The sequence below is a fragment of the Ranitomeya variabilis genome, chromosome 4 (genome assembly GCF_051348905.1).
Source record: "Ranitomeya variabilis isolate aRanVar5 chromosome 4, aRanVar5.hap1, whole genome shotgun sequence".
NCBI lineage: Eukaryota > Metazoa > Chordata > Amphibia > Anura > Dendrobatidae > Ranitomeya > Ranitomeya variabilis.
This window is the reverse complement of record NC_135235.1, coordinates 687,411,081-687,699,438: the sequence shown is the minus strand read 5'-3', so window position 1 is coordinate 687,699,438 and position 288,358 is coordinate 687,411,081. Positions and strand designations below refer to the sequence as shown.

The 288,358-nt window shown below is 46.0% G+C and overlaps 2 protein-coding genes, 1 long non-coding RNA gene and 1 pseudogene across 9 annotated transcripts; 2 read left to right on the top strand and 2 right to left on the bottom strand.

The window, feature by feature from the left end:
- Nucleotides 1-9,057: 9,057 nt before the first annotated feature.
- LOC143767699 (oocyte zinc finger protein XlCOF7.1-like) lies at nt 9,058-54,325 on the bottom strand. Of its 5 annotated transcripts, none has more exons than XM_077256202.1 (7): nt 54,257-54,325; nt 16,996-17,145; nt 16,684-16,863; nt 16,467-16,590; nt 16,286-16,383; nt 15,998-16,088; nt 9,058-12,337 (listed from the first exon to the last, which is right to left on the bottom strand). In XM_077256202.1, exons 2-7 carry the CDS (start codon nt 17,065-17,067, stop codon nt 11,388-11,390), a joined length of 1,515 nt encoding a protein of 504 aa, XP_077112317.1. In that variant the 5' UTR covers nt 17,068-17,145; nt 54,257-54,325; the 3' UTR covers nt 9,058-11,387. The 5 variants fall into 5 exon arrangements, with proteins under 5 accessions (XP_077112317.1, XP_077112320.1, XP_077112319.1 ...); XM_077256205.1 differs by having other exon boundaries at nt 9,058-12,334; XM_077256204.1 differs by having other exon boundaries at nt 53,969-54,260.
- A 55,464-nt stretch (nt 54,326-109,789) lies between these two features.
- LOC143767713 (uncharacterized) lies at nt 109,790-114,553 on the bottom strand. The gene is made up of 2 exons (XR_013213746.1): nt 114,468-114,553; nt 109,790-111,795 (listed from the first exon to the last, which is right to left on the bottom strand). It is a non-coding gene; the product is annotated as an uncharacterized LOC143767713 (long non-coding RNA).
- Nucleotides 114,554-114,568: 15 nt separating this feature from the next.
- LOC143767709 (uncharacterized) lies at nt 114,569-144,905 on the top strand (annotated as a pseudogene). Its single transcript, XR_013213742.1, has 7 exons — nt 114,569-114,684; nt 115,885-116,034; nt 116,164-116,343; nt 116,426-116,549; nt 116,633-117,019; nt 135,709-136,506; nt 142,833-144,905. The product of XR_013213742.1 is annotated as an uncharacterized LOC143767709 (transcript).
- A 22,525-nt stretch (nt 144,906-167,430) lies between these two features.
- LOC143767670 (uncharacterized) lies at nt 167,431-275,637 on the top strand. Of its 2 annotated transcripts, XR_013213734.1 has the most exons (8): nt 167,431-167,503; nt 217,248-217,397; nt 217,527-217,706; nt 217,791-217,914; nt 217,998-218,095; nt 218,949-219,039; nt 270,229-272,347; nt 273,066-275,637. XR_013213734.1 is itself a non-coding variant. In XM_077256146.1 (7 exons), exons 2-7 carry the CDS (start codon nt 217,320-217,322, stop codon nt 271,590-271,592), a joined length of 1,935 nt encoding a protein of 644 aa, XP_077112261.1. In that variant the 5' UTR covers nt 167,454-167,503; nt 217,248-217,319; the 3' UTR covers nt 271,593-272,560. The 2 variants fall into 2 exon arrangements, 1 of the variants encoding a protein (XP_077112261.1); XM_077256146.1 differs by lacking the exon at nt 273,066-275,637 and having other exon boundaries at nt 167,454-167,503; nt 270,229-272,560.
- The last annotated feature ends 12,721 nt before the right edge of the window (nt 275,638-288,358 follow it).

The window sequence follows — 288,358 nt, the reverse complement described above, 5'->3', positions numbered from 1 at the left end:
CATGTCCAGTGTCTAGCTTTGAGACCCAATAGTTGAAGGTAGCAGAGCAATTAGGGAGTGTGCTGGTTTGGTCAGCCAGGTATTGCCTGACCATTTTTAAAAATGTTTCCCTCCTTGTCAAAAATACCCGGTCATCAGGCTGGATGCTAGGATTGTGTAATGAAATTGGACCAGGCCTTTGACAGTGTACCCCTGCTTCTGCTGTGTGTCTCCCTCACCTCTCTTCCTTGTTTGGCCCCTGCAACTAGTATTGTCTAATGGGAATTTTTTCAATATATTTTCCACAATAGCCTTCTGGTATAGCAGCATTTTAGAAGACCTCTGTGCCTCAGGAAGGAGAGATGCAAAGTTCTGCTTGTAGCATGGGTCTAGCAGGGAGTACATGTTGGAGCTGGTATTGCACAACTGGTCTCTGCTGCTCACAAAGCCTTAGTTCGAACGCGTGGTCACATCGCATAGCAGTCGCTGAGCTGGCACTTGCATGTGCTGTTGCAGCACTGCCAGAGCATCAGCAGCTGTAGCAGGCTTGTGGAAATGGGCAGTGATGCAGCGTACCTTGATCAGAGGATCTGGCAAATCTGTCTGAATGCTGTGCTGGGAGAACAATTTGGAATTGCCTAATGATGGTGCATTATAATGTGCAAGGACAGGTGCAGGGTGGAAGGTATCTGCACCAGTGTCAAGAACAAGAGATTGGGAAGCACCTAGCAGAGGAGAAGCTTAGATGACATGTGCTTAATCACGCTAATGGTGGTTAAGCTCTTAGCAGTCAGGTCTCAGAATTATCTTTAAAAAAGTCCCATACTGAGGAACTCCTAACTTTTTCACGTAGAAATTCACGAGTGTCGGTACTCTATGGAAGTTGCTTACCTTCTCCCTCTGGTCACCCCACTGCCTCCTTGTCTGTTTTGGTACTGCCGATTCATCCTCCTCAGCGCTTCTGGCCTCGCTCTGCATCCCACCTTCGGTCATTGACTTTGTGATCCACCCTCTTCAACCACTGCATCCTGGTCCTCATGACTTAGTGACTTGTCAATAACTGTGCCTCATAATCATCTTGCTTCTTAGACAAAATGTGACTACTCTAAGTTTTGGGCATAATTAAACAGAATGTCCTCTTGCCACTCTTAGAACATGCAGGTTGAGAGGCCACAATCAATAAATTAAGTTGTAAAGAGCTTCTCGGAATGTCCTAGTGTGGGAGCACTAATCTCCTGGGACTGAACATGAAAGGAGGATCAGGGTGAGGATTAAGTGATCCAGACTGTTGGCTGTTGAGACTGGACAGCATGGAAGATTGCGTGATGCTGCCAAGCATGCTGGAAGTATTATATGCTATTCAACGGACCACCTTTTCTGGCTTCAGAAGTGGTATACCTAGTGTGATGGTGTGATATGGTATGTGAGGATCATTTTGTTTGTATTAATATTTTACTGATTTTCATGGAGTTCTTTTGTAGGATGAGTTGTTATTCGGTAACTGATGAATTGTTGCCATCTGATATCAGCCCCCCACAGCACTGTGCTGTTATCTTTCCACACGGTCAGTGAATAATTTCCCATTATCCTGTTACTGAACTGCATTCGGGTTCTGGACTGTCTTATCCTTTGTGTGGTGGATTATAGGCCTTTCCTATTTCTGCCTAAATAAAGGTCTTGGGATTGTTCACTCTTCTCTTGCTCTGTTGATTGTGTGATACCGAAGAAGAATGCCGTGACACTTACCTTCCTGCAAAGTGGGACAGAAACCTAGGTGATGTGGATGGGCGCGGTTCTTGTGCTTCAGCAACAGGCGTAGTCGCATCTGCCCCACGTCCTCGTTGTCTACGTGCACCATCGTTAGCATCTCCACTTCCCCGCCCCTTACCGCATGCATTACACATTTTCTAATTGCTATGTCTCTGGAAACCAAGTTTATTTTTTTATTAAAAAAAAAATTGGTCACCTGCACCAGTCAAAGCGTTTTTTTTTTTTAGTTTAATATCACCATAATGTAACACAAAGCAGGTAAAAGTGTATGGATGACAAATTCAATCCAGAAACATTTCTCCACACTTATTTGGATTGTTATATTCCACAGAAATGCACCAAAAAGCACGTAATACTCTATGGATAACACTATAGTCTATTTTCACCCACGAAAAAAAGAATGTGGTCAACTGCTGCTGCTATATATTTAGCAATGGACTGCAAAGCACTAAGTCCTGCCTAGAGACTGTATTCAGCCAATCCCCCTGCTCATGCAACTGTCCCTCACTAGGCTAAATGCAGAATGTATCTGATACAAACAACAAAGCACAAGGTTAGCCCTTACAAGGATTGTTAATATGATGGTTCAGCTTCAGCACCAGTATCAACACTACAGGACTCTGATTTGTTATACTGTGCACACACAGGCCTGTACAACCAGTCTCTTCCTCCAATAAGAACTGTCTCTGAGCTATGCACTGGCATCAGTGTGCCGAGCGTGGCTGCACCTGTTCTTTTATAACCCCTGATTATATAATACGGCCAGCCAATCACATTAATGCCACTACCGAGATGGCTATGGCATTACAGTGACTGGCAGGCAATCCCTGCATGTTTATTGGCTGTCTATCAGACACCAAACATGTGGAGTGGGGATTCGAACTTCAAATCTGAGCAACAGCTAATGCTCACCAAATATTTCCAAGCACCCAGATATTCAAGTGATATCAGAGTATCACTGAGCACGTTTGCTCATTCCTAGTAATTACCCTTCTCATTTAATTATATGACTTATGTTTTTGGACAATTTGTCAATAACATATGTAGTTTATCCCCTATTGAGTTATTTTTGATGGTCAACAAAATACGATTTTCAAGCTCATACTATATGACCACAGTAGGCAATGAACTGAGTTAAGTTGATAAACTCCAATGTTCGTGCCTAGTAAATAAAGTAGATATGTCCTGCAGGTGGTGCCTGCAAATGATCTAATTTGATAATATACAGTTAATATACAGCCAAAGGTTTTGAGATCTTAAACAGAATAGGGTATACTGGTCTCTTACCATTTAGGAAGGTACATAGTCCTGTCAGTGGAATAGCCGGGGTGTCCTTTAAGGATGGTGAGGTGAAATAGGCAAAAAGTTCTGTGGAGCGATATTGGAGAGTGATATCGGAGAGCTGCCCTGACCGGTGGCAGCTACTCCGTGAAGTGTCTCCAGTAAACAGCGGGATTCCGGGTCCTGGTATTCAGATGCCGTGTGGTAGGAGAACGGTATGTGCGGCTGGTCTGAAGGATCTGCATGACGCGGAGTCTATCAACTTAACTCAGTTCCTTGCCTACTGTGGCCATATTGTATGAGCTTGAGCATTTATTTCAGCTTCCCATTCTATTTTTCTTTTTCTAGCGTCAATATACTTTTTTCTTTTTTACTATTCCCCTGTGACAATCTCTGTGGTGGTTGTTTTATTCGCTGCAGGAAAGAGCTTTAACACCTTGCGCCACTTTTTTCAGACTTAAATACGATTGTCCATTAATTTATTTTTTACACTCTAGGTATGATAATGGTTTCTCTCTGTGTGGCATTTTTGATGTTTAAAGGTGATGTCCACTTCTTGGACAACCCCATCTCACTAGAAAGGAGAAGATTTATCCAGCTTCTACTCCACAATTCCAAGACATGTTTAAAATTATGAATTCTTTATTTTTTCAAAGTTAAAATATAGCCATATCAAAATGTCCTTCTTCTTTCTTGGTTGAAAAATGTAGGAAAAATGTATTTAAATCCCTTTCTGACATCGGGCGTACATTTACGCTGATGTCAGGCACCCTCCCTTTGATGTGGGCTTCGGCGGTGAACCCACATCTTTCCCGGAACATGTCAGCTGTTTTAAACAGCTGAGAAGTGCCCGGAATAGCTGAAGGTGGAAAAGCGATCCACTCGCGGCCCAAAAAACCTGTCTCAATAAATTAGCATATCAAGAAAAGGTTCTCTAAATGACCTATTACCCTAATCTTCTGAATCAACTAATTAACTCTAAACACATGCAAAAGATACCTGAGGCTTTTAAAAACTCCCTGCCTGGTTCATTACTCAAAACCCCCATCATGGGTAAGACTAGCGACCAGACAGATGTCAAGAAGGCCATCATTGACACCCTCAAGCAAGAGGGTAAGACCCAGAAAGAAATTTCTCAACAAATAGGCTGTTCCCAGAGTGCTGTATCAAGGCACCTCAATGGTAAGTCTGTTGGAAGGAAACAATGTGGCAGAAAACGCTGTACAACGAGAAGAGGTGACCGGACCCTGAGGAAGATTGTGGAGAAGGACCAATTCCAGACCTTGGGGAACCTGAGGAAGCAGTGGACTGAGTCTGGTGTGGAAACATCCAGAGCCACCGTGCACAGGCGTGTGCAGGAAATGGGCTACAGGTGCCGCATTCCCCAGGTAAAGCCACTTTTGAACCATAAACAGCGGCAGAAGCGCCTGACCTGGGCTACAGAGAAGCAGCACTGGACTGTTGCTAAGTGGTCCCAAGTACTTTTTTCTGATGAAAGCAAATTTTGCATGTCATTCGGAAATCAAGGTGCCAGAGTCTGGAGGAAGACTGGGGAGAAGGAAATGCCAAAATGCCTGAAGTCCAGTGTCAAGTACCCACAGTCAGTGATGGTGTGGGGTGCCATGTCAGCTGCTGGTGTTGGTCCACTGTGTTTCATCAAGGGCAGGGTCAATGCAGCTAGCTATCAGGAGATTTTGGAGCACTTCATGCTTCCATCAGCTGAAATGCTTTATGGAGATGAAGATTTCATTTTTCAGCACGACCTGGCACCTGCTCACAGTGCCAAAACCACTGGTAAATGGTTTACTGACCATGGTATTACTGTGCTCAATTGGCCTGCCAACTCTCCTGACCTGAACCCCATAATCTGTGGGATATTGTGAAGAGAAAGTTGAGAGACGCAAAACCCAACACTCTGGATGAGCTTAAGGCCGCTATTGAAGCATCCTGGGCCTCCATAACATCTCAGCAGTGTCACAGGCTGATTGCCTCCATGCCACGCCGCATTGAAGCAGTCATTTCTGCCAAAGGATTCCCGACCAAGTATTGAGTGCATAACTGAACATTATTATTTGATGGTTTTTTTGTTTGGTATTAAAAAACACTTTTATTTGATTGGTCGGGTGAAATATGCTAATTTATTGAGACAGGTTTTTTGGGTTATCAGGAGTTGTATGCCAAAATCATCAGTATTAAAACAATAAAAGACCTGACAAATTTCAGTTGGTGGATAATGAATCTATAATATATGAAAGTTTAATTGTAATCATTACATTATGGTAAATAATGAAATTTAACACTATATGCTAATTTTTTGAGAAGGACCTGTACTCCCTCATCACTACTAGCGTTAACTGGAAAGGTGCGCTTCCTTTTTTTCTCCAGGCCCCGCCCCAAACATAACATCCTTTAAGGATTTAGGTGTTTTTTCCTCCTTTAGGCCCATAGTTGACCTGACTGCCATAACCAGTCATCCGTGTCCTCTGCCGGAAGGCAAGGTCAGCTGCCTACAGTGATGATCATCACTGTCTGAGGAGGTAAGGAGGATGGGGAGGAGGACAGGGATTCCACATGATATTCCCCATCAGATTGCGAGGCCTCTAAAATCGTAACAAGCCCCCAAGCTCTCTTGCTTCCCTTTTTCAAAGCTGACTTTAGGGAACCTTTCACCTCCACCCTGATTATTGCCCTAAGGCTCGTGGCGAAGTCAGGGGTCTCTTCCGGTAGGGTTTACTGTATGCAGTCAGCGCAGAGATCCTTCTGCCACTGAACTGCCAGCGGGGTTTTACAAAGGACACACTCTTTATTGTTTGTCTTGGCACTAGCCTTCCTAGGCCCCCAGTGATTAAGCAGAAAAAGTTCCCTACTAACAAAAAAGGTAACATTATTGTAGATTACTTACCACCCGCTAACAAAGCAAGGGTAGCAGATACGGAGGCTGATCAGGGTTACAAACTATGTCCCTTCTGAATACCGAGGAGTCCCGCGATCTCTGGCCGGGATGGCTGCCACCACTCGAGCGGCTGCTCCTCTTAGTGCACCCAAGCTGGTGACCAGGCATAGACACTGGTGAATGATCCTGCTGCTGCTGTCCACTGTGATCCTCCATAATGGAGAGCTTCGGACACAAGTGCCACTTCTGTGGTCATCTTATAAGAGAGATTCACTGCGCTTCCTGCCTCCCCTGGTACCGATCCATGCACCTCCCTCCTGCAGCCACCCTGCCAGGATGTGCCCAGTATCCACGCACCCTGGCTGGATTTTTAGCCATGAGGACGCCATATTGGCCCCAGCGCACACCCCCCGTCATGCGGGCACGCCCATTCCCAGTGTGCCTCGCACACAATGTCAGAGGCGCGCGCCCCTGTAGCCCGGCTCACTATGGAGCGGCGGTTAGCAGGAAGAGGGAGAGCAGCGGGGCAGCCACAGAAGAGTCACTGGGCCCATGACTTAACCACTCTTCGCCTGCATGTATGTCGAGGACCCACAGGACCTGCGGACAGCGCTTCCACCACCTGAAGGCCGGCATACAGGTACTCTGCCTGTTCTTCCAGTGCCGGGACAGGCGTGGGTGAGTGGATAAGAAAGTCTTCAAACCGCCAGGTTATCAGCACAAGGATCCCTGTCAGGACAGGACACCCAACTGAAGTGAGGGAGAGGTACTGCCCTTTTATTTAAGCTGGTTTCCTGTCCTGGCTGGGTGGATCCCACTCTCAGGTGTGCTGTCATGAGTGAAGGGAAAAGTCTGTTTTCTTGAACAACCAGAAAAACACATATTCACAAGTGATCATATATGTATATAAAAGTCAATGCCTCCTGGCTTACTGAAAATAGACCCCAGGTTGATTAAGATAAAATGCTGTGTCATCACAACACCCTTGAAGGCACTAGGTGGAGTGACTCATAAACACACTCCTAAAGGCTTTGCACAAAGTACAAAGTCAGGAAAAAAATGATAAGGAAGATCAATCATACAGCCTTGAAGGCAACAACTGGAGGGCCTCATTCAAATATTGAACATTAAAAACACTTTATGTGCTGCTGTCATCTGGTAGTGTGAAAAAGTGTGGGCTAACCCAGGCTTTATTCATTTTTGAGAATGAGCCTGTCAGCATTCTCTGTTGACAAGCAAATCTCCTTTCTGCTATGACCCTTCCTGGTGGCATTAATAACCCTCTCAGACAAGACGCAAGCGGCAGGGCTGCACAACATGTCCAGTGTCCAGCTTTGAGACCCAATAGTTGAAGGTAGCAGAGCAATTAGGGAGTGTGCTGGTTTGGTCAGCCAGGTATTGCCTGACCATTTTTAAAAATGTTTCCCTCCTTGTCAAAAATACCCGGTCATCAGGCTGGATGCTAGGATTGTGTAATGAAATTGGACCAGGCCTTTGACAGTGTACCCCTGCTTCTGCTGTGTGTCTCCCTCACCTCTCTTCCTTGGTTGGCCCCTGCAGCTAGTATTGTCTAATGGGAATTTTTTCAATATATTCTCCACAATAGCCTTCTGGTATAGCAGCATTTTAGAAGACCTCTGTGCCTCAGGAAGGAGAGATGCAAAGTTCTGCTTGTAGCATGGGTCTAGCAGGGAGTACGTGTTGGAGCTGGTATTGCACAACTGGTCTCTGCTGCTCACAAAGCCTTAGTTCGAACGTGTGGTCACATCGCATAGCAGTCGCTGAGCTGGCACTTGCATGTGCTGCTGCAGCACTGCCAGAGCATCAGCAGCTGTAGCAGGCTTGTGGAAATGGGCAGTGATGCAACGTACCTTGATCAGAGGATCTGGCAAATCTGGCCAAATGCTGTGCTGGGAGAACAATTTGGAATTGCCTAATGATGGTGCATTATAATGTGCAAGGACAGGTGCAGGGTGGAAGATATCTGCACCAGTGTCAAGAACAAGAGATTGGGAAGCACCTAGCAGAGGAGAAGCTTAGATGACATGTGCTTAATCACGCTAATGGTGGTTAAGCTCTTAGCAGTCAGGTCTCAGAATTATCTTTAAAAAAGTCCCATACTGAGGAACTCCTAACTTTTTCACGTAGAAATTCACGAGTGTCGGTACTCTATGGAACAGTTGCTTACCTTCTCCCTCTGGTCACCCCACTGCCTCCTTGTCTGTTTTGGTACTGCCGATTCATCCTCCTCAGCGCTTCTGGCCTCGCTCTGCATCCCACCTTGGGTCATTGACTTTGTGATCCACCCTCTTCAACCACTGCATCCTGGTCCTCATGACTTAGTGACTTGTCAATAACTGTGCCTCATAATCATCTTGCTTCTTAGACAAAATGTGACTACTCTAAGTTTTGGGCATAATTAAACAGAATGTCCTCTTGCCACTCTTAGAATATGCAGGTTGAGAGGCCACAATCAATAAATTAAGTTGTAAAGAGCTTCTCGGAATGTCCTAGTGTGGGAGCACTAATCTCCTGGGACTGAACATGAAAGGAGGATCAGGGTGAGGATTAAGTGATCCAGACTGTTGGCTGTTGAGACTGGACAGCATGGAAGATTGCGTGATGCTGCCAAGCATGCTGGAAGTATTATCTGCTATTCAACGGACCACCTGTTCTGGCTTCAGAAGTGGTATACCTAGTGTGATGGTGTGATATGGTATGTGAGGATCATTTTGTTTGTATTAATATTTTACTGATTTTCATGGAGTTCTTTTGTAGGACGAGTTGTTATTTGGTAACTGATGAATTGTTGCCATCTGATATCAGCCCCCCACAGCACTGTGCTGTTATCTTTCCACACGGTCAGTGAATAATTTCCCATTATCCTGTTACTGAACTGCATTCGGGTTCTGGACTATCTTATCCTTTGTGTGGTGGATTATGGGCCTTTCCTATTTCTGCCTAAATAAAGGTCTTGTGATTGTTCACTCTTCTCTTGCTCTGTTGATTGTGTGATACCGAAGAAGAATGCCGTGACACTTACCTTCCTGCAAAGTGGGACAGAAACCTAGGTGATGTGGATGGGCGCGGTTCTTGTGCTTCAGCAACAGGCGTAATCGTATCTGCCCCACGTCCTCGTTGTCTACGTGCACCATCGTTAGCATCTCCACTTCCCCGCCCCTTACCGCATGCATTACACATTTTCTAATTGCTATGTCTCTGGAAGCCAAGTTTATTTTTTTATAAAAAAAAAAATTGGTCACCTGCACCAGTCAAAGCAATTTTTTTTTTTAGTTTAATATCACCATAATGTAACACAAAGCAGGTAAAAGTGTATGGATGACAAATTCAATCCAGAAACATTTCTCCACACTTATTTGGACTGTTATATTTCACAGAAATGCACCAAAAAGCAAGTAATACTCTATGGATAACACTATAGTCTATTTTCACCCACGAAAAAAAGAATGTGGTCAACTGCTGCTGCTATATATTTAGCAATGGACTGCAAAGCACTAAGCCCTGCCTAGAGACTGTATTCAGCCAATCCCCCTGCTCATGCAACTGTCCCTCACTAGGCTAAATGCAGAATGTATCTGATACAAACAACAAAGCACAAGGTTAGCCCTTACAAGGACTGTTAATATGATGGTTCAGCTTCAGCACCAGTATCAACACTACAGGACTCTGATTTGTTATACTGTGCACACACAGGCCTGTACAACCACTCTCTTCCTCCAATAAGAACTGTCTCTGAGCTATGCACTGGCATCAGTGTGCCGAGCGTGGCTGCACCTGTTCTTTTATAACCCCTGATTATATAATACAGACAGCCAATCACATTAATGCCACTACCGAGATGGCTATGGCATTACAGTGACTGGCAGGCAATCCCCTGCCTGTTTATTGGCTGTCTATCAGACACCAAACATGTGGAGTGGGGATTCGAACTTCAAATCTGAGCAACAGCTAATGCTCACCAAATATTTCCAAGCACCCAGATATTCAAGTGATATCAGAGTATCACTGAGCACGTTTGCTCATTCCTAGTAATTACCCTTCTCATTTAATTATATGACTTATGTTTTTGGACAATTTGTCAATAACATATGTAGTTTATCCCCTATTGAGTTATTTTTGATGGTCAACAAAATACGATTTTCAAGCTCATACTATATGACCACAGTAGGCAATGAACTGAGTTAAGTTGATAAACTCCAATGTTCGTGCCTAGTAAATAAAGTAGATATGTCCTGCAGGTGGTGCCTGCAAATGATCTAATTTGATAATATACAGTTAATATACAGCCAAAGGTTTTGAGATCTTAAACAGAATAGGGTATACTGGTCTCTTACCATTTAGGAAGGTACATAGTCCTGTCAGTGGAATAGCCGGGGTGTCCTTTAAGGATGGTGAGGTGAAATAGGCAAAAAGTTCTGTGGAGCGATATTGGAGAGTGATATCGGAGAGCTGCCCTGACCGGTGGCAGCTACTCCGTGAAGTGTCTCCAGTAAACAGCGGGATTCCGGGTCCTGGTATCCAGATGCCGTGTGGTAGGAGAACGGTATGTGCGGCTGGTCTGAAGGACCTGCATGACGCAAAGTCTATCAACTTAACTCAGTTCCTTGCCTACAGTGGCCATATTGTATGAGCTTGAGCATTTATTTCAGCTTCCCATTCTATTTTTCTTTTTCTAGCGTCAATATACTTTTTTCTTTTTTACTATTCCCCTGTGACAATCTCTGTGGTGGTTGTTTTATTCGCTGCAGGAAAGAGCTTTAACACCTTGCGCCACTTTTTTCAGACTTAAATACGATTGTCCATTAATTTATTTTTTACACTCTAGGTATGATAATGGTTTCTCTCTGTGTGGCATTTTTGATGTTTAAAGGTGATGTCCACTTCTTGGACAACCCCATCTCACTAGAAAGGAGAAGATTTATCCAGCTTCTACTCCACAATTCCAAGACATGTTTAAAATTATGAATTCTTTATTTTTTCAAAGTTAAAATATAGCCATATCAAAATGTCCTTCTTCTTTCTTGGTTGAAAAATGTAGGAAAAATGTATTTAAATCCCTTTCCGACATCGGGCGTACATTTACGCTGATGTCAGGCACCCTCCCTTTGATGTGGGCTTCGGCGGTGAACCCACATCTTTCCCGGAACATGTCAGCTGTTTTAAACAGCTGAGAAGTGCCCGGAATAGCTGAAGGTGGAAACGCGATCCACTCGCGGCTATTAACCCGTTAAAGTTTCACAACGGTATTTGACAGCAGCATTTAACTTGCGCTTCCGGCAATCGCGCCGGAAATCTGCCCACCGTTGACCTCTGTCATGTGATCGCAAGTCACCAGTGGTTTGGCATGGAGACTATTGAAGCATACCAAAAGTAAAAAAAAAAAAGAAAAAGCAAAGGAAACCCCCTTTAAGAAATACAATTTTTGGTTAAAATTTTTTCAACATTATGAACATGAAAAAGGATTCTTCCCTGTGTGGGTTCTCTGGTGCCTAACCAAAATTGATTTCTGATTAAAACATTTCCAACATTCTGAACAGGAAAAAGGCTTCTCCCCTGAGTGGATTCTCTGGTGCCTAACCATATCTGGTTTCTGTTTAAAACATTTCCCACATTCTGGACAGGAAAAAGGCTTCTCCCCTGAGTGGATTCTCTGGTGCCTATCCATATCTAGTTTCTGTTTAAAACATTTACCACATTCTGGACAGGAAAAAGGCTTCTCCCCTGTGTGAATTCTCTCATGTATAACAAGATGTGATTTGTGGTTAAAACATTTCCCACAGACTGAACAGGAAAAAGGCTTCTCCCCTGTGTGGGTTCTCTGGTGGCTATTAAGATACGTTTTTCGGTTAAAACATTTTCCACATTCTGAACATGAAAAAGGCTTCTCCCCTGTGTGGGTTCTATAATGCTGAACCAAACTTGTTTTATGGCTAAAAGATTTCCCACATTCTGAACATGAAAAAGGTTTCTCCCCTGTGTGACTTCTTTGGTGTCTAACAAGATTTGATTTGAGATTAAAACATTTCCCACACATGGCACAGGAAAATCTTTTCTCCACTGTGTGAATTTTTGGATGTTTAAGAAAAGACTTTTCAATGTTTTCAATGGGAAACCAATTTCTAAATTCTGAACATGAAAATGGCTTGTTTGATTTAGGATTATTTCTGCTTTTAATGCTTATTTTGTGACTTTGATTTTCCTTAGCAGTCGGTAATGAATCAGAAGACAGGACCTGTTTCAAAGGATCAGATAAAAGATCTTTGCTGTGAAGGAATGATGGTATATCTGGAGTAATGGCATTCAATTCAATTATATCCTGTGGGGTCCCAAGATCATCGGATTTAAAAATAGACAATGGTAGCTGTCCCTCTGATCTCCTGGTACAGTCATCTGCTAAGAATAAAACAAATTATTTTTGAATAAATTATCTTTGAATGTCATTTAACATTTATACTTAAACTGTCTGTAAAAACGGCAAGTTATGTAAAAATATTAAATAATCCACCAAGACAATGACAGTTCACAGTCTAAGGCCAGGGTCACACTAGCGTTGAATACAGACGAGTGCTATGCGAGAAAACCTCGCATTGCACTCGGACCACTGTTAATCTATGGGGCAGATCACATTTTTTTCTCGGCATATTCTGCTTGCATGTAAAATCGCAGCATGCTGCGATTGTACGTGTATATCGCCCGAGTCTCGCAAATGCAAGCCTATGGGTGCAAGAAAAAATAAAAAATCGGACACCACACGGACCATCAGTGTGACTTGTGAGAAATACGCACACATTTTCCTCATTTCAGCCCATTGAGCCATTAAATTCAATGGGGAAAAGCAGTGAGAAATGTAAAGCCATATGCATGTCATACGGATGCCATACGGATACATGAATGCAAGAAAATCACATCATCGCATTGCAAACGCATTACACACGGATGACCATACGGAGAACATTTGTGCGACTCTCAGCAGGGAGACTCGGACCGATTTTTCATACGTTAAGTGTGACCCCGGCCTAATAGAAAACCTCATAAGATAAATACAGACCATAAAAGGAACCATTAGTGCAAATCTGTCATGCACGTTCCACCCCATGTGGGGAAACAGTGAACCAAGCATTAACAAAAGGACACTCCAAATCTAAATATGTTGAAAACAGGAGGAAAAAATATGGAGCTGAAGTCCAAATACTAAAAGGTATCAGGATTGCACCCTGATGAAGCCAACACGAAACGCACATTGGGGCTGCATGGCATGGGTCCCGATATACCACATGATGGGTAAGGAACCATAGGATAGGAGATGGTCTGATATATTTTGGGCACTTTGGCGCTAGGCACTGATTATTATGGTTGCTACTTACCATCTTACCCCTTTGGGTTTTATCCCTGATATGATGGAACGGCACTAAGCACTTTATTAAACTAATGATGTGGTACTATTTGGTCTACACACTGATATCTACCTGATCTCTCTGCTGAACATGTCTCTTGTATTAATGTTACATATATTTAAATGAATGTTACTAATTGATTCAATCGAATAAACTTATACTTTTTAGTATTTTGGACTTCAGCTCCATATTTCTTCCTCTTGTTTTAAACTAATAAAAAACCTCATAGGATGATCCAGTGGAGCGTTGTGTTCAACTGTTTGTTCATTCTGCCTCCCAAATATGGAAAAAAAGCCACAAAGAAATATTATGCTGATGAACATAATACCAATAAAAACTTCTACTCATCTCATGAAAAACAAGTTCCCACTCAGGTCCATCGTCTGTCAGTGAAAAAGCAGAAGTTTCCACATTATTAGTGGCTCAATGGCTCTTCAAAAGCAACATGGCTTCCATAAATCAATCCAGTAATATCCGTTCTCCCAAAGTCAAATCTCCCCCTCGTGTCTGAGCCTTGCAGTGTGCACAAACCACATTTAGCAAAAAAAAAAAACCTTCTCCAGGCAGGTGCCAGAGGCAGCACCTGCACAGCATCGTAATCACATATGTAATTAATTATATATACATTTCTTTGTTGTTTTCCTGAAACTCCTATTAAAAAAAACTGTTTGGAAATCGAGTTGGTAGCGCTTGCGCAGTAGCAGCTATCAATGATCCGATAGCTGCTATTGCGCATGCGCGCTATCTTGCTAGACAAAAAAAAAATCCTCCTACAAAATAACGCTGCCCGCACCTGCGCAATAGCAGCTATTGGCGATTGCTGATAGTTGCTACTATGCAGGCAGCACCATCTTGGAAGATTTTTTTTTTTTGCTACCAAGATGGTGCTGCCGGTGCCTGCACAATAGCAGCTATCAGATCATCGATAGCTGCTATTGTGCAGGCACGACCAGCGCTATTTCCAAATGAATTTTTTTTCAAAGATATATATAATATTCATTATGTGAACTAGGGGGCAGGTCAGTGAGTGATCAGTAACCTGTCAGAAGCCATACAGATGAATACCTAATCAGAGCACCACATGAAGACCCCCCACAGGCTGGTCCAGAGCACGGGAATATCATTAACCGAAAACTCAAAATGAGGATTAAACAACCACAAGATGGATTTCATTAACCAAGGTATCATTGTAATTAGTATAACGGCGCCGACCTGACAGTGTCTGTAGGTTACTGTGCACAATCCTACTGACAGGTTCCCTTCTAAAGGCTGGGATCAGGAAAATGGAGTAGATAGCACCAAGCCTTGGTGGCCATCTTTTGAGCTGGCAGGTGACCCTGAACAGTGACTCCATTACTGTACGTTGTGTCTGCGAACTATTCCAGTAAGATCTTGATTCAAATTGTTAAATGGCGCTCCTTCCCTTCTTAACCCTGCCATGTGCCCAGACAGTAATGTACAACCGTATATAGGGAATTTTAAGATTCAAGAGACGTTAGAAAATAATTTGTGAGGTCCATTTGTTTGCTATTCCCATTTGTGAAAGTGAAAAAAATGGGGTTTATATTTTTTAAAGAATTCTAAAATTCTCACCACAAAGTGACACACGTCAGATTTGAAAAATGGGCCCTGATTAGGAACACAAAACTGGCGTCAGGAACTGGTTATCAGAGTATTTTGGCAACTAACTACTGTAGTCAAAAACTGTGACTATGGACAATAACACATCTACTGAAATGATCAAACTCAACAGTCTTCATCAGAAATAAATGAGTAACTAGTGGTGAAACCTCTCTGGGGTAATTACTGTATGTGGCTCGATGGCTCTTGGCAATCTAAACTAACATAAGGGCCAATATTTTCTGTCAGATGAGTTTCGAGAACAAATATTAGATAGTCAAAGATAAGAATAGAGAAAGTATTAGCGTCCCCCATTTCAGGAGAGATTGTGCAGTAATCTGAATTCCTTAGGATTGAAAACATTATGTCATTTATGATGTGGAGTGAACCCATGAAACCAGGGCTCGAGCCATGCCAACACATCTCCTGCAGGTGTGAATAAATGCATATCACAGCCATCAGCCCAGCACAGCTTAGAGATATATCATGGCACAGGTGTAATGGTTTTTATGTAGTTTATCACAATCCTGTTTGAAGTTAGTTGGTTTTAAAAGAAAGTGAGAAGTCAGGATAAAGGGAAACTCTGCTGTTATTGTACAGAAATTCATACTTGGCGTCACTGCACATTTAATGTTGTCGATCATAAAAGTGAAGCTTGGCCAGAAAGACTGGACCTGGTCTTGTAGGGACCATATGAGCACATTCAGCAGCACATAAAGGGGAGAAGGTAGATTCATCCAATAAGATATCAGGGATCTACTGTCATTTGGCTTTGTGGTTTACAGATCTGGGCAGGTAAGTGTCAGCGTCTTCTAATCCCAGGAGGTAGGTGGATCCTCCAGGTTGTAAGTTCTATTTAAAAGGATTTCACAATTGCACAAAGTAATTTCAACATTTCCAAATGGAGGAGAATGTTGTGGTTTAGAGGCAAAATGATGACACGATTGTGATATGACCAGACTACACCATTGATAAAGCAGCCACAGCAAGTGACTGAGAAGAATCTATGACTTCTCTGCATTTAGTGGTTACTACTCACCTGAGTAGTCATATGTAGTAATCTCCTCTTTACACCACTCATCACCCCTCACATATGTCCCTGTAGTATTAATATGGGTCAGATCTTCACCCTGAAACAAATATTGCAATAGTCACAGACAGATGAGAAGTCACATCTATGATCAGCTCTAATCCTGCCATCTCCACCGTTCTCATTACACAAGTATAAAACATATAATACTGGTGGCTAAAACAAGACTGAGCACAAGACCTTCACAGCAGTCTACACATCATAGGAGAGATCTCATGACACCTTCTCTCCATTTACCTGATGATCCTGAGGAACATTGGGATCTTCTTGTTTACAGTCCTGTGGAAGAAGAGGACGGGGACATCTCTCTGGTGTTGTCCTCCTACTGGATAGATCTGGAGGAAACACATACAGGGACTGAATTCATTCTTTACATACAGATAATTAGATGTTGTGTGTATTTAGTCCTGTATATTACCTGGTGATGTGAGGGGTTGAGGATCCTCCACCATGACGTCCTTGTACAGATCTTTGTGTTCTTCTAAATACTCCCACTCCTCCATGGAGAAGTAGACGGCGATATCCTGGCCCCTTATAGGAACCTGACACATACAATGATATCATCATCCCCCTGGTCCCTTCATAGCATTACTATATAATACTATATAATGTCCCAGCATCCCCAGCAGTGTCACCTCTCCAGTCAGCAGCTCAATCATCTTGTAGGTGAGTTCTAGGATTTTCTGGTCATTGATGTCCTCATGTATCAGGGGTTGAGGTGGAGACCACATGATTGGGCTCAGGGGTCTTCCCCATCTCTCAGACACAGGGTCCTGACAGCGATCACTAGAGGTCTTCTTCACTACTATGTAATCCTGGTTATGGAGAGACACATTAATAAATCTCACTACAGACATTTCCAGAGTCCTCACCTCTCCAGTTCTGTCCATCTGTTATTCCCATAGATGTAAAGAATGATGTAATGTGACGTCATCAGAATCTCTCACCTCTCCAGTAAGCCGGTAGAGGATCTCTAGGGTGAGGTGTAATATCCTCTCCGCCATCTTGTCTCTGTCCATATCCAGCCTTGATGGGTAAATCAGGAAAATTCTATTCTAGAGAAGATTTTCACTGAGAGGATCAGATATTGTAGAGACCTGAATGAGAAGAACACGAGCCGATGTAACATCATAAAAATCCTGTGTAATAATACAATTACTGGAGATAATAAGGGAAACATATGAGGAGATTTATTATTTTACAGTATTTAGTTTTCTTCTCTACATCTACTAATAAAACCTATATATTTAGGCCACAGACAACAAGCAGTTTCTTCCTCAGAGTCGCCAGCTGAATACGTTTCTCATAGACTCATCTTCCATAACGCTAATTCTCGTCTCATTTACAGACACTGGAATCGGCATTAGCAATACTGCAGGAGATATTCATTACACGTGACAGGAGAAATAACTACTTCATGATGAGGACGACATCTCCATCTTCTCCTACGGCTCTAGAAACATATTTGTCCAGAGTCCGTCACTGAGTCCATCCCCACCGGCCGTCTATATGAAGGTTTCCAGTCTTCCCCGCACTGTAATCTTCTATCACGTTAGATCTCATGTCTGATTCACACACAGAAGTTTGAGGCTTTTATAAAATATTTTTTTGTAAGAGCAACAAGAAAGGAGATATTTGATAGCAATGTCTCCATGTTCAGTGTTTTATTTTCTCTTTATATTATGTTGTGTTTTTTTTTTTAGCATTTTCTTGTAGGCTTCCATATATTACATGAAAAACAGAAAGTGGCTATATGGTATCAAGAATGGGGATAAGTGAGGATTTATTATCTAGTGGTTTGGGTGGTAGAATATTGTGTGGGGCATCTCATATTATCATAATGTGTTTGAAGGTTGGCGGTACTGTAAGAACATTATACTGTGTGGGGGCCCTGTGCCATGAGACAGGCCCTGTGCCATGAGAGGGTCATGTGACACATCAAAAGTATTGAGAATTTCACAAGAAAAACAATGGTGTGAATGGTGTAAATAACTCATGAAAGAATAAAGTTATATTAAAAGCAAGCACACCATTGTTTTTCTTGTGAAATTCTCAATAAGTCTGATGTGTCACATGACCCTCTTCCCATTGGAAAAAAAAGTTGGATCCAAAATAGCCAACTTCAAAATGGCCGCCATGTTCACCACCCATCTTGAAACGTTTTCCCCCTCCCATATACTAATGTGCCACAAACAGGAAGTTGATATCACCAACCATTCCCATTTTATTTAGGTGTATCCATCTCAGTGGCCCACCCTGTAGATCTATCTATCTGTAGATCTATCTATTATCTATCTTTCTATAGATCTATCTATATGTGTGTAAACATCATTTTTCAATGGAGCATGTAAATGAAGAGGTTGGACAAGAAATGACATCACAATTCTTTTTTTTTTGCTAAATAATAGATCTTTATTTAGCTTACAAAAACGCATGAAAATCCGCATGAAAAATGCATCAAATTTTTACCTGCATTTTCGGCCAAGAGAGGAAGAATCTGAGCAGAAAATTCCACAGGCAAATCCACAACGTGTGCACATATCCTTAGACCGAACCCCATCGTATAAAAATCTTTTTTTTTGCTATTTTCCACCCAAAAATTTGGGGTGCGTCTTATAGTCCGAAAAATACAGTAGTTTTAGAGAAAAAAAATTGCACAGAATAGTTTCATACGTAGCGAGGTAGTGTGTTACTGTATCAGACGTCACGGTATTTGGTGACGAGTACCTGTACAGAGAGGGAGGTAGCGTCTTTCTTTTGCACACAAAAAACGTTATCGCTGGGTAATTTCTAGTGCATTAGGGGAGCGTACGTCACATTGTTGGTTTGGTGATGTTCATTTTTCTTTTGCAAACAAATAATTATTTGAGTCAAGTGCATTTTTAGCGAGTGCATTAGGGGAGCATACGTTGCATTGTTGATGACGTTTGTTTTTCTTTTACAGAAAAAAAAAGAAAAGTTAGTGCCAGGTAAATTTATAGGGCGGACATTAGTATAATGAACATCTCTAATATTTTTTATACAAACTTTTTTTTTTTACATCTGTTTCTTCTTTTCAAATTTTTCTTCTAAGTGCTTCTTCTAAATTTTTTCTCTCTACATTTTATAATAAATAGTATCCTATACAAAAGCTCCACACATTACACGTATAAAGCACTACCTACAAACACATTCCTGGGGTTTTGAAAGAAAAAAATAAAAAGCGTCAAGACGCTATTCACCAGAGGAGGCATATGCTTTCCTTGCCTCCAACACAGATTCAGCCAGTGAGGAAGATCCCACATTCCTTTAGTCCTCCTCCTCATTTAGTTAGGAAGGACCCCCAGCAAGGCGCCCTAGGACCCAGACAACCCCTCCAACAATCAATCCCACATAGATTGCATCCCCTGAAAATTATCAGCCCGTCATTCCGGATTTCAGCAGCAGCTCAGGAATCCAGTTTGACACCTCTGGCCTCACTGAAATTGAATTCTTAAAATTCTTTTTCAGTGAGGAAATAATAAATCTTATGGTGCCCCAGACAAACTTGTATGCCCACCTATTTTTGACCCAAAATACCATGTCATCATACGCCAGATGGACCCCTGTAAATGCAGCAGAGATGATGAAATTTTGGGGAATTGTGCTGCATATGGGCATAATCCGAAAACTAGAGCTTCTCGAATACTGGAGTACTAATGTTCTCTACAGTACCGGTATTCTGTATGGCAATGACAAAGACATGATCTGAAGAGATCCAAAAATTATTACATTATAATGATAATGCACAGTGTCCTCCCCGAGATGATCTGAACTTTGATCGTCTATATAAAATTAGGCCGGCAGTTGAACGCTTCCTCAGACAATTTGCTGAAGCGTACAACCTCCAAAGGGACATCGCTATAGATGAATCTTTGGTTCATTTCAAAGGGAGGCTAAAATTTCAACAATACCTGCCCAGTAAGAGGGCCAGGTATGGAATTAAACTATACAAACTGTGCGAGAGTACCCTAGGGTACACCCACAGATTTAGGGTCTACAAAGCAAAGGACACCCAGATTAACCCCCCTGAATGTCATCCTGTCCTGGGGGCGAGTGTGAAAATTGTGTGGGAATTGCTGCCCCCACTGCTGGATAAGAGTTATCACCTCTACATTGATAACTTTCCCACCAGCATCCCCCTCTTCAAGGCCCTCTCTGTCAGAAGTACAGTTGCACGTGGCACCATGTAAAAAAATCAGAGAGGCCTGCCTAAGCCGCTAACTGGGCAAATGCAAAGAAAAGGCGAAAGCCGAGCCCAATGCAACAACAACATGCTGGTGGTCAAGTTTAAGAACAAAAGGGATGTTCTTATCTTCACCACCATACACTGTGACAACAGCTCCCTTGTCACTGTTTGTGGTACCACAACACAAGTCCCAAAGCCAGATTGTATCCTGGATTACAATCGGTACATGGGGGGTGTAGATCTCTCAGATCAGATCCTCCAACCATACAGTGACATGTGAAAAGCCAAAGTATGGAACGAAAAATTGTCTGTGCTCATTGTATAAATGGCACCGTACAATGTTTTTGTGCTGTTCTGATCTGCAGGCAATACAGGGACCTTCCTTCAGTTTCAGGAGGTAGTCATCAAGGCCCTAATGTTTGGCACTCAGGGAGGTGAGGGTTCCGGTACTTTTGAAACTGATAGTGCCCTTATTGTCCCAGGTCAACATTTTCCAGGACCGATTCCCCAAACTGAAGAAAGGAAGATCATAAAAAACGGTGCAGAGTCCGCTACAAGAGGGGAATCTGAAAGGACACAATTTATCATTGTGCAACCTGCCCTAAGAAACCTGGTGTTTAAATTAAGGATTGCTTCAAAGCATACCACATGTCCACAAATTAAAAAAATAATTTTTACCCTATTGACCCAACACACTTTTACAATCTGATGTACTCCACACATCTTACACATAACACCACATTATAAATTCATACACTAGTAAAACTAAAAACATTATAATCATTACTATAAAGCTATGTCTCTAGATAAATTCTTTGAGGGATATAGTTTCCAAAATGGGGTCACTTATGGAGTATGCAAGCAAAAAAAGAGAAGTGTATCTAGCGAGCGTAGAAGGAACCGTGATAGATCTTCCATTGGGTGAATCATCTCACCAATTGGAAGATTATAGATTACATGACGGGCATGACAAGAGGAAGCTTGTAAAATACTATTTACCTCCGAGAATTTTTTTCTACGGTGTTACAGATACTATTTAATCTGCATAGCCAGATAAACTAATATCTAATAAGTTCACAGTCTCGTTATGATGTTGGTAAGTGAATTTCAGATTAAAACAGTTATTATTCAAATAATCAATAAGACTCTGTATTTCTGATACCTCCCCCTTCCATACTATTAAATATACGTTTAATTTTAAAAAATATTTATTTTAATATTGCTTGTGGTTTTGTCCTAATAATGGTTTTATTTGTAGTATACAGCTCTGGCAAAAATTAAGATACCACTGCAAAATTTTCAGTTTGTCTGATTTTTCTCTTTATAGGCATATTTTTTGAGTAAAATGTAAATTGTTCTTTTACTCTATAAACTACTGACATGACAACATGTATCCAAAGTTCCAAACGATAAATTTTGTATTTATTTTCTGAAAATGAGAAATTGGCAAAATAACAAAAAATGCATTGCTTGCAGACCTTAACCCCTTTATGACCCAGCCTATTTTGACCTTAATGACCTTGCCATTTTTTGCAATTCTGGCCAGTGTCCCTTTATGAGGTAATAACTCAGGAACGCTTCAACGGATCCTAGCGGTTCTGAGATTGTTTTTTAGTGACATATTGGGCTTCATGTTAGTGGTAAATTAAGAGTTATGTGACACAAAATAGTTAATAAATAACATTTCCCACATGTCTACTTTACATCAGCACAATTTTGGAAACAAAATTTTTTCGCTAGGAAGTTACAAGGGTTAAAATTTGACCAGTGATTTCTCATTTTTACAACAAAATTTACAAAACCATTTTATTTAGGGACCACCTCACATTTGAAGTCAGTTTGAGGGTTCTATATGGCTGAAAATACCCAAAAGTGACACCATTCTAAAAACTGCACCCCTCAAGGTGCTCAAAACCACATTCAAGAAGTTTATTAACCCTTCAAGTGTTTCCCAGCAGCAGAAGCAACATGGAAGGAAAAAATGAACATTTAACTTTTTAGTCACAAAAATGATCTTTTAGCAACAATTTTTTTATTTTCCCAAGGGTAAAAGGAGAAACTGGACCACGAACGTTGTTGTCCAATTTGTCCTGAGTTCGCTGATACCTCATATGTGGGGGTAAACCACTGTTTGGGCGCATGGCAGGGCTCGGAAGGGAAGGAGCGCCGTTTGACTTTTTGAATGAAAAATTGGCTCCAATCTTTAGCGGACACCATGTCGCGTTTGGAGAGCCCCCGTGTGCCTAAACATTGGAGCTCCCCCACAAGTGACCCCATTTTGGAAACTAGACCCCCCAAGGAACTTATCTAGAAGCATAGTGAGCACTTTAAACCCTCAGGTGCTTCACAAGTTGATCCGTAAAAATGAAAAAGTACTTTTTTTTCCCACAACATTTCTTTTAGCCTTAATTTTTTCATTTTCACATGGGCAACAGGATAAAATGGATCCTAAAATTTGTTGAGCAATTTCTCCTGAGTACACCGATACCTCACATGTGGGAGTACACCACTGTTTGGGCACATGGTAAGGCTCGGAAGGGAAGGAGCGCCATTTGACTTTTTGAATGAAAAATTATCTCCATCGTTAGCGGACACCATGTCGCGTTTGGAAAGCCCCTGTGTGCCTAAACATTGGAGCTCCCCTACAAGTGACCCCATTTTGGAAACTAGACCTCCCAAGGAACTAATCTAGATGTGTGTCCTGAGTACGCTGATACCCTATATGTGGGGGTAAACCACTGTTTGGGCACACGTCGGGGTTCGGAAGAGAAGTAGTGACGTTTTGAAATGCAGACTTTGATGGAATGCTCTGGGGGCGTCACGTTGCGTTTGCAGAGCCCCTGATGTGCCTAAACAGTAGAAACTCCCCACAAGTGACCCCATTTTGGAAACTACACCCCCAAAGGAACTTATCTAGATGTGTGGTGAGCACTTTGAACCCCCAAGTGCTTCACAGAAGTTTACAACGCAGAGCCGTGAAAATAAAAAATCATTTTTCTTTTCTCAAAAATGATGTTTTAGCAAACAATTTTTTATTTTCACAAGAGTAACAGGAGAAATTGGACCGCAATAATTGTTGCCCAGTTTGTCCTGAGTACACTGATACCTCATATGTGGGGGTAAACCACTGTTTGGGTGCACGTCAGGGCTCGGAAGGGAGGGAGCACCATTTGAATTTTTGAACGCAAGATTGGCTGGAATCAATGGTGGCGCCATGTTGCGTTTGGAGACCCCTGATGTGCCTAAACAGTGGAAACCCCTCAATTGTAACTCCAACACTAAGCCCAACACACCCCTAACCCTAATCCCAACTCTAGCCATAACCCTAATCACAACCCTAACCCCAACACACTCCTAACCACAACCCTAACCCTAATCCCAACCCTAACCACAACTTTAACCCCAACACACCCTTAACCATAACCCTAACGACAAGCCTATTCTTAACCCTATTTCCAACCCTAGCCCTAATTCCAACCCTAGCCTTAATTCCAACCCTAACTCTAATTCCAACCCTAAGGCTATGTGCCCACGTTGCGGATTCGTGTGAGATTTTTCCCCACCATTTTTGAAAAATCCGCAGGTAAAAGGCACTGCGTTTTACCTGCGGATTTACCGCGGATTTCCAGTGTTTTTTATGCAGATTTCACCTGCGGATTCCTATTGAGGAACAGATGTAAAACGCTGCGGAATCCACACAAAGAATTAACATGCTGCGGAAAATACAATGCAGCATTTCCGCGCGGTATTTTCCGCACCATGGGCACAGCGGATGGTACTGTAAACCTGATGGAACATTGCTACGAATCCGCAGCGGCCAATCCGCTGCGGATCCACAGCCAAATCCGCACCATGTGCACATAGCCTAATTCTAACGCTAACCCTAGTTCTAACCCTAACCCTATCCCTAACCCTACCCCTAACCCTACCCCTAGTTCTAACCCTAGTGGAAAAAAAAATATTTTCTTTATTTTATTATTGTCCCTATGTATGGGGGTGATAAAGGGGGGGTCATTTACTATTTTTTTTATTTTGATCACTGTGATAAAACCTATCACAGTGATCAAAATGTAGCTGGAATGAATCTGCCGGCATGCGCCCACCATTTTGGAAAATTAGACTCATCAGAGAACATTACCTTACTCCGGTGCTCTATCGTCCAATCCTTATGGTCTTTGGCAAACTTCAGCCTGGCTCTCCTTTGCTTCTCATTGATGAAAGGCTTTTTTCTAGCTTTACATGACTTCAGTCCTGCCTCTAGGAGCCTGTTACGAACTGTTCTTGCTGTGCACTTCTCCCCAGCTGCCATTTGCCATTCCTTTTGTAGGTCACTTGACATCATCCTACGGTTGCTGAGTGACATTCGAACAAGATGGCGGTCATCCCGGTAAGTGGAGAGTCGTTTTTGCCTGCTGCCGGACTGTAGCTTTGTTGTCCCAAATGTCTGCTGCTTGACCTTGTTATAATGGACTACCATCTTAGAAATTTTAAGGATGGAGGCAACATGACACTCACTGTGTCCCTCTGTAAGTAAAGCCAGAATTGAGTCCTTCTTTTCCTCACTCTAGACTTTTCTTTTCAACTCTTTTGGCATGGTTGAAAGTTATTTTTTCATTACTATTACTTTTGGGATATTACTCTTGATTTGCCATCCAGCTTGTCCTATTGCAAGAGGATTGTGAACACCACAGCAGGGTTTTTTTTATACTTTTCTTCGTTAAATAAGATTTGGTTCAGATGATCACATAATCAGAAGCACATTAAGTAGAATGAGGTGTACTCTGGTTGGAATTCAACTGACACTGGAATGGAATGGCTGTCAGACATGAAGAGAAGCTGATTTTTATAAAACCGTGCAGTGGTCTCTTAATTTTTGCCAGAACTGTGGTTTCCAATGGGGTCACTTATATTTTTTTTATCACTGTTTAGGCACATCAAGGGCTTTTCAAATGTGATATGATGTCCGCTCTCAATTCCATCCAATTTTGTGTTCTAAAAGTCAAACTGTGTATCTTTCTTTCTGAGCCCTGCCATGCATCCAAACAGTGGTTTTCTCCCGCACATGGGGTATCAGCGTACTCAGGAGAAATTGCACCACAACTTTTGTGGTACATTTTCTCCTGTTACCCTTGTGAAAATAAAAAAAAGTGCTGAAAGATCATTTTTGTGACTACAGTTAAATGTACATTTCCATGTTGCTTTAGTTCCTGTGAAGCACCTGAAGGGTTAATAAACTTCCTGAATGTGCCTTTGAGCATCTTGAGGGGTGCAGTTTTTACAACGGTGTCACTTTTGGGTATTTTTTGTCAGATAGGCCCCTCAAAGTCACTTCAAATATGATGTGGTCCTTAAAAAAATTGTTTTTTAAATTTGTTGTAAAAATAAGAAATCGCTGGTCAACTTTTAACCCTTTGTGGTATAGCGACCCCTGTGGCAGATAGGGGGCGCTGTGTGTGCTCCTTGAGATATGCATTGAGGCATATATATGGTGTGCAAGGACCTGTGGTGATGTCACGCTCACCTGACTAGCCATGTGACAGGTACCTGGGTGTGATTACACCTATGTAAAGGAGGTGTGTGGAGCACATGGATGTGGAATGTGAGTGTTAGTGAGTAAGTGTCCGTCAGGGTGGACACACTTCCGGGTGTCCTGGCAGGACACTGCAAAGTGGCCTGTGTGCTGGACGGTCCCAGGTGAGGACAGACGTCCTGGAAGCACACAGTGACCATTCCAGGCTGGAGAGCCTGCGTGCTGGACATAGCACGGACGGTTGGTGTTGGAGGCTCTGGCGAGTGGAGTCGTCCTGGAAGCACCTGGAGACCGTAGACCTGGGAGGTCTGTGTTGAGGACCTGGGACTGACCTGAAGTCAGTGTGTGTGAGAAACGTCTGATGGATACCTCTGTGGAGAAGAGGGATCCGGGAAACCTGTGCGGCACCAACAGGTAACGGGAAGGAACCGTGTGACACTGACCGGGGTCAGAGTGAGAGACATTGTGTATGGGCACCTCGGAGGCCAAGGGGTGTCTAGGAACCCGTAAAGGTTGCCAACGGGTAACGGTCTGAAAACCGTGTATAATGCTGACCGGGGTAAGAGACGAACTGTGGTAAAGATGAATATATGCAGACTGTGTTCAAACTGTTACCAGGTTCCTGTGGATGTGGTTTATGTTATGGAGAAATAAACCTAAAAGACTGTGTTTTTATAGAAAACCGTGCCCGAGTGCTTTAATCCCGTGCCAAGCGAGTGTCCCCCAAGACAGGTAGTAGGCGCTATGCCACACCTTATAATGTCCTAACAAAAAAAATTATGTTTCCAACATTGTGCTGATGTAAAGTATACATGTGAGAGCTGTTATATACCTGTTGCTGGTACCCTGGACTGAGGCTGACTACAACTTCAGTAAATCAGGTAAAGACTGCAACCCTGTGTCCTCCATAAATTTGCCAGCATTCACCATCCCTGCCAAACAAACCGGGATCCCTGGGGACCTACTTCACCTGTGGGACGTTATACCATCTCAGCTTCCTTAACATCACCCCAGCACACCCCTAAAAGCAGCGTCGGTCCCCACTGACCGAATACCACAGGTGGCGTCACAAACACAAACCGTATTAAAACCTATAAAGACTTTTCCCCAATTTACTTGAGTGCCCAGGGCCACAGACCGGGTTGCTGCCACCGTGAACACCCCTTTAATTGTGACCAGACCCTGTACCAAGTACCCCAAGCCGTGGCAGGTGACTCACATTATGCTATAGAGGCTGCCTATGGGGTGCATCATATTAGGGGCTTCATTATGCTATAGAGGCTGCCTATGATGGTGCATTATATTAGGGGCTGCATTATGCTGTAGAGTCTGACTATGGGGGTGCATTTTATTAAGGGCTGCAATAAACTATAGAGGCTGCCTATGGGGGTCTGCATTATATTAAATGGAAGCTGTTGCTAGGTTTGGCCGATAAGAGATACGGCCATCACCTTTCAGGGCTGATATACAGTATTCTATAATTTTGTATATCTGCCCCCAACCCGACCTGTAAGAGAGGAAAAATAACTTTATTCGGACTCCCATGACAGCACCACGAGAGAGGGGATCTGCCCATTAGGAACAGGAAACCTACAGATACAAAAGGGCGGCACCTCTCCCACGTATCAGTTGGTTTCCTGTTCCTAAAGGGACGGGATCCTACAGAATGTTATCAAGGGATCCCAGGCCGGCCGGCCGATTCAGGTAGCGGGGGGGGGTCTCCTACCTCGGCCGGTGCGGAGATCCTGGAAGATGTCACGGTGGTCCTGGCAGAACTGCACGGCAGTGGTGTTTCAGCAGGGAGCAGTCGCCGGTGGTGTTCTGTCTCCAGGAGCCAGCGCGGGTAAGTATTTCCCTGGGGTCCCTCCTTTCAGGCAGGTATGTGTGCGGGCTGGGGTCCGTGCGACACCATTGCGGTGGCGCCATCCGGAGTATTGCTGGTTCGCCGGGCGTCCCACGCTGCTCTCAGCGCTGACAGGGGGCGGTGCCGGCATCTATTTCTGGGTCGTGGGGTTCCACGCATGCGCGGTGACTCCAAGATGGCGGCGCCCACCGGGAATTTGCACGCCACTCAATTACAGCCCCCCCACCGATATCCTGCACATGGAGGGAGGGACATCGTATCAAGAGAGAGCGCTTGGCGTGGCTGCTGACCGGAAGAGGGGTTATTTAAGAAGATTTCGGAGCTGAGTCACTTGCTTCTGGCCTCAATCCGAGAGGTATGGAGAGTGACCGTGAACAGCAGCCTCAGCTGCTGGACGAGGTTTGTCTGAAGCCCAGAGGTGACAGACGGAGTGTTGACTCTGGCCGCAAAAGCTCCTCCAGACAGGGGTCTGGAGAATCAGCCAGGAAGAATCCCCCTCATATTCCGGTATTTCCTTTTTTGGGACAGGCACTGGTAAGTGATCTTCGAGAATGTTCACCCAGTGATGTGATTCCCCTCATATTCTTTATTGTAGGGGAAGAAATGCATCGGTAAGGCGAAACATAGAGAGTGTGCCATCTGCGTGGTTCCCTTACCTGATAACTGCCCTTAAAAGCTATGTGGCCCCTGTATCCAGCAGACGGTGAGGTCTCAGGAAGGGGGAGGGGTTGAGGGCATTAGATCTGTGGAGACTAGACTGCCTTACTTGCCCCCTCAGGTAGCGGAAGAATCCCTGAGTATGGCAGCAAGTCTGAAGGAGATGGTCAGGATGGAAGTCAGACATTCCATTAAATCCTTATCTAAAGCAGGAAGCTCTAAAAACAAAGCTCCTCTGATCTCTGACTCTTCCGTGGATGAGAATATAGATGAGATTTCCTCCGATTCAGCTGCATCGTCTTCATCCTCGGAGGAAGATACTGCCCGCTTTTGTCTACCCCTCGAAAGGATAGATAAGTTAGTAAAAGCAGTCAGAGGAACAATGGGCATAGCCCAATTATCCAGAGAGGAAATGATGTTTTGTGGACTGGAGCAAAAAAAGCGTAGAGTGTTTCCGCTAAATGAAAAAATTCAGGAACTCATCAATAGGGAGTGGAAAAAACCTGAGAAAAAAGGTTCCTTGCCTCCGGCACAAAAGCGCAGATATCCGTTTGATGACCCGGCAGTTAGCAATTGGGAGAAGGCTCCTAAATTAGATGCGGCAGTAGCCAAAGTGGCGAAGCGAGCTTCTCTTCCTTTTGAGGATATGGGAACCTTTAAGGACCCCCTTGACCGAAAGGCGGACACCTTTCTGCGGGGTACCTGGGAAATGGCGGCCGGTTCCTTAAGACCTACGGTGGCATCAACATGTACGGCCAGGTCTATGATGGTTTTGGCTGGACCAATTGGAGGCCCAGTTGAAGGAGAGAGCCTCTAGAGAGTCTATTCTAACTGCTTTACCAATAATTCAGGAGGCGGCTGCCTTCTTGTCAGATGCTTCCATTGACTCTTGTGAAAATGGCGGCTAGAGCGGCAGGACTCTCTAATGTAGCCAGAAGAGCCTTGTGGTTGAAATGCTGGCCAGGGGATATACAGACAAGATCAAAGCTCTGTGCCATTCCTTGTAAAGGAGAATATTTGTTTGGTTCCACCTTGGACGAACTCCTAGAGAAAGCGGGAGATGATAAAAAGAAGTTTCCTAATTTGTTTGGATCCTACCGTCGTCCCTTTAACAAGAAGAGATTTGGCCGGGGAAGGAGGCGTGCCTTTTCACCCATTAGAGATCGGTCTAGATGGGATGATAGGTGTAGAAGAGGTACAGGATTTATGTTCCGTCGTTCCTCAAAGGAAAGGAAGAAAGAAGATAAATGACTAGCAATCCCGGTGGGGGGTAGACTGTTACATTTCGGTTCGGAATGGTCAGAGATCACAAATAGTGTTTGGGTACAAAACACTATATCCCAGGGTCTCACACTTCAGTTTATTCGTACCCCACGGGATAGTTTTAAAATTACTCCTTTCCGTTCTTCTCCCCTTGAGCAGTCAGCTTTAGAAGAAGAGGTGTTGTCTCTTTGTTCTAAAAATGTCCTTATAGAAGTCCCAAAATCTGATAGAGGAAATGGATTTTATTCTCCCCTGTTTCTTATTTAGAAACCTGATAAGACTTATAGGACCATCATAAATCTTAGACACCTTAATAGTTACCTGGTTAAACATTACTTCAAGATGGAGTCCATCAATACAATAAAAATGCTGTTTAACCCCTTCCCGACCCATGACGCCACGTAGGCGTCATGAAAACCCGTGCCAATCCGACCCATGACGCCTATGTGGCGTCATGGAATGATCGCGTCCCTGCAGATCGGGTGAAAGGGTTAACTCCTATTTTACCCGATCTGCAGAGACAGGGGGAGTGGTACTTCAGCCCAGGGGGGGTGGCTTCAACCCCCCGTGGCTACGATCGCTCTGATTGGCTGTTGAAAGTGAAACTGCCAATCAGAGCGATTTGTAATATTTCACCTAAAAAACTAGTGAAATATTACAATCCAGCCATGGCCGATGCTGCAATATCATCGGCCATGGCTGGAAAACCTGAAGTGACCCCCCCCCCACCCCACCGATCGCCCCCCCAGTCCTCCGTTATGGGGTCCGGTCCCCTCCGTCCTGTGCTCCGCTCCCCCGTCCTCCTGCCCGCTCCCCCCTGCTCCTATGTCACCCCCCCCGTGCTCCGACGCCCCCCCCGTGCCCCGATCTTCCCCCCCTTATATTTACCGAGGCTCCCGGTGTCGGTCCGTCTTCTCCATGGGCGCCGCCATCTTCCAAAATGGCGGGCGCATGCTCAGTGCGCCCGCCGAATCTGCCAGCCGGCAGATTCATTACAAGTACATTTTGATCGCTGTGGTAGGTTCTATCACAGCGATCAAAATTAAAAAAAATAATAAATAAACCCCACCCTTTATCACCCCCATAGGTAGGGACAATAATAAAATAAAGAAAATATTTTTTTTTCTTTTTCCACTAGGGTTAGGGTTAGAACTAGGGTTAGGGTTACGGGTAGGGTTAGGGGTAGGGTTAGGGTTACAGGTAGGGTTAGGGGTAGGGGTAGGGTTATGGCGTGTGCGGATTTGGCTGCGGATCCGCAGCGGATTGGCCGCGGATCCGCAGCGGATTGGCCGCGGATCCGCAGCGGATTGGCCGCTGCGAATTCGTAGCAGTTTTCCATCAGGTTTACAGTACCATGTACACCTATGGAAAACCAAATCCGCTGTGCCCATGGTGCGGAAAATTCCGTGCAGAAACGCTGCGTTGTATTTTCCGCAGCATGTCAATTCTTTGTGCGGATTCTGCAGCGTTTTACACCTGTTCCTCAATAGGAATCCGCAGGTGAAATCCGCACAAAAAAACCACTGGAAATCTGCTGTAAATCCGCAGGTAAAACGCAGTGCCTTTTATCTGCAGATTTTTCAAAAATCGTGCGGAAAAATCTCACACGAATCCGCAACGTGGGCACATACCCTTAGGGTTAGGGTTGGAATTAGAGTTAGGGTTGGAATTAGGGCTAGGGTTGGAAATAGGGTTAAGATTAGGCTTGTGGTTAGGGTTACGGATAGGGTTAGGGGTGTGTTGGGGTTACAGTTGTGGTTAGGGTTGGGATTAGGGTTAGGGTTGGGATTAGGTTTAGGATTAGGGTTGGAATTAGGGTTACGGGTGTGTTGGGGTTAGGGTTGTGGTTAGGGGTGTGTTGGGGTTAGGGTTGGGATTAGGGTTATGGCTACAGTTGGGATTAGGGGTGTGTTGGGGTTAGTGTTGAAGTTAGAATTGAGGGGTTTCCACTGTTTAGGCACATCAGGGGTCTCCAAACGCAACATGGCGCCACCATTGATTCAAGCCAATCTTGCATTCAAAAAGTCAAATGGTGCTCCCTCCCTTCCAAGCCCCGACGTGCGCCCAAACAGTGGTTTACCCCCACATTTGGGGTACCAGCGTACTCAGGACAAACTGGGCAACAACTGTTGGGGTCCAATTTCTCCAGTTACCTTTGCAAAAATAAAAAATTACTTGCTAAGACATAATTTTTGAGGAAAGAACAATTATTTTTTATTTTCACGGCTCTGCGTTATAATCTTCTGTGAAGCACTTGGGGGTTGAAAGTGCTCACCACACATCTAGATAAGTTCCTTCGGGGGTCTAGTTTCCAAAATGGGGTCACTTGTGGGGTGTTTCTACTGTTTAGGCACATCAGGGGCTCTGCAAATGCAACGTGACGCCCGCAGACCATTCCATCAAAGTCTGCATTTCAAATGTCACTACTTCCCTTCCGAGCCCTGACGTGTGCCCAAACAGTGGTTTACCCCCACATATGGGGTATCACTGTACTCACAACAAACTGGGCAACAAATATTGGGGTCCAATTTTTCCTGTTACCCTTGAGAAAATAAAAAATTGCTTGCTAAAACATCTTTTTTGAGGAAAGAAAAATGATTTTTTATTTTCACGGCTCTGCGTTGTAAACTTCTGTGAAGCACTTGGGGGTTCAAAGTGCTCACCACACATCTAGATAAGTTCCCTTGGGGGTCTAGTTTCCAAAATGGAGTCACTTGTGGGGAGTTCCTACTGTTTAGGCACATCAGGGGCTCTGCAAACGCAACCTGACGCCCGCAGAGCATTCCATCAAAGTCTGCATTTCAAAACGTCACTACTTCCCTTCCGAACCCCGACGTGTGCCAAAACAGTGGTTTACCCCCACATATGGGGTATCAGCGTACTCAGGAGAAACTGGACAACAACTTTTGGGGTCCAATTTCTCCTGTTACCCTTGGGAAAATAAAAAATTGTGGGCTAAATTATTTTTTATTTTCACGGCTCTGCATTATAAACTTCTGCGAAGCACTTGGGGGTTCAAAGTGCTCACCACACATCTAGATTAGTTCCTTGGGAGGTCTAGTTTCCAAAATGGGGTCACTTGTGCGGGAGCTCCAATGTTTAGGCACACAGGGGCTCTCCAAACGCGACATGGTGTCCGCTAATGATTGGAGCTAATTTTCCATTCAAAAAGCCAAATGGCGTGCCTTCCCTTCCGAGCCCTGCCGTGCGCCCAAACAGTGGTTTACCCCCACATATGGGGTATCATCGTACTCAGGACAAACTGGACAACAACATTTGGGGTCCAATTTCTCCTATTACCCTTGGGAAAATAAAAAATTCTGGGCTAAAAATCATTTTTGAGGAAAGAAAAATTATTTTTTATTTTCACGGCTCTGCGTTATAAACTTCTGTGAAGCACCTGGGGGTTATAAGTGCTCACTATGCATCTAGATAAGTTCCTTGGGGGGTCTAGTTTCCAAAATGGGGTCACTTGTAGGGGAGCTCCAATGTTTAGGCACACAGGGGCTCTCCAAACGCGACATGGTGTCCGCTAACGATTGGAGCTAATTTTCCATTCAAAAAGTCAAATGGCACGCCTCCCCTTCCGAGCCTTGCTGTGCACCCAAACAGTGGTTTACCCCCACATATGAGGTATCAGCGTACTCAGGAGAAATTGCCCAACAAATTTTAGGATCCATTTTATCCTGTTGCCCATGTGAAAATGAAAAAATTGAGGCTAAAAGAAACTTTGTGTGAAAAAAAAGTACTTTTTCATTTTTACGGATCAATTTGTGAAGCACCTGAGAGTTTAAAGTGCTTATTATGCATCTAGATAAGTTCCTTGGGGGGTCTAGTTTCCAAAATGGGGTCACTTGTGGGAGCGCTCCAATGTTTAGGCACACAGGGGCTCTCCAAACGTGACATGGTGTCTGCTAGCGATGGAGATAATTTTTCATTCAAAAAGTCAAATGGCGCTCCTTCCCTTCCGAGCCTTACCATGTGCCCAAACAGTGGTTTACCCCCACATGTGAGGTATCGGTGTACTCAGGAGAAATTGTCCAACAAATTTTATGATCCATTTTATCCTGTTGCCCATGTGAAAATGAAAAAATTGAGGCTAAAATAATTTTTTTGTGAAAAAAAAGTACTGTTTAATTTTTACGGATCAATTTGTGAAGCACCTGGGGGTTTAAAGTGCTCACTATGCTTCTAGATGAGTTCCTTGGGGGGTCTAGTTTCCAAAATGGGGTCACTTGTGGGGGAGCTCCAATGTTTAGGCACACGGGGGCTCTCCAAACGCGACATGGTGTCCGCTAAAGATTGGAGCCAATTTTTCATTGAAAAAGTCAAATGGCGCTCCTTCCCTTCCGAGCCCTGCCGTGCGCCCAAACAGTGGTTTACCCCCACAAATGAGGTATCAGCGTACTCAGGACAAATTGGACAACAACATTCGTGGTCCAGTTTCTCCTTTTACCCTTGGGAAAATAAAAAAATTTTCGCTAAAAGATCATTTTTGTGACTAAAAAGTTAAATGTTCATTTTTTACTTCCATGTTGCTTCTGCTGCTGTGAAACACCCGAAGGGTTAATAAACTTCTTGAATGTGGTTTTGAGCACCTTGAGGGGTGCAGTTTTTAGAATGGTGTCACTTTTGGGTATTTTCAGCCATATAGAACCCTCAAACTGACTTCAAATGTGAGGTGGTCCCTAAAAAAAATGGTTTTGTAAATTTTGTTGTAAAAATGAGAAATCACTGGTCAAATTTTAACCCTTATAACTTCCTAGCAAAAAAAAAAAATTGTTTCCAAAATTGTGCTGATGTAAAGTAGACATGTGGGAAATGTTATTTATTAACTATTTTGTGTCACATAACTCTCTGGTTTAACAGAATAAAAATTCAAAATGTGAAAATTGCCAAATTTTCAACATTTTTGCCAAATTTCCATTTTTTTCACAAATAAACTCGGAAATTATCGACCTAAATTTACCACTAACATGAAGCCCAATATGTCACGAAAAAACAATCTCAGAATCGCTAGGATCCGTTGAAGCATTCCTGAGTTATTACCTCATAAAGGGACACTGGTCAGAATTGCAAAAAACGGCAAGGTCATTAAGGCCAAAATAGGCTGGGTCATGAAGGGGTTAAAGATTGTTTCATGGTAGTAGTGGAATTGAAAGATGCCTATTATCATGTGCCCATTCATAAAGATTTCCAACAATTCCTAAGGGTAGCAGTATTAATAGGGGGAGTAGTTCGCCATTTCCAGTACAGGGCGCTTCCCTTCGGTATAACTTCTGCCCCTAGAGTATTTACAAAAATTATTGCGGAGGTTATGGCACATTTACAGGAATCTAATATTTTTATTGTCCCCTACCTTGATGATTTCCTCATTGCAGGGAATTCGAGGGATCACTGTTTGTCTCAATTAGAAACAGTGAGGCTTAAGGTACCTTCACACGAAGCGACGCTGCAGCGATAGCGACAACGATGCCGATCGCTGCAGCGTCGCTGTTTGATCGCTGGAGAGCTGTCACACAGACCGCTCTCCAGCGACCAACGATGCCGAGGTCCCCGGGTAACCAGGGTAAACATCGGGTTGCTAAGCGCAGGGCCGCGCTTAGTAACCCGATGTTTACCCTGGTTACCAGCGTAAAAGTAAAAAAAACAAACAGTACATGCTCACCTGCTCGTCCTCCAGCGTCTGCTTCCTGACACTGACTGAGCTCCGGCCCTAACAGCAGAGCGGTGACGTCACCGCTGTGCTTTCACTTTCACTTTAGGGCCGGCGCTCAGTCAGTGTCAGGAAGCAGACGCTGGAGGACGAGCAGGTGAGCATGTACTGTTTGTTTTTTTTACTTTTACGCTGGTAACCAGGGTAAACATCGGGTTACTAAGCGCGGCCCTGCGCTTGGTAACCCGATGTTTACCCTGGTTACCAGTGTAAAACATCGCTGGTATCGTTGCTTTTGCTTTCAAACACAACGATACACAGCGATCGGACGACCAAATAAAGTTCTGGACTTTATTCAGCGACCAGCGACATCACAGCAGGATCCTGATCGCTGCTGCGTGTCAAACGAAACGATATCGCTAGCCAGGACGCTGCAACGTCACGGATCGCTAGCGATATCGTTTCGTGTGAAGGTACCTTTAGATTGGAACACCTGGGTTGGATAATTAATTATGAGAAATCTCGGTTGCAGCCCCTAAAAATTCAAAAGTTTTTAGGATTGTTATTAGACTCAGCTACACAACAGTGTCTTCTCCCTACTGAGAAATCAGATCAAATTCAGCGCCCGGTATTAAGGGCAATCGTTACACCCTCCATGACTCTTCGACAGGCTATGTCCCTGCTAGGATCCCTCACGTCATGCATCCCGGCGGTTAGATGGGCTCAATTTCATACCAGAACCCTACAGAAAGATGTTTTGATTAACGATAAAATCTTGGGGGGAGCCTTAGGGGAAAAAATAACCTTGAGGCCAGTAACTCTTGAATCCCTAAAATGGTGGCTAGACAGAGATAATTTATCGACGGGGTTCCCTGGATGACAGATATAACCCGGGTGATAACTACAGGTTCAGGGACAGTGGGAACCATATACAGCGTTTTCATCCAACCAGAGGGAATTAATGGCGATAGAATTAGCAGTTAAAAAACTCCTCATATATCTGCAGGGACACCAGATCAGGATCCGCTCGGACAACCAGGTGGCAGTAGCCTATATAAATCATCAAGGTGGAACTCGTTCCGAGGCTCTGATTAAGGTCACAAATCACTTATTCCAGACGACAAATTTTCAATCTTTGACTGCTCTTCACATCAAGGGGAAAGAAAACGTAAAGGCAGACTTTCTCAGCCGCAATATTCTAAGACAAGGGGAGTGGTCTCTAAATGGAGACGTCTTCAGTCAGATTTTCCGCCGATGGGGTCAGCCAGTTGTGGACCTATTCGCCACAAGAGACAACAAAAAAGTGAAAACATTTCTTTAAATCCCAGGGAGAATCCTCTGGCTGTGGATGCCTTCCTAATAAAATGGAATTTTCCTTTGGCTTACGCCTTCCCACCATTGAACCTGTTACCTCTAGTGGTGAGGAAAATCAGGGAAGATCGGGCAAAGGTCATTCTGATTGCTCCTTTCTGGCCCAGGAGAACCTGGTTCGCATGGCTCAGGACAATGTCGGTAGGCGATCCCTGGGTACTACCAGATATCCCGAATTTACTTGTCCAAGGGCCGATTGCCCTTAATGGCTTGGAGTTTGAGCGGTCACTGCTAAAAGACAAAGGTTTCTCCCCAAATTTGGTAGACACCCTTCTAAAAAGTAGGAAACAAATAACAAAAATCTACTCGAGAACTTGGAGGAAGTTCTTGGCCTTCTCAGATTTTAACATCGAAGAAGGGGTACCAATACGCCAAATATTAGAATTTTTGCAAACGGGATTAGAACTAAATCTTTCTGCAAGTACACTGAGAGTACAGGTATCAGCCCTTGGTGCCCTGTTCTCTTGTAATATTGCCAATAATTATTGGGTGTCGAGGTTCATTAAGGCTGTCGGTAGAGCTAGACTGTTGTATAAAAACAAGGCGGTACCGTGGGACCTAAATCTAGTCCTTTCATCTCTCACGAAAGACCCATTTGAGCCCTTATATGAAGCCTCTATCAAAATGTTGTCCCTTAAAATAGCTTTCCTGGTAGCTATAACATCGGCTCGCAGAATGGGAGACATCCAGGCACTTTCAAGACTTCCCCCGTATATAGAGTTCTTACAGGATAGGGTGATTCTCAGACCGACCGGACCCAGCTTACCTACCAAAAGTAGCATCCCAATTTCACAGATCACAGGAGATAGTTCTACCATCCTTTATCCCTAATCCTTCTAACCCTAAAGAAAAAGAACTCCATACATTAGATGTTAGAAGATGCCTTCTACAATATATCTCAATCACTAATGACTGGAAGAAGGATAATGCACTATTCTTATCTTTCCAAGGTCCTAGGAAAGGGGTTAAGGCCCCGTCTCACATAGCGAGATCGCTAGCGAGATCGCTGCTGAGTCACAAGTTTTGTGACGCAACAGCGACCTCAGTAGCGATCTCGCTATGTGTGACACGTTCCAGCGATCAGGCCCCTGCTGCGAGATCGCTGGTCGTGTCGGAATGGCCTGGACCTTTTTTTGGTCGTTGAGGTCCCGCTGACATCGCTGAATCGGTGTGTGTGACACCGATCCAGCGATGTCTTCACTGGTAACCAGGGTAAACATCGGGTTACTAGGCGCAGGGCCGCGCTTAGTAACCCGATGTTTACCCTGGTTACCAGCGTAAATGTAAAAAAAACCAAACAGTACATACTCACCATCTGATGTCCGTCAGGTCCCTTGCCGTCTGCTTCCTGCTCTGACTGCCGCCGTAAAGTGAGAGCACAGCAGTGACGTCACCGCTGCGCTCTGCTCTCACTGTACGGCGGCTCAGTCAGAGCAGGAAGCAGACGGCAAGGGACCTGACGGGCAACAGATGGTGAGTATGTAGTGTTTGTTTTTTTTGGTAACCAGGGTAAACATCGGGTTACTAACCGCGGCCCTGCGCTTAGTAACCCGATGTTTACCCTGGTTACCCGGGTGCTGCAGGGGGACTTCGGCATCGTTGAAGACAGTTTCAACGATGCCGAAGTCGTTCCCCTGATCGTTGGTCGCTGGAGAGAGCTGTCTGTGTGACAGCTCCCCAGCGACCACACAGCGACCACACAGCGACGCTGCAGCGATCAGCATCGTTGTCTGTATCGCTGCAGCGTCGCTGTGTGAGACGGGGCCTTTAGAGTATCAAAATACACACTAGCTAAATGGATTAGGGAGGCCATCTCTCTGACTTATACAGCAGGTGGGGGTCCAGCTCCTGCAGAATCTGAGGGCGTATTCCACCCGAGCCATGGCATCATCCTGGGCGGAAAGGTCTGGAGTGTCAATCGACCAGATATGTAAGGCAGCCACATGGTCATCCCCTTCCACCTTTTTCAAACACTATCGGTTGGACTTGGGGTTCTCCTCAGATCTCACCTTCGGGTTAAGGGTGCTGCAGGCTATAGTCCCTCCCTAAGGTGGCTTAAGGTACCTTCACATTAAGCGACGCTGCAGCGATAGCGACAACGATGCCGATCGCTGCAGCGTCGCTGTTTGATCGCTGGAGAGCTGTCACACAGACCGCTCTCCAGCGACCAACGATGCCGAGGTCCCCGGGTACATACTCACCATCTGATGTCCATCAGGTCCCTTGCCGTCTGCTTCCTGCTCTGACTGAGCGCCGCCGTACAGTGAGAGCAGAGCACAGCGGTGACGTCACCGCTGTGCTGTGCTTTCACTTTGCGGCGCTCAGTCAGTGTGGAAAGCGGACGCCGGGGGACCTGACGGACATCAGATGGTGAGTATGTACTGTTTGTTTTTTTTTACATTTTACGCTGGTAACCAGGGTAAACATCGGGTTACTAAGCGCGGCCCTGCACTTAGTAACCCGATGTTTACCCTGGTTACCAGTGTAAAATATCGCTGGTATCGTTGCTTTTGCTGTCAAACACAACGATATACGGCGATCGGACGACCAAATAAAGTTCTGAACTTTATTCAGCGACCAGCGACATCACAGCAGGATCCTGATCGCTGCTGCGTGTCAAACTAAACGATATCGCTAGCCAGGACGCTGCAACGTCACAGATCGCTAGCGATATCGTTTAGTGTGAAGGTACCTTTACATCTCTGTAAATCTCTCGTGGTGCTGTCATGGGAGTCCGAATAAAGCATTAAGCTACTTACTGGTAGCGGCATTTTTCGGAGGCTCATGACAGCACCCTTAGTTCCCTCCCTAATCACGTGGGGGTTGCACTTCCTTTAAAAAAAAAAAAGGGTTTTCTCACGGGTGATATCTGGATTGTTGCTTAATTAAAAATATTGTGTTTGGTTGTATATGATATGCTTGTCATTAACCGCGGTAGTCCTCTCAGGCTCTGTAATACAACTGATACGTGGGAGAGGTGCCGCCCTTTTGTATCTGTAGGTTTCCTGTTCCTAGGATGCCCTCTCTCGTGGTGCTGTCATGGGCCTCCGAAAAATGCCGCTACCAGTAAGTAGCTTAATGCTTTTATTATACACACCTGAGAGGTGGTCTGGTCAGAGGGGTGTCGCTCTTCTTGGTCCAGCACCTCCCATCTTCTTATGATCGCCGTCCTCCTGCTTGCTTCGTGTGGATGACGCGTCACTGCGCTGTCCACACAGTCTCCTGCGCAAGCGTATTCTCTGCCCTGTTGAGGGCAGACCAAAAGTATTGCAGTGCGCAGGTGCCATGGCTCTTTGACCTTTCCTGACAACAGTTCGCAGTGCCAAGGAGTCTGTGTGGATGATGCAGAGACACGTCAGCCACACGAAGAAAGCGGGAGGGCGGTATTGCAAAAAGATTGGAGGTGCAAAACCACTTCCTGTGACAACCCTTGGACCAGAGTGCCAGGTGAGTATAATAAAAGTTCTTTTTCTTCTCATTACAGGTTGGGTTGGGGGCGGATATACAGCATTATTGAATGCTGTATATCAGCCCTGAAAAGTGATGGCAGTAACTTATATAGGACAAAACTGATTACAGGTTCCCTTTAAGGGCTGCATTATACTATGGAGGCTGCCTAGGGAGTGCATTTTATTAGGGGCTGCATTATGCTATAGAGGCTGCCTATGGGGGTGCATTATATTAGAAGCTGCATTATGCTATAGAGGCTGCCTATGGGGGTGCATTATATTAGGGGCTGCATTATGGTATAGAGGCTGCCTATGGGGGTGCATTATATTAGGGGCTGCATTATGCTATAGAGACTGCCTATGGGGGTGCATTATATTAGGGGTGGCATTATGCTATAGAGTCTTCCTGGGGGGTGCATTTTATTAAGGGCTGCAGTATATTATAGAGGCTGCCTATGGGGGGGCTGCATTATACTATAGAGCAGGTGTGGGAACCTTTTTCCAGCCGGGGCCATTTGGAAATTTCTACCATCATCCAGGGGCCACATAAAAATGATCACCTTGAAAATTACCCCGGTATATTTAGTCAAGCACATAATTACGGTAACTCACCCTTAATGTGAGGGCTGGAGCTGCTTCTCTATGGTGCAGCCGTGATGTTAGGTGATGCTGATCATATTGCTTCTCACGGCTGCTTTTGCAGGGGTGGCATGAAGATCACAGGGGGGCACAGAAATCACAGATGGGGCACAAAGATCAAAGGAAGGCACATAGATGGGGGCACAGAGATCACAGAGGGGCACATAGCTGGAGGCGACAGAGATCACAGGGGTACAGATCACATGGGAGCACAAATATCACAGGGGGTACATAGATACTAGGGGTACTCAGGGCTCACAGGGGCACATAGATCACAGGGGGGCACAAAGCTGGGAGCCACAGAGACCACAGGGATGCACATAGCTTGGGGGCACAGAGATCACAGGGGGGCATATAGCTGGCGGACACAGAAATAATGGGGGCATATATCTGGAGAGCAAAGAAATCACAGGGGGGCACAAAGATCAAAGGAGGGCACATAGCTGGGGGGAAAAATCTGGGGGGCACATAGCTGGAGGAGACAGATCACATGGGAGCACCAATATTGCAGGGGGGTACATAGCAGGGGGAACAGAGATCACAGGGATGCACATAGCTGGGGGGCACAGAGATCACAGGGGGCATATAGCAGGAGGGACGAGAAATCACAGGGGGAACAGAGATCACAAGGGGTACATAGCTGGAAGGAACAGGGATCACAGGAGGGACACAGAAATGACAAGGGGGCACATAGCTGAGAGGGACAGAGATCACAGGGGGCTTATAGTTGGGGGAGCAAAGAGATCATATTGGGCACATAGCGGGGGGCACAGATCACAGGGGCTCATAGCTGGAGGGCACAGAAATCACAGGGTGATACATAGCTGGGGCACAGATCACAGGAGGCATATAGCTGGGTGGCACAGAGGTCACAGGGAGCATATAGCTGGAGGGCACAGAAATCATGGGAACAGAGATAACGGGGGGGGTACATAGCTGGGGGGCACAGATCACAAGGGGCATATAGCTGCAGGGGCATAGGGATCACAGGGAAACAGATCACAGAAATCACAGGGGGCACATAGCTGGGTGGCACAGAGATCACAGGGAGGGGCACATAAGTGAGGGGCACATAGATCACAAGAGGTGCACAGAGATGACAAAGGGGCACATAGCTGGGAGGCACAGAGATCACAGGGGGCTTATAGTTGGGGGAGCAAAGACATCATATTGGGGCACATAGCGGGGGGGGCACCGAGATCACAGTGGGCACATAACTGAGGGACACAGATCACCTGCAGACACAGAGCTGTCAGCACAGAGATTGCCCTGGACTCCCTGGCAGCAGCTCCTCTTCTGGGACAGGAGGATGGGATAGCATTTGCGCTAACCCCACCCACCCGGCGCTAACCCTGCCCATCCCATCACTAACCCCGCCCACCCTGATGACATCATTCATGTGCAGGACAGGCAGGATTCTGTGATGAACGCTCTTTGCCATGCACTTGGAGTTAAAGGGCAGGCAGCTGGCAGGATGCGGCTGCCGCCCAGACAAGGCAGACTCGGGGGACCTTCCCACAGGCCGCATGAAAAGCCACTACGTCCCGGAGGTTCCCCACCCCTGCTATAGAGGCTGCCTATGGGGGGCTGCATTATACTATAGAGTCTGCCTATGGGGGGGCTGCATTATACTACAGAGGCTGCCTATGGGGAGTGCATTATACTATATGGAGGCCTATGGGGAGTGCATTATACTATATAGTCTTCCTATGGGGAGTGCATTATATTATACAGGCTGCCTATGGGGAGTGCATTATACTATATAGAGTCTGCATATGAGGAGTGCATTATACTATAGAGTCTGCCTAAGGAGGAGTGCATTATACTATAGAGTCTGCCTATGGGGGGTACATTATACTATAGAGCCTGTCTATGGGGAGTGCATTATACTATATTGGGGACTATATTGAGGATTGTCTGGTGCGTTATACTATATGGAGGCTACAAGGGGGCCATCATACAGCGTGGAGATAAAAGTGTTAGAGCTATCAAACAGTTTGGGGGATTCTAAGGGCTCAGTATATATACAGTGAGGGGGCATTATACTGTGTATAAGAGCATCATATTGTGCATAGAGGAGCTGTACAGGGGGGAGACTGGACATTATTAAATGTAAAGTGGGCACTTACTGTTATAGGGGAAGTCAAGTTACTGTGACTGTCAAAGGGGCATACAGGGCATTATTACTTTCTAGGGGGCACAATGTGGGCACTGATTTCTAGGGCACTTGCCCCCAGCATTACCCTATTATAGAGGGGTGCTTTAGAATTTAGAAGGCACAGAGAATCACAGAGCAGGTGCAGTAACAGCGACACACGGCAGCAGCGGCTCAGTATTGGGGTATCAGGGGCAGTAATAGGGACACATACGGCAGCAGCGGCTCAGTATTGGGGTATCAGGAGCAGTAATAGGGACACATACGGCAGGTCAGAATTGGGGTATCAGGGGCAGTAATAGGGTCACATACGGCAGCAGCGGCTCAGTATTGGGGTACTGGGTGCAGTAATAGGGTCACATACGGCAGTAGCAGCTCAGTATTGGGGTATTAGGGGCAGTAAAAGGGATCCATTTTATCCTGTTGCCCATGTGAAAATTAAAAAATTGAGGCTAAAAGAAACTTTGTGTGAAAAAAAAGTACTTTTTCATTTTTACGGATCAATTTGTGAAGCACCTGAGAGTTTAAAGTGCTCATTATGCATCTAGATAAGTTCCTTGGGGGGTCTAGTTTCCAAAATGGGGTCACTTGTGGGGGCGCTCCAATGTTTAGGCACACAGGGGCTCTCCAAACATGACATGGTGTCTGCTAGCGATGGAGATAATTTTTCATTCAAAAAGTCAAATGGCGCTCCTTCCCTTCCGAGCCTTACCATGTGCCCAAACAGTGGTTTACCCCCACATGTGAGGTATCGGTGTACTCAGGAGAAATTGTCCAACAAATTTTAGGATCCATTTTATCCTGTTGCCCATGTGAAAATGAAAAAATTGAGGCTAAAATAATTTTTTTTGTGAAAAAAAAGTACTGTTTAATTTTTACGGATCAATTTGTGAAGCACCTGGGGGTTTAAAGTGCTCACTATGCTTCTAGATGAGTTCCTTGGGGGGTCTAGTTTCCAAAATGGGGTCACTTGTGGGGGAGCTCCAATGTTTAGGCACACGGGGGCTCTCCAAACGCGACATGGTGTCCGCTAAAGATTGGAGCCAATTTTTCATTGAAAAAGTCAAATGGCGCTCCTTCCCTTCCGAGCCCTGCCGTGCGCCCAAACAGTGGTTTACCCCCACAAATGAGGTATCAGCGTACTCAGGACAAATTGGACAACAACGTTCGTGGTCCAGTTTCTCCTTTTACCCTTGGGAAAATAAAAAAAATTTCGCTAAAAGATCATTTTTGTGACTAAAAAGTTAAATGTTCATTTTTTACTTCCATGTTGCTTCTGCTGCTGTGAAACACCCGAAGGGTTAATAAACTTCTTGAATGTGGTTTTGAGCACCTTGAGGGGTGCAGTTTTTAGAATGGTGTCACTTTTGGGTATTTTCAGCCATATAGAACCCTCAAACTGACTTCAAATGTGAGGTGGTCCCTAAAAAAAATGGTTTTGTAAATTTTGTTGTAAAAATGAGAAATCACTGGTCAAATTTTAACCCTTATAACTTCCTAGCAAAAAAAAAAAATTGTTTCCAAAATTGTGCTGATGTAAAGTAGACATGTGGGAAATGTTATTTATTAACTATTTTGTGTCACATAACTCTCTGGTTTAACAGAATAAAAATTCAAAATGTGAAAATTGCCAAATTTTCAAAATGTTTGCCAAATTTCCATTTTTTTCACAAATAAACTCGGAAATTATCGACCTAAATTTACCACTAACATGAAGCCCAATATGTCACGAAAAAACAATCTCAGAATCGCTAGGATCCGTTGAAGCGTTCCTGAGTTATTACCTCATAAAGGGACACTGGTCAGAATTGCAAAAAACGGCAAGGTCATTAAGGCCAAAATAGGCTGGGTCATGAAGGGGTTAAAGATTGTTTCATGGTAGTAGTGGAATTGAAAGATGCCTATTATCATGTGCCCATTCATAAAGATTTCCAACAATTCCTAAGGGTAGCAGTATTAATGGGGGGAGTAGTTCGCCATTTATAGTACAGGGCGCTTCCCTTCGGTATAACTTCTGCCCCTAGAGTATTTACAAAAATTATTGCGGAGGTTATGGCACATTTACGGGAATCTAATATTTTTATTGTCCCCTACCTTGATGATTTCCTCATTGCAGGGAATTCGAGGGATCACTGTTTGTCTCAATTAGAAACAGTGAGGCTTAGATTGGAACACCTGGGTTGGATAATTAATTATGAGAAATCTCGGTTGCAGCCCCTAAAAATTCAAAAGTTTTTAGGATTGTTATTAGACTCAGCTACACAACAGTGTCTTCTCCCTACTGAGAAATCAGATCAAATTCAGCGCCAGGTATTAAGGGCAATCGTTACACCCTCCATGACTCTTCGACAGGCTATGTCCCTGCTAGGATCCCTCACGTCATGCATCCCGGCGGTTAGATGGGCTCAATTTCATACCAGAACCCTACAGAAAGATGTTTTGATTAACGATAAAATCTTGGGGGGAGCCTTAGGGGAAAAAATAACCTTGAGGCCAGTAACTCTTGAATCCCTAAAATGGTGGCTAGACAGAGATAATTTATCGACGGGGTTCCCTGGATGACAGATATAACCCGGGTGATAACTACAGGTTCAGGGACAGTGGGAACCATATACAGCGTTTTCATCCAACCAGAGGGAATTAATGGCGATAGAATTAGCAGTTAAAAAACTCCTCATATATCTGCAGGGACACCAGATCAGGATCCGCTCGGACAACCAGGTGGCAGTAGCCTATATAAATCATCAAGGTGGAACTCGTTCCGAGGCTCTGATTAAGGTCACAAATCACTTATTCCAGACGACAAATTTTCAATCTTTGACTGCTCTTCACATCAAGGGGAAAGAAAACGTAAAGGCAGACTTTCTCAGCCGCAATATTCTAAGACAAGGGGAGTGGTCTCTAAATGGAGACGTCTTCAGTCAGATTTTCCGCCGATGGGGTCAGCCAGTTGTGGACCTATTCGCCACAAGAGACAACAAAAAAGTGAAAACATTTCTTTAAATCCCAGGGAGAATCCTCTGGCTGTGGATGCCTTCCTAATAAAATGGAATTTTCCTTTGGCTTACGCCTTCCCACCATTGAACCTGTTACCTCTAGTGGTGAGGAAAATCAGGGAAGATCGGGCAAAGGTCATTCTGATTGCTCCTTTCTGGCCCAGGAGAACCTGGTTCGCATGGCTCAGGACAATGTCGGTAGGCGATCCCTGGGTACTACCAGATATCCCGAATTTACTTGTCCAAGGGCCGATATGCCCTTAATGGCTTGGAGTTTGAGCGGTCACTGCTAAAAGACAAAGGTTTCTCCCCAAATTTGGTAGACACCCTTCTAAAAAGTAGGAAACAAATAACAACAAAAATCTACTCGAGAACTTGGAGGAAGTTCTTGGCCTTCTCAGATTTTAACATCGAAGAAGGGGTACCAATACGCCAAATATTAGAATTTTTGCAAACGGGATTAGAACTAAATCTTTCTGCAAGTACACTGAGAGTACAGGTATCAGCCCTTGGTGCCCTGTTCTCTTGTAATATTGCCAATAATTATTGGGTGTCGAGGTTCATTAAGGCTGTCGGTAGAGCTAGACTGTTGTATAAAAACAAGTCGGTACCGTGGGACCTAAATCTAGTCCTTTCATCTCTCACGAAAGACCCATTTGAGCCCTTACATGAAGCCTCTATCAAAATGTTGTCCCTTAAAATAGCTTTCCTGGTAGCTATAACATCGGCTCGCAGAATGGGAGACATCCAGGCACTTTCAAGACTTCCCCCGTATATAGAGTTCTTACAGGATAGGGTGATTCTCAGACCGACCGGACCCAGCTTACCTACCAAAAGTAGCATCCCAATTTCACAGATCACAGGAGATAGTTCTACCATCCTTTATCCCTAATCCTTCTAACCCTAAAGAAAAAGAACTCCATACATTAGATGTTAGGAGATGCCTTCTACAATATATCTCAATCACTAATGACTGGAAGAAGGATAATGCACTATTCTTATCTTTCCAAGGTCCTAGGAAAGGGGTTAAGGCACACAGCGTCGCTGTGTGGTCGCTGGGGAGCTGTCACACAGACAGCTCTCTCCAGCGACCAACGATCAGGGGAACGACTTCGGCATCGTTGAAACTGTCTTCAACGATGCCGAAGTCCCCATGCAGCACCCGGGTAACCAGGGTAAACATCGGGTTACTAAGCGCAGGGCCGCGCTTAGTAACCCGATGTTTACCCTGGTTACCAGCGTAAATGTAAAAAAAAACAAACACTACATACTCACCATCTGTTGCCCGTCAGGTCCCTTGCCGTCTGCTTCCCGCTCTGACTGTGTGCCGCCGTACAGTGAGAGCAGAGCGCAGCGGTGACGTCACTGCTGCGCTCTCACTTTACGGCGGCAGTCAGAGCAGGAAGCAGACGCCAAGGGACCTGACGGGCAACAGATGGTGAGTATGTACTGTTTGTTTTTTTTTACATTTACGCTGGTAACCAGGGTAAACATCGGGTTACTAAGCGCGGCCCTGCGCTTAGTAACCCGATGTTTACCCTGGTTACCAGTGAAGACATCGCTGGATCGGTGTCACACACACCGATTCAGCGATGTCAGCGGGACCTCAACGACCAAAAAAAGGTCCAGGCCATTCTGACACGACCAGCGATCTCGCAGCAGGGGCCTGATCGCTGGTACGTGTCACACATAGCGAGATCGCTACTGAGGTCGCTGTTGCGTCACAAAACTTGTGACTCAGCAGCGATCTCGCTAGCGATCTCGCTATGTGAGACGGGGCCTTTAGAGTATCAAAATACACACTAGCTAAATGGATTAGGGAGGCCATCTCTCTGGCTTATACAGCAGGTGGGGGTCCAGCTCCTGCAGAATCTGAGGGCGTATTCCACCCGAGCCATGGCATCATCCTGGGCGGAAAGGTCTGGAGTGTCAATCGACCAGATATGTAAGGCAGCCACATGGTCATCCCCTTCCACCTTTTTCAAACACTATCGGTTGGACTTGGGGTTCTCCTCAGATCTCACCTTCGGGTTAAGGGTGCTGCAGGCTATAGTCCCTCCCTAAGGTGGCTTAAGGTACCTTCACATTAAGCGATGCTGCAGCGATAGCGACAACGATGCCGATCGCTGCAGCGTCGCTGTTTGATCGCTGGAGAGCTGTCACACAGACCGCTCTCCAGCGACCAACGATGCCGAGGTCCCCGGGTACATACTCACCATCTGATGTCCATCAGGTCCCTTGCCGTCTGCTTCCTGCTCTGACTGAGCGCCGCCTTACAGTGAGAGCAGAGCACAGCGGTGACGTCACCGCTGTGCTGTGCTTTCACTTTGCGGCGCTCAGTCAGTGTGGGAAGCGGACGCCGGGGGACCTGACGGACATCAGATGGTGAGTATGTACTGTTTGTTTTTTTTTACATTTTACGCTGGTAACAAGGGTAAACATCGGGTTACTAAGCGCGGCCCTGCGCTTAGTAACCCGATGTTTACCCTGGTTACCAGTGTAAAATATCGCTGGTATCGTTGCTTTTGCTGTCAAACACAACGATATACGGCGATCGGACGACCAAATAAAGTTCTGAACTTTATTCAGCGACCAGCGACATCACAGCAGGATCCTGATCGCTGCTGCGTGTCAAACTAAACGATATCGCTAGCCAGGACGCTGCAACGTCACAGATCGCTAGCGATATCGTTTAGTGTGAAGGTACCTTTACATCTCTGTAAATCTCTCGTGGTGCTGTCATGGGAGTCCGAATAAAGCATTAAGCTACTTACTGGTAGCGGCATTTTTCGGAGGCTCATGACAGCACCCTTAGTTCCCTCCCTAATCACGTGGGGGTTGCACTTCCTTTAAAAAAAAAAAAGGGTTTTCTCACGGGTGATATCTGGATTGTTGCTTAATTAAAAATATTGTGTTTGGTTGTATATGATATGCTTGTCATTAACCGCGGTAGTCCTCTCAGGCTCTGTAATACAACTGATACGTGGGAGAGGTGCCGCCCTTTTGTATCTGTAGGTTTCCTGTTCCTAATGGGCGGATGCCCTCTCTCGTGGTGCTGTCATGGGCCTCCGAAAAATGCCGCTACCAGTAAGTAGCTTAATGCTTTTATTATACACACCTGAGAGGTGGTCTGGTCAGAGGGGTGTCGCTCTTCTTGGTCCAGCACCTCCCATCTTCTTATGATCGCCGTCCTCCTGCTTGCTTCGTGTGGATGACGCGTCACTGCGCTGTCCACACAGTCTCCTGCGCAAGCGTATTCTCTGCCCTGTTGAGGGCAGACCAAAAGTATTGCAGTGCGCAGGTGCCATGGCTCTTTGACCTTTCCTGACAACAGTTCGCAGTGCCAAGGAGTCTGTGTGGATGATGCAGAGACACGTCAGCCACACGAAGAAAGCGGGAGGGCGGTATTGCAAAAAGATTGGAGGTGCAAAACCACTTCCTGTGACAACCCTTGGACCAGAGTGCCAGGTGAGTATAATAAAAGTTCTTTTTCTTCTCATTACAGGTTGGGTTGGGGGCGGATATACAGCATTATTGAATGCTGTAAATCAGCCCTGAAAAGTGATGGCAGTAACTTATATAGGACAAAACTGATTACAGGTTCCCTTTAAGGGCTGCATTATACTATGGAGGCTGCCTAGGGAGTGCATTTTATTAGGGGCTGCATTATGCTATAGAGGCTGCCTATGGGGGTGCATTATATTAGAAGCTGCATTATGCTATAGAGGCTGCCTATGGGGGTGCATTATATTAGGGGCTGCATTATGGTATAGAGGCTGCCTATGGGGGTGCATTATATTAGGGGCTGCATTATGCTATAGAGACTGCCTATGGGGGTGCATTATATTAGGGGTGGCATTATGCTATAGAGTCTTCCTGGGGGGTGCATTTTATTAAGGGCTGCAGTATATTATAGAGGCTGCCTATGGGGGGCTGCATTATACTATAGAGCAGGTGTGGGAACCTTTTTCCAGCCAGGGCCATTTGGAAATTTCTACCATCATCCAGGGGCCACATAAAAATGATCACCTTGAAAATTACCCTGGTATATTTAGTCAAGCAGATAATTACGGGAACTCACCCTTAATGTGAGGGCTGGAGCTGCTTCTCTATGGTGCAGCCGTGATGTTAGGTGATGCTGATCATGTTGCTTCTCACGGCTGCTTTTGCAGGGGTGGCATGAAGATCACAGGAGGGCACAGAAATCACAGATGGGGCACAAAGATCAAAGGAAGGCACATAGATGGGGACACAGAGATCACAGAGGGGCACATAGCTGGAGGCGACAGAGATCACAGGGGTACAGATCACATGGGAGCACAAATATCACAGGGGGTACATAGATACTAGGGGTACTCAGGGCTCACAGGGGCACATAGATCACAGGGGGGCACAAAGCTGGGAGCCACAGAGACCACAGGGATGCACATAGCTTGGGGGCACAGAGATCACAGGGGGGCATATAGCTGGCGGACACAGAAATAATGGGGGCATATATCTGGAGAGCAAAGAAATCACAGGGGGGCACAAAGATCAAAGGAGGGCACATAGCTGGAGGAGACAGATCACAGAGGGCACAGATCACATGGGAGCACCAATATTGCAGGGGGGTACATAGCAGGGGGAACAGAGATCACAGGGATGCACATAGCTGGGGGGCACAGAGATCACAGGGGGCATATAGCAGGAGGGACAAGAAATCACAGGGGGAACAGAGATCACAGGGGGTACATAGCTGGAAGGAACAGGGATCACAGGAGGGACACAGAAATGACAAGGGGGCACATAGCTGAGAGGCACAGAGATCACAGGGGGCTTATAGTTGGGGGAGCAAAGAGATCATATTGGGCACATAGCGGGGGGCACAGATCACAGGGGCTCATAGCTGGAGGGCACAGAAATCACAGGGTGATACATAGCTGGGGCACAGAGATCACAGGAGGCATATAGCTGGGTGGCACAGAGATCACAGGGAGCATATAGCTGGAGGGCACAGAAATCATGGGAACAGAGATAACGGGGGGGTACATAGCTGGGGGGCACAGATCACAAGGGGCATATAGCTGCAGGGGCATAGGGATCACAGGGAAACAGAGATCACAGAAATCACAGGGGGCACATAGCTGGGGGGAACAGGGATCACAGGAGGGACACAGAAATGACAAGGGGGCACATAGCTGAGAGGCACAGAGATCACAGAGGGCTTATAGTTGGGGAGCAAAGAGATCATATTGGGGCACATAGCGGGGGGCACAGATCACAGGGGCTCATAGCTGGAGGGCACAGAAATCACAGGAGGCATATAGCTGGGTGGCACAGAGATCACAGGGAGCATATAGCTGGAGGGCACAGAAATCATGGGAACAGAGATAACGGGGGGGGGGGGGTACATAGCTGGGGGGCACAGATCACAAGGGGCATATAGCTGCAGGGGCATAGGGATCACAGGGAAACAGAGATCACAGAAATCACAGGGGGCACATAGCTGGGGGGAACAGGGATCACAGGAGGGACACAGAAATGACAAGGGGGCACATAGCTGAGAGGCACAGAGATCACAGAGGGCTTATAGTTGGGGAGCAAAGAGATCATATTGGGGCACATAGCGGGGGGCACAGATCACAGGGGGCTCATAGCTGGAGGGCACAGAAATCACAGGGTGATACATAGCTGGGGCACAGAGATCACAGGAGGCATATAGCTGGGTGGCACAGAGATCACAGGGAGCATATAGCTGGAGAGCACAGAAATCATGGGAACAGAGATAACGGGGGGGGGGGGGTACATAGCTGGGGGCACAGATCACAAGGGGCATATAGCTGGAGGGGCAGAGATCACGGGGAACAGAGATCACAGGGGGGCACAGAGATCACAGGGGGCATATAGCTGGAGGGCACAGAAATCACAGGGGGCATATAGCTGCGGCGGGCAGAGAGATCACTGGGGGGCACAGAAATTACAGGGGGTATATAACTGGGGGGCACAGATATGACATGCGGGCACATAGCTGGGAGGCACAGAGATCACAGGGGCCTATAGTTGTGGGAGCAAAGAGATCATATTGGGGCACATAGCGGGGGGCGCAGAGATCACAGTGGGCACATAAGTGAGGGGCACATAGATCACAAGAGGTGCACAGAGATGACAAAGGGGCACATAGCTGGGAGGCACAGAGATCACAGGGGGCTTATAGTTGGGGGAGCAAAGACATCATATTGGGGCACATAGCGGGGGGGCACCGAGATCACAGTGGGCACATAACTGAGGGACACAGATCACCTGCAGACACAGAGCTGTCAGCACAGAGATTGCCCTGGACTCTCTGGCAGCAGCTCCTCTTCTGGGACAGGATGGGATAGCATTTGCGCTAACCCCACCCACCCAGCGCTAACCCTGCCCATCCCATCACTAACCCCGCCCACCCTGATGACATCATTCATGTGCAGGACAGGCAGGATTCTGCGATGAACGCTCTTTGCCATGCACTTGGAGTTAAAGGGCAGGCAGCTGGCAGGATGCGGCTGCCGCCCAGACAAGGCAGACTCGGGGGACCTTCCCACAGGCCGCATGAAAAGCCACTACGTCCCGGAGGTTCCCCACCCCTGCTATAGAGGCTGCCTATGGGGGGCTGCATTATACTATAGAGTCTGCCTATGGGGGGCTGCATTATACTACAGAGGCTGCCTATGGGGAGTGCATTATACTATATGGAGGCCTATGGGGAGTGCATTATACTATATAGTCTTCCTATGGGGAGTGCATTATATTATACAGGCTGCCTATGGGGAGTGCATTATACTATATAGAGTCTGCATATGAGGAGTGCATTATACTATAGAGTCTGCCTAAAGAGGAGTGCATTATACTATAGAGTCTGCCTATGGGGGGTACATTATACTATAGAGTCTGTCTATGGGGAGTGCATTATACTATATTGGGGACTATATTGAGGATTGTCTGGTGCGTTATACTATATGGAGGCTACAAGGGGGCCATCATACAGCGTGGAGATAAAAGTGTTAGAGCTATCAAACAGTTTGGGGGATTCTAAGGGCTCAGTATATATACAGTGAGGGGGCATTATACTGTGTATAAGAGCATCATATTGTGCATAGAGGAGCTGTACAGGGGGGAGACTGGACATTATTAAATGTAAAGTGGGCACTTACTGTTATAGGGGAAGTCAAGTTACTGTGACTGTCAAAGGGGCATACAGGGCATTATTACTTTCTAGGGGGCACAATGTGGGCACTGATTTCTAGGGCACTTGCCCCCAGCATTACCCTATTATAGAGGGGTGCTTTAGAATTTAGAAGGCACAGAGAATCACAGAGCAGGTGCAGTAACAGCGACACACGGCAGCAGCGGCTCAGTATTGGGGTATCAGGGGCAGTAATAGGGTCACATACGGCAGCAGCGGCTCAGTATTGGGGTATCAGGGGCAGTAATAGGGTCACATACGGCAGCAGCGGCTCAGTATTGGGGTATCAGCAGGATGAGGAGTTTGTGCAGGTTGGGAATAGATGGTGATGGGGCTGGAATATGAGAAGTGAAATGTGTCTTTGTTGTATTCTCTGCAGACGAGTTGTGGCTGGAAGAAGTTGTCATGTCGGTCTGCGCCAGATGGAAAAGACGGGAAAAGTGAATGATTCCATCAGAAAGAACATCAGCGGTAAGACATTATCTGTAAGGCTACTTTCACACTAGCGTCTTTTGGCGGACGTCGCAATGCGTCGTTTTGGCGAAAAAACGCATCCTGCAAAGTCGTCTTCAGGATGCGTTTTTCCCCATAGACTAACATTAGCGACGCATTGCGACGTATTGACACACGTCGCAACCGTCGTGCGACGGTTGCGTCGTGTTGTGTCGGACCGCCGGCAGCAAAAAACTTTACATGTAATGTTTTTTTGTGCCGACGGTCCGCCATTTCTGACCGCGCATACGCGGCTGGAACTCCACCCCCACCTCCCCGCACCTCACAATGGGGCAGCGGATGCGTGGAAAAACAGCATCCACTGCCCCCGTTGTGCGGCGCTTGCACAGTATGCGTCGGTACGTCGGGCCGAGGCAGCGCGATGGCCCCGTACTGACGCTAGTGTGAAAGTAGCCTAACGGCTGGTATCTACCACTGACCATATGGCGGTAATATCACTGTTGGTCTTTACATAGAGATTATCTCCAGTAGCAGTGCCGTCATCTGCTGAGGTTCTCCTCCACTATTAGGGGGTGTCACCGAGCTGTAGTAAAGGTTACCTGGTTAGGGGCCACTCAGAAGCTTCACCCCCCTGAACCAAAACCCTAGCTACACCTATGTGTTACGTCACTGTTCACACCACACAGAGACCCCAAAAGAGCCTCAGTGCTGAAGGGGTTAATGTCCCCGACACCGGCAACCAGTAATGGGGAATCTCCAGCACCTACCTCCACCTGCAGAGCCGCACTCCACATATATGGCTGCTCTGTGCACACAGGACCTGTGATGAGGTCACAGGAGGGGAGGAGTCAGAGGTCACATGATCAGGGGCCTCAGGACTCTGCTGTGCTGACAAGTATTCAGCTCCTCTGCTGCTGCTGCTCCTTTAAGAACAGATAACGTTACAAAAGTAGAACAATTCCCCCCATTAAGTGATTGGATTCCCCCAGACCTTTCATAGACCTTAGTGATATTACAGACGGGAGATTCCAAGAGCGCTAGATTCAGGGGTAATCCTAGTGCTGACTGAGCCGTGCGCCTCCATCTAAGAGAGCGGCCACAACCCCAGACGATGCAGCGGCCGGAGCAATGTTATTGATGGAGGGAATTTCTGAGAGCAGCAAATTAATAAGAATGTTTTACCGGAACCTCCTGGGGCATCAAGGAAATCCGTCTCCTATTTCCACCTGGAATCTGAGCCATAATTGCCAAATCCCCCGATCTGTGGTCATCAACCAGAAGAGGCTTATTTACTGGGACAAATCCCCTCACCTTTCCCAAATCCTGGCTTTTCTCTCCCAGAATATCTCTGCCCAAAACACAAAGGCTGGTGGAGCTGGTGCCGGTGACCTGGTGCTATTAGAGGGTCACTACTGACACATTGGCTCCTTTCTTCTAGAGTCAGGAGGACTGTGGTGGATCTGTCGGCAGTGACATTTCTGGCTAAGTCCGGATGACCTCTCCTGTGCTCTCTATGGATATCTCCTCTAGGATATTCCGTGTATTTGTCCCACAGAGCCCGAGGATTGGAAGGTGCACAGGTTGTAGGTATTATAGGGCGCAGGTTAGAAGATGAGGAGGAAAGCGAGTGAGGGACGCCTCCTGCAATGTCAGGTCCCAGTGTGGACCATCCTCCATCAGACCACGCTTTTGGCATGGCCTCCCTGTAAGTGTTTGTTGGTTCGGCTGTATGTACAGAAGACGCTCGCTCTCCACCTTGGCATACAGATCTACTACACATTGATGAGAAAGTTGCCTCCATTGTTGTCTGATCATTATTCGGTAGGTGTAGAAGTCCATAGCTGATATTGGTTTATTGGTCGGCCTCGCAGTGCTGGGATCAGTCTGCCTTAGATTATAGTGATCGCCATCTTGGCCATTCCACAATATTATCCCCTTCATGACCTTGGGAGTTTCCATTTTTCCGTGTTCGTTTTTTGCTCCCCTTCTTCCCAGAGCCATAACTTTTTTATTTTTCCGTCAATATGGCCATGTGAGAGCTTATTTTTTGCAAAACAAGTTGTACTTTTGAAAGACATCATTGGTTTTAGCATGTCGCGTACTAGAAAACGGGAAAAAAATTCCAAGTGTGGTGAAATTGCAAAAAAGTGCAATCCCACACTTGTTTTTTGTTTGGCTTTTTTGCTAGGTTCACTAAATGCTAAAACTGACCTGCCAATATAATTCTCCAGGTCATTACGAGTTCATAGACACCTAACATGGCTAGGTTCTCTTTTATCTAAGTGGTGAAAAAAAACTCCAAACTTTGCTAAAAAAAAATAAAAATGTGCCATTTTCCGATACCCGTAGCGTCTCCATTTTTCATGATCTGGGGTCAGGTGAGGGCTTATTTTTTTGCATGCTGAGCTGGCGTTTTTAATAATAGAATTTTGGTGCAGACCCGTTCTTTTGATCGCCCATTATTGCATATTAATGCAATGTCATGGCGACCAAAAAAACGTAATTCTGGCGTTTCGAATTTTTTTCTCGCTACGCCGTTTAGCGATCAGGTTAATTCTTTTTTTTATCGATAGATCGGGCGATTCTGAACGTTGGGATACCAAATATGTGTAGGTTTGATTTTTTTTTTTTATTGTTTTATTTTGATTGGGGCGAAAGGGGGGTCATTTGAACTTTTTTATATTTTTTTATATTTTTAAACACTTTTTTTTTTAATTTTGGCATGCTTCAATAGCCTCCATAGGAGGCTAGAAGCATGCACTACACGATCGCCTCTGCTACATAGAGGTGAAGCACAGATCGCCTCTATGTAGCAGAAATGCAGGGTTGCTTTGAACGCCGACCAGAGGGTGGCGCTTAAAGCAATTGGCTATCAACAACCATAGAGGTCTCAAGGAGACCTCTGGTTGTTATGGCAATGCACCGCTGACCCCCGATCATGTGACGGGGGTCAGCGGTGCGAGCACTTTCGGCCGTGCGGACGGGAGCGCTAGTTAAATGCCGCTGTCAGCGCTTGACGGCGGCATTTAACTAGTTAATGGGCACGGGCGGATCGCGATTCCGCTCGCGCTCATTGCGTGCACATGTCAGCTGTACAAAACAGCTGACATGTCGCGGCTTTGAGGTGGGCTCACCGCCGGAGCCCACCTTAAAGCAGGGGATCTGCCAGCTGACGTACTATTCCGTCAGCTGGCAGAAAGGGGTTAAGTATTAGGAAAAATGTTTTCACTTTTTTCTGCTGTCTAAACCTTGGATTTATCTTATGGTTAGGTGGGTTTTATAGTCCGAAAAATACAATATATTAGAAATAAAAATATATGCAGATACTAATATCTTTAATCCAAAAAGCTCAAGGTCTCTTCATTTCTGAAGAGGCAATTTGCATACTTAATTTTCCAGAGGAGCGTGCAAAGCGTTTAAGGCTACTATCGCACAGTCAGGCACAATCCGGCAAATTTAACCCCTTAACGACCGCCGATACGCCTTTTAACGGCGGCCGCTAAGTGTACTTAAACCACAGCGCCGTTAATTAACGGCGCTGTGGAAAAAGTGAATAGCGCCCCCCAGAATCGGATTTTCTCTGGGTTCTCGGTTGCCGAGGGTAGCCGAGACCCCAGAGAACATGATTCGGGGGTTTTTTACCGACCCCCGAGTTGCGATCGCCGGTAGTTAACCGTTTACCGGCGGTCGCAACATAAAAAAGCAAAACGCGATTTGTCATTTAATTTCTCTGTCCTCCGATGTGATAGCACATCGGAGGACAGAGAAATGTGGTCCCCGGTAGCCCCCCAATACTCACCTATCTCCCCCGGTGCTCCTCGTGGCTCCCGATGGGCGCCGCCATCTTTTTCCGGGGAAAAAATGGCGGGCGCATGCGTAGTGTGCCCGGCACCCGGAAGATCTTTGGGGTCTCGGCTGCCGGGGGTAGCCGAGACCCCAAAGAACATGATCGGGGTCGGTTTTTACCGACCCCTGTTTTGCGATCACCGGTAATTAACTGTTTACCGGCAACCGCAAAAAAAAAAAGCGATCTCATTCTCTGTCCTCTGATGTGATCGCACATCAGAGGACAGAGAAATACGGGGATTCGGGGACCTTGTTATACTTACCGGTGTCCCTGGGTCCTCCTGCTTCTGCTGGCCGCCGGCTTCTTGCTCTGGTAAGAAAATGGCGGGCGCAGTGCGCCCGCCATGATCTGCCGGCCGGCAGAGGAAGATTCTTCCACTTGTTTTATTTTGGTCACTGTGAGATCCTATCACAGTGATCAAAATAAAAAAAATTGTAAATAAACCCCCCCCCCCCTTTATCACCCCCTTAGTAAGGAAAAAATAATAAAATTTAAAAAATGTATGAATTTCTATTTTCCAATTAGGGTTAGGGGTAGGGTGGTTAGGGGTAGGGTTAGGATATGTACCCACGTAGAATGGTTCTCTGCGGATTTTTCCACAGCTGATTTGATAAATCCGCAGGGCCAAAATGCTGCGTTTTTCCTGCGGATTTATCGCGGATGTACCGCGGTTTTTGTGCGGATTCCCCTGTGGTTTTCTATTATGGAGCAGGTGTAAAACCGCTGCAGAATCCGCAGAAAGAATTGACATGCTGCGGAATGTAAACCGCTGCGTTTCCGCATGTTTTTTTCCGCAGCATGGGCACAGCGTTTTAGGTTTCCCATAGGTTTACATTGCACTGTAAACTCATGGGAAACTGCTGCGGACCTGCAGCTGCGGAAATCCGCAACGTGTGCACATAGCCTTAGGGTTACGGCTAGGGATAGGGCTTGGGTTAGGGTTAGGGTTAGAGCTAGGATTAGGGTTAGAGCTAGGATTAGGGCTAGGGTTAGGGTTGGGGCTAAATTTAGGGTTAGGGTTGGGACTAGGTTTAGGGCTAAAGTTAGGGTTTGGGCTAAAGTTAGGGTTAGGGCTAGGGTTGGGGCTAAAGTTAGGGTTAGAGTTGGGATTAGGGTTGGCATTAGGGTTACATTTGGGATTAGGGTTAGGTTTGGGATTAGGGTTAAGGCTAGGGTTGGGATAGGGCTGTATTGGGATTAGGGTTAGGTTTTGAGGTTAGGGTTGAGATTAGGATTAGGGGTGTGTTGGGTTTAGGGTTTTGATTAGGGTTATGGTTAGCTTTGGGATTAGGGTTAGGGGTGTTTTGGGGATTAGGGTTGTGATTAGGATTATGGATCGGGTTGGGATTAGGGTTAGGGGTGTGTTGGGGTTAGGGTTGGAGTTAGAATTGGGGGGTTTCCACTGGTTAGGCACATCAGAGGGTCTCTAAACGCCACAGCCAATTTTGCGCTCAAAAAGTCAAATGGTGCTCCCTCCCTTCTGAGCTCTGCCGTGCGCCCAAACAGTGGTTTACCCACACATATGGGGCATCAGCGTACTCGGGATAAATTGGACAACAACTTTTGGGGTCCAATTTCTCCTGTTACCCTTGTGAAAATAAAAACTTGGGGGCTAAAAAAATCTTTTTTGTGGAAAAAATATTTTTTTCTATTTTCACGACTCTGCATTATAACCTTCTGTGAAGCACTCGGGCATTCAAAGTTCTCACAACACATCTAGATAAGTTCCTTGGGGGGTCTAGATTCCAAAATGGGGTCACTTGTGGGGGGTTTCTACTGTTTAGGTACATCAGGGGCTCTGCAAACGTAACATAATGGTCGCAGACTATTCTATCAAAGTCTGCATTCCAAAACGGCGCTCCTTCCCTTCCGAGCTCTGCCATGCGCCCAAACAGTGGTTTATCCCCTACATATGAGGTATCATCCTACTCAGCATAAATTGCACAATAAATTTTAGGGTCCAATTTCTCCTGTTACCCTTGTGAAAGTAAAAATTTGGTGGTGGAAAGATCATTTTTGTGGAAAAAATATGATTTTTTTTATTTTCATGGCTCTACATTATAAACTTTTGTGAAGCAGTTGGTGGTTCATAGTGCTCACCACATATCTAGATAAGCTCTTTCGGGGGTCTAGTTTCCAAAATGGGGTCACTTGTGGGGGGTTTCTACTGTTTAGGTACATCAGGAGCTTTGCAAATGCAACATGACACCCGTAGACCATCCTATCAAAGTCTGCATTCCAAGCGGCGCTCCTTCCCTTCCGAGCCCTGATGGGTACCCAAACAGTGCCCCCCCCCCACATATGGGGTATCAGCGTACTCAGGACAAACTGGTCAACAGATTTTGGGGTCCAATGTCTCCTGTTACCCTTAAGAAAATAAAGAATTGCAGGCTAAAAAATCATTTTTGAGGGAAAAAAATGATTTTTTATTTTCACAGCTCTACGTTATAAATTTCTGTGAAGCACTTGGGGGTTTAAAGTGCTCACCATACATCTAGATAAGTTCCTTAAGGGGTCTAGTTTCCATAATGGGCTCACTTGTGGGGAGTTTCTACTGTTTAGGCACATCAGGGGCTCTCCAAACACGACATGGCGTCCGATCTCAATTCCAGCCAATTCTACATTGAAAAAGTAAAACAGCACTCCTTCTCTTCCAAGCTCTGCGGTGCGCCCAAACAGTGGTTTATCCCCACATATGGGGTATCGATGTACTCAGGAGAAATTGCACAACAACTTTTGTGGTCTAATTTCTCCTGTTACCCTTGTGAAAATAAGAATTTGTGGGCGAAAAGATCATTTTTGTGTAAACAAATGCGATTTTTTTATTTTCACGGCTCTACTTTATAAACTTCTGTGAAGCACTTGGGGGCTCAAAGTGCTCACCATACATCTAGATAAGTTCCTTAAGGGGTCTAGTTTCCATAATGGGCTCACTTGTGGGGAGTTTCTACTGTTTAGGCACATCAGGGGCTCTCTAAACATGACACTGCATCCGATCTCAATTCCAGCCAATTCTGCATTGAAAAAGTCAAACGGTGCTCCTTCTCTTCCAAGCTCTGCAGTGCGCCCAAACAGTGGTTTACCCCCACATATGGGGTATCGGCATATTCAGGAGAAATTGCACAACAAAATGTATGGTTAAATTTCTGTTTTTACACTTGTGAAAATAAAAAAATATGGTTCTGAATGAAAATGTTTGCAAAAAAAGTTAAATGTTCATTTTTTCCTTTCCACATTGTTTCAGTTCCTGTGAAGCACGTAAAGGGTTAATAAACTTCTTGAATGTGGTTTTGAGCACCTTGAGGGGTGCAGTTTTTAGAATGGTGTCACACTTGGTTATTTTCTATCATATAGACCCCTCAAAATGACTTCAAATGTGATGTGGTCCCTAAAAAAAAAAAATGGTGTTGTAAAAATGAGAAATTGCTGGTCAACTTTTAACCCTTATAACTCCCTAACAAAAAAAAATGTTGTTTCCAAAATTGTGCTGATGTAAAGTAGACATGTGGGAAATGTTATTTATTAACTATTTTGTGTGACATATCTCTCTGATTTTAAGGGCATAAAAATACAAAGTTTGAAAATTGCAAAATGTTAAAAATTTTCACCATATTTCCATTTTTTTCATAAATAATCGCAAGTAATATCGAAGAAATGTTACCACTGACATGAAGTACAATATGTCACGAAAAAACAATCTCAGAATCAGCGGGATCCGTTAAAGCGTTCCAGAGTTATAACCTCATAAAGTGACAGTGGTCAGAATTGTAAAAATTGGCTCGGTCATTAAGTACCAAATTGGCTCTGTCACTAAGGGGTTAAAAAAAACCCGGATCCGAGGATTGTCGCCAAATCCGTTTTTTTCTCATAGACTTGTAGTATCTCTGGATTGCGCCGGATGGCCTTCCGTTTCGTCCGTTTTTCGCTGGATCCTGCAAAAATTGTGGATCCGGCATCTGGACAAAACGGACAGAGGAACGTTTTTTGTGTCTGGCGAAAAAACCGGACTGCGCCTGATCCGTCTCTGTCTGGCTTTTCCTATAATGGAACGGATTCCTTTTTTTTCAACTGCACATGCCTAGAATTTGTATTTTCCATTCTCTCTCTCTTTCTCTCCTCCAGAAATTTACCTGTTCCGATTGGTCAGAACAGCATAAAAACTGATCCATTGCATCAGCCTTCACTAATTTCGCCGGATCCAGCGATCCGTCCCGCTGCCAGATTATGCCTGACGGCAAAAGACGGATGTGTCAAAGTAGCCTTAGCCTCCTCATCCTGGTGTACCAGACCTGGCATGTCACTCTCCACCAGGAGAAAACTTATCCCTTTGATCTTAAGCATTAATATAAAAATATACAGTGCCTACAAATAAAGGTGTAAATTGTTAAAAACTGAACGACACACAAATATGCAAAATAGTTACAAAATAAAAAGGGATAAATAGCAGAAATATCTTTTAACATTTCCATCTCCAGTTATGTTCTGTTTCCTTAAGGGAAGGAGAATGAATTATGGTTCACATCGGCATATGTAGGCCCTCACATGTGAACAACTTTCTTTTGTGCAACCCATCTTTTATATGCCTGGTCCTGGGATCATGTTTCCAAGACAGTCTGGATTATAATATTTCAATTGGTGGTCTGCGACTGTGACCCCCTCAACATATTAAGTAGGAAATATCCAGCCTGGCTACAATCACCATCTGTCAACACTTTGAAGCTTGGCTCCCTAGAATGAGGTGTCACAATTGGCACCTGTCAGTATTCTTCCAGGAGACCCCACTATGGTTCTGAGTTCCTGCAATGAGAGTAGGCAGACAGTATGTCCTTTGTGTGTAGACAGTCATGTGGTTGCAGACTTAGCTAGTTCTTTTACTGCGTTTCTACATCTCTCTTACAATTATATATTTCCTTCACATGTCACCAATTTTCTAAGTAAATATATTTCTAAAGGTGCTATTGACATGAAATTCTCACCACAATGCCAGTGAACTGTCTCAATACCTTTCTAGCTTTATTGTAGTAAAACATAGTGATGGCTTTGGTTACAGAATTTCTAAACTACTGAAGGTTTCAATGAGTACAGTTGTGGCAATAATCCAGTAGTTGAAAGAACATAATTCACCATAAACCAGCCACGGACAGATTTCAGGCAATTTCAGAAAGAGAAATGACTATCCCAAAAATTGTCCAAGAGCCAAAGACTACCGAAGAGCTATAAAGACCTGGAATCGGCATGAACAATTGTTTCCAAGAACACTATAAATAACTAGATGGTGGCCCGATTCTAACGCATCAGGTATTCTAGAGTATGTATGTATGTATGTATGTATGTATGTATATAGCAGCCACATAGTATATAGCACAGGCCACGTAGTATATAGGAGCCATGTAGTATATAGCAAATAGTACGTGGCCTGTGCTATATACTATGTGGCTGCTATATACAGTACATACATACTGTAGAATACCCGATGCGTTAATACAGGCCACGCAGTATATAACAGTGGCCACGCAGTATATAACACAGGCCAAACAGTATAACACAGCCCACGATGTATATAGCAGCCACGCAGTATATCACACAGCCCACGCAGTATATCACACAGCCCACGCAGTATAGAACACAGCCCACATAGTATACAGCACAGCCATGTAGTATATAACAGCCCACGCAGTATATAACACTGGCCATGTAGTATATAACGCAGCCCACGCAGTATATCACACAGCCCATGTAGTATATAGCAGCCACGCAGTATCTAACACAGCCCACGCAGTATTTAGCAGTGTGGGCACCATATCCCTGTTAAAAAAATAAATAAAAAATAGTTACATACTCACCCCCTGCGATCCAGCGAAGCTCCGGCTATGCGCGCGCGGCTGGCGCCATCTTCCGTTCCCAGGATGCATTGCAAAATTACCCACATGACTTAGTCTTCTGGGTAAATTCGCAATGCATCTCTGGGAACGTAAGATGGTGGCAGTCGCATGCGGCTCGGCGGACTACGGAGGGTGAGAATAGCGGGTTTTTGTTTTTTTTAATTATTTTTAACATTACATTTTTTTACTATTGATGCTGTATAGGCAGAGTCAATAGTAAAAAGTTGGGGACACACAGGGTTAATAGCAGCGGTAACAGAGTGAGTTACCTGCGGCATAACGCGGTCCGTTACCGCTGGCATTAACCCTGTGTTAGCGGTGACCGGAGGGGAGTATGCGGGCGCCGAGCACTGACTGCAGGGGAGTAGGGAGGGACTAATTGGACTGTGCCCGTCGCTGATTGGTCGCGGCAGCCATGACAGGCAGCTGGCGAGACCAATCAGCGACGCCAGATTTCCGTGACGGAAGTTGAGGACAGAAAGACGGAAGTACCCCTTAGACAATTATATATATATAGATGCACTCAACCTACATGACCTGTAAGCATGCTCTCCATGGAAGACATCATTGCTGAACAAAAAGTATCTTCAATTTCACTTAACAACAGTAAGACAAGAGTGTGAAATACTGGGAGAATATAGTCTGGTCAGATGAGACCAAAATTCAACTCTTTGGATGCGATAATACCATGTTTTGAGACCAAAAGACACTACATATCACCACCAAAACACCATACCAACAGTGAAGTTTGGAGGTGGGAACATCATGGTGTGGGGCTGTTTTTCAGTATACGGCACTGGCAAACTTAATGTAACTGAAGCAAGGATGAATGGACAAATGTACAGAGACATTCTTGATAAAAATCTGCTGCCATCTACCAGGATGATGAAGATGAAATGAGGGTTTAGGCTATGTGCACACGTTGCGTATTTTGCTGCGGATCCACAGCAGATTTGATGCTGCGGATGTGCAGCTGTTTTCCATGCATTGTACAGTACCATGTAAACGTATAAGAAAACAAAATCCGCAGTGCACATGCTGCGGAAAAAAACGTGCAAAAATGTAGCGTTGTTTATTCCGCAGCATGTCAATTCTTTGTGGGGATTCCACAGCGGTTTACCCTTGCTCCTCAGTAGGAATCCGCAGGTGTAAAACCGCCGGTGTAATCCGCAAAAAAAACGCAGTAAATCCGAAGGTAATCCATATCTCATATCTCAGAAACTCCTATATTATATAGAGTCATTACAAACAGAGTGATCTATTTCAAGTGTTTATTTCTGTTAATGCTGACGATTATGACTTACAGCCAATGATAACCCAAAAGTTATTATCTCAATAAATTACATTCCTTTAAAACACCAGCTTAAAAAAATGATTTTAAAATCCAAAATGTTAGCCTACTAAAATGTATGTTCAGTAAAAGCACTCAATACTTGGCCGGGGCTCCTTTTGCATTACTTACTGCATTAATGTAGCATAGCATGGAGTTGATCAGCCTGTGGCACTGCTGAGGTGTTATGGAAGCCCAGGTTGCTTTAATAGCAGTCTTGAGCTCTTCTGCTTTGTTGGGTCTGTTGTCATCTTTCATCTTTCTCTTGACAATACCCCATAGATTCTCTATGGAGTTAAAGGGAACCTGTCACCCCCAAAATCGATGATGAGGTAAGCCCACCGTCATCAGGGGCTTATCTACAGCATTCTGTAATGCTGTAGATAAGGCTAGGTTCACATTGCGTTAATGTGTGCACGCTAACGGACAGCGTTGCACGGCGAAAATGTCGCAATTAATGCCGTGCAACGGGTCCGTTAGCGCACCAATTGACAGCAATGTAAATTTCGCCTGCAGCGCATCACTAGCGCGTGCCTTTTTCGGCTCGCGCTAGCGATGTGCCGTTCTTCTGTGACGCGCCTCGGACGTTGCTTGCAGCGTCTGCGGCGCGCCCGAGGTCCGTTCCCCGCTCTCGCAGATCGGGGCCTCTCGGGGCCTCTCTGACCTTTTCCGGCACCTGGGCACTGCAGTACTTTGCTCTGCCCTCAACAGGGCAGACAAAGTACGCCTGCGCCAGAGCCGCGGCGTGAAGACCAGGAGAGGACGTCATGGAATGAAGATGGGAGGCGTCGGAACGGACCTGCGACGCCCATCGGAGCGGGACCGCCCCTGGGTGAGTATAATCTAACGTCTTTTTTTCCTCTTTCAGGATACATGGGGGCTTATCTATAGCATTACAGAATGCTGTAGATAAGCCCCTGATGACGGTGGGCTTACCTCACCATCGATTTTGGGGGTGACAGGTTCCCTTTAAGGTCAGGAGAGTTTGCTGGCTAATCAAGCACAGAAATAAGGTTATTTTTAAACCAGGTATTGGTACTTTTGGTGGTGTGGACAGATGACAGGTCCTGCTGGAGAATAAAATTTCCATCTGAAAAAACCTTGTCGGCAGAGGGAAACATGAAGTGCTCTAAGTTTCCTGGTAGACGGCTGCGCTGACTTTGGTCTTGATAAAACACAGTGGACCTACACCAGCAGATGACATGGCTTCCCAAACAATACTGATTGTGGAGACTTCACACTAGACCTCAAGCAGCTTGGGTTGTGGCCTCTCCACTCTTCCTCCAGACTCTGGGACCTTGATTTCCAAATGAAATGCAAAATTTACTTTCATCTGAAAACAACACCTTGGACCACTGAGCAACAGTCCAGTTCTTTTTCTCCTTTTCTCCTTGGCCAATGTAAGACACTTCTGGTGGTTTCTATTGCTCATGAGTGGCTTGACACCAGGAATGTGACACTTCTAGCCCATGTCCTGGATACTTCTGTGTGCGGTGGCTCTTGAAGCAATGACTCCAGCAGCAGTCCACTCCTTGTGAATTTCCCCAAAGGTTGCGGATATCCCAGTTGCTTGTGCACCTTTGTCTACCACATTTTTTCCTTCCACTCAACTTTCCATTAACTTGCTTGGATACAGCACTCTGTAAACAGCCAGCTTCTATAGCAATGACCTTTTGTGGCTTCCCCTCCTTGTGGAATGTGTCAATGACCTTCTGGACATCTGTCAAGTCAGCAGTATTCCCCATGATTGTGGAGCCTAATGAAACAGACTAAGGGACCTTAGGAAACCTTTGCAGGTGTTTTGGTAATAATTTTAATCTACTGAGATAATGACTTTTGGGTTTTCATTGTCTGTAAGCCATAATCATCAACATTAACATAAATAAAGACTTGAAAAAGATCACTCTGTTTGTAATGACTCTATATAATATGAGTTTCACTTTTTGTATTGAAGAATTGAAATAAATTAACTTTTTGATGATATTCTAATTTAGTGAGAAGCACTTGTAACTTTTGTAGTCTTCAACAGCTTCTCAGACCCGATGCTTCGCTGATGCGGAACAGCATCATATTGAATCCCAAGGAGAAGAAAGGAGAAAGTGGCACTCAGAGGTCAGTGAAACATAAACCTTCTTGGACCCGTTGAAGCGTCTGACATGAAAAGGCCGTTGTCCACAATTTTACTGGCTCCCCCATATCCATGTATTGTCCCAAATAAAAAAAAGATTTATGTCCTCCTGCCCCTTTTCCTAACTCCCAATCCCAAAAATAGACAAGGACATTCGGAGTTGCCAATCCTCCTTTTTCTGTAGTCTCCTGGAGATAAAGCATCTTCAACTGCGGCTCTTTACCTCTCCTATAGACAAAATGGGGGAAGCAAAACACTTTTATTAATCAGTTATTATTATTAAGGGAAACGACAGTAATATGTCCCCAATCCATTTTTCCCCTCCCCCAATCCAGAATGCTGGGGTGAGATTATCTCTCCAGGGACCCCTGTACAGGAATATTAGGGCCCCAGTGCCATGTCCCATTATGCAGAAGAATAGCACTATCTCCATAGTTCTTACACAGGACACAGAGATCAGACAAGGTCTCATATTCAGGTCCTAGCGCCATGTCCCATTATACAGAAGAATAGCGTGATCTCCATAGTTCTTACACAGGACACAGAGATCAGACAAGGTCTCATATTCAGGCCCCACCGCCATGCCCCATTATACAGGAGAATAGCGCGATCTCCATAGTTCTTACACAGGACACAGAGATCAGACAAGATCTCATATTCAAGCAGTTTGCATTTTTATGGCAACCCTCTTTATATGACCGAGATCAGAGTCTCATTATACCCATTAGAGAAGCTCCAGGGACAAAGACCCCATTTGGCCCTAACACACTGGGGGCACGGATTATCCAGCCACAGGGCCCGGATTCTGTCATTTGTGGCCCCAGCATTTGTTGTAGAATAAATCCCTTTCTCATACAGACCTGTATTAATGACTTTGTTTGCACATTTTGCATACCTCCCAACTTTAGGGGAAGGGAAAGAGGGACAAAGTCAGCGGCGCGCGTAGCGCGGCGCGGCAAATTTTAGGCCACACCCATTTCACAACTAGCCACGCCCCAACCACACCCATTTAGCACTTCTGATCACAATGTTTCGTTAACAATAATTATGAACAAAAAAATATGGCCACACACGACGCTCCATACTGTACAATGGCCATTGGCCACATTATGCTCCATACTGTATAATGGCCCCACATGATGCTGCGTACAGTATACTTGCCCCACGTGATGGTCCATACAGTATAATGGCGCCACATGATGCTTTGTACAGTATAATGGCCCCACACGATGCTGGGTATAGTATAATGGCCACACAATGCTGGGTACAGTATAATGGCCCCACACAATGCTGGGTGCAGTATAATGGCCACACATGGTTACCCCACCCCCATCATTGCCTTCTCCATCAGTACACACAAACACCTTTCACCGCGCTCCCTCGCAGCAGCCGGCAGCTTCCACTCCCACGGCGCTGAATGGTGTCATCCAGCTGCGCCGCTGACTGCTGTATCCAGCATTACAGCTCAGTCCCCATAGAATGTAATACAGCACAGCCCCATAGAATATAATGCTGCACAGCCCCCATAGAATGTAACGCAGGCAGGTGGCAGCCCCCATAGAATGTAACGCAGGCAGGTGGCAGCCCCCATAGAATGTAACGCAGGCAGGTGGCAGCCCCCATAGAATGTAAGGGGTGCTGCACCAGGTTGGTGGAGAATCCGATGGATGGGTACCAGGGGGAGAGTGGGAGCGGGGTGCGCGCACCATGGGGAGACAAAGTTTAGTTTGTCAGTCCTCCTATGCTGTCAGAGTCTCTGCTGTAACCGCAGCAGGGCAGCGCTGCATGGAGAGGGGGAGAGACACATACATTCACTTACAGTCTGGAGATCCGCTCGCTGCTCCCGCGGTCACACAGACACGGAGTGTCTCACAACTCTGCCCCCGTGCCAGAAACCAGTCCGGGTGCTGCCGCTCTGTCCTCAGAGTCCGCCCACGTCTATAGTTGAGGAGGAAGCCGGAGGCGGGCGGTGAGGCAACTCAAGGGGGCGTGGCTACAACGCAGTCCCAGGGAACGGAACGAACAGCGGGTACTAATCGGGCTCTCTCTACGTCCCGGAAGTGGGCGGGGCTTCACCGGCGGCCGCAAATTCGGGATTTTAAATGCCCGAAGCGGGACAGCGGGACCCCGGTGCCAAAGCGGGACTGTCACGCTGAAATCGGGACGGTTGGGAGGTATGATTTTGTAGGAGGGTTCAAATGACTCCATCTTATGTTATCAGTATACAGTGGGGAAAAAAAGTATTTAGTCAGCCACCAATTGTGCATGTTCTCCCACTTAAAAAGATGAGAGAGGCCTGTAATTGAGATCATAGGTAGACCATAACTATGAGAGTTAAAATGAGAAAACAAATCCCAAAAATCATCTTGTCTGATTTGGTTTGGCAAGATTTATTTTGCATATTATGCTGGAAAATACTGTAAGTATTTGGTCACCTAAAGCATGCAAGATTTCTGGCTCTCACAGACCTGTAACTTCTTCTTTAAGAGGCTCCACTGTCCTCCACTCATTACCTGTAGTAATGGAACATGTTTGAACTTGTTATCAGTATAAAAGACACCTGTGCACACCCTCAAACAGTCTGACTCCAAACTCCACTATGGTGAAGACCAAAGAGCTGTTGAAGGACACCAGAAACAAAATTGTAGCCCTGCACCAGGCTGGGAAGACTGAATCTGCAATAGGCAAGCAGCTTGGTGTGATGAAATCAACTGTAGGAGCAAAAAAAAAATGGAAGACATACAAGACTAATAATAATCTCCCTCGATCTGGACTCCACGCAAGATCTCATCCCATGGGGTCAATATGATCACAAGAACAGTGAGCAAAAATCCCAGAACCAGTCTTGGGGACCTAGTGAATGACCTGCATAGAGCTGCACAGTAACAAAAGCGACCATCAGTAACATACTACGCCACCAGGGACTCAGATCCTGCAGTGCCAGACGTGTCCCTCTGCTTAAGCCAGTACATGTCTGGGCCCGTCTGAAGTTTGTTAGAGAGCATTTGGATTATCTAGAAGAGTATTTGGTCTGATGAAACCAAAGTAGAACTGTTTGGTAGAAACAAAAGTCATCATGTTTGGGGGAGACAGACTGCTGAGTTGCATACAAAGCGGACCATACCTACTGTGAAGCATAGGGGTGGCAACATCATGCTTTGGGGCCATTTCTCTGCAAAGGGACCAGGACGACAGGTTTGTGTACATTAAAGAATGAATGGGGCCATGTATAGTGAGATTTTGAGTGCAAACCTCCTTCCATCAGCAAGGGCATTGAAGATGAAACATGGCTGGGTCTTTCAGCATGATAATGATCCTGAGCACACCGCCAGGGCAACGAAGGAGTGGCTTTGAAAGAAGCATATGAAGGTCCTGTAGTGGCCTTGCCAGTTTCCAGATCTCAAACCCATAGAAAACCTTTGGAGGGAGTTGAAAGTCTGTGTTGCCCAGTGACAGGCCCAAAACATCACTGCTCTAGAGGAGATCTGCAAGGAGGAATGGGCCAACATACGACCAACAGTGTGTGCCAACCTTGTGAAGACTTCCAGAAAACATTTGACCTCTGTCATTGCCAACAAAGGATATACCGTATTTATTCAGTCGCCATGACAGCACGAGAGAGGGGATCCGCCCTTCAGGGACAGGAAACCTACAGACATAAAAGGGCGCTACCTCTCTCCCGCATCAGTTGGTTTCCTGTCCCTGACAGTGGAACCTCTTCAGGCAGGCCTTGAGAAGAAGGTCGAAGAAAAGAAGCTATCCCACTCCTGACAGGCCAGTGCAGGTATCGGGGTTCCCCTACCTCGGCCTGGTCAGGATGATGGAAGCACCACACGGCAGGGGGACTGTTTGTGTAGGTGGCAGCAGGAGGAAGCAGCCTTAGGTGGATGGGCTGGCTTCTATGGTGCCCGTATTATACCTGGTAAGTAGCGTGTTCCCCATGGTGCCGCGTCTGCTGGAGCCTCTGGGGTCTGTCCACCACTTGCGCTGGTGTCTGCGTCGGCTGGGGAGTGCTGCCGTCCTTGTTCGGCGCGTCTGCTCACAGCGCCGCAGCCGCGACCGGAAGGGGCGTGTCCGGATGACACGGCGGGCGGCGCGGGTTGATGACGTGGCCGGGCATGCGCAGTAGCGCTTTTTTCCGGCTGATGGAGGCGCCCAGCGTCTGGGGTGGGATTTTGGCCTCGGGGTGTCGGGGTTTTCGGCTCTCACTGGGCGGTGGACCGGACCCTATCGGTGCACATTACCGATCAACGGCACCTGGAGTTTTTTCCCTGCTGACGCCCATCCGGGGGTGGTACCCAGGGGGATGTATTTAAGCGGTGCACATGGGCCACGGCGTGTTCCAGTCCATCTTTCCATTATGGAATCACCGGAGGGAACACCGCAGCTGAGCGGTAAACAGCAGCAACCACTTGAGCAGCCTCAGGTGGAAAGGCCTCTGTGAAGCTCCCAGCGACGTTCTAATGGCAGTAGTCACCGTGGTGGAGCTAAGGAGACCCGGTTATCAAAATCAAAGTCCTCAGGCCGCAAAGAACCGCCAGCTACGAAGGACCCCCCAACAACAGGGAGGAAGTGTTTGACTAAAGCCAAACATAGGCAATGTGCCGAATGCACAGAGCCACTTCCAGATGGGCATATAAAGAGGTTGTGTAAATCCTGTATACAACGCTTGTTAGAGGAAGAGGCTCCTGATCTGACTTCTACGATAAGAGAGATGGTTAGGCAAGATGTCAGAAGTTCCGTGAGGTCCAGGTCTCATAAGACGGAGGCTAAAAAGAGGATTGAAGTAACATCCCCTGTATCAGAGGTGTTTTCAGACTCCGGTGAACTGAGCTCAGGATCCCTCCCGTCATCTTCTTCCTCTGAGGATTTGGAGTCTAGTCGGGCCTGTTTGTCTCTTGATAGAATTAACCATCTGGTTAAAGCAGTTAACAATACAATGGGGATAGAGGACACCCAATCAGAATGCTCCATTCAGGACGTTATGTTCAAAGGTATAGAGCGGAAATCCCGAAGGGCCTTTCCAGTGGTTGACAAAATTAAAACATTAATTTCAAGGGAATGGAAGAAACCCGAGAGGAAGGGGTCACTTCCGCCTGCGTTTAAAAGAAGATATCTCTTTGAGGAGGAAGCTTCATCCTCATGGGATAAGGTCCCGAAACTGGATGCGGCAGTGGCCAAAGCGTGCAAAAAAACCTCTCTCCCCCTTGAGGTTTTGGGGAACCTGAAGGGCCCATTAGATAGGAAAGCTGATATCTTCCTTAAAGGAGCCTGGGAGACTTCGGCTGGATCCTTGAGCCCAGCAATAGCGGCCACCTGTACAGCTCGGTCCTTGATGGTGTGGTTAGGTCACCTGGAAGATCCGCTCAGAGATAAAATCCCTAGGAACGAAATTTTAGCCTCTCTATCTATAATACAGGATGTGACAGCTTTCCTTTCGGACTCTTCAGCAGACTCTGTCAGATTGGCCGCCAGGTCCTCGGCTTTATCTAACGCAGCCCGGAGAGCGCTGTGGATAAAATGCTAGCCAGGAGACTTACAAGCCAGAACAAAGTTATGTAGCATTCCCTGCGAGAGGGCTCATTTATTCGGACCTGAACTAGATGAGCTATTGGAAAAGGCAGGGGATAATAAAAAATGCTTTCCTTTCCTAGGAAGACCCTTTTACAGACGGGACTACAATAGAGGATGGTCTAACTGCAGAAGGCCAAATAGAGATTCAAACAGAGAATCTACCAGATACGACAGCAACAGAAGAAGGGGTAAAGGATTTATGTTTAATCCTTCACGAGATTTTAAAAAACCACAATGACTGGTGGACCAGGTGGGGGGTAGGCTTTCGGCCTTCTACCCGGCCTGGATACAAATCTCGAATAACCCACGGACTCTAAGCATTATGGAAAGGGGCCTAAGGTTCGATTTCCACCATATTCCTCGAGACAAATTTAAGTTGACGCCCATTCGTTCTTCCTCTGCAGAGCAATTGGCGCTGGAGTCAGAGGTCCGGGAACTTCAACAGAAAAAGGTTCTGATCAAAGTCTCTACAGAAGAGAAAGGTAGGGGGTTCTATTCCCCTCTATTCCTGATCAAGAAGCCTGACGGTTCATATCGTACCATTATTAATTTGAAAGGCCTGAACAATTTTTTGTTGGTTCCATCCTTCAAAATGGAATCGGTTAAGACAGCAATAAAGTTACTCTTTAACCATTGTTTCATGGTTGTCTTAGACCTCAAGGACGCCTACTACCATGTTTCAATACACGTAGATCATCAGAAATTTCTTAGGGTGGCGGTTTCACTTGCGGGCACAATAGAGCATTTTCAGTATCAGGCACTTCACTTCGGAGTCGCAGTCGCACCCCGGGTGTTTACAAAAATCATGATAGAAGTTATGGCACACCTGCATGAACATACCTAGATGATTTACTAATTGTGGGTCATTCAGAATCACAGTGCAAGGACCAGCTAGTGAAGGCGATGGTAGCATTGCACAGGTTAGGCTGGATTGTCAATCTTAAAAAATCTCGTCTACAGCCCCTAAAATCACAAGAGTTTCTGGGGTTTATCATAGACTCTAGTCAGCAGGAATGTCGCCTGCCGGATTCAAAAGTAACTAATATTCAACGGCTAGTCACTAGGGCAATTAGCAAACCCTTAGTCTCCATAAGAAGTGCAATGTCTCTCTTGGGTTCCCTTACATCTTGTATTCCGCCATAACAACTTCACAAGACACATGCCCAAATATATCTAATTAGAATATATTTGAAGAGTATCACATTATATTATGGGCAATATCACGAAATATCTTGGGATAATCACAACTCTAGAATACAAAAATCGCAGCAAAAACACGATCAAAAACACACCCAAAATAGTATATTTGTTATAAACATGAAAAAACTTTATTAGAAAAATACCAGGATAGGAGACATGGGAAGACAAGGTTCATGCCGTTTCACACAAGTTTGGAAACGCAGGGGTGCACAGCGATGGAATAGTGTCGAATGCATGAATGGATCACCATCCAAGCAGTACTGATAATGTGAGTATAGTCATACACAGGATATATACATCTAGTCCGATACTAATAAACAAAGTCACAGGTAACTATTTCATGGTTTCATCCAATTGTTGCGATATACACAATATATACATTTTGCCTGGACAGATAGAGACTCGACACCGCCACAGCGTGCACCCGCCCCCAACGCGCCATCACGCCGAAACGCGCATCGGGGCGGGTGCACGCTGTGGCGGTGTCGAGTCTCTATCTGTCCAGGTAAAATGGAGGGTTAATGATAGTGTTGAGCGATGCCTTCCGATATTTGAAAGTATCGGTATCGGATTGTATCGGCCGATATCCGAAAAATATCGGATATCGCCGATACCGATACCCGATACCAATACACGTCAATGGGACACAAATATCAGAAGTGATCCTGGATGGTTCCCAGGGTCTGAAGGAGAGGAAACCCTCCTTCAGGCCCTGGGATCCATATTCATGTGTAAAATAAAGAATAAAAATAAAAAATAGGGATATACTCACCCTCTGACGCGCCCTGGTTGTAACCGCTGGAACCGGCAGCCTCCGTTCCTAAGAATGAGCGAGTGAAGGACCTTCGATGATGTTGCGGCTTGTGATTGGTCGCGTGAGCGGTTACGCGACCAATCACAAGACCATGACGTCATCGCAGGTCCTTCACTCACTCATTCTTAGGAACGGAGGCTGCCGGTTGCAGCGGTTAAAACCAGGGCGCGTCAGAGGGTGAGTATATCCCTATTTTTTACTTTTATTCTTTATTTTACACGTGAATATGCATTCCGATCCCAATTCCCGATATTGCAAAAATATCGGAACTCGGTAACGGAATTCCGATACCGCAAATATCGGCCGATACCCGATACTTGCGGTATCTGAATGCTCAACACTAGTTAGTGATCTTCAAGCACTATCTAGACAACCACCATACATGCAAATTAGGTGAAGAGACAGCAGGTAAAGAAGGATGCAGGGACAAATGGGAGCCAGAAAGCAAACAGCGTTTTTAACTTTTCTTTTAACTTCCAACCAAAAAGATAACAACAGTTTTCCACGCAGGGAACTTGAGTACAAGTCTACAATATCACAGTCAATCCTAACTACTATATAGGAGGCCTGAACTATACCCGAAGAACGCGGCAGCGCCTCACTAATACCTCCCCTACTAAGGTAAAGTCAACAACGTTCACTTATCAGTGCTGTTTCAGCGATGTAGTCCCGGTGGTGAGGCTCCGTCAGCGACGTAGTCCTAATGGTGAGGGAAGGCGGTGTCCTCCGACGTCGAACCCAGGTGTAGATTCGAGTCCAGAATGTCTTTTGCGGTGCTGCGTTACCTCCCACAGGCGGACGTTGATCCGGGGTAACAGTTTCCACGTCCAGTGAGGAGTCTTTTTGAGGAGAATTAGCAGAATGATCAGTATCAGTCACAGCTAAGAAAATCCCAGGAGGGTCCGGAACACTCTGTGGCAAGATGCTCCCGGGGAGCGCGGTAATACTGTCCCTGAGCTGATCAGCGCTACCCCTCTGCCTGGGGGGTCGCTGACGACGAATGCGCCTCTTTTTGGGGGCTCTGATAATTGCCCGCAGTGTCTGTTGCACGTTTTCCCCCTGCTTCCAGCAAGTCTCACTGCGGCCTGCACACACACGACAACTGCGCTGCAGTTTCCTCTCCTCAGAGATTTCCCGCGCTTCTCTGTCCCTGCTTTCGCGCGTTTTTCTTTTTATCCTCTCCTCTCCCTGCGTCACTCTGCCTCCTGTCACATGAGCCTGGCTTCCCCTGCGCCCCTCAAATCCGTCCCCCGGAAACCCGACTCCCGGCAACAATGGTTCCACCCGTCTGCACAGCTCACCAGGTCCCTGTCCCCTACATTCCCCCACCCTGTATGCTCGCCAGTCCCCGGGCGAGGCCTTCGCACTGACAGGTCGCCCACCTGACGGGTTGTTCCACACTTGGGTCTGTCTAGTGTGTAAGTCAGGACTGTAGCGAGTTGGGGGTCTACCGGCAGTAGAACGTTCAGAACGTCGTGGCTCGGGTCCTTGTGTAGGGGGTGTTGGGGGAATGTCGTCAGCGGAAGGGTGACTGGTCAGGGGTAGTGTAGTAGTCGAGATAGGGGGAGTATTTTGGCGCCCTTCTTCTTCTTCATCTTCTTCTTCATCCCACCAATGGTTGTTGGGGGACTCAGTCGTAGGTGGCTCTTCCCTGATTGCGGATTCCGGGGTGTCCGAGTCAACAGAGCGACACAACCGGAGCATGTTGCGATGAAGAATGCGAGTACCTGTACTTCCGGGGGCCTCAGACTGTACTTCATATACAGGTCCATGCGGGTCTATATGGCGAAGCACCCGATAGGGTGTTTTTTCCCAACGATCGTCTAACTTGTTTTGCGGTCTTTGCTCTCGAACGAGTACTCGATCACCTGGCCGGAACTCTGGGGGTTTTGCTGTAGGGGTGCTCCGATGCTCCACTTCCCGAATTCGAGTGTGTACCAGTCGGTGTAAGGTCTGCAGCCGATGCCGATGATCACGCACTCACGAAGCCATCCCTGTTCGGGGGCCTTCTTCCTCCGAAGACAGTTCCAGATCTGTCATGCCTTTTCCTGGGCGCCCAAAGACCACTTCATACGGAGTGCGTCCTGTGACTTGATGAACTCTATTGTTGTAGACCCACACTAGGTCAGACACATACTCCGGCCAGCGGGCCTTCTGATCTTGTTCTAGCGCACGCAGCATTTGAAGCAAAGTCCGGTTAAACCGCTCACAAGCCCCATTTCCCTGGGGGTGATACGGTGTGGTGCGTGACTTATCAATGCCGTAGAGGCGATGCAGCTCTTCCATGACTTTGCCCAAGAAACAGGCGCCTTGATCCGAATGTATTCGCCTCGGACAGCCGTAAACTTGAATAAAGTTCTTACAGATAGCGCTCGCCGCCGACTCAGCTGTCTGATCACGGGTAGGGGTGACTACCGCGAATTTTGAAAAATGATCTACCATAACGAGGCAGTGTTCGTAGCCTTGATGCGCTGCTCCAATGGTAATGTAGTCTATCATTAATACTTCAAAAGGGGCAGACGTCGTGATGCTCTGCACAGGCGCCCTTTCCTCCGGTGACTTGCTTAGCTCACATTGTCGACATTGTCTACAGGCAGTTTGTACTTCCGCAAGCAGCCGAGGATGATAGAACCGAGTTTGCAGCCACTTAAACGTCCTCTTCACTCCGAAGTGTGTCCCGAACTCATGAGCTTCTTTAGCAACTGCGGCCACCACGGGCTCTGGTAAGACCATCTGCCAGGTCGGCTCGGAATCTGCCTGAGCCATGGTTAAGTGGCATAAGAGCCCGTCCTGAAGAGTTAGGCGCTCCCACTGCCGCAAAAGAAGGTTCAGGTCTGACGGGAGAGTTTGTCCAGGGTTCTCACGGGCAATAGACCATTCGTTATCCACTGTCGCAATGGAGCTAGTTCCTGGTCTTCCTGTTGCAGCCGTATCCATTCGTCCCGACTCTGAACCAACAGTCCTGTAGCCGTTCCGTTCCCGGTCTGTTCCCGGCTCACAGCCGTCCGAGCAGCGCCCCCGATGGCGTAGGGGATTTCTTCTCCCTCCAGCTCCTCATCTCGGTTAGTTCTTGGGGGGTTCTTCCGCAGACGAGATAACGCGTCAGCATGAACATTCTCCGCTCCTCGCTTGTAGAGGATACGATATCTGTACTTGGCCATCCGGGCTACCCAGCGCTGTTCCAGGGCACCCAATTTCGCATTTTCCAGATGTGCCAATGGGTTGTTATCCGTGCGTATCAGCACCTCGGAACCGGCCAGGTACTCAGCGAACCGCTCCGTCATAGCCCACACCACGGCCAGCAGCTCCACCTTGAAAGAACTGTAATTGTCCGGGTTCAACTCAGAGTCATGAAGAGACCGACTCGCATAGGCGATCACTCTCTCCCGCCCATCCTGAACTTGAGACAACACAGCCCCCAATCCCTGAGAGCTGCCGTCGGTGTGTAGGATGAACGGTTGCGAAAAGTCCGCATAAGCCAACACCGGCGGCTCCATGAGAGCTGTCTTCAAGTCCCGGAACGCTGCTTCTTGTGGCTCCTGCCATTGTATCTTCTTTCCCCGTTCCTTGGGGGAGCTTCCTTTCAGCAGGACTTGTAGATTGTGAGAACGGCGAGCAAAGTTCTTCACGAAGCGCCGGTAGTACCCAGCGAGGCCCAAGAACGCCCGTACATCCTTGGCGGTCTCCGGTGTGGGCCACTCCTGGATTGCGGCAATCTTCTCCTGTGATGGCCGGACTCCTTCGGCGGACACCACATGCCCCAGGTACTCGATCTGTTCCCGGAACAAGTGACACTTCTGGGGCTTCACCTTAAGCCCGTATTTCAGTAACCGGTCTAGTACCTGCTCCAGTCGGCACAGATGTTCCTCGAATGTTGGAGCATAGATGATGATGTCATCCAGATAAATGAGAGTGGCCTCGAAGTTCAAATCCCCCAGACACCGCTCCATTAATCGTTGGAAGGTGCCTGGAGCGTTGGCCAGCCCAAACGGCATTCGATTGAACTCAAATAGTCCCATGGGAAGGATAAACGCTGTCTTAGGACGATCTGCTTCTGTCATCGGGACCTGCCAGTATCCGCTGGCTAGGTCTAAGGTGGAAAAATATTTGGCCCGACCCAGCACGGAGAGAGACTCCTCAATACGGGGAAGTGGATAAGAGTCTCGGACGGTGCATGCATTTAGCTTACGGTAGTCCACACAGAACCGGAGCGTGCCGTCCTTTTTCCGCACCAGCACGATCGGGGCAGCCCATGGGCTCTGACTCTCGCGGATCACTCCCTTTTGTAGCATCTGGCCTAACAACGTCTTTACTTCCTGGTACATCTGCGGGGGAATCTGTCTGTACCGCTCCCTGATGGGCACTGTATCTCCGGTCGGAATTCCATGTTCGATGGCCGTGGTACAGCCAAAATCATCTTCATGTTGTGCGAACACTTTAGCATAATGTCCAAGGAGTCGCTGCACTTGTGAGATCTGTGATGGATCCAGGCCCGATAATTCTGTCCGCATGTGCTCCAGAATAGTTTGACCCTTTCGAAACGCTATTGGCTCAGGATCCTGCGTAGACCGGACACTGACCATCCAGGGATCAGGGGAATCCACCGTTAACTGCAAAGTATCTGGAGGGGGCATCACTTCTAAAGGTCGTAACACTTTGGCCATCTCACTTCGGACCCGTAGCACGACATCGTGTTCGTCCACATTCACACATCGCACTGGTACGGCCCCATTTTTAACAGTAGCCAGGGATCGGGCCACCAGCAGTCCTGTGGGCAAAGGGGATGTAAAGGTGGGCTCAATCTGTACTTGTACTCCTTCTAGAGGGATGCGAGCTCGTATGGGCAGGGATATAACAGTCTGTCCTGGGGGGAACGTCACCTTTGCTGTCGGGGAAGTAATTACTCTCCCTAGTATGTCTCCCTCCTGACAGGTCTCTTGTACCCGGACTTCCCTCACTAACTGTCTGAACACGGAGCCCTGTGGTGTACTGGTCCCCCACTGATTGAGTGTCTCTTGTGTAGTCTCCCCTAACAGAAAACTGCCAAAATCTTTCAATACGTTCATCCCCAAGGTCACAGTATGTTGTGGGCCGGGATCTCCGCGTGTTAACACAACCCCCCGGCGGCCCAGGTCCTTCCCACATAAAGATATTTGCATCCAGGTGACCCCTTCCACTGGGATGGGCAGCTGATTGGCGGCCTGTAACCGAATTACGGGACCCCATTGGGGTCTGACTGTCAAAGGAAAGTGTTTTCTAAAATAAGCCTCGGGCATAGTCGTGACTTGGGACCCGGTGTCCACCAGACAACGGACAGCCCGCCCTTCAAACTCTGCCCAAACCAGGGGGCAGCTGGCAACCAAATTTCCGGGACTTTCACCACCCATCCGCGGGGACTCTGGCTCCGAGCGTCGTCCCCTTAGCTCGGAGCCCTCTAGTTTAACGCCTGACGGGACGAGGCCCTCCCTCTCCGGGGGCACTCCCGTGCGAAATGTCCGGCCTCCCCGCAACCATAACAAGCACCGGGGACCGGATAATATCCTGGACAAGCGCCACGAGCTGGACTCCCAGACCCTTGCCCCCGGGGTAGCTCCCTTGGGCTTCGCGCATTCTTTTTAACTTCAGCCAGTTCGTCTCTGATTTGTTTGAGCTCCTGCCGCATCTCCTGAACCCACGACGGCTCACCCCCTCCTGCGGCAGTGGTCTGGATAACCCGAGTCTCTCCTGTCGGGACCGTCACCCCCCTCTCTTGCTCCCGGGTGCGGGCCTCATTGCCTATGTCGGAGAAAGTCAGGCGTGGGTCGACCCGCACACGTTCACGTAGAGCCTGTTTGGTCAACTCATCTCGCAGTCCCGTCACCAGCTGGTCGCGCAGGGTCACGTCAACATGTCCCATCCCCATACCATCTTTCCGCACGATTGCAATGTTTAGCTCTTGCAGAGCATTCATGTACTGAGTGACAGTCTCGCCCTCTTTTTGTCGCCGTCCAAACAACCGGGCCCGCAGCTCTCCCACGTCGGTGGGATCCCCGTGCGTCCCCTCTAACACATTTAACACCCCGGTAACAGTATTCCGCTCTGTGGGGGGTGTCAACATCACTGAATCTCGGGCCTCTCCGTCTAAGGCCATAATGGCCACCTCTGCTTCCAGGGCCGGGGTCATAGGATGCATTCTCAGCAGCCCCCGCATCCTTTCAGTCCAACTCCACAACAACATGTTGCTCCCATTAAACTTGGGCAGATTATTCAACATGGCCCCCAATGAGAGAGACGCTCTCGGCCCAGCCCCATCCTCCGTATCTTCTGGCTCCCTCTTTGGATCCTGCATCCTGCCGACTACGCCAAATGAAGAGACAGCAGGTAAAGAAGGATGCAGGGACAAATGGGAGCCAGAAAGCAAACAGCGTTTTTAACTTTTCTTTTAACTTCCAACCAAAAAGATAACAACAGTTTTCCACGCAGGGAACTTGAGTACAAGTCTACAATATCACAGTCAATCCTAACTACTATATAGGAGGCCTGAACTATACCCGAAGAACGCGGCAGCGCCTCACTAATACCTCCCCTACTAAGGTAAAGTCAACAACGTTCACTTATCAGTGCTGTTTCAGCGATGTAGTCCCGGTGGTGAGGCTCCGTCAGCGACGTAGTCCTAATGGTGAGGGAAGGCGGTGTCCTCCGACGTCGAACCCAGGTGTAGATTCGAGTCCAGAATGTCTTTTGCGGTGCTGCGTTACCTCCCACAGGCGGACGTTGATCCGGGGTAACAGTTTCCACGTCCAGTGAGGAGTCTTTTTGAGGAGAATTAGCAGAATGATCAGTATCAGTCACAGCTAAGAAAATCCCAGGAGGGTCCGGAACACTCTGTGGCAAGATGCTCCCGGGGAGCGCGGTAATACTGTCCCTGAGCTGATCAGCACTACCCCTCTGCCTGGGGGGTCGCTGACGACGAATGCGCCTCTTTTTGGGGGCTCTGATAATTGCCCGCAGTGTCTGTTGCACGTTTTCCCCCTGCTTCCAGCAAGTCTCACTGCGGCCTGCACACACACGACAACTGCGCTGCAGTTTCCTCTCCTCAGAGATTTCCCGCGCTTCTCTGTCCCTGCTTTCGCGCGTTTTTCTTTTTATCCTCTCCTCTCCCTGCGTCACTCTGCCTCCTGTCACATGAGCCTGGCTTCCCCTGCGCCCCTCAAATCCGTCCCCCGGAACCCCGACTCCCGGCAACAATGGTTCCACCCGTCTGCACAGCTCACCAGGTCCCTGTCCCCTACATAGGGAGGATAGAGTAATCATGAAACCCGATCCCCTTTACCTTCCTAAAGTTGCTTCAAAGTTTCACAGGTTACAAGAGGTTGTCCTACCTTCATTTTGTTCTAATCCCACTAATAATATGGAATGTAAGTTTCATTCCTTAGATGTAAGAAAATTCCTCCTTAAATATATTTCAGTTTCAGATGCTTGGAAAAAAGATAACTCTCTGTTTTTAGCTTATCAAGGAGTGAGGAAGGGTCTTAGAGTATCTAAAAACACTCTAGCCAGGTGGATCAGGGAGGCGATCTCTCTCGCTTATACAGCAGGTGGCATGGAGGTTCCAGAAGGTATAAAGGCACACTCCACGTGGGCTGTAGCGTCTTCTTGGGCGGAGAGGTCAGAAGTGTTGATTGAAGACATATGTAAGGCGGCCACATGGTCTTCTCCATCTACTTTCCTTAGACAGTACAGATTAGATCTGGGTAGTTCTTCGGACCTCATGTTTGGGAGAAGGGTACTTGAGGCTGTTATTCCCCCTAATCTTCCTTACTTCTCTGAAAGTCTCTCGTTGTGCTGTCATGGCGACTGAATAAATATGTACGCTACTTACCTGGTAGCAGTGTTTTTTCAGGAGCCCATGACAGCACCATTATATTCCCTATCCTACTCTTTTCTCGGATCGATCGTCACTTGTTTTCTTTTTTCCTTTAAATTTCCACGTTCACTTACGTATTAGATTGTACATAGTTTTATGATGCATCTGTGTTACTAACCAAGGTGGTCCTCTCATGCTCTGGAATCAACTGATGCGGGAGAGAGGTACCACCCTTTTATGTCTGTAGGTTTCCTCTCCCTGAAGGGCGGATCCCCTCTCTCATTGTGCTGTCATGGGCTCCTGAAAAAACACTGCTACCAGGTAAGTAGCGTACATATTTTTCAGATTATAAGACGCAGTTTTTCCCCAAAAAATTTTGGGGAAAATGGGGGGTGCATTTTATAATGCAGATATACCTTTACGGCCGTGGTGGAGCAGGGTCCCAGGGTCGCTGCTGGAAGAGGCAAGAGTGGAGTGCTGCTGCAGGCTGGGATAAGGGGGTGTTCGGATGTGCGCCGCTGCTGGTGTTAGGTGGTGTGGGGGCTCTTTTGTAACAGCCCAGAGGCCCAGCACTTACATGGTTTACTATGCGGTGGACTCTGGGAAAATGGCTGCCGGGGGAGGCGCATGAGCAGATGTAGATTTCAGCCATTTTCCCAGAGTGCACCGCATAGTGAACCATGTAAGTGCGGGGGCTTTGGGTTTTCACAAAATGTCGGAAGAGCTGCCGCACCACCAAATACTGGCAGCGGAGCACATCCAGACACCCCCTCATGCCAGCCTGCGGCCTGCAGCAATGCTCCACTCTTGCCTCCGCCAGTAGTGCCCCTGGGACCCCGCTCCACCACAGCCACCACCCCCAGTAAGCAATAAGACACATGGATTATAAGAAGCACCGCCATTTTTTTCAAAAAGGTTTTTTTCCTATTTTTCTCCTCAAAATTTGGGGTGCGTCTTATAAACCGATGCGTCTTATAATACAGGATAACAAAATATTGAGATTAACTTTTGTTAATGACCAAATACTTATTTTCCACCATAATTTGCTAAATAAATCTTGCTAAGTCTACGTTCACATTTACGGTGTGCGCCGCAGCGTCGTCGCCGCAACGCACAACGCAAACAAAAACGCAGCAAAACGCATGCACAACGCTGCGTTTTGCGCCGCATGCGTTTAACGCATGCGTCGCAAAACGCTGCGTTTTTTGGAAACGCAGTTGCGTTTTGAACAAAAAACGCAGCGTTTTGCGTCGCATGCGTTTTTTGTGCAGTGAGTCATTCTTCATCCCCCCCACCAAAAAAAAGTGTCTACACAATAGATAAGGACCACCAATGGCTAGAAGAGGGTTGGTGTTATGTAATTGTGTGTATATATACCCTGGCAGAGATGAATTCCTCCCATTTTGCTGGTATTCATGATGGAGCGTCCCATGGACAGTATCTACATGGATATGTAGCCTTGGCTCATGCCTATGCTGTCGCCTGTTTTCATCAAAGAGAAAAGGGAAAAACGGAGATGGAGTCGTCGCCGCTTTTGGATACACCCTATCGTGGAAGTCCGGGAGAGCCGTGGAGCATACCATTGCTTGTTTGGCGAACTGAATGACAACCTGGAGAAATATTTCGAATATACCAGGATGTCTCAGGACAGCTTCCGCTATCTTCTGCGTCGGGTGGAAGGAGCCATTAGCAGGCAGGACACGCAGCTCCGGAGAGCTATTTCCGCAGAGGAACGGCTGCTGGTGACTCTACGGTACGTAGCTGTTTGAATGACTGTGATATGTTCTTCCCTTTTTTTTTTTTTTTTTTTTTACATTTTTTTGGGGGGTTGGTATGGTCAATGTACTTTTATAATTTACAATGTACTTTAATGTAATTTCTTTATCTTCTTGGCAGTTTCCTGGCTACCGGAGAGACCTTGAGATCACTTCATTTTCAGTTCCGGATTGGAGTCTCCACTCTTTCCGGAATTATTGCTGAGACATGCCGCGCTTTGTGGGATAATCTCCGGGAGGAATTTTTACCCGTCCCTACAAGCGAAATCTGGGAGGCCAACGCACAGAAATTTGAGCAAGTGTGTTCTTTTCCAAACTGTATTGGCGCGGTGGATGGAAAGCACATTCGGATTACCAAGCCTGCGAAAAGTGGATCCCTTTTCTACAATTATAAAAAATACTTTTCCACTGTGCTCATGGCAATTGCCGGTGCGGACTGCCGTTTTCTCGCAGTGGACATTGGTGCGTTTGGCCGTGCAAATGACTCGCGCACATTTAAAGACTCGGATATGGGCCAAAAATTATATGGGAACAATTTTAATTTCCCACAGCCACGACCTCTTCCCCACACCGAAGGCCCTGCGATGCCATTTGTTGTGGTTGGGGATGAGGCATTCCAAATGTCTGCCAACCTATTGAAACCCTACTCCAGTCGGGGCTTGGACCATACAAAAAGGGTTTTCAATTACAGACTGTCCAGGGCCAGAAGGACTGTGGAGTGCGCCTTTGGCATCCTTGTCTCCAAATGGCGGATATTAGGATCCGCCATTAATCTTAAAATTGAAACAGTGGATGAGGTGGTGAAGGCTTGTGTGGTTCTCCACAATTACATTATGGCCAAAGAGAGACTGAATGTGGAACTCGATGAACCCATAGCCAACCCATTGCCCGATTACCATGATCATCCTCTGAGGACAAGTGTGGAAATTGCGCAGATGAGGGATCGTTTTGCGGCCTATTTTGTGTCAGATGTTGGCCGTGTGTCATGGCAAGATCAAATGGTGTAGTAATTACTGTTGGTCTGTATTCTGGTTTTAACTACACCAATAAATACCTCTACTGTGACTGTGCTAAAAATGTAATATAATAATAAACTAATTCTCCAGTAAATGTGCAATAAATGTAATCCGTTTAGGTTGGTTTGGTTATGTCAAATTTGGCATCTACCTATAGTTCACAAATGTAATGTGCCTTATATAAAAAATTGGAAACCTTTGTTTTTAAAATGTGGTTGTTTAATAAAAAAAATTCTAATTTTTCTACCCTGCTTCAAAGAACATATTTATACCATACCATATAACATTTATTTGTTTGTCAGATCGCCGTGTATCGTTGTGTTTGACAGCAAAAGCAACGATACCAGCGATGTTTTACAATGGTAAGCAGGGTAAATATCGGGTTAGTAAGCGTAGGGCGGCGCTTAGTAACCTGATATTTACCCTGGTTACCAGTGTTAAATGTAAAAAAAAAAAACAGTACATATACTCATCTTCGCGTCCCCCGGCGTCCGCTTCCTGCACTGACTGAGCGCCGGCCGTAAAGTGAATGCACAGCACAGCGGTGATGCCGTCACTCAGTCAGTGCAGGGAAGCGGATGCCGGGGGACGCAATTGTGAGTGTATGTACTGTTGTTTTATTTACATTTAACACTGGTAAACAGGGTAAACATCGGAAGCGCGGCGGCCTGCGCTTAGCAACCCGATGTTTAACCCCTTAGTGACAGTGCCAATTTGGTACTTAATGACCGAGCCAATTTTTACAATTCTGACCAGTGTCACTTTATGAGGTTATAACTCTGGAACGCTTTATCGGATCCCGCTGATTCTGAGATTGTTTTTTTCGTGACATGTTGTACTTCAAGTTAGTGGTAACATTTCTTCAATATTACTTGCGATTATTTATGAAAAAAATGGAAATATGGCGAAAATTTTTAAAATTTTGCAATTTTCAAACTTTGTATTTTTATGCCCTTAAATCAGAGAGATGTCACAAAAAATAGTTAATAAATAACATTTCTCACATGTCTACTTTACATCAGCACAATTTTGGAAACAATTTTTTTTTTTGTTAGGGAGTTATAAGGGTTAAAAGTTGACCAGCAATTTCTCATTTTTACAACACCATGTTTTTTTTAGGGACCACATCACCTTTGAAGTGATTTTGAGGGGTCTATATGATAGAAAATAACCAAGTGTGACACCATTCTAAAAACTGCACCCCTCAAGCTGCTCAAAACCACATTCAAGAAGTTTATTAACCCTTTATGTACTTCACAGGAACTAAAACAATGTGGAAGAAAAAAATTAACATTTTACTTTTTTTTGCAAACATTTTACTTCAGAACCATTTTTTTTAATTTTCACAAGTGTAAAAACAGAAATTTAACCACAAATTTTGTTGTGCAATTTTTCCTGAGTACACCGATACCCCATATGTGGAGGTAAACCACTGTTTGGGCGCACCGCAGAGCTTGGAAGTGAAGGAGCACCGTTTGACTGTTTCAATGCAGAATTGGCTGGAATTGAGATCGGACGCCATGTCGCGTTTGGAGAGCCCCTAATGTGCCTAAACAGTGGAAACCCCCCACAAGTGACACCATTTTGGAAACTAGACCCCCCAAGGAACTTATCTAGATGTGTGGTGAGCACTTTGAACCCCCAAGTGCTTCACAGAAGTTTATAACGTAGAGCCGTGAAAATAAAAAATCGCATTTGTTTTCACAAAAATGATTTTTTCGCCCACAAATTCTTATTTTCACAAGGGTAACAGGAGAAATTAGACCACAAAAGTTGTTGTGCAATTTCTCCTGAGTACGTCGATACCCCATATGTGGAGGTAAACCACTGTTTGGGCGCACCGCAGAGCTTGGAATTGAAGGAGCACCGTTTGACTTTTTCAATGCAGAATTGGCTGGAATTGAGATCGGATGCCATGTCGCGTTTGGAGAGTCCCTGATGTGCCTAAACAGTGGAAACCCCCCACAAGTGATACCATTTTGGAAACTAGACCCCTTAAGGAACTTATCTAGATGTGTGGTGAGCACTTTGAACCCCCAAGTGCTTCACAGAAGTTTATAACGTAGAGCCGTGAAAATAAAAAATCTCATTTTTTCTACAAAAATGATCTTTTTGCCCCCAAATTTTTATTTTCACAAGGGTAACAGGAGAAATTAGACCACAAAAGTTGTTGTGCAATTTCTCCTGAGTACGTCGATACCCCATATATGGGGGTAAACCACTGTTTGGGCGCACCGCAGAGTTTGGAAGAGAAGGAGTGTCGTTTTACTTTTTCAATGTAGAATTGGCTGGAATTGAGATCGGACGCCATGTCACGTTTGGAGAGCCGCTGATGTGCCTAAACAGTAGAGACCCCCCACATATGACACCATTTTGGAAACTAGACCCCTTAAGGAACTTATCTAGATGTGTGGTGAGCACTTTAAACCCCCAGGTGCTTCACAGAAGTTTATAACGTAGAGCCGTGAAAATAAAAAAATCGCATTTTTTCTACAAAAATGATCTTTTTGCCTCCAAATTTTTATTTTACCAAGGGTAACAGGAGAAAATGGACCCCAGAAGCTGTTGTACAATTTGTCTTGAGTACGCCGACACCCCATATGTGGGGGTAAACCACTGTTTGGGCGCATGGCTGAGCTCGGAAGCAAAGGAGCGCCATTTGACTTTTCAATGCAAAATTGACTGGAATTGAGATCGGACGCCATGTCGCGTTTGGAGAGCCCCTGATGTGCCTAAACAGCAGAAACCCCCCAAAAGTGACCCCATTTTGGAAACTAGACCCCCCATGGAACTTATCTAGATGTGTAGTGAGAACTTTGAATGCCCAGGTGCTTCACAGAAGTTTATAACGTAGAGCCGTGAAAATAAAAAATCGCATTTTTTCTACAAAAATGATCTTTTTGCCTCCAAATTTTTATTTTACCAAGGGTAACAGGAGAAAATGGACCCCAGAAGCTGTTGTACAATTTGTCTTGAGTACGCCGACACCCCATATGTGGGGGTAAACCACTGTTTGGGCGCATGGCTCAGCTCGGAAGCAAAGGAGCGCCATTTGACTTTTCAATGCAAAATTGACTGGAATTGAGATCGGACGCCATGTCGCGTTTGGAGAGCCCCTGATGTGCCTAAACAGCAGAAACCCCCCAAAAGTGACCCCATTTTGGAAACTAGACCCCCCATGGAACTTATCTAGATGTGTAGTGAGAACTTTGAATGCCCAAGTGCATCACAGAAGTTTATAATGCAGAGTCGTGAAAATAAAAAATATATATTTTTTAACAATAAAGATTTTTTAGCCCCCAAGTTTTTATTTTCACAAGGGTAACAAGAGAAATTGGACCCCAAAAGTTGTTTTCCAATTTGTCCTGAGTATGCTGGTACCCCATATGTGGGGTAAACCACTGTTTGGGCGCACGGCAGAGCTCGGAAGGGAAGGAGCGCCATTTTGGAATGCAGACTTTGATAGAATTGTCTGCGGGCGTTATGTTGCGTTTGCAGACCCCTAATGTACCTAAACAGTAGAAACCCCCAACAAGTGACCCCATTTTGGAAAATAGACCCCCCAAGGAACTTATCTAGATATGTGGTGAGAACTTTGAATGCCCAAGTGCTTCACAGAAGTTTATAATGCAGAGTAGTGAAAATAAAAAATATTTTTTTTCCCACAAAAAAGATTTTTTTAGCCCCCAAATTTTTATTTTCACAAGGGTAACAAAAGAAATTGGACCCCAAAAGTTGTTGTCCAATTTGTCCTGAGTATGCTGGTACCCCATATGTGGGGGTAAACCACTGTTTGGGCGCACGGCAGAGCTCGGAAGGGAAGGAGCGCCATTTTGGAATGCAGACTTTGATAGAATTGTCTGCGGGCGTTATGTTGCGTTTGCAGACCCCTAATGTACCTAAACAGTAGAAACCCCCAACAAGTGACCCCATTTTGGAAAATAGACCCCCCAAGGAACTTATCTAGATATGTGGTGAGAACTTTGAATGCCCAAGTGCTTCACAGAAGTTTATAATGCAGAGTAGTGAAAATAAAAAATATTTTTTTTCCCACAAAAAAGATTTTTTTAGCCCCCAAATTTTTATTTTCACAAGGGTAACAAGAGAAATTGGACCCCAAAAGTTGTTGTCCAATTTGTCCTGAGTATGCTGGTACCCCATATGTGGGGGTAAACCACTGTTTGGGCGCACGGCAGAGCTCGGAAGGGAAGGAGCGCCATTTTGGAATGCAGACTTTGATAGAATTGTCTGCGGGCGTTATGTTGCGTTTGCAGACCCCTAATGTACCTAAACAGTAGAAACCCCAACAAGTGACCAAATTTTGGAAACTAGACCCCCTAAGGAACTTATCTAGATATGTGGTGAGAACTTTGAAAGCTCAAGTGCTTCACAGAAATTTATAATGCAGAGTAGTGAAAATAAAAAAATATATTTTTTTCCAACAAAAAAGATTTTTAGCCCCCAAGTTTTTATTTTCACAAGGGTAACAAGAGAAATTGGACCCCAAAAGTTGTTGTCCAATTTGTCCTGAGTATGCTGGTACCCCATATGTGGGGGTAAACCACTGTTTGGGCGCACGGCAGAGCTCGGAAGGGAAGGAGCGCCATTTTGGAATGCAGACTTTGATAGAATTGTCTGCGGGCGTTATGTTGTGTTTGCAGACCCCTAATGTACCTAAACAGTAGAAACCCCCACAAGTGACCAAATTTTGGAAACTAGACCCCCTAAGGAACTTATCTAGATATGTGGTGAGAACTTTGAAAGCTCAAGTGCTTCACAGAAATTTATAATGCAGAGTAGTGAAAATAAAAAAATATATTTTTTTCCAACAAAAAAGATTTTTAGCCCCCAAGTTTTTATTTTCACAAGGGTAACAGGAGAAATTGGACCCCAAAAGTTGTTGTCCAATTTATCCCGAGTACGCTGATGCCCCATATGTGGGGGTAAACCACTGTTTGGGCGCACGGCAGAGCTCAGAAGGGAGGGAGTACCATTTGACTTTTTTAGCGCAAAATTGGCTGTCGTGTTTGGAGACCCCCTGATGTACCTAAACAGTGGAAACCCCCCAATTCTAACTCCAACCCTAACCCCAACACAGCCCTAACCCTAATGTCAACCCGATCCATAATCCTAATCACAACCCTAACGATAATCACAACCCTAACCCCAAAACAGCCCTAATCTCAACCCTAACCATAACCCTAATCAAAACCCTAAATCCAACACACCCCTAACCCTAATCCCAACCCTAACCCTAATCCCAACCCTAATCCCAAACGTAACACTAATCCCAACCCTAATCCAAACCCTAACCCTAATCCCAACTCTAACCCTAACTTTAGCCCCAACCCTAACTTTAGCCCCAACCCTAACCATAACTTTAAAAAAGTTCAATGTAACCTTTTTTTTGTACGTCGCGTCCGCCATTTCCGCGGATGCGTGGCCGTAACTCTGCCCCCTCCTCCCCAGGACATAGACTGGGCAGCGGATGCGTTGAAAAACTGCATCCGCTGCCCACGTTGTGCACAATTTTCACAACGTGCGTCGGTACATCGGGCCGACGCATTGCGACCGCCCCGTACCGACGCAAGTGTGAAAGAAGCCTAAGGCTACTTTCACACTAGCGTCGTACTCGGCCCATCGCAGTGTGTCGGGCCGACGTACCGACGCTAGCGTTGTAAGCGCCGCACAACGGGTGCAGCGGATGCTGTTTTTTCAACGCATCCGCTGCCCCATTGTGAGGTGCGGGGAGGCGGGGGCGGAGTTCCGGCCACGCATGCGCGGTCGGAAATGGCGGACACGTCGCACAAAAAAGTTACATGTAGTTTTTTTTGTGTCGACGGTCCGCCGAAGCACGACGCATCCGTCGCACGACGGATGCGACATGTGGCAATCCGTCGCAATGCGTCGCTAATGCAAGCCAATGGAGAAAAAACGCATCCTGCAAGCACTTTTGCAGGATGCGTTTTCTCCAACGACGCATTGCGACGGAAGCCAAAAAACGCTAGTGTGAAAGTAGCCTAACCCTAACCCTAGCCCTAACCCTAAATTTAGCCCCAACCCTAACCCTAACTCTAACCCTAACTCTAACCCTAACTCTAACCCTAACTCTAACCCTAACCCTAACTCTAACCCTAACCCTAACTCTAACCCTAACCCTAACCCTAATTTTAGCCCCAACTTGTCTTCTCCTGCCGGCCGGCAGATGGCAGCAGATGGCGGGCGCACTGCGCATGCGCCCGCCATGATGAAAAAGCCGGCTGGCAGGAGAAGACAGAAGAGGACCCAGGGACCCCGGGTGAGTATGATAGGGTCCCCGAATCCCCCTATTTCTCTGTCCTCTGATGTGCGATCACATCAGAGGACAGAGAAATAACTGATCGCTTTTTTTTTTTTTTTTTTGCGGTTGCCGGTAAACTGTTAATTACCGGCGATCGCAAAGCAGGGGTCGGTGCAAACCGACCCCGATCATGTTCTTTGGGGTCTCGGCTACCCCCGGCAGCCGAGACCCCAAAGAACATCCGGGTGCCGGGCGGCGGGCGCACTGCGCGTGCGCCCGCCATTTTTTCCCGGAAAAAAGATGGCGGCGCCCATGGGGAGACACGAGGAGCACCGGGGGAGGTAGGTAAGTATTGGGGGGCTATTGGGGGCCATCGGGGACCACATTTCTCTGTCCTCCGATGTGCGATCACATCGGAGGACAGAGAAATTAAACGGCAAATCGCGTTTTTTTTTTTTTTTGTTGCGACCGCCGGTAAACGGTTAATTACCGGCGATCGCAACTCGGGGGTCGGTAAAAACCCCCCGAATCATGTTCTCTGGGGTCTCGGCTACCCTCGGCAACCGAGACCCCAGAGAAAATCCGACTCTGGGGGGCGCTATTCACTTTTTCCACAGCGCCGTTAATTAACGGCGCTGTGGATTAAGTACCCTTAGCGGCCGCCGTTAAAAGGCGTATCGGCGGTCGTTAAGGGGTTAACCTGGTTACCCGGGGACCTCGGCATCGTTGTTCACTGGAGAGCTGTAACACAGACAGCTCTCCAGCGACCAAATAGCGATGCTGCAGTGATCTGCATCATTGTATGTTTCGCTGCAGCATTGTTAAGTGTGAAGGTACCTTTACGGTATGTGTCCACGTTCAGGATTGCATCAGGATTTTGTCACGATTTTTCATCAGTATTTGTAAGCCAAAACCAGGAGTGGAACAATTAGAGGCAAAGTAGAATAGAAACATCTGATCCACTTCTGTATTTATCACCCACTCCTGGTTTTGGCTTACAAATATAAAATCATGACCAAATCCTGATGCACTCCTGAGCGTGGACACATACCCTTAGTGTTTGAAAACACCTCATATACTTTAGTGTTTGTAAACACCTCATATACAGCAATGAGAGACACCCAAAAAAAGGCAAATAAAAAATTGTAAAAATAGTGTCTGACATTGCATATATGAGGTGTTTGAAGCACAAAATATGTGTAGACGGCGCATGGCGTGACTTGCCGAGAAGTATACTGGAAAATAAGAACAAAGTTTTAAAACAAACAATTTTTATTGGGGGGAAACAGAAAAAAAAGGGGAAAGAAACTTAGGGGGTATCAACATCCGCTACCAGCGGTGATTGGTAAGTCTCTGGTGGTTGGGAACGGGGAGAGGAAGAGGCTGCTGAGTCAGAGTCCAGGAGACTAGAAGGAAGGTCCAAACCCTCCGCAGGGTATACTGGGGAAACCGGCACATCTGTAGGGGAGGGAGGAGGCAACACAAGCCTTTGCCAGCTTCTTGGTTGGCCCTGGCTGCTCCTGCTGCGGCTAGAGCCCCGACGTGTACTCGGTGTCTGTATTGGAGCAGCCAGAGCCTCCGTGTGTGTCCTCTTCCTTCTTTTTCTCCCTCCCTCGGCCGCTCCCTCAGAATGACGGCTTCGGGAGGATGAGGGCCTGGCAGGAGCAGGAGTCGGCGGCACAATCCTATGGTGCCTGTGGTGGCGTCGCTCGGCACGTGGACCTCGGTGGGGTGGCTGGAGTGGCTCTGCAGCAGGAGTCGGAGTCATGCTAGCCAGCGACGGTACTACGGGCAGTGTCGCTGACTGCATGACCCGAGCCTGCTGCAGAGCCCTCACGTAGGCATTGTTGCAGGACTGCATCACCGAAATCTGGAGTTCCGGCGTAAGGTGTTCCACCATGCCCTTACCAATAGTACTTCAAAAACGTTTGGCCGTATTCGAGAGCTCGGCTTCCAGATTTTCAAGGCGCCGGTCGATATTGGACAGACGAGTGTCCATTTTATCGCTCAACGCCTTGAAACAGTTCTGGAAAACTGTGCTCAAATGCAAAAATTCGGGCATGGCTGGCCTGTCCGAGGCCCGCTGGCGCTGTCGGGAATTCCCGAACGAAGGTGCGCCAGAGGCCTCGGGCAGGGGAACACCCGATGGACCGGCTGCCGGTTCTCCAGATGGTGGTGCAAGCCTGCTGTCGCTGTGGGAGGGCTGTGACGGGTCAGATGGCGATTCATGAAGGTCCGCTCCTGCGGGGTGAGCTCGCTCGAGGGTGCTGCTGTGTGTCCTGTGAAAAGATAAGGAAAGAATTAGTCTTCAATTAATTACCTATCACATACGCCAACTCCTGTAATAAAATTAACATTACATGACACATCAATACATTACAATCCCCTGTCTCTCAGTCTGTGTGGCCTATAATAAATTGCTGATTGTTATCGCCAGCTGACCATTAGGGCTGACGATAACAATCATGGACATACCTACGGCAGAAAATGACTGTTCATTCCCGCTGCCAAAGCCAATGCATACCTCTGTCATCGTTTTAAAAAAAATTTTGTCAAAAAATCTTTCTTGATGCTGCCTATGCCGCAAAAATAGTATAAAATTTAAAGTCTAGAAAAACATTTAAAAAAAACAAAACAAAAAAAAAACAGTCACTTTGCTGATCTGATCGCAGGAACGGCCATGACGTTAGGATCATGTGATCGAGACGTCATCATTATTCCTGCGATCAGAACTACACTGACTCAGAACGTAACCTGTCATGGACTACAAGGACTCACGCTTAACCTAAAAAATTACTAATATATACCATTCCACTAGGGAAAAAGTTACGTGGATGGCCAATATGCTACGCTGACTACATGGATGGCCAATACACTATGTGCCTGGGAAATATACTATGTGGATACGTGGCTAGAACGTGTACTATGTGGCTGCGATATAGTGGCCTGGCAATATACTATGTGGATGCAAAATGTACGTGGCTGGGCAATGTACTATGTGGCTGTGCAATATGCTATGTGTCTGGGCAATGTACAATGTGGCTGTGCAATATGGTATGTGGACAAAATACTTACTGTCGGCGGCCAAGGATCGGTCTTAGGAACTGTAGTGCCCTGCTGTACTTATAGGGCACCGACTTGGCCGCAGCAGCACTGCTACGAGATTGCTCCTCAGTACGGAGCCCCTTATTGAAACGGTCCTTCATGGATCACCATCTGGTCCTCAACTTTTTAACTGTGAATGTAAAGAAAAAAAAAAGTTACATATTTAGCATTTTAAAAGGATAAAACAACCGTGTGCGATGCAAAGTTTAGGCGTTGATCGCATCACACACGGTTGTGTTTATCCTGGCAAGATGGGTCATAGCAGCGTATCAGCAATACTCACGAAAGTTGCCTTTGTCCTTGGCTGAAGCGCTGTCAAAGCCATCCCACAGCGACTTTGCCACCTCTGCCCACAAACGCCTCGACACCACCTGGTCCATGTGCCGAGGGTCACGGCTGTCCCACAACGGGCCACGCTCCTGGATGCTGGAGATCAGGAGGTCCACATCGATTACAGTATCTCCTTGGTCCCGTTGTGAAACCTAGAAAAATTAGAAAACAAAAAGGTTACAAATATGCAAATATTAACAACCACCAGCACCTAGCATGATATGTACCTTTGCCCTATCCTTTGCCATTTGATGTATGTATAATGATGGTTTATACACCAGTATTTTGGAATGTTTTTGTGCATGGAGTTCAACTTTAATTTACCTTCCCCCAATACTTGCTGGCCTGAAAAGCTAAAATGTAATTCAGCTTAGTAAACATCCCTAGTGAAAGCAGGATGCTACTCAAATTTAATGTTCCTCACAGCAGGATGCTACTAAAAAAAATTAAATAAATTAAAAAAAAAATAAAAATACTCTCGCCGGCCTGACGCCACACCTTGGCCCCGACCTCGCTGCTCCCGCTGACTGCCTTCCCCCTCACTTGAAGAAGCCTGTAAAAATTGTATACCAAAATTATTGTCAATGCTACAAATGGCAGCGAATAGTAAGCAACTGGACATAATTACTCACCACACTCCCCCGCGCCGATTGGCCAGATTCAGATGAACTAGGCATTCTTGCAAGTTTGTTCTGCAATGAAAAAATGAGCAAAAAATCACATCCACCGCTAACAATGACACATACAATAAAATAGGCCAAAAAAATTAAAACAACCACAATTGACTGTTGACTGATAGGACAATGCAAACTCAAAAAGCGACACCACAACGCCATACATTGCAAGAGAATACAATAGAAGATACAACACAAGAATAAACCCAAACAAAATTAAGCAAAAATAGACACCTATGTCCAAATTTTTAAATATAAAAACTTAAAAAAAAAACATTACAGGAAAAAAAAGGCCCTATGAAATAGCAAACTAATGAACGCCATACTTTACAATTACATCAAGACATGATCCAAAACAACACCATCTGGTGACATATAACCACAATACATCAGAAAAAGGTGATAAATACCATTCTAGATAATAAGCAATAAACATTACAAAATACAGCAACCCAAAAGATAAACCATAGTCGAATAGAAAAGAAAACACATGAAATTAAAAAAAAAGGGCCCCACCCAAAAAAAAAAAATTCATTATACTACACACTTGGCAATGCAAACTGTCAAGAAAGGAGATATATGCCATACGGAAAACGACGTAAAACCATCAGAGATAAAAAAAAAAAAAAGGGAAAATACAATTGAAAATAGAATGATATAGCCGCACGGAACAATACAATACAAATGAAACATCATAAATGTAGCCCCCCCCACTAGCAAGAAAAGACACTCAAGGAAAGAAAAAAAAATGCCAACAGCATAAAAAACACAGCAAGACATGAGCCAAGAAATTGCCATACGGTTACCCCCAACAATAGAAACCAGAAAAAGACATGCACCAGAAATTTAACAAGAAAAAATCAGCCAAAAAAAAGACATTGAACAACCGCATGACACCAGAACAACCCAAAACCAATCCAAAACCAAGCAAGGCCGAAGACAAGAAACGCCATCATATAACGCCAGAAGTACATCAGAACCAGATTAAAAAATTTTTTTTTTAAATAACAACCCACAGTGCCATAACCGTACAAAAGCACAGACCAAACATTGCACAAATTAAATAAAAATCAAGAAATAAAACACAGAATAAAAAATATGCAAAGAGAAATATATACTTACAGGTTTGGAAAGCAGATTGCTCCTCTCAGTCTGTGTGTTGTGTGGATAGCCTTGTGAAAGACAATGGCAACCCCCCTTTATATATATATATATATATATAGTGTTTTTTTAGTGTCTAGACAATGTTTTGCATTTTTTATTGGAAAACGCATGCGTCGTACAACGCACAACAACGCAAGTACTTGCGTCGTCTGCGTTGTCAATACAAGTCAATGGGGAAAAAGGCGCAAACACGACGCATGCGTTTTTTAAAAGGTCGGCGCCGCCCGAAAAATGCAACATGTTGCGTTTGCCGCGCCCTGACAGGTGCGCCCTAACGCCGCATGCGGCGTACAACGCATGTACATGCGGCGCCATGCGGCCCCAATGTTAAAGATAGGGCCGCACGACGCATGCGTTTTGGTGCGGCTGCGGCGCACACCGCAAATGTGAACGTAGCCTAAATCAGACAAGGTGATTTTCTGGATTTGTTTTCTCTTTTTGTTTCTCATAGTTGTGGTCTACCTATGATGTCAGTTACAGGCTTCTCTCATCTTTTTAAGTGGGATGACTTGCACAATTGGTGGCTGACTAAATACTTTTTCCCCCACTGTATGTGAGAGAGACGAGAGGCTGACAACTGAAGTTTAACCGTGTGTGTCCGGTATCAGTTCTACAGTGTGAGAGAGAGCTGCGGGGTCTGTGAGCGAAGGTGGGGGTATACAATGTACAGTGTAGACAGAGGGGTCTGCGACTGAAGCTGGGGGTATACAGGTGTATACAGCGTACACAGAGGGGTCTGTGACCGAAGCTGGGGGTATATGGGTGTATACAATATATACAGAGGGGTCTGTGACCGAAGGGGGTATACGGGTGTATACAGTGTACACAGAGGGGTCTGTGAACACAGGGGTCAGTGCACACTGGGCTCCGCTCCGTAAACCGCATACACACGGCTCTGCTCCTTACACCCCGTACACACACTGCTCCTCTCCGTACACCTCGTACACACACGGCTCCGCTCCGTACACCTCGTACACACACGGCTCCGCTCCGTACACCTCGTACACACACGGCTCCGCTCCGTACACCTCGTACACACACGGCTCCACTATATCCACAGTGTAAACCCTTCCTGACCCCACACATAAACTTCCCCTCATCCAGCACCATGACAACCAGCACAGCAGAGTCCTGCATACACTGAGGCCCCTGATCATGTGACCCCTGACTCCTCCCCTCCTGTGACCTCATCACAGGTCCTAGATCCATAGAGCCGAATAGAGGAGCGATATTTCTTCGGTTGAGCCTAGAGTGTATGGGCTCCTTCCAGGTGCCTGACTGCAGCCCATACACTCTAGCCGGCTCATTACTGAAGATGCTAGACTGTACAGGCTCCTTCCTGGTATATATTATTGTAGATATAGACTGTACGGGCTCCTGTCAGGTATATATTATTGTAGATACAGACTGTACGGGCTCCTGTCAGGTATATATTATTGTAGATATAGACTGTACGGGCTCCTGTCAGGTATATATTATTGTAGATATAGACTGTACGGGCTCCTGTCAGGTATATATTATTGTAGATATAGACTGTACGGGCTCCTGTCAGGTATATATTATTGTAGATACAGACTGTACGGGCTCCTGTCAGGTATATATTATTGTAGATACAGACTGTACGGGCTCCTGTCAGGTATATATTATTGTATATACAGACTGTACGGGCTCCTGTCAGGTATATATTATTGTAGATACAGACTGTACGGGCTCCTGTCAGGTATATATTATTGTAGATACAGACTGTACGGGCTCCTGTCAGGTATATATTATTGTAGATATAGACTGTACGGGCTCCTGTCAGGTATATATTATTGTAGATACAGACTGTACGGGCTCCTGTCAGGTATATATTATTGTAGATATAGACTGTACGGGCTCCTGTCAGGTATATATTATTGTAGATATAGACTGTACGGGCTCCTGTCAGGTATATATTATTGTAGATACAGACTGTACAGGCTCCTGTCAGGTATATATTATTGTAGATATAGACTGTACGGGCTCCTGTCAGGTATATATTATTGTAGATATAGACTGTACGGGCTCCTGTCAGGTATATATTATTGTAGATACAGACTGTACAGGCTCCTGTCAGGTATATATTATTGTAGATATAGACTGTACGGGCTCCTGTCAGGTATATATTATTGTAGATATAGACTGTACGGGCTCCTGTCAGGTATATATTATTGTAGATACAGACTGTACGGGCTCCTGTCAGGTATATATTATTGTAGATACAGACTGTACGGGCTCCTGTCAGGTATATATTATTGTAGATATAGACTGTACGGGCTCCTGTCAGGTATATATTATTGTAGATATAGACTGTACGGGCTCCTGTCAGGTATATATTATTGTAGATATAGACTGTACAGGCTCCTGTCAGGTATATATTATTGTAGATACAGACTGTATGGGCTCCTTCCTGGTATATATTATTGTAGATATAGACTGTACGGGCTCCTGTCAGGTATATATTATTGTAGATATAGACTGTACGGGCTCCTGTCAGGTATATATTATTGTAGATATAGACTGTATAGGCTCCTGTCAGGTATATATTATTGTAGATACAGACTGTATGGGCTCCTTCCTGGTATATATTATTGTAGATATAGACTGTACGGGCTCCTGTCAGGTATATATTATTGTAGATATAGACTGTACAGGCTCCTGTCAGGTATATATTATTGTAGATACAGACTGTATGGGCTCCTTCCTGGTATATATTATTGTAGATATAGACTGTACGGGCTCCTGTCAGGTATATATTATTGTAGATATAGACTGTACGGGCTCCTGTCAGGTATATATTATTGTAGATATAGACTGTACGGGCTCCTGTCAGGTATATATTATTGTAGATACAGACTGTACGGGCTCCTGTCAGGTATATATTATTGTAGATATAGACTGTACGGGCTCCTGTCAGGTATATATTATTGTAGATATAGACTGTACGGACTCCTGTCAGGTATATATTATTGTAGATATAGACTGTACAGACTCCTGTCAGGTATATATTATTGTAGATACAGACTGTACAGGCTCCTGTCAGATATATATTATTGTAGATATAGACTGTACGGGCTCCTGTCAGGTATATATTATTGTAGATACAGACTGTACGGGCTCCTGTCAGGCATATATTATTGTAGATATAGACTGTACGGGCTCCTGTCAGGTATATATTATTGTAGATATAGACTGTACGGGCTCCTGTCAGGTATATATTATTGTAGATATAGACTGTACGGGCTCCTGTCAGGCATATATTATTGTAGATATAGACTGTACGGGCTCCTGTCAGGCATATATTATTGTAGATATAGACTGTACGGGCTCCTGTCAGGTATATATTATTGTAGATACAGACTGTACGGGCTCCTGTCAGGTATATATTATTGTAGATACAGACTGTACAGGCTCCTGTCAGGTATATATTATTGTAGATATAGACTGTACGGGCTCCTGTCAGGTATATATTATTGTAGATACAGACTGTACGGGCTCCTGTCAGGTATATATTATTGTAGATACAGACTGTACGGGCTCCTGTCAGGTATATATTATTGTAGATATAGACTGTATGGGCTCCTTCCTGGTATATATTATTGTAGATATAGACTGTACGGGCTCCTGTCAGGTATATATTATTGTAGATATAGACTGTACGGGCTCCTGTCAGGTATATATTATTGTAGATATAGACTGTACGGACTCCTGTCAGGTATATATTATTGTAGATATAGACTGTACCTACTCCTGTCAGGTATATATTATTGTAGATACAGACTGTACAGGCTCCTGTCAGATATATATTATTGTAGATATAGACTGTACCTACTCCTGTCAGGTATATATTATTGTAGATATAGACTGTACGGGCTCCTGTCAGGCATATATTATTGTAGATATAGACTGTACGGGCTCCTGTCAGGTATATATTATTGTAGATATAGACTGTACGGGCTCCTGTCAGGTATATATTATTGTAGATATAGACTGTACGGGCTCCTGTCAGGCATATACTATTGTAGATATAGACTGTACGGGCTCCTGTCAGGTATATATTATTGTAGATATAGACTGTACGGGCTCCTGTCAGGTATATATTATTGTAGATATAGACTGTACGGGCTCCTGTCAGGTATATATTATTGTAGATATAGACTGTACCTACTCCTGTCAGGTATATATTATTGTAGATATAGACTGTACGGGCTCCTGTCAGGCATATATTATTGTAGATATAGACTGTACGGGCTCCTGTCAGGTATATATTATTGTAGATATAGACTGTACGGGCTCCTGTCAGGCATATATTATTGTAGATATAGACTGTACGGGCTCCTGTCAGGTATATATTATTGTAGATATAGACTGTACGGGCTCCTGTCAGGTATATATTATTGTAGATATAGACTGTACGGGCTCCTGTCAGGTATATATTATTGTAGATACAGACTGTACGGGCTCCTGTCAGGTATATATTATTGTAGATATAGACTGTACGGGCTCCTGTCAGGTATATATTATTGTAGATATAGACTGTACGGGCTCCTGTCAGGTATATATTATTGTAGATATAGACTGTACCTACTCCTGTCAGGTATATATTATTGTAGATATAGACTGTACGGGCTCCTGTCAGGCATATATTATTGTAGATATAGACTGTACGGGCTCCTGTCAGGTATATATTATTGTAGATATAGACTGTACGGGCTCCTGTCAGGCATATATTATTGTAGATATAGACTGTACGGGCTCCTGTCAGGTATATATTATTGTAGATATAGACTGTACGGGCTCCTGTCAGGTATATATTATTGTAGATATAGACTGTACGGGCTCCTGTCAGGTATATATTATTGTAGATATAGACTGTACGGGCTCCTGTCAGGCATATATTATTGTAGATATAGACTGTACGGGCTCCTGTCAGGTATATATTATTGTAGATACAGACTGTACGGGCTCCTGTCAGGTATATATTATTGTAGATATAGACGGTGTGGGCTCCTGTCAGGTATATATTATTGTAGATATAGACTGTACGGGCTCCTGTCAGGTATATATTATTGTAGATACAGACTGTACAGGCTCCTGTCAGGTATATATTATTGTAGATATAGACTGTACGGGCTCCTGTCAGGTATATATTATTGTAGATACAGACTGTACGGGCTCCTGTCAGGTATATATTATTGTAGATACAGACTGTACAGGCTCCTGTCAGGTATATATTATTGTAGATACAGACTGTACGGGCTCCTGTCAGGTATATATTATTGTAGATACAGACTGTACGGACTCCTGTCAGGTATATATTATTGTAGATATAGACTGTACGGACTCCTGTCAGGTATATATTATTGTAGATACAGACTGTACGGGCTCCTGTCAGGTATATATTATTGTAGATACAGACTGTACGGGCTCCTGTCAGGTATATATTATTGTAGATATAGACTGTATGGGCTCCTTCCTGGTTCCCTGACTGCAGTCCATACACTCTAGCCGGCTCACTACTGAAGATGCTAGAGTGTATGGGCTCCTTCCAGGTGCCTGACTGCAGCCCATACACTCTAGCCGGCTCATTACTGAAGATGCTAGAGTGTATGGGCTCCTTCCTGGTATATATTATTGTAGATATAGACTGTACAACCTCCTTTCAGGCATATATTATTGTAGATATAGACTGTACGGGCTCCTGTCAGGTATATATTATTGTAGATATAGACTGTACGGGCTCCTGTCAGGTATATATTATTGTAGATACAGACTGTACAGGCTCCTGTCAGGTATATATTATTGTAGATATAGACTGTACGGGCTCCTGTCAGGTATATATTACTATAGATATACTGTAGACTGTACGGGCTCCTGTCAGGTATATATAAGCGATGATATCAGAATGTATGGGCTCCTATCAGGTATATATATCATTGACGGTATCAGAATGTGTGGGCTCCTGTCAGGTATATATTAGTGATGGTATCAGAATGTATGGGCCCCTGTCAGGTATATATTAGTGATGGTATCAGAATGTATGGGCCCCTGTCAGGTATATATTAGTGATGGTATCAGAATGTATGGGCCCCTGTCAGGTATATATTAGTGATGATATCAGAATGTATGGGCCCCTGTCAGGTATATATTAGTGATGATATCAGAATGTATGGGCTCCTGTCAGGTATACACTCACTGGCCACTTTATTAGGTACACCTGTCCAACTTCTTGTTAACACTTAATTTCTAATCAGCCAATCACATGGCGGCAACTCAGTGCATTTAGGCATGTAGACATGGTCAAGACAATCTCCTGCAGTTCAAACCGAGCATCAGTATGGGGAAGAAAGGTGATTTGAGTGCCTTTGAACGTGGCATGGTTGTTGGTGCCAGAAGGGCTGGTCTGAGTATTTCAGAAACTGCTGATCTACTGGGATTTTCACGCACAACCATCTCTAGGGTTTACAGAGAATGGTCCGAAAAAGAAAAAAAATCCAGTGAGCGGCAGTTCTGTGGGCGGAAATGCCTTGTTGATGCCAGAGGTCAGAGGAGGATGGGCAGACTGGTTCGAGCTGATAGAAAGGCAACAGTGACTCAAATCGCCACCCGTTACAACCAAGGTAGGCCTAAGAGCATCTCTGAACGCACAGTGCGTCGAACTTTGAGGCAGATGGGCTACAGCAGCAGAAGACCACACCGGGTACCACTCCTTTCAGCTAAGAACAGGAAACTGAGGCTACAATTTGTACAAGCTCATCGAAATTGGACAGTAGAAGATTGGAAAAACGTTGCTTGGTCTGATGAGTCTCGATTTCTGCTGCGACATTCGGATGGTAGGGTCAGAATTTGGCGTAAACAACATGAAAGCATGGATCCATCCTGCCTTGTATGGAGCATCTTTGGGTTTGTGCAGCCGACAAATCTGCGGCAACTGTGTGATGCCATCATGTCAATATGGACCAAAATCTCTGAGGAATGCTTCCAGCACCTTGTTGAATCTATGCCATGAAGAATTGAGGCAGTTCTGAAGGCAAAAGGGGTCCAACCCGTTACTAGCATGGTGTACCTAATAAAGTGGCCGGTGAGTGTATATTAGTGATGATATCAGAATGTATGGGCTCCTGTCAGGTATATATTAGTGATGATATCAGAATGTATGGGCTCCTGTCAGGTATATATTAGTGATGGTATCAGAATGTATGGGCCCCTGTCAGGTATATATTAGTTATGATATCAGAATGTATGGGCTCCTGTCAGGTATATATTACTGATGATATCAGAATGTATGGGCTCCTGTCAGGTATATATTACTGATGATATCAGAATGTATGGGCCCCTGTCAGGTATATATTACTGATGATATCAGAATGTATGGGCCCCTGTCAGGTATACACTCACCGGCCACTTTATTAGGTACACCATGCTAGTAACGGGTTGGACCCCTTTTGCCTTCAGAACTGCCTCAATTCTTTGTGGCATAGATTCAACAAGGTGCTGGAAGCATTCCTCAGAGATTTTGGTCCATATTGACATGATGGCATCACACAGTTGCCGCAGATTTGTCGGCTGCACATCCCAAAGATGCTCCATACAAGGCAGGATGGATCCATGCTTTCATGTTGTTTACGACAAATTCTGACCCTACCATCCGAATGTCGCAGCAGAAATCGAGACTCATCAGACCAAGCAACGTTTTTCCAATCTTCTACTGTCCAATTTCGATGAGCTTGTACAAATTGTAGCCTCAGTTTCCTGTTCTTAGCTGAAAGGAGTGGTACCCGGTGTGGTCTTCTGCTGCTGTAGCCCATCTGCCTCAAAGTTCGACGCACTGTGCGTTCAGAGATGCTCTTAGGCCTACCTTGGTTGTAACGGGTGGCGATTTGAGTCACTGTTGCCTTTCTATCAGCTCGAACCAGTCTGCCCATTCTCCTCTGACCTCTGGCATCAACAAGGCATTTCCGCCCACAGAACTGCCGCTCACTGGATTTTTTTTCTTTTTCGGACCATTCTCTGTAAACCCTAGAGATGGTTGTGCATGAAAATCCCAGTAGATCAGCAGTTTCTGAAATACTCAGACCAGCCCTTCTGGCACTAACAACCATGCCACGTTCAAAGGCACTCAAATCACCTTTCTTCCCCATACTGATGCTCGGTTTGAACTGCAGGAGATTGTCTTGACCATGTCTACATGCCTAAATGCACTGAGTTGCCGCCATGTGATTGGCTGATTAGAAATTAAGTGTTAACAAGAAGTTGGACAGGTGTACCTAATAAAGTGGCCAGTGAGTGTATATTAGTGATGATATCAGAATGTATGGGCCCCTGTCAGGTATATATTATTGTAGATATAGACTGTATGGGCCCCTGTCAGGTATATATGCTGCAATTGTTCTCGTATGCTGATTTGGCATGAAAAAATAATCACAGATGTGATCTGCCCCATAGATTAACACTGGTCCGAGTGCCATGCGATGCTTTCTCACATAGCGCTCATCCGTATTCTACGCTAGTGTGACCCCGGCCTTAAACTTATGAAGCGACACAGACCACCTGCAGTTCAGCCACTATCAATATTTAAATTACAAGTTTTTCACCATCCAAAAAAATGCTAATTTTAACCTAGTTCCATAGGTTTCTTAAAGGGAACCTGTCACCAGGTTTTCCCCATATATAGTACCACCAGCACCTATATGCCCTTATACACACCCTTCTAGAGTGCTGTACCGTATGTACTCGCATAAAAGCCGAACTTTTTTTGGGCAGAAAGAGACCCTCTCGGCTTATACTCAAGTCATTGTCGGCGGGGAAGCGGCGGCTGTCACATACTCACCTGCTCCTGGCACGGTCCCTGCATGTCCGATGGTCTCCGGGCAGCTCTTCCTGTGTTCAGCGGTCACGTGGTTCTGCTCATTAATGAATATGAATTTAATACACCGCACACTCTAAGTGTATCATTTGTGAAAAACTTGAAATTTATTGAAGTGCTATAGACATATCATTCAACAATGCAGAATTCGACCAGAAGTCAAACTGACAACGTTTCGACTCCTCCCGAGTCTTTATCAAATGGTCGCTTAGCAAGGTGAATAGTAGTATAGCATAAATAGTATCATCGTAGCATAAAGAGTATCTTATAAAATGGTATTAATAATAGGCAGGTGGCCTTACGTTATGGTACCGCAACTATAGTCTTTCAGAGTTGGTGGGAGTACTAAAAGTATTTTTGTAGCTCAAAGAATGCGATGTTCCTGTTGTGCCGTAAAGCGAATCATGGCAGGCTCTGTGGGTAGTAAGAGGATTAGCCTCGTGTGGTATATGGACAGCAGATGGGTCTAACGTGACGTAGGTACTGCCTAGGACTACTTGTAGTGTGGGGCTATTTGTGAAGTTCCTCTGGCAATATTAGTAGATAGGTAGCAGCAGCTACCATGAAGCTGAAGACAGGGTACTTCTTTATAAGCAAGGCTCCACACAGGCTGTATGCGGCGGTAGCAAAGAGTGGGTTGCATAAATGGCAAAAGGGGCCATGGGTTGGAGACCTCTTAGGGTGCTGGGGGGTGTAGGCGGCGCTCCTGCCGTTACAGCAAGGTGCAGGAGCGCCGCCTACACCCCCCAGCACCCTAAGAGGTCTCCAACCCATGGCCCCTTTTGCCATTTATGCAACCCACTCTTTGCTACCGCCGCATACAGCCTGTGTGGAGCCTTGCTTATAAAGAAGTACCCTGTCTTCAGCTTCATGGTAGCTGCTGCTACCTATCTACTAATATTGCCAGAGGAACTTCACAAATAGCCCCACACTACCAGTAGTCCTAGGCAGTACCTACGTCACGTTAGACCCATCTGCTGTCCATATACCACACGAGGCTAATCCTCTTACTACCCACAGAGCCTGCCAGGATTCGCTTTACGGCACAACAGGAACATCGCATTCTTTGAGCTACAAAAATACTTTTAGTACTCCCACCAACTCTGAAAGACTATACTTGCGGTACCATAACGTAAGGCTACCTGCCTATTATTAATACCATTTTATAAGATACTCTTTATGCTACGAGGATACTATTTATGCTATACTACTATTCACCTTGCTAAGCGACCATTTGATAAAGACTCGGGAGGAGTCGAAACGTTGTCAGTTTGACTTCTGGTCGCATTCTGCATTGTTGAATGATATGTCTATAGCACTTCAATAAACTTCAAGTTTTTCACAAATGATACACTTAGAGTGTGCGGTGTATTAAATTTAATCTTAGTGTGTTAGGACATCCCAGTCCTCTACACCTGCACCTCGCCTTATTTCAACCTTAGTGCACACCAATTTCTTCTCCATTAATGAATATGGACGCATAATGGTTAAGGCTATGTGCGCACGTTGCAGATTTGCTTGAGGAAATGTCTGCATGGTTAGTGCGTCTCTTAGCAGAAAACGCAGTGGAAATTCTGTACTTTTTTATGCGGATTTGATGCGTTTCTGTAAATCGTGAGCGCTAAATAAAGATATATTAAAAAATAAAGGAATTTGATGCATTTCCTTATTCAATCTCTTCACGAGATACCCTCATTAATATTAACTAAAGACACATACACACCCATGTAGGAGCATTAACATAATTAACCTACATATGCTGTAAATAAAACAACTAAGAAACCTGCGTGAAATGCAATGTTTATTTTTCAAAAAATAAAACCTGCATGGGCTCCCGCATAATTTTCATAACCAGCAGTGGGAAAGCTGACAGCTGATGTTACTATTCTGGAAAGGAGCCAATAACCATAAAGGTTCCCAGGCTATTAATATCAGCTCACAGCTGTTTGCTTAGCCTTTACTGGCTATTTTACAGGGGGACACAAAATATTGACATAAAATCCAACCAGCAAATGCTAGGCAGACAGCTGTAGGCTGATATTTATAGCCTGTGAAGAGGCCATGGATATTGGCAGCCCCACAGGCTAAAAACCATCAGCTGTCAGCCGTCCCAGAAATGGTGCATCTTATAGATGTGCCAATTCCGGCACTTAGCCTCGCTCTTCCCACTTGCCCTGTAGCAGAGGGGTTCATAATTGTGCGGTTGATGTCACCTTTTTATTGTCAAGTAACATCAAGCGCACAGGTTAGTAATGGAGAGGCATCTATCAGACATCTCTCCATTACTAAGCTGGCCTAATGTCACCTTACAATACAAAGGTGACATTAACCCCTTATTACCCCATATGCCACCGCTACAGGGCAGTGAGAAGACAGAGGCTGAGTGCCAGAATTGGCGCATCTTACAGATGCACCTTTTCTGGGGTGGCAATAACCATGGTCCCTCTCTAGGCTATAATATCTGTCCTCAGTCACTGGCTTTCCCTCTGTGGCACAGAAAATTGTGCGGGAGCCCACGCCAGTTTTTTCAGTGAAAACATTATTAAATACATACAGGCCCCAAATTTTACACACACACACACACTACTAACCGTATTAGTCACTGACCTATATAAGTCTAACTGTTCTGCAATGGTTTACTGTATGTAAACCATGTCTCCTATCCTGTCAGCCTCTGCAATGATTTAACAGAAGCCGACAAATTAACTATCAGCTATTCCGCTGTCCGTGTAATATATTATATATATATATATATATATATATATACACACAAATACATATACACACACACACACACATACATACACACAGACAGTACAGACCAAATGTTTAGACACCTCATTTAAAGATTTTTCTGTATTTTTATGACTATGAAAACTGTACATTCACACTGAAGGCATCAAAACTATGTGGAATTATATACTTAATAAAAGTGTAAGGCAACTGAAAATATGTCTTATATTCTAGGTTTTTCAAAGTGGCCACCTTTTGCTTTGATTACTGCTTTGCACACTCTTGGCAGTCTCTTGATGAGCTTCAAGAGGTAGTCACTGGGAATGGTCTTCCAACAATCTTAAAGGAGTTCCCAGAGATGCTTAGCACTTGTTGGCCCTTTTTGCCTTCACTCTGCGGTCCAGCTCACCCCAAACCATCTCGATTGGGTTCAGGTCTGGTGACTGTGGAGGCCAGGTCATCTGGCATAGCACCCCATCACTCTCCTTCTTGGTCAAATAGCCCTTACACAGCCTGGAGGTGTGTTTGGGGTCATTGTCCTGTTGAAAAATAAACGATGGTCCAACTAAAAGCAAACCGGATGGTATAGCATGTCGCTGCAAGATGCCGTGGTAGCCATGCTGGTTCAGTATGCCTTCAATTTTGAATAAATCCCCAACAGTGTCACCAGCAAAGCACCCCCACACCATCACACCTCCTCCTCCATGCTTCACGGTGGAAACCAGGCATTTAGAGTCCATCTGTTCACCTTTTATGTGTGCGACGTGTGGCAATCCGTCCCGATGTGTTGCTAATGAAAGTCTATGGAGAAAAAATGCATCATGCAGGCAACTTTGCAGGATGCGTTTTTTCTCCAAAACGACGCATTGAGATGTACAGCAAGCGACGTTAGTGTGAAAGTAGCCTTAACGGAGGAAGAAGGCTGCCATCCGCAGCCCTGCCGAACGCTGGTGTGAAACCAGCCTACGGCTGTTATTATAGCACCTTCCATGTGTTAAGGTACCTTCACACTAAACGATATCGCTAGCGATCCGTGACGTTGCAGCGTCCTGGTTAGCGATATTTGACACGCAGCAGCGATCACGATCCTGCTGTGATATCGCTGGTCGTTGAACAAAGTTCAGAACTTTATTTGGTCGTCAGACTGGCGTGTATCGTCGTGTTTGACACCAAAAGCAACGATACCAGCGATGTTTTACACAGGGCCGCGCTTAGTAACCTGATGTTTACCCTGGTTACCAGTGTAAAATGCAAAAAAACAAACAGTACATACTCACCTTCGCATCCCCCGGCGTCCGCTTCCCACACTGACTGAGCGCCGGAAAGTGAAAGTACAGCACAGCTCTGCTGTTAGGGCCAGCGCTCAGTCAGTACTGGAAGCGGACGCCGGGGGACGCGAATGTAAGTATGTACTGTTTGTTTTTTTTACATTTTACGCTGGTAGCCAGGGTAAACATCGGGTTACTAAGCGCGGCCCTGCGCTTAGCAACCCGATGTTTACCCTGGTTACCCGGGGACCTCGGCATCGTTGGTCGCTGGAGAGCGGTCTGTGTGACAGCTCTCCAGCGATCAAACAGCGACGCTGCAGCGATCGGCATCGTTGTCGCTATCGCTGCAGCGTCGCTTAATGTGAAGGTACCTTAACACAGATACATCATGGGCTTGTCCTGCCCTGCGCATGAAATGAAAGGCAAAAATACAATGTGGAGACTTCATCAGAGCAATGTTTTATTTACATTCAGAACTGGTTTAAGAGGAACAAATTACCATTTCCCACAGAAATCTCAGACTTTTACTTATAGAAATACTGGATAAATATCATTTTACCATTAGATATAGAAACATTTCCAATTTTATAAAACTGCATTTTTTGCATTGAATAACTTTATGCCTTTGCTTGTTTCATTTTATGCATTTCTAAAGTATTGTAAAACTGTAGTATGCTGTTGGTGCATGCGGGCTGGACTGTCGGTTTGGTATGTGGCTCTGTTCCCCCCAGGCCTGCCTCCGATGTCTGAGGTTTCGGTGTCCCAGACCAGAGATCATAATACCGGCCTTGAATTGTGAAGGACATGGCAGCCGACCCTGAGAAACATCCAAGGTGGGAACGCCCCCATCATGTCGAAGAGAGTCTGCTAGATCCAGGCCTAGCAGACCAGTGCTGGTGGGTTCATGGATGCCAGGAGGGGGTTGGCCTAAAGGCCCCGTCTCACATAGCGATTTACCAAAGATCACGACCAGCGATACGACCTAGCCGTGATCGTTGGTAAGTCGTTGTGTGGTCGCTGGGGAGCTGTCACACAGACCGCTCTCTCCAGCGACCAACGATCAGGGGGAACGACTTCGGCATTGTTGAAACTGTCTTCAATGATGCCGAAGTCCCCCTGCAGCACCCGGGTAACCAGGGTAAACATCGGGTTACTTCAGCGCAGGGCCGCGCTTAGTAACCTGATGTTTACCCTGGTTACCAAAAAAAACAAACACTACATACTCACCATCTGATGTCCGTCAGGTCCCTTGCCGTCTGCTTCCTGCTCTGACAGTGCCGCCGTACAGTGAGAGCAGAGCGCAGCGGTGACGTCACTGCTGTGCTCTCACTGTACGGCCGGCGCTCACAGTCAGAGCAGGAAGCAGACGGCAAGGGACCTGACGGACATCAGATGGTGAGTATGTACTGTTTGTTTTTTTACATTTACGCTGGTAACCAGGGTAAACATCGGGTTACTAAGCGCGGCCCTGCGCTTAGTAACCCGATGTTTACCCTGGTTACCAGTGAAGACATCGCTGGATCGGTGTCACACACACCGATTCAGCGATGTCAGCGGGACCTCAACGACCAAAAAATGGTTCAGGCCATTCCGACACGACCAGCGATCTCACAGCAGGGGCCTGATCGCTGGTACGTGTCACACATAGCAAGATCGCTACTGAGGTCGCTGTTGCGTCACAAAACTTGTGACTCAGCAGCGATCTCGCTATGTGAGACGGGGGCTTAAAGGAAGGTCTCGTCTTTTCCTGGCGGGTCGGAGAATTGTCCCGTCGGTTTTTTGGACAGAACATTTCCAAGACAACCAAAATTGAACAGCAGATCTCTTGGGAGGCAGACTTTAGTACTCTGTTGCAGAAGCGAAGTACTCTTAAACTGATAGGTGCAGAGTAGGACGCACTAGAAAGTTGGCGTGCATGATTGTTCAGGGCACTGGCGGTGTGGACCGGCCACCAGAGAAGTCCTAGACCGAAGCCTGGATATTTTAAGAGCAGGGTCACAGGAGCCTCTGGAAAACATGGAGGCTGCATGAATAGGAAGGTTTCCCCAGGAGACGTCCATATTGCTCAGGGGCAAACTAGGACATACTTGTCCTGTCCATTTTTTTTTTTTTTTTTTTTTTTTAAAGTAGCCCCCTCACTGCCTGGTAGGATATATGTGTCCTGAAGATCACACATCATTCTTCACAGACCGATGATGAAGATGGGCATGGAATAACCTGGACGCAGACCTTTCGGCGGCTGGCACATAACGGATTAGTCTTCCCTCCCTACTCTATCTGGCTCTGGGGGAGCCGGAGGGTAGGGGGATTCGTGGCATGGACCGTCCTCTGGGGAACCACAAACACTCTTGATGTGTTAGGGCCTTGCCTCGTAGACCACAGATGATACGGTAGTGACAATTCTAGGTGGGAGATTAGAGTGACAATTCCACTGTTGCCCTTAAAAGCCGTATCTGAAAAAAAAAAAGAAAAGAAAAAGGAAAATCGTTAATAAAAAAAACCCCCAAAACCTAAGTCAGAACTGGGCTGGGTGGTCCAGACCCATGTCTGCCTCCTACTGACATTAAGCTAAAAAGGATTAGCTTCGTGCCAGTTGGTGGTGTGGCCTACTCTACAGGGAAATACCTCAAAAAATTTTTTGCATAGCATAAGCAGCATACACTCATATTTTTTTTGTGTACCCCAATGAAGCATTAGCCCCCCCCACATCAACCAGATGGCCACACAGCATAAACTCGCTCCCCCAGTCAGAAACCTCCACCTCACATTAACCAGCGGGCCACACAGCATAACCTCGCTCCCCCAGTCAGAAACATTTACCTCACATTAACCAGCGGACCCCACAGGATAAATCCAAAGCCCACCAGACATTCCCTCCCCTCAAGCGTAAATCCAAATATGACGCCCCCTGCCCCAACCATAAATCCCATCAGACACCCCCTCCAATCGAACGCCACCCTAGCTTAAACTCTCATCGGACGTCCAACCCCCACAAACCCCCATCGGACGTACAACCCCCACCGGACGCGGAACCCCCCACCCAGCAGAAACCCCCAGATGCAGACCCCCCACCCCGCACAAACCCCCATCACACGTGGACCCCCCCCACCCAGCACAAACCCCCATCGGACGTGGACCCCCCCACCCAGCACACACCCCCTTCGGACGTCCAACCCCCACAAACCCCCATCGGACGTCCAACACCCATCGGACGTGGACCCCCCCCACCCAGCACACACCCCCTTCGATGTCCACCCCCCACCCAGCTTAAACCCTCTTCAGCCCCCCCCAAACCCAACCCATAAGTAGGTCGCCCCCCAATAAAAGGGATCCCCCAGTAAGCAGCAGGTCACCCCCCAATAAAAGGGTTCCATCTGTAAGCAGCAGGTCATCCCCAAATCCCACCACGGGATCCCCCCAATAGCCAGCAGCAGGTCGCCTCCCCACATTCAACGACAAGCAGGTCGCCTCCCCACATTCAACGACAAGCAGGTCGCCTCCCCACATTCAACGACAAGCAGGTCGCCTCCCCACATTCAACGACAAGCAGGTCGCCTCCCCACATTCAACGACAAGCAGGTCGCCTCCCCACATTCAACGACAAGCAGGTCGCCTCCCCACAAGCAGGTCGCCCTCAAATCTGACCACAGGGGTCCCCCAAATAGCCTGCAGCAGGTCACCCCTCACATGCAGGTCGCCTCCCCACATCCCATCACAAGCAGGTCACCCCCACATCCCACCACAGGGGTCCCCCAATAGCTTGCAGCAGGTCTCCCCCCACATCCACCACAAGGGTCCCCCCCAATAGACAGCAGGTCACGCCCTCCCAAAACCCGACCACAAGCATGTCGCCCTCAAACCCCACCACCAGGGTCTCCCCAATAGCCAGCAGCAGGTCGCCCCCACTAAAAGGGGTCCACCCCGTAAGCAGCACGTCACCTCCAAACCCCACCACAGGGGTCCCCCTCAATAGCCAGCAGGTCACCCCCAAACTCCACCACAGGGGCCCATCAATATCCATCAGCAGGTCACCCCTCCACAAGCAGGTCGCCCCCACTAAAAGGGGTCCCGCAACAAGCAGGTCGCCACCCCAAACCCAACCATAAGCAGGCCACCCTCACTAAAAGGGGTCCCCCGCACACAGGTCGCCCCCAAATCACACCACAGGGGTCCCACCATAGGGGTCACCCCAATAGCCAGCAGCAGGTCTCCCACCCCAAACAAGTCACCCCATAAGCAGGTCACCCCTAAATCCCACCACAGGGGTCCCCCCAATTGCCAGCAGCAGGTCCCCCCCCCACAAGCAGGTCACCCCCCACTAAAATGGGTCACCCCCAATAGCATGCAGCAGGTCGCCCCCCCACAAGCAGGTCAGGGGTCCCCCAATAGCCTGCAGCCCCCCTCACACAAGCAGGTCGCCTACCACAGAAGTCCACCACAACAGCCAGCAGCAGTCCCCCCCCCCCACAAAATCCCACAATAGCCAGCAGCAGGTCCCCCCAAAAGCCCACCACAGGGGTCCCCCACAATAGCCAGCAGCAGCGGAGCCTCCCAAAATCCCACCGCAGGGGTCCCCCACAATAGCCAGCAGCAGCAGAGCCTCCCAAAATCCCACCGCAGGGGTTCCCCACAATAGCCAGCAGCAGCGGAGCCCACCAAAATCCCACCGCAGGGGTCCCCCACAATAGCCAGCAGCAGCGGAGCCCCCCAAAACCGCAGCGGTCCCCCACAATAGCCAGCAGCAGCGGAGCCCCCCAAAATCCCACCGCAGGGATCCCCCACAATAGCCAGCAGCAGCAGAGCCCCCCAAAATCCTACCACAGCGGTCCCCCACAATAGCCAGCAGCAGCGGAGCCCCCCAAAATCCCACCGCAGGGGTCTCCCACAATAGCCAGCAGCAGCGGAGCCCCCCAAAACTACACCGCAGCGGTCCCCCACAATAGCCAGCAGCAGCGGAGCCCCTCAAAATCCCACTGCAGGGATCCCCCACAATAGCAAGCAACACCCCCCAAAATCCCACCACGGGTCACTCCCCACACAGACAAATAGGTCGACCACCACAGGGCCTCCCCCCAATAGCGAATAGCGATCGGCAAGTAGCATTTTTCACCCTGAAACCACTGACCTCCATGGCGTCCACAAGCTGTCATCATGCTGCTTTCCTTTGCCGCCTTGGAGAACACGCCCCCCTCCCGATAGGACACGCCCCCGGAAATGACGTCACACCTGGAAGGAGCCCATACACTCTAGCATCTATCATATTTCTTCAGTCTGATGTTAATTGATCGTGACGTTTGTCTAACATCATCTTTACCGAGTAAACCCCGCCAGAACTGTAGCAGGTAAAGACCCCAATATCCACAGGTGTCCCTTCTAATTGGGGGAAACTATCTCCTCTAATAATCCTCAGACAGTTCTGACAAACACGGAAAAGTGCCCCTTTATGGAGGTGACAGAAAGTCTGTTTAGTCCCTTTAGCTTCATAGTATCAGCTCTAATCCAATGGTGAGAGAGCGATTTACCCTGAAGAGTCACAGATTGTGGGGTTGTTATAAAATGTTATATTTAGGGGGTTTTGTGTTGTCTCCTTATAAGAATCACAATGGTTTTGTTCCTTTTCCGCTGATACAAATGACCCAACTATGAAAGACGGGAACCAAGGAAACATGTATTACTCTCATAGTACGGGGCCTCTATACAGTATAATGTTTTTTATGTAACATTTGGAAGCCTATGGGAAAATTCCCACAAGAAACATCATATCCAGAGAAAACAAAACACTGTACATGGAGACATTGGCCTCAGATATCTCCTATCTTGTTGTTTTTACCAAAAATCTTTTATAAAAGCCTCAAACTACTGTGTGTGACTCAGACCTGAGATCTAATGTGATAGAAGATTACAGTGCGGGGAAGACGGGAAACCTTCATATAGACGGCCGGTGGGGATGGAGTCAGTGACGGACTCTGGACAAATCTGTTTCTAGAGCCGTAGTAGAAGATGAAGATGTCGTCCTCATCATGAAGTAGTTATTTCTCCTGTCACGTGTAATGAATATCTCCTGCAGTATTGCTAATGCCGATTCCAGTGTCGGTAAATGAGACGAGAATTAGCGTTATGGAAGATGAGTCTATGAGAAACGTATTCAGCTGCCGACTCCGAGGGAGAAACTGCTTGTTGTCTGTGGCCTAAATATATAGGTTTTATTAGTAGATGTAAAGAAGAAAACTAAATACTGTAAAATAACAAAAATATCATTGCTGTTTGGGTCTCCGCCAGTCTCTGTATTTCCTGCTCAGTCCTAACAAACTTGTGATTCCTACAGTCAATCAGTTGCCAAAGCAGTGAGTAACAGCCAGTGATTAGGGGAATGGAGGAGATGTCTTTGTCAGTAATTCAACGTATGTTCCAGTCCATACAAGACTAAGAATACAATATCTACAAGTACTATATCGTTATATGTTTCCCTTATTATCTCCAGTAATTGTATTATTACACAGGATTTTTATGATGTTACATCAGCTCATCTTCTTCTCATTCAGGTCTCTACATTATCGGATCCTCTCAGTGAAGATCTTCTATATAACAGAATTTTCCTGATTTACCCATCAAAGATGAATATGGACAGAGACAAGATGGCGGAGAGGATATTACACCTCACCCTAGAGATCCTCTTCCGGCTTACTGGAGAGGTGAGAGATTCTGATGACTTCACATTACATCATTCTTATCTATGGGAATAACAGATGGACAGAACTGGAGAGGTGAGGACTCTGGAAATGTCTGTAGTGAGATTTATTAATGTGTCTCTCCATAACCAGGATTACACAGTAGTGAAGAAGACCTCTAGTGAGCGCTGTCAGGACCCTGTCTCTGAGGGATGGGGAAGACCCCTGAGACCGATCACGGGGCCTCCACCTCACCCCCTGATACATGAGGACATCAATGACCAGAAGATCCTAGAACTCACCTACAAGATGATTGAGCTGCTGACTGGAGAGGTGACACTGCTGGGAATGCTGGGACATTATACAGTAACGCTATGAAGGGATCGGGGGGTGACGGTATCATTGTATGTGTCAGGTTCCTATAAGGTGTCAGGATGTCGCCGTCTATTTCTCCATGGAGGAGTGGGAATATTTAGAGGGACACAAAGATCAGTACAAGGACGTCACGATGGAAGTTCCCCAGCCCCTCACATTACCAGGTAATAGACAGGACTAAATACACATGGCATATAATTATCTGTATGTAAAGAATGAATTAAGTCCATGTATGTGTTTCCTCCAGATCTATCCAGTAAGAGGACAACACCAGAGAGATGTCCCCGTCCTCTTCTTCCACAGGACTGTAAACAAGAAGATCCCAATGTTCCTCAGGATCATCAGGTAGATGGAGAGAAGGTGTCATGAGATCTCCCCTATGATGTGTAGATGGCTGTGAAGGTCTTGTGCTCAGTCTTGTTTTATCCCCCAGTATTATATGAATTATATTTATGTAATGAGAACGGTGGAGATGGCAGGATTAGAGCTGATCATAGATGTGACTTTTCCATCTGTCTGTGACTTTTACAATATTTGTTTCAGGGTGAAGATCTGACCCATATTAATACTACAGAGACATATGTGAGGGGTGATGAGCGGTGTAAAGAGCAGATTCCTACATATGACTACCCAGGTGAGTAGTAACCACTAAATGCAGAGAAGTCACAGATTCTTCTCAGTCACCGGCTATGGCTGCTTTATCGGTCGTGTAGTCCGGTCTTATCACAATCGTGTGATCACCATTTTGCCTCTAGATTACAACATTCTCCTCCACCCAAAACCTTCAAATGGCTTTTGGCATTGAAAGCCCTTTTCTATGGAACATACAGCTTGGAGGATCCACCTACCCCCTAAAATTAGGAGACACTGACTATTACCTGCCCAGATCTTTAAATTACAAAGTAAAGTGACCGCATACGTAGAATGTGCTGACAAGTTAGAAAATCATTTGCAGAAAAGTATTATGATGGGCCTGTAAGAGAAAGTGGAGGGTAATGATGCTGTTGGCTTTCTAGATCCCTGATATCTTATTGGATGAATCTACCTTCTCCCCCTTCTGTGCTGCTGAATGTTCTCATATGGTCCCTACAAGACCAGGTCCAGTCTTTCTGGCCAAACTTCGCTTTTACGATTGACAGCATTAAATGTGCAGTGAGGCCAAGGGTGAATTTCTGTACAATAACAACAGAGTTTCCCTTTATTCTGAATTTTCAATTTCATTTAAAACCGAAAACTTCAAAGAGGATTGTGATAAACTACTGTATATATCTCTAAGGCCGGGATCAGACCTAACGTATCAAAATACGGTCCATTTTTTATGGCCAAAATAAGCAGAAAAGTTCTTGAACATTGATCCGTATTCAATGCGAGGATACGATCTTTTTCTACAAAAACTATCAGTGTGTCATCCATATGGCATCCGTACGCCGAGATTTTTATATATAATAGTCTTTTATATATAATAGTCTGGGGGAAATGGTGGATGAGGATGAGGATGAGGAAAAAGCCAATATGCTAAATGACTTTTTTTTCATCAGTATTTACACAAGAAAATTCCATGGCAGATAATATGATCAGTGATAACAAAAATTCCCAATTAAATGTCACCTGCATAACCCAGCAGGAAGTACGGCGGCGTCTAAAAATCACTAAAACTGACAAATCTCCGGGCCCGGATGGGATAAACCCCCCGAGTACTGCAGGAACTAAGTACAGTCATTGATAGACCATTATTTTTAATCTTTAAAGAGTCCATAATAACAGGGTCTGTACCACAGGACTGGTGTATAGCAAATGTGGTGCCAATATTCAAAAAGGGGACAAAAACTGAACTTGGTAATTATAGGCCAGTAAGCTTAACCTCTACTGTGGGTAAAATCCTGGAGGGCATTCTAAGGGATACTATACTGGAGTATCTGAAGAGGAATAACCTCATGACCCAGTATCAGCATGGGTTTACTAGGGACCGTTCATGTCAGACTAATTTGATCAGCTTCTATTAAGAGGTAAGTTCCGGACTGGACCAAGGGAACCCAGTGGACGTAGTGTATACGGACTTTTCAAAAGCTTTTGACATGGTTCCACACAAAAGGTTGATATATAAAATGAGAATAATGGGGATAGGGGAAAATATGTGTAAGTGGGTTGAGAGCTGGCTCAGGGATAGGAAACAAAGGGTGGTTATTAATGGAGCACACTCGGACTGGGTCGCGGTTAGCAGTGGGGTACCACAGGGGTCAGTATTGGGCCCTCTTCTTTTTAAAATATTTATTAATGACCTTGTAGGGGGCATTCAGAGTAGAATTTCAATATTTGCAGATGACATTAAACTCTGCAGGGTAATAAATACAGGTGAGGACAATTTTATATTACAGGATGATTTATGTAAACTTGAAGCTTGGGCTGATAAATGGCAAATGAGCTTTAATGGGGATAAATGTAAGGTCATGCACTTAGGTAGATGTAATAAGATGTATAACTATGTGCTTAATTGTAAAACTCTGGGCAAAACCGTCAATGAAAAAGACCTGGGTGTATGGGTGGATGACAAACTCATATTCAGTGGCCAGTGTCAGGCAGCTGCTACAAAGGCAAATAAAATAATGGGATGCATTAAAAGAGGCATAGATGCTCATGAGGAGAACATAATTTTACCTCTATACAAGTCACTAGTTCGACCACACTTAGAATACTGTGCACAGTTCTGGTCTCCGGTGTATAAGAAAGACATAGCTGAACTGGAGCGGGTGCAGAGAAGAGCGACCAAGGTTATTAGAGGACTGGGGGGTCTGCAATACCAAGATAGGTTATTACACTTGGGGCTATTTAGTTTGGAAAAACGAAGACTAAGGGGTGATCTTATTTTAAGGTATAAATATATGAGGGGACAGTACAAAGACCTTTCTGATGATCTTTTTAATCATAGACCTGAGACAGGGACAAGGGGGCATCCTCTACGTCTGGAGGAAAGAAGGTTTAAGCATAATAACAGACGCGGATTATTTACTGTAAGAGCAGTGAGACTATGGAACTCTCTGCCGTATGATGTTGTAATGAGTGATTCATTACTTAAATTTAAGAGGGGACTGGATGCCTTTCTTGAAATGTATAATTTTACAGGGTATATACACTAGATTCCTTGATAGGGCGTTGATCCAGGGAACTAGTCTGATTGCCGTATGTGGAGTCAGGAAGGAATTTTTTTCCCCAGTGTGGAGCTTACTCTTTGCCACATGGGTTTTTTGACTTCCTCTGGATCAACTTGTTAGGGCATGTTAGGTTAGGCTATGGGTTGAACTAGATGGACTTGAAGTCTTCCTTCAACCTTAATAACTATGTAACTGTATATACAGTTGTGGCCAAAAGTATTGACACCCCTGCAATTCTGTCAGATAATACTCAGTTTCTTCCTGAAAATGATTGCAAACACAAATTCTTTGGTATTATAATCTTCATTTAATTTGTCTTAAATGAAAAAACACAAAAGAGAATGAAGCAAAAAGCAAAACATTGATCATTTCACACAAAACTCCAAAAATGGGCCAGACAAAAGTATTGGCACCCTCAGCCTAAGGCTACTTTCACACTAGCGTCGGGCCGACGTTCCCGACGCTAGCGTTGTCTCCGACGCACAACGGGGGCAGCGGATGTATTTTTCCAGCGCATCCACTGCCCCATTGTGAGGTGCGGGGAGGTGGGGGCGGAGTTCCGGCCGCGCATGCGCGGTCAGAAAAGACGTTTACGACGGAGCAAAAAACGTTGCAAGCAACGTTTTTTGCTCCCGACGGTCCGCCACTGCACGACGCATCCGTCGCACGAAGGGTGCGACGTGTGGCAATCCGTCACAATGCGTTGCTTTATGTTAATCAATGGTGAAAAAACACATCCTGCAAACACTTTTGCAGGATGCGTTTTTTCGGCAAAAGGACGCATTGTGGCGGAATGCAGTTAACGCTAGTGTGAAAGTAACCTAATACTTGGTTGCACAACCTTTAGCCAAAATAACTGCGACCAACCTCTTCCGGTAACCATCAATGAGTTTCTTACAATGCTCTGCTGGAATTTTAGACCATTCTTCTTTGGCAAACTGCTCTAGGTCCTTGATATTTGAAGGGTGCCTTCTCCAAACTGCCATTTTCAGATCTCCCCACAGGTGTTCTATGGGATTCAGGGCTGGACTCATTGCTGGCCACCTTAGAAGTCTCCAGTGCTTTCTCTCAAACCATTTTCTAGTGTTTTTTTAAGTGTGTTTTGGGTCATTGTCCTGCTGGAAGACCCATGACCTCTAAGGGAGACCCAGCTTTCTCACACTGGGCCCTACATTATGCTGCAAAATTTGTTGGTAGTCTTCAGACTTCATAATGCCATGCACACGGTCAAGCAGTCCAGTGCCAGAGGCAGCAAAGCAACCCCAAAACATCAGGGAACCTCCGCCATGTTTGACTGTAGGGACCGTGTTCTTTTCTTTGAATGCCTCTTTATTCTCCTGTAAAAATGTTGATGCCTTTGCCCAAAAAGCTCTACTTTTGTCTCATCTGACCAGAGAACATTCTTCCAAAACGTTTTAGGCTTTTTCAGGTAAGTTTTAGCAAACTCCAGCCTGGCTTTTTTATGTCTCGGGGTAAAAAGTGGGGTCTTCCTGGGTCTCCTACCATACAGTCCCTTTTCATTCAGACGCCGACGGATGGTACGGGTTGACACTGTTGTACCCTCAGACTGCAGGGCAGCTTGAACTTGTTTGGATGTTAGTCGAGGTTCTTAATCCCACAATTTTTTCTTTTCTGTCCACATCTAGGGAGGTTAGCCACAGTGCCATAGGCTTTAAACTTCTTGATGACACTGCGCACGGTAGACACAGGAACATTCAGGTCTTTGGAGATGGACTTGTAGCCATGAGATTGCTCATGCTTCCTCACAATTTGGTTTCTCAAGTCCTCAGACAGTTCTTTGGTCTTCTTTCTTTTCTCCATGCTCAATGTGGTAAACACAAGGACACAGGACAGAGGTTGAGTCAACTTTAATACATGTGAACTGGCTGCAAGTGTGATTTAGTTATTGCCAACACCTGTTAGGTGCCACAGGTAAGTTACAGGTGCTGTTAATTACACAAATTAGAGAAGCATCACATGATTTTTCGAACAGTGCCAATACTTTTGTCCACCCCCTTTTTTATGTTTGGTGTGGAATTACATCCAATTTGGCTTTAGGACAATTCTTTTTGTGTTATTTTCATTTAAGACAAATTAAATGAAGATAATAATACCAAAGAATTTGTGTGTGCAATCATTTTCAGGAAGAAACTGAGTATTATCTGACAGAATTGCAGGGGTGTCAATACTTTTGGCCACAACTGTATATATGTGTATGTCAGTGAGACACATATATATATGTAGATATATATGTATATATTTATATTTAATACAGAGCTAGATAGTAGAGAAGCCGGTAATTAAATTGTCGGCTTTTGCTATCTCCTTCCCAAACCCGACAGGATATGACACATGGTTTACATACAGTAAACCATTCCATATCCATTATATTTTTACATATTCCTCACTAATAATGTTAGAAATGTCTGTGTGTAAAATTTGTTAGCTGTAGGTCTTAAAATGCAGGGTTAAATCATGGAAAAAACTGGCGTGGGCTCCCGCGCAATTTTCTCCGCCAGAGTGGGAAAGCCAGTGACTGAGGGCAGATATTAACAGCCTAGAGAGGGACCATGGATATTGGCCCCCCTGGCTAAAAACATCTGCCCCCAGTCACCCCAGAAAAGGCGCATCTGTAAGGTTCGCCTATTCTGGCACTTAGCCACTCTCTTCCCACTCCCGAGTAGCGGTGGGATATGGGGTAATAAAGGGTTAATGTCTCCTTGCTAATGTAAGTATTTTAATGAAATAAATACACATGGGTTTTAATATCTTATATTGTACGCTCAATCCAACTGACGACCCTCGATCTTCTGAAAAAAAAGGAAAATAAAAAAGCAACTATCCCATACCTGTCTGCCGAACAGTCATGTCTCATGCTGTAAATCCATCTGAGGGGGTTAAATAAATTTACAACCAGGAGCCTGCTAATGCAGCCGCCCCTGGCTGTAAAAACTGGGGAATGAATGGAATGCAGGGGAACGTAGCTTTGCTGACTTGCAGTGCTGCGCCCCCTAGTGGCATAATCTCCCTCTCTAGGCTGTTAATATCTGCCCTCAGTCACTGGCTTTACCACTCTGGCGGAGAAAATTGCGCGGGAGCCCACAACAGTTTTTTCAGTGATTTAACCCTTTATTTTAACACCTAGAGCTCCCAAATTTTGCACACGCACACTACTAACATTATTAGTGAGGAATATGTAAAAATATAACGGATATGAAATGGTTTACTGTATGTAAACCATGTCTCATATGCTATCGGGTTTGATAAGGAGATAGCAAAAGCCGACAATTGAATTACCGGCTTTTCTGCTATCTAGCTCTGTATTAAAAAAAAAAATATATATATATATATATATATATATATATATATATATATATATATATATATATATATATATATATATATATATATATATGTGTGTGTGTCAATGATATACATATATATATATATATATATATATATATATATATGTGTGTATATATATATATATATATATGTATATATATATATATATATATATCTACTATATAATTGCCTAAGGGCACTTCCGTCTTTCTGTCCTTCTGTCCCGGTTATTCGTTCGCTGATTGGTCTCGGCAGCTGCCTATCATGGCTGCCGCGACCAATCAGCGACGCGCACAGAAAAAAAAAATGGCCGCTTACTCCCCGCACTCACTGCCCGGCGCCCGCATACACCGCTCACACAGGGTTAATGCCGGCGGTAACGGACCCCGTTATGCCGCGGGTAACGCACTCCGTTACCGCTGCTATTAACCCTGTGTGTCCCCAACTTTGTACTATTGACGCTGCCTATGCGGCATCAATAGTACAAAATGTAATGTTAAAAATAATAAATGAAAAAAACAAAACCTGCTATACTCACCCTCCGCCGCCTTTCTCGCTCCTCGCCACGCTCCCCGGAACGCTCCATTACAAGCGTCAGCTTGCGGTGAGGTCCCATCCCAGGGCTGGTGTGCGGCATGGACCTGCTGTGACGTCACGGTCATGTGACCGCGACGTCTTCATAGGTCCTGCTCCCACCAGCCCTGGGACTTGCAATGGAACTCGGCTTCAGGAAAATGTCCGCTGCGATCTCGAACTGCGCACGCGCGGCATCCCGCGGCCATTTTCCTGAAGCCGAGCACTACCATCTGCACAGGATCCCAGGAAGAGAAGACACGGGACGCAGAGGAGCAGCGACAAGAATGGTGAGTATGATACACTACAAGGGGCCCTCGGATCGTTAGGTGAGTATGTTTATTTTTTATTTTTTGGCCCTGTGACATACGTGCCTCGGTAATATACTACGTCACTGGGCAATATCCTACGTAGCTCTGCTGTATACTACGTGGCTGGACAATATACTACGTGGCTGGGCAATATACTACGTAGCTGCGCAATATCCTACAAGGCTGGGCAATATACTTCAAAGCTGTGCAATATACAACGTAGCTGCGCAATATACTATGTGGCTGTGCTGTATACTATGTAACTGGGCAATACACTACGTGGCTGTGCAATATACTACAAAGCTGTGCAATATACTATGTGGCTCTGTGCAATATACTACCTAGCTGCGCAATATCCTACGTCGCTGTGCTGTATACTATGTAGCAGGGCAATATACGACGTGGCTGAGCAATATACTACAAAGCTGTGCAATATACTATGTGGCTTTGTGCAATATACTACGTAGCTGCACAATATCCTACGTCGCTGTGCTGTATACTATGTAGCTGGGCAATACACTACGTGGCAGGGCAATATACTACAAGGCTGGGCAATATACCACGTGACTGGGCAATATACTACGTCACTGGGCAATATACTACGTAGACATGCATATTCTAGAATACCCGGAGCGTTAGAATCGGGCCACCATCTAGTATATATATATATATATACCTATACTATGTGTAGACATTTATTTTCTCTATTCTATTCTAACCTGTCAGTGTGATTTTACTGTACACCGCACTGAATTACCAGCTTTTCTATAGGACACCGGTGCATATTTCTCACACTGATGGTCCGTGTGTAATCCGTATTTTTCTCTGCCAAACGCTGACAGCAGCATTTAACATGTGCTTCCGGCAATCGCGCCTAAAGTCCGCCCATCGGTGACCCCGTCACGTGATCGCAGGTCACTGATGGGTTGTCATGACAACCAGAGATCTCCTGGAGACCTCTATGGTTGTCACTGCCGGCTTGCTGTGAGCACCATCCCGTGGTCGGTGCTCATAGCAAGTGAGTAATTCTGCTACATCCAGGTGATCTGATCATCGCTTGTATGTAGCTGAGCTGATCGGGTTATGGCAGCTTCTAGTCTCCCATGGAGACTATTGAAGCATGACAAAAGTTAAAAAAAAATGTTTTTAAAAATACAACAAAAATAAAAGTTCAAATCACCCCCCTTTTGCCCTATTTAAAATAAAACAATACAAAAGAAATCAAACATACACATATTTGGTATTGCCGCTTCAGAATCACCCGATCGATCAAGAAAAAAAAAGATTAACCTGATGGATAAACGGCGTAGCGAGAAAAAAAAGTAAAAACGCAGAATTACCGTGTATACTCGAGTATAAGCCGACCCGAGTATAAGCCGAGACCCCTAACTTTGCCACAAAAAACTGGGAAAACTTAATGACTCGAGTATAAGCCTGGGGTGGAAAATGCAGCAGCTACCGGTAAATTTCAAAAATAAAAATAGATACCAATAAAAGAAAAATTAATTGAGATATCAGTAGGTTAAGTGTTTTTGAATATCCATATTGAATCAGGAGCCCCATATAATGCTCCATATAGTTACATAGTTACATAGTTAGTAAGGCCGAAAAAAGACATTTGTCCATCCAGTGCAGCCTATATTCCATCATAATAAATCCCCAGATCTACGTCCTTCTACAGAACCTAATAATTGTATGATACAATATTGTTCTGCTCCAGGAAGACATCCACGCCTCTCTTGAACCCCTCAACTGAGTTCGCCATCACCACCTCCTCAGGCAAGCAATTCCAGATTCTCACTGCTTTAACAGTAAAGAATCCTCTTCTATTTTGGTGGAAAAACCTTCTCTCCTCCAGACGCAAAGAATGCCCCCTTGTGCCCGTCACCTTCCTTGGTATAAACAGATCCTCAGCGAGATATTTGTATTGTCCCCTTATATACTTATACATGGTTATTAGATCGCCCCTCAGTCGTCTTTTTTCTAGACTAAATAATCTTAATTTCGCTAATCTATCTGGGTATTGTAGTTCTCCCATCCCCTTTATTAATTTTGTTGCCCTCCTTTGTACTCTCTCTAGTTCCATTATATCCTTCTTGAGCACCGGTGCCCAAAACTGGACACAGTACTCCATGTGCGGTCTAACTAGGGATTTGTACAGAGGCAGTATAATGCTCTCATCATGTGTATCCAGACCTCTTTTAATGCACCCCATGATCCTGTTTGCCTTGGCAGCTGCTGCCTGGCACTGGCTGCTCCAGGTAAGTTTATCATTAACTAGGATCCCCAAGTCCTTCTCCCTGTCAGATTTACCCAGTGGTTTCCCGTTCAGTGTGTAATGGTGATATTGATTCCTTCTTCCCATGTGTATAACCTTACATTTATCATTGTTAAACCTCATCTGCCACCTTTCAGCCCAAGTTTCCAACTTATCCAGATCCATCTGTAGCAGAATACTATCTTCTCTTGTATTAACTGCTTTACATAGTTTTGTATCATCTGCAAATATCAATATTTTACTGTGTAAACCTTCTACCAGATCATTAATGAATATGTTGAAGAGAACAGGTCCCAATACCGACCCCTGCGGTACCCCACTGGTCACAGCGACCCAGTTAGAGACTATACCATTTATAACCACCCTCTGCTTTCTATCACTAAGCCAGTTACTAACCCATTTACACACATTTTCCCCCAGACCAAGCATTCTCATATGCATATAGTTCATGATGGGCCCCATAAGATGCTCCATACAAAATACACCCCATATAATGCTCCATAAAGTTTATGATGGGCCCCATAAGATGCTCCATATTAAAATATGCCCCATATAATGCTGCACAAAGGTTAATAATGGCCCCATAAGATGCTCCATAGAGACATTTGCCCCATATAATGCTGCACAAATGCTGATTATGGCCCCATAAGATGCTCCATAGAGATTTACCCCGTACAATGCTGCACTAATGTTGATTATGGCCCCATAAGATGCTCCATAGAGATATTTGCCACATATAATGCTGCACAAATGCTGATTATGGCCCCATAAGATGCTCCATAGAGATATTTGCCCCATATGCTGTTGCTGCGATTAAAAAAAATAAAATTACATACTCACCTCTCGTTGCTCAGGCCCCCGACACTTGCAATATTCACCTGTACTCGTTCCACCGCCGGGTGCCGCTCTGTCTTCCGCATCCTCTGCACTGACGATCACACTAAGCGTCACAGCAAAGGACGCGGAAGACGGAGCGGCACCCGGCAGTGTAACAAGGACAGGTATATATCGCGCAATGCTGCTCACCCTCCCCATTATACTCACCTGCTCCCGGCACGGTCCCTGGCAGCTTCCCTGATGGTCTTCTGCGGGCACTGACAGCTTCTTCCAGCATTGAGAGGTCACCGGTACCGCTCATTACAGTAAAAAATATGCAGCTCCACACCTATGGGAATGGAGTCGCATCCATATTCATTAATGAGTGGTACCATGTGACCGCTCAATGCTGGAAGAAGCTGTCAGCGCCCGGAGAAGACCATCAGTTAAGCTGCCAGTGACCGCAGCGGGAGCAGATGAGTATGCCACTCCCGCCAACCCCCCTGGGACAATGACTCGAGTATAAGCCGAGAGGAGTACTTTCAGCCTAAAAAAGAGGGCTGAAAATCTCGGCTTATACTCGAGAATATACGGTATGTTTTTTTGGTCACCACGACATTGCATTAAAATGCAACAACTGGCGATGAAAAGATCGTATCTGCACCAAAATGGTATAATTAAAAACGTCAGCTCGGTGCTGAAAAAATCAGCCCTCCCCCAACCCAAGATCACGAAAAATGGAGAATCTACGGGGATCGGAAAATGGCTGAATTTATTATTTTTTTTAACAAAGTTTGGAATTTTTTTCACCACTTAGATAAAAAAGAACCTAAACATGTTTGGGGTCTATGAACTCATAATGACCTGGAGAATCATAATTGCAGGTCAGTTTTAGTATTTAGTGAACCTAGCAAAAAAGCTAAACAAAAAACAAGTGTGGGATTGCACTTTTTTTGCAATTTCACCACACTTGGAATTTTTTCCCCTTTTTCCAGTACACTATATTTTAAAATCAATGCCCTTATTCAAAAGTACAACAATACCGGCAAAAAAAAAGAAAGCCCTCACATGGCAATTTTTACCAAAAAATAAAAAAAGTTATGACTCCGAGAAGAAGGGGAGCAAAAATGAAAATGCAAAACCAAAAATACCTCTGGTCGTTAAGGTCTCCATTGCCTCTTCCAAATGCTTGAGATCTTAATTTATCACACGTCAGCTCTGTACTATTAACCCCTTTCTGACATTAGACGTACTATCCCGTCGAGGTGGTATGGGCCCGTATGAGCACCGACGGGATAGTACGTCTAACGCAAGCAGCCGCTCTCACGGGGGGAGCGCGGCCGACCACGGCCGGGTGTCAGCTGACTATCGCAGCTGACATCCGGCACTGTGCCAGGAGTGTTCACGGACCGCTCCTGGCACATTAACCCCGGCACACTGCGATCAAAGATGATCGCAGTGTTCCGGCGGCACAGGGAAGCTCCCTGCGTGCTTCTCTGAGACACTCGGAGCAACGCAATGTGATCCCGTTGCTCCGAGGGTCTCCTACCTCCTCCTCCCTGCAGGCCCGGATCCAAAATGGCCACGGGGGGCCTTCCGGGTCCTGCAGGGAGGTGGCTTTCTAGTGTCTGCTCAGAGCAGGCGCCGGGAAGCCTCTTTGCAGTGCCTGTGTGATCGCTGATCTGACACAGTGCATTGCAAAGTGTCAGATCAGCGATCTGTCACTTTACTGTGATGTCCCCCCCCCCTGGGGCAATGTAAAAAAGTAAAAAAAAAATAATTATATTTACATGTTTAAAAAAAAAAAAAAATCCTAAATAAAAAAAAAAAAATCTTGTTCCAGTAAAAAAAATAGTGGAATAACACATGATCAAAAACACGGATATAAATAACCATGGTACCGCTGAAAACGTCATCTTGTCCCGCAAAAAACGAGCCGCCATACAACATCAACGAAAAAATAAAAAAGTTATAGTCCTCAGAGTAAAGCGATGCAAAAATAATTATTTTTTATATAAAATAGTTTTTGTTGTATAAAAGCGCCAAAACATAAAGATATAAATGAGGTATTGCTGTAATCGTTCTAACCCGAAAAATAAAACTACGTTATCAATTTTACCAAACGTGGAATGGTATAAGTGCCCCCCCCCCCAAGAAATTCATGAATTGCTGGTTTTTGTTCATTCTACCTCACAAATATCGGAATAAAATGCGATCAAAAATGTCATGTGCCCAAAAATGGTACCAATACAAACGTCAACTCGTCCCGCAAAAAACAAGACCTCACATGACTCTGTGGACCAAAATATGGAAAAATTATAGCTCTCAAAATGTGGAGACACAAAAACTATTTTTTGCAATAAAAAGCATCTTTTTTTGTGTATCGGCTGCCAATCATCAAAATCCGCTAAAAACCCCACTATATAAGTAAATCAAACCCACTTCATCACCCGCTTAGTTAGGGAAAAATAATTAAATTTGAAAAAATGTATTTATTTCTATTTTCCCATTAGGGTTAGAGTTAGGGTTAGGGTTGGAGCTAAAATTAGGGTTAGGGCTACAGTTATGGTTGGGGCTAAAGTTAGGGTCAGGGTTGGGGCTAAAGGTAGGGTTGGGGCTAAAGTTAATGTTTGGATTACATTTACGGTTGGGATTAGGGTTGGGATTAGAGTTAGGGGTGTGGTTAGGGTTATGGTTGGGATTAGGGTTAGGGGTGTGTTTGGGTTAGGGTTTCAGTTAGAATTGGGGGGTTTCCAATGTTTAGGCACATCAGGGGCTCTCCAAACGCGACATGGCGTCCGATCTCAATTCCAGCCAATTCTGCGTTGAAAAAATAAAACAGTGTTCCTTCCCTTCTTAGCTCTCCTTTGCGCCCAAACAGGGGTTTAGCCCAAAATATGGAGTATCGGCGTACTCAGGACAAATTGTACAGCAACTTTTGGGGTCCAATTTCTCCTGTTACCCTTGGGAAAATACAAAACCGAGGGCTAAAAAATTATTTTTGTGGAAAAAAAAAAGATTTTTTATTTTCGCGGCTCTGCGTTATAAACTGTAGTGAAATACTTGTTGGTTCAAAGTTCTCACAACACATCTAGATAAGTTCTGTGGGGGTCTAGTTTCCAATATGGGGTCACTTGTGGGGGGTTTCTACTGTTTAGGTACATCAGGGGCTCTGCAAATGCAACATGACGCCTGCAGACCAATCCATCTAACTCTGCATTCCAAATGGCGCTCCTTCCCTTCCCATGCGCCCAAACAGTGGTTCCCCCCATATATGGGGTATCGGCGTACTCAGGACAAATTGGACAAGTTTTGGGGTCCAATTTCTCCGGTTACCCTTGGGAAAATACAAAACTGGGGACTAAAAAATAATTTTTGTGGAAATTTTTTTTTAAAATTTTCACGGCTCTGCGTGATAAACTGTAGTGAAACACTTGGAGGTTCAAAGTTCTCATGACACATCTAGATAAGTTCCTTAGGGGTTCTTCTTTCCAAAATGGTGTCACTTGAGGGGGGTTTCAATGTATAGGCACATCAGAGGCTCTCCAAACGCGACATGGTGTCCTATCTCAATTCCAGTCAATTTTGCATTGAAAAGTCAAACGGCGCTCCTACCCTTCCGAGCTCTACCATGTGCCCAAACAGTGTTTTACCCCCACACATGGGGTATCCGCATACTCAAGACAAATTTTACAACAACTTTTGGGGTCCAATTTCTTCTGTTACCCTTGGGAGAAATAAAAAATTGGGGGTGAAAAGATAATTTTTGTGAAAAAATATGATTTTTTATTTTTACGGCTCTACATTATAAACTTCTGTGAAGCACTTGGTGGGTCAAAGTGCTCACCACACATCTAGATAAGATCCTTAGGAGGTCTACTTTACAAAATGGTGTCACTTGTGGGGGGTTTCAATGTTTAGGCACATCAGGGGCTCTCCAAACGCGACATGGCGTCCCATCTCAATTCCAGTCAATTTTGCATTGAAAAGTCAAATGGCGCTCCTTCCCTTCAGAGCTCTGCCATGCGCAGATATTGGGTATCAGCGTACTCAGGACAAATTTTACAACACCTTTTAGGGTTCAATTTCTCCTGTTACCTGGTAAAATAAAACAAATTGGAGCTGAAGTAAATCTTTTGTGAAAAAAGTTAAATGTTCATTTTTTTTTAAACATTCCAAAAATTACTGCGAAACACCAGAAGGGTTAATAAACTTCTTGAATGTGGTTTTGAGCACCTTGAGGGGTGCAGTTTTTAGAATGGTGTCACACTTGGGTATTTTCTATCACATAGACCCCTCAAAGTGACTTCAAATGTGATGTGGTCCCTAAAAAAAATGGTGTTGTAAAAATGAGAAATTGCTGGTCAACTTTTAACCCTTATAACTCCCTACCCAAAAAAATTTTGGTTCCAAAATTGTGCTGATTTAAACTAGACATGTGGGAAATGTTACTTATTAAGTATTTTGTGTGACATATCGCTGTGATTTAAGGGCATAAAAATTCGAAGTTGGAAAATTGCGAAATTTTCCAAATTTTGACCAAATTTCCGTTTTTTTAACAAATAACCGCAGGTAATATCAAAGAAATTTTACCACTATCATGAAGTACAATATGTCACGAGAAAATATTGTCAGGATCATCAGGATCCGTTGAAGCGTTACAGAGTTATAACCTCATAAAGGGATAGTGGTCAGAATTGTAAAAATTGGCCCAGTCATTAACATGCAAACCACCCTTGGGGGTAAAGGGTTTAAGCCATGTGCACACAAAGCGCTTACGCACGTAAATGCTCCAAAAATGCAATAGAATACTAAAGCTTGGTAATTCAATGACAATCCTGAAGTGTTGTGCACATGATCAGTAAATTTCCGTCCGTATTTGCAACATTTTATTTTCTGCAGCATGTCGATTCTTTTTGTGTTTCTAGAGCGTTTTTGACTCGTTGTCTTCAACTGAGTCAGTCAAATCTGCAGCAAAAATGCAGGTATAAAAAGGTTTGCAGATTGCTGACAAAAAGACTGCAAATTGTCAAAGGGAAATGATGTCAGAAGGAGGAAGAGTGTGGGCGGAGAACATGTGCGTGTCATGTCGGACGCTGTTCATACTAGGGCATTCGTCAGACAGCGGTAATTCCGCTTTTGTCCACTATGTGCTCAGTGGCGTCGGCTAGATTTTATCTAGCTGGTCCGGGGTTAATTTAGCTGGTGCTCGGATTGGAAGCTGGGTCACGCCCACTGCCTTTAAATAGTTCTTCTGAACATTGGGCGTCGCCGATTATAGCTTCTGTCTTGTGCTTGGTTATCTCGGTCTGGAGTGGTGATCTAGGAGAAGGAGTATCGTATCTGGTGGTGTATTTCCCTTTGTCATATTTTCTCCTTCCTATATTTGTATTTGTTTTTCCGTGTGCATTTATAGTGTATTCCTGAGTGACTGCAGCGTGGTTCATATTTTCCGTTATCCTTGTCTGTGCTAACTCTGGGTATTGGTGTGTGGTCTCTTCACTGGGTGGTGGGTGGTGGTTTCAGCCTAGGGTTGAAACAGGAGATAGGGTGAGGATGGAGGCCCAGACATGCACACCATCAGTGTAAACTCTGGGAGAGGGTCAGTCAGGATTTCCCTAGTCTGAGGGAAATCGCAGGGGCCCGGGTTATTAGCTCTTGCCTACCCAGGCTTCCTGTGACATTGCGTGTGTGTGTCTGTCTGTGTGTGTACTCATGCGACGTGTGTACCCAGGCGTCATTTGATAGGACTACTACTCCCATCTGGCTATGCCTTTTGACAGGAGGTAATCACTCCCACAGTGTATCACTGAGCCCCCGTGAGAGTTCACTGGAGTTCATCAGCTGATAAGCTCCAGTGCTCTCACTTACGGCATTGCTGCGTGGGAATGTTCTCACACAGCGGTAGTTCTGTAAGTGAGAGCATCAGAGCTGATGAACTCCAGTGAACTCTCACGGCAGTGCAGTGATACACTGTGGGAACGATGACCTCCTGTCCGTGTATCGCCGGAGGCCAGGTAGAGCAGTCACATCTCCTGATGTAACTGTTCTACACGTGAGATCGCCGTGGGACACTCGGTATTAAATGGACTATGGCGGACAGGATAGTATTATATGTTGGTGTATTATTTTTGATTGTTTGCAGGAGACGAGGGAGTCGGAGATTAGGCGTTCAGTAAGTATGGTGAATTTTGATTCCCTAAAGGACTTTATTCTGTGTGTCTATGTTTTATACAATATTACTATGGGGTTAGTAATGGATAGGTGTCTTACAGACACCTCTGCTTTAGTAACCTGTGGACTTGATGCCACCTGATAATACAAAGGTGACATCAACCCCACAAATATGAACCCCACTTGCCACTGCTACTGGGCAAGTGGGAAGAGTGAGGCTAAGTGCCAGAATTGGTACTTAGCCACGTTAATTTTTTTCTGGGGTTCCACTGTAAACTAGCCAGTACAGTCTAAGCAAACAGCTGTGAGCTGATATTAATACTAGCCTGGGAACCTTTGGCTATTGGCTCCTTCCTAGTATATTAACATCAGCTGTCAGCTTTCCCTCTGCTGGTTATGAAAATTATGTGGGAGACCACACAATTTTTTTTTTAACTTTTTGAAAAATAAGCAGATATTGCATTTAACGCAGATTTCTGACAATTGCTTCTTGTTACAGCATATGTAGGTTAATTATGTTAATGCTCCTACATAGGCTGGTGTGTGGGTGTCTTTATTTAATATTAATGAGGTTATTTGAAGAGGTTGAACAAGGAAATTACATCATAATTATTATTATTTTGTTAAATATCTCTTTATTTATATATCTAATTTACAAACGCATGAAAAAACGCATACAAAAATGCATTAAAAACGTGCGTTTTGTCAGCTGCGTTTTTCTGCCAAGAGATGTAGGAACCTTGCAGAAATTTCTGCAAGCAAATACGCAACGTGTGCACACAGCCTTATAAATAGTTCCATTTAATTTCAACAAGAAATATACTTTTCATGTGATAGAAAATATTGACCTTTACGATAGTTTATATTGCTATGAGACACTGAGACCCATACTTTAATTACCCGGAAGAGGTTTTACCATTAGTTACTCATTTTTTTATACTTAAAAAGACTGTTCAGCTTCATTATTTCAGTAGATGTGTTATATATATATATATATATATATATATATATATATATATATATATATATATATATATATATATATATATATATAACGCGAAAAAACCTGAACGTGTGCACATGGCCTTACAGTTTTGAACATCATCCTTTAACTTCTTTAACCCCTTTACATCTGGACTTAGACCCAGACCCCTAGGCTTGGGCCAGATTGATACTTGCTTTTCTGTAGTATGAGATAGATAGAAGAATAGTCAGGTAGTCTGGCTACAACCATGAGGGAAGAGAAAATACAAAATCAAAAGACACAAGAGTAGTCAGTAGTGATGAGCGAATATACTCGTTACTCGAGATTTCTCAAACATGCTCGGGGGTCCTCCGAGTATTTTTTAGTGCTCGGAGATTTAGTTTTCCTCACCTCAGCTGAATGATTTACATCTCTTAGCCAGATTGATTACATGTGGGGATTCCCTAGCAACCAGGCAACCCCCACATATACATATGCTGGCTAACAGATGTAAACCATTCAGTTTTGGCGATGAAAACTAAATCTCCGAGCACTAAAAAATACTCGGAGGACCCCAGAGCATGCTCGAGAAATCTTGAGTAACGAGTATATTCACTCATCACTAGTAGTCAGTAAACAGGCCGGGGTCACAACAGGAAAGACCGTACTGAACCAGAGGAGAACAAGCCTGTATCTCGCAGCTTCTGGCAATATGCTCCAAGTTTTAGTGGGGTGCGGTGCTTTCCAGTTGGCTGAAGTAGGGAGAAGATTACTCTAGCAGGACAGCGTGCACATCCAAACTGCCAGAATGGATGGTACCCTGCCAGAATGGATGGTATCACAGGTTGCAGGCAACTTAAACTTGGTGGCTCGACAGTCTGCGCCCCCCAGAGCTGGTTCTGATGTCTCCTCCATTACTAGCGCCACCTACAGAATAAATAAGCAGACGTCATAGGAGCAGATCCCTGAGATGATGGGACACAGCATTTGTAGAAGCCCTAATATGACAAAATGTCAGAAAACCAGAGCAGTAGAAATCCCCATAAAGTGACTCCATTTTGAATAGTATAACCCTCAGTGAATTAATCTATAGGAGTGGTCACAATTTTGACTCCACAGCCACTTTCCGGTAATTAGAGCGCAGTGGATTTTGGAGAGTAAAAATTTAAAATATACCATTTTATTACCCAACACATAGTGCCCAGATTGCGCTCCAGAAGACACACCATAAATTAAGTAAGTTCTTCTCGCTATAGTAATGCCAAATACATGGATGCTAAATGTGGTTTGGGCACACAGCAAGACTCAGAAGTGAGAGGGAAATTTGACTTTGGGAGAGCGAATTTTGCTAGATTGGTAGTCACTAATAATGTAGAAACCTCTGTTTTTCCATTGACAGATGATGGACCTGAGGGGCAACTTGTTTTTTGTAAGATGAGAACTTTTCATTGGTATTATTTTTGTCTACATAACATTGTTTGGCTTTTTATTCCACATTTGGGAGGCAGAATGAACAAACAGTTGAACATCCATGCTCCACTGGTTCATGCCATGAGGTTTTCTATTAGACTGTGAACTGTCACTTTGTTGGTGAATAATTTAAATTTTTTACATAACTTGCCATTTTTAATGACACTTTAAGTAGAAATGTTCAAAAATATTAAGTTTGAGGATATTTAATTGAAAAATAATAATTGGTTTTATTCTTAGCAGATTTCTGTACCAGGAGATCAGAGGGACAGCTGACATCTTCGCTTTTTAAATCAGGTGATCTTGAGATCACACAGGATACAACTGAAGTGAATGCCATTACTCCAGATATACCATCATCCCTTCACAGCAAAGATCTGTCATCTGATCCTTTGAAACAGGTCCTGTCTTCTGATTCATTACCAACTACTAAAGAAAATCAAAGTCACAAAATTAGCATTAAAAAACAAACTGCCCCTAAATCAAAGAAGCCGTTTTCACCTTCAGAATACGGAAATAGCTTTCCCCTTGAAAAGTTTTTTCTTAAACATCAAATAATTCACACAGCAGAGAATAGGTTTTCTTGTTCAAAATGTGGGAAATGTTTTAACCAGAAATCAGATTTTGTTAGACACCAGAGAACTCACATAGGGGAGAAGCCTTTTTCATGTTCAGAATGTGGGAAATGTTTTTACCGTAAATCAGATTTTCTTAAGCACCAGAGAATTCACACAGGGGAGAAGCCTTTTTCCTGTTCAAAATGTGGGAAATGTTTTAACCAGAAATCACATCTTGTTATACACCAAAAAACTCACACAGGGGAGAAGCCTTTTTCCTGTTCAGAATGTGGGAAATGTTTTAACAAAAAATCAGACTTGCTTAAGCACCAGAGTACTCACACAGGGGAGAAGCCTTTTTCATGTTCAGAATGTGGGAAATGTTTTATCCATAAATCAGATTTGCTTAAGCACCAAAGAACTCACACAGGAGAGAAGCCTTTTTCCTGTTTAGAATGTGGGAAATGTTTTAACCAGAAATCACATCTTGGGGGGCGTGGCTATGTAGCAGAGAGAGGAAGACGTGCCTGTGTGAGCTCCTACCATCCTGACTATATTCTGCCATTAAAACCCGTCATCCACACAAAACTAGGGCTGGCGCTGATGTCCTGGGACCCCCAGAAATCTGAGGACCCCTTCGGTTTGACACAGTGAGGTCCTGGAGCGCCGAATACTGCGGTGGACCGGGCTGGTGAGGACTTCTTGTGTGGCGGCGGCCATATTACCTGTGCGCGCCCTGGCTGGACAGAGCGCAAGTGCCGGCTCCCTTTAGTGTCGGGTTTTCCCTGCGGTTTGACAGACACCGGCAGAGATCGCTGAGAGACATCGGGGCGCAGAAGCCGGAGGATCTAGGCGGGCGGCGGTGCCTGTGGGAGCCGAGGGTGCTGGATGGACACACGTGGAGCAGCGGCCATTTTATGCACGCGCGCCCTGGGACATAGGGCGTCATCATCTCCTACTGGCACCGGACTTTCTTCATAACGGAGCCGAGAGGGGCAGGATCGCAGCGGTGAGACTCACTTTATTATATGACAGCTGAGGGGCCTGGGGTGGACGGAGAGGCGGCCATTACTGAAGCACGCTGTCTAACAGCACAGGCAGTGTCGCTCTATACATTAACAGTGCTGCAGGTGAAACATTCTTGTGCTTGAGATCTGGTGAGGGGGTGCGGTGTATGTATGCCCTGAGACATTGGGCCCTGCACCTCCTCTGTTAATCAATCACTGCACTTGTGACATTATAATAGTGGGAATTAACCCCCCCTTTCTGCTGCTCTCCCTGCCAGCAAAAGCTGAGCGCCCGTCCAACATATAAGGTCTAACCACATAAATCAACACCTGGACTACTCCCCTGCGATCCTCCCTACCATTACTGGCTAACACATAATATATGGAACTTTGGAGCATCATCTAATACTATATAGAACTTGCTTCATTTATATTCACAGAATTGGAGCACGGTCTGCCTATAACTACTTTCAGCACTAACCTGTGAGGTCCTTTTGTGTATACCCGCCATGCAGCATCCTAGAGGAGCAACGGCTGCTGAAAAACTTAAAAAATTTGCCAAGGATGACCCTCATGAAAATGTGCGCAATCTTAGGAATAACCCCACATCCTCTCAACGCAGAGGTCGCCCCTCTGACGGCACTGGGGAAGTAGAGGAGGAAGAACTGACTCTCAAACAGGCATCGGAGCAGTTAATGCAGGCCATATCCCTCACTAGGGCATCTCTTACAGAGAAAATAGAGGATGTGCATACTGAGGTGGGCCGCCTGCGACATGACATGCAAACTATGAGGGGGCGTATATCAGAGGTTGAAACGAGGGTATCTACTATAGAAGACACTATTACTCCTATGGAAGCCAAATTAACCAAAGCCACTGGATCTGTAAATGCTTGGAGGCAAAAGGCAGATGACCTGGAAAATAGACTGCGTCGGAACAATGTCCGAATCATAGGTCTCCCGGAGCGTTCAGAGGGTCAGCAACCTGAGCAATTTCTGGAGGGCTGGCTGAAATCCACACTGGGAGATGAATTCTCCTCAACATTCTCGGTGGAAAGAGCCCATAGAGTACCAACTAGGCCTCTGCCTCCTGGAGCTCCGCCGAGACCTTTCCTGGCACGTCTTCTCAATTGCAGAGACAGAGATACTATTCTTCGCTTGGCGCGACAGAAGGGCCTCATCAAACTTGGCAATGCCACCATATCAATCTTTCCAGATTTTTCTGCAGAACTTCAAAAACAACGTGCAAGATTTGTGGATGTTAAAAAGCAACTTAGAGACAAGAACATTGTTTATTCTATGCTCTACCCGGCTCGGCTCCGTATCGTCCACAATAGTTCCTCATTATTCTTCACGGACCCAGCGGAGGCGATTGAATGGCTGCGATCTCACGGAGGATCAAATATGGAAGTCCCCTAGCCTGGGTTCCTTGGAAGTTGGCAATAAGAATTGAGCTTTCCGTATAGGTGCGGGGAAATCAACAATACCGGACACTGAATTCAGTGAGGGTATCCCCTTTTCAATCTGACTGTGGGAGGATGGAAATACTCTCCCCTACCGTTCAAGTTTTCTTGTTCCATTTGGTTTTATGGTTTTGTTTTGGTTGTTTATTAGGTAAAGCTGCCGCTGATATTAAATCTATGCCTAATATGCTACTGCTGGAATACACCCAAATAATAATGATATGTATTGATTTTTCCCTCAAGAGTAAATATGGGAACTGAACTTATATGCATGACCTGGAATATCCGAGGTATAAAGACCCCTAAAAAGAAAATTAAAGTATTTTCACAGATAAAAAGATACCATCCCCACATTGTAGCACTGGTAGAAACACATTTGACAAGAGATAAAGTTCGATGTATGCAAAAGCCGTGGGTGCAGTGGTCCTTACATGCCTTCCACACCAGTTATTCAAGAGGGGTCTCTCTACTAGTGCACAAAGAGGTCAGATGGGAGGCAAGGGAGGCGAGACGTGATCCAGAGGGTCGTTTTGTTTTTGTACATGCATTTATTAACTCGCGAGAATACGTATTGTTATGTATCTATAACCCCCCCCCTGCTAATATATCAGTTCTCCGTCTGGCCCTAGGCTTCTCTTTAAAGTACCCGGAGGCGAATGTTATCTGCATGGGAGACTTCAATTTGACTATGAATCCATCCATAGATAAACTGAGATTAGATGATGCAACGACAGGAGACATTATACCTCAACCCCCCTCTCAACTAGCATTATTTATGGACGGTAGTGGTTGGTTGGATTTGTGGAGAATAAATCATCCGGGGATCAAGGGGTATACCTGCCACTCATCCACTAGACAATCATTATCTAGGATAGATTATATATTTGGGTCAAGTGGGTTGGCACTGTGGGTAGATGGTATTGAGCATGGTAACCGAGGGATCTCGGATCATTCCCCAATTATCCTTAAACTTAAATATGGACGATCCGATTCTCACAGCGGGTCCTGGAAATTGAGCCCCTTCTGGTTAAAATTAATAGACTCAAGTGACAGGACGGTTACTCAATTAGATACCTTCATTCTGATACACTCGGAACTTCAAAATCTTGGTTTACTCTGGGACACACTGAAGGCATATTTAAGGGGATGTCTGTCCTCCACTATCTCCTATATAAAGAGGGCAACAGCGAAAGAGGATGAGGAGATGGAACAGAGATTAAAGGCTTCAGAGGCTGCCTATATAGCTAATCAATCCAGCAATAACAGAATTGAATGGCTCACCTCCCAAAGACTTTATACCCAACATATAGAGGTTAAATCGAAACGTAAATTGTTTTTCACGCGCCAATCTTATTTTGAGCTAGGAAATCAGGCTAGTACACTGCTGGCCTTTTTGGTACGTCAACACAATACCTCCAATACAATTTTACAGATTCGGGTGTCTGATGGATCTTTAGTATCCTCTTCTGATGAGATACTTCGGTGCTTCTATGACTATTATACTATGTTATATAAATCTAGTAACAACTCTAATGTTGATGAGTGCTTAGATTATTTATCAGATATTACATTCCCCTCACTAAACTCATCGCAACAAGCCCTTATGGAAGCTGAATTTACTTTAGAAGAGGTGGAGCAGGCTATGGCTGACATGGCATCTGGAAAGGCCCCAGGACCTGATGGGTTTCCCATAGAATTCTATAGGAAATACCGGGACAAGCTAGCCCCCATATTGCTAAAGGTACTCAAGGGAATATGGGAAGGGGAATCTATTCCTGAAACGTTCTACGATGCTAATGTTATAGTACTTAAGAAGGAGGGGAAGGACCCCTTAGATTGTGGATCATATAGACCAATTTCTTTGGTAAATGTAGATTATAAAATCTTCACTAAGATATTAGCCACTAGACTGAACAAGATCATACTAGATCTTATACACCCGGATCAAACCGGTTTTATGCCAGGGAAAAACACTTCTATAAATATCAGGAGGGTACAGTCAGTCATACAATATAGTTCTCTGGAAACAGATAACAAATGGGCATTGGCTTCGCTGGACGCAGCCAAGGCTTTCGATTCCCTAGAATGGCCCTTCTTGGTTGCATGTTTGCGTAAATATGGGTTCGGGAGTAAATTTTTGAGAGGGATAGCCACGCTATATGCAAAACCCAAGGCGCGCGTAGTAGTGAACGGCTTAATGTCTGCATCGTTCTCCCTACATAGAGGTACTCGGCAGGGGTGCCCTCTTTCCCCAGCTCTATTTGCCCTGGCAATAGAGGCTCTGGCAATACGAATGAGGTCTTCTGTGGACGTTAAAGGGATACATATTGCTGATAGGGTCGAGGTCATCGGTCTGTATGCTGATGACATGGTGGTGTTTATGGATCAAGTGGAGGTCACTCTACCAAAAGTAATAACGATGATTGATAGATTCAGTAAATTTTCTGGCCTCTATATAAATTGGGGAAAGTCTGCTTTGATGCCTCTTTCCCACACTCCAATGTCCCGCCTTGAAACCCTCTCATTGCTACCCATTGTCTCCCAGTTCAAATATCTAGGAATATATATGTCCCAAAGTAGTCACCTAGATCTACATCTCAATATATTCCCATTACTTGACGTGGTCAAATCCAAATTCGCTACCTGGGACAAACTACCATTATCTGTAGCTGGACGCATCAATCTTATAAAGATGATATTACTCCCCAAGTTGAGTTATTGTTTCCAACATAGTGCAGTTATTATACCTAAGTCCTTCTTCGCAACCCTAAATTCCCTTACTACATCCTTCGTATGGGGAAAGGCTAGACCTAGACTTAAACTATCTACTCTACAGAGACCTAAACAAGGGGGTGGGGCGGCTCTGCCAGATTTTTACTTATATTACCTAGCGGGCCAGGCCAGAATGTTGAATACGTGGATGCCCGGGAAGATTCTTCCCAACTCTGAACATCACATTTTGTACTCAGCTAAAGTTGATTGCCCACTGGGTTTTTTGGAAATGGAGAGAACTGCGGTTCCTCATTTACTCCCTATACTCCGGCTAGCACGTTCAATATGGAGGCAACTTAAAAAATTAATAGGATTTGCTGATATAGCAACTGAAATGCCTTTGTGGAATAATGGTTATTTCCCGATATTACTGGGTCACCCATCCACCAAATTCTGGACATCATATAGTGTCCTCACAGTGGGTAATTTACACCAGCGGGGGATTTTTGTCTCCTTCGAGCAATTACAAACTATATACAATATACCGAGGTCTCAGTTTTTCCGTTACCTGCAACTAAGGTCAGCCTTCCAATCGTATATGCGGAGTGCGGGTACAGGACGTGCTATTTCAGATTTACCGTTAATAGGTATCCTTAATTCACAGGGCCCCCAGGGACTTATTTCTTCTCTATATACCTATTTATTATCCATAAATGAGAGATCCACCTTAGACTCCATTAAAGGGAAGTGGGGACGGCTCCTTCCAGACACTCTGGAGGAGGAATGGGATGAAATTTTGGAATCCCCAACTAAAGTTTCCCCATCAGTTAATAATAGGATGACACAATTATATATCATACATCAGTCCTATTTGACCCCAATTCGTCTCTTCAAAATGGGTCGTCTACACTCATCAGACTGCCTGAGATGCCATTCCAGCAACGCAGATTTCATCCACATGATATGGCAATGTCCTATTATTTCCCAATTCTGGAAAGAGGTAACGACATTACTGACTTCATTGATATCTATCCCTGTCCCACTTGAACCTTTGGTTTGTTTATTTGGAGTATGGGAAGCTGAGACTTGGGATCGTTATATAGACATTTTTCTGAGGGAGACTTTGTTTCTGGCGCGTAAGGTGCTGGCCCTACGATGGATGGGGAGCTCTGGTCCAACTCTTAGAACATGGGTTGATCTGGTGAACTCTATTGTTCCATATGAACGGGCATTGTACCAAAATAGGGGCAATCCAGCCAAATTTGAGAAGATATGGGGGAGATGGAACTCCTCCTCTCATACCGTTTAGATTAACATATCTTAATAACTATGCAAGGAAAGGGTGTCGGAATACACGGAGCAGCGGTGGCTTACAGGGCGAAACTTACTTAGAATTTTCCTCTCAGTGGCAGCGCATTAGTTTTGAAAGTTTTATTAGAAGATAAGGTAGATAAAGTTTGTATAAGACATGACCAAATGATTGACATGCACTACTTGTAACCTTTGCAATATCCCAATTGTGGTTATATGTAAAAAATTTATGTACCTTCTAGATGTTGGGAATGTAAACAATGTATGTACAATTGATATTGTTATTAATAAACGAATTTAAAAAAAAAAAGAAATCACATCTTGTTATACACCAAAGAACTCACACAGGGGAGAAGCCTTTTTCCTGTTCAGAATGTGGGAAATGTTTTAACAAGAAATCACCTCTTGTTATACACCAAAGAACTCACACAGGGGAGAACCCTTTTCCCTGTTCAGAATGTGGGAAATGTTTTCACAAGAAATCATCTCTTGTTATACACCAAAGAACTCACACAGGGGAGCAGCCTTTTGCCTGTTCAGAATGTGGGAAATGTTTTAACAAAAAATCACATCTTGTTATACACCAAAGAACTCACACAGGGGAGAAGCCTTTTTCCTGTTCAGAATGTGGGAAATGCTTTTACCATAAATCAGATTTGCTTACGCACCAGAGAATTCACACAGGGGAGAAGCCTTTTTCCTGCTCAGAATGTGGGAAATGTTTTAATCAGAAATCACACCTTGTTATACACCAAAGAACTCACACAGGGGAGAAGCTTTTTTCCTGTTCAGAATGTGGGAAATGTTTTAACAAAAAATCTCATCTTGTTATACACCAAAGAACTCACACAGGGGAGAAGCCTTTTTCCTGTTCAGAATGTGGGAAATGTTTTAACCAGAAATCAGATTTGCTTAAGCACCAAAGAACTCACACAGGGGAGAAGCCTTTTTCATGTTCAGAATGTGGGAAATGTTTTAACCATAAATCAGATTTGCTTAAGCACCAAAGAACTCACACAGGGGAGAAGCCTTTTTCCTGTTCAGAATGTGGGAATTGTTTTAAGCAGAAATCACATCTTGTTATACACCAAAGAACTCACACAGGGGAGAAGCCTTTTTCCTGTTCAGAATGTGGGAAATGTTTTAACAAGAAATCACCTCTTGTTATACACCAAAGAACTCATACAGGGGAGAAGCCTTTTTCCTGTTCAGAATGTGGGAAATGTTTTCACAAGAAATCACTTCTTGTTATACACCAAAGAACTCACACAGGGGAGAAGCCTTTTTCCTGTTCACAATGTGGGAAATATTTTAACCAGAAATCAGATTTGCTTAGGCACCAGAGAATTCACACAGGGGAGAAGCCTTTTTCATGTTCAGAATGTGGGAAATGTTTTAGCCAGAAATCATATTTTGTTACACACCAGAGAACTCACACAGGTGCGAAGCCTTTTTCATGTTCAGAATGTGGGAAATGTTTTAACAAGAAATCACCTCTTGTTATGCACCAAAGAACTCACACAGGGGAGAAGCCTTTTTCCTGTTCACAATGTGGTAAATATTTCAAACAGAAAGGGCATCTTGATCACCACCAGAGAACCCACACAGGGGAGAAGCCTTTTTCATGTTCAGAATGTGGGAAATGTTTTACCCGTAAAGAGCATCTTGATCACCACCAAAGAATTCACACAGGGGAGAAGCCTTTTTCATGTTCAGAATGTGGGAAATGTTTTAACCGGAAATCGGTTCTTGACAACCACCAGAGAACCCACCCAGGGGAGAAGCCTTTTTCATGTTCTTAATGTAGGAGATGTTTTAAATTGAAATGTTATTTTCATAAAGGAATTGTCATCATGTTTGGCATTGTTAAAATAAAAAAAATCATATTCACCTTCCACGCCAGTGCTGTTCCAGTGGTATTGTCACTCGCGTTCCTTGGGCTCATATGAGGTTGTTGCATCACACAATCCCTATGCTCAATCAGCCCCAGCTTCACTGTCCCTGCCCTCAGACGTATTGCACATGAACAGGAAGCCAGGGCTGTGACTTCTCTTTGGCTTCCTCTTATTGTTCGATTTGTATGAAGGTGAGAACAGTGAAGCCACCGCTAATTGGATGCAGTGCTCATATGACATAAAAACCTGAGCCCCCGAAATGCAAGTGTTGACACCGCTGGAACTGGGCCAGCATGGGAGGTTTATAGAAATGTTTTTATTTTGACAGGACCAAACATGAGGAATGAGAAGTCAAAATCCCACACAGAGGAGAAGACATTATCATACACAAAGTGTGAAAAATGAATTACTGGAAAATAGTATTTTGTTGACCATCAAAAATAACTCAAACTATATACGTTATTGACAAATTGTACCAAAACATATAACAGACAGATGTATACCGTATTTTCCGGCGTATAAGACGACTGGGCGTATAAGACGACCCCCCAACTTTACCAGTTAAAAAATAAAATCTTCTTAAAAGTCGGGGGTCTTCTTATACACCCTATGTCGTCTTATAGGGCCGGTGAATATGTGCCTTTTGGGGGGGGGGAGTGATCCTGATGAGGACGAGGGGGCGTCTCACAGGAAAGTGAGTATCCCCCATTACCTTATCATAGCGCTGCAGCGTGGGGTCTCTGTGCTGGGAGCGGCGGCTGCTGTGCTGTGCTGTGCTGTGCTGTGCTGTGGCGGCTCCTCTTCTGCAGTGTGGGGCCTCTGGTGCTGTGGGGCGGTGGCGGCGGCGTATCTTCATACAGTCGGGGCTCCTCCGGCATCTCAAAGACTGGAAGCCCCGCCGGCAACTCCATGGGTACAATGCGGTCAGGTGGCCTCCGGGAAAATGGCCGCTGCTCAGATTCAGATCTCGTCCCGAGATCTCGGGAGACGAGATCTGAATCTGAGCAGTGGCCATTTTCCCGGAGGCAGCTCAATAGGTGCGATGCGGTGGCCCGGCCGCTGGGGGCTGCGCATGCTCAGATTCAGATCTCAACGAGATCTGAATCTAAGCAGCGGCCATTTTCCCGGAGGCCAGCGCATTGTACCGATGGAGTTGCCGGCGGGGCTTCCAGGCTGAGATGCCGGAGGAGCCCCGACTGCATGAAGATACGCCGCCGCCGCCACCGCCCCACAGCACCAGAGGCCCCACACTGCAGAAGAGGAGCCGCCACAGCACAGCACAGCAGCCGCCGCCGCTCCCAGCACAGAGACCCCACGCTGCAGCGCTATGATAAGGTAATGGGGGATACTCACTTTTCTGTGAGACGCCCCCTCGTCGTCATCAGGATCACTCCCCCCCCCACCCACCATATACACCCGGCGTACAAGGCGATTCCCGGCGTACAAGACGACCCCCGACTTTTAAGAAGATTTTCAGGGGTTAAAAAGTCGTCTTGTACGCCGGAAAATACGGTAATTGAATGAGAAAGGGAAATTACTTTAGAACTTACTATATTTCTTGGACTGTAAGACATACTTTTTTATTAGATCATTTTTATTAAGAAAATTAGACAATAGTTTTTACAAAGAGACATCAGTATAATAAAGATGTTTTCAATGTTAGATGGTATCATTATATGTTATTGTTATACAGAAAATGCAATAAAGTTGTCATCTTCGTCCAAGGATTCAATTTTTTTTCATTCAAAGTAATACAACCCCCCTCCCCCGATAGCACTCCAGATAAATCTGTATTCATACTATTATTTTTTTATGTTTTGTATACATTAGAATATCTGCCATTCAGTTATCATGAGTTTGCATGTGTACTTATCCTCACATTTTTGGTTCCCAACGTGCTGCCCATCGAGGATGTACACTCCCCAGACATTGACACCCGGAATGGATCGAGGAAGAGCGTCCAGAGTGGTTCGACTAGGAGACTGATCACCTCCATAAAAACACGGTAAGTCTGCTGATTCCTTTGAATGAATCTGTAGTACTTGCCTGTGTTTCTCGAACCATTCTGTGTGTTCTGTACTCGTGTTTGCCGAGTGTCTGTGCCGCCCTAACACGGTGGGTGTGGGATACGTACACCTGGTGGCCTTAAAAGAACCCACGGCTACTGGCTGTGAGGAACACAAACCGTGATTGATTGCTTCTAACCTGTTGCATGTTTTGTCTTGTGTCATACCAGCACTGTGTTCTGGGGTATTGAGTTTGCTGCCTTTGTGTAGCAGGCAGGGGGATAGGAGGTTGTCTATGATACGGTGAGCGCAAAGTTGCTCCTAGAAGTCTCGGGTGCGGAGCATGGCGTGATAGAATCACGGGTGGTCGAACCACGTAGTGCAAAAAATGGTAGAAATCTCTTTGAACCCTAGCATTGTGCACAAGGTCTGAGATAGAAATCCCAGTTACAGAGGAAGGTCAGTTTTTGTGATTGTCCGTCCGTCTGGTTATGTGTGTCTGAGAGTGTTGTCCCTTTTCCAGAATTAGCTGTCCTGTCTCTGACCGCATGTGGAACCGCGAGATTTGTGTTGGTGCTGGAGTGTGAGCAAATTCTGTGTGGTACCAGGTAACTCGGCACAGGCCGAGGGGAGACACAGCGTACGGCAAACACGACTCTCTGTGCGGTTCATAGATTTGGGCTGGGACTTCTGGTGATTGGACAACAACTCCGTCTTTTTGTTTGTCTAAAGCCAGCAGAAAATTGAGACGTTTTTGCAGTTCCGTAAAAGAGGAGGGAATGTGATGATGGCAGATAAGACTGCTGTATGATAGTGTTTGCCAGAAGGGGGAAGAAGTGTATATATAGAATATGAGGTGATTTGATGAAAATATGTGTATTCCCCGAGAAAGGCAGATTACAGTAGTTAGAATGGCAGGGCGTTATTAACCCCTTCGCGACATGCGCCGTACTAGTACTGCGCTGCCGGCACTGCATTTGTGCCAGCAGCAGTACTAGTACGGCGCACCGATCACCGCGGTCTCACGCTGAGCGCCGCGGTGATCGGGTGCGGGTGTCAGCTGTATATGACAGCTGACACCCTGCAGCAATGCCTACGATCGGCGCTATCGCCGATCGCGGGCATTTAACCCCTCTGATGCCGCTGTCAATAGTGACAGCGGCATAGAGGGGGATCGCGCAGGGACGGGGGCTCCCTGCGCTCTCCCACCGGAGCAACGCGATGAGATCGCGCTGCTCCGGTGACCTGAAAGGAGTCCCCGGATCCAAGATGGCCGCGGGACTCCTTCCGGGTCATGAGATGACCTAGCTTGCCGGCGCCTGCTGAGAGCTGCTGAGTGCAGGCGCCGGCAAGCCTCTGTAACGTGCCTCTCAGATCGGTGTCTGACAGAGTGCTGTGCACACTGTCAGATCACCAATCTGTGATGTCCCCCCCTGGGACAAAGTAAAAAAGTTTAAAAAAAAATGTCCACATGTGTAAAAAAAAAAGAAAAAAAAAAATCCTAAATAAAGAAAAAAAAAAATATTCCCATAAATACATTTCTTTATCTAAATAAAAAAAATCACACAATAAAAGTACACATATTTAGTATCGCCGCGTCCGTAACGACCCCACCTATAAAACTATATCACTAGTTAACCCCTTCAGTGAACACCGTAAAAAAAAAAAAAAAAAAAAAAACGAGGCAAAAAACAACGCTTTATTCTCATACCGCCAAACAAAAAGTGGAATAACACGCGATCAAAAAGACGGATATAAATAACCATGGTACCGCTGAAAACGTCATCTTGTCCCGCAAAAAAAAAGCCGCCATACAGCATCATCAGCAGAAAAATAAAAAAAGTTATAGCTCTCAGAATAAAGCGATGCAAAAACAATTATTTTTTTATATAAAATAGTTTTTATTGTGTAAAAGCGCCAAAACATAAAAAAATTACATAAATGAGGTATCGCTGTAATCATACTGACCTGAAGAATAAAACTGCTTTATCAATTTTACCACACGTGGAATGGTATAAACGCCCCCCCCTAAAAGAATTTCAGGAATTGCTGGTTTTTGTTCATTCCGCCTCCCAAAAATCGGAATAAAAAGCGATAAAAAAATGTCATGTGCCTGAAAATGGTACCAATAAAAACGTCAACTCGTCCCGCAAAAAACAAGATCTCACATGACTCTGTGGGCCAAAATATGGATAAATTGTAGTTCTGAAAATGTGGTGATGCAAAAACTATTTTTTGCAATAAAAAGCGTCTTTTAGTGTGTGATGGCTGCCAACCATAAAAATCCGCCCCCAAAACGCTATAAAAGTAAATCAAATCCCCCTTCATCACCCCCTTAGTTAGGGAAAAATAATAAAATTTTAAAAAATATATTTATTTCCATTTTCCCGTTAGGCTACTTTCACACTAGCGTCGGTATGGGGCAGTCACGCTGCGTCGGCCCGACGTACCGACGCATACTGTGCAAGCGCCGCACAACGGGGGCAGCGGATGCTGTTTTTCCACGCATCTTCTGCCCCATTGTGAGGTGCGGGGAGGTGGGGGCGGAGTTCCAGCCGCGCATGCGCGGTCAGAAATGGTGGACCGTCGGCACAAAAAAAGTTACATGTAACGTTTTTTGCTGCCGGCGGTCCGCCACAACATGACGCAACCGTCGCACGACGGTTGCGACGTGTGTTACTACGTCGCAATGCGTCGCTAATGTTAGTCTATGGGGAAAAAACGCATCCTGCAGATGACTTTGCAGGATGCGTTTTTTTGCCAAAATGACGCATTGCGACGTATGCAAAAAAACGCTAGTGTGAAAGTAGCGCTAGGGTTAGGACTAGTGTTGTGAACTCTATTTCTGGGCTCCCTCTTGTGGTCACAAGTGGTACTGTGTGAGTGCTGTCTTTCTGCAGGTTTGTGGCTGGCATCAGCTGTCTCATTATAGGTGGGTTGGTTTCCTATTTAGCTCACTGGAACTCTCAGTTTAATGCCTGCTGTCAATGTATTCAGTGCTATTCTGATTCCTTCTGACTACCTTGCTCCCAGTCTGTTCAAGAGAAGCTAAGTTTCCGTTTGTGCATTTTTTGATCATCAGTGTTCGATATGTTTCTTGTCCAGCTTGCTAATATGTGATTCATTGCTTGCTGGTAGCTCTAGGGGGCTGAGTTTCTCCCCCCACACCGTTAGTTGGTGTGGGGGTTCTTGAATTCTCAGCGTGGATATTTTGTAGGGTTTTCTACTGACCGCACAGTTCTCTATCTGTCTTCTGCTATCTAGTTTTAGCGGGCCTCATTTGCTGAATCTGTTTTCATTTCTACGTATGTGTTTTCCCCTTACCTCACCGTTATTATTTGTTGGGGGCTTCCTATATCTTTGGGGTTATTTCTCTTGAGGCAAGTGAGGTCTTGCTTTCTCTTTAGGGGTAGCTAGTTCCTCAGGCTGCGTCGAGACGTCCAGGATTTTAGGCACGTTCACCGGCTACCTTTAGTGTGTTTGGTTAGGATCAGGTTTGCGGTCAGTCCAGTTACCACCTCCCTAGAGCTTGTTCTATGCTTAGTAACTTAGCTAGTAGTTCCTGTGATCCTCAGCCACTGGGATCATAACAGTACAGCAGGCCTAAAAGTATTTAATGCTTCGCAGAAGTGGGATAAAAGAAGTCCTGAGTACATTTTTTTTTCCTCTTCCTTTGCTGCAGTCTGTCCAGCTTCTCTCATCCCCTTAATCTCTGGGTGGTTTTCAGCTCAGCTGCAGACATGGATATTCAGAGTCTGACTTCTAGTGTGGATCATCTTGCTGCAAGGGTGCAAAAAATTCAGGATTTTGTTGTTCATAGCCCTATGTCTGAGCCAAAGATACCTATTCCTGAGTTGTTTTCTGGAGATAGATCTAGGTTTCAGAATTTTAAGAATAATTGTAAATTATTTCTATCCTTGAGACCTCGTTCCTCTGGTGATTCTGCTCAGCAAGTTAAAATTGTTATCTCCTTGTTACGCGGCGACCCTCAAGATTGGGCTTTCTCTCTGGCGCCAGGAGATCCTGCATTGCTGAATGTGGATGCGTTTTTTCTGGCGCTTGGACTGCTTTATGAGGAACCTAATCTTGAGAATCAGGCAGAAAAGGCTTTGCTGACCCTCTCTCAAGGTCAGGATGAAGTAGAGATTTATTGTCAAAAATTTAGGAAATGGTCGGTGCTTACTCAATGGAATGAGTGTGCCCTAGCTGCAAATTTCAGAGAAGGTCTTTCTGAAGCCATTAAGAATGTTATGGTGGGGTTCCCCACGCCTACAGGTCTGAGTGATTCAATGGCTTTGGCCATTCAGATTGATCGGCGTTTGCGGGAGCGCAAATCTGCGCATCCTCTGGCGGTGTTTTCTGAACAGAGACCTGAGTCAATGCAATGTGACAGAATTCTGACTAGAAATGAGCGGCAAAGTCATAGACGTCAAAATGGGTTGTGCTTTTACTGTGGTGATTCTACTCATGTTATCTCAGCATGCTCTAAGCGCTTAAAAAAAAATCGCTAAACCTGTCACCATTGGTACTATACAGCCTAAGTTCATTTTGTCTGTTACTTTAATTTGTTCTTTGTCATCCTACTCGGTTATGGCTTTTGTGGATTCAGGTGCTGCCCTGAGTCTGATGGATTTATCGTTTGCTGAGCGCTGTGGTTTTGTCCTGGAGCCTTTGGAATTTCCTATTCCACTGAGGGGAATTGATGCTACACCATTGGCTGAGAATAAGCCTCAGTATTGGACTCAAGTGACCATGTGCATGACTCCTGTACATCAGGAGGTGATTCGCTTTCTCGTGCTGCATAATCTGCATGATGTTGTTGTTTTGGGTCTGCCATGGCTGCAGGCCCATAATCCAGTTTTGGATTGGAAAGCTATGTCTGTGTCAAGTTGGGGTTGTCAGGGGATTCATGGCGATACTCCTTTGGTGTCAATTGCTTCTTCTACTCCTTCTGAGGTCCCTGAGTTTTTGTCGAACTACCAGGATGTATTTGATGAGCCCAGATCCAGTGCCCTGCCTCCTCATAGGGATTGTGATTGTGCTATACATTTGATTCCTGGTAGTAAGTTCCCTAAGGGACGACTTTTTAATTTGTCTATACCAGAACATGCCGCGATGCGGAGTTATATAAAGGAGTCTTTGGAGAAGGGACATATTCGCCCATCCTCCTCCCCTCTTGGTGCAGGTTTTTTCTTTGTGGCCAAGAAGGATGGTTCTCTGAGACCTTGTATAGATTATCATCTTCGAAATAAAATCACGGTCAAGTTTCAGTATCCTTTGCCATTATTGTCTGATTTGTTTGCTCGGATTAAGGGTTCCAGTTGGTTCACCAAGATAGATCTTCGTGGTGCGTATAACCTTGTGCGTATTAAGCAGGGGGATGAATGGAAAACAGCATTTAATACGCCCGAAGGCCATTTTGAGTACTTGGTGATGCCTTTTGGACTCTCTAATGCTCCTTCTGTGTTTCAGTCCTTCATGCATGACATATTCCGAGAATATCTGGATAAATTTATGATTGTGTATCTGGATGACATTTTGGTCTTTTCGGATGATTGGGAGTCCCATGTGAAGCAGGTCAGGATGGTGTTTCAGGTCCTGCGTGCTAATGCTTTATTTGTGAAGGGCTTAAAGTGTCTCTTCGGAGTACAGAAGGTTTCCTTTTTGGGTTTTATTTTTTCTCCTTCTACTATTGAGATGGACCCAGTCAAGGTCCAGGCTATTCATGACTGGACTCAGCCTACATCTGTTAAGAGTCTTCAGAAGTTCTTGGGTTTTGCTAATTTTTACCGTCGCTTCATCGCTAATTTTTCTGGCGTGGTTAAGCCCTTGACAGATTTGACCAAGAAGGGTTCTGATGTGACTAATTGGTCTCCTGCGGCCGTGGAAGCCTTTCGGAAGCTGAAGCGCCGGTTTTCTTCAGCTCCAGTCTTATGTCAGCCTGATATCTCTCTTCCTTTTCAGGTCGAGGTGGATGCTTCTGAGATTGGAGCATGGGCTGTTTTGTCGCAGAGAGGCTCTGAGTGCTCCGTGATGAAGCCTTGTGCCTTCTTTTCAAGAAAGTTTTCGCCTGCCGAGCGGAATTATGATGTTGGTAATCGGGAGTTGTTGGCTATGAAGTGGGCATTTGAGGAGTGGCGACATTGGCTCGAGGGAGCTAAGCATCGTGTGGTGGTCTTGACTGATCACAAAAATCTGATTTATCTCGAGTCTGCCAAGCGCCTGAATCCTAGACAGGCTCGTTGGTCGTTGTTTTTCTCCCGTTTTGATTTCGTGGTCTCGTACCTGCCTGGTTCGAAGAACGTGAAGGCTGATGCTCTTTCTAGGAGTTTTGTGCCTGACTCTCCGGGAGTTTCAGAGCCGGCTGGTATTCTCAGAGAGGGAGTGATTTTGTCTGCCATTTCCCCAGATTTGCGACGTGTGCTGCAGAAATTTCAGGCGGATAGACCTGACCGTTGCCCACTAGAGAGACTGTTTGTCCCAGATAGATGGACCAGCAGAGTTATTTCCGAGGTTCATTCTTCGGTGTTGGCGGGTCATCCTGGGATTTTTGGTACCAGAGATTTGGTGGCTAGGTCCTTCTGGTGGCCTTCCTTGTCGCGGGATGTGCATTCCTTTGTGCAGTCCTGTGAGATTTGTGCTCGGGCTAAGCCTTGCTGTTCTCGTGCCAGCGGTTTGCTTTTGCCTTTGCCTGTCCCAAAGAGGCCTTGGACGCACATTTCCATGGATTTTATTTCGGATCTTCCAGTATCTCAGAGAATGTCTGTCATCTGGGTGGTGTGTGATCGTTTTTCCAAAATGGTCCATTTGGTGCCCTTGCCTAAATTGCCTTCCTCCTCCGATTTGGTTCCTTTATTTTTTCAGAATGTGGTTCGCTTGCACGGCATCCCTGAAAATATTGTGTCTGACAGAGGATCCCAGTTTGTGTCCAGATTTTGGCGGATTTTTTGTGCTAAGATGGGCATTGATTTGTCTTTTTCGTCGGCCTTCCATCCTCAGACGAATGGCCAAACCGAGCGAACTAATCAGATGTTGGAAACGTATTTAAGATGTTTTGTTTCTGCTGATCAGGATGATTGGGTGACTTTTTTGCCATTGGCCGAGTTTGCCCTTAATAATCGGGCTAGTTCTGCTACTTTGGTTTCGCCTTTTTTCTGCAATTCTGGTTTTCATCCTCGTTTTTCCTCGGGTCAGGTTGAGCCTTCTGACTGTCCGGGGGTGGATTCTGTGGTGGATAGGTTGCAGCGGATTTGGAACCATGTGGTGGACAATTTGAAGTTGTCACAGGAGAAGGCTCAGCGCTTTTCCAACCGCCGTCGCGGTGTGGGTCCCCGACTTCGTGTTGGGGATTTGGTATGGCTGTCTTCTCGGTTTGTTCCTATGAAGGTCTCCTCTCCTAAATTCAAGCCTCGCTTCATCGGTCCTTATAAGATTTTGGAAAACCTTAATCCAGTGTCTTTTCGTTTGGACCTCCCAGCATCGTTTGCCATTCATAATGTGTTCCATAGGTCTTTGTTGCGGAGGTATGTGGTGCCTGTGGTTCCTTCTGTTGAGCCTCCTAATCCGGTGCTGGTTGAGGGCGAATTGGAGTACGTGGTGGAGAAGATCTTGGATTCTCGTATTTCTAGACGGAGGCTTCAGTATTTGGTTAAGTGGAAGGGCTATGGTCAGGAGGATAATTCCTGGGTTGTCGCCTCTGATGTTCATGCGGCCGATTTGGTTCATGCCTTCCATGCTGCTCATCCTGATCGCCCTGGGGGTCTTGATGAGGGTTTGGTGCCCCCTCTTCAAGGGGGGGGTACTGTTGTGAACTCTATTTCTGGGCTCCCTCTTGTGGTCACAAGTGGTACTGTGTGAGTGCTGTCTTTCTGCAGGTTTGTGGCTGGCATCAGCTGTCTCGTTATAGGTGGGTTGGTTTCCTATTTAGCTCACTGGAACTCTCAGTTCAATGCCTGCTGTCAATGTATTCAGTGCTATTCTGATTTCTTCTGACTACCTTGCTCCCAGTCTGTTCAAGAGAAGCTAAGTTTCCGTTTGTGCATTTTTTGATCATCAGTGTTCGATATGTTTCTTGTCTCACCGTTATTATTTGTTGGGGGCTTCCTATATCTTTGGGGTTATTTCTCTTGAGGCAAGTGAGGTCTTGCTTTCTCTTTAGGGGTAGCTAGTTCCTCAGGCTGCGTCGAGACGTCCAGGATTTTAGGCACGTTCACCGGCTACCTTTAGTGTGTTTGGTTAGGATCAGGTTTGCGGTCAGTCCAGTTACCACCTCCCTAGAGCTTGTTCTATGCTTAGTAACTTAGCTAGTAGTTCCTGTGATCCTCAGCCACTAGGATCATAACAGACTAGGGTTAGGTCTAGGGTTAGGGTTGGGGTTAGGGCTAGGGCTGGGGTTAGGGTTGGGGTTAGGGTTTCAGTTAGAATTGGGGAGTTTTCACTGTTTAGGCACATCAGAGGCTCTCCAAACGCGACATGGTGTCCGATCTCAATTCCAGCCAATTCTGCTTTGAAAAACTAAAACAGTGCTCCTTCCCTTCCGAGTTCTCCTGTGCGCCCAAACAGTGGTTCCCCCCAACATATGGGGTATCAGTGTTCTCAGGACAAGTTGGACAACAACTTTTGGGGTCCAATTTGTCCTGTTACCCTTGGGAAAATAAAAACGTGGGGGCTAAAATATCATTTTCATGGAAAAAAAATCTTTTATTTTCGCGGCTCTGCGTTATAAACTGTAGTGAAATACTTGTTGGTTCAAAGTTCTCACAACACATCTAGATAAGTTCCGTGGGGGGTCTAGTTTCCAATAGGGGGTCACTTGTGGTGGGTTTCTACTGTTTGGGTACATCAGGGGCTCTGCAAATGCAACATGACACCTGCAGACCAATCCAGCTAAGTCTGCATTTCAAACGGCGCTCCTTCCCTTCCGAGCTCTGCCGTGCGCCCAAACAGTGGTTCCCCCCAATGTATGGGATATCAGCGTACTCAGGACAAATTGGACAATAACTTTTGTGGTCCAATTTCTCCTGTTACCCTTGGGAAAAAAAATTGCGGGCTAAAACATCATTTTGTGGAAAGAAAAAATGATTTTTTGATTTTCATAGCGCTACATTCTAAACTTTAGTGAAACAATTGGGGGTTAAAAGTGCTCACAACACATCTAGATAAGTTCCTTAGGGGGTCTTCTTTCCAAAATGGTGTCACTTGTGTGGGTTTCCACTGTTTAGGCACGTCAGGGGCTCTCCAAACACGACATGGGTTCCGATCTCAATTCCAGCCAATTTTGCATTGAAAAGTCAAATGGCGCTCCTTCCCTTCCGCGCTCTGCCATGCGCTCAAACAGTGGTTTATCCCCATATTTGAAGTATCAGCGTACTCAGGACAAATTGCACAACAACTTTTGGGGTCCAATTTATCCTGTTACCCTTGGGAAAATAAAAAATTTGGGGCAAAAAGATCATTTTTTGTGAAAATTAATAAGAATTTTTTTTTATTACGGCTCTACATTATAAACTTCTGTGAAGCACTTGGAGGTTCAAAGTGCTCACCACACATCTAGTTTAGTTCCTTAGAGGGTCTACTTTCCAAAATGGTGTCACTTGTGGGGGTTTCCACTGTTTAGGCACATCAGGGGCTTTCCAATCGCGACATGGGTTCCGATCTCAATTCCAGCAAATCTTGCATTGGAAAGTCAAATGGCGCTCCTTCCCTTCCGAGCTCTGCCATGTGCCCAATCAATGGTTTACCCCAACATGTGGGGTATCGGCGTACTCAGGACAAATTGTACAACAACTTTTTTGGTCCAATTTCTCCTGTTACCCTTGGTAAAATAAAACAAATTGGATCTGAATTAAAAATTTTGTGAATATAAAGTTAAATGTTCAATTTTTTTTAAACATTCCAAAAATTCCTGTGAAGCACCTGAAGGGTTAATAAACTTTTTGAATGTGGTTTTGAGTACCTTGAGGGGTGCAGTTTTTAGAATGGTGCCACTTTTGGGCATTTTCTCTCATATCGACCCCTCAAAGTCACTTCAAGTGTGAGCTGGTCCGTAAAAAAAATGGTTTTGCAAATTTTGTTGCAAAAATAAGAAATCGCTGGTCAACTTTTAACCCTTATAACTCCCTAACAAAAAAAAATTATGATTCCAAAATTGTGCTGATGTAAAGCAGACATGTGGGAAATGTTGTTTATTAACTATATTATGAGATATAACTCTATAATTTAAGGGCATAAAAACTAAAAGTTTGAAAATTGCCAAATTTTCATTATTTTCAACAAATTTTTGTTTTTTTCACAAATAAATGCAAGTCATATCGAAGAAGTTTTACCACTATCATGAAGTACAATATGTCACGAGAAAACAATGTCAGAATCACCAGGATCCGTTGAAGCGTTTTAGAGTTATGACCTCATAAAGTGACAGTGGTCAGAATTCTAAAAATTGGCCCTGTCACTTAGGTGAAAACAGGCTTCGGGGTGAAGGGGTTAAAGGAAAGAAAGGAAGTTGGAAGATGAGGAATTGCTGCAAGTAAGTTTAGCATGGTGTAGAACAACAGAAAATCTGTCTGTCTAAGGAAAGTTGGGTGACTGACTTAATGAGGGTTTTCTGGAAATGTATTGAAGTAAAAAAAGAGGATCTTTAAATGATTCTGGCTTGTTAGATCAGTCTGAGATATTATGGACAAAGCCTGCGTAATTAGAGGTGATGTGCAGGAAGAAAAACATGGTGATAAGTTTTAGTATAAGAAAGTATGAAACAAGATGGTGCTGAACGCCATGCTGCTCCCAGTTTGTCTCCACCCATTACATTGTCTCTAGACAATGAACATGTTGGGTATGTAGGAACTAGAATTTAGTTTGGGTGGAGACCTGTCCTGTATGTGGTGCCCCCTGTTGGCACATAGGAACTATTAAACCTATTTCTAAGCTAGGATTGTATCCTTTGTTATGCCCCCCCCCCCCCCACACCATTTATGTGCATAGTGTGCCTCTTGTCCAGTGCCCCAAATGCTATGCCCCCATAAGTCTTGGGCATGCCCTCAATGAGTATTATACCTGCACTGGATGGCACCAGCACCCCTTTAAGGCCCTGCCCTCTAGTTCTTTTCTTGATAAAATCCAAATGGATGCAGCAGTTACTAATACGTCTGTCTTTTGCTGCCATATGAGACTCACTAGGACAATTACTCGGCCAGGATGGGCAGCCCACCTCAACCCCCTTCTGTTCTTTTGCAGTGCTTATCTGGGTTATAGCCACGAGACCTTACATCTCAGCCTAGGGGTTCAGTTATGGTGGAGCCCCAGGTGGGTGTATGGCATCCCTGCGATCCTAGTGAAATGCGGGCTATAATGAATAGAATGAAAGACCATGGAATATTTCCCATGTCATTTGTTACAAAAAAAATAAAAAAAATAGTAATGCTTTCTGCTGTTGCTGGTGAGATTTAGAGGAACAGATTAGCCTCCAGAAAGTCATCCTTCATGATATCCAACAGGATTCTACTGAATCAGGAGAAAATATTATACCCGGCTCTGGCAAAGTTAAAGGTTTAAAGTCTGTGATTATAGAGCCACTATTAATGTCCCACTTAGAGTATTAAAGTCATATTCCCAGCTCTAATAATGCAAAAACCTGGTCTAGAACCCCTCTTACATAGACCAGGCAAGGGCAAAGAAATTTAATGTGTAAAGTAGAAAAATTATTTAGAACCGAGAGTCCTCAGTGGTTGGTATCTTTCCTATATGTGTAAAGAATGCACACAGATGCTGCGCAGGGAGATAGCCCCCTCCCTCTCTCCCCTCTTCAGTCTCTTAAGGTACCGTCACACTAGGCGATATCGCCAGCGATCCGTGACGTTGCAGCGTCCTGCATAGCGATATCGCTATGTTTGGCACGCAGCAGCGATCTGGATCCTGCTGGGATATCGCTGGTTGCAGGGAGAGTGGACGAACTTTCTTTCGTCGCAACTCTCCCGCTGACACCGCTGGATCGCCGTGTGTGACGCCGATCCAGCGATGTCTTCACTGGTATCCATGGTAAACATCTGGTTACTAAGCGCAGGGCCGCGCTTAGTAACCCGATATTTACCATGGATACCATGGTAAAAGTAAAAAAAAAACACTACATACTCACCGTCTGTTGTCCGTCACGTCCCCTGGAGCTTGCCGTACTGACTGTCTCAGCGCCGTCCGGCCGTAAAGCAGAGCCCAGCGGTGAACCTGCAGTAACAGCGGTTCACCGCTGGGCACCGCTGTTACGGCCGGCCGGCGCTGAGACACAGTCAGTGCGGCAAGCGCCGAGGGACATGAAGGACGACAGAAGGTGCGTATGTAGTGTTTTTTTTTTTTTTTACATGGGGACTTCGGCATCGCTGAAGACAGTTTCAGCGATGCTGAAGTCGCTTGGTCGCTGGAGAGAGCTGTCTGTGTGACAGCTCCCCAGTGACCACACAGCAACTTACCAGCGATCACGTCGCTGGTCGCGATCGCTGGTAAGTTGCTTAGTGTAACGGTACCTTTAGTGTCAGTCAGGGTCATGAAGCTGTGCTGCTGGGATAGCCCCCTCCCTCTCTCCCCCTTCTCTCAGTGCTGAGATCTCAAGTTTCACTGTGTCTGATAATATCAGCATTCATGGCGCACTACTGATTCCAGCCATCTTGCTGCCTCTGGGGGAAGAGGAGGGAAGTGGGTGGTAGTGGAACCTGCCGGACCTGCTAGTTGAACTATAACAACTATAACAAGACCATGACTGTGTACATATAATGTCCCACAGGGGGGGTTTCAGTCATGGTGCCGATGTCCCACTAGAATACCCAGTCCATGAGCTCTTTGTGGATGCATTGCAGTATTGTTTGGATTACCAGTTCTACGCCGAATATGCTGTTGGTCCATGAAACCATAAATGTGGAACCGTTGCCCCCACACATGGCGGTCCAGGAAGAGTACTCTGACGTGACGCACTAACATCACTGCATAGATGAGTCAGGAAACAGTGGGTTTTGCACATGTCCATGATAAACCTGATCCTAATGCAGATTTTGAGTTTTTTCTTGTAGATGGCTCCAGATACCACCAGGATGGGTGATTCTACATTGGATATGCAGTAGTATCCTCACATGAGGTAATCTGAGCTGAACCACTCGCTCCTCACATGTCGGTGTAGGAGGCAGAGTTGAAGGCACTCACTGAGACGTGTAGAGCCGCTGCAGGTAAAGTCGCTAATATTTACAGATTCGAATTATGGATGGGAAATATCCCATGATTATGGCCCTAGCTGGAGAAGCAGAGTGTTTCTTACATCAGCCGGTAAGCCCATTAATGCAGAGCTGGTGGAACAATTAAGGGAGGCATTGATGTTACCAGTCCAGGTTGGCATAATCAAGGTGAAAACACACACGAATGGTGACTCTGTGGAGGTAGAGGGCAACAGAAGGGCGGACAAGGCTGCTAAAGTAGCAGCAAGGTGGCCTAGGGAGCAGTGGACGGTGGCGAGGAGTCAGCGTATTCCAGCCACACTGAGCTTAAATGTCCTGAAAACCCTCCAGCTGCTCAAACAGAGAAGGAACACTGGGAGAGAATGGGAGCTGAGCTGAACTCAAAAGGAGTATGGTAGAATAAGGATAAATTGTATATACCAAGGTCCCTGTTCCTAATTATGGCGCAAGCAATATATGGCCCCACTCACACCTCAAAATGTCACATCTGTACCATGGTAAATGCCTTCTGGATAGCTCCTGGTTTCAGTTATGTAGCGGCGAAACTCATACAGTCATGCCTCATCTGTGCACAGCACAACCCAGGTAAAACTGTAAAGAAAAAAAAAAAATCCCTAAGAAAGCGACAATCAGGCCTCTCTACCAGTTTCAGAGACTGCAGACTGACTACATACAGCTATCCAAGGTAGAAGTGTATGAATATGTCCTAGTATGTGTAGATCTGTTCTCTGGTTGGCCGGAAGTCCATCCAGAAAAATGTGCTAATTAGTGCTAAAATGAAACTTAAAAATTCAGAAGGCCATGACAGACACATGAAAGAATTAAAGAATTGGGTAGAGTGTTTGTCTCTTGCACTCTTTTCAGTCAGACGCAATCCAAATAGAAAGACAGGCTTATCTCCTTCTGAAGTCCTGCTTGGTAGTGCCCCAAAGACGTGTCTGTACTTCCTATAAGTACTACAGCCTATGTCCAGGCCTTGCAGAAAAAGACTTAATGTGGTGCATAAACCTGTATTGTCATCCATTCCAGATCCTAATGAAAGTGCAGACGTGCATCAGCTGAATCCATCCACCCTACTTCTTCTTTCCAGGAGGGATTCAGTGGACCTCGACCACCCATGGCCAGAAACCACCAACCCTCCAAATGACCTTTTACCAGATGAACTAGGTCCCTTCAATCATGACTGTCTTGAGCACATGCTATCAGAGACTCAACATTTACCTAGGGTATCGGAAACACCACTACCAGGAGCCGACCTTGTGGTGTATACAGATGGATCTAGATATGCTGATGATATTGGACGATTTCACACCGGATTGGCTGTAGTGACCCAAGAAGAACTTATTTCAGATGGATCCTTGCCACCTTCAATGTCAGCACAGGAAGCCAAACTCAAAGCTGCAACTGAAGCCTGCAGGATTGCAGAGGGGAAGGTAGTTAACATCTACACAGACTCCAGATATGTTTTTGGAGTTGCCCATGATTTTGGACGACTGTGGGCCACTAGAGGGTTCCAAACCTCAGTTGGCACCCCTGTGAATAATGCCAAAGCAATTCGCCAGTTAATGGAGGCTCTGACGCTCCCCAAAGAGAGTAGCAGTCGTTAAGACCAAGGCTCATGGCAAGTTGGGCTCTGCAGAAGCAAAAGGAAACTACTTTGCAGATCAGATGGCAAAACAGGCAGCCCTGTGGGAACCAGGGAAAGAGGAAGTAGGGGTGTATGTGGTTACAAGAAGTAAAAACAAAACAATGCGGAAAAATAAAGAACCACAGCTACCTCCCGTGACCAAACTAAAGATACATCAGGACCAAATGGAGCCTGAGGAAATAGACCAATGGATCAGCAAGAAGGCACTGAAAGGTCAAGATGGATTATGGCGAATAGATCCTGACCAAGACGAGTCTACCCACAGTTTGCAACCCGGGGACTTCGTCCTGGTTAAAAGGTTCACTAGAAAATCACCTCTTGAGACCAGATACGAGGGTCCGTACCAAGTTCTCCTGGCAACGCCTACCTCAGTGAAACTCGAAGGGAGATCAACATGGATCCACGCTTCACATTGCAAAAAAAGCGGACCAACCACCCGAGTAATACATATCCTTGCCATCATCTATCTATTGCTGTTATGTATAGAAACTGGGCAACAGGAAGCTGTAACTAAAGAAAAGGGAATTATTACTTTCTGGTACAATTCCTCGAGTACAGGGGTGGCTACATATGGGTTTGATGCTTGTGACATAATACAGGGAAGTGGGTGTGGGGAGTCAGGAGCGTCACGACTCTCAGGAAAGACAGAACTGTTTGTATTCTTTATTTGTGGTAATTGGGAAGGATGGAATAAAAACTGTGGCTCCTGGACATCTGTAGGGTGGGATACAAGTGATAAAGGGTGGGGATATAAACCGACCCCTGCCCTCAAACAAAAGAGTAGTAAAGGGAAGTCCTTACTTACACGGATGACTTTACTCAAATCTGACTCTAGTGACCAATGTATGACAAAGTGTCATCCTTTGATACTCACTATTGGGAATCCATCACCTAATGATGCAGGAGAGTATACTTTGGGTGCATATTATAGTCAGGGGGGAAAGACCTCAACAGGCAATTTCCAACTTAAAGATATGTTGAAGTCTTAGGAATGGGCAAATGCGCAGGGTGAAAGTGACAAATCTGGAATACCATGAATTCCACTTCTTCAACATGTTCGTGTTTTTAGGGGCATAACTGCAATCCAGAACCCCACTTATGAGGATACACTTGCTATAGAGACTGGATATACAGATGTTAACGCCTGGGTTGAGTGGATGAGGTACACTGCACAACAACAAAATAGAACCAATTGTTATGTGTGTGCAGCAGCCAGGCCCCATTTGGGATCTGTTCCCCTATTAATCCCTGAATTGGAGGAGGAGTGTGTCCTTGCCTTCTTTACCAACACCTCCACTAATTACACACAATGTGGGAGATGGAGGGATAAATATCCTGTGTTGGATAAAACTCCGTCTCTTGGTCGAAGTATTACTATCTATCCTGGTAATTACACCTGTATGCAAGTACAAGGAGAGGGCCGTTTCTTGAGGAATTTTAGTAAGGGTTTTTGCCATAATTATTCCTCAGCAACCCCTGAGAAGTTAACGCAGCAGGTCTCCTCAGTAGCAGACATATTCTGGATATGTGGGGATATGAGGATAAGGTCTAAGTTAGAGGGTAATTGGAAGAGACAGTGTACTTTGGCCAAGGCCATCATACCTTTCCATCTTATCCCTGAAGGTTCGCATTTGACTAATCAGAAACAGCCCCAACATATGAAAAGGGGATTTGCCCCCAAAGAAAGCTTTGACCCTCATGTGTATATTGATGCTATAGGAGTACCAAGGGGGGTCCCTGATGAGTTTAAAGCAAGGGACCAGATTTAAACAGGATTTGTGTCTATAATCCCTATTATAAGTGTCCATAAAAACGTAGATTGGATTAACTACATATATTATAACCAACAAAGATTCATAAATTATACTAAGGATGCATTAAAGGGCATAGCTGAACAATTGGAAGCCACATCCACTATGGCTTTCCAAAACCGGATGGCTTTGGATATGTTACTAGCAGAGAAAGGAGGGGTATGTAAAATGATTGGAGAAACTTGTTGTACCTTTATTCCCGATAACACAGGTCCGAATGGAAAGGTTACATTAGCTATAAAAAAAGCTTGAATCCCTATCTGAGGAACTTAAGGAAAATTCAGGAATTGCTGATCTTTAGGATACTTGGTTTGGGTGAATGACAGGATGGCAGAAATCGTTGACACAGATTGGTACAATTATTATGGTAATCCTTATTTTCATGTCTGTGGTTTCTTGTTGTATATTTCCTTGTGTTAGACAGATGGTCAACAGGAGCGTGGACAGCCAACCCCTACGCTGGTTTTCAAGAAGATGGTGATGGCCATGATTCTACTATAAAACCCCTGAAGACCAATTTGATTTATTAAACAGGGATAAATGTATATATCTGATTTCCACATGAATATAGATTGCACCAAGGGGGGTAAAAGTTCAATATTGCCCGTCTAATGGGCAGAACAGATGTCACAATCCATATACTGTGTTTTCTCTTTTTTTTGTTTGTGTTTGTCACTGTCCCCTGTGTGTATTATCTGCAGTGGTGAGGCTAGCGTCCTTGCCAGCCAGTGCACTAGTTAGGTCAGAGTTAGGTATCAGTGAGGGACGAGGTTCCTGGCGGCAGTGGGGGGAAGGACCCACTTAGGGCGTTAGGGCAGTGCAGGGACAGGTTCAGGTTAAATTCAGGTGGTGACCATTCCCCATTTCCCTATCGGTAAGGCCTTCCTTTCCCCATTTTCCATCCCTTTTTCTGTGTGTTATGCATTCATGGACTGACCAGCTATTGGGTCATATTATATTGTGACATCAGGTTAATAATTGATTTAGGGGGGACTGTGAAGGAGAAAAAAGTAACATATGAAACATAAGATAAATATAATAAAGTGCTAATGTGCAAGAGTGCAATAAATATTACTATATTGTGCTAATATGCACTAGTGAAGAAAATACTGCTGCACAAGGCTCAAAAAGTTAAACAAACTAGGCTGAAATAAGTAATAAAACAGACATATTATAAGTGTATATTTGGTACAAGTGTGCCATGTAATGTGTAGGTATAGTTACCAAGAGGATGAGACCCGGGGACCCACCACACCCGACGCGCGTTTCGCACGGAAACAAAGCATTTCGCCTGGACGAAGCATTTCCGTGCACACTCCATGAACATTTCCGTGAACACTGTTCACACATAGCGTAAATGCCGAGTTCTTTCTTCAGCTTTTTTCTGCATGTGTCCGCTCCAGATTTCCCCCCCCCATTTTTTATGCGTTTTTGAGGCAGATATTTAGCCGTGTTTAACACTTTGTTAATATTACAGAAAAGCTTTGATTCTGCGCTTAAAAATGTAACTGCGTTTTTTCTCTTCATACATTTTTTTTCTTCTTACGTTTTTTCAGAAGAAGCTTATAGAGAAAAAATGCATCAAACCCCAGAGTTCAGCAGTGTCTTCAGGCCACAGAGAGCGGAGATTTCATGGAATCACGTCCACTCTGCTGTGAAATTTAGATCATGTTCACATGTAGAGTAAATGCTGAGGATTTTCTGCTGATTTTTTTTCATAAAAATTCTGCTGTTTAAAGCAAAGTGGATGAGATTCCATGAGATCTGCGCCGCTATTAGGATCCAGCAATCAGTATCTTACATTATGTAACAGTCAGTATTTCTCTATATGTCGTCCCTCCGCCTGTTACCGCTGTTCTTCCTTCCCCTTTTCTTTCCTTGCCTTTCCTGTTCCTTTTCTTCTCTGGTCTCTTAAATGTTTTATATATAAGGTATTATATAGGTACAGTAACTTTTTCCCCTGCTTATCTTGTACAGACCAACCTTTTTCATTCTCTTTCATTTTTCCCCTTTTCCCAATTTTTCTCAATAAACCATATTTCCCCCTTCTCATCCTTAACCCTTTCCACCCTGTATTTTGCCTACTTCTTTCATCCCTTATATTTCTCTTTTTTCCTGTTATTTGGTTCTTGTCTGTGTCTATATTACTGGGTATTTATAATCCTTCTCCTTTTTCTTTACCCAATTTATGTAAAAAATCCTTAATAAAAACTCCCGTCACATAGAAGGCACCCGCTGTGCCCCAAGATGGGGCTGATCTGTGCGGTTTTGTTGCTTTTTTTCTCGTCTTCTATGTGGAGCCCAATAAAAACGCAGGTAAAAAACTGCAGAAACTTTATTAAGTGCAGAATCAAAGCTTTTCTGTACTATAAAAAGTGCATTATAAACGCGGCTTCACATCTGCACCAAAAACGCATCAAATAAGAAGGAGAAGATTGTTATTGTGGAGTTTGATCCTGCAGAAACCAAAAAACACAGTATTTCTGCAACGTGTGAACACGGCCGTACAGACACAACAAAGCTGGATGTCGTATAGTGACGCTACATAAAGATGAGAAAGTTCTGGAGCCTCCGACTGTGAATGAAGGAACAAACAATAATCCCCAGGTCCCACACGCTGGACCAGAGACCCCTGAAACCACCTGCTCCTCTCTAGTCCCATCTGTCCCGGATACAGCGGACAGTCTCCGGATTTGGGTCTACACCCTGCAGTCTCAGGCGTCTGCTGAACTTCCCTCACTACCAGTGCCCCTCTGACAACTCCTCCTGTCAGGGCAGAAAGAAGTGGTAAATGGGTGTGGATTGGGGTGAGACCAAAATTTGCCACTCTGTGCACCGCATGATCTGTGCCTCTTTCTGTTCTTCAAAAGTTAGGAAGTGTGCACAGTGACTTGGTGTAAGAGGTGGATGTGGACCTACTGCACAAAGGGCCGGGCTTAGGCTACTTTCATACTAGTCCGTCTGTACGGGCCATCGCAAACCATCGGCCCGACATACCGATGGACAGTGTGTTAAGTAGCACAACGGGGGCAGCGGATGCAGTTTTTCAACGCATCCGCTGCTCCATTGTATTGTCTGGGGAGGAGGGGGCGGAGTTCCGGCCGCGCATGCGTGGTCGGAAATGGCGGACACGACGCACAAAAAAAGTTACATGTAACTTTTTTTGTGCCGACGGTCCGCCAAAACACGACGCATCCGTCGCATGACGGATGCGTCGTGTCGCCATACGTCGCAATGCCCTGGAAGGGTGTAACCAGGTCTTCACTAGAGCCACTAGTGGACAGGACAGGCTGGACAGCTGGTAGACATAGGTACTACTCCAGGGTAGTCACCAGGACTGGAGCAGCTGATGGAAGAGTAAGGGTATGTGTCCACGTTCAGGATTGCATCAGGATTTGGTCAGGATTTTTCATCAGTATTTATAAGCCAAAACCAGGAGCGGAACAATTAGAGGAAAAGTATAATAGAAACATATGCACCACTTCTGCATTTATCACCCACTCCTGGTTTTGGCTTACAAATACTGATGAAAAATCCTGACCAAATCCTGATGCAATCCTGAACGTGGACACATACCCTCAGAGACACAAGTGTGAGGTACAACAGGTGACACCTGTGGGATGAAAATGCCCATTACACCCTGAGATGACTTCCCTGGTGGTACAGTGTCCAAAATGGGGTCACTTTAGGGGGTTATATGTCTTCACACACCTCGGGGGCTTTGTAATTGGTCCCCACAAGTGAGGACTGCCAAATTACTGCTCCAAAAGCAAAACAGTGACTCTCCCCATTGGAGCCCGGCCGTGTGCAGCCATTTCTGACCTCAGGTTTAGAAGAAATTTCTCTATAAATTGTGGCACCAAACAATGATTCTTCCCTCCGGAGCCGCGGAAGCGAGATCTCCTGCCACATTCTGGGGGTCGCCTCATTCTCCAGAAATTACTTTATAAATTGTGCAGCGTCCTATAAGATATTCCTGCCCACAGCGCCCCCATCCAGGGAGTGCCTGAGACAGGTCATTACACCGAAACGTCATGATGATCACGTGTTATATACGTTCTACTCTATACACCTCGTACACACACGGCTCTGCTCCGTACACCTCGTACACACACGGCTCCTCTCCGTACACCTCATACACACACGGCTCTGCTCCGTACACCTCGTACACACACGGCTCTGCTCCGTACACCTCGTACACACGGCTCTGCTACATCCACACTGTAAACCCCTCCTGACCCCACACATAAACTTCCCCTCATCCAGCACCATGACAACCAGCACAGCAGAGTCCTGCATACACTGAGGCCCCTGATCATGTGACCCCTGACTCCTCCCCTCCTGTGACCTCATCACAGGTCCTGTGCGCTCAGAACAGCCATTCATCTCATCTGCTGGAGTTGCTCCTTTAAGAACAGGTAACGTTGCAAAAAGTAGAACAATTCCCCCATTAAGTGATTGGATCCCCCCAGATCTTTGAAAGATCTTAGTGATATTACAGACTGGAGTTTCCAGAGCGCTGGATTCAGGGCAGTCCTAGTGCTGACTGAGCCGTGCGCCTCCATCTATAGTTCTGTTGTGGTAGGTGGTGGAGCCGCTCTTTCCTCTGCATTGTTTGCAGTGAAATAAATTTGTCCATTGTCAGGATGGGCGCTGAGGTGACTTCTAGTCGGTTGTGTGGCGCAGGTCTCCTGGCAGTGTGCTCCGGGCGCGCTCCGGCCTATCACAGGGGAAGCACCTGCACGTCTGCAAACATCCTCAGTCAATAGCTGGGAGACGGGTGTGTCAGAGGCTGCAGACCGTTACACTGCATCTGTCTGCAGAAGGTCTCAGTAGTTTGCTTCGCAGGCGAGTGGCCACCTCCCCGGTGCTAATGGCGTTCCAATGGAGTTTGAAGGACGACGGTGTTTCTGAGTCTACTCAAGCTAACTTCCCCTTGTTTTGTGTATCCTAGCTGTCTAGCAGTAGTGGGGATTGACTAGCGCTCATCCTGTCCTTCCCGATGCAGGTCTTATCGCCAGGGTCAGGCAGGGATTATGTATCCTGCTCGGCGATAGGTGCAGAACCTATGTAGGTAAGATAAGGCAGACAGGGTGAAGTAAGGTCTGTCTAGGGGTCTCCACTCCCCCCTTCCCTAGTGTTTGGTTTCCTTTCCCTTATCCCTTCGTGTTCCACAAGCCTTTCCTTCACATTGATATTTAAGGCACCGTCCATTATTGAGAGGTACCTTAGCAACTTTAGTAATCTGTGTTTTCTGCTACTTAGTTGTAAGGTCCCTGTACCTGTGCTCCCTTATCCTGATCCTGTCCCCAGGCTTGCCTTGTTTGAATCTGATCATGTGCATCCTTGTAACCTGCTCCTGAGCCCATCCTGCATCTACCAGAACCTGATCTGTCCTGTACGCACCTATACCGCTACCCTCACCAGTGCAGTCTGAACCTGCACCTGTGGTATCCAGTACCCGAGTCCATCCTGTGTTCCAGACTGTATTGTGTCTGTTTCCTATCCAGTACCTGTCCTTTTTACCAGCCATACAGTCCTGATCCAGAACTTATTCTATCTTTATGTGGTGCTCTGCTTAGATATTCATACTGATGGCTTCTGACAGGTCACTGATCCCTCACTGACCTGACCCCTATATTACATACTGAATGTAATATGTTTTGAAAAATATAAATGCCATCAGCATGAATATGTAATCAGAGCACCACATAAAGACCCGCTCACAGGCCGCCCCAAAGCACGAGAATGTCATTAACTGAAAATTGTAAATTATGATTAAACAACAACCACAAGATGGATTTCATCAACCAAGGTATCAATATAATCAGTATAACGGCGCTGACCTGACACTGTCCGTGGGTTACTGTGCACAATCCTGCTGACAGGTTCCATTTAAATCGTGATAAGAGGGGCACTGACCATTCAGAAGCTCTTCCCTTATCTCAGGCCAAGTTACAGGTAAGGGCTCATACTCACATGTTGTGAATTTGGATTCTGGGCTCCCCCGGTGGCCGCTTGTGGAATTGGACTTGTCATCCTCTTTCCTGTTTCACCTGGTTCCATCAGTAGTGGGTGTCGCTATTTAAGCTCATTTCTCTGGTGGTTTCTTGCCGGTCAACAATGTTATCTGATGCCTCTCAGTGCTTGTTCCTGCTTCTAGACAACTACTAGATAAGTTGGACTTTTGTCCATGTTTCGTTTTGCCTATTTGTTCCAGTTCACAGCTGAAGTTTTGTTACTGTGTCTGGAAAGCTCTCGTTGATCAGGGATTGCTACTCTGGCGTTATGAGTTAATGCCAGAGTTTAAGGTAATCTCTGGATGGTGTTTTGTTAGTGTTTTTCTGCTGACCATGAAAGTATACTATCTGTCTTCTGCTATCTAGTAAGCGGACCTCAAATTTGCTAAGACTATTTTCCTGCTGCGTTTGTTGTTTCATCTGAACTCACCGTCATTATATGTGGGGGGCTACTGTCTTCTTTGGAATATTTCTCTAGAGGTGAGCCAGGTCTTATATTTCCCTCTGCTAGCTATTTAGGTCTTAGGCCAGAGCTGGGCATCTAGCGATAAATAGGAAATGCTACCTGGCTATTTCTAGTTGCGCGGCAGGCTTAGTTCATGGTCAGTATAGTTCCATCTTCCGAGAGCTTGTCCTTCTATAGGCTTGCTATGATCTCTGCCTGCAGAGATCATGACAGTTTGACCGGCCAATAAAGTGTTTAAGACCCAGGTTGAGAAAGGAGAGTTATAAGAAGTCTGCTGGAATTTTTTTTTTTTTTTTTTTTTCCTCCAGTTTGCCTTGCTGCAGTCTTTTTTCTCTCTCTCCTCCTAATCTCTGTATGGCTCTGTGTGCACCTGACCGTGCACCTGACAATAATGGATCTTCAGAGTGTAACTGCGGGTTTGAATAATCTCATCACGAAAGTACAAAATTTACAAGATTTTGTGGTACATGCTCCGGTATTTGAGCCGAGAATTCCTTTGCCGGAGTTCTTCACAGGGAATAGAGCTAGCTTCCAGAATTTCCGAAATAATTGTAAGCTTTATTTGTCCCTGAAGTCTCGTTCAGCTGGAGACCCTGCTCAGCAGGTTAGGATTGTGATTTCCTTGCTCAGGGGTGACCCTCAAGATTGGGCCTTCTCATTGCCAGCAGGGGATCCTGCGTTGTGCGATGTGGATGCGTTTTTTCTGGCCTTGGGCTTGCTTTATGAGGAACCTCATTTGGAACTTCAGGCAGAAAAAACTTTGATGGCACTATCTCAGGGGCAAGACGAAGCTGAAGTTTACTGCCAGAAATTCCGTAAATGGTCTGTGCTTACTCAGTGGAATGAGTGCGCCTTGGCGGCAACTTTCAGAGAAGGTCTCTCTGATGCCGTTAAGGATGTTATGGTGGGGTTCCCTGTGCCTGCAGGTCTGAATGACTCCATGACAATGGCTATTCAGATTGATAGGCGTCTGCGGGAGCGCAAACCGGTGCACCATCTGGCGGTGTCTATTGAAAAGACGCCAGAAAGTATGCAGTGTGATAGAATTCTGTCCAGGAGCGAGCGACAGAATTTTAGACGGAAGAATGGATTGTGCTTCTATTGTGGGGATTCTACTCATGTTATATCAGCATGCTCTAGGCGTACAAAGAAGCTTGATAAGTCTGTTTCCATTGGCACCATTCAGTCTAAGTTTATTTTGTCTGTAACCCTGATTTGCTCTTTGTCATCCATTGCCACGGACGCCTATGTTGACTCTGGCGCCGCTCTGAGTCTTATGGATTGGTCCTTTGCCAATCGTTGTGGTTTTGATTTAGAGCCTTTGGAGACTCTTATTCCTCTGAAGGGGATTGACTCCACCCCATTGGCTAATAATAAACCACAATACTGGACACAAGTAACCATGCGTATCAATCCGGATCACCAGGAGATTATTCGTTTCCTGGTGCTGTATAATTTACATGACGATTTGGTACTGGGATTGCCATGGTTGCAGTCTCACAATCCAGTCTTGGACTGGAGAGCAATGTCTGTGTTGAGCTGGGGATGTAAGGGTATTCATGGGGACTTACCTTTGGTTTCTATTTCGTCGTCCATTCCCTCTGAAGTCCCTGAGTTCCTCTCTGATTATCAAGACGTCTTTGACGAACCCAAGCTTGGGTCGTTACCTCCGCACCGTGAGTGCGATTGTGCCATAGATTTGATACCGGGTTGCAAATATCCAAAGGGTCGTTTGTTTAATCTGTCTGTGCCGGAACATGCTGCTATGCGGGAATATATAAAGGAGTCTTTGGAAAAGGGACATATTCGTCCATCTTCTTCTCCCTTGGGAGCTGGGTTTTTCTTTGTCTCAAAAAAGGACGGCTCTTTGAGACCATGTATTGATTATCGGCTTCTGAATAAGATCACTGTTAAGTATCAATACCCATTGCCATTGCTTACTGATTTGTTTGCTCGTATAGAGGGTGCTAAGTGGTTCTCTAAAATTGATCTTCGTGGGGCGTATAATTTGGTGCGGATCAGGCAGGGGGATGAGTGGAAAACCGCATTTAATACGCCCGAGGGCCACTTTGAGTATTTGGTCATGCCTTTTGGTCTTTCTAATGCCCCTTCAGTTTTCCAGTCTTTTATGCATGATATTTTCCGCGATTTTCTGGATAAATTTATGATAATATATCTGGATGATATTCTGATTTTTTCTGATGACTGGGACTCTCATGTCCAGCAGGTCAGGAGAGTTTTTCAGGTTCTGCGGTCTAATTCTTTATGTGTGAAGGGGTCTAAGTGCGTTTTTGGGGTCCAGAAAATTTCCTTTTTGGGGTATATTTTTTCTCCCTCTTCCATTGAAATGGATCCCGTCAAGGTGCAAGCTATTTGTGACTGGACTCAGCCCTCCTCTCTTAAGGGTCTTCAGAGATTTTTGGGCTTTGCCAACTTTTACCGCCGATTTATTGCTGGTTTTTCGGATGTCGTTAAACCACTGACTGATTTGACCAGACATGGCGCTGATGTTGCTAATTGGTCCCCTCATGCTGTAGAGGCCTTTCAAGAGCTTAAGCACCGTTTTGCCTCTGCCCCTGTGTTGCGTCAGCCTGATGTGAATCTGCCTTTTCAGGTTGAGGTTGACGCTTCGGAGATCGGAGCTGGGGCAGTGTTGTCGCAGAAAGGTTCCGACTGCTCCGTCATTAGGCCTTGTGCCTTCTTTTCTCGCAAATTTTCGCCCGCAGAGCGGAATTATGATGTTGGGAATCGGGAGCTTTTGGCCATGAAGTGGGCGTTTGAGGAGTGGCGCCATTGGCTAGAGGGGGCTAAGCATCAGGTGGTGGTATTGACTGACCACAAAAATTTGATTTATCTTGAGACTGCCAGGCGCCTGAATCCTAGACAGGCGCGCTGGTCTTTATTTTTTTTCTCGCTTTAATTTTGTGGTGTCATACCTACCGGGTTCTAAGAATGTTAAGGCGGATGCCCTTTCTAGGAGTTTTGACCCGGACTCTCCTGGTAATTCTGAACCCACAGGTATCCTTAGGGAGGGAGTAATTTTGTCGGCCGTTTCTCCTGATCTGCGGCGGTCCTTGCAAGAGTTTCAGGCGGATAGACCGGATCGTTGTCCGCCTGATAGACTGTTTGTTCCGGATGATTGGACCAGCAGAGTCATCTCTGAGGTACATTCTTCTGCATTGGCAGGTCATCCCGGAATTTTTGGTACCAGGGATTTGGTGGCAAGATCCTTCTGGTGGCCTTCCCTGTCACGAGATGTGCGAGTCTTTGTGCAGTCATGTGACGTTTGTGCTCGGGCCAAGTCTTGTAGTTCTCGGGCTAGCGGACTGCTGTTGCCCTTGCCTATTCCTAAGAGGCCTTGGACACACATCTCGATGGATTTTATTTCAGATCTGCCTGTTTCCCAGAAGATGTCTGTCATCTGGGTGGTCTGTGACCGTTTCTCTAAAATGGTCCATTTGGTTCCTCTGCCCAAGTTGCCTTCTTCTTCTGAGTTGGTTCCTCTGTTTTTTCAGAATGTTGTCCGATTGCACGGTATTCCTGAGAATATTGTTTCTGACAGAGGTACCCAATTTGTGTCTAGATTTTGGCGGGCATTCTGTGCTAGGATGGGCATAGATTTGTCTTTTTCATCTGCTTTTCACCCTCAGACTAATGGCCAGACCGAGCGGACTAATCAGACCCTGGAGACATATCTGAGGTGTTTTGTCTCTGCTGACCAGGATGATTGGGTTGCTTTTTTGCCATTGGCAGAGTTCGCCCTCAATAATCGGGCCAGCTCTTCCACCTTGGTGTCCCCGTTTTTCTGTAATTCGGGGTTTCACCCTCGATTTTCCTCCGGTCAGGTGGAATCCTCGGATTGTCCTGGAGTGGATGCGGTGGTGGAGAGATTGCATCACATCTGGGGGCAGGTTATGGACAATTTGAAGTTGTCCCAGGAGAAGACTCAGCGTTTTGCCAACCGTCATCGTCGTGTTGGTTCTCGGCTTTGTGTTGGAGATTTGGTGTGGTTGTCTTCTCGTTTTGTCCCTATGAGGGTCTCTTCTCCTAAGTTTAAACCTCGGTTCATCGGCCCTTATAGAATATTGGAGATTCTTAATCCTGTTTCTTTCCGTTTGGACCTCCCTGCGTCCTTTTCCATTCATAACGTTTTTCATCGGTCGTTATTGCGCAGGTATGAGGTACCTGTTGTACCTTCAGTTGAGCCTCCTGCTCCGGTGTTGGTTGAGGGTGAGTTGGAGTACGTTGTGGAGAAAATTTTGGACTCTCGTGTTTCCAGACGGAGACTCCAGTATCTGGTCAACTGGAAGGGTTACGGCCAGGAGGATAATTCTTGGGTCAATGCATCTGATGTTCATGCTTCTGATCTTGTTCGTGCCTTCCATAGGGCTCATCCTGGTCGCCCTGGTGGATCTGGTGAGGGTTCGGTGCCCCCTCCTTGAGGGGGGGGTACTGTTGTGAATTTGGATTCTGGGCTCCCCCGGTGGCCGCTTGTGGAATTGGACTTGTCATCCTCTTTCCTGTTTCACCTGGTTCCATCAGTAGTGGGTGTCGCTATTTAAGCTCATTTCTCTGGTGGTTTCTTGCCGGTCAACAATGTTATCTGATGCCTCTCAGTGCTTGTTCCTGCTTCTAGACAACTACTAGATAAGTTGGACTTTTGTCCATGTTTCGTTTTGCCTATTTGTTCCAGTTCACAGCTGAAGTTTTGTTACTGTGTCTGGAAAGCTCTCGTTGATCAGGGATTGCTACTCTGGCGTTATGAGTTAATGCCAGAGTTTAAGGTAATCTCTGGATGGTGTTTTGTTAGTGTTTTTCTGCTGACCATGAAAGTATACTATCTGTCTTCTGCTATCTAGTAAGCGGACCTCAAATTTGCTAAGACTATTTTCCTGCTGCGTTTGTTGTTTCATCTGAACTCACCGTCATTATATGTGGGGGGCTACTGTCTTCTTTGGAATATTTCTCTAGAGGTGAGCCAGGTCTTATATTTCCCTCTGCTAGCTATTTAGGTCTTAGGCCAGAGCTGGGCATCTAGCGATAAATAGGAAATGCTACCTGGCTATTTCTAGTTGCGCGGCAGGCTTAGTTCATGGTCAGTATAGTTCCATCTTCCGAGAGCTTGTCCTTCTATAGGCTTGCTATGATCTCTGCCTGCAGAGATCATGACACTCACATGCGAGAAACTCGGATGAGTTAATACCCGGCACTGCACCCGGCACTCAGATCAGAGCGTGCAGCCACATAGCAATACATGCAGCTGTACGCTCTGCTCCTGAGTGCCGGGTGCAGTGCCGGGCATTGACGTGTGAGACTCATCTGAGTTTCTCGCATGTATGGGCCCTAACAGTAATAAACAAATCTGGATGGCCGTATATGCGAACATGTGTAATGGCGTCCTGAGCGTACCTGTGCATATATCTGGGACTTCCTCTAAATGTAGCCAGTAAAATAGCCATTCCCCCAATGTCCACCACGTTGCCATGATTGGCAATAGCATTTCTTATATTAATGTATTCATCTACTCTAAATATTTCTTGCTTTAGTCGTATGTACATGCAGCACCCCAGAGTCCTGGTTGTTGCAGTACTGTGGCTCCGCCACTACGGGGAGCTATGGTACGTCTGATTGCACTAAGGAGTTTCTCTGATCAGGTACACTCACACCACACTTCACACTCCGGCCACCAGGGGGGGTGGTCCTATCTAGTAGGCCACTCCTCACAACTCTGGTAAAACTGGGGGTTGGACAGGAAGACAGGGAGAAGTAGGTGGGAAGAGCTAGTGAGAGGACCTGTCAGGGATGGGATCCTGGCAGACTCCTCAGAGCAGAACTAACCAGTAAACAACGGGAATACAGAAAAGGAGAAATACCAGAAGGGGTCCTGCTGTTAGACCGAGGCAACATCCTTCTGAGGCGCAAACAGTCGGTGGCCGGAACGCCGAGCAAGTAAGAGACTTTAAGTACATTGCAAACCACGGCCGGACAGCTAATTACAGGTTGGCTGTCTCACTTAACACCTAAGCAGACAACGGAGGCAGCTGTGGGAGAGGGGCGACTCTAGGGTCCCGGAAGAACTCCAGGCCTACCCCGTCATACGGGTGCGTCCTACCATATCATCTGGAGGACGGAGAAAGAACAGTAGAGACAGAAAGAAACAGTTGTGAGGACTATCCCGGGAGCTCAGCAGGGAAGAACTACAACACACAGCGCTAGAAGGTAGATACTGATTCCCACCTGTAAGGAGGAACTCCTGATGTGTCGTTGGACCGGCCGGTCTCTGAAAACCCAGTTAACAGCGCTCTGGACTGAGGTCTCCAACATCTTCAGTAAAGAGGTAAAGAGACTGCAACCTGGTGTCCTCATTATTTACCGCGACCTGCACCGTTAACAGCACCTATTTGCAACGGACGTCCCCCACTGACAGACAGGGCCACGGACCGGGTCTAGCCACCGTGACAACCCCAGGACTGAGATCCCAGAGGCCCGGCTCCGGGTACCCCTCGGCCCTGCGGCGGTGTGGGGGTGCTCCGCAAACTTGGCGTCACGAACAGGATTTACTTAAGCCTGAAGAATCAGGTCATGTGTGCCTTGGAACTGTGATTTATCGTGCTTGGACTGTACTTTATTGAGAGAACTGTGTGCTACTGCTTGCCGCGGAAAGTTACCGCCAAAATTCGCCATTGCCGCGCGCGGAGGGAGGAGCCTTAGCTACGTGGGCGGGATCAGCCAAAAGAAGCGCGGAACGGAAAGCGCGGTGAGACGCCAATCCCGGAAGAGGAACTCCGACCTCCAGCAGGTTAGTGGGAGGAAGGGACGGCCATGTCCGAGTCGGGAGGAGAGGAGGTGGCGGTCGCAGCCGCGGACGCAGGGGCAGCTCCGGTCCCCGCAGCGGGCGAAGCCGCGGCCCTAATACCACCATTGGCTGCCGCAGAACCCGCTGCCCCCATCAGCCAGTCGGACACTGCCGCTAATGCGAAAGCCATAATGCCCTTCTCCATGCCCTACCTGCCCGGAGCGGCCTGGCTCCCACGATACTCTGGGGAGGCGCATACGTTCACTGACTTTAAAGAAGGGCTCTGCAGCCTGCTCGAGTTCTATCCCCTAACCGAGCCTCAGAAGGTCCATATGATAACCGGCCAACTCTTTGGGGCGGCTCTGAGAGAAGTGAAATCCTGGCCCGCTGAGGATAAAGGAACTGCACAACAGATTTTTGCCAAGCTTAAAGCCACCTTTGATACTCGCACTGCCACAGAGATTAAACTGACCTTCTATGGATGCAAACAGAGGTCGCAGGATAGCTTACGGGACTATGCCCTTAATCTCCAGGAAGCGATGCGGGCCATTAAGCAGAGTGACCCCGGCAGCATGCAGGATGAGGATAAAATCCTGAAGGAGCGGTTCATTGAGGGGCTCCTGTGCAGTCACCAGCGGGGCCAATTGCACTTCCTGGCCATGCAAAATCCAGACTTGACTTTTGCGCAGTTTAAAGATAAAGCTATCCAGGCATTGCAGGAGCGACAGCCCAGCCGCGCAGTACCACCCAGGCGCCCCGCTCTCACCTACCACTAGGAGGTGGCATCGGATACCCCAGTTGCCGCGGAGGCCGACGCCCAGAGCTTCGAGGACGACTCCCCTGCAGGACTCCGTCTCCAGATGCAAGAGCTAACCAAGAGCGTTGCTGCCCTGGCCCGGACGGTGCAGTCCCTACAGGAGGCCCCCAAAGAGAAGATCCAGTTGGCTTCCAGCCCGGAGGATGTCCCTTGGATGCGACGGAGGAGGACTCCGCCGACCAGGAGCCGGCCCGACGATCGCTTCCACCAGGATGGACGACCCATCTGCCGCCGCTGTCATCAGGTGGGCCATCTTGCAAGGTACTGTCCTTTAAACGAGCAACCCCTGGGGCAAAGGGCCAACCCCCAGGAGTAGGACGGTCAGGCCCGCAGCATTGGAGAACCAAGTATATTGGAGGACGACCAGTTCTCCCTGTAGTGATTGATGGGATCCCCTTGAATGCTTTGCTGGACACCGGTTCTCAGGTGACGACTATACCTTACGTGCTCTACAAACGGTATTGGGAGGACGCTGATATTACTCGTGGCCCTGACGATGATTTCACCATAATCGCCAGTAATGGTCAGCCGTTGCCACAGGTGGGGTATAAGGAGGTCACCATCAAAGTGGGGCGGGTGGAATTGAAAGCCCAAGGGATTGTGATTGTAGATATTGATCGTCGAGAATGTAATCCCATGATGACTCTTGGTACTAATGTTATAGAAAATTGTCTTGCAGAAGTGATTGTTTTGTTACAACAGGTGGCAGAAACTGCTGGCCACAGTGAGCAACGTGCCCTGCAGAAGGAAATCAGAGCTCTGATGCAGAGACAGCAGGTAGAGCTGACTGGTGGTGAGATTGGTCGTGTCACTGTGAGTGATTCGAACCCCATCGCGATACCCCCCAAGAGTGAAATGTTAATATGGTGTCGAGCAGCCATAGGCCTCAGGGGTAAGGACTACCAGGCCTTGGTAGAACCCGTATATTCAGACAATAGGCCTACTGTTCTGACAGCCCGGGGGGTGGTCGACGTTCGACAGGGGAGAGTGCCCGTACGTGTCCTCAATTGTGGGGAGGAAGAGGTCCACCTAGCCAAGTATACCACGCTCGCCAAACTGTTCACTGTCAATAATAGTGTAATACAGACACCTGAACCCTTAGTCCCGTCAAACGTGGCGGAGGACAAAGGTTCTGCAGGGCACTCGAAAGACTGGTGTCGGGAATTGCATGTGGGCACTGACTCTACCCCATCTCATCAAATACAGGGGGCTTACAGGGTGGTACACGAGTACGAGCAGGTATTCAGCAAACACCCCTCAGATTTTGGGCAGGTGAAAGGGATCAAACATCACATCCCCACGGGAGATCACCGACCCATAAAAGAGAGATATCGCCCTGTACCCCCAGCTCATTACCAGTGTGCCAAGGACATGTTACGGGAAATGAAGGAGGCTGGGGTGGTGAGAGACAGCTGTAGCCCCTGGGCAGCTCCGTTGGTCCTTGTTAAAAAGAAAGATGGTACAATGAGGATGTGTGTTGATTACAGGCAGTTGAATCGCATTACACATAAGGACGCATACCCACTGCCCAGGATAGAGGAGTCTCTGGCTGCCTTAAAATCTGCTAACTACTTCTCTACCTTAGATCTCACCAGTGGGTACTGGCAGGTTCCTGTAGCGGAGGCGGACAAAGAGAAGACGGCCTTCACGACGCCAATGGGCCTCTGTGAGTTCAACTACATGCCCTTCGGATTGTGCAATGCTCCCGGAACGTTCCAGAGGATGATGGAGAGCTGCCTGGGACACCTGAACTTTGAAACCGTGCTGCTATATCTGGATGACGTTATAGTCTTCTCTAAAACCTACGAAGACCATCTGAAGCACCTGGCCGAGGTGTTTGAAGCCTTGTCCAACTTCGGCCTGAGAGTGAAACCGTCCAAGTGTCATCTGCTGAAACCTAAAGTGCAGTACCTGGGCCATGTGGTGAGCGCTGAAGGAGTGGCCCCAGACCCCGACAAGGTCACAGTGATCAAGGACTGGCCAAAGCCTAGTGACCTCCACGAAGTCCGGCAGTTCCTCGGGTTGGTAGGTTACTATCGAAGATTCATTAAGGATTTCACCAAGAAGGCCGCACCCTTGCAAAATCTGCTGGTGGGCCAACCAAAGAAGACCAAGGGGAGGAAAACCCCCTTTGATTGGAACGAAGAGCTGGAGGAATCCTTCACCTGTTTGAAGTCGGCACTGACGGGAGAAGAGATACTGGCTTACCCCGAATACGATCAACCGTTTGTGCTGTACACAGATGCCAGTAATGTGGGATTAGGAGCCGTGCTGTCCCAGGTTCAGAACGGCAAAGAAAGGGTGATCGCTTACGCCAGCAGGAAACTCCGTCCCACGGAAAGGAACCCTGACAACTATAGTTCCTTTAAGCTGGAATTCCTGGCCCTCGTCTGGGCAGTGACAGAGAGGTTTAAGCACTACCTGGCCTCTGCGAAATTCACCGTTTTCACGGACAACAATCCGCTAACGCATCTGGATACTGCCAAACTCGGGGCTTTGGAACAGCGGTGGATGGCCCGGCTGTCCAACTATGATTTCACCATCAAATATCGGGCAGGGCACCAGAATGCCAATGCCGATGCTCTGTCCCGAATGCCCAATTTACCAGAAGTGGGAGAAGACCCGGAGGCACTTGAAGAGGTGGAGTTGCCTGCCTTCCATCGCCCCAAAGCCACTCAGAACTCTCACCATGTGAAGAACAGGCACAAGAACCAACCGGATGCCACGCTGAATCCCCTGCCCCACCACGGATGGGCAGAAACCCAGGATAGTGACCCCGCGGTCCGTCAGGTGAAGGAACTCTTGACGCAGGCTGGCTTGCACCCTGGCCCAGATGATCCACAAGAGACCCAACAGCTGTGGAAGGGGAGAAGCAAACTGTTTATCCATGATGGCAAGTTGTGCAGGAGGAGCATCGACCCACGTACTCATGAATTGGTGTGGCAGATAGTGGTGCCAAGGCGAGATGCGCCCATGGTTCTGGGAGCCTACCATGATGGAGCCGGACACTTCGGATGGAAGAAGCTGGAAAAGCTGCTCCGAGGGAGGTTCTATTGGATTGGCATGAAGAGAACCATTGAGAAGTGGTGTCGGGAGTGTGGTCCATGTAGTCTGCGCAGGAAGGACCGTGACAGTCAACGGGCCCCCCTGCGGCCTATCATCACCAAACGGCCGCTCGAACTGGTCGCGCTGGATCATGTGAAGCTGACACCTAGCCGGTCGGGCTATATCTACGCCCTTACCATCGTGGACCACTACTCCAGGTTTTTGGTGGTTGTGCCTGTCAAGGATCTAACAGCTAGGACTGCCGCCAGGGCCTTCCAGCAGCACTTTTGTAGGCCCCATGGCTACCCAGAGAAAGTACTGACCGATCAGGGGCCTGCATTCGAAGCGGAAGTGTTCCAAGAATTCTGTCAGTTGTACGGGTGTAAGAAGATCAGAACTACACCGTACCACCCTCAAACCAACGGGATGTGCGAGAAGATGAACCAGGTGGTAATTGATTTATTGAAGACCTTACCGGTGGAGGAACGGAACCTGTGGCCGACAAAGTTGCCTGACTTAGTGGATATGTACAATCACATCCCCGTAAGTTCCACCAACTGTACTCCAGCGTACCTGATGCGAGGAAGATCTAGTCGGTTACCCGTTGATTTGGACATGGGGGTCCTAGTACCCGAAGATACCTCGCCGGATGCAGATTGGGATGCAGAAAGGCAGCGAAGGTACCGCGAAATACAGGAGTGTGTAGAGAGAAGTCTCGCCCAGGCCAGGCAGAAACAAGAAAGGGACTACAATCAACACGCTCCTGCGACTCCCCTGTCACCTGGTGAGCAAGTGCTTAAACGAAAGAGGAGGTTACACAAGCTCGATGACCAATGGGAAGCGGAACCGTATACCATCTTGCCATCCGACTTCGACAACACTAAGGTCTGTCTCATCAGCAAGGACAGAGGGGAGACCTCGGCAGCGGTATCCAGGGATCACCTTAAGGTCTGCCCCGATAAGTTGAAAGAGAGGGGCACGGCCCCAGAAATCTCCCCGCCGGTAGAAAAGGAGAAGGTGTTCCATACTGTCCTTGGTGACTTTCCCCAGTCCTGGACTCAGATAAACCAAGCCCTCGTGGTACCTGTCCTAACGTTTCCACAGCCGGACCCGCCAGAAACGATGGAGGTACCAGATCATCCGGCCCCACTACCTCAACAAGCCTTACCTGATGAAGCCATGCCAACCGTTGAACCGGCAATTCCTCCCTCTGCTGTCGGTGAATCTGCTGTACCCACTGTTGATAGCAGCAGCTCTGAGAGCCCTAACCTGCCAGTGCTACCCCGACTCACTAGAAGTGTAGCTAGAAGACAGTGCACTACACCAGCGGTAGCAAGCATAGCGGGCCCTGTTAGGCCAATAGCAACCCCTGCGCTGCGAAGGTCCACACGCAGCACTCAAAATCAAACTCCCCTCCGCTACAAACTTTGGAGGTATTAATAAGGGCTGCTATTTAATTGAAAATGTTGTATATATATCTTTTTGTTACAGGTTTTTAAATGGACAATAGAGTAATGGACGGTGAATTGCTCAAAAACTTTCAAAAAGGGGGGCCCCTTTGTTTACCCGGGGTCCCCGCTGTTTCAACCACTGAACTGAGAGTCATAAACTGTGCATGACCTAACTTTTGCAACGTTCAAGAATCCTCACCTCCCGTAAAGGGAAGCCTTGTTATGTTCAATTGTTATGCTATTTCAAAAGTTTGTGTGTTTCCTGTTAACATGTATTATTGTTCTTGTTTTCCCAGTCCCGGAGTACTGGATTTAACCGGGGGGGAGTGCAGCACCCCAGAGTCCTGGTTGTTGCAGTACTGTGGCTCCACCACTACGGGGAGCTATGGTACGTCTGATTGCACTAAGGAGTTTCTCTGATCAGGTACACTCACACCACACTTCACACTCCGGCCACCAGGGGGGGTGGTCCTATCTAGTAGGCCACTCCTCACAACTCTGGTAAAACTGGGGGTTGGACAGGAAGACAGGGAGAAGTAGGTGGGAAGAGCTAGTGAGAGGACCTGTCAGGGATGGGATCCTGGCAGACTCCTCAGAGCAGAACTAACCAGTAAACAACGGGAATACAGAAAAGGAGAAATACCAGAAGGGGTCCTGCTGTTAGACCGAGGCAACATCCTTCTGAGGCGCAAACAGTCGGTGGCCGGAACGCCGAGCAAGTAAGAGACTTTAAGTACATTGCAAACCACGGCTGGACAGCTAATTACAGGTTGGCTGTCTCACTTAACACCTAAGCAGACAACGGAGGCAGCTGTGGGAGAGGGGCGACTCTAGGGTCCCGGAAGAACTCCAGGCCTACCCCGTCATACGGGTGCGTCCTACCATATCATCTGGAGGACGGAGAAAGAACAGTAGAGACAGAAAGAAACAGTTGTGAGGACTATCCCGGGAGCTCAGCAGGGAAGAACTACAACACACAGCGCTAGAAGGTAGATACTGATTCCCACCTGTAAGGAGGAACTCCTGATGTGTCGTTGGACCGGCCGGTCTCTGAAAACCCAGTTAACAGCGCTCTGGACTGAGGTCTCCAACATCTTCAGTAAAGAGGTAAAGAGACTGCAACCTGGTGTCCTCATTATTTACCGCGACCTGCACCGTTAACAGCACCTATTTGCAACGGACGTCCCCCACTGACAGACAGGGCCACGGACCGGGTCTAGCCACCGTGACAACCCCAGGACTGAGATCCCAGAGGCCCAGCTCCGGGTACCCCTCGGCCCTGCGGCGGTGTGGGGGCGCTCCGCATACAAAGGACGCTCGCTTTCCTCCTTGGCATACATATCTATTATACATTGACATTGATGAAGAAGTTGCTTCCATTGTTGTCTGATCATTATTTGGTAGGTGTAGAAGTCCATAGCTGGTATTTTATTGGTTGGTTTATTGGTCGGCCTAGCAGTGTTGGGATCAGTCTGTTAGATTATAGTGATCGCCATCTTGGCCATTCCACAATATTATAGGATATTGCAGAGCATCATATGATCTATGTGTTTCTGTAATACGCTGAACATGTTCTCTCCGTCACTGAATAATTATATCTCAGCTTAGAAAGTCCCGTCCAACCATTACAATAGCTCCTTCATTAACACTGGGGGAAGTAAATCTCCTTTTGTGCCACCAGCCGGTGTCTTGTCTGCTCTTATTACACCCTGATATTCCGCACTTGGCATTCTTTATAAGGCTGTATTATAAAGGTTTACTAACTGATTGTGTTGATGGAAAAAGCTTTGCAAATTCAAAACAATGTCTTTTAGTGTCAGGTATAACTTCACAACGTCGCTCAGCTTGTATCTGTTCATCTCCCAAACAGTAAATTTGTAAAAATGTTGGGTCTTGATTTTCTACAGGAAGCATCAAACCTATTTTGTGACATATTTGTCCCTGAACTTTAAAAGTCGGCATAAATCTTCTTCCTTAAGTCCAGCTGTTGTACCAAAGGATGTCATCTGGAAAGATGAATTGTGTCTCCTAATAATTTGCAGTAGTTGCTTGGACTCATGAGTTGTTCCTGACATGTATGAAAAAAGTGGTTCAGGAAGTAGAGTTAAAGGCAAACTGACATTACCATTGACCACCACACACCAGGAGATTTAAAGATAAACTTTTTTGCTTGACAAAGTTCTCATATTACATCCATTTTACCTATTAAGATTTTCAGATGTGACCTATAGTCCTTAATTGAGTCGTAGTGAAACGCTTCCAAACTCAAGTCACCCTGGATATGTAATTTTGATGACATTCATCCTTTTGTTCAGACATTTCCACATTCCTTGATTCAGCCTGTCTTTATTTTACACTAAATATTGCAAAATAATAAATCTCCTCATATGTTTCACTTATTATCTCCAGTAATTGTATTATTACACAGGATTTTTATGATGTTACATTGGCTCATCTTCTCATTCAGGTCTCTACAATATCGGATCCTCTCAGTGAAGATCTTTCATATAAAATCATTTTTCAGAATTACCCATCAAAGATGGATATGGACAGAGAAAAGGTGGTGGAGAGGATATTACACCTCACCCTAACATAGTAACATAGTATTTAAGGGGGTCCTCTCTCTTTACATAGTAACATAGTTGTAAAGGTTGAAGGAAGACTTTAACCCCTTTCTGCCATTGGACGTACTATTCCGTCCATGTGGCATGGGCCCTAATTCCCAAGGACGGAATATTATGTCCAGCGCGATCGGCCGCGCTCACGGGGGGATCGCGGCCGGGTGTCAGATGCCTATCGCAGCTGACATCCGGCACAATGTGCCAGGAGCGGTCACGGACCACCCCCGGCACATTAACCCCTGGCACACCGATCAAACATGATCGCGGTGTGCCGGCGATACAGGGAAGCATCGCGCAGGGAGGGGGCTCCCTGCGGGCTTCCTTGAGACCCCCGGAGCAACGCGATGTGATCGCGTTGCTGCGAGGGTCTCTTACCTCCTATCCCTGCAGGCCCCGGATCCAAAATGGCCACCGGGCTGCATCCGGTAAAAAAAAAAAAAAGAAAAAAAAAAATCCTAAATAAAGAAAAAAAAAATATATTCCCATAAATACATTTCTTTATCTAAATAAAAAAACAAACAATAAAAGTACACATATTTAGTATCACCGCATCCGTAACGACCCCACCTCTTAAACTATATCACTAATTAACCCCTTCAGTGAACACCGTAAAAAAAAAAAAAAAAAGAGGCAAAAAACAACGCTTTATTCTCATACCGCCAAACAAAAAGTGGAATAACACGCGATCAAAAAGACGGATATAAATAACCATGGTACCGCTGAAAACATCATCTTGTCCCGCAAAAAAAGAGCCATGATACAGCATCATCAGCGAAAAAATTAAAAAGTTATAGTCCTCAGAATAAAGCGATGCGAAAATAATTATTTTTTCTATAAAATAGTTTATATCGTATAAAAGTGACAAAACATAAAAAAATGATAAAAATGAGGTATCGCTGTAATCGCACTGACCTGAAGAATAAAACTGCTTTATCAATTTTACCAAACTCGGAACGGTATTAACGCCTCCCCCAAAATAATTTAATGAATAGCTGGTTTTTGGTCATTCTGCCTCACAAAAATGGGAATAAAAAGCGATCAAAAAATCTCCCGTGCCAGAACAGGTTACCAATAAAAACGTCAACTAATCCCGCAAAAAACAAGACCTCACATGACTCTGTGGACTCAAATATGGAAAAATTATAGATCTCAAAATGTGGTAACGCAAAAAATATTTTTTGCAATAAAAAGCGTCTTTCAGTGTGTGACAGCTGCCAATCATAAAAATCCGCTAAAAAAAACGCTATAAAAGTAAATCAAACCCCCCCTTCATCACCCGCTTAGTTAGGGAAAAACTAAAAAATTAAAAAAATGTATTTATTTCCATTTTCCCATTAGGGTTAGGGCTAGGGTTAGGTCTAGGGTTTAGGCTACAGTTAGGGTTGGGGCTAAAGTTAGGGTTAGGGTTTGGATTACATTTACGGTTGGGAATAGGGTTGGGAGTAGGATTAGGGATGTGTCTGGGTTAGAGGTGTGGTTAGGGTTACCATTGGGATTAGGGTTAGGGGTGTGTTTGGATTAGGGTTTCAGGTATAATTGGGGGGTTTCCACTGTTTAGGCACATCAGGGGCTCTCCAAACGCGACATGGCGTCCGATCTCAATTCCAGCCAATTCTGCGTTGAAAAAGTAAAACAGTGCTCCTTCCCTTCCGAGCTCTCCCGTTCGCCCAAACTGGGGTTTACCCCAACATATGGGGTATCAGCGTACTCGGAACACATTGGAGAACAACTTTTGGGGTCCAATTTCTCCTGCTACCCTTGGGAAAATACAAAACTGGGGGCTAAAAAATAATTTTTGTTGAAAAAAAAAATATTTTTTATTTGCACGGCTCTGCGTTATAAACTGTAGTGAAACACTTGGGGTTCAAAGTTCTCACAACACAACTAGATAAATTCCTTGGGGGGTCTAGTTTCCAATATTGGGTCACTTGTGGGGGTTTCTACTGTTTAGGTACATTAGGGGCTCTGCAAACGCAATGTTACACCTGCAGACCAATCCATCTAAGTCTGCATTCCAAATGATGCTCCTTCCCTTCCGAGCTCTGCCATGCGCTCAAACGGTGGTTCCCCCACATATCAGGTATCAGCGTACTCGGGACAAATTGGACAACAATATTTAGGGTCCAATTTCTCCTGTTACCCTTGGAAAAATACAAAACTGGGGGCTAAAAAATTTTGTGGAAAAAAAATATTTTTTATTTGCACGGCTCTGCGTTATAAACTGTAGTGAAACACTTGGGGGTTCAAAGCTCTCACAACACATCTACATGAGTTCCTTAGGGGGTCTACTTTCCAAAATGGTGTCACTTGTGGGGGGGTTTTACTGTTTAGGTACATTAGGGGCTCTGCAAACGCAATGTGACGCCTGCAGACCATTCCATCTAAGGCTACGTTCACATTTGCGGTGTGCGCCGCAGCGTCGCCGCCGCAACGCACAGCGCAAATGTGAACACATGCACAACGCAGCTTTTTGCGCCGCATGCGTCCTTTTTTTCATTGATTTTGGACGCAGCAAAAATGCAACTTGCTGCGTCCTCCGCGACCCGACGCGGGCGCCGCAGGGACGCATGCGGCGCAAAAAGCAAGTGCACCGCATGTCCATGCGCCCCCATGTTAAATATAGGGGCGCATGATGCATGCGGCGCCGCTGCGGCGCCCGCCGCTGCGGCGGGCGCCGCTAATGTGAACGTAGCCTAAGTCTGCATTCCAAATGGCACTCCATCCCTTCCGAGCCCTCCCATGCGCCCAAACGATGGTTCCCCCCACATATGGGGTATCAGCGTACTCAGGACAAACTGGACAACAACATTTGTGGTCCAATTTCTCCTGTTACCCTTGGGAAAATAAAAAATTCCGGGCTAAAAAATCATTTTTGAGGAAAGAAAAATTATTTTTTATTTTCACAGCTCTGCGTTATAAACTTCTGTGAAGCACCTGGGGGTTTAAAGTGCTCACTATGCATCTAGATAAGTTCCTTGGGGGGTCTAGTTTCCAAAATGGTGTTACTTGTGGGGGGTTTCAATGTTTAGGCACATCAGGGGCTCTCCAAACGCAACATAGTGTCCCATCTCAATTCCAGTCAATTTTGCATTGAAAAGTCAAATGGCGCTCCTTTGCTTCCGAGCTCTGTCATGCGCCCAAACAGTTGTTTACCCCCACATATGGGGTATCGGCATACTCAGGACAAATTGTACAACATCTTTTGGGGTCCAATTTCTTCTCTTACCCTTGGGAAAATAAAAAATTGGGGGCGAAAAGATCATTTTTGTGAAAAAATATGATTTTTTATTTTTACGGCTCTGCATTGTAAACTTCTGTGAATCAATTAATGGGTCAAAGTGCTCACCACACATCTAGGTAAGTTCCTTAGGGGGTCCACTTTCCAAAATGGTGTCACTTGTGGGGGGGGTTTCAATGTTTAGGCACATCAGGGGCTCTCCAAACGCAACATGGTGTCCCATCTCAATTCCAGTCAATTTTGCATTGAAAAGTCAAATGGCGCTCCTTCCCTTCCAAGCTCTGCCATGCGTCCAAACAGTGGTTTACCCCCACATATGGGGTATCGATGTACTCAGTACAAATTGTACAACAACTCTTGGGGTCCATTTTCTACTGTTGCCCTTGGTAAAATAAAACAAATTGGAGCTGAAATAAATTTTTTGTGTAAAAAAGTTAAATGTTCATTTTTATTTAAACATTCCAAAAATTCCTGTGAAACACCTGAAGGGTTAATAAACTTCCTGAATGTGGTTTTGAGCACCTTGAGGGGTGCAGTTTTTAGAATGGTGTCACACTTGGGTATTTTTCATCATATAGACCCTTCAAAATGACTTCAAATGAGATGTGGTCCCTAAAAAAAAAAAATGGTGTTGTAAAAATGAGAAATTGCTGGTCAACTTTTAACCCTTATAACTCCCTAACAAAAAAAATGTTTGGTTCCAAAATTGTGCTGATGTAAAGTAGACATGTGGGAAATGTTACTTATTAAGTATTTTGTGTGACATATCTCTGTGATTTAATTGTATAAAAATTCAAATTTGGAAAATTGCAAAATTTTCCAAATTTTCGCCAAATTTCCGTTTTTTGCACAAATAAATGCAGGTAATTTCAAATAAATTTTACCACTATCATGAAGTACAATATGTCATGAGAAAACAATGTCAAAATCATCAGGATCCGTTGAAACGTTCCAGAGTTATAACCTCATAAAGGGACAGTGGTCAGAATTGTAAAAATTGGCCCGGTCATTAACGTGCAAACCACCCTTGGGGGTAAAGGGGTTAAAGGAAGAGAGACAAGAGAGGGAGGAAATGTCCCTCTGTAGGTAGTTAAAGAGGCTCCTCGAAAGGACTGTGAAAAGAAGAGTATATGCTGGATGAAGATTTATAGATAACTGGAGGGGAAGGGGAGGGGGAGGAGGAGGAGAAGAGAGCATACCTAGTAATGTAGAATACGGGGATCCGGAAATGCACGGGATGGGAGCAGAGTACCATGGGCAGCTAAAATAGTATGATTGTATATATAGTTAGTAAGTACCGTATTTTTCGGACTATAGGACGCACCGGACTATAAGGCGCACCCAGGTTTTAGAGGTGGAAAATAGGGGAAAAAAATATTTGAAGCAAAAAATGTGGTAATATATTTAATAACATACTATTATATGTGGTGTTGTTATATATAATAGTACGTTATTATGTTGGAAGCTGCGGGACCAGTGTGGTGTCTGTGAAGTACTATATGAAGACCCTGGAGGGTGAGTATAAGAATGGGGGCACAGGGCTTATAGTGAAAGCACCACTCCAGCACTGCAAAATAACACTGGAGTGCTGCTTTAAAATCCCATGGAAGAACTATAATTCCCAGCATGTCCTGCAGATCCTATGACATGCTGGGAGTTATAGTTCACCACAGGAGTGGCAGAGTGTTTTATTGTGTTTTGTAGACTAACCTCTTAATTGTGGCAGCCTGCCAGCCACTGTGGTGAGGTAAAAGCATCCCATGACTGCACACAGAGCCCTCCCTCTTGTTGCCTCTCCACAGCACAGGTTATTAGGAAGCTACAGATTCTAGTGGGGAGCCTGAAGGACCTGTGATGATGTCAGGAAGAGGGAGGGCTCTGAGCTGCCATGTGATGCTCCAGCCCGCCCACTCCTGACATCACATAGGTCCTGTTTGTGCACAACACTCGGCATCCAGGCATGGCAGGCAGGTACGCAGCGATCTCCTCTCTCCTCTGGCCCCTGCTGCTGCTGCCTCCTCCCCCGGACACACAAATCTCCCCAGCTGCTGCAGGAATCAGCTGGGGAAGCCATATGTGTCCCTGCTTAAGTGCAGCATTCATTTGCTGCTCCCGGCTCACCACTCAGCTGATCGGTGGGCGGGGAGCAGCTAATAAATATTCACTGCACTTAATCATTGGGACCACGTGGTTTCCCAGCGCTGATTCCAGGCAGCGGGGACATCCTGAAGTGGGATAACAGTGCGATCCCACTCACTGCTGCCCCCCTCCCCACATGCTACATCCGGACCATGAGACGCACCCACACTTTCCTCCCAAATTTGGAGGAAAAAAAGTGCGTCTTATAGTCCGAAAAATACGGTAATACCAAGAGAAATGATGATTGTATATATAGTTAGTAAGTAATACCAAGAGAAATGTTACTGTAAATTACTGGCCCTGATACCCCAATACTGAGCCACTGCTGCCGTATGTGACCCTATTACTGTCTCTGATACCCCAATACTGAGCCGCTCCTGCCGTATGTGTCCCTATTACTGCACCTGATACCCCAATACTGAGCCGCTGCTGCCGTATATGTCCCTATTACTGCCCCTGATACCCCAATACTGAGCCGCTGCTGCCGTATGTGTCCCTATTACTGCACCTGATACCCCAATACTGAGCCGCTGCTGCCGTATGTGACCCTATTACTGCCCCTGATACCCCAATACTGAGCCGCTGCTGCCGTATGTGTCCCTATTACTGCTCCTGATACCCCAATACTGAGCCGCTGCTGCCGTATGTGTCCCTATTACTGCCCCTGCTGTGTGGTTCTATGTGCCCTCTAAATGCTAAAGCAACTCTCTACAATATAGTAATGCCGGGTGCAAGTGCCCTAGAAAACAGTGCCCAGATTTTGCCCCTAGAAAGTAATAATGCCCTGTGTGCCCCTTTGATAGCCACAGTAACCTGAGTTCCCCTATAAAAATAAGTGCCCACTTTACATTTAATAATGTCCCGAGTCTCCCCACTGTACAGACCTCTATACACAGCATGATGCTCTTATACACAGTATAATGCACCCACACAGTATACTGACTCCTTAGTAGCCCCCAAACTGTTTGATGGCTCCAACAATGTATAATGACTAGTGTTGAGCGATACCGTCCGATACTTGAAAGTATCGGTATCGGAAAGTATCGGCCGATACCGGCAAAGTATCGGATCTAATCCGATACCGATACCCGATACCAATACAAGTCAATGGGACTCAAGTATCGGACGGTATCCCTGATGGTTCCCAGGGTCTGAAGGAAAGGAAACTCTCCTTCAGGCCCTGGGATCCATATTAATGTGTAAAAGAAAGAATTAAAATAAAAAATATTGCTATACTCACCTCTCCGACGCAGCCTGGACCTCACCGAGGGAACCGGCAGCGTTCTTTGCTTAAAATGCGCGCGTTTACTTCCTTCCGTGACGTCACGGCTTGTGATTGGTCGCGTGCCGCCCATGTGGCCGCGACGCGACCAATCACAAGCCAGAACGTAATTTTAAAATCCTGAATGCCTAGAATTAGGCATTAAGGACCTTAAATTACGTCACGGCTTGCTGTGATTGGTCGCGTCGCGGTCACATGGGCGGCACGCAACCAATCACAAGCCGTGACGTAATTTTAAAATGCGCGCGTTTCCTGCCTCCCGTGACGTCACGGCTTGTGATTGGTCGCGTCGCCCATGTGACCGCGACGCGACCAATCACAAGCCGGAACGTAATTTTAAAATCCTGAATGCCTAGAATTAGGCATTAAGGACCTGAAAATTACGTCACGGCTTGCTGTGATTGGTCGCGTCGCGGCCACATGGGCGGCACGCGACCAATCACAAGCCGTGACGTCACGGGAGGAAGGAAACGCGCGCATTTTAAGCAAAGAACGCTGCCGGTTCCCTCGGTGAGGTCCAGGCTGCGTCGGAGAGGTGAGTATAGCAATATTTTTTATTTTAATTCTTTCTTTTACACATTAATGTTGTTTCGATACCGATACCCGATACCACAAAAGTATCGGATCTCGGTATCGGAATTCCGATACCCGCAAGTATCGGCCGATACCCGATACTTGCGGTATCGGAATGCTCAACACTAATAATGACCCCCACACTGTAATCTCCATACTGTATGATGGCCCCCTAGGTAGCCTCCATATATAGTAGCATAATGCACCAAATAGTCCACAATATAGTATAATGCACTCCCCATAGGCAGACTCTATTGCATATGGCAGCCCCCATAGGCAGACCCTGTAATAAGGCAGCACCCCCATATAGGCAGACCCTGTAATAAGGTAGTACACCCATAGGCAGACTGTGTAGTATAAGGCAGCACCCCCACAGGCAGACCCTGTGACACAGCGTATGCATCATGAAAGTCGGTGCCAATCCGACCTGTGACGCATATACTGTGTCACAGAATGATCGCGTCCCTGCAGATCGGGTGAAAGGGTTAACTCCAATTTCACCCGATCTGCAGGGACAGGGGCAGTGGCTTCACCCCCCCCCCCCCCCCCCCGTGGCTATGATCGCTCTGATTGGCTGTTGAAAGTGCAGCAGACAATCAGAGCAATTTGTAATATTTCACCTATAAAAAGTGGTGAAATATTACAATCCAGCCATGGCCGATGCTGCAATATCATCGGCCATGGCTGGAAACCCTGATCTGCCCCCCCCCACCGATCTCCTCCCCAGTCCCCCGTACTGTGGTCCGCTCCCCTCCGTCCTCCTGTCCGCTTCCCCGTCCTCCTGTCCGCTTTCTCCGTGCTCCGATCCACCCTGTTATGACCTGGTGGTTATGGAGCAGCACTGATACGACCTGGTGGGTAAAATAAATCATGGGACAAGCTCTGAGGAGGTGGTAGCTTTACTGACCGCAGTTCCTACTCCTAACACCAACACTAGAAATAGCCGTGGAGTGTTCCTGACTCTCCCTAGACACTTCGTCACAGCCTAAGAACTAACTAACCCTAAAGATGGAAACAGAAAACTATCTTGCCTCAGAGAAATTCCCAAAAGGAAAGATAGCCCCCCACAAATATTGACTGTGAGTGGAGAGGGAAATGACACACACAGAAATGAAAACAGATTTTAGCAAAGGAGGCCAAATTCTAATCTAGATAGACAGAGATAGAAAAGGATACTGTGCGGTCAGTATTAAAAACTAAAAAATCCACGCAGAGTTTACAAAAATGGTCTCCACACCGACTCACGGTGTGGAGGGGCAAATCTGCTTCCCCAGAGCTTCCAGCTAGCCTGAATATTTCATAATGACAAGCTGGACAAAAAGAAACATAACTTTAAACTGAGCAGTAAGTCCAAAGCAAAGGAACAACCAAAGAACTAGCAAGAACTTATCTTATGCTGAAATGGACAGGGCATCAGAGAAATCCAAGGAGAGGTCTGAAACTACCCAGAGAACATTGACAGCTGGCATGAATTACAGACCAGAGCCAAGTTAAATAGCAAGGCCAGGGGAGCCGATTAGTGAAAGCAGCTGCTAAGGCTAAACTCAAGGAGCAGCAGTTCCACTCGAAACCACCAGAGGGAGCCCAAGGGCAGAACTCACAAATGTACCATTAATAACCACAGGAGGGAGCCCAAGAACGGAATTCACAACACCACCCCCCCTGTGCTCCCCCCTCACCCCCTCATACTTACCGAGCCTCCCGGTGTCCATCCGTCTCCTCCCTGGGCGCCGCCATCTTCCAAAATGGCGGGCTCATGCGCAGTGCGCCCGCCGAATCTGCCGGCCGGCAGATTCGTTCCATGTATATTTTGATCACTATGATAAAACCTATCACAGTGATCAAAATAAAAAAAGGACCCTCCCTTTATCACCCCCATAGGTAGGGACAACAATAAAATAAAGAAAATACTTTTTTTTTTTTTTTATTCCACTAGGGTTAGAACTAGGGTTAGGGTTAGGGTTAGAACTAGGATTAGAACTAGGGTTAGGGTTAGAACTAGGGTTAGAACTAGGATTAGGGTATGGCTATGCACACGTATTCTGGTCCTCTGTGGATTTTTCCACAGCGGATTTGATAAATCCGCAGTGCAAAACCGCTGCAGACTTATCGCGGATTCAACGTGGTTTTTCTGCGCTTTTTCTGCGCATTTCACTGTGGTTTTACAACTGCGGTTTTCTATTGGAGCAGTTGTAAAAGTTGCAGAATCCGCAGAAAGAAGTGACATGCTGTGGAATGTAAACCGCTGCGTTTCCACGCAGTTTTTTCCGCAGCATGTGCACAGCGTTTTTTGTTTCCCATAGGTTTACATTGAACTATAAACTCAAGGGAAACTGCTGCGGATCCGCAGCGTTTTCCGCAGCGTGTGCACATAGCCTTAGAATTAGGCTATGTGCACACGGTGCGGATTTGGCTGCGGCGGATTCGTATCAGTTTTCCAACAGGTTTACAGTTCCACGTAAACCTATGGAAAACCAAATCCGCTGTGCCCATGGTGCGGAAAATACCACACGGTATTTTCCGCAGCATGTCAATTCTTTGTGCGGATTCCGCAGCGTTTTACACTTGTTCCTCAATAGGAATCCGCACGTGAAATTCGCACAAAAACCATTGGAAATGTATTAGCACCACGACCGGACCAACGGTTAGGTCAGGGGGGCAACGGTGTGGTCCGGTCGTGGTGCTAATACATGGGTAAGAGTCCGGGGGGAGGGTCTACGGTTTAGACATATGAGATATGAGTCTGTGTACAGGGCTCATGACATTGACACATATTCTACTACACGCCCCCCGCATTTATACCTATGTTATACTGTGCACAATGCAAGTGATTTGTCTAGGCATTTGGCATCTGACCGACTCCTGCACCGTTTTTTTGTCTGTGCTACCCCTACTCTTCTAATGTTTGATATTTTTATCTTTATACATTTTTTATGTATTTGGAAATTATTGGTAAAAAAAAGTTTTTTGTAATTTAATAAAATATTTAAATGTTTTCGGACATGAAACTCCGTTTCTCTTCTGTTTTATCATGAAGGGATTAAGGCGGCAGACCCTGTAATAAGGCAGCCCCCATAGTCAGACCCTGTAATAAGGCAGCACCCCCATAGTCAGACCCTGTAATGAGGCAGCACCCCTATAGTCAGACCCTGTAATAAGGCAGCCTCCATAGTCAGACCCTGTAATAAGGCAGCACCCCCATAGTCAGACCCTGTAATAAGGCAGCCCATATAGTCAGACCCTGTAATAAGGCAGCACCCCCATAGTCAGACCCTGTAATGAGGCAGCACCCCTATAGTCAGACCCTGTAATAAGGCAGCCGCCCCATAGTCAGACCCTGTAATAAGGCAGCCCCCACAGTCAGGCCCTGTAATAAGGCAGCACCCCAATAGGCAGACCCTGTAAGAAGGTGGCAGACCCTGTAATAAGGCAGCCCCCATAGTCAGACCCTGTAATAAGGCAGCACCCCCATAGTCAGACCCTGTAGTGAGGCAGCACCCCTATAGTCAGACCCTGTAATAAGGCAGCCGCAGCCTCCATAGTCAGACCCTGTAATAAGGCAGCACCTCCATAGTCAGACCCTGTAATAAGGCAGCCCCCATAGTAAGACCCTGTAATAAGGCAGCCCCATAGTCAGACCCTGTAATGAGGCAGCACCCCTATAGTCAGACCCTGTAATGAGGCAGCACCCCTATAGTCAGACCCTGTAATAAGGCAGCCCCCTTAGTCAGACCCTGTAATAAGGCAGCACCCCCATAGTCAGACCCTGTAAAAAGGCAGCACCCCTATAGGCAGACTCTGTAATAAGGCAGCCCCCATAGTCAGACCCTGTAATAAGGCAGCACCCCCATAGTCAGACCCTGTAATGAGGCAGCAGCCCTATAGTCAGACCCTGTAATGAGGCAGCAGCCCGCATAGTCAGACCCTGTAATAAGGAAGCACCTCCATAGTCAGACCCTGTAATAAGGCAGCCCCCCTAGTCAGGCCCTGTAATAAGGCAGCCGCCCCATAGACAGACCCTGTAATAAGGCAGCCCCCATAGGCAGATGCTGTAATAAGGCAGCCGCCCCATAGGCAGACCCTGTAATAAGGCAGCACCTCCATAGTCAGACCCTGTAATAAAGCAGCCCCCATAGTAAGACCCTGTAATAAGGCAGCACCCCCATAGTCAGACCCTGTAATGATGCAGCACCCTATAGTCAGACCCTGTAATGAGGCAGCCCCCATAGGCAGACCTGTTATGATCTGGTGGCCTAGGATCAGCATGAGACGTAATCTGGAGAAGGTGCTACCTGTACTGACCACGGACCCTGAACTTAACACCGCAACTAGAAGTAGCCGTGGGATGTTCCTGCCACTCCCTAGACACCTCGACACAGCCGGAGGACTAAATACCCCTAGAGAAAGAAACAGAAAAACTATCTTGCCTCAGAGAAAATCCCCAAAGGATAGACAGCCCCCCACAAATATTGACTGTGAGAGGAGAGGGAATTAACATACACAGACTGAAATCAGGATTTAGCAAAGGAGGCCATTCTAGCTAGATAGAAAGGATAGGACAGAGTACTATGCGGTCAGTATTAAAACACTAGAAAATATCCACCACAGAAAATACATAATCTCCACATCTAACTAAAGGTATGGAGGGTATATCTGCATCTCCAGAGATACCAGCTTGGAAGAGCAAGTCCTTATACTGACCAAGCTGGACAAGACAAAACATAGAAATGCACTGAACTATAAGGCCCACAGCATGTGGACTGCAAAAACAAAGCCAGAACTTATCTTTGTTGAAATGAACAGCAAAGCAGGAGAGACCAGACAGATATGAGAATCCTCCAGGAACAATGGACAACTGGCACTGCCTAAAGGGTGAAGCAAAACTAAATAGCCCAGTGGATTGCATTAAGTGGACACACCTGATGAAATGCTGCGATCGAAGACAGCAGCGCTACCACTTATAACCACCGGAGGGAGCCCAAGAGCAGAATTCACAACAGTACCCCCCCCCCTTGAGGAGGGGTCACCGAACCCTCACCAGAGCCCCCAGGCCGATCAGGACGAGCCAAATGAAAGGCACGAACCAAATCGTCAGCATGAACATCGGAGGCAACAACCCAAGAATTATCCTCCTGGCCATAACCCTTCCATTTGACAAGATACTGAAGCTTCCGCCTCAAAAAACGAGAATCCAAAATCTTCTCAACCACATACTCCAACTCCCCATCAATCAACACCGGGGCAGGAGGATCAACAGAGGGAACAACGGGCACCACATATTTCTGCAACAAAGATCTATGAAAAACATTATGGATGGAAAAAGAGGCTGGAAGGGCCAAACGAAAAGACACTGGATTAATAATCTCAGAAATCTTATAAGGGCCAATAAACCGAGGCTTGAACTTAGGGTAAGAAACCTTCATAGGAACATGACGGGAAGACAACCAGACCAAATCCCCAACCCGAAGCCGGGAACCAACACACCGACGACGGTTAGCAAAATGCTGAGCCTCCTCCTGAGACAACACCAAATTGTCCACCACATGAGCCCAAATTTGCTGCAACCTGTCAACCACAGAATCCACCCCAGGACAATGAGAAGGCTCAACCTGCCCTGAAGAATAACGAGGATGAAAACCAAAATTACAAAAGAAGGGCAAAACCAAGGTAGCAGAACTAGCCCGATTATTAAGAGCAAACTCGGCCAATGGCAAGAAAGCCACCCAATCATCCTGATCAGCAGACACAAAGCATCTCAAATAAGTTTCCAAAGTCTGATTAGTTCGCTCGGTTTGGCCATTTGTCTGAGGATGAAATGCGGAAGAAAAAGACAAATTAATGCCCAGCCTAGCACAAAAGGCCCGCCAAAACCTAGAAACAAACTGGGAACCTCTATCGGACACAATATTCTCCGGAATACCATGCAAACGAACCACATGCTGAAAAAACAACGGAACCAAATCAGAAGAGGCAGGCAATTTAGGCAAAGGTACCAAATGAACCATCTTAGAAAACCGGTCACAAACCACCCAGATAACCGACATCCTCTGGGAAACCGGAAGATCTGAAATAAAATCCATAGAAATATGCGTCCAAGGCTTCTCAGGGATCGGCAAAGGCAAAAGCAACCCACTAGCGCGGGAACAGCAAGGCTTAGCCCGCGCACAAGTCCCACAGGACTGCACAAAAGAACGCACATCCCGTGACAAAGAAGGCCACCAAAAGGACCTACCAACCAAATCTCTGGTACCAAAAATCCCAGGATGGCAAGCCAACACAGAACAATGAACCTCAGAAATCACTTTACTAGACCATCTATCAGGAACAAACAGTTTCCCCACTGGACAGCGGTCAGTTTTATCAGCCTGAAATTCTTGAAGAACCCGTCGTAAATCAGGGGAGATGGCAGAAATTATCACCCCTTCTTTCAGAATGCCGACCGGCTCAAGGACCGCAGGAGAATCAGGCAAAAAGCTCCTAGAGAGGGCATCCGCCTTCACATTCTTAGAACCCGGAAGATACGAGACCACAAAATCAAAACAGGAGAAAAACAGGGACCATCGAGCCTGACTAGGATTCAGCCGCGTGGCAGACTCGAGGTAAATCAGATTCTTATGATCGGTCAAGACCCCAATACGGTGCTTGGCCCCCTCAAGCCAATGTCGCCACTCCTCAAATGCCCACTTCATAGCCAACAACTCTCGATTGCCGACATCATAATTGCGTTCTGCAGGCGAAAACTTTCGAGAAAAGAAGGCACACGGTTTCATCAAGGAACCATCAGAATTCCTCTGAGACAAAACGCCCCTGCCCCAATCTCAGAAGCGTCAACCTCAACCTGAAATGGAAGAGAAACATCCGGCTGACCCAACACAGGGGCAGAAGTAAATCGGCGTTTAAGCTCCTGAAAGACAGAAACAGCCGCAGAGGACCAATTCGTCACATCAGCGCCTTTCTTCGTCAAATCGGTCAGGGGTTTAACCACACTGGAGAAGTTGGCAATGAAACGGCGATAAAAATTAGCAAAGCCCAAAAATTTCTGAAGGCTCTTCACGGATGTGGGCTGAATCCAATCATGAATGGCCTGAACCTTAACTGGATCCATTTCTATAGATGAGGGAGAAAAAATGAAGCCCAAAAAAGAAACCTTCTGCACTCCAAAGAGGCACTTAGACCCCTTCACAAATAAAGCATTATCACGAAGGATCTGAAATACCATCCTGACCTGTTTCACATGAGACTCCCAATCATCGGAAAAAATCAAAATATCATCCAAATATACAATCATGAATTTATCAAGATAACTCCGAAAGATATCATGCATGAAGGACTGAAACCCAGATGGAGCATTAGAGAGCCCGAATATAAATGCAGTTTTCTGTTATGACCCCAGTGGACAGGGTCTCAGAGGAACGTGTAAGTCTGCGAGATACAAAAATCCAGCTCATAGGGCAGTGGTAACTGGGTTGACCAAATATCTACTCCTAACGCCAACACTAGAAGTAGCCGGGGATCATGCCTACGGTGATCGCTAGATGACTCGCGCCAGCCGGAGAATCTAACTACCCCTAGGAGAAGAAAACAAAGACCTCTCTTGCCTCCAGAGAAAGGGACCCCAAAGCAAGATACAAGCCCCCCACAAATAATAACGGTGAGGTAAGAGGAAATGACAAACACAGAAATGAACCAGGTTCAGCAAAGAGAGGCCAGCTTACTAATAGCAGAATATAGCAAGATAACTTATTTGGTCAACAAAAACCCTATAAAAATCCACGCTGGAGATTCAAGAACCCCCGAACCGTCTAACGGTCCGGGGGAAGAACACCAGCCCCCTAGAGCTTCCAGCAAAGGTCAGGATACAGATTTGGAACAAGCTGGACAAAAATATAAAACAAAACAAAAGCAAAAAGCAAGGAAGCAGACTTAGCTTAAAACACGCAGGAACCAGGATCAGTGGACAAGAGCACAACAGATTAGCTCTGATTTCAACGATGCCAGGCATTGAACTGAAGGTCCAGGGAGCTTATATAGCAACGCCCCTGAACTAACGGCCCAGGTGAGCATATAGGAGAAGACAGACGCTCCAGAGTCAAATAACTAATGACCACTAGAGGGAGCAAAAAGCAAATTCACAACAGTACCCCCCCCCCTTAGTGAGGGGTCACCGAACCCTCACCACGACCACCAGGGCGATCAGGATGAGCGGCGTGAAAGGCACGAACTAAATCGGCCGCATGAACATCAGAGGCGACCACCCAGGAATTATCTTCCTGACCATAGCCCTTCCACTTGACCAGGTACTGAAGCCTCCGCCTGGAGAGACGAGAATCCAAGATCTTCTCCACCACGTACTCCAACTCGCCCTCAACCAACACCGGAGCAGGAGGCTCAGCAGAAGGAACTACAGGCACAACGTACCGCCGCAACAAGGACCTATGAAACACGTTGTGGATAGCAAACGACACAGGAAGATCCAGACGAAAGGATTCAGGATTAAGGATTTCCAATATCTTGTAAGGACCAATAAAACGAGGTTTAAATTTGGGAGAGGAAACCTTCATAGGAACAAAGCGGGAAGAAAGCCACACCAAATCCCCAACACGTAGTCGGGGACCCACACCGCGGCGGCGGTTGGCAAAGCGCTGAGCCCTCTCCTGTGACAACTTCAAGTTGTCCACCACAAGATTCCAGATCCGCTGCAACCTATCCACCACAGAATCAACCCCAGGACAGTCACAAGGTTCCACATGACCCGAAGAAAAACGAGGGTGGAAACCAGAGTTGCAGAAAAACGGCGAAACCAAGGTGGCGGAACTAGCCCGATTATTAAGGGCAAACTCAGCCAACGGCAAGAAGGTCACCCAATCGTCCTGATCAGCAGAGACAAAACACCTCAAATAAGCCTCCAAAGTCTGATTAGTTCGCTCCGTCTGTCCATTAGTCTGAGGATGGAAAGCAGACGAAAACGACAAATCAATGCCCATCCTACTACAAAAGGATCGCCAGAATCTGGAAACGAACTGGGATCCTCTGTCTGACACAATATTCTCAGGGATGCCGTGCAAACGAACCACGTTCTGGAAAAACACAGGAACCAGATCGGAAGAGGAAGGCAACTTAGGCAAAGGAACCAAATGGACCATCTTGGAAAAGCGATCACATATCACCCAGATAACAGACATGCCTTGAGACACCGGAAGATCAGAAATGAAATCCATGGAGATATGTGTCCAAGGTCTCTTAGGGACAGGCAAGGGCAAGAGCAACCCGCTGGCACGAGAACAGCAAGGCTTAGCTCGAGCACAAGTCCCACAGGACTATACAAATGACCGCACATCCCTTGACAAGGAAGGCCACCAAAAGGATCTGGCCACCAGATCTCTGGTGCCAAAAATTCCTGGGTGACCTGCCAACACCGAGGAATGAACCTCGGAAATGACTCTGCTGGTCCACTTATCAGGCACAAACAGTCTGTCAGGTGGACAAGAATCAGGCCTATCAGCCTGAAATCTCTGCAACACACGTCGCAGATCTGGAGAAATAGCTGACAAGATAACTCCATCCTTAAGAATACCAACAGGTTCAGCGACTCCAGGAGCATCAGGCACAAAGCTCCTGGAAAGAGCATCGCCCTTCACATTCTTTGAACCTGGTAAATACGAGACAACAAAGTCAAAACGGGAGAAAAACAATGACCAGCGGGCCTGTCTAGGATTCAGGCGTTTAGCAGACTCGAGATACATCAGATTTTTGTGATCAGTCAAGACCACCACACGATGCTTAGCACCCTCGAGCCAATGACGCCACTCCTCAAATGCCCATTTCATGGCCAACAACTCCCGATTGCCCACATCATAATTTCGCTCAGCAGGCGAAAACTTCCTAGAGAAAAAGGCGCAAGGTCTCATAACAGAGCAACCAGGGCCTCTCTGCGACAAAACGGCCCCTGCTCCAATCTCCGAAGCATCCACCTCAACCTGAAAGGGAAGCGAGACATCAGGCTGGCACAAAACAGGCGCCGAAGTAAACCGACGTTTCAACTCCTGGAAAGCCTCCACGGCAGCAGGAGCCCAATTAGCCACATCGGAGCCCTTCTTGGTCATATCCGTCAAAGGTTTCACAATGCTAGAAAAATTAGCGATAAAACGACGGTAGAAGTTAGCGAAACCCAAGAACTTCTGAAGACTCTTAACTGACGAGGGCTGAGTCCAATCAAGAATAGCTCGGACCTTGACTGGGTCCATCTCCACAGCAGAAGGGGAAAAAATGAACCCCAAAAAGGGAACCTTCTGTACACCAAAAAGACACTTTGAGCCCTTGACAAACAAAGAATTTTCACGCAAAATTTTAAAGACCATCCTGACCTGCTCCACATGCGAGTCCCAATTATCAGAAAAAAACAGAATATCATCCAGATAAACGATCAAAAATTTATCCAGATAGTTCCGGAAAATGTCATGCATAAAGGACTGAAAAACTGAAGGGGCATTAGAGAGCCCAAAAGGCATCACCAAGTACTCAAAATGACCTTCGGGCGTATTGAATGCGGTTTTCCATTCATCTCCTTGCTTAATGCGCACAAGGTTGTACGCACCACGAAGGTCTATCTTGGTGAACCACTTGGCACCTTTAATCCGGGCAAACAAGTCAGACAACAGCGGCAAAGGATACTGAAATTTGACAGTGATCTTATTTAAAAGCCGATAGTCAATACAAGGCCTCAAAGATCCGTCCTTTTTAGCCACAAAAAAGAATCCCGCACCAAGAGGGGAAGAAGACGGACGGATGTGTCCTTTCTCCAGAGACTCCTTGATATATGAACGCATAGCGGTATGTTCAGGTACCGACAGATTAAACAGTCTTCCCTTAGGAAATTTACTGCCTGGAATCAAATCTATTGCACAGTCACATTCCCTATGAGGAGGCAATGCACTGGACCTGGACTCGCTAAAGACGTCCTGATAATCAGACAAATACTCCGGAACTTCCGAAGGCGTAAAAGAAGCAATAGACACAGGCAGGGAATCCTCATGAATACTACGACAGCCCCAACTTGACACTGACATAGCCTTCCAGTCTAGGATTGGATTATGGGTCTGTAACCATGGCAGCCCCAAAACAACCAAATCATGCATTTTATGTAGAACAAGAAAACGTATCACCTCGCGGTGTTCAGGAGTCATGCACATGGTAACCTGTGTCCAATACTGCGGTTTATTTTCTGCTAATGGCGTAGCATCAATACCCCTAAGAGGGATAGGATTTTCTAATGGTTCAAGAATAAAACCACAGCGCTTAGCAAATGAGAGATCCATAAGACTCAGGGCAGCACCTGAATCTACAAACGCCATGACAGGATAAGATGACAGTGAGCAAATCAAAGTTACAGACAGAATAAACTTAGGATGCAAATTACCAACGGTGACAGGACTAACAATCTTAGTTATACGTTTAGAGCATGCTGAGATAACATGTGTAGAATCACCACAATAGTAGCACAAGCCATTCCGGCGTCTATGAATTTTCCTCTCATTTCTAGTCAGGATTCTATCACATTGCATCAAATCAGGTGTCCGTTCAGACAACACCATGAGGGAATTTGCGGTTTTTCTATCACATTGCATCAAATCAGGTGTCTGTTCAGACAACACCATGAGGGAATTTGCGGTTTTGCGCTCCCGCAACCGCCGGTCAATTTGAATAGCCAGGGCCATGGTATCATTCAGACCTGTGGGAATGGGAAAACCCACCATAACATTCTTAATGGCTTCAGAAAGGCCATTTCTAAAATTAGCGGCCAGTGCACACTCGTTCCAATGTGTCAGCACGGACCATTTCCGAAATTTTTGGCAATACACTTCAGCCTCGTCCTGGCCCTGAGACATAGCCAGCAAGGCTTTTTCTGCCTGAATCTCAAGATTGGGTTCCTCATAAAGTAAACCGAGCGCCAGAAAAAACGCATCAATATCAGCCAATGCCGGATCTCCTGGCGCCAACGAAACAGCCCAATCTTGAGGGTCACCCCGTAAGAATGAAATAACAATTTTTACTTGTTGAGCAGAGTTTCCAGACGAACAGGGTCTCAGGGACAAAAACAATTTACAATTATTCCTGAAATTCCTAAACTTAAATCGGTCTCCTGAAAACAGTTCAGGAATCGGTATCTTGGGTTCTGACCCAGGATTTCTGGTAACATAATCTTGTATACCCTGCACACGAGCAGCAAGCTGGTCCACACTTGTAATCAAGGTCTGCACATTCATGTCTGCAGCAAGCTTAAGCCACTCTGAGGTAAAGGGGAAAAGAAAAAAAAAAATGAGAGAGGGAAAAAAAAAAACTCAAAATTTTCTTTCTTATAATCCCACTTCTGCAATGCATTAAACATTTAATACTGGCCTGGCATACTGTTATGACCCCAGTGGACAGGGTCTCAGAGGAACGTGTAAGTCTGCGAGATACAAAAATCCAGCTCATAGGGCAGTGGTAACTGGGTTGACCAAATATCTACTCCTAACGCCAACACTAGAAGTAGCCGGGGATCATGCCTACGGTGATCGCTAGATGACTCGCGCCAGCCGGAGAATCTAACTACCCCTAGGAGAAGAAAACAAAGACCTCTCTTGCCTCCAGAGAAAGGGACCCCAAAGCAAGATACAAGCCCCCCACAAACAATAACGGTGAGGTAAGAGGAAATGACAAACACAGAAATGAACCAGGTTCAGCAAAGAGAGGCCAGCTTACTAATAGCAGAATATAGCAAGATAACTTATTTGGTCAACAAAAACCCTATAAAAATCCACGCTGGAGATTCAAGAACCCCCGAACCGTCTAACGGTCCGGGGGAAGAACACCAGCCCCCTAGAGCTTCCAGCAAAGGTCAGGATACAGATTTGGAACAAGCTGGACAAAAATATAAAACAAAAGCAAAAAGCAAGGAAGCAGACTTAGCTTAAAACACGCAGGAACCAGGATCAGTGGACAAGAGCACAACAGATTAGCTCTGATTTCAACGATGCCAGGCATTGAACTGAAGGTCCAGGGAGCTTATATAGCAACGCCCCTGAACTAACGGCCCAGGTGAGCATATAGGAGAAGACAGACGCTCCAGAGTCAAATAACTAATGACCACTAGAGGGAGCAAAAAGCAAATTCACAACAGTTTTCCATTCGTCACCCTGCTTAATACGAACAAGATTATATGCCCCTCGAAGGTCAATCTTAGTAAACCAACTAGCCCCCTTAATCCTAGCAAACAAATCAGAAAGCAAAGGCAAAGGGTATTGGAGTTTAACCGTGATCTTATTCAAGAGGCGATAATCAATACAGAGTCTCAAGGAGCCATCCTTCTTGGCAACAAAAAAAAAATCTGCTCCCAATGGTGAAGAAGATGGCCGAATATGCCCCTTCTCCAAAGACTCCTTAACATAACTCCGCATGGCGGCATGTTCTGGCACAGACAGGTTGAAAAGTCGGCCCTTAGGGAACTTACAGCCTGGAATCAAGTCAATAGCACAATCACAGTCCCTATGCGGTGGAAGGGAACTGGACTTGGGTTCATCGAATACATCCTGGAAATCTGACAAAAACTCAGGAATTTCAGAGGGGGAAGAGGAAATTGGCATCAAAGGAATGTCACCATGAACCCCCTGACAACCCCAACTAGTCACAGACATAGATTTCCAATCTAAAACCGGATTATGTACCTGTAACCATGAGAAACCCAGCACAATAGCATCATGCAAATTATGCAACACCAGAAAACAACAATCTTCCTCATGGGCTGGCGCCATGCACATGGTCAGCTGTGTCCAAAACTGAGGTTTATTTTTAGCCAATGGTGTAGCATCAATACCCCTCAAAGGAATAGGGTTCTGCAATGGCTGCAAGGGGAAACCACAACATCTGGCAAATTCTAAGTCCATTAAGTTCAAAGCGGCGCTGAATCCACAAATGCCATGACAGAAAATGACGATAATGAGCAGATCAGGGTCACAGATAACAGAAATTTAGGTTGTACAGTACTGATGGTAACGGAACTAGCGATTCTCTTTGTACGCTTAGGGCAATCAGAAATAACATGAGCAGAATCGCCGCAGTAAAAACAGAACCTATTCTGACGTCTGAATCCTTGTCGTTCAGCTCTAGACATAATCCTATCACACTGCATAGGCTCAGTACTCAGCTCGGAAGACAACGCCAAAGTGTGCACAACTCTGCGCTCGCGCAAGCACTGATCAATCTGAATGGCCAGAGACAGAATCACTCAGACCATCAGGCGTGGGGAACCCCACCATAACATCTTTAACGGATTCAGAAAGACCCTTTCTGAAAATTGCCGCCAAGGCATCCTCATTCCATTTAGTCAGCACAGACCATTTTCGAAATTTCTGGCAATACGATTCTGCCGCTTCTTGACCCTGACACAGGGCCAACAAGGTCTTCCCAGCATGATCCACTGAATTAGGTTCATCATACAATAACCCTAGCGCCTAAAAAAAGGTGTCTACATTAAGCAAAGCCGGATTCCCAGATTCCAGGGAAAATGCCCAATCCTGAGGATCACCGCGTAGCAGAGAGATGACAATTTTAAATATAGATTGTGTATACTGGCGCCTAATCACCTGAAAGGGTAGAGTAGATTGCTGCGGGAGCTGCAAGTGGTTGCAACAGGCTCTGTGCCGATCCTGTTAAAAAGAACAACCAAATAGTAAAGAATAATAAGAACCACTGCGCATCCCAAGGCAATAAAGTGAGCAGAAAAAACTGGACTTACTGGATAAGGAATTAAACGAATAGGACTAAAAGCCTTGAGTTCCCTTGGGGGTGGAATGGAACCTGTCTGCAGTATATAGCTGAAAAGAATATCATACAATGAATGTGATATAGATACAATAGTGCAAATGCTGTAATAGAGGATATTGAATACACACTTACTTATTATAAAAGGGGCTTGTATCTGCTATACTGTACAAGAGTTCTTGTGTTGGTGCTGCTAGTCCTCCTTTCCCCAAGCTTAAAGCGTGTTTGCTAAGGAGGAATGGGGTAATACGTAATTGCAAAGTATTTGCATAAATTTTACAACTATTGTTAGTATGATTTGAGACTACTTACTGCCCGTATGTGGGTCTGGTGGTTGCACCGGTGGTGCTGGCTAGCCGTATTGTGGCTCAGCCAGTACAGATGTTCATAGGGTCAGTGCCTTGCGGTATGATAGCGCTGGCTAGGTCCGAGGATTGGTGGTGCAGGGTGACAGCAGAAGTTTTCTGCACGAGTACGTTCTAGCAATCTAGCATGACAAGAAAGACCTTACCCTGAAGCATGTACCGCTGCCGGTAACAGAGAGATAAGGTTATGCGTTCACTCACCAGGTTTTACTAACGTCAGTGTTTGTAAACTGGATGCGCTGTTTAGATTCAGCAGTGGTGGTGCAGGGTGATAGCAGGGGTTACCTGTAGAAGCGCGATCTGGCGAGAGCGCAAGAGCGCGGGAGATCACCAGCGCCTCGCGTGTCCCGGCCGGAAACAACGCTGAGGACGCGGCGGTGATTGGGGGGCGGAGCTGTAGTGACGTCACACAGGGTAAGGACGGGAGCGTGGTGGAGACAAGCTGCCTACGCGTTTCGAGGGTTAGCTTCCCTCTTCGTCAGGGGCTAGCCCTGACGAAGAGGGAAGCTAACCCTCGAAACGCGTAGGCAGCTTGTCTCCACCACGCTCCCGTCCTTACCCTGTGTGACGTCACTACAGCTCCGCCCCCCAATCACCGCCGCGTCCTCAGCGTTGTTTCCGGCCGGGACACGCGAGGCGCTGGTGATCTCCCGCGCTCTTGCGCTCTCGCCAGATCGCGCTTCTACAGGTAACCCCTGCTATCACCCTGCACCACCACTGCTGAATCTAAACAGCGCATCCAGTTTACAAACACTGACGTTAGTAAAACCTGGTGAGTGAACGCATAACCTTATCTCTCTGTTACCGGCAGCGGTACATGCTTCAGGGTAAGGTCTTTCTTGTCATGCTAGATTGCTAGAACGTACTCGTGCAGAAAACTTCTGCTGTCACCCTGCACCACCAATCCTCGGACCTAGCCAGCGCTATCATACCGCAAGGCACTGACCCTATGAACATCTGTACTGGCTGAGCCACAATACGGCTAGCCAGCACCACCGGTGCAACCACCAGACCCACATACGGGCAGTAAGTAGTCTCAAATCATACTAACAATAGTTGTAAAATTTATGCAAATACTTTGCAATTACGTATTACCCCATTCCTCCTTAGCAAACACGCTTTAAGCTTGGGGAAAGGAGGACTAGCAGCACCAACACAAGAACTCTTGTACAGTATAGCAGATACAAGCCCCTTTTATAATAAGTAAGTGTGTATTCAATATCCTCTATTACAGCATTTGCACTATTGTATCTATATCACATTCATTGTATGATATTCTTTTCAGCTATATACTGCAGACAGGTTCCATTCCACCCCCAAGGGAACTCAAGGCTTTTAGTCCTATTCGTTTAATTCCTTATCCAGTAAGTCCAGTTTTTTCTGCTCACTTTATTGCCTTGGGATGCGCAGTGGTTCTTATTATTCTTTACTATTTAGATGACAATTTTAACCTGCTGAATGGGATCACCAGAGGAATGGGGTTTCAGAGCAAAAAACAGTTTACAGTTATTTTTAAAGCTCAAAAATTTTGACCTGTCCCCAAATAACAAATCAGGAGTTTGAATTCTAGACTCTATAACCGGAGTCTGAACGATATAATCGGAAATACCCTGTACTCTAGCAGCAAGCTGATCCACACGAGAAGCCAATCCCTGAACATCCATGCCAGCACCAAACTCCTGAGCCACCCAGAGGTAAAGAGGGAAAAAAATGACACAACAGACTACAGAAAAAAAAATGGCTCAGCACTTTCCTTCCCTTCTTTTGAGATGCAATTAACTCATTGTTGGCCAGTTGTACTGTTATGATCTGGTGGCCAAGGAGCAGCATGAGACTTACTCTGGAGAAGGTGGTACCTGTACTGACCGCGGACCCTGAACTTAACACCGCAACTGTTGTGAATTTGGATTCTGGGCTCCCCCGGTGGCTACTGGTGGAATTGAACTGGTGTCTTCATCTTCTCTGTTCACCTGTTCCCATCAAGATGTGGGAGTCGCTATATAACCTTGCTGCTCTGTTAGTTGCTTGCCGGTCAACAATGTTATCAGAAGCCTCTCTGTGCTTGTTCCTGCTCCTAGACAACTACTAGATAAGTTGGACTCTTGTCCATGTTTGTTTTTGCATTTTTGTTCCAGTTCACAGCTGTAGTTTCGTTACTGTGTCTGGAAAGCTCTTGTGAACAGGAATTGCCACTCTGGTGTTATGAGTTAATGCCAGAGTTTTAAAGTAATTTCTGGATGGCGTTTTTGATAGGGTTTTCAGCTGACCATGAAAGTGTCCTTTCTGTCTTCTGCTATGTAGTAAGTGGACCTCAAATTTGCTAAACCTATTTTCATACTACGTTTGTTATTTCATCTCAACTCACCGCCAATACATGTGGGGGGCCTCTGTCTCCTTTCGGGGTATTTCTCTAGAGGTGAGCTAGGACTAATATTTTCCTCTGCTAGCTTTATTTAGTCCTCCGGCTGGTGCTGGGCATCTAGAATCAACGTAGGCATGCTACCCGGCCACTGCTAGTTGTGCGTTAGGTTTAGTTCATGGTCAGCTCAGTTTCCATCTTCCAAGAGCTAGTTCCTATATATGCTGATGCTATGTTCTCTTGCCATTGAGATCATGACAGTTTGACCGGCCCTCAAAGTGTTAATTGTTTGGGCTGAAGCAGGAGAAAAAGAAGTGTTGAAGGGAAAATTTTTTTTTTTTTCCCCTCAGAGTTTTGCTGCCTAGCCCTTAATTGCTGTCTAGCTGCTTCTTACCTCCTCTTAACCCTTGAATGGCTCTGTGTCCACCTGTTTGTAATGGATCTTCAGAGTGTAACTGCAGGTTTGAATAATCTCGCCACGAAGGTACAAAATTTGCAAGATTTTGTTTGTCATGCACCTGTATCTGAGCCGAGAATTCCTTTGCCGGAATTTTTCTCGGGGAATAGATCCGGGTTTCAGAATTTTCGAAATAATTGCAAATTATTTTTGTCCCTGAAATCTCGCTCTGCCGGAGACCCTGCACAGCAGGTCAGGATTGTGATTTCCTTGCTCCGGGGCGACCCTCAAGACTGGGCTTTTTCATTGACACCAGGGGATCCTGCGTTGCTCAATGTGGATGCGTTTTTTCTGGCCTTGGGGTTGCTTTATGACGAACCTCATTTGGAGCTTCAGGCAGAAAAAACTTTGATGTCCCTATCTCAGGGGCAAGATGAAGCGGAAATTTACTGCCAAAGATTCCGTAAATGGTCTGTGCTTACTCAGTGGAATGAGTGCGCCCTGGCGGCGACTTTCAGAGAGGGTCTCTCTGATGCCATTAAGGATGTTATGGTGGGGTTCCCTGTGCCTGCGGGTCTGAATGAGTCCATGACAATGGCTATTCAGATCGATAGGCGTTTGCGGGAGCGCAAACCAGTGCACCATCTGGCGGTGTCCACTGAGAAGTCGCCAGAGAGTATGCAGTGTGATAGAATTCTGTCCCGAAGCGAGCGGCAGAATTTTAGACGGAAAAATGGGTTGTGTTTCTATTGTGGTGATTCTACTCATGTTATATCAGCATGCTCTAAGCGCACTAAAAAGCTTGGTAAATCTGTTTCCATTTGCACCTTACCGTCTAAATTTATTCTATCTGTGACCCTGATTTGCTCTTTGTCATCTATTACCACGGACGCCTATGTCGACTCTGGCGCCGCTTTGAGTCTTATGGATTGGTCCTTTGCCAAACGCTGTGGGTATGATTTAGAGCCTTTGGAGACTCCTATTCCTCTGAAGGGGATTGACTCCACCCCATTGGCTAATAATAAACCACAATACTGGACACAAGTAACTATGCGTATTAATCCGGATCACCAGGAGATTATTCGCTTTCTGGTGCTGTATAATCTACATGATGATTTGGTGCTAGGATTGCCTTGGCTGCAATCTCACAACCCAGTCCTCGACTGGAGAGCTATGTCTGTGTTGAGCTGGGGATGTAAGGGGGCTCATGGGGATGTACCTGTGGTTTCCATTTCATCATCAATTCCCTCTGAAATTCCTGAGTTCCTGTCTGACTATCGTGACGTCTTTGAAGAATCCAAGCTTGGTTCGTTACCTCCGCACCGAGAGTGCGATTGTGCCATAGATTTAATCCCGGGTAGTAAATACCCAAAGGGTCGTTTATTTAATCTGTCTGTGCCTGAACATGCTGCTATGCGAGAATATATAAAGGAGTCCTTGGAAAAGGGACATATTCGTCCATCGTCATCTCCCTTAGGAGCCGGTTTTTTCTTTGTGTCAAAAAAAGACGGCTCTTTGAGACCATGTATTGATTATCGGCTTTTGAATAAAATCACTGTTAAATATCAATACCCATTGCCGTTGCTGACTGATTTGTTTGCTCGCATAAAGGGGGCCAAGTGGTTCTCTAAGATTGACCTTCGTGGGGCGTATAATTTGGTGCGAATCAGGCAGGGGGATGAGTGGAAAACCGCATTTAATACGCCCGAGGGCCACTTTGAGTATTTAGTGATGCCTTTTGGTCTTTCTAATGCTCCGTCAGTTTTCCAGTCCTTTATGCATGATATTTTTCGCGATTATTTGGATAAATTTATGATTGTGTATCTGGATGATATTCTGATTTTTTCGGATGACTGGGACTCTCATGTCCAGCAAGTCAGGAGGGTTTTTCAGGTTTTGCGGTCTAATTCTTTGTGTGTGAAGGGTTCTAAGTGTGTTTTTGGGGTACAGAGGATTTCCTTTTTGGGATATATTTTTTCCCCCTCTTCCATTGAAATGGATCCTGTCAAGGTTCAAGCTATTTGTGATTGGACGCAGCCCTCTTCTCTTAAGAGTCTTCAGAAATTTTTGGGCTTTGCTAACTTTTATCGTCGATTTATTGCTGGTTTTTCGGATATTGCTAAGCCATTGACCGATTTGACTAAGAAGGGTGCTGATGTTGCTGATTGGTCCCCTGATGCTGTGGAGGCCTTTCGGGAGCTTAAGCGCCGTTTTTCCTCTGCCCCTGTGTTGCGTCAGCCTGATGTTGCTCTACCTTTTCAGGTTGAGGTCGACGCTTCTGAGATCGGAGCTGGGGCAGTGTTGTCGCAGAAAAGTTCTGACTGCTCCGTGATGAGGCCTTGTGCCTTCTTTTCCCGTAAATTTTCGCCCGCTGAGCGGAATTATGATGTTGGGAATCGGGAGCTTTTGGCCATGAAGTGGGCTTTTGAGGAGTGGCGCCATTGGCTTGAGGGGGCCAGACATCAGGTGGTGGTATTGACTGACCACAAAAATTTGATTTATCTTGAGACCGCCAGGCGCCTGAATCCTAGACAGGCGCGCTGGTCATTATTTTTCTCTCGGTTTAATTTTGTGGTGTCATACCTACCGGGTTCTAAGAATGTTAAGGCGGATGCCCTTTCTAGGAGTTTTGAGCCTGACTCGCCTGGTAACTCTGAGCCCACAGGTATCCTTAAGGATGGAGTGGTATTGTCAGCCGTTTCTCCAGACCTGCGGCGGGCCTTGCAGGAGTTTCAGGCGGATAGACCTGATCGTTGCCCACCTGATAAACTGTTTGTTCCTGATGATTGGACCAGTAGAGTCATCTCTGAGGTTCATTCTTCTGCGTTGGCAGGTCATCCTGGCATTTTTGGTACCAGGGATTTGGTGGCAAGGTCCTTCTGGTGGCCTTCCCTGTCACGAGATGTGCGAGGCTTTGTGCAGTCTTGTGACGTTTGTGCTCGGGCCAAGCCTTGTTGTTCTCGGGCTAGTGGATTATTGTTGCCCTTGCCTATTCCTAAGAGGCCTTGGACGCACATCTCGATGGATTTTATTTCAGATCTGCCTGTTTCTCAGAAGATGTCTGTCATCTGGGTGGTGTGTGACCGTTTTTCTAAGATGGTCCATTTGGTTCCTCTGCCCAAGTTACCTTCTTCTTCCGAGTTGGTTCCTCTGTTTTTTCAAAATGTTGTTCGTTTGCATGGTATTCCTGAGAATATCGTTTCTGACAGAGGGACCCAATTCGTGTCTAGATTTTGGCGGGCATTCTGTGCTAGGATGGGCATAGATTTATCTTTTTCGTCCGCTTTCCATCCTCAGACGAATGGCCAGACCGAGCGGATTAATCAGACCCTGGAGACATATCTGAGGTGTTTTGTGTCTGCTGACCAGGATGATTGGGTTGCTTTTTTGCCATTGGCGGAGTTCGCTCTCAATAATCGGGCCAGCTCTGCCACTTTGGTGTCTCCGTTTTTCTGTAATTCGGGGTTTCATCCTCGATTTTCCTCTGGTCAGGTGGAATCTTCGGATTGTCCTGGAGTGGATGCTGTGGTGGAGAGATTGCATCAGATCTGGGGGCAGGTGGTGGACAATTTGAGGTTGTCCCAGGAGAAGACTCAGCTTTTTGCCAACCGCCACCGTCGTGTTGGTCCTCGGCTTTCTGTTGGGGATTTGGTGTGGTTGTCTTCTCGTTTTGTCCCTATGAGGGTCTCTTCTCCTAAGTTTAAGCCTCGGTTTATCGGCCCGTATAAGATATTGGAGATTCTTAACCCTGTTTCCTTCCGTTTGGACCTCCCTGCATCCTTTTCTATTCATAACGTTTTTCATCGGTCATTATTGCGCAGGTATGAGGTACCGGTTGTGCCTTCCGTTGAGCCTCCTGCTCCGGTGTTGGTTGAGGGTGAGTTGGAGTACGTTGTGGAGAAAATCTTAGACTCTCGTGTTTCCAGACGGAGACTCCAGTATCTGGTCAAGTGGAAGGGATACGGCCAGGAGGATAATTCTTGGGTGAATGCATCTGATGTTCATGCCTCCGATCTGGTTCGTGCCTTTCATAGGGCCCATCCTGATCGCCCTGGTGGTTCTGGTGAGGGTTCGGTGCCCCCTCCTTGAGGGGGGGGGTACTGTTGTGAATTTGGATTCTGGGCTCCCCCGGTGGCTACTGGTGGAATTGAACTGGTGTCTTCATCTTCTCTGTTCACCTGTTCCCATCAAGATGTGGGAGTCGCTATATAACCTTGCTGCTCTGTTAGTTGCTTGCCGGTCAACAATGTTATCAGAAGCCTCTCTGTGCTTGTTCCTGCTCCTAGACAACTACTAGATAAGTTGGACTCTTGTCCATGTTTGTTTTTGCATTTTTGTTCCAGTTCACAGCTGTAGTTTCGTTACTGTGTCTGGAAAGCTCTTGTGAACAGGAATTGCCACTCTGGTGTTATGAGTTAATGCCAGAGTTTTAAAGTAATTTCTGGATGGCGTTTTTGATAGGGTTTTCAGCTGACCATGAAAGTGTCCTTTCTGTCTTCTGCTATGTAGTAAGTGGACCTCAAATTTGCTAAACCTATTTTCATACTACGTTTGTTATTTCATCTCAACTCACCGCCAATACATGTGGGGGGCCTCTGTCTCCTTTCGGGGTATTTCTCTAGAGGTGAGCTAGGACTAATATTTTCCTCTGCTAGCTTTATTTAGTCCTCCGGCTGGTGCTGGGCATCTAGAATCAACGTAGGCATGCTACCCGGCCACTGCTAGTTGTGCGTTAGGTTTAGTTCATGGTCAGCTCAGTTTCCATCTTCCAAGAGCTAGTTCCTATATATGCTGATGCTATGTTCTCTTGCCATTGAGATCATGACACGCAACTAGAAGTAGCCGTGGGATGTTCCTGTCACTCCCTAGACACCTCGACACAGCCGGAGGACTAAATACCCCTAGAGAAAGAAACAGAAAAACTATCTTGCCTCAGAGAAAATCCCCAAAGGATAGACAGCCCCCCACAAATATTGACTGTGAGAGGAGAGGGAATTAACATACACAGACTGAAATCAGGATTTAGCAAAGGCGGCCATTCTAGCTAGATAGAAAGGATAGGACAGAGTACTATGCGGTCAGTATTAAAACACTAGAAAATATCCACCACAGAAAATACAAAATCTCCACATCTAACTAAAGGTATGGAGGGTATATCTGCATCTCCAGAGATACCAGCTTGGAAGAGCAAGTCCTTATACTGACCGAGCTGGACAAGACAAAACATAGAAATGCACTGAACTATAAGGCCCACAGCATGTGGACTGCAAAAACAAAGCCAGAACTTATCTTTGTTGAAATGAACAGCAAAGCAGGAGAGACCAGACAGAGATGTGAATCCTCTAGGAACAATGGACAACTGGCACTGCCTAAAGGGTGAAGCAAAACTAAATAGCCCAGTGGATTGCATTAAGTGGACACACCTGATGAAATGCTGCGATCGAAGACAGCAGCGCTACCACTTATAACCACCGGAGGGAGCCCAAGAGCAGAATTCACAACACAGACCCTGTAATAAGGCAGCCCCCTTAGTCAGACCCTGTAATAAGGCAGCACCCCCATAGTCAGACCCTGTAAAAAGGCAGCACCCCTATAGGCAGACCCTGTAATAAGGCAGCCCCCATTGGCAGACCCTGTAATAAGGCAGCACCCCCATAGTCAGACCCTGTAATGAGGCAGCACCCCTATAGTCAGACCCTGTAATAAGGCAGCCTCCATTGTCAGACCCTGTAATAAGGCAGCCGCCCCATAGGCAGACCCTGTAATAAGGCAGCCCCCCATAGGCAGACCCTGTAATAAGGCAGCCGCCCCATAGGCAGACCCTGTAATAAGGCAGCAGCACCCATTTAAAAAAAAAAATACTCATCTCTGTTCTTCCTGGTTCCTGCGCTGCTCCTGCTGATCTCCTGACAGCGGGTGCAGGGCAGTGACGTCATCGCTCCCGCTGTCAGTGTCGGCGACGTCAGATGCCAAAACTGACCGGGGGATGATGGGAGAAGAAGCGTAGCACTACTTCTCCCATCAATGCAATCAGCTGTATTGGCTACATGCCGGTACAGCTATTCTTCTGATGACGGCGGGGAGCCCACTGCTGACACCGGGCCCCCCCGCCTGCTCAGGGGCCCTATAGCGGCCGGACAGCAGAGTGGAGAGATCGATTCTCCCTGCTCTGCCGCAGAATGTAACTGTATCGGCACGAGTAGCTCTGGGTGGGTCCCCTCAGAGCACCGGGCCCAGAGCGCCCGGACACTCTGTCCCCCCAGTAGCTATGCTACTGGATCAGATAATTTCTGTCTGCGGTGTTTGTGGAAACAAAAAATCTTTTATAAAAGCCTCAAACTTCTGTGTGTGAATCAGACCTGAGATCTAATGTGATAGAAGATTACAATGCGGGGAAGACGGGAAACCTTCATATAGAGGCCGGTGGGGATGGAGTCAGTGATGGACTCTGGACAAATATGTTTCTAGAGCCGTAGTAGAAGATGAAGATGTCGTCCTCATCATGAAGTAGTTATTTCTCCTGTCCCGTGTAATGAATATCTCCTGCAGTATTGCTAATGCCGATTCCAGTGTCGGTAAATGAGACGAGAATTAGCGTTATGGAAGATGAGTATGAGAATGTATTAGGATGTAAGTCTGCAAAGACAGGGTCCTCTCCCCTCTGTACCAGTGTGTCACTGTAAACCTGGTTTCTGTAAATGATATCTACAACCCTGTATGTAACCCCTTTCTCATGTACAGCACCATGGAATTAATGGTGCTATATAAATAAATAATAATAATAATAATGAGTCTATGAGAAACGTATTCAGCTGCCGACTCCGAGGGAGAAACTGCTTGTTGTCTGTGGCCTAAATATATAGGTTTTATTAGTAGATGTAAGGCCACGTTCACACTTTGCGGGTTCCTCTGCGGGTTAATCCCGCAGTGGAATTGATAAATCTGCAGGGCAAAACCGCTGCGGTTATCCCTGCAGATTTATCGCGGTTTGTTCCGCGGTTTCCGCTGCGGGATTACTCCTGTACTATTGATGCTGCATATGCAGCAATATGCAGCATCAATAGTAATGACAAAAATAATAAAAATGGCTTATACTCACCCTCTGTTTTCGCGATCTCCTCGGTGCTGCAGGCGGCTGTGCCGACAAGGACCTTCGTGACGTCACGGTCATGTGACCGCGGCGTCATCACGGTCATGTGACCGCGACGTCACCACAGGTCCTGCAAGCAGAGCAACTGAGACCGGACGCCGCGGGCAGCGCTGAGAGGTGAGTATAGCATCATTTTTTATTTTAATTCTTTTTTTTACACCAAAATATGGTTCCCAGGGCCTGGAGGAGAGTCTCCTCTCCTCCACCCCGGGTACCACCCGCACATTATCCGCTTAACTTCCCGCAACGTGGGCACAGCCCCATGCGGAAAGTGAGCGGATCAATGCATTTCTATGGGTGCAGAATCGCTGCGATTCTGCACCAAGAAGTGACATGCTCCTTCTTTTTTTCCGCAGAAAAGCCGCGCGGCTTTTTCCGCGGAAATCCGCAGCGTGGGCACAGCGGGTTTTGTTTTCCATAGGGTAACATTGTACTGTACTCTGCATGGAAAACTGCTACGGATCCGCAGTGTCAAATCCGCTGCGGATCCGCGGCAAAACCCGCAAAGTGTGAACATAGCCTAAAGAAGAAAACTAAATACTGTAAAATAATAAATCTCATATGTTTCCCTTACTACCTCAAGAAATTGTATTATTACACAGGATTTTTATGAGGTTACATCGGCTCATCTTCTTCTCATTCAGGTCTCTACAATATCGGATCCTCTCGGTGAAGATTTTCTGTATAAGAGAATTTTTCTGAATTACCCATTAAAGATGGATATGGACAGAGACAAGATGGCTGAGAGAATTTTACACCTCACCCTAGAGATCCTCTTCCGGCTTACTGGAGAGGTGAGAGATTCTGATGACGTCACATTACATCATTCTTATCTATGGGAATAACAGATGGACAGAACAGGAGAGGTGAGGACTCTGGAAATGTCTGTAGTGAGATTTATTAATGTGTCTCTCCATACCCAGGATTACACAGTAGTGAAGAAGACCTCAAGTGAGCGCTGTCAGGACCCTGTGCCTGAGGGATGGGGAAGACACCTTAGTCCAATCCCAAGGCCTCCATGTAACCCCCTGATACATGAGGACATCAATGACCAGAAGATCCTTGAACTGACCTACAAGATGATTGAGCTGCTGACTGGAGAGGTGACACTGCTGGGAATGCTGGGACATTATACAGTAACACTATGAAGGGATCGGGGGGGATGACGGTATCATTTTATGTGTCAGGTTCCTATAAGATGTCAGGATGTCGCTGTCTATTTCTCCATGGAGGAGTGGGAATATTTAGAAGGACACACAGATCTGTACAAGGACGTCATAATGGAGGTTCCCCAGCCCCTCACATCACCAGGTAATAGACAGGAATAAATACACACGGCCTAAAATTATCTGTATGTAAAGAATGAATTCATTCCCTGTATGTGTTTGCTCCAGATCTATCCAGTAAGAGGACAACACCAGAGAGATGTCCCCATCCTGTTCTTCCACAGGACTGTAAACAAGAAGATCCCAATGTTCCTCAAGATCATCAGGTAGGTGAAGAGAAGGTGTCATGAGATCTCTCCTCTATGATGTGTAGATGGCTGTGAAGGTCTTGTGCTCAGTCTTGTTTTAGCCTACCGTATTATATGTTTTATACTTGTGTAATCAGAACAGTGGTGATGGCAGGATTAGAGGTGATTAGTGTTGAGCATTCCGATACCGCAAGTATCGGGTATTGGCGGATATTTGCGGTATCGGAATTCCGATACCGAGTTCCGATACTTTTGTGATATCGGGAATCGGTATCGGGATCCATACTATGTGTAAAATAAAGAATGAATATAAAAAATATTGATATACTCACCCCTCCGGCAGCCCCTGGACCTTACCGATGTAACCGGCAGCCTCCGTTCCTAAGAATGAGCGCTTGAAGGACCTTCGATGACGTCACGGCTTGTGATTGGTCGCGTGAGCGGTCACATGAGCGGTCACGCGACCAATCACAAGCCGCGACGTCATCGAAGGTCTTTCACGCGCTCATTCTTAGGAACGGAGGCTGCCGGTTACATCGGTAAGGTCCAGGCTCCATCGGAGAGGTGAGTATATCAATATTTTTTATTTTTATTCTTTATTTTACACATTAATATGGATCCCAGGGCCTGAAGGAGAGTTTCGTCTCCTTCAGACCCTGGGAACCATCCAGGATACCTTCCGATACTTGGTGTCCCATTGACCTGTATTGGTATCGGGTATCGGTATCGGCGATATCCGATACTTTTCGGGTATCGGCCGATGCTATCTGATACCAATACTTTCAAGTATCGGACGGTATCGCTCAACACTAGAGGTGATCATAGATGTGACTTCTCCATCTATCTGTGACTTTTAGAATATTTGTTTCAGGGTGAAGATCTTACCCATATTAATACTACAGAGACAAATGTGAGGGGTGATGAGCGGTGTAAAGAGGAGATTCCTACATATGACTACACAGGTGAGTAGTAACCACTAAATACTGAGAAGTCACAGATTCTTCTCAGTCACCAGTTGTGGCTAATTTATCGGTGGTGTGGTCCGGCCCTATAACAATTGTGTGCTCACCATTTTGCAATCTACCTTCTTTCTACTCTGTGCTGCTGAATTATTATTATTATTATTATTATTATTATACATTTTTATAGCGCCATTTATTCCATGGCGCTTTAATGTACATGTGAAATACGGGGCAAATATAGACAAATACATTAAACATGAGCAAAAAGCAAGGCACATGGGTATATAAGGAGGGAGGACCCTGCCCGCGAGGGTTCACAGTGTGCAGGGGATGGGTGATGATACAGTAGGAGAGGGTAGAGCTGTTTGTGCAGCGGTTCAGTAGGTTCAGGATCACTGCAGGCTGTAGACTTGTCGGAAGAGGTGAGTCTTCAGGTTCTTTTTGAATGTTTCTATGGTAGGCGAGAGTCTGATGTGCTGGGGTAGAGAGTTCCAGAGTATGGGGGAAGCACGGGAGAAGTCTTGGATGCGGTTGTGGGAAGAAGAGATGAGAGGGGAGTAGAGAAGGAGTTCTTGAGAGGATCGGAGGTTGCGTGTTGGTAGGTACAGGGAGATCACGTCACAGATGTATGGAGGAGATAGGTTGTGGATGGCTTTGTAGGTCATTGTGAGGGTTTTGAACTGAAGTCTCTGGGCGATCGGAAGCCAGTGAAGGGCTTGGCATAGGGGAGAGGCTGGGGAATAGCGGGGAGACAGGTAGATTAGTCGGGCAGTAGAGTGTAGGATGGATTGGAGTGGTGCCAGAGTGCTAGAGGGGAGTCCAGAGAGTAGGAGGTTGCAGTAGTCGAGGCGGGAGATAAGGGCATGCACTAGTGTTTTTGCGGTGTCGTGGTCAAGGAATGCGCGGATCCAGGAAATGTTTTTGAGTTTGAGGCTGCAGGGGGAGGCAAGGGCTTGGATATGTGGCTTGAAAGAGAGGGCAGAGTCGAGGATCACCCCGAGGCATCGGGCGTGTGGGACTGGGGAAAGTGAGCAGCCATTGACATTGATGGATAGGTCTGGTGGAGGGGTAGAGTGAGATGGGGGAAAGGTGATGAATTCTGTTTTGTCCATGTTCAGTTGTAGAAAGCGAGCAGAAAAGAAGGCTGAAATAGCAGACAGACAGTGCGGGATTTTGGTAAGTAAGGAGGTGAGGTCAGGTCCGGATAGGTAGATCTGCTTGTCGTCAGCATAGAGATGGTACTGCATACTGTGGGATTCTATGAGCTGTCCCAGACCGAAGGTGTAGATGGAGAAGAGTAGGGGTCCTAGAACAGAGCCTTCAGGAACACCGACTGACAAGGGGCGAGGTGAGGAGGTGGTGTGGGGGAGGGAGACACTGAATGTCCGGTCTGTCAGATATGACGAGATCCAGGAAAGGGCCAAATCTGTGATGCCAAGAGATGAGAGGATTTGTAGCAGAAGGGAGTGGTCCACAGTGTCAAAGGCAGAAGACAGGTCCAGGAAAAGGAGGACAGAGTAGTGTCGCTTGCTCCTGCCAGTTAGTAGGTCATTGGTGACTTTAGTTAGGGCAGTTTCAGTTTAGTGATGGGAACGGAATATGGACGTGTTGCTCCAGCAATTTGGAGGCATAAGGGAGAAGAGATATCGGGCGATAGCTAGACACAGATGATGGGTCGAGGGAGGGCTTTTTGAGGATGGGTGTGATCTTGGCATGCTTGAAGGATGAGGGGAAGACACCTGTTGTGAGTGAGAGGTTGAAGAGGTGCGTTAGGGTTGGGATGAAGACCGTGGAAAGGTTAGGGATGAGGTGGGACGGGAGCGGGTCGAGCGTGCAGGTGGTGAGGTGTGATCTTGACAGGAGAGTGGAGAGCTGATCTTCTGTCATGGTGGAGAAGCTGGTTTTGGAGGAGCAGGGATGAGCAGCTAAGAGGGGCAGTGGGCGCTGTGGGCCAAAGATTTCTCTGATCGTATCGATCTTCTGTTTAAAGAAAGAGGCGAAGTCTTCAGCAGAAATGAGAGAGGAGGGAGGGGGTGCAGGGGGACGGAGTAGAGAATTGAAAGTGTTGAAAAGCTGTTTAGGGTTGTGAGACAGGGAGGATATGAGAGATGAGAAGTAAGTTTGTTTTGCGGCAGTGAGCGCGGACTTGAAGCTGGCGAGGGACTGCTTGTATGCGGTGTAGTGGTCAGCAGAGCGGGATCGCTTCCATCTCCGCTCAGCGATCCTAGAAGCCCTTGTCAATTCTTTGGTTAGGCTGGTCAGCCAAGGCTACCTATTGATTGTACGAGTTTTGCTATGCATGAGCGGGGCGGCCGAATTGAGTGTTGCTGTTATTGTGGTGTTATAAAAAGCAGCAGCAGCATCTGTGTCATGAAGGGAGGCTATGTCGGTAAGAGGGAGAAGGGACTCAGAGAGTGATTGCAAGTTGAGATGTTTGAGATTTCTGCGAGGGAGTTTGTGGAGTGGGGGTTGCACACTAGGAGAGGAGAGGGAAGAGAATGTCAGTAGGTTGTGGTCAGACAGGGGGAGGGGTGTGTTAGTGAGATTAGTAAGGGAGCAGAGGCGGGTGAAGATGAGGTCCAGCGTGTGGCCATCTTTGTGAGTGGCCTCAGAGGACCATTGAGTGAGGCCAAAAGAAGCAGTCAGTGATAATAGTTTAGAGGCAGCTGAGGTGGAAGTGTCAATGGGGATGTTGAAATCACCCATGATGATAGTGGGGATGTCAACAGAGAGGAAATGAAGTAGCCATGTGGTGAAGTGTTATGACCTGGTGGTAAGGTCCACACTGAAAAGACCTGGTAATAGGTGCACACTGTAATGACCTGGTGGTTAGGTGCGCAGCGAACTGACCTGGTGGTTAGGTGCACACTGAATGACCTGGTGGTCAAAACTAGAAATCTGGGACAAGCTCTGGGGATGTGGGAACTCTACTGACCGCAAACCCTAATCCTATGACACACACTAGAAATAGCCGTGGAGCGTTCCTAACTCTCCCTAGACGCCTCTTCACAGCCTAAGAGCTAACTACCCCTAAAGATAGAAATAGAAGCCTTACCTTGCCTCAGAGAAATTCCCCAAAGGAAAAGGCAGCCCCCCACAAATATTGACGGTGAGTTAAGAGGAAAGTCACAAACATAGGAATGAAACAGGTTTTAGCAAAGGAGGCCAAATCTTACTAAATAGTCAGAGGATAGGAAAGGGAACTTTGCGGTCAGTACAAAAAACTACAAAAACCACGCAGAGTGTGCAAAAAGACCTCCACACCGACTCACGGTGTGGAGGTGCAACTCTGCACCCCCAGAGCTTCCAGCTAGCAAGGAAATATCATGATAGCAAGCTGGACTAGAACTTAGCATGTACTAAGAAATATATTCAGAAAGCAATGAACAACAAATGAACTAGCAGGAACTTAGCTTCTGCTGGAGTAGACAGGTCATCAGAGAAATCCAAGAGAGATCTGAACCAGTACTGAGACATTGACAGTTGGCATGAAGTAACGATCTGAGTGGAGTTAAATAGGGAAGTCAGCAGAGCAATAAACGAGGCCAGCTGAGAAGCCAACCTCAAGGACCAGCAGTTCCACTCAAAGCCACCAGAGGGTGTCCAAGGACAGAACTCACCATTGTACCATTCATGACCACAGGAGGGAGCACGAGAACGGAATTCACAACAGTACCCCCCCCTTGAGGAGGGGTCACCGAACCCTCACCAGAGCCCCCAGGCCGATCAGGACGAGCCAAATGAAAGGCACGAACTAAATCGGCAGCATGGACATCGGAGGCAACAGCCCAGGAATTATCCTCCTGACCATAGCCCTTCCATTTAATCAGGTACTGAAGCTTCCGTCTCGAAACACGAGAATCCAAAATCTTCTCCACCACATACTCCAACTCCCCCTCGACTAACACCGGAGCAGGAGGATCAACGGAAGGAACCATAGGCGCCACATATCTCCGCAACAACGACCTATGGAACACATTATGGATGGCAAAAGAAGCTGGAAGGACCAAACGAAATGACACAGGATTGAGAATTTCAGAAATCTTATAAGGACCAATGAAACGAGGCTTAAACTTAGGAGAAGAAACCTTCATAGGAACATAACGAGAAGACAACGAAACCAAATCCCCAACACGAAGTCGGGGACCAACACAGCGATGGCGGTTAGCGAAATGTTGAGCCTTCTCCTGAGACAACGTCAAATTGTCCACTACGTGAGTGCAAATTTGCTGCAACCTGTCCACCACAGAATCCACACCAGGACAGTCAGAAGGCTCAACCTGCCTTGAAGAAAAACGAGGATGAAAACCAGAATTACAAAAAAAAGGCGAAACCAAAGTAGGCGAAACCAAAGTAGCCGAACTAGCCCGATTATTAAGGGCGAACTCAGCCAATGGCAAGAAGGTCACCCAATCATCCTGATCAGCAGAAACAAAGCATCTCAGATAGGTTTCCAAGGTCTGATTGGTTCGTTCGGTTTGGCCATTTGTCTGAGGATGGAAAGCCGAAGAAAAAGACAAATCAATGCCCATCTTAGCACAAAAGGACCGCCAAAACCTAGAAACAAACTGGGAACCTCTGTCCGACACAATGTTCTCCGGAATGCCATGCAAACGAACCACATGCTGAAAAAATAATGGAACCAAATCAGAGGAGGAAGGTAATTTAGGCAAGGGTACCAAATGGACCATCTTAGAAAAGCGATCACAAACCACCCAGATGACCGACATCCTTTGAGAGACAGGAAGATCAGAAATAAAATCCATGGAAATATGTGTCCAGGGCCTCTTCGGGACCGGCAAAGGCAAAAGTAACCCACTGGCACGAGAACAGCAAGGTTTGGCCCGAGCACAAGTCCCACAGGACTGCACGAAAGAACGCACATCCCGTGACAAGGAAGGCCACCAAAAGGACCTAGCCACCAAATCTCTGGTACCAAAAATCCCAGGATGACCAGCCAACACCAAACAATGAACCTCAGAAATAACTCTACTAGTCCATCTATCAGGGACAAACAGTTTCTCCGCTGGACAACGGTCAGGTCTATCAGCCTGAAACTCCTGCAGCACCCGCCGCAAATCAGGGGAGATAGCAGACAGAATCACCCCCTCTTTGAGAATACCAGCCGGCTCAGGGACTCCCGGAGAATCAGGCACAAAACTCCTAGAAAGGGCATCAGCCTTCACATTCTTAGAACCCGGTAGGTATGAGACCACAAAATCGAAACGGGAGAAAAACAGCGACCATCGGGCCTGCCTAGGATTCAACCGCTTGGCAGACTCGAGATAAGTCAGATTCTTGTGATCCATCAAGACCACCACGCGATGTTTGGCGCCCTCAAGCCAATGTCGCCACTCCTCGAATGCCCACTTCATAGCCAACAACTCCCGATTGCCAACATCATAATTACGCTCAGCAGGCGAAAACTTTCTAGAAAAGAAAGCACATGGCTTCATCACAGAGCCATCAGAACTTCTTTGAGACAAAACAGCCCCTGCTCCAATCTCAGAAGCATCAACCTCGACCTGAAAAGGGAGCGAAACATCTGGCTGACGCAACACAGGGACCGAAGAAAAACGACGTTTCAGCTCCTGAAAAGCCTCAACGGCCGCAGAGGGCCAATTCACCACATCAGTACCTTTCTTTGTCAAATCAGTCAAAGGCTTAACCACACTAGAAAAATTAGCGATGAAGCGACGGTAAAAATTAGCAAAGCCCAGGAATTTCTGAAGACTCTTCACAGATGTAGGTTGAGTCCAATCATAAATGGCCTGAACTTTAACAGGGTCCATCTCGATAGTAGAAGGGGAAAAAATTAAGCCCAAAAAGGAAACCGTCTGAACTCCGAAGAGACATTTAGACCCAGGGGCGTAGCTAGAGCTTTTGCCGCCCGGGGCTGTTCCCGAGTTTGGCGCCCCCCCCCCCTCCCAGAACGTATGCGATTTTCACACTTAGTCATGTACCGATGAGCTCCTCTCCCTTAAGCTCCCAATGTTCAGTGAAAAACTGAGAGAAGCAGAAGAGAAGCTCGTTGTTACAGGACCATGAGTATGAAAATCGCATATGAGTGACGTGTCCATGTGTCGACGACTGGAACCTGCAGAGCTGAATCCTCACATCGCAGCTTCTGAATTCTCACAACTAATGCACTGCACACTTTTAGGATTCTCCCTGGCCGGTGGACAGTCATGTCAGCACAAGCATGCGATTTGTATACTTCTGACCACATTCCGACTAGACGTGCCCGGCCTCGCTCAGTTCATTTTCATAGAGTGAGGCCACACATGTCTAGTCAGCACGTGACTGCATGTATGTAAATCGCCAGCACCAGAGAATCCTGACAGTGTGCAGTGCGCACTGTGAGAAGTCAGAAGTCTGCAGTCACAAAGAATGACTGCAGACTCATTACAAACCTGGACATCCCCTTTAATGCTCCTAACATAAATAAAAACATGAGTTAGTCAGTATCACAAATAACATTACATCCAGGTACCTTATAGATGACGTCGTCTCTGGAGTCGTTCTCCTTCATTTCTTCATCTTGTCCAGACCCCATGATGAGTTTTCTCATCCACAGCCGTCTCTGCAGACTTCCATCTTCTCCGCTCTTTTGCAGAAAATCTCCACATGACGCCCTTAAAGATACAAGTGTCATTATAGTGCTCCTGAATAAAAAATTTCCCCTCACTATATTGTCTGCATAAAATATGACCCCCACACTGTCTGTCTTATGGTACATGCTCTTCACACTGACCTCCCCTTTCTATACCGGACCCCTCTTCACACTGACCTCTCACACTGTGTCCCCCCTATAGGGCCCAGTATTTATACTGTACTCTCTCATCACACTCCCCCCTCCTTTGTATACTATCCCCTCCTGGCTGTGCCCTTACACTGTCCCCCATGCTACGCATGCACACATCCCAACACCCTCACTCCCCGTACTCTGTCCACATACCTTTTTCACATCGCTACTCATACTGTGTCCGCATACATTCCCCCGTTTGACCCCAAGCTGTCTGCACCCATCCCCCATACTGTTTCCTCATATATGCCCCCTTTGCTCTTCATTTTGTGTCCTCAGATCTCCCCCACACATTAAATCCCCCCATCCCCATGACAAATCTCCCCCCACACACAATAAATACCCCATCTCCACTCACATTAAATCTCCCCCCACAATAAATCCCCCCATCTCCACTCATATTAAATATCCCCAATCCAATAATATATCCCACTATCCCCACTCACATTAAATCCCCCCACTCACATTAAATCCCCCCCACAATATATCCCCCCCATCCCCACTCACAGTAAATCCCCCCACAATATATGCCCCCCATCCCCACTCACATTAAATCCCCCCCCACAATATATGCCCCCATCCCCACTCACAGTAAATCCCCCCCACAATATATGCCCCCCATCCCCACACACATTAAATCCCCCCCACAATATTTTCCCCCATCCCCACTCACAGTAAATCCCCACCTGTACCTTGGGTGTCTTCAGCTCCACTCACAGTAAATCCCCCCCACAATATATGCCTCCCATTCCCACTCACAGTAAATCCCCCCCCTGCACCTTCGGTGTCTTCAGCTCCACTGGAGCACTTACCACCGCTCTGTGTCTCCTGGTCGATCTGCAGCTCCTGCTCTGCCGCGCAGGTGAGTGACGTCAGCAGCGTGATCACGCTGCTGGCGTCGCTCTGACCCGGCAGTCAGAGCTTCAATTGTACTCGCATCACAGATACGAGTACAATTGATCCCTGGGAGCCGGCGCGCTGCAGCTTCTCTGTGCCGGCTGTCAGCTTGACAGTCGGCACAGAGAACAGCTGACTCCCAGTGCGGGGGGTGACATAATGCAGCCGCCGGGGGAGACACTGCGGACCGCCGCTTTAGGTGGCCCGACTGCGCCCCCCTGCCGGATGCGCCCCCCTAGATACGCCACTGACTCACCCCCGGCCCGCCCCCCCCCCCCCCCCGCACCCCCCTTCCTACGCCACTGTTTAGACCCCTTTACAAACAAGGCATTAGCACGAAGGACCTGGAATACCATCCTGACATGCTTCACATGAGACTCCCAATCATCCGAAAAGACTAAAATATCATCCAAATATACAATCATGAATCTATCCAGATACTTTCGGAAGATGTCGTGCATAAAGGACTGAAACACAGATGGAGCATTAGAAAGCCCGAATGGCATCACCAGGTACTCAAAATGGCCCTCGGGCGTATTAAATGCTGTTTTCCATTCATCGCCCTGTTTAATACGCACAAGATTATACGCCCCTCGAAGGTCTATCTTGGTGAACCAACTAGCCCCCTTAATCCGAGCAAACAAATCAGACAGTAGAGGCAAAAGGTACTGAAATTTGACTGTGATTTTATTGAGAAGGCGGTAATCTATACAGGGTCTCAGAGAACCATCCTTCTTGGCCACAAAAAAGAACCCTGCTCCCAATGGTGACGAAAACGGGCGAATATGCCCCTTCTCCAAGGACTCCTTTATATAACTCCGCATAGCGGCATGTTCTGGCACAGATAAATTGAAAAGTCGGCCCTTAGGGCTGTCCCACACGTCCAGATAATTCCGGTACCGGAATAAATCGGTACCGGAGTTATCCGTGTCCGTGTGCCTGGGAACTCACGGAGGCCATACCTGCGGCACACGTGTGCCGCCCGTATGGCGAGTGGGTACCACACGGAGCGTGTGGTACCCACTCTGCATGGTGCTGAAGCTGCTGAAGCTGCGCTTCATATCCTCTCTGCAGTAGCGTTTGCTGCAGAGAAAATATGAAGAATAGTGTTAAAAATAAAGATTTAGGTGTCCGCCGCCCCCCCACCCCCTGTGCGCCCCCCCGCTGGTCAGAAAATACTTACCCGGGTCCCCCGTCGGCAGTCGCTCCTTCTTGGTCTTGCCGCGGCTTCTCCTGCATGCGGTCACGTGGGCCCGATCATTTACACTCATGAATATGTGGCTCCACCTCCCATAGGGGCGGAGCCGACTATTCATGATTGTAATTGATCGGCCCCACGTGACCGCATACAGTAGGAGGCGCGGCCAGACCAGGAAGGAGCGAGGGAGCGAGTAAGTATTTTCTGACCAGCGGGGGGGCGCACAGGGGGTGGGAGGGCGGCGGACACCTAAATCTTTATTTTTAACACTATTCTTCATATTTTCTCTATAGCAAACGCTGCTACAGGGAAGATATGAATACCGGCTTCAGCACCATGTGGGGGGGACAGCGCTTACTGTAGCGCTGTCTCCGGCACGCACACGGACCCCAGACGGAGAATGTCCGTGTGAGGTCCGTGTTTTACGCGGACCCATTGACTCTATTGGGTCCGTGTAAAACGTGCGCTCCCACGAACACTGACATGTCTCCGTGTTTGGCACACGGAGACACGGTCCGCACACGGTCCGCACAAAATCAATGACATCTGAACAGATGCATTGATTTTTATGGGTCTACGTGTGTCAGTGTCTCCGGTACGGGAGGAAACTGTCACCTCACGTACCGGAGCCACTGACGTGTGAAACCGGCCTTAGGGAACTTACTACCAGGAATCAAATTAATAGCACAATCACAATCCCTATGAGGAGGTAGGGCACTGGATTTGGGCTCATCAAATACATCCCGGTAATCCGACAAAAACTCAGGGACTTCAGAAGGAGTGGAAGAAGAAATTGGCATCAAAGGAACATCACCATGTACCCCTTGACAACCCCAACTAGACACCGACATTGATTTCCAATCCAATACTGGATTATGAACCTGTAGCCATGGCAAACCCAACACGACAACATCATGCAAATTATGCAACACCAAAAAGCGAATATCTTCCTGATGTGCAGGAGCCATGCACATGGTCAACTGAGTCCAGTACTGAGGTTTATTCTTGGCCAATGGCGTAGCATCAATTCCCCTTAATGGAATAGGATACTGCAAAGGCTCCAAGGAAAAACCACAGCGCCTGGCAAACTCCAAGTCCATCAAGTTCATGGCAGTGCCCGAATCCACAAATGCCATAACAGAGTAGGACGACAAAGAGCAAATCAGAGTAACAGACAAGAGAAATTTAGGCTGTACAGTACTAATGGTGACAGACCTAGCGAACCGCTTAGTGCGCTTAGGACAATCAGAGATAGCATGAGTGGAGTCACCACAGTAAAAACACAGCCCATTCTGACGTCTGTGTTCTTGCCGTTCAGTTCTGGTCAAAGTCCTATCACATTGCATAAGCTCAGGCCTCTGCTCAGAGGACACCGCCAAATGGTGCACAACTTTGCGCTCGCGCAAACACCGATCAATCTGAATGGCCAAGGACATTGATTCATTCAGACCAGCAGGCGTGGAGAACCCCACCATAACATCCTTAAGGGCTTCAGAAAGACCCTTTCTGAAAATTGCTGCCAGGGCACACTCATTCCATTGAGTAAGCACAGACCACTTTCTAAACTTCTGGCAATATACCTCCGCTTCATCCTGACCCTGACGCAGAGCCAGCAAGATTTTTCCTGCCTGATCCACTGAATTCGGTTCGTCATAAAGCAATCCAAGCGCCAGAAAAAATGCATCTACATTAAGCAATGCAGGATCTCCTGGCGCAAGGGAGAATGCCCAGTCTTGAGGGTCACCACGTAACAAAGAAATAATAATCTTTACTTGCTGAATGGGGTCACCAGAGGAGCGGGGTTTCAGAGCAAGAAACAGTCTGCAATTATTTTTGAAATTCAGAAACTTAGATCTATCCCCAGAAAACAAATCAGGAATTGGAATTCTAGGCTCTAATATCGGATTCTGAACTACATAATCTTGAATACTTTGTACCCTTGCAGTGAGTTGATCCACACAAGAGGACAGACCTTGAATATCCATATCTACACCTGAGTCCTGAACCACCCAGAGGTTAAGGGGAGAAGAAAGACAGAACACACTGCAAAGAAAAAAAAATTGGCTCAGAACTTCTCTTATCCCTCTTCTGAGATGCATTAACACTTTGTGGGCCAGCTATACTGTTATGACCTGGTGGTAAGGTCCACACTGAGAAGACCTGGTAATAGGTGCACACTGTAATGACCTGGTGGTTAGGTGCGCAGCGAACTGACCTGGTGGTTAGGTGCACACTGGATGACCTGGTGGTCAAAACTAGAAATCTGGGACAAGCTCTGGGGAGGTGGGAACTCTACTGACCGCAAACCCTAATCCTATGACACACACTAGAAATAGCCGTGGAGCGTTCCTAACTCTCCCTAGACGCCTCTTCACAGCCTAAGAGCTAACTACCCCTAAAGATAGAAATAGAAGCCTTACCTTGCCTCAGAGAAATTCCCCAAAGGAAAAGGCAGCCCCCCACAAATATTGACGGTGAGTTAAGAGGAAAGTCACAAACATAGGAATGAAACAGGTTTTAGCAAAGGAGGCCAAATCTTACTAAATAGTCAGAGGATAGGAAAGGGAACTTTGCGGTCAGTACAAAAAAACTACAAAAACCACGCAGAGTGTGCAAAAAGACCTCCACACCGACTCACGGTGTGGAGGTGCAACTTTGCACCCCCAGAGCTTCCAGCTAGCAAGGAAGTATCATGATAGCAAGCTAGACTAGAACTTAGCATGTACTAAGAAATATATTCAGAAAGCAATGAACAACAAATGAACTAGCAGGAACTTAGCTTCTGCTGGAGTAGACAGGTCATCAGAGAAATCCAAGAGAGATCTGAACCAGTACTGAGACATTGACAGCTGGCATGAAGTAACGATCTGAGTGGAGTTAAATAGGGAAGTCAGCAGAGCAATAAACGAGGCCAGCTGAGAAGCCAACCTCAAGGACCAGCAGTTCCACTCAAAGCCACCAGAGGGTGTCCAAGGACAGAACTCACCAAAGTACCATTCATGACCACAGGAGGGAGCCCGAGAACGGAATTCACAACAGTGAAGTGGTCGAGAAAGGTGGAGATGGCTAGTTCTGGGGGGCGGTAGATGACAGCCAGCTGGAGGATGGAGGGGGAATAGATGCGGATGGAGTGCACCTCAAATGAGGGAAGAGTAGCGAAGGGTGGTAGCGGGATTGGAGTGAAGGAGCAGGTGTCGGACAGGAGCAAGCCAACCCTTCCACCACGTTTATTAGAAAGGTACCAGTAGACAGAGAATATCCAACTATTTAGAATCACTCATACACAAATTATATAAAGAGGAGAACCAAGAGTATACTAAATATACCATTTATTACATCAAAAAAGTTCATACATAATAAAAATGGATATTATATCTCGAGTACATGTTAAGTGAACTACCCAGGTGAGTAAGATTGACCAAAGGTCCACAGAGGGTTACAAAATATAGCCAGATGTAATTAAACAGGCTATTGCAATACACAGACAAATGGTGGCGACTCAATATGCTATCTATCATAAAAGACTATCATGTTACAGCTCAGTGCTCGTTCAATGGGCCACCCACCATATTGCGCTGCTTATATCAAGTAAACAAGCCTGTTTTTTTGTCAGAAATTAGTAATAATTACCCATTGGTGTTATCCTACTCCTGTGAGGACCTCGGTCACCCCCAGTGGTCGAGAAAGGTGGAGATGGCTAGTTCTGGGGGGCGGTAGATGACAGCCAGCTGGAGGATGGAGGGGGAATAGATGCGGATGGAGTGCACCTCAAATGAGGGAAGAGTAGCGAAGGGTGGTAGCGGGATTGGAGTGAAGGAGCAGGTGTCGGACAGGAGCAAGCCAACCCTTCCACCACGTTTGTTGGTGGAGCGAGAGGTGTGAGAGAGGTGGAGACCACCGTAGGAAAGCGCAGCTGGAGAGACAGGGGGGGTGAGCCAGGTTTCTGTGATGCCAAGGAAAGAGAGTTTGTTTTTGATGAAGAGGCCATGGATAAATGGCAGTTTGTTGCAGATGGAGCGTGCTTTCCACAGTGCTCCAGGTAAGGGGACCGGGGGAGTGGGGGCTGGATGAATGGGTATGAGGATTGTCATGGTTGGGAAAACGTGCGGAGGATCGAGGCAGGGGGTTAGAAATGAGTGTGGGCATGTGATGAGGAGGGCCGGGATTTGGGGATACATCACCGGCAATGAGGAGTAGCAGACAGAGCGTTAGAAGGTGGGGGCAGGATAGGACATGATGCGGCCGTGTGTGTCTGGAGAAAGAGGATTGTGCTCATATGGTCCCTACAAGACCAGGTCCAGTCTTTCTGGCAAAACTTCGCTTGTATAATCGACAACATTGAATGTGCAGTGAGGGCCAAGTGTGAATTTCTGTACAATAACAACAGAGTTTCCTTTTATTCTGAATGTTAAATTTCTTTTAAAACCAACTAACTTCAAACAGGATTGTGATAACCTACATAAAACCATTACACCTGTGCCACTATACATCTCTAAGCTGTGTGTGGTTGATGTCTGTAATATTAATTTATTCAGACCTGCAAGAGATACCATATTTTTCAGATTATAAGATGCACTTTTTTCCCCTATATTTGGGGGGGAAAATGTGGGTGCCTCTTATAATGCGAATACTGTATACCTTACCGGCCGCGGTGGAGCAGGATCCCAGGGTCGCTACTGGAGGATGCAAGAGTGGCGCTTAGCTGCAGGCTGGGATGAGGGAGTGTTTGGAGGTGCGACACTGCGGGTGTTCGGTTGTGCGAGGGCTCCGCTGACATTTTGTGAAAGCCCGGAGCCTCCCTCACTTCCATGGTTTACCTTGTAGTGGACTTCAGGAAAATAGCTCCCGGGAACAGCGCATGCACAGATGGAGATCTCAGCACCAAGATCTCGAGAGATGAGAGATATGCAGTGTCAATGTCGGCTACAACTAAAGGCTCCTTTGCCCAGATGAGGCAAGAGAATGTCAGCGAAATACTTCCGAGATATAGTGTGCCCGTGCATGCGCAGTAATGCTTTTCGGCTTTGTCCGCAGTTGGGCAAAGCATACTGCGCGAGGAAAGATTGCATTGCGCACGCGCAAACTATGGATGACACCTACTCAAATTCCAGAAAATATTGCGGACAGCGGGGAAGGATGGTGTGGAGGAAAGAAGACGAAACACCGCCCATTGGACCGGACACAGGGCATTTACATAGCCCGCCAATTTGAGGTGACAGATTCCCTTTAACCCCTTCATGACCCAGCCTATTTTGACCTTAATGACCTGGCCATTTTTTGCAATTCTGACCAGTGTCCCTTTACACTGTGTTCCAAATTATTATGCAAATAATATTTCCTCATATTTTCTCTAAATTACCTATCTGAATTGCAGTCATTGTTATTTTCCAGTCATCTACTATTCTAGTATAATTGCAATGTTTTGGAACAAACTGCCTATGAAAACAGTATCTTTTAAAAAAAAAATAAACACTCAAAATGCATGTTCCAAATTATTATGCACAGCAGAGTTTTCAACCTTTTTTTTTATTTTGAACAAAAAAATGGTCAATTGTGAAGTTATAAGCATTATCAGCTTATTACAAAATGAAATCAAACAGTTTTCAAGTGAAAACTTTATTCTAGGTGATGTTACATTTGCACATAGGACCCCTTGTTTGAAAGAAGCTTCTGAACTCTCTGATCCATTGAATTTGTCAGTTTTTGGATGGTTTCTGCTTCAATTGTTTTGCATGTGGACAGAATGCCCTCACAGAGCTGTTGCTTAGATGTGAACTGCCTCCCGCCATCATAGACACTCCTTTTGATGATGCTCCAGAGGTTCTCAATGGGGTTGAGGTCAGGGGAAGATGGTGGCCACACCATAAGTTTGTCCTCTTTTATGCCCATAGCAGCCAGAGATGCAGATGTGTTTTTTTGCAGCATGAGACGGTGCATTATCATGTATGAACATGATCTTGCTACGGAAAGCACGGTTCTTCCTCTTGAACCATGGCAGGAAGTGTTATTTTAGAAACTCCACATAGATTATGGAGTTCATCTTTACCCCTTCAGGGATCATAAAGGGGCCGACAATCTCTCTCCCCATGATTCCAGCCCAAAACATTACTCCACCTCCTCCTTGTTGGCGCCTTAGCCGTATTTTCATGGGGTGTCCATCAACCAGCCATCCTCCACTCCATCCATCTGGACCATTGAGCGTTGCATGGCACTTATCAGTGAACAAAACAGTTTGGAAGTCAGTCTTCATGTATCGTTTGGCCCACTGGAGCCGTTTCTGCTTGTGTGCAGTGGATAGAGGTGGTCGACGGCACGCACATGTGTGTGCTGGGAATCAGCTACATACTTCTTGATTGTGCGATGATCACGATGAAGTGTCTTGGCAATGTTGATTGTAGTTATGCCTTGACCTAAATACTCCACAATTTGTTGCTTCTCAGCAGCCAACACATCCTTTTTCTTTCCCATTTTGACAAAAAAATGTAGGCTGCTTAATAATGTGGAACAGCTTTCTTAAGTAGTCTTGCCTTTATTTGGACACACCTGCCAAACTAATATGCACAGGTATCTGCAATTGCTTTCAGTGATATAAAGAGCCCTGACACACATCACCATCAATTAGTTTAAATGACAAACAAAATTTTTTTAACCTTATCACTCCTAAACTCTTTGTGCATAATAATTTGGAACACAGTGTATGAGGTAATAACTCAGCAACGCTTCAACGGATCCTAGCGATTCTGAGATTGTTTTTTCGTGACATATTGGGCTTCATGTTAGTGGTAAATTTAGGTCGATAATTTCTGCGTTTATTTGTGAAAAAAACGGAAATTTGGCGAAAATTTTGAAAATTTCACAATTTTCACATTTTTAATTTTTATTCTGTTGAACCAGAGAGTTATGTGACACAAAATACCGTAGTTAATAATTAACATTTCCCACATGTCTACTTTACATCAGCACAATTTTGGAAACAAATTTTTTTTTTGCTAGGAAGTTATAAGGGTTAAAATTTGACCAGTGATTTCTCATTTTTACAACAAAATTTACAGTTTCAGGGTTCTATATGGCTGAAAATACCCCAAAGTGACACCATTCTAAAAACTGCACCCCTCAAGGTGCTCAAAACCACATTCAAGAAGTTTATTAACCCTTCAGGTGCTTCACAGCAGCAGAAGCAACACGGAAGGAAAAAATGAACATTTAACTTTTTAGTCACAAAAATGATCTTTTAGCAACAATTTTGTTATTTTCCAAGGGTAAAAGGAGAAACTGGACCACGAAAGTTGTTGTCCAATTTGTCCTGAGTACGACGATACCTCATATGTGGGGGTAAACCACTGATTGGGCGCACGGCAGGGCTCGGAAGGGAAGGAGCGCCATTTGACTTTTTGAATGAAAAATTGGCTCCAATCTTTAGCGGACACCATGTCGTGTTTGGAGAGCCCCCGTGTGCCTAAACATTGGAGCTCCCCCACAAGTGACCCCATTTTGGAAACTAGACGCCCCAAGGAACATATCTAGATGCATAGTGAGCACTTTGAACCCCCAGGTGCTTCACAAATTGATCCGTAACAATGAAAAAGTACTATTTTTTCACAAAAAATTCTTTTAGCCTCCATTTTTTGATTTTCAGATGGGCAACAGGATAAAATGAATCCTAAAATTTGTTGGGCAATTTCTCCTGAGTACACCGATACCTCACATGTGGGAGTAAACCACTGTTTGGGCACATGGTAAGGCTCGGAAGGGAAGGAGAGCCATTTGACTTTTTGAATGAAAAATTATCTCCATCATTAACGGACACCATGTCGCGTTTGGAGAGCCCCTGTGTGCCTAAACATTGGAGCTTCCCCACAAGTGACCCCATTTTGGAAACTAGACCCCCCAAGGAACTTATCTAGATGCATAGTGAGCACTTTAAACCCCCAGGTGCTTCACAGAAGTTTATAACGCAGAGCCGTGAAAATAAAAAAATAATTCTTCTTTCCTCAAAAATGATTTTTTAGCCCGGAATTTTTTATTTTCCCAAGGGTAACAGGAGAAATTGGACCCCAAATCTTGGTATCCAGTTTGTCCTGAGTACGCTGATACCCCATATGTGGGGGTAAACCACTGTTTGGGTGCACGGCAGGGCTTGGAAGGGAAGGCACGCCATTTGGCTTTTTAAATGGAAAATTAGCTCCAATCATTAGCGGATACCATGTCGCGTTTGGAGAGCCCCTGTGTGCCTAAACATTGGAGCTCCCCCACAAGTGACCCCATTTTGGAAACTAGACCTCCCAGGGAACTAATATAGATGTGTGGTGAGCACTTTGAACCCCCAAGTGCTTCACAGAAGTTTATAACGCAGAGCCATGAAAAGAAAAAATAAGTTTTCTTTCCTCAAAAATAATTTTTTAGCCCAGAATGTTTTAATTTTCCCAAGGATAACAGGAGACATTTGACCCCAAAAGTTGTTGTCCAGTTTCTCCTGAGTACGCTGATACCCCATATGTGGGGGTAAACCGCTGCTTGGGCACACGTCGGGGTTCGGAAGGGAAGTAGTGACGTTTTGAAATGCAGACTTTGATGGAATGCTCTGCGGGCGTCACGTTGCGTTTGCAGAGCCCCTGATGTGCCTAATCAGTAGAAACCCCCCACAAGTGACCCCATTTTGGAAACTAGACCCCCAAAGGAACTTATCTAGATGTACGGTGAGCACTTTGAACCCCCAAGTGCTTCACAGAAGTTTATAATGCAGAGCCGTGAAAATAAAAAATCATTTTTCTTTCCTCAAAAATAATTTTTTAGCCTGCAATTTTTTATTTTCCCAAGAGTTACAGGAGAAATTAGACCCCAAAAGTTGTTGTCCTGTTTCTCCTGAGTACGCTGGTACCCCATATGTGGGGGTAAACCACTGTTTGGGCACAAGTCTGTTCTCGGAAGGGAGATAGCACCATTTGACTTTTTCAATGCAAGATTGGCTGGAATCAATGGTCGCGCCATGTCACGTTTGGAGACCCCCTGATGTGCCTAAACAGTGAAAACCCCTCAATTATAGCTCAAACACTAACCCCAACACACCCCTAACCCTAATCCCAACGCTAACCGCAACACACCCCTAACCCTAGTCTTAACCCTAATTCCAACCCTAACTCTAATTCCAACCCTAATCCTAAGGCTATGTGCCCATGTTGCGGATTTGTGTGCGGATTTTTCACACCGTTTTTGAAAAATCTGCAGGTAAAACGCACTGCGCTTTACCTACGGATTTACCACGGATTTCCAGTGTTTTTTGTGTGGATTTCACCTGCGGATTCCTGTTATGGAGCAGGTGTAAGACGCTGCGGAATCCGCACAAAGAATTGACATGCTGCGGAAAATACAACGCAGCAGTTCCGCGCTGTATTTTCCGCACCATGGGCACAGCGGATCTGGTTTTCCATAGGTTTACATGGTACTGTAAACGTGATGGAAAACTGCTACGAATCCGCAGCGACCAATTCGCTGCGGATCCGCAGCCAAATCCGCACCGTGTGCACATAGCCTAATTCTAACCCTAATTCCAACCCTAGCCCTAATTCTAGCCCTAATTCTAACCCTAATTGTAACCCTAATTCTAATCCTAGCCCTAAGTGCAACCCTAGCCCTAAGTGCAACCCTAAGTGCAACCCTAAGTGCAACCCTATCCCTAAGTGCAACCCTATCCCTAAGTGCAACCCTAAGTGCAACCCTATCCCCAAGTGCAACCCTAAGTGCAACCCTATCCCTAAGTGCATCCCTAAGTGCAACGCTATCCCTAAGTGCAACCCTATCCCTAAGAGCAACCCTATCAAGTGGAACCCTAACCCGACCCCTAACCCTAACCCTACCCCTAACCCTACCCCTAATGGAAAAACAAAAATAAATATATTTTCTGTATTTTATTATTGGCCCTACCTATGGGGGTGATAAAGGGGGGGGTTTATTTACTTTTTTTTTTTATTTTGATTGCTGTGATAGAACTTATCACAGCGATCAAAATGTAATGGGAACGAATCTGCCGGCCGGCAGATTCGGCGGGGGGGTGCGATCGGACAGCGGGGGGGGGGGGGGCGGAGGAGAGGACGGCGGAGGGGAGAGGAAGGCGCTTAGGACAGGACGGAGGGGTAGGGAACACTGACGGCGGCTGCAGATCGCCCCCGCCAGTCGGTAGGGGGGCCAGATCGGGGTCTCCAGCCATGGCCGGTGCTATTGCAGCATCGGCCATGGCTGGATTGTAATATTTCATCAATTTTCATAGGTGAAATATTACAGATAGCTCTGATTGGCTGTTTCACTTTCAACAGCCAATCAGAGCGATCGTAGCCACGGGGGGCGAAGCGAAATTGGAGTTAACCCTTTCACCCGGCCTACGGATACGCTGCGTCAAAGGTCGGGAAGGGGTTAAACAGTATATTTACTGTTACTGCTTATGCAGTGAGTGGCAGGGCTGCCAAAAATTAGGACACACCCCAATACCCCTTTCATGAGACGTACAGGTGGGTCTCCTGAAAAAATGTTCCCATTATAAGAAAGTGGGTATCCCATAGTGTTTGCCTATGCATTGATTGCAAGGCCTGCCCTACCCCAAAGTTCATGCACCCCAATAAGCCTTTGAAACGATGTACTGGATGACCACAGGAAAACTAAGTTCACGTTATTCATTTGGTACTCCCATACTGTTTGCTTGTGCATTGAATGCAAGGCCTGCCCTGCACCAAATTCACACGTACCCCAATAAGCCTTGGAAGAGACGCAGAGGTGGGCCTCCTGAAAACAATATTCCCAATATTAGGAAGTGGGTCTCCCATAGTGTTTGCATATGCAGTGAATGCAAGGCCTGCAAAAAAATTAGGAGGCACTCCAATTCCCCTTGAAAAAGATGTGGAGGATAGCTTCATAAAAAAAAAGTTCCCATTATAAAGGAGCAGGTCTCCTATACTTATAATGCCCATACACTAAGTGTATTTCCCTGGGGGGGGCACACATCAGATTTTTTTTTTAAAGTTTTGCGGACATCATATACACCCTTGCCAAAAAACTTGAGTGGCTTTTGCATCACGGAATAGGTTCACCCTGGTGTTCTAGTGGTGGTGGATGATGAGGAAAAGGAGGAGGATAACACCAAATAGTCAAAATCAGGAAGCGTATACCCATGTGTGGGTGTGAAGAGGTGCATGGGAATCACTTCCCAAAAAAAGACACTCTGTTGGAGGTTATGTTTTGCTGTTATCATTCGGTGTTGTAGAGAAGTCTTGCCCAATCCAGCCCTTGTTCATTTTTATAAGAGTCAGCTTCTCAGAATTTTCAGTTGTAATTCCACCACCAGCACTAAAAACCCGCTCTGACAAAGCTAGCAGCAGGGCAGGCCAGGACCTCAAAGGCATATAGAGCCAGTTCATGCCACGTGTCCAGCTTGGATTCCCAATAATTAAAAGGCACAGAGGAATCACGGAGGACGTTGGTACGGTTAGCAAGGTACTCCCTCTGCATCTTCCCAATCATTGCACTCCTTGTGACAGTACCCCGCGCATGTGGGCCAGGGCGATGAGAGGATCTGAGAAAACTGTCCCAGAACTTTGCCTGTGTTCATCTGCCTCTGCTGGATTGGAGTTCTCTCTCACCTGTACTGTTTGGTTGTCCAACAAACTGTGATGTCTGCCGCCAGCGTTTTCAGATGGGAATTTTTTAAATAATTCTGCAACAATGGCCCTCTGGTACTGCACCATTTTCATAGACCTGTCTGCCTCTGGAAGAAGAGATTGAAAGTTCTCCGTGTAGTGTGGGTCTAGAAGTGTCATAAACCAGTAATGAGTGTCATCGAAAATTTTCATAATGTGAGGGTCACGGGAAAGGCAGAGCAACATAAAGTCAGCCACATGTGCCAGACTAACAGGCAAGACTTCCGTGTCCTCACCAACAGGACGACTGACCATGCTGTACTCCTCCTCCTCCCTGTCCTCAGGCCATCCACACTGATCAGACGGTATGACAGTTGTTGTAGTACCCGTCTATAGCGAAAGAAAATAGCTTCTGTTCCTCCTGTTCCTCATTGTCTACCAATCCATGTTGGGAAGACATGAGGCTGGGCTGTGTGTAATCACCCTGTATGGTTCCTTGCTACATGTCCTTGTTCTCTGTCTGCAGTGCATCCTCTTTAATTGTGAACTGCCCTCTTCTGCTCACAAATCCTTTCCAATGTATGCAGTGTAGTGTTCCAAAGCGTGGGGACATAACACACAGTTCGATGAGCCTGAAGCTGCATACACTGCTGAACACTGCAAGGGCAGCTGAAGCTATAGCTGACTTTCTAAAATGGGCACACAGGCAGCGTACTTTCACAAGCAGATTCGGCTGCTCCGGATAGCTTTTGAGAAACTGTTGAATGATGAGGTTAAACATATGGGCCAGGCATGGGGTACATGTGTGAGCTCACCTTGCCTCAGAGTCGCCACCAGGCTCCGGCCATTATCGCACACGACCATGCCTAGCTGTAGGTTCTGCGGTGTCAGCCACAAATCTGACTGCTCTTTCAGAGCTGTCCACAACTCTTCAGCATTGTGCAGTTTGTCACCTAAGCATATTAGCTTCAGCACAGCCTGTTGCTGCTTGGCTGAGGCAGTGCTTCCAGTTGTGACTGTTGTGATCATTTCAAATTTACATGTAAACTAGGCGCCTGGTCTAAGTTGCCGTTGTCTGATGTGATTGTAATGAGCTGACTGTTCTGTTATCATTGACATAGAATCTGTGACAGACACTGCCCCCGTGTGGCCAGAAGTTATACCCATACCTCCCAACTTTTGAAGGTGGGAAAGAGGGACAAAGTTTGCGGCGCGCTTTGCGCGCCGCGGCAAATTTTAGGCCACGCCTCTGACCACACCCATTCATAATTAGTCACACCCATATCCACATCCCAACCACACCCATTTAGCACTGCCGATCACACTGTTTCATATACAATAATTATAAACAAAAAAATATGGCCACACAGTGCCCCATACTGTATAATGGCCACACATGATGCTCCATACTGTACGATGACCACACATGACGCTCCATAATATATAATGACCACACATGATGCTCCATACTGTATAATGAACACACATGATGCTCCATACTGTATGACCGCACATGATGCTCCATAGTGTATAATGACCGCACATGCTCCAGACTGTAACCGCACATGATGCTCCATACTGTATAATGACCGCACATGATGCCCCATACTGTATAATGAACACACATGATGCTCCATACTGTATAATGACATACAGGCACACAGCTCACACACAGGCACGCAGCTCACACGCACGCAGCTCACACACGCACGCAGCTCACACACGCACGCAGCTCACACACGCACGCAGCTCACAAACACATGCAGCTTTGACACAAATGCATCACACACGCAGCCATCACACACACGCAGCCATCACACATACACACGCAGCCATCACTCACACACACACACACGCAGCCATCACACACACACACACACGCAGCCATCACACACACACGCAGCCATCACACACACACGCAGCCATCACACACACACACGCGCGCAGCCATCACACACGCAGCCATCACACACGCAGCCATCACACACGCAGCCATCACACACACGCAGCCATCACACACACGCAGCCATCACACACACACAGCCATCACACACACACAGCCATCACACACACACAGCCATCACACACACACAGCCATCACACACACCCAGCCATCACACACACCCAGCCATCACACACACACACACGCAGCCATCACACACACACACACGCAGCCATCACACACACACGCAGCCATCACACACATCACACACACACAATCTCCTCTGTGATGCAGGGGCGGCTGATGTCCATGTGCAGCTCTCTGCTGAAGTCTTCAGTCTCCTGCTCACAGCTCTGCACTATCCCGGCACCTCCCCCGTCTCTCCTTCTCTGCCGGGATAGCAGCTAAGAGCAGAAGCCGGAGCTCCGTGCACACAGTACACACAGCCAGAGGTAGTGAATCGCTGACCTTTCTTCTTGATTGCTGCAGGCTCTCTCCTTCAGCGTGGCAGCGCCGCACAGGGGGCGGGAAGGGGGGGGGGGGTGTTGCGCGGGCGGTCAGGAGGCAGCTTTTATAAAAAAAAAAACAGGCTGGCTCTCTCTACGTCCCGGAAGTGGGCGGGGCTTCACCGGCGGCCGCAAATTCGGGATTTTAAATGCCCGAAGCGGGACAGCGGGACCCCGGTGCCAAAGCGGGACTGTCCCGCTGAAATCGGGACGGTTGGGAGGTATGTTATACCTACGCCGAATGTGATTACAGAGAAACAAACTGTATTGGCTAAACTCCCCCCTGTTATGTCATGTGACCAGGAAGGAGAAGGAGAAGAAGAAGAGCCCAGGAAACCAGTCGGTGCAGAGAGAAGTCTGTGTGTGCTGGCGTCCTCCTGTTGATGCGATATAGAGGATTGCCTGGATTACCCCTCTCTCTTGGAAGCTGACATCCAGATTGTTCCCAGCTCCCACACTGCGGAGCACTCAGCGGTGACATCTTCACAGATCCTGGAGCCCACGAACTGTAAGCGGGTCTTCTGTTGAGAGGCCGAACATTCCACCCTTACCTGCTGAACCCCAAGGACTACAGTCTGGACCTGAGAGACAGAGTTTTGTTCACTCCCTGTTGTTTTCTCCTCGGCTGGAGCGTCTCCCTGCAGTGACAGACAGGCCTGCGACGTGGGAAGATAAACTCCTGGAGCAAAGGAACTGGTAACGTGTGGATAGGGACAGTGAGGGAAAGTTTGTTATTACACGTTATTACTGTGAATAGGCATATTTTGTACTGTCTATTATTGTGTTCCGCTGTGTTAATGAAAATGTATAACAGTAAAGATACGTTTGTTAAGATGGAATCTGAGTGTGGAAGTTTTGCTGGGCCAGATCATGGATATGCATGGGCGGCCTTGCCCTCGCTCACTTCATCTGGCGTAGTCGGCAGGATCTGTGCCCAGCAGGATTCCCACCCAGGCCCAGTATACAGTCAGAAACCGCCGCCGGTGTCCATTGTAAACCAGGTCAGGAAATTTGGCGGGCGAAACTACCCCGTACCAGAGTGGGCGGAACAAGTGCGGATACTGGGAGAAATGTATAATATTGACCCTAAGACCTTGGCAGAAATGGCGGTACTGACGCTAGAGGGGGAGGCATGGACGACAGTCAGACTGGAGACGGTCAGGGGGCAGCGTGTATTGGAGGATTTGGTGCGGGTGCTGGAAAAGACCTATGGACCTACTACGTACCAGGGAACACTGCGATACCTGTTCTTTAGACAGACACAGCTTGAATGGGAAGACATTCCCCAATATAAAAATGCCCTTCAGGTACTCCTTGAACAAGTCTGTGCAAAAGGGGAACAACTGGCTACTATGGCTCCTCGTGACCTGGTACTGAGAGACCAATTCGTTATAGGGCTGAGAGACCAGTATCTTAACCGTACGCTACAGGACTTGATTCGGATGACGCCGACTCTCACCTTCGCTGAAGTCAAGCAGGAAGCCATAGAACGTTCTAGGGGACCCGTCATGGATGTGGGGACCCAGAACGCTGCGTGCAGATCCATATTAAACAGTAAACAGCCCAACAGTGACACCGAGGAGCTGAAACAGATGGTAGCAGATTTACAGCAACAGGTGTCACAGTTAACACTAGAACGACAGAGAGACCAGCGGATACGACCTAGCCGTCCCGCGGGACCGTGTTGGTCATGTGGTGACCCTCGCCACAGGGCGAATCGTTGTCCTCAACGAACAAACCATCAGTTACCACGACGAACAGAATATCGGCTACATCCACAAGCAGAGCCACCACGCCAGGTTTCACCACAATGGCCGCCGTTAAACTAGACACCCCTGCAGCTGAGGTTCGAGCAGCGGGGGGGACAGAGAACGGGGTGTAAAAAAACAGAACCAGCAACGGAGTACTCTTGCCTCGAGTAGTCCTATACTTGAAGTTATTCTGGAGGGAGTTGCGGTGCAAGGATTGATGGACACTGGGTCGCAAGTGACCACGATCTCTGAACAATTTTATGAAAAGTACATCAAACCAAGAACTGCTTGTGATCCAGATACCACCATTAAGATAATTGCGGCTAATAACCTACCCATTCCAGTAACCGGAGTCGCCTGGATGGATACGAAGGCCTGTGGACAAGACCTAGGGAAACGAGGAATCGTCATTGTCAAGGAAGGCTTCGGCTCCGAGACCCCAGTAATAATCGGAATGAATATCTTGAAAGACCTGGATCTTATGCTGTTGACAAGAGAAGGGCCCAAGTACTGGCAGAAAGTTACCAAACATAAACCGACTCGTCTGGCGTTCCAGCGCGTAATCCGGACCGTTGGACTTCAACAGATGGCAAAGGAACAACTACCCCTAGCAGCCATTAAAGTGCCCCGCTGTACCCGGATTACTTTGCCCGCTGAAAAAGACACAGTCATTTCCCTGCCTCTTAACACCAACCGACAACTTGAAGGAGTTGAAGTGTTAATCGAGCCGAGGGCTCCAAGTGGGGGTAAGCTAAACCCACTAGTCGCCCGCACCCTAGCCGTCGTGAGGAACGGAAGAGTCCCTGTCAGGTTAAACAACACCGCAGACGTAGGTGTAGCTCTCGAGGCTGGCACGCAACTTGCCAGAGTATATGCTCTACCCACAGAAGTGAACCCCATGGGACCCTTACAATTCACCCCGTCTACAGAAGATGGCCGGACGGTAACTGTCTCAGCCATAAATGCTCAAGCAGATGATGAAGACATTGGCGAAAACTACTGGAAAAAGTGCAACTGGACCCGTCCCAGTACACCAAACAGGAAGTGTCTCAAATGGAGAAACTACTGCGAGAACACCAAGACTCCTTTGCAAAGCATGACACCGACTTCGGGTACACCACCAGTATCCAACACGAGATTCCCACGGGCGATGCTGCCCCTATTCGCGAGAGGTACCGACAAATACCACCTCAACAATACCAGGAGGTGAAAAGCCTCTTAGAATCTATGCTACACGCCGGAGTGGTGCGGGAAAGCCAGAGCCCATGGGCTGCACCCGTGGTGATAGTCAAGAAGAAAGATGGATCCCTGAGATTTTGCGTAGACTACCGTCGGTTGAACTCTTGCACGATCCGGGACTCCTATCCACTCCCCCGGATCGAAGAGTCACTGACCGCCCTGAAAAAGGCCAAATATTTCTTGTCTCTAGACTTGGCCAGTGGATATTGGCAGGTCCCCATGAGTGAGAAGGACAGAGAAAAGACCGCCTTCTTCCTTCCTATGGGCCTGTACGAGTTTGACCGGATGCCATTCGGCTTGAGTAACGCACCAGGGACCTTTCAGAGACTGATGGAACGCTGTCTGGGAGATTTCAACTTCGAATTCACACTGATATACCTTGATGACATCGTGGTATACTCCGCCACCTTTGAGGATCATCTTCACAAGCTTGGCAAAGTGTTCCAGCGCTTGAAGAAACACGGCTTGAAGTTGAAGCCCAGCAAGTGCCGTCTATTCCAGCAGGAGATGGATTACCTGGGACACCGGATCTCGGCCAAAGGTGTCCAACCCTCTCCAGAGAAGATAGCAGCTGTCCGAGAGTGGCCACAAGCAACTACCATCAAAGAAGTCCAGGCTTTCCTGGGGCTAGCGGGCTATTACCGCCGATTTGTCAAGGACTTTGCCCGGCTTGCGGAACCACTGCATGAGACCCTCCAAGGGACCGCGAACAGTCCCAGAGGATGACGCATCAGCTGGGGGCCCGACCAAGAAAAATCTTTCCGGGAGCTTCAAGCTGCTCTGACATCACCCCCTATTCTGGCATTTGCAGACTACACCTTGCCGTTCCAGTTATACACCGACGCCAGCCTTCAAGGTCTCGGGGCAGTCCTCTCCCAAGTCCAAGACAACAAAGAACGCATAATAGCCTATGCCAGTAGATCCCTCCGTGACACCGAAAAGAACCCCGTCAACTACAGCTCTTTCCGCCTGGAACTCCTGGCCCTGACCTGGGCTATGACAGAGAAATTTGCTGGCTACCTGACAGGGGCGGAGGTGCTGGTCGTGACAGACAACAATCCTCTTGCCCACCTAGAAAATGCCAAACTAGGGGCAATGGAACAGCGCTGGATGGCAAGGCTCTCTAGATTCCAATACAAAATTAAATACAGAGCGGGGACGGAGAATCAGAATGCTGACAGCCTTTCCAGAGTGACCTCATCTCCGCCAGTGGGGAACCGGGATGAAGAGTTGGAGGAAGATGAACTGCCCGGCTAGCTAAACAAATAGAAGATAGCCGCCAGTATGCTGTAGGCGGGATCGAAGCCGTAGTGGGGTCAAGATCGAGACCCTGAACACGTCTTACTGAAACAGTACGTGGAGACACAAGAGAAACCACCCTCCGAAGTAAGAGCCCGACTATCAACCAGGGCTTCTGCCCTACTTGCCCAATGGGATCGGCTGATCGTGAAGGATGGAGTCTTGTATCGCAGGGCCCTTTTATCCCATATGCTGGAAGAATGTTTGCAGATTGTCGTCCCGGTGCAGCTAGCCCATGAAATGGTGGCTGAAGCCCACAAAAGGAACGGCCACTTCGGCATAGACAAGACCCTCCGGTGGACCCAGCAATTCATTTTTTGCCCAGGACTCCGTAAGCTGGTTGAAGACGTCTGCCTAAGATGTCGTACATGTGAACTCCACAAGTCTACGGAGCAGCGTGCACCTGTCCAGACTATTAGCACATCCAGGCCCCTCGAATTGTTGATGGTGGACTATCTGTTGATCGGAACGGCGAATAGTGGCTACCAGTACTGTCTGGTGATGGTGGACCACTTCACGAAATTCGCCGTCGCTGTTGCTACCAAAGATCAGACTGCCGAATCAGCTGCACAGGCCATCTGTCAACACTTCGTTCGGGTCTACGGGTGTCCGGAGCGGCTGCACTCTGATCAGGGGACGTGTTTCGAAGGGCGAGTCATTGAAGAACGTCAGCAGATGTATGGAATCAAGAAGTCCAGGACCACCCCGTATCATCCACAAGGGAATGGCGCCTGTGAACGTTTCAACCGGACCCTCTTACAACTGATCCGAACCTTAGCAGAAGACAAAAAGCCCGACTGGCCTCGATTCCTCCCAGAACTGCTGTGGGCCTATAACAATCAAGTCCATTCTGTCACCGGATACACGCCTTAAGGTACCTTCACACGAAACGACTTTGTAACGATATCGCTAGCGATCCGTGACGTTGCAGCGTCCTGGCTAGCGATATCGTTTAGTTTGACACGCAGCAGCGATCAGGATCCTGCTGTGATGTCGCTGGTCGCTGAATAAAGTTCATGTGTTTGACAGCAAAAGCAACGATACCAGTGATGTTTTACACTGGTAACCAGGGTAAACATCGGGTTACCAAGCGCAGGGCCGCGCTTAGTAACCCGATGTTTACCCTGGTTACCAGCGTAAAAGTAAAAAAAAAAACAGTACATACTCACCTGCGCGTCCCCCGGCGTCTGCTTCCTGACACTTACTGAGCGCCGGCCCTAAAGTGAAAGTGAAAGCACAGCGGTGACGTCACCGCTGTGCTGTTAGGGCCGGAGCTCAGTCAGTGTCAGGAAGCAGACGCTGGGGGATGCGCAGGTGAGTATATACTGTTTGTTTTTTTTACTTTTACGCTGGTAACCAGGGTAAACATCGGGTTACTAAGCGCGGCCCTGCGCTTAGTAACCCGATGTTTACCCTGGTTACCCGGGGACCTCGGCATCGTTGGTCGCTGGAGAGATGTATGACAGCTCTCCAGCGACCAAACAGCGACGCTGCAGCGATCGGCATCGTTATCGCTATCGCTGCAGCGTCGCTTCGTGTGAAGATACCTTTACACCCTCCTTTTTGGCCGCCCAGGCAAAGGCATCCATGAGCTACACCTGTCTAACTCTGATGAAGACACCTGTGGTACCTATCCTTCCTGGCTACAAGCACACCGTCAAAGGATGGAAACTGTCTACCGGCTGGTGGAACAGCAGATCCAGGACCAGGTCCACGCTGATCCACTTCCAGTACAAGAAGACCTACTGAGTGTGGGTCAACTAGTCCTAGTTCGTATAAAGAAACCGCAAGGAAAACTCCGGCCCAAGTGGGAGACCGAAGTCTATCGAATAATTGGACACCCGTACCCTGGTGGCCCCGTCTACCAAGTACAAGGCGAAGACAGCGGCAGCCTCCGCACCCTGCACCGTAACATGTTGCGCCCCTGTCGTTCTCAGCCTGACTCCCCTCGTATAATGCCTAGAGAGACGGATGTCACTAATACTGTGGGAGACACCGATACCAGGGATGTAGAGGTGGAAGACATCCCTACCCCTGCTCGCCTGACTGACGCGTCTGAACCCCTTACCTCCTCGACTGACTTACCGACTGGGGCGGGGAGTGGAGTGACTGATCGGAGAGAGAGACTAGCACCCGTTAGGCGGACAGCGAGGACCACTGCAGGAGTGCCCCCGGGACAGTCCTACAGAGACCAATATGTGTGGCCTTTTCACAGCCGGGTCCTACAACCTCCACAGCCATCGCCGCCCTGGAGTCAGTCGTTGAGAGGGACTGCCAACCTTCAAGTGGGGGGGCGTGTAATGAGCTGGCCGGCTGTGACTGTTCTGTTATCATTGACATAGAATCTGTGACAGACACTGCCCCCGTGTGGCCAGAAGTTATACCTACGCCGAATGTGATTACAGAGAAACAAACTGTATTGGCTAAACTCCCCCCTGTTATGTCATGTGACCAGGAAGGAGAGGGAGAAGAAGAAGAGCCCGGGAAACCAGTCGGTGCAGAGAGAAGTCTGTGTGTGCTGGCGTCCTCCTGTTGATGCGATATAGAGGATTGCCTGGATTACCCCTCTCTCTTGGAAGCTGACATCCAAATTGTTCCCAGCTCCCACACTGCGGAGCACTCAGCGGTGACATCTTCACAGATCCTGGAGCCCACGAACTGTAAGCGGGTCCTCTGTTGAGAGGCCGAACATTCCACCCTTACTTGCTGAACCCCAAGGACTACAGTCTGGACCTGAGAGACAGAGTTTTGTTCACTCCCTGTTGTTTTCTCCTCGGCTGGAGCGTCTCCCTGCAGTGACAGACAGGCCTGCGACGTGGGAAGATAAACTCCTGGAGCAAAGGAACTGGTAACGTGTGGATAGGGACAGTGAGGGAAAGTTTGTTATTACACGTTTTTACTGTGAATAGGCATATTTTGTACTGTCTATTATTGTGTTCCGCTGTGTTAATGAAAATGTATAACAGTAAAGATACGTTTGTTAAGATGGAATCTGAGTGTGGAAGTTTTGCTGGGCCAGATCATGGCTATGCATGGGCGGCCTTGCCCTCGCTCACTTCATGATCAAGATGCCACAATTGCTGTATGTTTTACACAACTCCCCAGTATGGATAAATCAGAGGTTTTTCTTTAAAGGGAGTCTGTCACCCCAAAATTGTATATGAGATAAGGCCACCGGCATCAGGGGCTTATCTACAGCATTCTGTAATGTTGTAGATAAGCCCCCGATGTAACCTGAAAGGTGAGAAAAACAGGTTATATTATACTCACCCAGGGGCGGTCCCGGTTTGCTTCGGGTCCGATAGGCGTCACGGTCCGGGTCCGGCACCTCCTATCTTCATACGATGATGTCCTCTTCTTGTCTTCCTACCGCGGCTCCAGCGCAGGCGTACTTTGTCAGCCCTGTTAAGGGCAGAGCAAAGTACTGCAGTGCGCAGGCGCCGGGCCTCTCTGACCTTTCCCGGTGCCTGCGCACTGCAGTACTTTGCTCTGCCCTCAACAGAGGAGCAGGATGACAAGAAGAGGACGTCATCGTATGATGATAGGAGGCGCAGGACCCAGACCGCGATGCCCTTCGGACTGGACTGCAGCAGGACCGCCCCTGGGTAAGTATAATATAACCTGTTTTTCTTACCTTTCAGGTTACATCAGGGGCTTATCTACAGCATTACAGAATGCTGTAGGTAAGCTACTGTTGCCGGAAGCCTTATCTCATATGCGATTTTTGGGGTGACAGATTCCCTTTAACCCCTTTACCCCACGTGTGGCTTGCATGTTGATGACAGGCCAATTTTTACAATTCTGACCACTGTCCTTTTATGAAGTTGTAACTCTGGAACGCTTCAACGGATTCCAGTGATTCTGACATTATTTTCTCGTGACATATTATACTTCATGACAGTGGTAAAATTTCTTTGATATGACTTGCGTTTATGTGTTAAAAAAATGGAAATTTGGTGAAAATTTCGCGATTTTCCAACTTTGAAATTTCATGCCCTTAAATCACACAGATATGTCACACAAAATACTTAAGTAACATTTCCCACATGTCTGCTTTACATCAGCACAATTTTGGAACCAAAATTTTTTTTGTTAGGGAGTTATTAAGGGTTAAAAGTTGACCAGTGATTTCTCATTTTTACAACACCATTTTTTTTTAAGGACCACATCACCTTTGAAGTCAGTTTGAGGGGTCTATATGGTAGAAAATACCCAAGTGTGACACCATTCTAAAAACTGCACCCCTCAAGGTGCTCAAAACCACATTCAAGAAGTTTATTAACCCTTCAGGTGCTTCACAGGAATTTTTGGAATGTTTTTAAAAAAATGAACATTTAAATGTTTTTTCCCAAAAATGTATTTCAGATCCAATTTGCTTTATTTTACTAAGGGTAACAAGAGAAATTAGACTCCAAAAGTTGTTGTGCAATTTGTCCTGAGTACGTCGATACCCCATATGTGGGGGTAAACCACTGTTTAGGCAGAATTCGGAACGGAAGGAGCGTCGTTTGACTTTTCAATGCAAAATTGGCTGGAATTGAGATTGGACATCTTGTTGCATTTGGAGAGCCCCTGATGTGCTTAAACAGTGGAAACCCCCCACAAGTGACACGATTTTGGAAAGTAGTCCCTCTAAGGAACTTATCTAGAGGTATGGTGAGCACTTTGAACCCCCAAGTGCTTCACAGAAGTATATAATGTAGAGCTGTAAAAATAAAAAATCATATTTGTTTCACAAAAATGATCTTTTCACCTCCAATTATTAATTTTCCCAACGGTAACAGAAGAAATTGGACCCCAAAAGTTGTTGTGCGATTTGCCCTGAGTACGCTGATACTCAATATGTGGGGGGGAACCACCGTTTGGGCGCACGGCAGAGCTCGGAAAGGGAAGGAGCGCCGTTTTGGAATTCAGACTTTGATGGAATGGTCTGCGGGAGTCACGTTGCGTTTGCAGAGCCCCTGATGTACCTAAACAGTAGAAACCCCCCACAAGTGACCCAATATTGGAAACTAGACCCCCCCAAGGAACTTATCTAGATGTGTTGTGAGAACTTTGAACCCTCAAGTGTTTCACTACAGTTTATAATAGAAAACAAGGAGAACAAGGAGTATCACGGTTATAACAATATAAATTTATTTCAGTATCCAAAAGTGTCATACATAGTATCAAAAAATTACTCTACACACATTTTTTTAACAATAAATACAGGTGCACAAGGATGACTTAAGAGAAACCGGTATCCACCGGTGTGTTTGTGCCCAAGAAGTTTGACCAGTCTGACAAAGTCAGTATACTGGTAGTAGCAAAGCTGCAAGTCACCACCGTGATTATAAGTTAATTAGCTAAATGCATTAATTATGCAGGACTTACCGCTATAGTACAGGGCAATAGAACACGCCGGGCTGGAACCAGGATAAGACTGGAGAACCTCGACGCGCATTTCGCTTGGATATTACTGCTTTCTCAAGGGGTCTCTTACCACTATTTAGTGCTAATAGCCCAAATTTTTTCTTCAAAACATGTGGTCTGGTTTTGTTGTATTAAAGATTATAATGCAGAGCCGTGAAAATAAAAAATCTTTTTTTTCCACAAAAATGATTTTTTAGCCCCAATTTTGTATTTTTACAAGGGTAACAGGAGAATTTGGACCCCAAAAGTTGTTTTCCAATTTGTCCTGAGTATGCTGATACACCACTGTTTGGGCACACTGCAGAGCTCGGAAGGGAAGGAACACCTTTTTCAATGCAGAATTGGCTGGATTTGAGATCGGATGCCATGTCACGTTTGGAGAGCCCCTGATTTGCCTAAACAGTGGAAACCTCCCAATTCTAACTCCAACCCTAACCCCAACACATCCCTAACCCTAATCCTAACCATAACCCTAATCCCATCAGTAAACGCAATCCCGACCCTAACCCTAACTTTAGCCCCAACCCTAACCCTAACTTTAGCCCTAACTCTAATGGGAAATTATTTATTTTATTTTTCCCTTACTAAGGGGGTGATAAAGGAGGGTTTGATTTACTATTTATAGCAGGTTTTTATGTTTGGCAGCTGTCACACACTAAAAGACACTTTTTATTGCAAAAAATAGTTTTTGCATCACCACATTTTGAGAGCTATAATTTTTCCATATTTTAGCCCACAGAGTCATCTGAGGTCTTGTTTTTTGCCGCACGAGTTGACGTTTTTTTGGTACCATTTTCGGACACATGACATTTTTTGATCGCTTTTTATTACAATTTTTGTGAGGCAGAATGAACAAAAAACAGCAATTCATGAATTTCTTTTTTGGGGGGAGGGGTTTATACCGTTCCGCGTGTGGTAAAATTGATAAGGCAGTTTTATTCTTCGGGTCAGTACGATTACAACAATACCTGATTTATATCATTTTTTTTTATTTTTTGGCACTTTTATACAAAAAAGACTTTTATATAAAAAATAATTATTTTTGCATCACTTTATCTGAGAGCTATAACCTTTTTATTTTTTTGCTGATGACACTCTATGGCAGCTCGTTTTTTGCGGGACAAGATGATGTTTTCAGCGGTACCATGTTTACTTATATACGTATTTTTGATTGCGTGTTATTCCACTTTTTGTTCGGCGTAATGATGATAAATCATTGTTTTTTTTGCCTTGGTTTTTTTACGGGGTTCACTAAAGTGGTTAACTAGTGGGACAGTTGTATACGTCAGGTCGTTACAGACGTGGCAATACTAAATATGTGTACTTTTATTGTTTTTTTTTTTATTTACATAAAGAAATGTATTTATTGGACCAATTTTTTTTAACTTTATTTAGGAATTAAAAAAAAAAAATGTTTTACACAGTATAATACTTTTTTTAAAATGTTACATTTTTTCATTGTCCCAGGGTGGGACATCACTGGATAAAGTCAGATCGCTGATCTGACACTTTGCACAGCACTGTGTCAGATCAGCGATCTGACGGGCAGTGAAAGAGGCTTGCTGGTGCCTGCTCTCAGCAGGTACTGAGAAGCCACCTCCCTGCAGGACCCTGAAGGACCCCATGGCCATCTTGGATCCGTGGGTCTGCAGGCAGGGAAAACCTCAGTACAGCGCAATCACATTGCGTTGTTCTGATGGTCTGAGGGAAGCACATAAGGAACCCCCTCCCTGCGCGATGCTTCTCTATGCCACCGGAACGCTGCGATCTTCCGGGATTTAAAGTGCCGGAAGCGGTCCGTGACTGCTCCTGGCACTTAGTGCCTGCTGTCAGCTGCGAGAATCAGCTGACACCCTTCCCCGATCGGCCGCACACCACCCGTGTGCGCGACCGATCGGCTTCGACATACTATCCCGTCCATGGTCATACGGGCCCAGCCCACATGGACAGGATAGTACGTCGGATGTCAGAAAGGGGTTAAGGTCAGTTAGGAGTTTAGAAAATTAAGATGGGGCAAACAGACTCCGAGAGTTAAACTGGAAAGATTGCAAAGAAGCAAAACAATGGGAGGGCTTGCGGTTCCAAACCCATGGGTTTATTATGTGGCATCTCAGCTTCAACATATTCGGGGATTGGACGACCCTGGGGGAGGAGGAGCTTAACGTATGTTGCTACTGCATTATTTCCAATCAGGTAAACGCTGAGGTATTGGAGATGCATAAGTTTGGGACACTTGGAGTGCAAAATACCGACTGCTGTCATGTCTTAAACTTTGGGGGACTATGAAAAAATTACAAGGAATAGAAGGTGTTTCACAATTTTTCTCATTATGGAACACTCCATGGCTTCCAAATTTATATCAACTGGTGGGATTTGGCTCCTGGAGTGCCAAGGGTTTAGACAGACAATCAAGTGCTGATAGGTGATGTGATTAAGGAATTCGCAAAGTGAATATGGGTTACTGAATTGTAAAAATACTTAAAATTTAGGCACACATATCGGGCGGAAGCCATTGTTTTGGAAAGAGGGGTACCCAGAAACTCAATAATACAGAGACTAGCTAATTTACATAGTTCTCGTGGACTGATCTCAGTGCTTTATAACATTCTCTTAGACATTATATTGTCACGGGAGACCTAGGTAGGCGAGAGCTAATAACCCGGGCCCCTGCGATATCCCTCAGACTAGGGAAACCCTGTCTGACCCTCTACCCAGAGTTTACACTGATGGTGTGCATGTCTGGACCTCCACCCTCACCCTGACTGCTGTTTCAACCCTAAGCTGAAACCACCTCCCTCCACCCAGTGAAGAGATCACACACCAATACCCACAGTTAGCACAGACAAGGATAACAGAAAATACGCACCACGCCGCAGACACACAGGAATATACTATAATGTGCACAGGGCAAAACAAATACAAATATAGGAAGGAGAAATAAGACAAAGGAAAATACACCACCAGATACGATACTCCTTCTCCTAGACCACCACTCCAGACCGAGATAACCAAGCACAAGACAGAAGCTATAATCGGCGACGCCCAATGTTCAGGAGAACTATTTAAAGGCAGTGGGCATGGCCTAGCTTCCAATCCGAGCACCAGGTAAATTAACCCCGGAACAGCTAGATAAAATCTAGCCGACGCCAATGAGCACATAGTGGACAAAAGCAGAATTACCGCTGTCTGTCGGACGACCTGGTCTGAACAGCGTCCGACATGACATATATTGACAAATCAGCCGATGTGATCAAAAGAGAAATGGAAGCGTGTAATGGGACCCATAGAGGAAAATCACTGGTCAGATATACAGGAAAGAGTTCCACAGCTGTCTTTTTAAGTGAATCCCATAGACGGTCCCATATATATGTGAGACACCAGGTGTACAGGACACCTCAATTCTTATTTAACATAGGATTTCGTTCAAGTCCCCACTGTCCTAGATGCAAAACTAATATAGCAGATATGTTCCATATGATGTGGAACTGTCCTAACTTGGTGTCCTTTTTGAAGAGTGTTGTAGGAATGATTAGCAGGATTTATTCAACTGATGTAGAGCTTTCTCCATTAGTATGGATATGATGAGGATCTGTTTATTGATGAGTATGGCAAAATTGCAGCGGATCATATGATATATGCTGGATTGTGGCCCGATTCTAACATATCGGGTATTCTAGAATATGTAGGTAGTATATAGCACAGGCTACGTACTATATTACACAGTGACGTAGTATATAACACAACCGACGTAGTATATAACATAGCTACGTAGTATATAACAGAGCCACGTAGTAAATAACATAGCCACTTAGTGTATTGCACAGGTATGTAGTATATTAGTCAGCCACATAGTAGATAGCAGAGCCACATAGTATATAACATAGCTACGTAGTATATTGTAGAGCCACGTAGTATATTGCACAGGCAAGTAGTATATAACACAGTCACGTAGTGTATTCCACAGCTATGTAGTATATAGGTCAGTGACGTAGTATATAGCAGAGCCACGTAGGATATAACATAGCCACGTAGTATATTGTAGAGGCAAGTAGTATACTGCATAGCTACATAGTATATTGCACAGCCATGTAGTATATAACAGAGCCACGTAGTATATTGCACAGTCGACGTAGTATATAACAGAACCGACACAGCCACATAGTATATTGCACAGCCACGTAGTATATTGGACAGTCACGTTGTATATTGCACAGTCACGTTGTATATTGCCCAGCTACATAGTATATAGCACAGAGATGTAGTATACAACATAGCCTGCGCAGTATGTAACACAGCCCACGTAGTATATAGCAATGTGGCACTATATGCGTGGTTAAAAAAAAGAGTTAAAACAAAAAATAAACATATACTCACGCTGCACGCGGCAGCTTCCGGTCCCAGGGTTGGTATGAGCGCAGGACCTGTGATGACGTCGCGATCACAGGACCGTGACGTCATGGCAGGTCCTTATCGCATAGCATCCTTGACACCGGAACCTGCCACTTGCACTGCCGAGGACAGAAGGTGAGAATAACCTTTTTTTCTATTATTATTATTTGTAACATTAGATCTTTTTACTATTGATGCTGCATACGCAGCATCAATAGTAAAAAGTTGGTCACACAGGGTTAATAGCTGCGTTAACGGAGTGCGTCACACCGCGGTCCGTTAACGCTGGCCTTAACCCTGTGTGAGCCCTCAGCGCTGACTGCAGGGCAGTAAAGCAGCGGCCATTTCGCTGCCAGACTATGGCCGTCGCTGATTGGTCGTGGCAATGGTCGTTGGCGTTTTGCCACGACCAATCAGCGACTTGGATTTCCATGACACAGAGGCCATGACCTATGAATATCCGTGACAGACAGATGGACAGACAGACGGAAGTGACCCTTAGACAATTATATAGTAGATATATATAATAGATGGTGGCCCGATAGTCCACGTAGTATATTGCCCAGTGACATAGTATATTGTCCAGTGACGTAGTATATTGCACAGCCACGTAGTATATTGCCCAGTTACATAGTATATTGCCCAGTTACGTAGTATATTGCCCAGTGACGTAGTATATTGCCTAGTTACGTAGTAGACAGCACAAAGCCACGTAGTATATTGCCCAGTTACGTGGTATACAGCACAAAGCCACGTAGTATATTGCACAGCGACGTAGTATACAGCACAGAGCCACGTAGTATATTGCACAGCGACGTAGTATATTGCCCAGCCACGTATGTCACAGATAAAAAATAAACATATACTCACCTTCCGAGGGGCCCCTTGTAGTTCTGTCGCCTGTGTTCGGTTTAGGCGGCAGCTTCCGGTCCGAGGGTGTGATGACGTCACGGTCACATGACCGTGACGTCACGGCAGGTCCTTCTCGCGCAGGCGCGCAGGGCCTGTGATGACGTCGCGGTCATATGACTGTGACGTCACGACAGGTCCTTCTCACGCAGGCGCGCAGGGCCTTTGATGACGTCGCGGTCACATGACCGTGACGTCCTGGCAGGTCCTTGTCGCACACCAACCTTAGCACGGAACCTGCCGCTTGTATGGACCGGTCACCGGAGCTTCGGAAAGTCGGCGGAAGGTGAGTATATAATGATTTGTTATTTTTTTTAATTATTTTTAACATTAGATGTTTTTACTGTTGAGGCTGCATAGGCAGCTGTCATGAATCCCCAATGGCTAGGGATAGCACAGGAAAAGCAAAGTAATAATAAATATCGGACGAGCTCTAGGGTGATGGAACCTGGGCTGACCGCTGCCCTACGCCTGACAAACGCAACTAGAGATAGCCAGGGAGCGTACCTACGTTGGTTCTAGACGCCACGCACCAGCCTAAGAGCTAACTAGTACTGCAGAGAAAACAAAGACCTCACTTGCCTCCAGAGGAATTAACCCCAAAGGTATAGTTGCCCCCCACATGTATTGACGGTGAAATGAGAGGAAGGCACACATGTAGAGATGATGTATATAGTTTTAGCAAATAGAGGCCCGCTGAAAACTAGAAAGCAGAATGACACAAAAGGGGACTGAGCGGTCAGCAAAAAACCCTAATCAAAAAAACCATCCTGAGATTACAAGAACCCATGTGCCAACTCATGGCACATGGGGAGAACCTCAGTCCACTAGAGCAACCAGCTAACAAAGAGACATTCTAAGCAAGCTGGACAAAAAACCAAACAACTGAAAATCAGCACTTAGCTTATCCTGAAAGATCTGGGAGCAGGTAGGCAGGAACCAAACAGAGCACATCTGAACACATTGATAGCCGGCAAGGGAAATGACAGAAAGACCAGGTAAAATAGGAAACACCCAGCCTCTGATGGACAGATGGAAACCAAAGGCCGCAACCCACCAAAGTCACCCAGTACCAGCAGTAACCACCAGAGGGAGCCCAGAAACAGAATCCACAACAGGCAGCCTCAATAGTAAAAACTTGGTCACACAGGGTTAATAGTGGCGGTAACGGAGTGAGTTACCCACGGCATAACGCGGTCCGTTACCGCTGGCATTAACCCTGTGTGAGCCGTGACTGCGGGGAGTATGGAGCGGGCGCCGGGCAGTGACTTCAGGGGAGTAGGGAGGGACTAATCAGACTGTGGCCTTCGCTGATTGGTCGCGGCAGCCATGACAGGCAGCTGGCGAGACCAATCAGCGAATGAATATCCGTGACGGAAGTTGCCGACAGAAAGACGGAAGTAGCCCTTAGACAATTAGAGATATATATATATATATATATATATATATATATATATATATATGTGTATATATATACAAATATATATATATATATATATATATATATATATATATTTATATATACAGTGTGTGTGTGTATATATATATATATATATATATATATATATATATATATATATATATATATATATATATATCAAAGAAATTCATAGCCCAAAAATGAATAGCAGATCAGGAGCCTATGAGATCAGAATTTATTGATAAAGCTAATTGGATAGTAAATTTGGAAAAAGGCGTATACCTAAGAAGAGTTGCTATCTCTAAATTTGACAAGATATGGGGTCTATGGATTGATGGCTCTGAATTGACATTCAGGGAACTGAGGAGATTTCGCATTTGCTTGCTTTGATTTATGTTTATATGATGCCTCAAATAAAACTTCTTTGAAAATGTAATTAAAATGTTATTAGTACTTCTACAAATTATATGTAATTGGTTAAGGTACCGTCACATTTAGCGACGCTGCAGCGATCTAGACAACTATCCCGATCGCTGCAGCGTCGCTGTGTGGTCGCTGGAGAGCTGTCACACAGACAGCTCTCCAGCGACCAACTATGCGAAGTCCCCTGGTAACCAGGGTAAACATCGGGTTACTAAGTGCAGGGCTGCGCTTAGTAACCCGATGTATACCCTGGTTACCAGCGTAAACGTAAAAAAAACAAACACTACATACTTACATTCCGGTGTCTGTCCCCCGGCACTGTGCTTCCCTGCATTGTGTAAGCGCCAGCCGGAAAGCACAGCGGTGACATCACCGCTGTGCTCTGCTTTCCGGCCAGCCGGCGCTTACACAGTGCAGAGAAGCACAGCGCCGGGGGACAGACACCGGAATGTAAGTATGTAGTGTTTGTTTTTTTTACGTTTACGCTGGTAACCAGGGTAAACATCGGGTTACTAAGCGCGGCCCTGCGCTTAGTAACCCGATGTTTACCCTGGTTACCAGTGAAGACATCGCTGAATCGGTGTCACACACGCCGATTCAGCGATGTCTACGGGAGATCCAGCGACGAAATAAAGTTCTGGCCTTTCTGCTCCGACCAACGATGGCACAGCAGGATTCTGATCGCTGCTGCCTGTCAAACTCAACGCTATCGCTAGCCAGGACGCTGCAAAGTCACGGATCGCTAGCGATATCTTTCAGTGTGAAGGTACCTTTCAGGTACCGTCACATTAAGCGACGCTGCAGCGATATCGACAACGATGCCGATCGCTGCAGCGTCGCTGTGTGGTCGCTGGAGAGCTGTCACACAGACAGCTCTCCAGTGATCAACGATGCCGAAGTCCCCTGGTAGCCAGGGTAAACATCGGGTTACTAAGCTCAGGGCCGCGCTTAGTAACCCAATGTTTACCCTGGTTACCAGTGTAAATGTAAAAAAAACCAAACACTACATACTCACATTCCGGTGCCTGTCGCGTCCGCTTCCCTGCACTGTGTGAGCGTCGGCCCTAAAGCACAGCGGTGACGTCACCGCTGTGCTTTGCTTTACGGCCGGCACTGACACAGTCAGTGCAGGAAGCTCTGAGCAGCAGCGCAGACGCCAGGGGACGTGACAGACATCAGAGGGTGAGTATGTACTGTTTTTTTTTTTACTTTTACAATGGTAACCAGGGTAAATATCGGGTTACTAAGCGCGGCCCTGCGGGTAAGTAACCCGATATTTACCCTGGTTACCATTGTAAAACATCGCTGGCATTGTTGCTTTTGCTGTCAAACACAACGATACACGCCGATCTGACGACCAAATTAAGTTCTGGACTTTCAGCAACGACCACCGATATCACAGCAGGATCCAGATCGCTGCTGCGTGTCAAACACAATGATATCGCTATCCAGGACGCTTAAACGTCATGGATCGTTGTCGATCTCGTTGTAAAGTTGCTCAGTGTGACGGTACCTTTAGACTATTGTTGCTATGTTCAAATATTTGTTCATCTAATTATGCTGGTTTTGCGAAGTCAAGATATTTAATGCTGTTTAATGCTTTTTAAGGTTGGGGGGTGAAGAACTATGTTTCTCCAATGTTTGTCTGGTTGTTGTTGTTGTTTTTCTTTTTTTTTTCTTTACTTTCCCTTTATGTAAATCTTTATAAAAAAAAATCAATAAAAAAAATTTGATTTAAAAAAAAAAAAAAGTCCAACACCGAAGTCGATGAACATCTGCAAGATTTTGAGACTCTAATGCTGATGCATTAGGTGCCCACAGCTGACTGGGCTAAACAATTGTGGACTAGTTTGACTGTTTGGGCACGGGATGCTGCCTGATCACTTGAACCTCCAATACTGCCTGGACTATGGTAAAAAGTGACAGCAGGGTTTCCTTAAAAATTTCACCACCCCCGAGAGATATCGCACCTCAGTTCTGGACATTGTCTCAACAGGGGGTTCCCTGTTATGATCTGGTGGCCTAGGAGCAGCATGGACGAGCTCTGGAGAAGGTGGCCTCTATACTGACCGCAGACCCTGAACTTAACACCGCAACTAGAAGTAGCCGTGGGATGTTCCTGTCACTCCCTAGACACCTCGTCACAGCCGGAGGACCAATTACCCCCAAAGAAAGAAACAGGAAAACTATCTTGCCTCAGAGAAAATCCCCAAAGGAAAGACAGCCCCCCACAAATATTGACTGTGAGAGGAGAGGGAAATTACATACGCAGACTGAAAACAGAATTTAGCAAAGGAGGCCACGCTTAGCTAGAAAGAAAAGACAGGACAGAGTACTGTGCGGTCAGTATTAAAATACTACAAAAATCCACCACAGAGAATACAAAAATCTCCACACCTAACTAAAGGCATGGAGGGTAACTCTGCAACTCCAGAGCTTCCAGCTTGGCTGAATAAATCCTTACACAGACAAAGCTGGACAAGAAAACATAACAATGCACTGAGCTATAAAGTCCACAGCATGTGGACTGCAAAAAACAAAGCCAGGACTTATCTTTGATGATTTGGACAATCCAGCAGGAGAAACCAAGCAGAGATGTGAATCCTCCAGAAAACAATGGACAACTGGCACTGACTAAAGGATCTAGCCAGAATAAGTAGCCCAGTCAGAATTGGTAGTAAGTGAAAGCACCTGATGACTGCTGAGATCAGCAACAGTACCACTTACAACCACCGGAGGGAGCCCAAGAACAGAATTCACAACAGTTCTCTATGTTGAATTTGGCAGTCAACTCCGGAGACACTGCAACCGCTGTCTTGATGATAGGGCTGCCCACTCCGCTGCTGCCCTTCGGGACGTGATCGTACTTGAGCAGCTTATGAAAAAAATGGCCCCAGAAATTTGAGACTGGGTAGCTGACATGCGGATTTCGGCCTTTGTTCACACTGGGGAGTCCGATGTGTCAATTGAAGGCTGCGGCTGCTGGGAACGTCTTCGCCCTTAAAGTATGTCTCCGAACATTCCTGGATGCCGACTATAGCATTTGCGTGCCTCTTGCTTACCAGTTCTGTGTTTGGTGTAGCTGTTGATACTCAAATTTGAATTTGGAGTTTGGTGAAGTATACTTTGTTGTTTGTTTGTTTCCTTATTTGTATTGTGTTCCCCCACAAATATTGTGTCGTCCTGTTAGTTTGCTTTTTGGTGCAGTTTACTTTATCCCTGTTAGTCTTTATCAGTGTTTTCCATTACGGTTCACCTCCTGGGGTGGGAGTTGGGGGTTTAGCTCGAGATAGGGACTCAGTCCTCCCTACCATCAAGGGTACCCCTGAGTTAAAGAAAGACAGGGTTCCCTTAGCCTGAGCGCAGACCAGGGTCCCAAGTTCCATATCTCCTGTTCCCATTGCTCCCCGTGACAGTACCAGACCGATTGGCTGAAGAGTTTACAGCCAATCAACCCCACTTGAGACCCAATATGCTCACCAATCCAATAGGACCCTTCAACCAAAGATTTGATCGACCACAAGTCACTCAAGCAGGATTTTCTCGTTACCCAGCAGAAAACCCACCAGGACAGAGTTACCAAGAGTACCCGTGATTTGCCTAACCCATGGCGCTGTTATACATGTGGGCGCATTGGAGACATTGCCTAAGATTGTTCCCAGAACCTGGGACCCATGTCTGGAGCCTGACAACCAGCTAAGCTGGTCAACATCTGCCAAAACGAGCAACAAGGTCTGAGGGTTGCTATTCCTAGGACACCCCAACCGCAGTGCTATCCTATCCATAGTCTATGGCGGGTTGGCCACCCTACACCAGCTAACCTCCTACGCCACATCCAGCCAGTTAAGGTCAGTGATAACAAGGCCTAAGGACTTCGGGACACTGGGTCCTCCATCACCCTGGTCAGCCCTGATATTTTCCCACCTGAACACTATTTACCAGGCTGCCAAGTGACCATTTCCCTGGCTGGAGGTCAGTGCTCGGACATGCCTCTAGCTCATGTGCAGCTGGAGTACTTATTAGGGAGAGGTTGAGGTAGGACCCGTGGACGGCATCCCCACACCTGTTATTTTGGGGAATGACCTCAGACAAGGACTGTCCAGCCTATTTGTCATTGTCATAACCCACAACTAAGCCAAGCAACACCCTGATGTGGATCCTTCTGCTACCCATCCAGAGGATAACCGACACGTCAAGCCTCCCTCAACCTCCACTGAGCCAATGGTGGTGAGTACACCTGACCAGACTGTTGCAATTGACTGGTGGGGAGACAAATCGCAAGGAGTTTAGGGAAGCCAAACTCACCGACCCCACCCTAGAGTCTGCCCGCAGTACGGCCGCTCGACCTAGAGAGAAATCAGGGGTATGTGTATAAATGGGAGAAATTACTACTATATTAGGAAAGCTCACATCCTGTATCGAGAACCACTGGACCCATGTCCATCAGCTGGTGGTGCCCCATCAGTATCGACTCCAACTCCTGTGCTTGGCACATGACGTCCCTGTAGCTGGGCACATTTGGGTCAGAAAGACCTGGGCTTGACTGCTGCATAGTTTTTTGTTGCCAAAGGTCGCTCAAGAGGTGTGGAAATACCGAGCCTCTTGTCCAGTTTGTCAACGAATGGGGGGAAGCACCCTGTCGTATCCCACTCCAATCCATGCCCTTGATAGGTGAACCATTTCAGAGGGTTGCGATTGATTTAGTGAGCCCTTTAGATATCCCCAGCCGCAGCAGAAAGGGGTTTATCCTCACCCTGTTCGACTTTGCCACCCGCTATCCGGAGTCCATTGCCTTGTTATCCATAGAGGCGGAGCACGTGGTTCAGGCTCTACTGGACATTTTTAGTCAAGTAGGGTTTCCACAGGTTGTATTGACCGACCAGGCGACAGAGTACCAAAGCGAGCTGATTCAGACGCTCTGGGAAAAACTTGGTGTCCGCCCCATGCGTACCACCCCGAAACTAACGGGTTGCATGAGCGTTTCAACAGAACACTCAAGCAGCTTCATTAGTCGGTATGTGGAGTCTGATGGGGGGTGACTGGTAGAAAAACCTACAGCTTCTGTTGGCCTACCGGGAGGTGCCGCAGGATTGTACCAGGTTCTCTCCTTTTGAATTGCTGTACGGCCAAAAAGTACGAGGGTCATTGGCGCTAGTAAGAGAGTTGGGAGGGCACTTTTAACAAAGAAGAGGTTCCCATTCTAGAGTATGTCCATAAGTTTAGGGAGAAGATGAGGTATCTCATGGCCTTAGCAAATGGGAATTTAGACGTAGCACAGTAAAGGCAACAACGGTGTTACAACCATGCTGCCAGATTCCAAGACATTCCTGTGGACAATAGGTTCTAGTGCTAGTACCAGTACGCAAAAACAAGCTGCAAGCCATGTGGGCAGGTCCGTTTACCATCACTAGGAAATGCAGGGAGACAAATTACAAGGTGGCCTTGAATCAAGCAGGTGTGCTTGAACGGAACTATCATGTTAACAGGCTAAAAGCTTATGAGGAAAGGAAAGTTACCAACCTGGAAGTTTGCTGTCCCCCCTTTAGATGACCTAGATCTGAACCAGATTCCAGACTAATTGGTGGAATCCAAAAGAGGAACGGGGGTAGCGGATGTTCCATTCGGGGAGCATCTTGGTCTATCACAGAAGCAGCAATTAACAAAACTGATTGGAACATATGGCTCCCTGTTCACGAGTCGGCCTGGTCAAACCCCTTTGGTCCAGCATTATGTCAACACAGGGGTAGCTACTCCACTCAGACAACTTGCCTACCAGGTGACACCTCCAATGTTGGCAATGATGAAGGCTGAAGTGAATGTCATATTGAATATGGGATTCATAGTTTATTCCCATAGCTCATGGGCAGCCAGTGTAGTGTCGGTGCCCAAGAAAGACAAGAGTACTCGCTTCTTTGTGACCTATAGGCGACTCAATGAGGTCACCAGTACAGATGCATACCCCATGCCTCGGGTGGATGAACTACTAGACAGATTAGGCAGATCTTAGTTGATATCTACCATCGATTTGAGCAAGGGATAGTGGCAGATCCCACTCACAAGAGGCTCAAGAGAAGTCTGCATTCTTCACCCTTTTTGGCCTGTATGAATTTACCAGCATACCATTTAGGACACCCCAGCTACGTTCCAAAGGATGCTGAACCAGTTATTAAAGGTCGGGTATGCCCGGGCCTACCTGGATGACATTGCTATCTTCAGCGATACCTGGGAAGAGCATTGTCAACATGCGTGTCAGGTGCGTAGCAAAAGCCTAGCTTACCATCATATCTGATAAGTGCCAGGTGGGGATGGCTGAGGTACTATATCTTGGACATCAGGTGGGAAGTGAGTGCATTCATTCCAAACCTGCAAAAGTAGAAGCCATTACCCAGTGGCCTCTCTCAGCCAACCAAAAACAGGTACATGCCTTCCTAGGGACCGCAAACTATTATCAAAAGTTTATCCCCAATTACAGTATGCACACAATCTCATCAGGACCCCAGAGTGCGAGTCCACATTCCTCCAGTTGAAAACCAAGCTATCCCAAACCCCAGTCCTGACTGCTCCTGACTTAAACCACCGGCTCATTGTCCAAATAGATGCATTGGACATTACATTGGGAGCTGTACTCAGTCAAGTGGGGGACGATGGTCAGGAACACCCAGTAGCCTATGTTTCCCAGAAGCTGTTGGACCGGGAGAGGGCATTCACCGCAATAGAAAAAGAATGCTTGGCTATAGTCTTTGCCCTAAAGAAATTAGGGAAGGAATTCACTGTCCTAACCGACCTTAAGTTGGCTAAATCGGACTGCTTGGGACAACGGAGGTTTACTCAGATGGAGACTGGCCTTACAGTCCTTTAATTTGTCTGTCTCCCATTAAAAGGGAAAAGAACATGGAAAATGTTGGATAAACACAGGACTGCTTCATTGACCAGCACTGAAACCCCAGAGACGTCTTAAAGAATCCAGGTTGGGACACCTGGCCACATACCTCACTGCTCTCGTTTAGCTTCCTAAGCTTTTCATTATCTCCTCGCTGTGGTGGCCCGCCAAAAGCGGGGAGCCACTGGTGGGGGTATTTGGCACTGGAAGCTGCTCTAATCTGGGTGAGTCAGCAGAAAGGTGAGATTCTGTAATTTGCACCATCTTGGGTATTTGCTAGGACTGTTATGTATGCTATTGTGTTGGTGGTTCAATAAATTATTGCCACACTGTTTTACCCTCATCCTATGTTGCCTGAGTAGTGTTTTGCCCAGGGGGAGAGAGAGTGGGCATTCAGTGGTATGAGCCTGGTCCTTGCAGTCTTTCTAAAGACAGCTGGGCTAGTGGACGAGAGTATCCACTGACCCCCGTGTCTCCACAGACTTCATCTAGGAAGAGATGGTTCAGGAAGTATGGACCAGGAGTGAGAAAACACTGCCGTCAAATTCAAAGGAATTGCTGGCAGTAGAGAAGGCTGTAAATAAATTTCTTGTAACCTTACAGCGCCTACTGTTGTGAATTCTGCTCTTTGGTTCCCTCCGGTGGTTGTTGGTGGTAATGCAGTTGTCCCTGGGTTGTAATTCTGCTCAGGTGTCCCTGCTTATTGCTGTTCTCACTGGGGTATTTAGGTGTGCAGGATTCATTAGTCCTTGCCAGTTGTCCATTGTTCTTGGAGGTTTTACATCTCTTTCTGGTTCCTCCTGCCCTGCTGCCCAAATCAGCAAAGATAAGTGTCTGGTTTTTGTTTCTGCAGCCCACATGCTGTGGGCTTTACAATTCAGTGCTATTCAATGTTTTTTCTTGTCCAGCTTAGACTGTGTAAGGATTTATTCAGTCAAGTTGGATTCTCAGGAGATGCAGATATGCATTCCATGTCTTTAGTTAGATGGTGGAATTTTTGTATTATCTGCTGTGGATATTTTTTAGGGTTTTAATACTGACCGCTTAGTATTCTGTCCTATCCTTTCCTATTTAGCTAGAGTGGCCTCCTTTGCTAAATCCTGTTTTCAGTCTGCGTGTGTTTTTCCTCTCCTCTCACAGTCAATATTTGTGGGGGGCTGCCTATCCTTTGGGGTTTTTCTCTGAGGCAAGATAGTATTCCCATTTCTATCTATAGGGGTATTTAGTCCTCCGGCTGTGTCGAGGTGTCTAGGATTGTTAGGTACATCCCACGGCTACTTCTAGTTGCGGTGTTAAGTTCAGGGTTTGCGGTCAGTACAGGTTCCACCTTCTCCAGAGAAAATTTCATGCTGCTCCAAGGTCACCGGATCATAACAGCCTACATGTCATGATCCTTTTGGACAATACATTATCAGTGGCTTACATAAATCATGGGGAGTGGGAGCTGAGTCATGAAATCTTCAGATAGATCGGATGTGGAGTCTCTCGATCATAGACCTTTTTGCAAGCAGACTAATCAGAAAGGTAAAGGTGTTTTATTCCCTGGACCACAGGGAGGATCCACTAGTAGTAGGCGCATTCCGAGCCTCCTGGGACTTTGGCCTGGCATATTCATTCCCTGCAATAGCCCAGATCCCAATAGTCATAAGAAAAATCAGGGAGGACAGGGCAAGGAGTGTATCAATTGCTCCCTTCTGGCTTAAAGAAACATGGTTTTCATTGGATAGGAAGGATATAGGTGTCCAATCCATGGGTTCTTTCGGAGGTGCTGAAGCTGCTTTCTCAGGGGCCAGTGTTACATCTGCAAGCAGCCAGCCTCCTATTGATGGTGTGGAATTTTAAAGCGCAGTGTTAAGGGAGAGAGGTTTTTTTTTTCCCAAACCCTTTATCCACTCTGCTTCAGAGTAGGAAAGCAGTCACGACCAGGATATATGCTAGGACATATAGAAAATTTTTATACTCTTCAGGTTTTAGGGTCGAAGGTGGACCACCGGTAAGGATTATCTTCGAATTTTTCCAGAAAGCCTTTAGTTAAGTTTGTCCACCAGTACCATTAAAGTGCACATGGCAGCTCTTGGGGTTCTGTACAGCTGTAATGTAGCCGGTATTTATTGGGTTTCATGATTTATAAAAGCATCATTAAAATCTAGGACCATTTGTAAAGCAAACTTAGTATCGTGGGACTTAAATCTGGCCTTAACGGATTTGAATCCATGGAATCTGCATCCCTGAAGGTCCTTTCACTTATAACAGGTCTGACCTCAGCCAGAAATGTCAGTGATATTCAGGCTCTTTCTATAGCCCCACTATTCACCCAAATCCTAGATGATAAGGTAACTTTTAAGCCCGATTCACCCTACCTTTCCAAAGTAGCAGCGTGATTCCAGGCTGCAAGAAGTCAACCTTCTCTCCTTTTGTTCCAATCCAATAAAGCAGAAGGAGGAAAAATTGCATACTTTGGATTATAGGAGATGTGTAATTAGATACCTGTCCACTTTGAAACGCTGGAGAAAGGAAATGTCTTGGTTCTTATCCCTCTAGAGTTGTAGGAAAGGGTGTAGAGCAGTGTTTCCCAAACTCCAGTCCTCACGGACCCCACGGGTCATGTTTTCAGGATTTCCTTAGTATTGCTCAAGTAGTGGAAGTATCATCAAGGCATCAGGAATTGTCTCACCTGTGCAATACTATGGACATCCTGAAAACATGACCCATGGGGTCCCTGAGGACTGGAGTTTGGGAAACACTGGTGTAGAGCCTCAAAAACTACAATTGCTATTTGGATTACGGAGGCCATTTCTCTAGTCAACTTAGCAAGTGGCAAGTTGGCCACATAACGTCTCTAGGATCTTTCTACTCGGGCTTTTGCATACTCCTGGGCAGAGAGGTCGTATGACTCGATATTAGACGTCTGTAAGGCAGAAACCTGGTCCTCTACTTCTACCTTCTATAGGACTATAGATTGAATATGGGTGCATCGTCCAACCTCACATTTGGGCAGAGGTGCTCCAGGTGGTAGTCCCACCTTAGGTTATTTTATTTCTCTGTGAATCTCTCATTGTGCTGTCATGGGTGATCAATAAAGTCTTAGTTACTTACTGGTAATGTGATTTTTCAGATCCATGACAGCACCCTTATATTCCCTCCTATTACGTGTGGGTGAGCACTACTTTCGCTAGCATTGTTTCCACACCTTTAGTTTATTAGGTGGTGTTAGTTTTTTTTAATGTTTTTATTAATAACCATTGGAGGTCCTCTCATGCTGTGTAATCCAACTTATGCGAGGGAGGAATGCTGCCTTTTTAGACTGCAGGTTTCCTGTGCTTGGTGGGCGGATCCCCTCTCTTGTGGTGCTGTCATGGGTTTAGAAAAATCATGTTACCGGTAAGTAACTAAGACTTTTCATGTACTCACTCAAGGACCTGAGTGGGGACTTTTTTTTTTTTTGCTAGATGAGTACAAGATTTTATTGGTGTTATTTTCACCTACATAAGATTGTTTGGTGTCTGTTCATTCTGCCTCCCAAATATTGGAATAAACAAACAGATGAACACCACGCTTCACTGGTTCATCCTATGAGGTTTTCTATTAGGGTACTGTCACACTCTGCAACTTTCCAACGATCACGACCAGCGATACGACCTGGCCGTGATCGTTGGAAAGTCCTTGTGTGGTCGCTGGAGAGCTGTCACACAGAGAGCTCTCCAGCGACCAACGATGCCGAAGGCCCCTGGTAGCCAGGGTAAACATCGTGTTACTAAGCGCAGGGCCGCGCTTAGTAACCCGATGTTTACCCTGGTTACCATCGGAAAAGTAAAAAATAACAAACAGTACATACTCACCATCTGATGTCCGTCAGGTACCTTGCCGTCTGCTTCCTGCTCTGACTGAGTGCCGCCGTACAGTAAGAGCAGAGCACATCGGTGACGTCACTGCTGTTCTCTGCTTTCATTTTACGGCGGCACTCAGTCAGAGCGAGAAGCGGACGGCGAGGGACCCTGACGGACATCAGATGATGAGTATGTACTGTTTGTTATTTTTTACTTTTCTGATGGTAACCAGGGTAAACATCGGGTTACTAAGCGCGGCCCTGTGCTTAGTAACCGGATGTTTACCCTGGTTACAAGCGATCGCATCGCTGGATCGGTGTCACACACACCGATCCAGCGATGACAGCGTGAGATCCAGCGACGAAAGAAAGTTCCAAACGATCTGCTACGACGTACGATTCTCAGCAGGGTCCCTGATCGCTGCTGCATGTCAGACACAGCGATATCGTATGGATATCGCTGGAACATCACGGATCGTACCGTCGTAGCGACCAAAGTGCCACTGTGTGACAGTACCCTTAAACTGTGACCTGTCATTGTCCTGGTGAATAATTTTATATTTTTATATAGCTTGCCATTTTTACTTATAGTTTAAATAGAAATGTTAATAAAATGTGAAATTCAAGAATTTTTTATTCAGAAATAATAATTGTTTTTATTCTTTGCAGATGACTGTACCTGCAGATCAGGGGGACAGATGACATATTCAATTTTAAAATCAGATGATCTTGAGATCCCACAGGATACATTTGAAATGAATGCCATTACTCCAGATATACAATCATCTCTTCACAGCAATAATCTGTCATCTGATAATTTGAAACAGGTCCTGTCTTCTGAATCATTACTGACTGCTAAGGAAAATCAAAGCCACAAAATAAGCATTGAAAAACAAATTGCTCCAAAAGCAAAGAAGCCATTTTCATGTTCAGAAAATGGAACTAGTTTTTCCCTCAAAAAGTCTTCTCTTAAACATAAAAAAATTCAAACAGAGAATAGATTTTCTTGTTCCAAGTGTGGGAAATGTTTTAACCAGAAATCATATTTTGTTAAGCACCAGAGAACTCACACAGAAAAGCCTTTTTCATGTTCAGAATGTGGGAAATATTTTAATTATAAATCAGAACTTGTTATCCACCAAAGAACCCACACAGGTGAGAAGCCTTTTTCATGTTCAGAATGTGGGAAATGTTTTAATCAAAAAGGGCATCATGATAAGCACCAGAGAAGTCACACAGGGGAGAAGCCTTTTCCATGTTCAGAATGTGGGAAATGTTTTAATCAGAAAGAGCATCTTGATAATCACCAGATAAGTCACACAGGGGAGAAGCCTTTTTCATGTTCAGAATGTGGGAAATGTTTTAATAGGAAAGAAAATCTTTATTCCCACCAGAGAAGTCACACAGGGGTGAAGCCTTTTTCATGTTCAGAATGTGGGACAGGTTTTAACCGGAAAACGCAACTTGTTAGCCACCAGAGAACCCATACAGGAGAGAAGAAGCCTTTTTCATGTTCAGAATGTGGGAAATGTTTTAACCTGAAATCAGATCTTGTTAGGCACCTAAGAACCCACACAGGGGAGAAGCTTTTTACATGTCTAGAATGTGGGAAAGGTTTTAACCGGAAATTGCAACTTGTCAGCCACCAGAGAACCCATACAGGAGAGAAGAAGCCTTTTTCATGTTCAGAATGTGGGAAATGTTTTAACCTGAAATCAGATCTTGTTAGGCACCAAAGAATCCACACAGGGGAGAAGCTTTTTACATGTTCAGAATGTGGGAAAGTTTTTTTCCGGAAAACGCAACTTGTTAGCCACCAGAGAACCCATACAGGGGAGAAGAAGCCTTTTTCATGTTCAGAATGTGGGAAATGTTTTAACCTGAGATCAGATCTTGTTAGGCACCAAAACACCCACACAGGGGAGAAGCTTTTTACATGTTCAGAATGTGGGAAAGGTTTTTTCCGGAAATCGCAACTTGTTAGGCACCAGAGAACCCATACAGGGGAGAAACCTTTTTCCTGTTCAGAATGAGGAAAATGTTTTGAGAAGAAATTCTCTCTTCTTAATCACCAGAGCAGTCACACAAGGTAGAAGCTTTTTTTAATAAAATGGGTCATCTTCCCGCTCCAGAGCCAATGCTGCCTTGCCTCAAAGTAGAAAAAGAAGCAGTCTTATCCCTCATGATGCCTGACAGCTCAAGCCTGTAAGTCCTGCACCATCTTCTCTCTTAATTTCGGCCTTAAAAGAAAAAAGCTCAACCAATCTCCCTGTACTCTCAATGAAAACCACACACTGAGCAGTGCTTGCTTCACTGTGAAATTTAAACCCCACCCCTTCCCAGCCACGGGATATTCTGATATGGGGAACACCAAAATTGATTTGAAACATTATATTGTGTGTTTCCCTACTAATCAAGACTTTGAGCAATATATACAGAGGCTGGAGACCACATACAAAACTAAAATACGTTCCCTCACTTCTAGAATAGTCACAGCTTACTGACAAAGTACAGATATTACAGGATGATGTCGTACAAGTTTTGAACCATCAAAATGCTCATAAAAAACACTGGATCATCACAGTTAGCAAATAAACAGTCTGTTTAATATGGTTGGTGACCAAGAAAATCACAATAATATCCGTACAAGGAATATACCTAAAAGCATCAATGCACAATCGATTAAGTCAACACTGTAAACATTATTCAATAATATCTTTGGTGATCCTATTGATAAGGAGAATGATATACACAAGGCAATCATGGCCTAGATCCTGAGCGTCTAAAGGTACCTTCACACGAAACGACTTTGTAACGATATCGCTAGCGATCCGTGACTTTGCAGCGTCCTGGCTAGCGATATCGTTTAGTTTGACACGCAGCAGCGATCAGGATCCTGCTGTGATGTCGCTGGTCGCTGAATAAAGTTCAGAACTTTATTTGGTCGTCCGATCGCCGTGTATCGTTGTGTTTGACAGCAAAAGCAACGATACCAGCGATATTTTACACTGGTAACCAGGGTAAACATCGGGTTACTAAGCGCAGGGCCGCGCTTAGTAACCCGATGTTTACCCTGGTTACCAGCGTAAAATGTAAAAAAAAACAAACAGTACATACTTACATGCGTCCCCCGGCGTCCGCTTCCCACACTGACTGAGCGCCGCAAAGTGAAAGTGAAAGCACAGCACAGCAGTGACGTCACCGCTGTGCTGTTAGGGCCAGCGCTCAGTCAGTACAGGAAGCGGACGGCGAGGGACGTGAATGTGAGTATGTGCTGTTTGTTTTTTTACATTTTACGCTGGTAACCAGGGTAAACATCGGGTTACTAAGCGCGGCCCTGCGCTTAGCAACCCGATGTTTACCCTGGTTACCCGGGGACCTCGGCATCGTTGGTCGCTGGAGAGCTGTCTGTGTGACAGCTCTCCAGCGACCAAACAGCGATGCTGCAGCGATCGGCATCGCTGTCGCTATCGCTGCAGCGTCGCTTAGTGTGACGGTACCTTAAGAGACATTCTGTCACGCATTTTTTCAATGTAAAAGAGGCCATTATGAAGAAATCAAGGGAGTTTGGTACCTGTTGATTTAAATGGAAAACGCATACATTTGCTCATAGAACTATCCTGAATGACACTTCCTAAAAAAAGGGAATTGAAACTACAACTTGATGCAGTCTGGGAAAATGTCCTGATGTGCTTCTGGGGGTGCCCTTTCCAGCTGCAGATCCGGAAAAATGGAACGTTGTATACTTTTAAAGATCCGAGCGACATGAGACCATTCTGTGATGCCCTGAACATTCCCAGAATCCATATACAGGTGCTTATCACAAAATTAGAATATCATTATAAAGTTAATTTATTTCAGTTCTTCAATATAAAAAGTGAAACTCATATATTATATAAAGTAATTAGAAACAGTGATCTATTGCAAGTATTTATTTCTGTTAATGTTGATGATTATGGCTTACAGCCAATGAAAACCCAAAAGTCATTATCTCAGTAAATTAGAATACTTTATAACACCAGCTTGAAATTTTATTTTAAAATCCAAAATGTTGGCCTACTGAAATGTACAGTGGGTACGTTAAGTATTCAGACCCCTTTCAGACCCCTTTAAATTTTTCACTGTTTCATTGCAGCCATTGGGTATATTCAAAAAAGTTCATTTTTTTCTCACTAATGTACTCTTCACCCCATCTTGACTGAAAAAAAACAAAACAGAAATGTAGAAATGTTTGCAACTTTATAAAAAATAACAAAAAAAATAAAACTATCACATGGTCATAAGTATTTAGACCCTTTGCTCAGCCACTCATATTTAATTCAAATGCTGTCCATTTCCTTGTGATCCTCCTTCAGATGGTTCTAGTCCTTCATTGGAGTCCAACTGTGTTTAATTAAACTGATAGGACTTGATTTGTAAAAGCACAGACTTATCTGTATAAGACCTCACAGCTCACAGTGCATGTCAGACCAAATGAGAATCATGAGGTCAAAGAGACTGGCCAAGGAGACAGAGACAGAATTGCGGCAAGGCACAGATCTGGCCAACGTCACAAAAGAATTTCTGCAGTACTCAAGGTTCCTAAGAGCACAGTAGCCTCAATAAATCTTAAGTGGAAGAATTTTGGGACCACCAGAAGTCTTCCTAGACCGGAACGTCCAGCCAAACTGTGCAATCATGGGAGAAGAATCTTGGTGAGAGAAGTAAAGAAGAACCCCAAGATCAATGTGGCTGAGCACCAGAGATGCAGTAGGGAGATGGGAGAAAGTTCCACCAAGTCAACTATCACTGCAGCCCTCTACAAGTCGGGCCTTTATGGCAGAGTGGTCCGACTGAAGCCTCTCCTGAGTGCAAGACCTATGAAAGCCCGCATAGTTTTCTAAAAACACATTAAGGACTCTGACTATGAAAAATAAGATTCTCTGGTCTGATGAGATGAAGATAGACCTTTTTGATAATTCTAAGCGGTATGTGTGGAGAAAACCAGGCACTGCTCATCAGCTGCCCAATACAATCCCAACAGTGAAACATGTTGGTGGCAGCATCATGCTATGGGGGTGTTTTTCAGCTGCAGGGACAGGATGACTGGTTGCCATTGAAGGAAACCTGAATTCGGCCAAATACAGAGATATCCTGGATGAAAACCTCTTCCAGAGTGCTGTGGACCTCAGACTTGGCCAAAGGTTCACCTTCCAACAAGAGAATGACCCTAAGTACACAGCTAAAATAACAAAGGAGTGGCTTCAGAACAACTCTGTGACCATTCTTGACTGGCCCAGCCAGAGCCCTGAGCTAAACCCAATTGAGCATCTCTGGAGAGACCTGAAAATGGCAGGGGAGAAGCCTTTTTCATGTTCTTAATGTGGGAGATGTTTTAAATGGAAATGGTATTTTCTTAAAGGAATTGTCATCATGTTTGGCATGTTAAAATAAAAAAAATCATATTCACCTTCCGCGCCGGTGCTGTTCCAGTGGTATTGTCACTCGCGTTCCCTGGGCTCATATGAGGTTGTTGCATCACACAATCCCTGTGCCCAATCAGCCCCAGCTTCACTGTCCCCGCCCTCAGATGTATGAACATGAACAGGAAGCCAGGGCTGTGACTTGTCTTTGGCTTCCTCTTATTGTTCGATTTGTATGAAGGTGAGAACAGTGAAGCCACCGCTAATTGGATGCAGTGCTCATATGACATAAAAACCTGAGCCCCCGAAATGCAAGTGTTGACACCGCTGGAACTGAGCCAGCATGGGAGGTTTATAGAAATGTTTTTATTTTGACAGGACCAAACATGAGGAATGAGAAGTCAAAATCCCACACAGAGGAGAAGACATTATCATACCCAAAGTGTGAAAAATGAATTACGGTACCGGAAAATAGTATTTTGTTGACCATCAAAAATAACTCAGAAACTATATACGTTATTGATAAATTGTACAAAAAGATATAACAGACATGTATAATTGAATGAGAAAGGGAAATTACTTTAGAACTTACTATATTTCTTGGACTGTAAGACATACTTTTTTTATTAGATCATTTTTAATAAGAAAATTAGACAATAGTTTTTACAAAGAGACATCAGTAGAATAAAAATATTTTCAATGTTACATGGTATCATGATATGTTATACATATGTACATGTACATTTTTTTTTTATTCAAACTAATACAACCCCCCTCCCCCGATAGCACTCCAGATAAATCTGTATTCATACTATTATTTTTTAATGTTTTGTATACATTAGAATATCTGCCATTCAGTTATCATAATGAGTTTGCATGTGTACTCATCCTACTTAGATCATTAAACCTGGATTGATGATACTGCAAGTGTTCATGAAGCCAGAAATTGCCATATGTTATTTCTCAGGAGTACTCCAGATGGTAGGCCTGGAACATTCAACCAGGATCCCCAATAAGCAATAATATTGTTTTGCTTATTTATTAACTCATTAACTGTTGGTGGTTTAGCGTCTGGCCAGTGTTGTGCTATAGGTTTGCGAGCTTGATACAATGTTCGCGAAAGACCTACAGCCATTGGGGATTCAAAACTAATAAACCTCACATCTGTTTCCTTTTTTAATGTAGCTGCCAGGGGATGATCTCCCATGCAGGACAGTGAAAGTTTCTGATAGACATTTGAAATTAAGCTGGTCGCTAAACTGAGTTAGATATACATGCCTAAGTTGTAGGTATCAAAAGAAGAGGCCGTGAGGCAATCCAAACTCTTTTTGTAGTTTGTTAAAGCTTTTAAGTGTTCCATTTCCTACTAACTGATCTAAAGTCTGAATTCCTCTTGATTCCCAATCTCTGAAACTAGTAAATTTGTCAAAGTCCACCAGTCGCTGATTTTGCCATAATGTGGTAAAATTAGAGTATTCCCTTACCCCCAACAGTCTCTCCTCTGTCCCACATGTTGTACATCATTGCTAAGGGCCGTCTCAACAGGATGACTCCCAGGAATTGGCTGGAAGCCATTTTACAGGTGTAGTAATTATACTAAATAGTTCTGAACAACGAGCTGAGGGCATTTAGTATATGCTTGCTCTGCCCCTTTAAGAATGGGGGAGTGTGTGCACGTGCATACTAGGTGTGCCACTGGGTGTTGCAGTGCCCACACAACCAGGAAGCAGGAGTATGCAGATGATTGCTCCAAGGACCCGGGGCAGTGAATAAGCCGGCGTCCCAGCATGGAGGGGGAAGGGGACGCCATGCAGGGGTGCTGGTAGTAGCGCTACAAACACATTATGCCGTCATGAATTAAAATCTTTCAGGACACGCAAGGTCCTGCTGCTCATGCCAGCACATGTCAAGGCCTGTTAGAGGTTCACCAATGGTCATCTGGATGATCTAGAGGAGGCAACGGAGAAGGTCATTTGGTAAGATGAGACAAAAATAGAAATTTTTGCTATCAACTCCTCTCGACATTTTTGGAAGAAGGATGAGTGCAACTCCAAAAACACTGTTCCAACGATGAAGCATGGTTTGGGAAACATCATACTTTGGGGGTGCTTTTCTGCAAAGCAGACAGGACAACTTCACTGTATTGAAGGGAGGATGGATGGGTCATGGATTGCTAGATTTTGACCAACAACTTCCTTCTTTCAGTAGGAGCATTGAAGATGGGTCGTGGCTGGGTTTTCCAGCATGGCGATGACCCAAAACACACAGGAAGAGCAGCTAAGGAGTGGCTCCGTAAGAAGCATTTCAAGGTCCTGGAGTGGCCTAGCCAGTCTCCAGACCTGAAACCAATAGAAAATCTTTGGAGAGAGCTGAATATTAGTGATGATTGAATATACTCGGTACTCGAGATTTCCCGAGCACGCTCGGGTGTCCGAGTATTTTTTAGTGCTCGAAGATTTAGTTTTTAGCACCGCAGCTGAATGATTTACATCTGTTAGCCAGCATAAGTACATGTGGGGGTTGCCTGGTTGCTAGGGAAACCCCACATGTACTTATGCTGGCTAACAGATGTAAATCATTCAGCTCCGGCACTAAAAACTAAAACTTTGAGCACTAAAAAAATACTCTGAGGACACCCGAGTGTGCTCGGGAAATCTCGTGTAACGAGTATATTCGCTCATCACTACTGAATATCAATGTTACACAGCGAAAGCCCCGAAACCTGAAAGATTTGGAGCAGATCTGTATGGAGGAATGGGTCAAAATCCCTGCTGCAGTGTGTGCAAACTTGGTCAACGACTACAGAAAATGTCTGACCTCTTTAATTTCAAACAAAGGTTTCTTCACCAAATATTAAAGAAGTTATCCACTACCCTAATTCTTTTTATTTTTTATTCATTAATCTATTATGTGCCCGTAAATGCATCCATACTCTTATTATAGTAATATATACCTTTATCATGCAGATAGCATCACTTGTGTCTGCCACTACTTGTGGGTATTTCTTTGCATCCTTTGTGCAAAAAGAAAAAAAAAGGAGCATGAACCGCACATCCCAAAATCATATGTTGATCTAAAGCCGCTAGGCAAAAATTTAAATACTGAACATGAGGTTTTCAGTTTAACATTCTGATCAGACTGTATGAAGCCCACTGCCCCTTCACGGCAAACCTCGTAGTGGGTCCTAACGCCCTAACGGAGCGGAGCCGTGCGGTGACCACCGCCGCAGCAGCCATGCACCAGCAGGGCGGACGGCCTGTTGCCCCACAGCACCCATGCTGCGAGACTGAGCCCCCATGACTCCAGACCGCGCCGCCCCACCAGCACAAAGCCACAGCAACAATGGCCGCCACACAGCACCAGCACCAAAATGAAAAGGAGCATTTAAACTCACCTTCCTCCAGCTCTTTAGTGAGCCAAAATGGGCTAGACCCCTTACTTTGCAGTCTCCTGCTAATTAAAATCACCTGAGCCAAATGGGAGGAGTGCAGGTCCAAAAAAACGACAAGTACATGCTTTGTGCAAAAAGAAAAAAAAAAAGGAGCATGAACCGCACATCCCAAAATCATACGTTGATCTAAAGCCGCTAGGCAAAAATTTAAATACTGAACATGAGGTTTTCAGTTTAACATTCTGATCAGACTGTATGAAGCCCACTGCCCCTTCACGGCAAACCTCGTAGTGGGTCCTAACGCCCTAACGGAGCGGAGCCGTGCGGCGACCACCGCCGCAGCGGCCGTGCACCAGCAGGGCGGACGGCCTGTTGCCCCACAGCACCCATGCTGCGAGACTGAGCCCCCATGACTCCAGATCGCGCCGCCCCACCAGCACAAAGCCACAGCAACAATGGCCGCCACACAGCATCAGCACCAAAATGAAAAGGAGCATTTAAACTCACCTTCCTCCAGCTCTTTAGTGAGAGCCAAAATGGGCTAGACCCCTTACTTTGCAGTCTCCTGCTAATTAAAATCACCTGAGCCAATCACAAGCCGCGACGTCATTCTCAGGCCCTAAACTCCTCATTCTAGGAATTTAGGACCTGAGAATGACGTCGCGGCTTGTGATTGGTCGCGTGGCGGTCACATGAGCGGCACGCGACCAATCAGAAGCCGTGACGTCATGGAAGGCCCTGAACGCGCTCATTTTAAGCAAAGCAGGCTGCCGGTTAACAGCGGTAAGATGCAGGGGCCTCTGGACGGGTGAGTATATCAATATTTTTTATTTTAATTCTTTATTTTACACATTAAAATGGATCCCAGGGCCTGAAGGAGAGTTTCCTCTCCTTCAGACCCTGGGAACCATCAGGATACCTTCCGATACTTGGTGTCCCTTTGACTTGTATTGGTATCGGGTATCGGTATCGGCGATATCCGATACTTTTCGGGTATCGGCCGATACCGATACTTTCAAGTATCGGACGGTATCGCTCAACACTAGTTATCATTCATATTCTCTGAAAAAGGCAAAGCAAAAATTCTGCCGGGGTTTTTAAACTTTTGAGCACAACTGTATAACAATGTATTTTTATGGTGCCTGTATACTGAGGTGAAGAAAAATATATTTTTTGTTCCTATAAAAGTATTAAAAATAATAAGCAATTACAAAAATATTTTTTTTTTCTGTTAGACACCCAGATCTTGAACCCGTGGGCTCAACATTACTGACAGTAGTGATGGGCAGTCCGGCTCTTTTTGGTGATCCGGCTCTCATGGCTCCGCTCACCAAAAAGAGCCGGCTCTTTCGGCTCACAAAACGGCTCTTTTTGGATCCTAAATGGACCCCTACTGACTATCTGTTCAGGCGTCCGAAACTCCGCCCACCTACCGCAGAAACTCCGCCCACTTCTTAGAGCCAATTAAATTGAAGAGTGGGTGGGGTTTTGATCAGGTGGGCGGAGTTACACATGCCGAAGTCCGGGATTTTACACCCAGTGAGAGCCATTCAGGAATTTGAGTGGCTCTCACTGGCTTGCTGGCTCCCATCGTTCACAGCAGGGAGCCGGCTCTTTGTGTCGGCTCGTTCGCGAACGACACATCACTAAGGCTACGTTCACATTTGCGGTCCTCGCCGCAGCGTCGGGCGCCGCAGCGGCGCCGCATGCATCATGCGCCCCTATATTTAACATGGGGGCGCATGGACATGCGGTGCACTTGCGTTTGGCGCCGCATGCGTCCCTGCGGCGCCCGCGTCGGGGCGCAGAGGACGCAGCAAGTTGCATTTTTGCTGCGTCCAAAATCAATGAAAAAAAGGACGCATGCGGCGCAAAACGCAGCGTTGTGCATGCGTTTTGCCGCGTTTTTGTTTGCGTTGTGCGCTGCGGCGCCGACGCTGCGGCGCACAACGCAAATGTGAACGTAGCCTAACTGACAGGTACTTTCAGCTGCTGAGCCACAAGCTCTGGTGAAGGCTCTGGCAGAATTCTGTGTACTTGATCCATATTCCAGGCTCTGACTACAGGCAGATTATACTGATAGAAATACACTGCTCTGTACAATGGATGTTTCTGTGTCCTAGAGGAGAATAAGATTTTTTTCATCCTATAAAATTACTAAAAAATAATAATGAAAACCACTTGATAATGAAAAAATAAAGTCATTTATAATGCTTTTTTTTAATAATAAGCATCACAAATCAGTAAATGACCAATACATATTTGTGTCAATATAATCGTAACGACCCGCACGACACAGTGATCGGATTATTTACAGGAATCGGTAAATTATGGGGGAAAAAAAGGCGTAATTGATATTTTTCTCTATTAAACCCATAAAATACTGTAATATAACTAATGCTGAGGCCGTGTTCACACATAGCGTAAATGCCGAGTTCTTTCTTCTGCTTTTTTTCTGCATGTGTCCATACCAGATTTTTCCCCCCATTTTTTATGCGTTTTTGAGGCAGATATAAAGCCGTGTTTAACAATTTATTAATATTACAGAAAAGCTTTGATTCTGCGCTTAAAAATGTAACTGCGTTTTTTCTCTTCATACATTTTTTTTCTTCTTACGTTTTTTCAGAAGAAGCTTATAGAGAAAAAATGCATCAAACCCCAGAGTTCAGCAGCGTCTTCAGGCCACAGAGAGCGGAGATTTCATGGAATCACGTCCACTCTGCTGTGAAATTTAGATCATGTTCACATGTAGAGTAAATGCTGAGGATTTTCTGCTGCTTATTTTTCATAAAAATTCTGCTGTTTAACTGTCCAAGCAAAGTGGATGAGATTCCATGAGATCTGCGCCGCTATTAGGATCCAGCAATCAGTATCTTACATTATGTAACAGTCAGTATTTCTCTATATGTCGTCCCTCCGCCTGTTACCGCTGTTCTTCCTTCCCCTTTTCTTTCCTTGCCTTTCCCGTTCCTTTTCTTCTCTGGTCTCTTAAATGTTTTATATATAAGGTATTATATATGTACTGTAACCTTTTCCCCTCACATATCTTGTACAGACCAATCTTTTTCATTTTTCCCTTTTCCCAATTTTCCTCAATAAACCATATTTCCTTCCCCCTTCTCATCCTTAACCCTTTCCACCCTGTATTTTGCCTACTTCTTTCATTCCTTTATATTTCTCTTTTTTCCTGTTATTTGGTTCCTGTTTGTGTCTATATTACTGGGTATTTATAATCCGTCTCCTTTTTCTTTACCCAATTTATGTAAAAAATCCTTAATAAAAACTGCTATAACATAGAAGGTGCCCGCTGTGCCCCAAGGACGCGGCTGATCTGTGCGGTTTTGTTGCTTTTTTCTCGTCTTCTATGTGGAGCCTAATAAAAATGCAGGTAAAAAACTGCAGAAACTTTATTAAGTGCAGAATCAAAGCTTTTCTGTACTATAAAAAACGCATTAAAGCCGCAACTTCACATCTGCACCAAAAACGCATCAAATAAGGGGGAGAAGATTGTTATTGTGGAGTTTGATCCTGCAGAAAACAATAAACACAGTATTTCTGCAATGTGTGAACACGGCCGTACAGACACAACAAAGCTGGATGTCGTATAGTAACGCTACATAAAGATGAGAAAGTTCTGGAGGCTCTGACTGTGAATGAAGGAACAAACAATAATCCCCAGGTCCCACACGCTGGACCAGAGACCCCTGAACCCACCTGCTCCTCTCCAATCCCAACTGTCCCGGATACAGCGCACAGTCCGAAATTTGGGTCTACGTTATGCAGTCTCAGGCGCCTGCTGAACTTCCCTCACTACCAGCGCCCCTCTGACAACTCCTCCTGTTAGGGCAGAAAGAAGTGGTAAATGGGCGTGGATTGGGTTGAGACCAAAATTTGCCACTCTGTGCACCGCATGATCTGTGCCTCTTTCTGTTCCTCAAAAGTTGGGAAGTGTGCACAGTGACTTGGTGTAAGAGGTGGATGTGGACCCACTGCACCATGGGCCAGGCTTACCCGTATGGAACTCTCTTTCACCTGCATTTTTTGGAAATTGGCAAAAGGAGGGTAGTAATATCTCCTGAGAGCGATGGAAATCTGATACAACCTTGGGTAGGAATGACGGATCAAGTCGTAGGACTAAGCTATCTTCTCTGATAGTGAAGTAGGGTTCTCTAGTGGACAGAGCTTGAAGTTCTCACACACGTCTCGCCGTAGTGATGGCTACTAAAAAGGCTGCTTTCCAAGAAAGAATCTGGGGAGTACAAGGTGAAAGAGGCTCAAATGGATGTTGTGTAAGTCCCTTAAGAACCACATTTAAATCCCATAGGGGAACATTAGGTCATTTCCTAGGATTTTTCCTCATGGCTGACATGATAAATCTTCTGATCCATCTGTGGCCAGCCAAGTCAAAATCAAAAACTGAACCAAGAGCCGCGACCTGAACCTTTAGAGTGCTAGGGCTTAGGCCCAGGTCTAGGCCCTTCTGTAAGAAATCCAGTATCTGGGATATATTTGGATGCAGAGGGTCAGGCGGATTAGGTTCACATGATGATGAAAATTTTTTCCACACTTTATTGTATATCTTATTAGTAACTGGTTTTCTAGACATTTGAAGCGTTGCTATTACTTTATCTGACAGCCCTTTATCCTTTAGTACTCGGGCTACAGAAGCCAAGCAGCTAACTTCAGCCTTCCAGGGTCTGGGTGGTATATCGGCCCCTGTGATAGAAGGTTTGTCTTGACTGGCAGTAGTACTGGTCAATCCACCTGATGATCGATCACTAAGCTGAACTAACTTCGTTTTGGCCACATAGGAGCTATTAGTATAGTTGGGACCTGATCCTCTCTGATTTTCTGGAGGGTGTTGGCTATCTTTGGTATTGGGGGGAAAGCATAAGCTAGGTGAAACTTCCACTGTTGAGCAAATGCATCTATACCTTTGGCACTGTCTCTGGAATTTAGGGAAAAATAATGGTTGAGTTGTGCATTCTGGGCTGAGGCAAACAGATCGATGTCTGGTAGACCCCATCTGGAAACTAGCATTGAAAAAATCTCCCGATTCAGTTTCCATTCCCCTGGATTTATATCTTGCCGACTCAAAAAATCTGCCTGCCTGTTGGAGGATCCTTTTAGGTGCACTGCTGTTAGGGATAGTAGATGCTTCTCCGCCCAGCAAAATATTCTTCTTGATATAGTTTTTAGATTGTCGTATTTTGTGCCCCCTTGATGTTTGAGGTGGGCTACTGCTGTGACATTGTCCGAATAAACCTTTATGTGGTGACCTGTAACGATCCCACTTGCTGCCAAAAGGGTTTGTTCTACTGCTTTCAGCTCTCTGGTATTGGATGAGCTGGCCGCTATTTTTTGACTCCAGAGACCCTAAAAGAGAGTATGCAGGACAATACCCCCCAACCCCTCCGGCTGGCATCTGTGGTTACCGAGATAAGGGGAGACAGATACCACACCACTCCCTACCGGAGATTCCCTGGCTTTAGCCACCACGCCAAAGACGCCTTCACTCTGCCAGGGGTCTGAATTCTTTTGTTCAGTGAACCAGAATTCCTGTTCCAATTTTTTAGTATGTGACTTTGTAGGGTTCTGGACTGTGCCTGAGCCCAGGGAACAGTCTGAATGCAGGCCGTCATTGAGCCTAAAACAGACATTGCCTCTCTTATGGTAGGACGTTTCATTCCTCTGAATTTCAATATTTTTGACATCAGGTTGCTCAGATGATCCTCTGGGATAAAGGACATTTGGAGTTTGGAATTTAGAACTACTCCCCGGAACTTTCTTACCATAGAGGGCTGGAGTTCTGATTTTTTAAAATTTGGAATCCAGCCCAATGAACGGAGGATATCTAAAACATTTTGCACCTGAGATTCTAGAATATGAGAGATTGGGGCTATGATTAGCAGGTCGTCCAGATAGGGTACTATACAGATGCCCTGCTTGCGAATGTATGTCACCGTCTCTGCCATGATCTTTGAAAATATTCTTGGAGCTGATGATATCCCGAACAGGAGCACATTGTATTGATAATGTTTTATCTGTTGATTTTGAAGAACCGCAAATCTTAGATACTTTCTGTGATGGGGTGAATGGGAATATGAAAATAGGCATCTTTTAAATCGATTGTTACCATCACATATTGTGGGCCTATCAGTGGAATCGCCGTTTTTACTGATTCCATTTTGAATCTTCTGTACAGAACATGACGATTCCGACCCTTCAGATTTATTATTATCCGTGCATCTCCAGATGGCTTCTTTACTATGAAAAGATGGGAATAGTGGCCTTCCCCTAGTTCTTGATCTGGCACTGGGGAACTTACATTCGCCTCCAGAAGACTCTGAAGACCTGATATTAAAACATTCTGGGAAGTCAGGGAAGGGAAGAGACGTGACTCGTATGCCCTGAGGGGGAGGAGATTGGAATTCTATCAAAAGACCTTCTTTGATAATGCTTGTCACCCAATGGCTTTCCGAAATTAGAGTCCATTGGTGAAGGAATCTTGATAGCCTCCCTCCTACGGTGCCCGAGTCACTGTTTGTCTTCCTCTTGTTTTTGGGGAACTAGGATATTTTTACCCCTCCCCTTAGCATAGCTCCATCTTCCCGTTTTTCCTTTCCCCCTTTGAACAGTTTAAGGAAAAGAGGGACAAAAAAATGCTTTTTTGTTACTTTTTGCTCAGGAAGAGTTTTCTTTTTATCTATAGCCTTTTCCAAAATATCGTCAAGGTCAGGGCCAAACACATGTCCACCATTAAATGGGATAGAGCAGAGTTTAATTTTGGAAGTAACATCACCACTCCACATTTTCAGCCATAAGGCTCTTCTAGCAGAATTAGACTGAGCCATTGCTCTAGCGGCTATACGAACCGACTCAACTGATGCGTCAGCCAAGAATCCTGAAGAACTCTTTAATAATTGAAGAGAGTCCAACAGCTGCCCACTAGAGGTTCCCTGGGATATGTGGGATTCCAGTTGATCTATCCATCTGTAGATAGACCTAGCTACACATGTGGAGGCAATATTGGTCTTAAGTGACGAGGCGGAAGATTCCCATGATTTTCTTAAGAGGCTTTCTACCTTTCTGTCCATTGGGTCTTTCAATTGTGATGAGTCTTCGAAGGGATGTTCTCTTAGAGACTCTAGCAACCTGTACGTCCACTTTAGGGATTTCCCAACTGACAGACTCTCCTTCTAAGGGAAATCTATTTTTTAATTCGGACGGAATATTAAGGCGCTTTTCTGGTGATTCCCATTCTTGAGAAATCATACTCAGAATGTTTTCATGGACAGGAAAACCTAAACTGTTTTTCCGCCTTCAGACCATCAAACAAATCATCTTGTACTGCACCTGAGGATTCTTTTTCCTCAAACCCCATTGTATTGCGCACAGCAGAAACTAGATTGTCCATGAACTCCATAGAGAAAAAATATTTCCTCTTTTTAGAAGGCCATGTTAAGCCCTAATTACTCACTCCGTGCAGTCACAACATAATTTTTTATCCCATTTTGATGGGAGTTATTTGCAGCATATGGCACACTTGGGTGCAGATTTGGAGAGCTTCTGTGTGGCCTTGACTCCCTACAAAGAAACAAAGGGGAGAAGAGTGATGAACACGAGCTATACTAGCTTGCCCTTCCTAGGACACACCCCCTAACACACCACTTACTGGGGCAGGGGTAGCGCTGGGTTCTGCAGACACGGGGCTTGCAGGAACACTGTCCATCATCCTTACCTGACGATGTCTTCTAGAGGGTTTATGTCCTTAAACCCTCCCCCAGCGACGGAAGTATTTCTCCCCTCCTTCTCCCTGGGTCCTGAGCAGGCATGATTAGATCCGCACGCCGCTCAGATTTCTCAACCAAGATGGCCGAAAACCGGAAGTGCTCAGACGTCACCTCCAAGTTCACAGAGCAGCGCGCGCGGGAGAAAGAGAGCCGGAGGGCTGTGGGAGGCCTCTGGCGGGGGGTCACTGATCCGCTTTACCCCCGTAGGAGGCGCAGGAGGATCAGGACAGGTCCTGGAATCGCTGCAAGCAGGGAGACGGGAGCAGTTTCATTGTGGAGGAGGAACCCGACCGCCACTGCCCGGTTATACAGAATAAGGTAACGCTGCAGTCACCAGCCACACAGCATACCAGGAAACCTCTCCATACCCCATGGGGACAGGAAAGATACTGAGGTTTAGGAGGTGGGAGGGTCTTTTAACCTCTTGTGCTTCCTGTCCCCCATTAGGGCGTGGAGACAACCTCCTATGCTGTCGTGGAGGGTGACTAGAGAAATGCCCATTACACCCTGAGATGACTTCCCTGGTGGTACAGTGTCTGAAATGGGGTCACGTTAGGGGGTTATATGTCTTCACACACCTCAGGGGCTTTGTAATTAACTCCCACAAGTGAGGACTGCCAAACTACTGCTCCAAAAGCAAAACAGTGACTCTCCCCATTGGAGCCCGGCCGTGTGCAGTCATTTCTGACCTCAGGTTTGGGAGAAATTTCTGCACAAATTGTGGCTCCATTTTACTCTGTGAAATTGAAAAATTTGGACCTAAAACATTTTAGTGGAAAAAATAATTTTTCCATGACACAAAAATATAAAGATCTATGATGCAATGGTGGGAAAAAAATGCCCCCCCCCCCACACACACACACAAAATGCCCCCCCACCACACACACACCTAGATGGATTCGCTGAGGACTGTCGATCTGAAATGGGGTCACTTTGGGGCTGGGGGGACGCTGTTCTGGCTGCTGCACATTATTCCAGACAAATCTACAATCCAAAAACCAAACAATGATTCTTCCCTCCGGAGCCGCGGAAGCGAGATCTCCTGCCACATTCTGGGGGTCGCCTCATTCTCCAGAAATTGCTTTATAAATTGTGCAGCGTCCTATAAGATATTCCTGCCCACAGCGCCCCCATCCAGCGAGTGTCTGAGAAAGGTCATTACACCGAAAAAACATGATGTTCATGTGTTATGTACGTTCTACTCTATACACCTCGTACACACACGGCTCCGCTCTGTACACCTCGTACACACACGGCTCCGCTCCGTACACCTCGTACACACACGGCTCCGCTACACCCACACTGTTAACCCCTCCTGACCCCACACATAAACTTCCCCTCATCCAGCACCATGACAACCAGCACAGCAGAGTCCTGCATACACTGAGGCCCCTGATCATGTGACCTCTGACTCCTCCTCTCCTGTGACCTCATCACAGGTCCTGTGCGCACAGAACAGCCATTCTAATCGTCTGCTGGAGTTGCTCCTTTAAGAACAGGTAACATTGCAAAAAGTGGAACACTTCCCCCCATTAAGTGATTGGATCCCCCCAGATCTTTCATAGATCTTAGTGATATTACTGACAGGAGTTTCCAGAGCGCTGGATTCAGGGCAGTCCTAGTGCTGACTGAGCCGTGCGCCTCCATCTATAGTTCTGTTGTGGTGGGTGGTGGAGCCGCTCTTTCCTCTGTATTGTTCGCAGTGAAATAATCTCCATTTTCAGGATGGGCGCTGAGATGACATCTAGTCGGTTGTGTGGCGCAGGTCTCCTGGCAGTGTGCTCTGGGCGCGCTCCGGCCTATCACAGGGGCAGCACCTGAAAGTCTGCAAACATCCTCAGCCAATAGCCGGGAGACGGGTGTATCAGGGGCTGCAGACCATTACACTGCATCCACTGCAGAAGGTCTCAGTAGTTTGATTTGCAGACGAGTGGCCACCTCCCCGCTGCTAATGGCCACGCCTGGACCTGAGTGTGATATACTTGCTGCTGGCAAGTGTCGGTGATATTTTCTATTTGCACGTCCCTGTTGAGGCTTGGAGCTGCAGCAGTCGGCTAGCATCCTCTTTGGAGTTTGAAGGACGACGGTGTTTCTGAGTCTACTCAAGCTAACTTCCCCTTGTTTTATGTATCCTAGCTGTCTAGCAGTAGTGGGGATTGACTAGCGCTCATCCTGTCCTTCCCGATGCAGGTCTTATCGCCAGGGTCAGGCAG

Excerpts from the sequence above, each read along its gene's own strand:
- LOC143767670 (XM_077256146.1), top strand. The coding sequence starts at position 217,320 with ATGGATATGGACAGAGACAAGATGGCTGAGAGAATTTTACACCTCACC. Across the intron at positions 217,398-217,526 it reads TCTTCCGGCTTACTGGAGAG|GATTACACAGTAGTGAAGAA; the intron begins GTGAGAGATTCT and ends CTCCATACCCAG. Across the intron at positions 219,040-270,228 it reads TCCTACATATGACTACACAG|ATGACTGTACCTGCAGATCA; the intron begins GTGAGTAGTAAC and ends TATTCTTTGCAG.
- LOC143767699 (XM_077256202.1), bottom strand. The coding sequence starts at position 17,067 with ATGGACAGAGACAAGATGGCGGAGAGGATATTACACCTCACCCTAGAG. Across the intron at positions 16,591-16,683 it reads TTGAGCTGCTGACTGGAGAG|GTTCCTATAAGGGGCCAGGA; the intron begins GTGACACTGCTG and ends TGTATGTGTCAG. Across the intron at positions 16,384-16,466 it reads TCAACCCCTCACATCACCAG|ATCTATCCAGTAGGAGGACA; the intron begins GTAATATACAGG and ends TGTTTCCTCCAG.